General features: G+C 38.7%; 1 protein-coding gene and 1 long non-coding RNA gene across 8 annotated transcripts; both read right to left on the bottom strand.

The window, feature by feature from the left end:
• Positions 1 to 52,146: 52,146 nt before the first annotated feature.
• On the bottom strand, positions 52,147 to 229,362 carry TCF12 (transcription factor 12). 7 transcript variants are annotated; one of them, XM_075713958.1, is made up of 21 exons: positions 229,222 to 229,362; positions 228,028 to 228,100; positions 180,266 to 180,339; positions 176,479 to 176,547; positions 164,922 to 165,024; positions 126,788 to 126,852; positions 108,480 to 108,615; positions 105,362 to 105,414; positions 83,414 to 83,519; positions 82,132 to 82,271; positions 81,669 to 81,813; positions 80,092 to 80,156; positions 75,818 to 75,896; positions 71,099 to 71,172; positions 70,105 to 70,176; positions 69,176 to 69,382; positions 62,047 to 62,161; positions 61,041 to 61,212; positions 59,542 to 59,774; positions 56,127 to 56,280; positions 52,147 to 54,453 (listed from the first exon to the last, which is right to left on the bottom strand). In XM_075713958.1, exons 1-20 carry the CDS (start codon positions 229,294 to 229,296, stop codon positions 56,138 to 56,140), a joined length of 2,199 nt encoding a protein of 732 aa, XP_075570073.1. In that variant the 5' UTR covers positions 229,297 to 229,362; the 3' UTR covers positions 52,147 to 54,453; positions 56,127 to 56,137. The 7 variants fall into 7 exon arrangements, with proteins under 7 accessions (XP_075570073.1, XP_075570071.1, XP_075570072.1 ...); XM_075713956.1 differs by lacking the exons at positions 228,028 to 228,100; positions 229,222 to 229,362 and adding exons at positions 221,976 to 222,232; positions 223,025 to 223,126; XM_075713957.1 differs by lacking the exons at positions 228,028 to 228,100; positions 229,222 to 229,362 and adding exons at positions 221,976 to 222,232; positions 223,025 to 223,126 and having other exon boundaries at positions 69,176 to 69,379.
• A 2,723-nt stretch (positions 229,363 to 232,085) lies between these two features.
• On the bottom strand, positions 232,086 to 235,430 carry LOC142593908 (uncharacterized). The gene is made up of 3 exons (XR_012831199.1): positions 235,123 to 235,430; positions 232,804 to 232,963; positions 232,086 to 232,233 (listed from the first exon to the last, which is right to left on the bottom strand). It is a non-coding gene; the product is annotated as an uncharacterized LOC142593908 (long non-coding RNA).
• Between the last annotated feature and the right edge of the window lie 39,541 nt (positions 235,431 to 274,971).

Raw genomic sequence — 274,971 nt, 5'->3', positions numbered from 1 at the left:
AAAATAAGACAGCTGGCCCTACCATTCAAATAGTTGAAGGCTTTACTTAGAGTTCCTATTTTATAAGATGTCAAGCCACAATGGATAATGCTCCCATGAACTACATAATATCAAAAAGTTATTTTACAATACTTGAAAACACTGGATTTGTAATATTGTAAATATTGTAATATTGTAAACATCTTTTAATTAAAAAAAACATTGCTGGTTTTCCTCACACACAGCCTTTCTGATGAAAACATAAAGCCTCTAATGGTGTTAATTGTTTAATTACAGTTACAGACAATATTTCCATACACACATTGTACAGTCGGCATCTTGGGCTTTGGCAGGCTTACAGCAAAAGATTAAGATGAGAGGACTGAAGCTGTTCCTCTCCCATCTGTCTGCCCCACACCTCTGACAGACGTCACCATGTCAAAAATGAGAACATCTCAACACTCTGATGGCTTGAGTATACACCTCAGCCACAAAAATTTGCAGACTGGCATACTCGGGTAAATGCAATCAGCCTTGTGTTCCACACTATTAACGATTGAAATTCTGACATCTGATACAGTGGCGGAGCTGACAGCTGGGAGCACTGAGAGCTACAACTGCCCAGTTTTAATCTTCTTTAAGTCTGCTGAAGCCCTCAAATGTTATGACAGAACAGTTTGTTTACTCTTAAGCTTAGAAAAGGTTAGATATTTTAACAGTAGTTAGGAAGAGATTCACCCTGTTTGTGGGGCTGCTTGTTGTTTCCTTGTAGTTACTTATAAAAAATTAGAAGTGCCTTTTTTTTTTTTTTTTTTTTTTTAAGTAGAGGGTGGTATAAATTCTAATCCCAGGTTTTATGCCAAACTAATACATTTCATTTTAAATAATACAGTCTTGCTAGTAATTTTATTTGTTGTCTCAGAGGAGTTTAAAAATACAGTTTTCAGAAAACAGAAGCAATAGTTCTGCATAAATTCTTAATTAGGTAGAAGACTCATTCTATTATTTTATAAAATCAGTTCTTATCTCTTATTTGTGAAGCAAATACTATCACAACAGCATATACAAATTAATTAGGACATAAGAAATAAATACTTCAAGAAATTATTTTATTTTCAAAATATTCTACTTGCTAAAACAACAGATAATATAGTCAAGGACATGCAACCATGAATATCTTTCACAGATTAAAAGTTTAGCTGCAGTTTAGAACAATGAAAGTATATTGACATCTTCTGATTGCTAACTTCATTTGCTGTTCATACCAAGCCAAATTTTACTAAGTAGCAAAGTTTCACCTGCAAACTTGCTAACAGTCCAGAAAAGAAATAGCCTGACTTTCTACAGTTACACCACATAAACTTAAACAGCTGGATTTACTGATCAACAAGTTCAGTAAATCCAGTCATCATCTAGAGCAAGTCCAAAAGAACACAGAATTAAAGATCCAAGAAACAGTCAGGCACAAACAAAGCAAATTCACTAACACATTTTTACAGATATCATTGGAGTGTATTCACTGCATGCCCGAGATAAGTTGTTTTATTTGAAGTTTTAGCTAAAGAGTAATTTTCAATCAAATACCTCCTTGAAAACTGTCAAGAGCTGAAAGAAACTGACTTAATGAGTTTACCATAGACTCAGCCTGAGCCTGCTAGCCTAAACCTTTGTATCTACATAAGCCCTTCCTCATTCTGAAACCCCAGGAAAACCCTGTGTAGTCCCTTTGTGGTCACATCCAGTTTCATTAGGCTACAGGATCAAGTTCTTTAAAAAGTTCCAAATATGTTGGTTTGAAAGATGCTGACTTTACTTCAATGTTACCAACTGACTTAAAAAACATAGGCCATAACACACTATCCCCAAAAGCAACAGTTCTAGCACCCCATTATCTCAGCTAGTACAATCCTCCCGGCTCCTTTTGTGAGCAAGCAACCATGCAGCTACGCAGCTTTACTGATCCAGCAAAAAAATGAGTAGTTACCTATCAGATCAGCAAGTAAGGCACCAGGGAATGATGGGATCACCTATTTTGGCAGCAACATGGCCTTGGACTGCTTGAGGCAATCACAAAATTCCAAACTGAATTTGTGTTTTAACTCCGTTTTCAGGGACAGAAACCTTTAAAAAATTCTGCAAACAAACAAAAAAAATTGGCACTCAAAGCTGTTCAGGCCTTTCCATTTCAGGACTTCTTTTTAAAATAAGCCTTTATAAAGATGTTTAAGCACTCATTTTAAATACTGGCCTCCAGTGGGTATGAAAGTCCCGTATTTTATCATTACTCAGAAGTGGTTTCATTTTTCTGAACAACTTATTTTTGCCAAAAATAGAAACTATGACATTTTTGTGTATAAAGAGAACTTGTCAGCAGAGGTTCTCCTGTCTGAAAATCCAATACTCTGCAAGTTCTTCTATAGCAGTTTGTTCTTCAGCGGTGATACGATACTTTACAAAGAACCACAGGAGAGGAATACTGAAGGTTTAACAGGTCAAAAACATTTTTTTAAAAACGCCTCCAAAACATTTCCTTTCACAGGTATTTTAAAGCTAGCTTCCAGAAGCTATTTGAGACCCTCCTTACAAAAAAAACCGAAAACCCCTGTGACTTTAGCCAAATCTACAAGACAGATTTATCCAAAAAACAAAAACAAAAAAAAACCTTCCCAATCCCATTAAATGTCATGCTCTGCATATGAAGCTTGCTCTTCTGTATCCTGCCCATACACCCTCATTACTAAACATGCCTCTAACACATCTGCAATAAAGCACCTCACACTTTCTGCTTCCAGCATACGAACAAACTAGCTGCGCTGGACAGACAGGGCTCCTGTGATATATAATACAGGCAGAGATGTTGACCGGCTTGTGGGGGACACACTATTGCACCAGCATATATGTTCCCTGGCCTCCTTAAATACCCACAGATCCTTCACAGGTATTGCCTCACATTACACGTGTGCTCCTTTGACGTACATCTAATGAAGGAATATGGAAGAATAAAAAGGATCTGACTTTTCCACTTTTCCTGTGGCACTAGGACTCCTCCCTGGCTCTCCTTACAGAAAAACAGGAACTCCCTCATATCCAGTATCATCATCCTGAGACTCCTAAGACTGAATCAGCTGAAGATGTTTCATTAAAGGAAGATTAGGGCATACCACACTATCCATCTTCTCTTCGGAGGAGTGAACTTTTAGAATTCTGAAAATTTTAAGCTTTTAAAGGCTAACTTAACAAATTGCATTTGCTTCCATGGAAGTTATTTCCAAATTTTCTTACCACAAAAAAAAAAAAAAGCCACTGCCCATATTATTTAATCAGTGCCTTTTTTAAAAAAAGGGATGTTAAGTTTATGGATATTTACTCCAGATTTTTCACGCACACACAGCAAAATGCCAGGAAGGAACTATGAAATTTGTCCTCCAGCTTTACATAGCATTGAGCTTGCTCTCCAAGCTAAATAATGGATTCTCTATGCAGCTGACTATTCAGAAAGTACCAGCAATATCACACAAAGTGGGTGTTAGGTCAATAATAAATGACAGTGCTATGGAAAAAGGACAGGAAATAACTTTAGAAGAGAAGAGGAAGGAAAACTTGCATACTGTGAGGGTAAAGAAAAGGAAGCAGACAGGATAATTCATGGAAAGACTGAAACGGTAATGTTTTTACACTTGGTGGAACACAGTCTCACAAACATGCTTTGCAAGTGTGAGAAGAAACTTCATCACTGTCAATCCTATCTACAAGCTGAGGCTTCTGCAAAATAAAAATGGACCTGGGCTGCTGCCCTTTTTAGTCTATATGGATGATAGCTCCACGGTAGCTGAATTTACTTGATTTACTGCCTACAGAAGAGCAGAAGGGAGAAAAGAGAAATTTTAAAGTTCTAGATATGAGACCGTAAAAAGGGACAGTGAAACTCATTTAAGAGCAAACTGACCATATCCAGCAACAGAAAGACATGGCAAACTTCTTGTTTCAGATCTTTCCAGTGGATTCCTTATCCCCATTTAAATTTTTTTCCTACTTGAGGTATAGTTTTTGTCTATATAAAATTATATTTGTATCATATCTGGCAGTCACTCCTCACAGTTATTAGAAAGAAAATTATGATAGTTACAGAACACAATAAAACTTCCACAGCAATTTCTTCTTGTCCCTGTACTGTAAACTTGTCCCTGTTCCTGTCTGTAAACTGCCACTCCCTATCTAGTCGTCAAAATTCAAAACTTTCAAAAGTCCTATACAGAGGATTTTCTACAATATATCATGTCATAATTCAGTATATGCAGGCTCTCTGCAGGCAGCAGTGGGAAAAAAAAAAAAAATTACCCTGAGAGAGATTTATTTTATTATTGGTCAGCTTTTCTGATGTCAGCATCAAAGATCTACCTAAAATTTCTGTAAATGAAGAACCAGAAAACAGACCACTGAGTTTTAAAATATTCATTCCCTTTAAAAGCAGCCCAAAAGCTTCATGTCTCACCTTGTCTTCCTACCTGTTGGAATGAAAGAGACTGTGAAAAATTCTGTTTGAAAAAAATGGTGAGCTGCTGGGAACCTAAGCCATATGCCATGTATCACCCAGAACTCCATATACCAGTGTTACACCACAAAGACTTATGCTTGGTATCAAACAGACGCAAGACCAAATCAAGGTATCTCTTCAGCCTCCACAACAGGGCTGACTTATTATTATAGGCAGAATTCATCTTACACATTTCACAAAAGTAAGCTAGCAATTTATATTCTTCCAAAAACTCTGCATGTAAATAAACTGCACATGCCATTTTTAAACTTCGTACTAGATCCCATCCACCACCTTGGATACAGTCCTTCCTCATACAGTCCCTGCATGCATCTATATTACTAACTGGTGCAGCACAAAGAGAAAAGGACCAGGTTTTCACCTGCTGCATTCCATTATGGCCCCTGGACTGCATACCCAACACTGCACTGTTACCTGCAATGAAATTCATACCCATAGCCAGTCCAAGGTGTGCATGGTGCCCATATTGAGAAGTAAATGCTGGAGGACCACACACCCACATTACAAGTGGGTCACTCAAGCCTCCCTTTGAAAGCAGTAATTCCAGCCTCCACACCAGAGCCATGCAGGTCTGTGCCTTCCATAAATGCAATGTGGTTTTTCTTCGTTTGACCAAGTTGTGATTAAATATGGTAGTCATATGGCTTTGGGTACATAACAAAAAATGAAGCCCAGCCAGGAACACTGACCCATGGGGAAGTCTGAGGACAGAAGGAAGCGTGCCATCACAGTAATACATTTTAGTAGTATTTCAGCATTTCTGAATCAATTACTTTCTATTCTGTGAAAAATATCATTCTCTGTTCTGATTCCAGATGGCAGCCTGGGGATGACAAGTTAGAATTTCCTGCAGGATGAAAACTCCAAATAACACTTTTCTTCCATAGCTGTTAGTGGAAGCAAACAGCCATGCTTAGGTTAGCATGGATTACACGTATTATTTTACCACTTTCTCCTGAAAACACAGTGTAGCAAGGTGGATGAGTCTTGGATCTGCTGCCTTAGAGATGACTATTTCACTTTCACTTGCAGTTCTGCCCAAATATTAAACAACCTTATTCAGATGCTCCGCCAATAAAACAGAATATTAATAGCCACCCTTTCAAGGACAGGAAGAGAACGGTATTTAAAAAAGACTGACAGTAGAAAGAACTATTAACAGCAGTTAGAGCAAAAGATACTGTTTGCTTGCTTACAGCTTGGTTCATACCCCCTCTGGCTGAAAAACATTGTGTGTGAGGAAATCTCAATGTCTCAAATGTAAAACATCTTGTTAGTACTATGAAAGTATGTGATAGATCAGCCAAATGCTTGAGCTGTGTGACAACTAGTAGGCTTTGGTGGTGGTGGGGTTGTTTTTTTTTTTCCCCCCCAAAAGGAAAATCTGCTTCGGTGGCTGTAAGTCAACAAGAAGACATTTTGGCAGATCCTCAGGACTCATAAATTGTCAAGTTTGATTGAAGACAAGGACATAATATATATCCCATTTTCTTAACCTGCTATGTATGAATTCATATAGTAATAATTTTACAAGACTTATCTGCTGAGAAAACATGGCATGACCTACTAACCTTGCTTACTGAGTGGAAATTAAAGCCTTAATTTTTGTTAATGATAAAAGTATCAAGAAAACCCCAAATTTCTCATGTAATATTCTAAACTATTACCACTGTAATATATATTTTGTATCATTATTAAAAAGCTCTCTCTTTCTTTATTGAAGTAATTAGTTTCCAGACTCTCCCAAATCACAAACAAAAGGGAATCAGAGACAAGAAGCATGTTAAAAATATACTAAAACAGAAGTCAGTCTGTATCTGAAATACAATTCCAAGAAACTAATCCATGTCATCTGTCTCTACTAGTCCCAGGTCCTGTATACTGTAGTACTAGTTAAGTCTCTGGAAGAAGATGGAGAGTTACATTTGTTTATTAATAGTTACATTGGTACAAGCTTTATGTGGACACAAATACCTGCATAAGTGTATTTATACCACTATACTGTTTAGTCTCCCACACAGGCTCATATACACCTGCACAAGCTCTTTTTTGCCACTAACACAGAATCCAACCTACCAGAGTTATCTACTTGCACTTTACATATCCTGATACCACTGCAGTACAATTAAAATGTATAAACTTCAAATACAAAAAGCAAGCAAACAACAAAACTTTATAAATGCTTATCTCAGAGTTAATTATATACACGTGATATGACCACACTCAAGTTTTCCTCATTTTTATGGCAAAATTGCAAAGGAGAAGGTTTAAAAAAAAAAAAAAAAGGTAATAAAGTCACCAAGAGGAAATTTTATTTTATATACTCTCTTCTAGTTTATCAAATTCTAAATGTTCATATCTGTTGACAGAAACAACAGCTGAGCGACACAGGGATACTAACGGATTCTAAAAGCAGTTTGTGATTTCAAATACAATAGCTGGTTTGTATCCAAACATCCGATATGATTACACTCACTCCACAAGAGATTCTGTGTTGTTTCACTACATTTTCCTCCAATTGTCAGTGTTAGAAACTTTGTATTTTGTTCCAAAGGAAACTATCTTAATACATCCCAATTATATCATTATTGTTTAAATAGAAGAGAATATCCTGTTCATATTTTTAGAGGCTCAGGCAAAAATCTCAAGTTTGTTAAAATAAAGAGTCTCTTAGAAAGTCCTTTTCAAAGAAATGGAAACACAAGTTAGGGCAACCTTTGTTAAAAAGTTTTGCCAGTGCTTCAAGAACACAAAATTATTTATAATAATATCTAAAACAAATAAATGGAAAGGTTCCCCTACTCCAAACATTATTCCTTAGTTTTAGATGCGACATATCACTGGACCACCTTCTCAGTGTTCCCACCCAAAAAAATACAACCTTTTCTACAGAAATTACAGTTACAGCAACACAACAGATGCAACCAGCATAACCTTGATTATAAAAGTATAGCTTACTCCTAAATAAAATTAAGGATGAGCTATATGAGTACAACTGCATGCAGAGACCAAGGTCTCACCTATATGAAGACACACAGAAAAGGGTTAATCTCTATGGAGATGGAAGTGTTTAAGAACAAAAACTACATGTAAAATAGACTTCAGGAGTCATATTTACATAGCCAACACAGGGCCACAGCTTCATGTGTATTCAGGGTGGTTATGGCTCCTTTTTTTCCATTGTTAAGCTTTGTCTTAATTACACTGTATTCTTTAAATGCTTGGCTTCACGCCCATCTAGTTTCTTTCAACTAACTCAACCATGCATTTTAAAATTTAAATATGTAGTCAGAACTGCAGGCCCTGAGCCCAGCCACCTCAAGACAACAAGATGATATCATCACACTCAGTCTCAGAGACATAGGCTGAGTAGAGAGAGGCTAGACAACTCCACAGAGGAAGGAAGCTTCGTAGTGTGCTGGACTGCTCCACCAGGATATGCATCACTTAGAAGGGCTTATGAAGCCTAAGCAGCCAAAGCTGTCTGGTGTGGACCCTGCTTGTACACTGAGCACAGGTTTAACAAGCTTCCACAAGCCGTCGCTCTTCTTGCCTTCACACTGGAATAGCTAATTACTGGGGGGAAATGAGAGAGGTAAGGCTGCTTCTTTATAAGGCTTGAAGTGTTTGTGGAATTATAATGTAACATTACATGCCAATTGTTCTTGTCAATAAAGGCTGCTACTGCTGAACATTTGCTCCCTGCATATAATAGCTAATGGCGTGCAAATGACCGTATGAAGGCATACCCCAACCCATTACCAGTTTCAACAAGGCCTAACAAAACATTCTGAGCTTGATTCACATCACTGAAAACATTCTCTCATCTCTATATAAAATGTCAAATTTTACCCACCACTTCTGCGTTATGCTTTATGTTGAAATAGATCACAAATCACTACTCACTTTTGAGTGTTTTAGTTACATTAAAATTGTGTGTGTAATGTACACGTAAATAAAGAATTATGAACTTCTGCAAATGCCTGGAGTCAAACTCTTGTCATGCTCAGACTGCAGAGAGTCATGCAGCTATTTGAATGGTAATGACTCCTAGCATGCCTGGGGACACTCACAGAAAGGGGCAGTTGTGATAATAATTGAGGCATCTTCCAGTCTTACCAATTTCCGTGATGTTTTTTTTAAGTCAAAGTACTTTCTGAGATGTTTCTCCAATGACCTTTACTCCTCATTGCTCTCTGTCTTTATCAAAATCAAGTAGAATGTGAAAATGTTATTATAGAATATTCATTTTGAATCTGATACTGTCAATCTGGTTAATGCATCTCAGAAATACAAAAGATGAATCAACTGAATTTAAAACAGAGTTCATTTGGATAAAAATTTAGAAGCATTCATGCAAAAACTACACTATGTACTTAAAATGTTTGGCTATGGATTTTGTCATCCACTCTATTTCACATGAAACAGAAGGCTATAAGCCTACATTTGGATAAACTCCTTCAAGGAGGCTGCCAGCTCTGTTGGCAGAGATGGTACAAAGTAACAGCAAATACACTGAGCTCTAATGCCAAACAGTGGTGACTCCATGACTACCACTCCACTAAATCTTTAGCACATGCATTCCTAACTTTAAATTTTGGTACTTGGCTATACTGAAAAATATTACCATTTAGATTTAAGTCCACTCAGAGAGTCAAGGCCAAAGCAGTTTCTGAAATGTGTTAATGTTTCCAGATAAACATGCTTGGAATAAACACTCCATCAACACATGAAGTATCTTCCCTCACACAATAACCTGGTAATGTAGCATTCTCAGTGGGAGGATCCTCCATTCTTTTGCCAAGTAAGGCCAGAAATGACAAAACGGACCTTTTTTGGGTTTTTGCACATCCTACCAACACAACATCCAAGACGTATTAAAAAACCCTGTAAACTGCCAAACCTAAGTTGCAGATGCATCAAGCCAGTACCACCTTCCTCAGCATGCAGTTCGTTGAGACCTAGCAACAAAACTGGAGAAATTCTAACATCTTCACCTCATCCTGGCCATTCAAGACACAGCTGTTAATCTCTATATTGTAAAGATGTAGTTCTTTGTAAAGCCTGGCTCTGAATCATATCACTGAACTGATCAGGTAAAAGATAACCACCTCCTATCCCTAAAAAGGCAGGAGAAGTGAGGCAGACAGAAGAAAGAAGAAACACAAATTTCTTAAGCCTACTTTATCTGAATACATGGGCAGTAGGTACCTCCATCATTTCTGCTGCCGTTCAGAGTTGCATGGCTCATTATTTTAGTGTTCATTGCCATTTCTCAGAAATCTATTAGCGTCAGTGATCTTGACCAGATTCTTGCTAGTTCCCCTCTATCAACAAAGGTAGACAGTGCTGTAGGCTGAACATTGCTTTGCATAATCAGGCTCACATGTGTGATATTAATACACACATTGTCAGGTTATCAACCTAGTAAAAAGGCCAGATAATAATGACATCATCATCATCACCTCTATGACTTCGGAAAGCAGAAACGGTAAAACAGCAGGCTGCAGAGTGAAACTGTGCTGGTCTACTTTTGTTTAATTTCTGACATCAACAGAATTATTTGGCCTCAAAATACTTAAGTAGCTATTTTTAAATAAAAACCTGCCCATTATGGTCCAGGCTAAATAAACTCCTTACGCATATGTTCATCTCACATTGCTCCATAAGAAAAGATTTAAAAATTCAAGTTTGAGGTCATGCCATTTCACCTACACATTTCAGATGACATTGCAGAGCCTAGACAAACCAGTTTCACCAATACTTCCACAAAGATCAACTTCCCATTACACAAGGTAAACCAGAAGAAGGAACTGTCACCAATTCTTTTTTTCAGCTTTTTCATCCTTCTATTGAGGTAAAATTCCTTATACAGGATACACCACAGATCATTTTTGCAGTGAATTAAATTTCACATCCCCCATATATACCCTGTCAGGGGAACCTAACTGCATTCTCAGACATTTTCCTAGTGACAGTGATATTTAATAATGTAATTAACAGAAATTAGAATAAGCTGGTTTGATTGGAGCCAATTCAGACAGCCTAAGCAGTCATCCCATTTATTATGTTTAAAAGCAAAACTCAACTAAATAGGATACTGAGAATAAAAACAGTTGTGTGATACACTCACAGAGAAGACAGGCTCTTTGGAATATCACCACAAATTCTGTAATCAAATAAGTCAGCAATGATACGCCCTCCCTTTTCGTTACTGTCATAACATTATTGACATTTGCTAAAATAATCCTTTCTAGTGTCTATGCACTGAAGTGGGATTTAGAAACAGTTAATGTCAGTTGCAATTCAAGGTATATGTAAAACCAACTAGGAATTCTTTTCCAATGATTAATACATTTCAAAAACACCTCCAAATTGTAAACACATAAATGTAAACATATTACTCCCTTTATAAGATACTTCATTTGAAGCACCGCATTTTTTTGTTTAGCTTATATTTTTTAAAAAATTTATCTGAATATTAAACTGAAAAAAATCTTCTATTAATAACAATTATCTTCTCTTATGTGAAAGATTATCTTAATATCCTAAGAGAATTTTAAATAAAAATTAGAAATATTGCTTTCTAATTTTACACAGTTTTCTGTTTAAAAAGTATAGCTGACTATGTCTCAAAAAAATAACATACAATAAAAAGCAGTATAATTGCCATTTGTAACATGACAAACTTAATCTCCTTTGTAAAACATGCTGCTGACTACACTACTAATGGTACATTCCAATACTGTATGAAAAGTTTTCAATCCCATTTATAATCTTTTCCCAAAAGACCCGAGTTCAAACTAACACGCTAATTTAAAAAAAAAAAAAAAAAAGCTTATAGCAACTTGAAATACTTTTATATTAATTAGCAGTAACCATTAGTACACACTGTGAGCATAAGCAAACTTATTCTGGGTCTAACATGAGAAAAAAAGAGACAATTCAAGGACAATGACATTTCTAGAAAATGTAATTGCTAGTCGAACAAGTTCTTACAAAACACCTTAAAAAAGTAATCAGCAGTTTGGTTTTGCCATTTTAATTATATTTTTATCAATGGTTTAAAGTTCTGTTACAACCAACTCTGTAAAGAGATCCTTAACTCTGAGACATGTGACAGTTATCAGAATAAGCGTCAGACACTGAATCTATCAAATTCATATGGGTATACCACAAATCATTATATCATAGGGGGTTTCTGATTCATCTACAGGATTCACTTCACACGAATGTGAGCAAGTTAAACACAGTGTAGATGTTCAGATAAATAAAACAAGTTTCAAGGCTAGGTTTCCACTATTTCCACTTCGCTAATTATTGGAACTACATTGCAGCGATTTTTTTAAAAATACTTACATGCTAAAGAGAAAACCAGCAGAAAGATAAAAGCTGTAACAACTATTCTTCTGTCAACTGCAGATGCTAATCCAAACTCACCACAAAAGTTTTATCGCAGCACCGATCTCCCCATAACGTTGTCATCATATGGGAGGGATATAAATTATATCAGATGCAAAGTTAGTTGGGAAGAAGAATAAACGGCTGAACTGCCATTCTAAGCTTTTCCCATGAAAAGGAACAGAACACACACAATGCGGACACACCCTTTCGCAAAAATACGCTCATTCGGGGAATAAAAGGGAGATGAAGAAGGCAGAGTGCCCTCAGCTCAGGAATGCCAGGAATCCCCGGAGGAATGCGTGCGGGCAGGCGGCCCCGGCGCCCCGCGGGGGCTGCCCGCCGGCCCGCCCGCCCTCAGCGCCCCCCTCAGCGGCCCCGCCCGGCCGCCTTCACCTGAAGCCAAAGGCCGGCAGCGGCACTGCAACCACCGCGCCGGGGCCGGTACGCGCGCTCGGGGAAAGAGCCCCCGCTCTTCAGAGCCGCGAGAGAACGCTAAGAAACAGTCAAGGTTTTATCGCAGCCTGCTTCCCGGCAACTCCACCTCCGCTCCGCGGCCCGGTGGCAACGCTCCCCCCTCCGCCGCTTAGCACGCCCGCCCCGGGGGCGGCAGGGCCGCCGCTCGCCAGCGCAGCCCCGAGGGGCGCTCGGGGGAAGGCCTGCCCTGGCACGGCCGGCGCTCCGCCAGCCTCGCCGCGCAGGGCGAGCCGTGTTGCTCTCTCCACACGCCCGGGAGGACTCGGCGTCCTTGGCCTTTGGAAAGGAGCGTGTTTAACGGAGCGAGATGGAGGACGAAAGCCCGCGACCCAGGGCGCCTCGGCGCAGGGAGCCACCTCCACAGCCGCGGCGCCCCGCCGCGGGCGGCAGCCCCTGAGGCACCGCACGGCGACGTCCCCCGTGCCCACCGCGCTCCGGTCGGGTCGCGCCACAGCCCTGTGCCCGCCCGGCCACCGCGGCAGAGAGAAAGGGGCGACGCGGTTCCCCCCTCGGCTCCCGGACCTCCCGTCGCAGCCGGCCGCCGCTCCCCTCACCCGTCCCGAGCCGCCTCGCCCGCTGAGGGGGAACCCCGTCAACTTCGCGCCGCTGTGGCCGCCGCCCCGCCAGCCGCGCTCGCCGTCGGAGCTTGAGCGCGGACTGCCCGCCCCCTCCAGCGGGGGAGGGGGTGCCGGAGCCGCCGGGCCGGGGCCGGGGCCGGGGCCGCGCCCGCGCCCTGCCGGGGAGGAGCCAGGCGGGGGGGCGCTCCCTCAGGTGAGCGAGGGGCTTCCTCGTGCGCGCGCGCGTGAGCGCGCGGCGGCGGTTTCCCGCCCGTCCCCGCCCCGCCCGCAGCCGTTGGGCTCCCTGGGCGGGGAGCGCGGCGCGCGGGGTCTCCTCAGGCTGAAGCCCCCCCCCCCCCCCGACAGACACCTATAGGCCGCAAACAGAGGGGAAAAACACCCCAATCCTCCTCTGCTCAGGCTGCGGCAGGCGGTGCCAGGAGGGAGGGGGTGGCCTGAACACTCCTCTGAAGAAGAAACCCAGCGCCGGGCCCAGGTACTGTCAGCTCGAGGCCGCTGACAGGCGGGTTTGTTTTCCCTCCCGAGCGCGGCCCGTCGGCGTGCGGAGGCGGCTGGCGAGGCTCCCGCCGCGGCGGGGGAAGAGCTCAGGCAGCACAAGGACGGGACGGGGCAGGGCAGGCGCGGTGTTGAACGTGTGGTAGAGGTAAGAGGGAAGGAGCTAGGAGTCAGGCCGCGGTGCGCAGTCTGGAGCGAATAGGGCAGCGTGCCCCCGTAGTGCTTGGAGAACAACGTCACGAGCACCTCTGAGCACACCTGGGCTGTCTTCAGCGTTTTGGATGATTTTCACAATGTCTTCAGCTAGACTGGAAGTACCACAACAAGGTGTGTGCAGATTTCCAGGATATTCTACATATATAGTAAAAACTGAAGTGCTGCCATACTGAAGCATGTCTCTCCCCCCTGACCCATATGCGAAGGAAAGCTAGGCACCAAGGACTTACGGTTTACAAGTGTCATACAAAAAAAATACAGTGACAATAAGCATCTCACAAGAATTGGGCCTCAGTTAATTTCTTCCACTCTTGAGATTTGTTCTCAAGATTTGAACCACCTAAAACAAGCAACATTGCCAGAAAACAAGGTTATAGTGCATATACAGGGGAAAAATACAATAAAGTACGATAGGTCCATGTCTAGAACAGAGAAATGCAGGGCAGTGAACATGAGAAGGAAAAATTCAGTATATAAGCCATGAAAGCCGCTTACAGAGCTGTTCTACAGAGGAGCATGGATAGCAACTGACAGCAGTAGCTTGTGATAAAATACCATACTGGTGGTTAATCAGTAGAAAGAACTGTGGGAATTGGACCAATTATAAACAGCTTTAAAGAGCCAGGTAGTGAGGTGTTTGCAGACTTCTAACAATGTTTTCCATCCCGAGAGGATGGAAGTATTAGGTGTGACAGGGGCTATAAAGACTTCTGTTGTGGACAAATGCACCTCTACATAATGTACTAAGGTCATTCTCCCTCAAAGTGGTTGCTGAGAGTAAAGTCCTAGATGTATGGATTTTTCCGCCCTTGGTATTAAGTTGACTTTGCAGAAAAATGCTCATGGGACAGAACAGCCCAAATTTTGTTGCCATCTTGATCTTTTACTTATTTTGCCATTTAACATTTGCTTTTTATATACATTTTTTCACATAACCAGAGGCCGTGACTAATCTTGGATATGTTTAAGGAAAAGATTTATACAGTTTGCTTAGCTCCTTTCACTGTTTTCAGAAAGCACATGATGTTTAACCCCCACCCCCTCTAACTAGTAAAACTGAGAAACAAGGAATAGAAAAGAACAAAGTAATTAAACTTTTTTTTTTTCCGCAGTTACATGAGCTATGTAGCAAAGTTTTCAGTTGAACTCACAGACACATATATATGGTGGTATTTTATTACAATTAAAGTGTGAAGAAATGTGCTGACAGTTTGTTCAGCCTCGTATTGTAGTTTTGTAACGTGAAGGAATTGAACTTAATAGAAAACAATGCTTCATTGAAGAGGTGTATACACCTATAATTTTCAGGTTATTGTTAGAGGCTAATTAAAAACAGGTGTTAATCAATGATATTATACAATAATAGATTTCCATTGCATTTAGAAGCAAACCAGAAAAAAACATAAAACATTCATTTCTTGCTAAAACAACCAGGTTATGATGACTACTAGTCATTACTATATAGTCCATAATTAATCTTTTTCATGATGTATTACCTATCAGGTAACAGCTCAGGAGACAATTCGATTGCTATCTGGCATGCTCAGCATTCAACTGCTTAGAAAGTTGTTCTCTTGTTCTGTACTGAGTTTCAGAAAAAATATTATATTAATTAGGCCAAAGCAATTTTCTTTCTTTTTTTTCTTTATTTTATTTTTGTATTAAAGCAGAAAAAAAAAAACTCAGAGAGAAAAAGGTGGGACCAGCACAATTGCTAAAAGTCTTATATTGTCTGTGAGCATCCCAGACTGTAAAGGAGAGCTTTGACTGGATTTTGACTCAAAGCTCTATCCTATATTTCATGAGCCTTTGAGGAAAGTTTAATTTGAACCTTTTTCATGAAAAAAAATTTCATGAAAACTGTAGTTTAAAGCAAACATTTTGTCAAACAGTTTCTTACAAGATCTTTGTCATATTCTGAACATGAGTTTTAGAAGTACTTGGTATAATGCTACAAACATTAAGACTTTGTTCACTAAGAGCTATAGTCCAGCTGGAATACTGCAAAAATACAAGGTTGTCCAGTGAGGTAAGAATTTTTTGAAGGAATGTATACAAACACAGAAATGGGCTAAAATTGCACTGAAGACCAAGTTAGGTCATACACAGTATCATCTCAGTGCAGGCTACCATTTCCTTTCCCACCCCTCATCCACCTACTTTTCTCTTCCTCTCCTTTAAATGAAGGCTTTGGTCCTTGTTTACAAAACTGGCTTGACACTATGATTAATGTCTCTCTGTCCAGGCAGCATATTATCAGGCAGTTGTGAAATACAATACAAAATGGAGTATGTAGCTAAAGCAAAAACAAACAGTAATGCCCTAGCAGCTTGTGCTGTAGATTAATTCCAGCTGCTAGCTACTCCAACACACTTCGGGTACTGAATAGCACTCCCTAAATTCACCTCTCCTTTTGCACTGAGTCAGACTGTATCAAAAGCTTGGTTTATTAGTGCCGTGCTTGGCTCCTAGCAAGATGCATCTCTATCTCTTCCTATTCAACTACACATTGAACTGAATTTTGACACTTTATTATAGTCCCCTGATTTCCTTGCAGGAAAGGATCTGATCCAATAATCACAGTGGGAAAGAGGGGGTGGGGGAAGTCTCTCTCACAGTATATAATTACTTCGAAACACTGCTTCTGACTCATCTTTTACAATACATATTGCAAATTCTCTCAAATTATTATAAAAGACTGTATTATAAAAGACTTGCTTAAGAACTAACAAAATTATCCCTGTTATTACAGTATCCAGTAAGGTATTGAACAGACATTTTTATCTATTTCTATTTTATTTTATATTTTATCTATTTCTTATTTCAAGAAATACAGTCTTCAAAACTCAGGTCTTCTTTTCTATTCTCTACCGTTATTTTTGCTGACTTGTTTTCGCAAAACATTTTATCTTAAGCAGAATGTTTACAGAGTGGATTCTAACATGATATCTGTAAAATTGCTGTAAAAATCAGACGACTTTGGCTATCACAGAACACCAAGGAACAGTTCTATTTTAAATATTAAATTTACTGTGGTGTAAATTTACTTCCAGAGGAGGATTTGGGTTATTTGAAGAAATGTAATTTTACACTCTTATCAGATGCCTTTTAATGTATGACCTCTGTTTTTTCTTCGAAAGACAACTAATCAGAAAGGGAGACCCTTCATTTTCCACCTTTCTTATTTTTCTCCCCTCTTTTCGCAGTGGCTTTTCTTTCTCCCCCCCCCCTCCCCCCCCCCCTTCTATCTCCTTTTTCTTTTTGGGGGTAGCCCCTGTCTTTTACATTTGTCGTCTCGTTCTCCCGTTTCTCTGTGCTCCCATTTACAGCTGTCAAACACACAGGGTACTGCTGATACAACCCAGAGCACTGGGTTCCTGGTATCTCTAACCCAAGCACGCAATGTGGAGAGGTGTGTAACAATAGTCTAAAAAAGCCTGAATAATCCCAGCCATTAGGGTAGCTATTCAAGAACATATTTACATTGCAGGAGAATAAGATGTGGTAAATAAAATGTATAAAATGGCAGATGAAATTGTAGAACAAGAAATTAATATTTTCAGATGTCTTCAACAGGGGAAAATACCTGTTTTTACTTTACATTAGCTAATCCATGGTAAGGAAAAAGTTAGGAGATGAAGATTTAAACTGTAACTTGTCTTCTGTAGAATTTAATTTCATTTTAGTTAGCTCAAGTTTACAAATACTCTTCCAACTGAATATAAGACTGCACAATTATTAATCTTATGTACATAGAAATCAAGAGTGAGATAGAATATTCAAAGGTACAACGTGAGATGAAGAGAAGAATCCATTGACTTCAAAAGCTGTTGAGGGGAAAATACACAGAACAAAGTTTTATCACACATGATAGTTTCAATATTCATTTAACTAATATATAGTCTAGTAATTAAGTGAATAATTAGTACTGATATGAACTTTAGTTGAAGATTTTGGACACTGTTCTATATCTAGCCACCACGAGACTTTCTGACTTCCCATTCTCCTCCTTGGACAACTTTTGGCTATATCCACATTTCTTTCTTCACCTTAATGACACAGTCTTGCTCCCACTGTCCTTACTGAAGTAATTCTAGCAATGACAAAGAAAGTTTTTCCAAGAAGAGCCTGCAGAAATCCTAGGTACTACCAAGTGCATCTACATTGAAGTTCCAGAAACCATTGTAACTTATCTGCTCTGTTGCGGTCTGTGTAGCTCCTCTTGGTCAAGTCCAGCCTGCTAGGATTAGGCTCTGCCCATACTGCAGGAACAAACTGGTTTTTGGGGAGTAGCACAGGCTGAGTCTCTATTTTGCACAAATATGTAAAGGTAGTAATTTGTTGGCAGCATCAATGTATTTACTTGAAGAAAGCTTAAAGGGCGCATTGTTTCAGTCATTGCAAATGTAAACATTGATTAATTTATCACAATAATAGCAATGTAGTAAATTAAATGTCTCCTATGCTCTTTATGCATGTAGCTCTTAAGAGCTATTGCTCTTCTTTATTTTATAATAACGCCTTCAGTATTAGGACATTGTGCTAGGCATTGTAGAGCTCCGTGCAGATACAGATCCATACAAAAAAATGCTTTACAATCTAAGTAGACAAAAGATTTAATCACAAAAAAAGAATACAGAATGTTCTATGCTGAAACCAAAAACATGTATCATGGCAAGATAGTGCAGGGACTTCCTGAGTGATTTAACAATTCTGTCTCTCATCCTGAAATAACATGTATATGTGTAATGTTAAGCAAATGTAAGCATTTTTGATGTATGTAAGATTTAACCTAACACATAAATATTTGCAAAATTAAGGTCTAAATTCTCAAGATTGGCATCCAAAGATTACACCCTGGAGACAGAATATATTCTGTCTCTCGCAGAAATATTAATTTCAAATCTTGTTTTACCTTTGTTTAAGTAGCTTTCTTTTGTTTACAATGTATGTCAAAGATTATCTTGGTTTAGGGTATGCAGGCAATGTAACATATATCTAGTGTACCAAGAAAGACAGCATGTAAGAACAAAATTAATATTTTCATGTTTTAAAATGTACTGTTGATTAAAAATATAGTAGGACAAACTTTTATTTAGTTTAATGTTTTTATTAATTAATTCTGTTAGTCACATGAGGATTTGCAGACATTGCATCTTATATTCAGTTTTCTTAAAAATGTGCACGTGTCTTTAATGAGAACTAATGCCAACATCCAGTAAAGAATTTAGGCTCCTACTTCTCATTAAAATAAAATTATTTCAATAGAGAGGTGAAATGTTAAATATATTCTTGGGTTTAGACACAGGTAGCTTTTGGAACAGAGATAAAATTGTCACTATTCCATGTAAAAATTGACTTTTTTTTTTTTTCTTATAGGTATTCATGGATATCTTACGTATTGCTTTTTTTTTCCTCCTACTTTTGGACAAAGATAAGGAAACGTTTCCAAGCCTATGGAAGTCTATAGCAGTATCTGATCCAAAACCTTTCTCCTAACTTAATTTTGGTACGTTGGCTTGTATACTTTTATGATGTTGTGCAATAGCACCACCTGGTGGCTACAAGAATTTTAACCGTTTGCTCCTTTGACAAATATACATCTGAGTAGCTTGAAAATAAAGACCAGGAAAAGAGGATTATCCTTAATATTCCTAAGATTGTTTTTATTTCTAGCCACTTTTCTTAATCAGGTGAGGTACTGTAATTTAAATAGTTTTGTGAAGCAATATTTTAGAAGAGATATAAACGTTTCAGTAATGTCCCATATAAGAAACTTTAAGGATCAACTTACAAAGATATTGATCCTTCTGCTTTAAAGGTAAAGCATCACTCTTGATTCATCTGCAGTATCTTAACTACTGATGCACTGAAGACTTAAGAAATATCTGTATCTTTGCAAATCTAGGCAAGACCCAGAAAAACAGGTTAAGAAAGATAGGTTTTAGAGGATTGTAATTTCCAGCCTTTATAGGTTTGTTTTGTCAGGACTGATGCAGAAAAGCGCTTAAGCATGTGCTTAACTTAAAATGCCTTTTAATCCTACTCATTTCAATATGACATAAACAGTTTTTCAGAATTAAACATGGAAAAATATTTAGGGCTGAACATACCAGTTGGAGACCAAAGCAGGGGAAAGGGAGGGAAAATGAACGAGTGATCTGGAAATCCTTTGCTTTTTCTTTTTAAAGGGCAAGGGGGGAGGAAGGTAGCAAACAGACATGCAACGTTTTTTACTCATTTGGAAGGGTGGAAATCATAGCAGAATAAAGTCAACTCTCTCCTAACTGAAAAAAAAAATATATCCAATATATATTTAAAAAAATAAATCAGCAACAGAAGACGGACTTTTAACCTATAAAAAGAGAGTTACACTGCAGTACCAACAAAGTGTACTACCACAGTGTCAGATTCACCATGTCAGGAGCCAGTAGAAGGGTCTGCATGAAACTGAGAGATTGCTGAAAAGAAGTAGAGTATGAAGATCTTAGAGGCATGCTACCCTGTCTCTCCTCTTTTTGAAGCTCCGGGAAGGAATAATCATGTGCTTTATGGGAACTACTAACCAAATCCCAAAATCAAGCAAGACATAAGCGTTTGGGCAGTAGAAGGTACAGGCATATAATAAGCATTTCATGGAGAATTAAGGGGTTTTTTTTTTTAAGTTTTTCAGTTCCACTTGTGAAATAAGTACGTGTTTCACACAGGTCTTACAAAAAGTATTCTGAGAACTAAAACCAAGAACAAACAAGCAAACGAAATGAACTCAGGGAAACTAGTTCATCCTGGCCTTTACCATGGTTTATTTCTTGCTTTCTTTTGAAAATAACAAACACTGCCTTGTCCTGGGTTTCCATTTCAGATCCCACAATCATCCATTGTCTTAAGAGAAGAAGTTTACAGCCTAATTATGAGTCAGCCCAGAACACTTACGCTATTTTAAATTCTCAAATATGGAGGCTTCAGTGATGAAATAGGTTCTATCTTTGGCACTCATGCAAAGTCTGCTCATCTTTACTGGGGCTTAAAGCACTCACAGAGATATGTTCATATAGATTTGACACTATACTGATTCTCCAGTTTTCAGTTAATACTATTTTCTTCAGGTAGAAGAGCCTTTCCTGTTTAGATAATGTTTTGTGACTGTAGAGGGTGCTCTTAAAGTACTGGTGATGGTAGTAATATATGGCAATCAGTTTCTCCTTCTGTAAGGCTTATCAATGTTAGGATGTTTACATTTAGCAAAGAAAGTTGTTGTACAGCTTAGTGTGTTTTATTTTGGATATGGGCAAGAATCACTATCCACATTTGTATCCAAATACATCCCTGGAAACTTTTCTGGATTTAGTTTATGTTTGCAAGTATGTTTCTGCCAAACAGTGATAGCATCTTCTGAGAAAACTATTGATGCTCTCTAAAACAAGTTGAAAGAAATACTAAATAGAGTGTATTTTTAGTTGCAAGGCCGTTCAGAGTTGGATAAGAGCTTATTGTTCCAAAGAAGTAATTTAAATATTCACAAAAATTCTTTAGTTAAATGAAGTTGATGCTCCCACATTGTGCTCTCTGAAATTCTGTTGGGAAGGATTTAACTTTATTTTACTTTGGTTTGTCTGTAGTTTGGTTGATTACTCCACCATACTCCCAAGCTATCTGTTTTTTATACTTCTCTAACTGAATTAGCGGGGGGGCGGGGGAATCCTAGATACAATAGACTAAATAAAACTTTGTCCTGCTATATTTTTCCCTCAACCATACAATATTTTTTTTTATATATAAAATTATGTGTTCCCCTCAGTACAGCCAAGAAATGATTGAGTTAATTCTGTATGCTTGAGAAATGTTACCTCTTTCCAGAGAGGGTAGAGTCTATAAGCCTCAGAAAGATAAGAATTTTATTTTAATAATCAGAACTGCAATAAGCCTGTTTTAGAGCACTGTGAGGAGATTTAACATTTCTGAGGTCAGGACCTTTCCTGTGAGACCACGACTAGGCTACAGGCTTCTGCCAGCACTGCTCTGTCAGTCCTAGATGTGATGAGGTGTGATCTTTGACTGACATGACTGTATCAAAAAAAGCCTATACCATAACATACACTTACAACAGCAAAACCACACTTCCTCTTGAATAGGTTGTTATGCTGGGAGGAGATGAAACATATGCTGCAGAAGCACAGTTTTCCCAATCTACACTTTTCCTAACAACAGTTACGCTGTTTCTTATACTGAATTTGTATGCTTATCCTGAGAAGGTACTCTTAGACATGGACTCAGATAATAAGACTTTCACCAGTGGTCACTCATTTGAGATCCAGACATCATGTAAGATTAACCCTATTGCAGACCAGGTCTACAGAAGATACTTATTATATATTAGAGTGTCACAAAGGCTGTGACTCTTCGCTGCACTTTTGTAACAGCTCTACTGTAGGCCCAGTTTAGAGCACAGAAGTCAGTGCAGCTTGTTTTGTCTGGGGAAGACCGCTGAGCTTTTTTGGCTAACTTCAGTAGCATCTATTCTAGGGAGACTTTGCCAAGAACACTCCATTAGGAAACCTTTTAAACATAGACCAAGCTTAACAGATGTTTGCTGGCTTCTAATGAGATGAACTTGGCCTGGTCCAATCTCCAGTTTCCACATCAAATTCATCACTATCAACTTGCAGGTTAGGTCATGTCCCTTAACATGGTTGTACACTGTATCATACAAAGAGGACTTTATGTTACCTAGGACTGTGACTGCAGGCTTGTTGTGTGAATAGTCAAATGAAATTCTGTCTTTGTGAGAGCTGGCAAAATTAACTATCCCCACGCATCAGGCAAGTATCTTTGATAGAAGAAATTATACTGCTCGAGGTCCGATGGCAGAAAATATTTCTGATGTGAGTCATGTAACAGGGGAACACAATGATAGGCCAAAGACAAGGAATTTGTCTCATAGGGCTTTCCTTCCTCAGGATTTAGTATTAAGTAGTAACTTGCACAAACAGAAACCTAGACCTCCCCTAATCTTGATGAGTACACTAACTATTAAGTTAGTCATGCTTAATTCTCAATTCTCTTTCTATCACGGTATTTCTGGTAGGCAGTGTTTTCACTTCCATAGGAGAAACTAGAAGTATCTCACCTAAACATCCCTTATACTGAAGTTCTTAAAATGGGAAGTTAGAAATGCAAATCTAATACCCTCAGTAAGTCAAGACTTGAACACAGACTTCCTCTGATCACTAATCCTCTATTCACTGAGGTATTAGATAAAACAGATAATGCTTTCCTTCCCCTGTTTTGTAAGAAAAGGTTGGCATAAATTTCTAACTCTAGAAGAGAGTTCAGAAATGTATTTTGGAGATTTGCTCATCTCTACAGCTCACATTCACGGACCAGAATGTCAGAAGCAGGTGGAACTCAAGACCCATCACACTTTCTTCAGTCTTTAATAATGGCCAATCTGGGTGTAACCTGTCAATTTTGGTCACTTCTGTGGTGGACCCTCTTTCCCCCAAGTATGGAAAGAGGTAATGCACTTCATTCTGGGTTGGAAATTCCACTATGCAGCAAAGTATCGCAGTACCAAAGCCTCTAACCTGTAGCCACTTATAAAAATTACCCAACATACTCTAAATTGAATCCACCTTTACTGGTTCACTTTTTAAAAAACACACTCTACAATTCTAGAAAATCTTAAAAGCTCAGAAAAAAATACTGCATTGTACAGTACTTGCATATTTCAAGCAGTGAAAGCTGTAAATGATGCACATGTTGGAATGACAATAAAACAAATGGAAGCTTTCATTGGGAAAATGCAAACCAGAAGACAGATAGCTTGTTTTGCTTTAGGCAAAGCATGAATGCAAGCATTTAAACTGGAGAAACTCCCCTTTCCTTCTGTGGCCCCTCTGAGCCATTACATTAATTACTTGGAACTATTTACCTACTTCCCTTCATTTAGGCCCCAGGTGCAGACACTTTGGATACTGAAAATTATTTTAATTCTTTTCACTGGAGTGAAAAAACAATATATGGAAACACTAATCTTTTCCTTTCTGAAATCCAGGAACATGAGGAGAGATGGCATCCTAATACATATTTTGTGCTTGCCTGTTTTTTAACACCCCATAACAAAACATGAGAATGGTACGGGGGTCAGTGATGTTTCTTTTTCAGAGTACAATGAAAATATTTGTTTAGTTTTGTTGCAATAGCAGGGGCAGCTGGCAGTGTTTGCACTTATGCGTCTTCTAACACTTCACTGAAGAGACACCCCTAATCTTTGAAGAAAGACAAATATCTCATTTTGCAAATGTGCTGACCTGTGCTTATGCAGTGGCTCTGACATCCTTCTTTTGTGATCAGAATGTTAGCCTGTCTTTGAAACGTGTCCTTAAAGTATGACCAGCCAGATCCAGGCATGCACTTTTCCATCTGTGAAGCTAGGGAATTAATGGAGGTACTAAATGTTTAGAAAATAAACAATCAATCACATTAGAAAATTTAAAAAAAAAAAGGTCACAGCAGAGACTCAAAACCTAAGTTTCTAAATTGGCAGCAAAGAGGATCAGTCTCAATATCTATGATTCTTTTTGGCAAGATAACCATGTCTCAAAGCTCTTGCTTAGAGTTTCATTTCCAAGTTCCCTTTAGGGGAAAAATGAATTAAACCTTTTCTTGTGCTCTTACTAGGAGGTTCTTCTGCTCTTGATTATTTTGGAATACAAACAACAGACTGTGGGACACTGACTGTATAGATCTCTTTAAATAATGATTAACAAAATCTATGGCTATTTGCAAAGTGTATTCAACTTCTCCCTTCCCAGTAAAGAATATCAGTCAATCCCAGGGTAGCCCAGGTCATCAAGGGGTGGCTACCGAGTCTGGCTCCCCCTGTCACAGCTGCCTGGCAGCAGGCCCACCCTCAGGAACAGCCAGCTGGCTCTGCGGTGCATTTCAGCTTCCTCCAAGCTTGCATGTGGACCTGTGAAGCAGCTGAGTTTACTTTGCCTGATCAGCTTATTTGTTGTCAATCCAGAGAGTTTTCCCATTGCCATGACTGCTGCTGATGCAGTCAGTTTGCACTTGGAGTTTTCAGCATGGCCTCTCTGCTCTGTCATTTCTGCTGGTCTGCATTGGCTCTTCAAAAGATCAGATCTGTTTCACAGATTTTGTTAGTTTTCAAGCCAGTTCAGCACTTCTCTGTTCTGATCCTATTGCTTGTCCAGATGCACAAGTTTCTTTTCTCAATCTGCTAGCTTCTGGTCCCTAGCAGACTCAGAGTATGAGAAAGACGAATCCTTCCTCTACTTTGTCTTATATTCCAACTGCATACCTGTGAAACTATACAAGGTACTAGCGTGACCCTTTATTTAGAGGATCTTGTTAGAGCATAGACGCCCATTTTCATCATTAATGAAATATATCAAACTTTAGTCAGAAATGGATCTCCCTTGTAGAACTGTGACCAATAATAATGCAAACAAAGCCAACGTGTTGTGTGTTCATCTTCTGATGTCAAAAGAAGAGTATAAGTAGCATCTGCCATAAAAACAAAACTCTGAATCCTAGAATGTAAATCCATGCATTCAAGGATTTTCAGAGGAAATCTTAGGAGTAATTCACTATTGAAAGTAGGGGAGTAACCTCAGAATAAAAAAATTATTTCCCAGAACATTTGTCTGTCTCTAAATTAAAAATATGATGTATGCCCAAAGTATGCAGAAACTTTCTTTCTATTCCCAACTAATAATCAAGTATTTTTCTGGAAAATAAAGTTATTTGGCCTAGTGAATAATAAGAAGATATTGTAATTCATTTAACTATTTAGTCATATTTTTAATCTCAGATTAATTAATATCCTGTTGCATTTAGTTACCTAGATGAGGGAAAGAGATATTTTGTAAAACCCTATTTTATTATTATCTGATCTTTTTTATTGTATGCTATCATCTTATTCAGTAGGACAGCACTAAAAACATTTGTAGTGATATTCATTGCTTTATGCAACCTCATGATCTTAGGTAGTTACAGTCTCAGCTCAGTAGCATGAGTTTTCAAAAATCTGTCACATGAAAGTCTCTCCAAATTGTTTTTAATCACTTTCAGCTTCTGGACTTTCTCTGTGATTGCAGTATCCTTACTGGGACATGAATTTGAATGAGGAAACATGGTCCATTTCCAGACTTCCATATCCAGGGGAGATGAATTTAAGACCTTGTCATGAGTCAGTGGTGGCCTCTTTAAGCTGGGTTACTGGTAAGTGCAAGAGAGCATTACTCCAGCTTCAACCACTCCTCTCAGATTTAAATAATGGTGTTCACAGGCATAGGAAGAGACATTCAGCTGTTCAAACAGCTGAATATCTGTTCACTTCTGAAGAAAGTGTGTCAAATCAGGTGCAGTCATGCCTACTGGCTAGGTGGTATAACAACTGCTTAAGTCACACAAGCCATGGCCATCATCACATCTTCACATTACATACTTCCTTGTAAAAGCACTAACAAATTTCATTCCAATGCTCTTCCAAACCACGCTAATTAAGAGAGTCATCTCATTCAGTATGAATTATTTTGTATTTAGCTGGACTCAAATTCATCTGCTTTAATAAGTTCTTCATGACCTTCCCAAATCTTGTTGCAGCTTGTCAGGAACTTCTTCCATGAGCATAGTCCATGTCAGCAGTTGGCACACTAAAATTTGCTGGCAGGTAAATTTGTTACAACTGAAGCCTAGTCAGAATGGCATCTGAGCTCATGTCCAACTTAGGTGGGCAGAATTACTCAGATATTTGAAGCTACTGATACTATTCCTGCATAGGTACCTTCTTGAAATGGAGCCTTTATCACCTGTAAGGACGAGCAGCTGCTGAGTTGAAGAAAACTTAAACAAACCCTCTGGTATGGAAATCTGTTTTAAATTGCCTACTCAGTGTCTGATACTCAACTAATTCTACCTATACTGCATTCACACATTCTGATTCCTGTTAAATATGGTGTCTAAAAGCTTGGTCATGATTAGGATGGAAGTATATAAAGTAAATGTATCTGGGAAAGAGAATTAATTTTAAATTGTAATGTTGTGTTGGAGAGTTAGTGATTACATTAAGCATGAAATCTCTGTGATTCGTGATTATTCCTGCAATTTCTGATTTTTGCTTCAAATGGAATTGGCCTGATTGTGAAGAATGTTATGAATTCTTCTGTTTGTTTAAAAAGGAGGTTGGTATTTGAGGGATGTAGAATGTTATCACTGTCATAGTATTTGAGGGTGGGGAGCTAAAGAGCCTGAGAGATGCTTTTCCATAAATACAGCGGTCTTCAGGCACAAAGACTCAGGAGGGAAACAATTTCTTCTAATTAGGAAAGTAATTTTAAGCAGAAAAAGATGTAAAAGCTTAAGGACTGTTCTTGTCAGAGATGTTTCTGAGAAGAATTAGGGCAATAGAGGATTATTGTTTTGTTAAGCCTTTGATTGAGATCTCAGACTTTCATCAGTTCTGTAGCAATGCAAGCAAGAGATCTAAGGCTCAAACACATCTCCAGAAAAGAGATCTTGGAGAAAGAAAATAAAATTAAAAACCCAACCCAGACTAGTATTTAGCTTTTGGGTATTTATAACTCCCAGTTGAGAGCCAAGGAGACGTTTTTCTGTCATCACCCTGTTACTTCTAAAAACAGAGGGGAAAAAATTTTGCTTTTGATTTCTCAAAAAATGGTGTTAGTTGTTTGAAAAATTCCAGACCAGAGCATGAATGACCCTTTAGAAGAAAAACTCCAGAGTTCTTGTTTAGAGGCTGCCCTGAGTATAATCAAGATTAAACCCTTTAATGAAGGCAAAGCTTACTTATCTGATCAGATCCTAGCATAATGGTCTAGCATGTGATATTATTCTGTATGTTACATAACTTTTTGTTTAAGAGTATACTTTACCTTCAGCAGCACAAACAACATTTTTAACCTGTTCAGATCCTTCAGAAATGCAAAGAGATTTGAAGAAAAAAAATTGAGTATTTGTTAACAAAAGAAAAATCAAACCTTTCAGTGACTTGGTTAAGATGAAAGCAAGACAGGAAACTAATAAAGAGGATCAGAAAACCTGGAAATAAATGTTGACAGGCTTGTGCACTAGCAGTTTAAAATTACATGCTATTAAGCATTAGCTTTCTGCTTAAGTGTTTGCCCACAAGATTGCCTTTCCCTAGTAAAGGCTAAAGATTACCCACAACTCATTTGTGTTTGCAGGTTTTCTGTGAGTATGTGTGGGTACATCCTACCATTTATCAGCCACAATGCACTGAGGTCACAAGTCCCCTGCCTCATTAAAAGACAGTGAGCCAATTGAAAAACAACTCCCTTCTCCCTTGGTGCATCTGAACATATGGTGCAGGAGTAGTATGCTTAATTTTGAAACAGTCAGATCTGGGAAGAAGCTAAGCAGTTAGGCAAAAAGTAGGTAATAAAACTTTGGATATACAGAGTCATATAGTTCTCCTGTTTTGACAACAGAATTGGTGGACTACAGCTTCAAACTTTTTAGGGTTTCTCACACACTGAGAAATAAATATTAAAAGTTACAATATTAAAAGCTTTAGTGGAACAATAAAAACAGAAGCATGACCCTACTCCAATGTGGAGCTTCACAAAATCATCAACTAAATATAAAGTGCTGGTGTACTCAGCATACTATGATATAGGAACATTGTATCATCAGGGTGTTTGTTACTGTCAGAAAACATAATGACAGAAAAGGTGGTTGCTTGACTCCTTATATGTCTAATATAATGTGATCTAATATGTCACATTAAACATTTGTTTGTAAGTTCCACAGTACAGGCCTGTAACATTTGCCATTCCACAACTTAACAGACGTAGTCAGAGTATGGGTGGTGCTGGCTGGTGTCATGCTGTCAGTCGCACCTTTTGCATTGACATGAAAATGTGGTGCCAATTCCTGCAGTTCAGACTGCTTTTTGCTGAGACTTTTTTTTTTCTCCTTAATGTTTACATGTAAGAGTTAAACTTCTTACTCATCTGTTCATCCTTTTGCACAGGGAAGCTGCTACTGTATCTTGAGAAAACTATCATTCTGTACAGCCTTTTCCAGGCTAAGGAACTTCTAGACTTCCATTCAGCTTTAAAAAGAAAATAGTCACTGAAACTTCTATACTTGAATGCAGACCTTAAGAGTTTTGTTCAAAATGGTCCTCCAGAGAACACAGTGAAAACAAGCAGTGGAGAAGCTTTCATCAGCATTGAGAATGCAAACTTTCATTGTTTCTGCAGCCAAGTAAATGCCAATCAAAATAAAATTACTTTTGGTTTTCTTATTCCTCCCCCCCCCCAAAAAAAGTCACATTCCCAGCTTAATATTAAATTGATTAAATTCATTCTGGTTAACTGGAAAACAGTAAAGTTAGCCAACATGGAATGTGACTTCATTGGCAAATAAAAGGACACCCTTCTACTGCGTCATGACATGGTCTCATACTGATGTAAATAGTGTAGTAGAATGGATGGCAGCACTTTTCTGTCTGCTTAATGCTACAAGTTCAAACTTTTGCATGAGGAAAAGGCCAAAATGTTTAAACAGTACTCCGTTAACTTTCCTTTCTGTGTCAGATACAGAAGTTAATTACTTTTTTGTTATATTCTTAACTAACAAGCTGGAACAAGGCTTTGGAAAGCTCTTCCTACCATATTTGCACAATGAAGGCAGAATACCCAACAAGGAAGTGTTTCTGCAGCTGGAAGAAGGGAGAAAAGAAAAAAAAAAGACAACATTGAGGGAGAATAAATGGAACAGATCTTTTCCTCCCTCTTCACCAGCTGTACAGAGTGCTGGGATAGAAAGAGAGTGCCACATTCAGTTACTTCCTTCCACAACACACCAAGAAGTGGAGTAGCCATTTTGTTGTCCAGCTCCAGAAACAGATGTGGTTTGAATTTCTACGCACACAGGCATGAATGCATACGCAGACATAGGCATATGTATATGTACATGTACCCTGCTCATTTCCACATGCTCATACTTGATTGAGAAGGCCTACCTGTAACTTTTTCAGTCACCCACCACTTGTAAGCAGTTGAAGCACAGCTCCAGAGCCAGGGTTATGCTTTGTCACCAGGAGTAGGGCTGTGATAATGCATGATTAGTCCAAATCCCTGAAAAGAAGTAAGGCAGCTGGGACTACTAAGCCTGGCATCACTGGATTGTAGTGATCAAGTTGCACACTGGAGTAGGGAGACACCTGGAAGCCATTTCCTGCTTGTGAACTGATCTCCCTCCCCCTTCCTCTCAAAGATAAGTATATGCAATGTGGCTTTTGGCCACAGTGAGGTTTTTGGATTTGTAATGTCAGGAAGGTTTGCTTTAAAGGCACAAATCCAGGTCTTTCCTTACATATAAAACTTCAAAAGACCAATTTTTTCCCTCTGATGCCTTCCCCCCACCCCCCCAATCTCTTCTGACTTCAGATTTTTCCAACTCTGAAAAAGTCTTTGCAATTTCATCTTGAAACTGGCAAATGAATTTTAACAGACTAGAGACTGCTTAGGTACTGGCCTGAGTTTTCACACTGCCAATGCCAAAGCCACTGATTGCTGTTTTCTAGCCATACCTCACTAACATACAACAGGTTAAGATTTCCACACCCTGCCACTCTTAAATACTTGAAGTTTCCTTGGCTGTGCAAAGTAAGCACATATTTTGTCCATGAGAATGCCTTTGAGCAGTATCTCTTTTGTCAGTTAGGTTTCTCTTGTGCATTGTAATTCTTGCCAGAAGACATCTTCTGACTATTTTCTTTTTGTCTCTGGAAACATTTCATTTGGCAGAATGGTCTCTCTGTTTTAGCTATTGGGTAAGCTGTTGGTCCCCCCAAAATCAACAGGAGCCACCAAATTCTAAGATGCCAGAATTTTTCACCTCCTGTCTTTAAAACCGCTTAAGACTAGAAGCGTGCAATGCTTTGTTAATTTGAAAATGCTCCAGCCTTTTCTTGATATTTTCTATGGAACTGTTGGTCTTAGAAAAACTAATAGCAGAGGTGGAACACTCTAGTATTTCTGACACAAAAGTTAATAAATAATCTCCAAATAATTAATTTTCTTTTTGCTAAAAGAAGTCTTGGTTTTCATAATTGAAGTCTAGAAATTTTTGAAGACAAATTAAAAAAAAAAAAAAGATTGCCAAACATGAGGAGACCAGTAAAATGGTTTTGTGACGTCTCATACAAAATGTCACTCACAAATATTCTTCAAACTTTTGAGAAAACTTTGTGCCTAGAGACATTTGTTTCAATGTACAATTCATTAGTATTACATTATCATACTGTTGCAGTAGTTGTAAGATTTTAGTAATTGATTTTCATCTCTCAACCAGTGATCTATAACCACAAAGTCTGAATGCAGGTTTAGCCTCCAAGTCTTGCTGGGGAAGGTAGGACTTTGTAGGAACATCACACTCTCACTCTTCAGAAATATAAATGGTAACATAAAGCATAAGCAGTCAGAGTACAGCAAGGGCTGGCTCCTGCCAAAGGAGCCAGACCTGATACTACAGCTGGCATGGCAGAGGACTCACCAGCCAGGGCCCTGTCCCACAACACCAGAGCAAGAGAGCAGGGAAGGCTCAGGAGAGGCAGCAGGGGTTAAGCAAAAATCCAAATACCAGGCAAGTTTGCAGTGGCAAGGCAGGCAGGCCATCTGCAGGTCAGGGTCAGCCCAGGAATCATCAGGCAGGACCACAGCAACAGGCAGAGCTGAGCTGAAGCTGGGAAGTCAGCCCAACTCATGATCTGATCATCAGGGTCTGTGGCCAAGCACAGGCACACCTAAAACATAGCTTAAGCAAGGACTGAAAGCTAGAGCTGAGCTTAAATGAAGCTTAAATGGGCAGGGGAGTGGGTGGAGGCCCCAGGTGAGGCTGGTCAGGGCCATTAAATCCTATTGGTACACGTAGGCCCCCTGACATAAGTCAGTAGAACATCCAATCTCATGTTTTCATGCATAAGCAAGAAAAGGCAAGAATTATGATTGTGGTTCGACCTGTGCTGCATTTTCTGACCCCTGAGTGCCTGATTTCTCAACCATGATATTACAGTAATGCTGTGTCTATCCATAGTTTATATAAACACAGAGTTTGTTAAACAACTGACTTATGATGTGATACTTTTGCTTCCACTAATTCTAGACCATCTGTGTACTAAAAAATTGCTAGACTTGGAAAGAAGATCTGATCTATTCAGTTCCTTCACTAAGTAGTTACAGATACTCCTGCAGTGTTCTTCTGTATGTACTTTGACATTTATATTTCATTCCTTTTTTCATTGCAGTTAAGCATCTGTTGGATCCCAAGGCTTGGTTGATACTTCTGTAGTTCCAAAATGCCTTCTTTGCTCTTCCTAAACCTGTAAAATTCTCTATTTATGTGCTGTTCAAATTGTGACAATTAACGCAAGCTTTTTTTCCCAAGGCTTAGAGCTGCTATAGTGGAGTTTCAGGTCACCTGATTCCTGAGAAACAGTTTGGTCCATGTCTATGATAAGCAGTGTTTTCTTTTTCATCTTTCCTAGCTGAGGTAATACATACTGCTATCTCATATGCTGGGACACAGAGCAGAGTGTTAGCAGCATTGCAAGATACAATTTTAACAGGCACTCTGTACTTCATGGATTAACTCCTGATTGGTGTGTAAAGTGTCCAGTTGACTAATTGTATCCCCCACTGTTTAATTAACAAAATGCATGATTCTCCTGTTGGCAGAGAGAAGATTCAAAGCCTACCAACTTCTACCAAGTTCTCACTGGGGAAATTTGGGCAGAAAGGATCCATTTCAGTGCCTCACATAAAGGGATTGGATTCCAGCAGATTGTTTCAGTAGTTACTGCAGCACAGTTACATGCTTCCCTAATTCTGGCTGTCCAGAACTAGAAGCAAAAGAGAAAAAATAGGTTTTGTTTCAGGTGAAAAGAGTGAATATGTAAAAAGTTAAGAGCACCTGTGCTGGGGCAAACCAAAAGCCCATCTAGCTCAGTATCCTATTCTGAACAGTAGTCAAGCGTGGGTGCCTTGCAAGAGGGAAATGCTTTTCAAGTTTTCCTTGCAAAAATTATTTCCTCCACATCTCTTCTTCAGAGAACCACAGTGGGCAGGACAACTGCATAAAAGCTAGTAATTCATGTTTTATGCAAGATAAAAGGGATCCAGGTCTTGCTGATATAAACAAACAGCATTGTTGGCTTCAGTGCCAGTTACCTTTGCTGAGGTTATTACCTAAAAATTTTACACAGAAAGAATAATCCACATTTAGAAATTACTGCAGTAGCCATATCAGACTTCATAATCTGTATACTTTTGATGTCTTCCAGCAGATCATAGCACTGCTCTGTTTCTAGTCTGACACTGTGTTTGGATTTTAATAACCTAGTATGAATTAAAATAGCAGGTGCATAGCAACACCTTTTTAGAATGAGGAGTGTTTGATGCTAATAAGTGTGTTTAGCCAAGACTTTGCTGAGCCATGGCTTTCATCTCTGCCTGTACAAGACATATACAATAAAAAACAATTAACCCCTTAGCTTCTGGCTAAAGGACTGTGAAAAGCATGTAAAAAATATCAACACAAATTGTAAGTCAGTGAAGTTATGGGAGATCATTAGGAAAAAAGAAAAGATTCAGTGTGGTCACTTGAATAATATCACTGTACTCTGTAATTTTAATAATAATGCTATCAACATTGGAAAAACTGGACATGGTCTGGTAGTAGACTGATGCATCTAAAAGGAACCAAACATGACAGAGAAGGATTCCTGCCCAACATAAAAATGAAAGAAAAATGTGGGCACGGACACAAGCAGACTGCAGTTGGCATCCAGTGGAAAATTGAGGGCTCATTGAATGAAAGGTTTAATGAATGGATTACAAGAATGAACTCCAGGCAACCAGTGGATTCAATTCCCCTAGATTGCTGGGACAAGGAAAAAGCTACATATCTTTGTCTCTCGTAATTGCTTTGTTCATTACCCTCCTAAATCCCCAAAACAAACAACAAACAAGCCAAGCCCTCCTGTCACACAGAGGTAGTCTTGCTATTACAAAGGTTCCACTTGTAAAAACCACTCTTGTCTGTTTCTGTGCTTTTTAACATTTTATCCTCTTACCAGGTTGAAGGTTAACAGAACTCACAAACAAAATATTGTAATTTGTTTTGCTAGCAAACTAGTACTTTACTGGAGACACATACTGTATCAGGCTGTGATAGTGCAGGCTTCATATTTAACGTGAGTCCAATTTAGAATTATGAAAAGACAGCTCGGTTGGACTTGATGACCTTAAGGGTCTTTTCCAATCTGAATGATTCTATGATTCTGTTACGGGTTTCTGCTACAACAGGTTCAATGTATCATTTTGTTTCTCTTCCAGCTTCTGGGGCAAACCCTATACACTCCAAATTTCTCTCACATGTTATCAAATAGCACAAATCTTTTTACATTCCTCTCCAGAAGTTCAGCAATGCTTTTGCTTTCCCCAGGCCTGCTGTGTAACTTTTTTCCCTACTCCAAAGCCAGTCATTCACCAGTCTGCATCCTCATCAAGCTGCAGCTTCAGCAGAGGGAAGGACAATAGGCTGGGTTTCATTTGAGGCCTGGTAAGCTGCCTCTCACCCCACCTTTTCATCATTCTGCTCTTTCTGTATGGTGCCTGAAATGCAGTACCAGCTACCAGCAGTTTCAGAGATTAGTAGTCAAGTTCCTAATTTGTTCTTCAGTTTGTTTCTTTCTGTAGCCCTAAGGATCCTCCCACAGAACCTTTACAGTTAGACAAGCAAAGCAGACTGATGATCAGGACATGAAGCAGAGCACAAGGAAAAAACTCTGTGTGGGTCTTAGTCACTGGGACTACTTTCAGTAAGTCCAGCATGGGAAGTTGTGCTGTATAGATTGGGTCTAGCAGTGCAGACATCTTGCATACAGTGGCAAGACTGCAAATGGCAAGTTGTTGAACAACTGCCTCAGGAGAACTGTCCCAGGTTCTTTATGATGGAGAAATTTTCCGGAGATCAGTCAAATGTCTGTTAATTTTCCTACCTCTCAGAAAACCAGCTCAATAAGGAAGGAATGATTTAATGTCTAGGAATGGAGCAGAAAAGAGAGTTAATTATACTTGATAAAGTATAATTCTACAACAGGAAGAATATATAGAAGTATTTTTGTTCTTATCTGAAATTAACCAACAATAATATAAATTCCCTGCATCACTGAAGTTTCCAGTCTTCCATGGCTTCTGTACTTGAAGAACATTTCAAGTCTCTCATTCTGAATCATCAGACTCTGCACCTTCTGATAGGAAACACCAGCAAAATGGCAAAGCTTAAAGAGAAATCCAACCCACATGACAGAATGAGAGGGATTTCTAGAAGCTGCTTATTAGATTCTATTTTTTTTTAAATATTGTTGGTCTCAGATATGACTTAGTGTTAGAGGTATAATTGCATTCATTTTCAGCATGGAAACAGAATTACTTAAGTGAACACTTCCCCCAGAGTTTTCTTCTTTGGCAATAAGATGTCTTGATTTAGTTTCATTTTGGAAGAAGCTGTTAATAGGCTGCATTCTGCAGAAGTGTCTATCAATCTAGTAAGTTCAGATGACTTGCATGCATATTTTGCAAAACCTATGTATTTTAAGTCAGTGGGCTTAAACTGTGCAGCATAATTAGAGGAATGAGCCTCAGGTTGCTTTGTCAAAACATTCTTTAATTGCTGGATTTTAGGATTATTGGATTAGAAGATTAGATGGGATGCCTGGAAATCTTAATTTGGAGCATCTAGTGAAGTAAGGCTTCTCATGAATCAGAGTTACAATGTATCTATAAACCTCACAGTTTGCATAAGTTGCTGTAGTAATTGTTCAAAGATTATTTCATGCTAGGACAATAGGATGCTAACTATGTTTTCTCTGACCTCCCTTCTTTTCTAACACTCTTTTTAATTTTAAGGAACTTAGTAACTTTTCACCATGAGAATCAATTGCCAACTTTCATGTAGTCATGGGTGCTATAGTCACTCTGAGCATGGTCTGTGAATCACTAAGCTTCCTTGCCCATATGTTACTAAAAGAATCCTGATACCAACCAGACATTCATTGCATGGCATTCACCTTGCAGTGTGTGTTTATTGCTTAATTACATTATGATCAGTAAGCACAGCTGCATTTTTTTATGGCGTTCTTACATTTACAAGATGTACTCTGTTGTCACAGCATTCTGCTTTGGTTAAACAGTGTCTCTGAGTCCCAAAGGACATGGTGGACTATAGGTTCTCCTCTTTTTTTCTCAGTGCAACAGCAGATTCACTAGCAAGTGCAGAGTCTTCACATGTGGCACACAGAAAGTTGTTCTGTCGTTCTAGCTTATTTCACTTCCAGGGGAGACTTAGTACTTTACTCGTAAAAGTTTCTGTCAGAAAGATTTCTCCAGCTGCTGGTGCTCTTCCTGCTTGGTCCAACATGTCGCATACCACACATATAGCTATGAAAACCACAAGAGAGACTGTCTATATGCTGTATATATGTGTGTGTACAAGTAGAGAAGCAATGGCACAATGATAAATAGATTATGGAATAGGGAGGGAAACTTTGGGCCCTGGTTCAAATCCCTCTTAAGAAAAATGCTATGAAGTTGGTCATGTCAATATAAAGCAGAAATGTTTGGTAAATTCTGCTGGGGGTTCTGAGCCTGTAGCTTTAGAGTCCAGATGCTTCAAATGGGACAGTTAATGTAATAGTACTATGTTGTCCTTTCCTGAGATGGTTTCGTAAGTATTAGGAAGATGACTTTCAATTAATAGAGTTTCAAAAGTCATCAAGTTTTGCGAAGAAAACAGAAGAGGAATTCTGTTCACAAGTAATATGGAGACAGCTGTGCTAGCCATATTCCCAAGCCGTTAACAGAATAGTCATCAGCACTTCAAAGCACCATATTCCCATATCACTTAGTATTTGCACTGCTAAAGTGACAGCATCCAAAATAAATGCCAAAACACTGAAGTGTCCCAGTGTGATGAAGATCATGACAGAACAGAAGGATCAATATGGGAAGGTGTAAATCATATTCTTATTTTCTGGGGTAAAAAAAAAACCAAAACAAAACAACCAAACCACACTTTGGTACAATTTTGGCATCTTTCAAAATCAAGTGGTATTTTTGTCACTGATTTGCACAAGGCCAGAACTGTGCCTTTTGGGTCTGACAGTCTTGTCAGGATTTAATATACCTGAATTAGCAGAAGTATATGTAGTGTTGGCTTTCATATTCTCAAATTGAAACTGTAGGAATAAAAAAGATAACAGTTTATCACTTCCTTCTTTGGTGACAGAGCTGTATGAAAAACAAATGTTTTCACTGAATTCCCACTATTTCAAAAACTTCTGGCTGAGGTAGCACAGAACTCTCCAACTTCCTTTAAAATAGTGATCTGTGTTTCTCTTTAACTCAGGAACTGGCACAAAATGGTTATACTATTGGGTAGCATAAAACAAGGAAATAAATAGCTTAACAGATGTTCAGTGGGATACATTTTTTTCTCTATTGTGGGTGCCTGCTCACTACTGTTGAACTGAAAAGAAAATATCTGCAAAAGCCCCTTGCATGCCTAAACTGAGAGGCAGTCTGACTAAGTCTTGTTTAGGAGTCAAAAGCAGGGGAGCCTCAGTCACTGACAAGAAAGGGAGCTCTAATGTAGGGCAGGCCTTTTGACAGCATGGCCTCTCAGCCTGCTAGCAGGATTGCAATCTTCAGGTTCTGTTTTCCCACATTTTACACCAGTGTAACCATACTGTCTTCAAAGAATATTCCCCACATGCATCAATTCGTCTGACCAGAGCACAGCCTTTCTTTAACTACACATCCTCCTGAAGCATTTCTTTCTGTGAGATATTGCAGCAAAACTCATATACAAAAAGCTAGAACACATAGCCTGTAAATAGAGACAGAAGTGGATATGAATCACTTCCTACCCCATGCCCACCCTGTGCCCTTAAGTATTACTGTAAACTGGAGGCCTTGAAGTCAGGAGAAATCTCTGGCCTGTTCTGAAGTGCTCTCACAGGTAATATTATCCCCAAAGAGCATGATACCAACCACACATGATTTGGGGGTCAATAGAACCACTGCTAACTTTATGTCAATCCTTTTTGTGTGCCACTGGCTCTAAAAAGCCAGTTGTTTTTTCTGGCTTATTTGCCTCTTAAAAGATACACAAGATATAGTTCTCAAGGTTTTTCTATTCTCTGAGATTTACAGAAATAGAGAAAAGTGTAGAAGGTTATAGTAAGTGTGTGCATCCTGCCATTCAGATTATAGAAAGATTTTTGTAATCAAAAATGTCCTTGCCAGGAACAGTTTCAGGTTTCTTTGGTATTTAGAAATCCTTTGCTAAACAAAGTAAAAATGAATGATAAACAAAATCAAGTTTCCTTTGAGCCTGATGTTCTTGCAGCTGCACTCCACTTTTAAGAGTAACCCATTAGCAATTAATTTAGAATGACACTGGCAAGCAGTCCCCAGACTTTAATTAATATCTTCTTGACAAGCTCATAATCTTTCTAGTTAATAAAGTCTCCCTTAAATTAGTTTAACTCTGAGTTCACTTACTGTTATAAGCAATCAGCATCAAATCTAGGGTACTTTACAGTACTTTCTCATTTAAAATGCTTTTAAAAAGACAATTTACAGTTACATTTTACAGAGTAGAAACAGGATTTGATGAAGGTCACCCTCAATCCAGTGGCAGAGCTGGAAAGAAAATCTAGGTTCCTGAGTGCCCTTCTATTGTTCAATTGATTAAGCAACGGTGCTCTCTCCTGTCTCAGTATCTTGCAAGGAAAGGATTAAATTCTGATTCCAAGTTAGATAATTGATTCTTTTCCTTTATGCCAATATCAAGATCTTAGAAAGTTATAGTACAATAATGTAACTATAATACGGTGAATTATTGTCTGTAAAAGTTACTTAAATGATAATTACCACTATAGGACAACTCAGGGGTCAACTTTTCATTTAAATCTGTGCTCTTCATATATGTGTCTACTTTTGAAAACTTTGTCCTTAAAACTCTGTGTCAGTTTTACCCATATGTCTCAAATACAGAACCAATCTACATGAGGACGTTATGCAGCCACATTATTGTGTCCTGAGGAACAGGAGATAATACTGTGAATTGGAAAAGATGCTGAGATAAAATTTCTGTTGACATCTTGGTATGTCAACAACTTTTATATAAATGTTCTGAAATGTGCTATATGTGTGCCTGTTGCATATGCGTATTATGAGGAAAAAAAATTTTTTACTCACCTAAGCCCATTTTCTTATGTAGATGTTGTAATGAGGTAATTTTTTATGTGTAAGATCACCTCAACCTTTTTTTCTACTTTGCCTACAAAATAAACTAAGAGGTGCACAAGTTACTGTCAGGCTTTGAGTCTGATAGTTTTTTTCAGAATTTAGAAAACTCCAACTACCAGAGTGTAAAGTCTTAAACCGATTACACCTACAAAGAAAGGAGATCTTTTCATTCTAAAGCTAATCAATGTTTTGTATCTGACAGACAACTGTAAGAAATATCTTTCTAAGCACTGAATGACTCTACTGTAACTTACTGCCAGGGGAGATTGAAGTAGGATCATTTTTTAAGGTAATTTTTGCCAAGTGAGGATACAAGAGTTTTAATTTGGTGATTCACAGGGATGGCTTGTTTTAATTTTTACTTTTCATCTAAGATGAAGAATGAGGTGAAAATGGGGTATGAAAAAAACCAAGATTTGCTTATTAGTTTCCTCCATCTCAAATAAATGTAAAGCCATAATTTAACAGTCTGTCTCACCTAAACAATTCTATGATTCTATGATTAACAAGAACTAAGATAGTGAAGATGACTGAGAAAGGTCAGCGATGCTATGCAACTTAATTGGGATCCTGAGACCAGAAGACATCTCACCATCTCTAGAAGTCATGAGCAGTCTGTCTGTGCACTTCAAAAGTATTGGTCTAGAACCTGTAAAACTGAAAATAACATGTCCCAAGCACCCTCCAGAACAGTTTTATTAGCAATAGGCATCAGCTTGTACCATGACCTTAGAATACTAACTTTGAACGAAGGAGTTATTTTAGGTTGCTGCTTTGTTCTTGGTTTTTCCTCTTCTTAAGTCAACACTGGGCAAAAAAAAAACCCCATGAGATAGGTATTAGCTAGTGAGGAAAAGTGGTGAAAAAAATGTTTTCGATCAGTAGGATATTCCTCAGCTGAATTTCTACAATTTTTCCTTAAGTGTGTGCTGCCTATGTCAGTATCAGCATGCCTTATTGCTATGGCAGTTCCTATGTTTCTGTGGCAATGATAATTCCATTCCAGAAGCCACAAATTAGAAAATGGTTTCTTACAATGAAACACCAAATGAAACACAACATGGTCTTCCTCCTGTCTCATACGTGTTAACTGTAAAAAGTTTCTTTGTCCGGAATGTGGCTCTGATTACATTTCTCTATCCAAAAATAAACATGGTGCAAAAGAAAAGGATATAGGGAGGGGGGAAAGCCTGTCAATGGGCCACCCTCAGGAAAACCTCACAAGATCTACTGTCTGTCTGTGCAAGCCATGGAAGAGCTAAGGAAGTGATCCCAACTTGGTGGTCTTATTTTTAATTAAAACAAATGAGGCTCTTTCAGCTGCTGGAGATAAATATTTGATGAAAAGAGACAGGGACAGATGTCAAAAAACTGTCGTAAATAAAGAATAAGGCCAGAAGAGCAAATGTTACAAGAGTATTTTATATACAAAAAAACCCCAAAACCCAAACCAAAAAAAAACCTCTCTTTACAGATTTCTGTCAAATGTCTAATTTTACTAAGATCATTCCAAAAGCGGGAAGACTAATTCTTCATATTTGTTTTGACAAAGTAGAATGAAAATACTAATGCATATAGATAAAGATAAGCTTTTAAGTCAACTTGTTGCACCTTTTGTGCTTAAACAAAAGGATTGGCTCTTGGGCCGTTGATGAGACAGAAGACTTCAAAGTAATTTGTATACTTCTATGAGAGTTTATGTTGATTTTAAATTGACTAATAGAGTTTTGCTCCAAAATTTTTGTTAAGGATGGACAGTGAGAAGGTGCCTAGCAAAATATAATAGCAACATCCCTACTGCAATTATCTGTTGTAACATTTGTAAGTAAGTCATGTCCTTTATGAATGGTTAATTTTAAAAGGTGAATGTGGTACCATTCAACCTTTTCCTGTAGTCACAGTTGTATTTATGAGTATACTTGGATCTAACTTCAAACTTCACCTTGCTTTTAGTGGGGATCTACACAGGACGACCTCCAAAGGTCCTTTCCCACTTCAGTTACTCTATGACTGGGTCCAGATTTGGTTTACCTTTTACCAAATTCATTTATACCATTCTATGAAAAAAATGATCTAATGGAATTAACTTAAAAATAGGCCATAAAAGAAAGCCGAGTCATGAAATAGAGGAAAAAATCTCAGTAGTTGGCTCTTCCAAGATTAACGTCTTCATTGTTAGCATTATATTGGCATTGCCTGCTAGTTTAATGTCTGGTCTTGCCATTCCTGGGTAAAACAGATATTTCCATTGAGTCCAATGTGAATTACACATCTGAGTGTGAAAGAACTGATTTTATAAGTAGGCCTTACAAAACTGTAGCGTGAGTGTGAACCACAGGAATTTCAGTGGAAACACCTAATGTGACACCAACATTTAAAAGTAGCATGGTGATTCAGGTCACCAGAAGCTGTATAAATTGGTACAATCCAAATTCTGAAAATATAAATACTAGAGTTATGAATGAATGGAGTTCTGAAATATATACCTGACTCTGAAGATGGTTAAGACAAAGAAGTAAAAAGTTGATTGACTGCAGTGCATAAGGGTCTAGATGGGGATACTATAGAGCTATAGACTCCAACAATAGACACAGGTGAAAGCAGAGCAACATCCAGTGACATAAAACAAAAGTTAAACAAGTTCAGATGAGAGATGAGGAACAAGTTTTAAACACTGAGGAAAAGCAACCTTAGATTGCAGCAAGCATTCCATAATTGGAGGTAATTTAATCAACCTAGAATTTTAACAACTATGTATTGGTTAAACCGAGAGGTATGGACCTCTCTAAAAACTACAGGAGGTACTTTGTAGCTTGCAGAAGGTCAAAATAAATGATCTTAATTGTCTCTTCTGGCCACAGCACCTGTGAATTTGTAGTGTTCAGCATAACAAGCCTCTTGAGGTTTTCTGAAGCTGACACAAAACTCCTGATCATGCAAAATACCTGCCCTTTCCGTTGTTGCAAATTTCAGACAAAACCAAAGAGTGATAGTCTCAAATGCAAAACAATCAGACAAGTAAATTTTAATTTGAGGATCAAACATAAAGAACTCAATAGCAACCTTGCTTGGCACAAATTTACTTGTGATCTGACCAAACCAATCTGAACCCAGCAAGCTCCCAGAGATAACAGTTTGTCAGTTTCCCATTTCAAAGGCAGCATGACAATTGAAAGCTTCCAGATATATCACATGGAAATTAAACTTGCAGCAAACGGCAGACTTTCTCATAAAGGCCTAAGCCTAATTCCACTGAAGTCAATAACAAAACCCAGCAGCTTTCAGTAGAAGTTGAGTGAGACTCAAGGTGAAAAACAACTCTGAGAACAGTTGTAATCAACTCAATCCCCAGTTAGGACAGAAAAAATGGGAGAGGATTCTTTATGATGGGTGCCTGGTTGAGAATTCACAAGAGTAAGTTGCAAGGATCTCTGAGCACTTTAAGGGATCCTTGCAGAAGCGGATAGCATTTGGCAAGGTCGGCATGTCTCCAGTTAGCATGGCATTACCGTGCCCAGCTGAGAACTTACATGGAACCTGACAACGGTTACGCTCTTTATTTAGCCTCAAGGTATCTACAGGCTGTCAAAACAAGCTGCAGCCAAACTGTTGTACAGGAGTGTAAACACACAAAGTGTGGCTGATGAAGCAATAAATAAAATGAGTAGGTAGGGGGACAACAACTTTGCCTCTGTTTTCTGAACAAGTGTAAGGACTACAAAATGTACAATGCCAAATCTATGGCATGTCTGGTGCAGGACATGAGAGAGGCAGGGAATTAATAGATATGCTGCCTCTGTATGCCTCTGAAGCTGGCCGCAGCTAGAATGTGATTCAGCCTCAGATCAACAAAGAGTGACTACACTGGAGTCACATGCACCAGTTGCAGATAAACACTCAAAATACAGATACACCAGTTCTATGCTACTGGAGCTATGTCAAAGCAGTATTGTCATTACACAGGCAGAAATTGAGCAGCTTTTCTAAGGAACTTCCCTTCTATTTTTCAGAGTGCAAAGGAAATGAATGGGACACATGTTTGGTGTTCCTAATCGTCAGTGATGTTTTATAGAGATCCACTTCTGTAAAGACTTCTGTGCTGGATGAAATACAAGCAAAGAGGAAAAAACAGATTTTCTCCAACTCCTTGTTTAAAAAGGTAAGGAGAAGGCCCCAGAATAATAATCACTCCTTCCTCTCCTTTACAGATGAGGTTAAGGCAGACAGAAATGAAAGGACTCACCAAGGTTATGCCACACAGTCAGGATTTGAACTCAGAACTTCTGAATCCAACCCCAGTGCCTGAACCACACATTCATTTTCTTCTCTGTATTCCCCCACAGTCTTAGGCCATGTGGCCACTATTGGTGAAATGAAAAACAGGTGCAGATCCATGAACAGATGGGAGACCAGCCCTGGCTGATCTCTGGAGGATAATACAGGGTTGTTTTCCGGCAAAGAGGATTCCAAAGAACCACAGAGGCAGCACCCCTGCCTTAAAACTGAAGCTGCTCTGCCTCACACTAAGTGTTATCTCCACCAGCCCAGCAAGTGGGAGTTTTGAGGCATGGTCTGTTGTCTGTCAGCAAAGGACACTGCCTTACTGACCTCAGACCTGCAATATTGATATCTCTGTTTTTCAGGCATGTCTATAAAGATCATAGAAGACTAATTGCAATTCCATTCTTTGCAGTAACTGCAGCCCGTGTTTCTAAGTTGCTGAAACATGAAATTTCTTCCCTTGAGTAGGCAACTTCGGAATTTCTAACCCTCAAAAAATGCCATTAGTGGTATGCAGAATCTTTCTCTGGGAAGATCACTAGTGGTATGGGACAAACCAGCCAGGTAAGACAAATAATATATTTGTTCTGGATCCATAAGGACAGATCTACTTTTGATTTCCAGTTCATGGGGAGCTGATGGCTTACTCCACGGTACGTAGTTAAACGAAGAACCTGGACTGCTCTCTCAGTGGGAGAGTGATAGTAGATAACTAACAGGGCAATTGCCTGGTCCTAAGCCCAGGACAGAGTGCTAGGATGCAAAGTACTTCCCTGCTTTGGGTGACCCACAGATATAGTCCCTGCTTGACACAAGACACATTTTCCCTGTGCGTGTCACCTGACACTTAAGCCAAAAGTATTAGAGAAGGCATGGCAATCCTCAGTTTCCACAGATCCACAGAGCACATATCAAACCCAAGAGGATAGCACATGCAAGAGGACAGGGCATGTTTCATCTTAGATACTACCGGTTCCAGCCTTCTCATAGGTTTCTTTTGCTTCTTCCAAAACCACTCTTTTAGTGCTGTGTCTGAGAGAGATTAGTTGTCCTTGCTAAAGCTGCTTTTACAGCAAAAATGCATGTCCACTTGTGCCAAGAAACTCACATAAGACCTGTTTCCTTAGACTCTCTAAATTGGGTGCACAAAACCTGATTTGCAACAGTAGGCCAAAACCACACTGCTAACATACATGTATTCCACTTATGCTAAACTGGAAATCAGAATGGTTGGGAAAATCTATCTTATCCCAGTATTAGTCAGGTTTTGAAGGAAAACATTCTCCACAGATGACACTAATAGAATTTAACAGCAAAGACCACCCAGGACACTGGGAATCTCAAACTGCTTGGCCTGAGGTTCTCTGATTTGTTCTTCTCAGCTTCATTCGTGTTCTTTGAGAGACAAAAAAGAGCATTTCCTTCATTTTGAACTTGGATTTATCTTCCGGCCGAACATTCGCGAAAGCAGCTGGCCCCAGAGGTGGAATATTCTAAAACCCCATTTGGAGCCAAGTACGTACATTATGGAGGCAGTCGTGACACCACTTTATAGAGAACAGACAATGAGTTTTGGATGTCATAAGAACCTTTCCTCCCTGCAACTAAGTTCCCTTCCCCCATTCTTTTGGAAACATCTCAGTCTGTATTGGAAACAGAGGATGTAATTTATTTTTATCGCCTTCCCTGTCAAACTGGCCAACTGCCACAGGGTTCTGCTTTCAGATGTAGCAAGAGGCAGGAGAATCACAGTGACGAACCTTTCATTTCAGTGGCTCCTCCTCTGTTTCCTTATCTTATTTTGAGGCTACCTACTGTGCTCTTATCACTCTTTCTAATCCTGCAAAACTTCTCTGCAACTTGACCCCTGTGCACAAAGAGCTGACCTGCTTAGACCTCCCTGCATCTCATACTCCTGCTCCCTTCCTTGCAGAGCAAGTTGCTCATTCCTTTGTTACTTTAGGACTCCGTTTTCACTGCTTCTCTTACCCCCTCATTCCTCCTTTTCCTAGCTCACTACATTGCGTTATGTTTCCTAGCTGAACGTACATTCAGCTGTGTGGCCTCCTTGGGGTATGCTTCATTTCTCACTGTCCAGCCTGCCCTTTGATGTCTGCTGAAGAAGGATACATCTTCTTTTCCATCTCTTCACATGTGCCTATTAATTACTCTCTTCAGAGAGACTGTTTACTGACTATCACTCTGTTTACAGTTGAATACAGCTAAACATTTGGTCTTCACAGCTCCCCCTCTTCTACACCGCCCACCCGGTTTCTTCCCAATTGTTGCAAAATAGATGTCTATAAAGTCACAGATGCAATGTACTTACGTTTCCACACCCAGCCTCCTGCTTTCAAACACTCTTTCTTCTTCACTTACAGAGAAGTAAAGACTTTACATTGGTATTTTTGTCTCCGGATCTCTAATAAAAAAAGAAGCAGCGAGGCTTAGCAGTTTGACCTTTCTGTTGCACATATTCCTACCTTGGGTATTGTAGAAAACCCAGAAAGATCTGTAAGCATCAGACTTCTGACCTGTGAAGACATAATAGGAACTCAGCATGAAGTATAGAAGTATGCCCACTGAAATGAGAAGGGCTATCCTATGCATAAACTGTGCATATGTCTTCATGGGATCAAGGGCCCTTGGGCACAGGGAATTTTAGTAGGTGCGGGGGGGGGGGGGGGGGAGGGAGGGGATAAAAATTACTCTAGCAAATGTGTAGAAGAGAAGAATTATATGGTTATAATGCAGCAATTCAGATCTAAGATGAAAATTCCTTTAGATGTCCTTCTCATTCCATATGGAGCTTAAAATATTACAAAATAATATGAAATAAATGTAAAACAAATGTGGACTAAATTATGTTTTTTTCCAGTGAACAGATTATTGTCAATCTTTTGCCTTAAAACAGTATTTGGGAAAAGGAAGCAAGCAGATACCTCAAAGAGTTTAGGAACTGATTTATGACAAGGTGCATGAAGCTCACTGAGTTTGAGCATGAGCAGGAAAGAGTGAGAGGAAGGCTGTCAGTAAGAGGGTCATGCACTTGCACAGTTCAATAGTGGAACAACCCGAATTCCCCGAACCATTTCATTTGTGCTTAGGCACGGCATCCTTCTCTGTACAGTTAGAGATGGTTACATTTCACACAGCTAAGGTTGCCTGCTACTTTCCAATTTCAGCTCCTGTTTTTAGTGCCCATTCTTTTACAGGTCTTAACCATGGGAACAAGTTTTCTATCCTGAGAACTTGGGCTGAAATCTTTTAAGATTTTCAGCAAAAATAATCCGGCCTTTCCAATAATTTGATTAAGAAGAACTGCTGGTTTGTATATATTCATTTTTGGTTACTGTTACTGAGGAATTTTACTGCCCATAAGTTTACTGCTCACAAATTAGAATGGTAATAGAGTCTGATACGTGTTTGTAGGTCCTTGTATCATGAATGTTCCTTTTCGTTGAAAATTGCCTAAAAAAGCTACTGGTTTAATAAGCATATGTTCAGTATAGGCTTATTAGATTTGGGTTGAATGAGACTTGCCACATAATTACTCCTTCCAGCCCTCAAGGTGAGTGTAATGCTGCATGCTGGCACTGAGAAGAAGGACTTGCTCTCTGTTCTCCTGTCCCTGCGGCTCTCTTTCTTCCGCATGCTGAGGAGGAAGAGTCAGCTGCTGCTTTACCTAAAGGAGGCAGTCCCAATGCTGGGCCTGGAAGGAGCAGAAGCCAGCATGCATCTGGCTGGGGAAGGGAAGGACCGGACCTAGAGCTGTAAGTCTGAAGGGACAAATCCTCAAGGATGGGCAAGGGGCCAGGGAAGAAATGGCATGGGTAAGGGAGGCAGAAGCGTCTCTGACACTTTCCTGTGGATGCTGGAAGGGACCTAGCATTGTTGAATCTCAGCAGTGCTCCTCATGCTGAAGCAGTGAACCTGCACCACACTAGTCATTCCATTAGTTAATTAGCAGGGGCATGTACCTGGAAATAAAAAGTTTTAAGCTTGCTTATGACCAATACAATTTGGAGACCATATCTCATGCAGCAGAAACTGGGGGAGGGCAGGGCAGGGCAGGGAGGAAGGAGGTCCAGGAAGAGCTGTGGAAGCATGTACAGACAGCTCAGTTTATGTAGCCTTCCAGTTGAAAAGTCAACAAAAGTTACAGAAACAGTGGAATTAACCAGTGTGTATTTGTGGTTATTTTTTACCAGTTATCCTGGCTGTCCAAAATAGCCACACCAGAAAAATAGGCAGCGAAGCTTAACAGACATATACCATTTTTGGTTTCATTCACACTCTTTTTCCTGATACCCCTGATACTCCTGTAAATGCAGAATCTGGTTTTATATATAAAAAAACTTTATAATGAGAGCTTTACTGACATATTTGTTATACTTCTCTATAATAGGATAATGATGACCAGCTGGCTACAGATAATGACAAGCACTAATTTATATTGGATTACTACCTTCCTATTCTGTAGGTTGTCACTTTTTTTTTTCCCCATTTTTAGCATTCTTGCCCACTTGTACTTGCATTTTATGATGCTCACATTTATTATTCTTGCATACTAGGAAAGGAATGAGCATTTTAAAAGCTTTATGTTTAATTACACTCTCAGCTATTAATTAGTCATGTAAACAAATTAAATGGACATTTAATTAAATGTTACCCTTTTAAAAGGGTAAACTGGAAGCAGAGCCCATCGACTTACAACCGATATGGCGTGCATTTATCTTAATTAGTCAGGTAATGTTAGGGATTAATGTACTCTAGCTGTTACATTCATAATCAGATACATTAGCATTATGTCTTTGCAGCATACAGAAGATCAGCTCAGATGTGAGCTCTCTTCTGCTGTCTACTGTACAACTAGAACTGGAGTGCATCTGCAAAACTTACTTCCTTTCTTTGTCACCTTTAAAAGAAAATATTGCGATACCCTCTTCAGCTTTTGCAGGTGTGAACTGACCATTCAAAACATGACCCAAAAATTTCCCCTACCTCATCGTTTTATATGCATATAGAGGAGATTTCTCTCCTATAGAGCGAGTTTTCAGTAGTTTGAGATGGGGACTTTTCGTTCTAGCCCATCAAGGTTCCAGTCTGAGTGAATGAGGTTGATCCAGTAAATATCAAGCCTGCAAATGCCCCAAAGAACTCATTTGATTTTGAAAGCAGTTATTTTAGTGGTCAGAGAAAATTGCTTGGGAGTAGTCTGGAGCGCCTAATCTGGTTGTGCAGCAAACAATTGGCTATTTGGTGTCTTTCCAACAAACACACGAGCTAGGGCTAGTGATTAATTCTGCTTCTGTGATAAGCTAATGCTTCTGATACTGTTCATCTGCTCATTTATGGGTGCTGGGGAGTAAACTGCGGAGCGATACTCCTCAGACATCTCATTCTACAGATGAGTTTATAACCTCATGTTTGGAGAACTTATTTTTAAGATTGCTACAGACTCATTCACGTTCATCAAATTTCTTCAGCTGTACTTGAATATAAAAGACTAACCTACAATTCCACCATAAGTATTTCTTTTTCCTTTCTGCATCCTGGATAGAGAAGATGTGCATTTAATGCAACATTTTGTGTCAGAACTGCCATGAGCATAAGGAACCGCTTAATGTACTTGTATATAAGTAATCTAGCAACGTAGTAAATCAGCCTGTTCTGCCATTTCCAAGAGTCTTCCTTAGCCATTAAAATACAGTGAAGGGGGACAGAAAAAGCCTCAGCACAAAAATAAGAAAGTAGGGCCAAAAAGCCATGTTACCAAGACACTGTTGTGTTCATTTTGTACAAGAGTTTAATGTCATGTCCATTTACTTTGAACACTTTGCTCCTGGATTTTTTTTTTTTTTAAAGAGCTGAATTGTTGAGTTTTCCAAAACAAATATAACTCAGTATATTATTCAGAGCTTTGATGGAAAGAGAGAGCTCCAGCTACAGGATCTGCATAGATTTCTCATGCTTTTCTGAAGTCCAGGACTAGCAGGGGTCTAATGTCTAACGTAGACTGAATTTTGAGTTATAGTGTAAATTATTTCCTCAGATGTTCAGTCACATTTGGCAGCAGTTACTGTTCTGACTGATACAGTTTATATCTAATTCCTTTTGTCTCTGTACCTTTAGGTAATACTGTTAAAAATACAGTGGATCCCTCCTGAAAATGAAACAGCCTTGGTATTCTTGTTTCTCTAGTTTACCTGAAATAACCAGAATTCCAAATATTTAGCTCAGCCATGGACATTCTGACAGATCTGCCCTCCAGGATCAGTTATGAATGTTTTGAGTGAGATTTTTATTTCACTTGGTATAAATTTTTTTTAAGACTTTTTTTTTTTTTAAATGAGTTTTTATTTAAGAGATGTTGTTAATTGCATCACAGCATTTGAAAAGTCAGGATTAGGAGAGAATTGACAGGGATTCTGTTTACAACCCAGACGATGTGCGGTTTTGGAGCCTAAGGCCTGGTCTGTGTGCTTTATGACCAATACAAACAATCCCAGGTGACTGCAACCAAACAGCTAAGTAGCTGAAAGTCATACTGAACGTGCACGTGCGGTTGCTTGCGATATCAGTTGAACAGTATATTCGTGTCTTAACCAGGGAATAACCACACGGTATTTTGCAATGGCATCCAGGTTGAGGGTGGAATTAACTTCAGTAAAACAAACGATGTTTAAACAGCACAAAACACCCCCTGCAAATGGCACCTGACTTAGCTGCTCTTTGACAGCAGAGACCCGAAGGGAAGAGCAGAAAGGATTGTAGCAGTCTCCTATTAGCACCATTTCCCCACTTCCTGGGAAACTTTTCCCTCCCTGCACCGGGCAGGCAAGCAGCAGGAAGGCAGGAGCCGGGGCTGTGCCTCTCCCCAGCCATGTGACAGGCTGCCACCCTCCATCCCTGCCTTAGCGATGCCCAGCGACTAAGGCGGCCACATTGTGGCTCTGAGCCCTGGGCGCAGCTTGGCTGCTCAGAGGCAGGAAGGTGTCAGCTTGCTTATTCATCCCTGTTGGACCTTCTTGAACCCCACTCTTGCAATGCTGCTTGGCTTTAAAATTGGGACAAATTATTTCTTCCTTTTACAGGACATTTTAGTATCCACAGGTTAGGTACGTTAGAAGGCATAAGGGATTAGTGTTAAAAACAAAAAGTAAAGTTTGCTATCCTGTGTCTAGGTTATCTTTTACAGACTGTTGCATTTTATTTTTGTTCTGCCATGATTTCCAGATGCTAACAGGGAAAACAGTGATTAATTCTTGGGTAAATGTTAACTCTCTATAATAAAGAATCCAGAATCTTCTTTTTAACAGCATCTACTCAGTGCTGGAAGAAAAAAGATGGAGTCCGTTTTAAACCTTTCCTAATGCTTTAGACTTGCAAGAAAGCTTTCCTACAGTATTTCAAATGTTCATTCCAGCAGATTGTATTCAACAAAGGTATCCTCGACATGCATCTCTTACACACATACACACAAAAAAAGGCAAACGGAGAAAAAAGGAAATGTGGAAAACAACCCCGAGGATGAAGGACTGGTGATCAGAAAGTATACGTGAACAGGACAGCAGGAGAGTGGTAAAGGCAAGATGAAGAAGGGGCAAGCGTCATTCTTACTCTCTGAAAGAAGTGACAAATTTGTAGTAGGTCTCATTCAGAAAAGGGGAGAGGAGCAATGATGGATGCTCAAAGGCTTGATTTAGAATTGTTGCCGGAGTAAGCGTTAGAATTGGGAACGTGCGCTGGGGAAGGCACCAGGGCACCTCCTCCACAGCTTGCTGCTGGAGACACACTGAAAGACATACTTAAGCGGCTGCGTCTCGCCTCCTGTATTTGGCCAGACCACGTTAAGAGATTTGCCTGTGGTAAAAGCGCTGGCACATTAGAAAAACTTGCCTGTATATGCGTGCTGACAAGTCTTTTACAACGTAAACTAGATCTCATCATACTCATTAGGTTTTCTAAGGCTACCAAGGACGGTATCAAGAGTTGGAAACAATGCAGTACGCAGAAGCCGTACCGACTGACACACCACATTCAGTTAAACCTCGTAACTATATATAGTACCTCTACTTGCTTTTGTCTTCGATGTGCTTTTCCCAGGGATATTTATTTACAGAAGAGCTGAAAAAACTCAAGCTTCTACAAAGTCTGCTTGTTACTTAAGAGTTTTGGCTTAAATAGTTGTGGACTAGGAATTGCATGAAGATTTCACCACTGTCTGCGCATGCCTTGGACATTGTACACTTCCTTTTGTTCGCACTCGCAGAAAGAAAAATTGTAGAACAAGTGAAAATTTTCATTTCAAGCTTAAGCTACACTTCCCCCCCCCCCTCTTTTTTCATAAAACCTACATAGATGTATCAGAAGTAACTCAGCACTGAACTTTGATGCACAAGAGGGGCTTAGATCCCAGCAACCTATCTTAAGGCCAGGCAAAGTAAAGGAACAAGATGCAGCGGGAGGCACAAGCCTACGGCATCACCTTCTGCTCCCAGCTTCCCGTTTGCCCACACAATCCCCTTTCTGCGTGGCAGCAACCGCAGGCGAGGTACCGCTCCTCCTCAGCTTGCTGGGAATTTCTGCAGTGGCTTCACAGGGAGTAGCCACACCACTTCTCGTGCCTGCAACTTACGCTGTGTACCTCGAGAGCGTGTGCTAGGTTTTATTCAGATAAAAGGCGGAAGCCGTTTTTGCCAGTGTTTTTCAAGCGACACGTTACCTATGAGGAGAGAGAAATTTTTAAAAAACTCACTGATTTACCATGTTAAAAAAAGATGGCACATTTATTGCTACATAAATGTTATATACATAGTGTTTTCTGTTACATTGACAGAAATTTTTTTGAACTTCTTGCTGCTGGTTGGAAAGGTTTATCAGCAATACCTTGAAATTTGACACAGGGTACAAATCTGCAATAAACCAACAATGGAAACTGGAGAACAAGATGAGAAGCAATTCATCTCGGACAATTAGCTCTTAACGATACTCCATAGGTACTACACGGTATGCTAGAACCCTACTATGGTCTTACAATGCTATTGTAAATTTCTGATATTAATGAACAGGTTATGGTAAATAACCCTACATTTTTACTACCTAATATAGTAAAATAAAGTAAGAAACTTTTTACTGAAAACTTTTTCGATTTCAAAAATCTAGAAAGAGTAATATTTAGAATTCAAGAAATTTTCTTACAAGATTATTGTATAAAAGACTAGCTACAGTGAAAAATAAGCCAAATGTTTTTTTCTTTCTATTTTATGAAGGAAAGCTTCTGGGCATACTGCAAAGTCTAATATAGCCAAAAAGACAACAAGCTTAGAAGGAAAAAGGCCAGGCAGTGGCACGTGATCACTTTCACACGTCATAAGCAACAAATTTGTTTAGCTGATAAACACTGAAATGAAGAACAAGGCCACAGATATAATCAGGTGTTATTTGATGATATATGCAAATTAAAGTAATAGAAATGAGTCCACTAATTCCACAAACTGTTTGGTTAGGAACCATCCAAAACGTGAGCTTCACTTCATTAGTTTATTTTATCAATCCATCTTTTGTTCTTTCAAATCAAACAACTTCATCAAAATTTTTGTTTTGTTCCTGTTTTGTGTGCGAACCAATTGCCAGTGATGAAAGATGCACTACACAAACAATAGCTCAGACAACCTTGGCTTAGGAATCTTCCTCCCATGGTCATTGCAGTGGAAGACAGTTTCCATGGAAGTTCAAAGGGATTTGAACCACTTCAGCACATCTGTGACGAAGGAATACTTATGGACACTCTTCTGGTGGAGAAACATTGAAAGGTTTAATGCTAATATGGCTTGGGAGGGGGTCATTCCTTTGCACTGGATTCACACTGTGGGGGTTTCTCCACTGACAAGCCATACAAAAATGACAAGATAATGAATGTATACAGTAAGGAAAAACTGGTGACCATTGCTCTTATATTCCATTACGTAAGTAAGCCCACCTTCCCGGTGGTTCTATCATCACACTACCTGCCACGGTGAATTTAGGATTTTGCTATTCACCAAAATTACAGCCTGAAAAAAAATCTCCTTTGTATTTTAATGCATTTTGTGCTTACGTACAGCTAACACTTTACATGTACTATATGTAGTACTTACTGCTCGGAAAACAAAGCAACTCTAACAAAGTAGATTCTCCCCACCCAATTTACACTTCACGTTACAAGCTTTACTATGAAGCCTAGAAGCCTAAAAAGGTTTTGTTTATAATTAGAAAAACAAAACAAAACAAAACAAAACATTGGAGGAAAGTCTGAGGGAAAATAAAAGTCACTTTTTAAATCCAAGAAACGTTATGGTCACAGCACTGCTCCCGCCCGCAGCCTTGACGAGGCCTCTGACGGGCCTGAAGCACGGAGCTCCGCGTGGAAGGGTAACTGCGGCCATAACTGTTCAGATTACCAGAGACCAAAAACAACATAAAAAAGCTATACCAAGGAATAGTTTCCTATTGCATGGAAAACACTAGTCATATGGCAAAAGGAGAGGAAAGGACGACAAAAGCCTTTTCCCTTCCTTTTTTAAGACACTAATAGGTATGCTGGGAATGCTACGGGTCGACGGTTGTCACTGCTTTGTTCTCTGAATGTGAACAGCTTTAGTAAATGCTGGCATCCAGCTGAAATTTTATCAGCTTTTCACATGTTAACTTTTCCCTTTATATGTAGACCTTTACAGTTCCATAACAATAAATAAAATTTGTAGTTACAATGCATTTGTCAATTCAGTTTAGGCACAAGGCAACTTCCACAATGAGTGGAGAGATCACAACAGTCTCTGATTGTGCAGAAGCGACACACTGCTTGCAACAGAATGATATGTTCAGAGCATTTCATGGGCTGAAATTCTATCTGAAGATCTTGTATCTTCAATCCTGATGCAGGTGTTGACCAGTAGCTTTGATCATAAGATTGCATTTGGGTTTCTTGCTTCAAGTGTTTTCTCCTGTCAGGTTTGTGTCTTCATATAATGTTAGTTGTCTGTGTCCTTGTGAAGAAAGGTCACCTTCTGTGTATCCTACCAATAATTCTGGAATTCTAGAAAAAAATTGGGGAGAAGAAAGGGGTAGTAGGAGAAGAATCAATAAGCAGCATAATACCAACACTAGACAACTACTTTAAACTGTATCTTACTGCATTTTCAGTCAGTTAAGTGCGAGAGAAAATCACACTGAGAGGCCTTGAAATCCTTCTTCCCAGAGACATCCGTACTGAATATGATCTACTGAACAGTTTGCTGCCAGGAACATTCGATTTGGACTCTCTCGATATGGGAGAAAGAGTAATCTGCAAATCTCAGACCTCTGACTGGGGTTTGACTTTGTTCCCTAAAATAAGCAGGAGATAGTACCCAATTTAATCACTGCTGCTGAAGGTACGCATCGCCACGTACCTAACGAGCCTGTACAGCCTTCTCATGTCAACCTCGCGCTTTAGTCATCTTACAAAGTTATTGCTATTAAAAAAGCAAAGATATGGTAAACTTTCGAAAGCGGTTCATTGTATTAATATGGCAAGAACAGGCTACCAATTCTGCTGGAAATGAAGAATTATCTGACGATTTAGAAGGAGCCTATTGCTCTGGTAAGAAATAAAACAAATTAAGGAAATTCAAAGCACCTTGTTTTCCGAAGGAGAAAACCCATTTTGTTTATGAAGAAAGCTGCTGCCTATAAGGGATGGGGAAAAAGCACTGACTCGAGTAAGGCTTGGTTTAAATGCCGTTTTGCTGCTTTTTAAGGAACACCAGGGAATAATAAACTTCCATGGGATACATTCTGGCAAGATACATGCCTTTACCTTAAGCTAAAATAGAAGCAGAACAGTCTATGTACACAACAACAAATAAAACCCTCCAAACCAAAACATTTAGTAAAGTTACGGATCAAAATAAGGGCATTGAACCCAATCTCTTACTCTTTTTGAAGGTGGCAACAGTTCTACTGTTTTAGAAGACATGGATTACCTAGAATTTTTTCTTCTCAAAATCTTCTCAAAAATTTTTTCCCAATTATTTAAAAAACCCACCCACCCAACCAACAACACATAATAAAACCAGGAGACTAATATTCCTGTAAGGCCTCCCCCATCAGCATGCTTTAAATGAACTACTGCGTACTGGACTACATGGGGCTTTGGGAAACACTGACTGACCTTGCAAAGCTGAAAGCATTACTTTTTAAATCTTAACTGTCTTCACTAACACAGACTGTGAATTAAGATAGTTAGCGATCTCTGTTGGGCAAATGATATGAGCTAGAATGACTGGCCTTAAACCAGAGGGCAAGTCTCTTTGAGACGCGAAGTCTCTCTGTTTGTATCAGCACTGGGAAACAATACGTGGATTTTCAAATGAACTAATGTGATAGTTGGACCATTTAAAGATGTGTAATTCACCCCTATTATGCGTGGCTTATCTAGCAAGCTGTTAACTATTCCTCTGATGTCATGCCAAGAAGGCCACCTGAGCCACGAGATGCAGCCATTGGCAACAACGCATGGGAATGAAGAGACTTCAAGGACAGTTTCTTGGGGGTTTGTTTTATTATAAAACTAAACAAATCTGCATGCTTTTGCTTATGCTCAGAGATATGGAAGTACTTAGCGGCATAAAGAAGTTTGGTGCTAGTGGCAGCTGGGTAACGAAGATCTCCCACATTTTAGCCGATAAAAAGCAACAAGAGCCCCTCCCCTCTTGACACAAGACGCACCTGGCTGGTGTTCACATATGACCCATAGGGTTGGTAGTTTCACTCAGGCCAGGGTGGCTTCCTGGGTGCGGTGTTGGCGGCTCTGCCGATACGGCAGAAACTTTTTCTTCTTCCCTTCTCTTAAGGCAGGCTGCTTTAGGGTTTAGGTTTCGTTCTGTAACAGAAAAATTATTCTTAGCATCCTATCCATTGATACCACGGGGAATAGCGATACATTAACCACTGTAGTAGACGTAGCTATGCAGCTTCCCTCTTCTAACTACTTATGTCCCGGTGTTAAAATGCAGGTGTCTAAAACCGCAGACAAGCACTACTGAAAATCCTACCAGGCATCTCCTAAACTGGTAGGTTTTTTTCCAAGAAAAACAAGCTTTACTAGCTGCCTACATATACCTTAAAAAAACTTTTAAAAAGTACCTCCCTCATCACCAGAAGTTGCCAAAGTGCAAAATGAGAACTGTCTGTAATTTACAATGTAATAAAACATCGTGTTTTGTTGGTATGTTGAAGTCAAACCAACCCTACTGACATCACACTAGTTTTAGTAATGTTACTGCTTTGTTCTTCACCTTAAGTATTAGCCTGCTCTTAGAACAGGGGAGGCAGTGTCCTAAGCCGACAGTTCTCTTCAGACCCTCAAGTCTGTGAAATCACCTTGTGCCCATCTTGCTTAAATCAAAAGAATATGACGACAGTCACACAGAGCAGAAGGATTTTTTTTTTTTTTTTTAAAACCATATTTCCACTCACACAAAAGTCAGTACTTTGTAACAGCCAGTCGTGGACTAGCTACCAAGATATTTCCATCAGTATGTTTCCACTTCCCCCATTAGCTTCAATAGATGTAGATTTGCATCTAGTTTTCAAATAATGACAGTTTCTACAAGTCAACTGTTTCTGTTCTTCAAAATGGCTTTTCAAGAATCAAAATACAAAAGATGTAAATCGCAATAGGCAGAAAAACACACAAAAAGCATGTAATACATTCTATCAGCACACATGGAATTTAATCAATGTTTTGAGGTGTTTCTCTAGCTGTCGGTGAATTCGGTTTTGCAGTTTAAGATTGCAGATACAATTTTAACTGTAAGGAGACTGCCAAAACTGAACAGATGGCACAAGCCCTTCTCTTGCACTGCACAGGCGCCCCTCTAGTAACTGCAGTTTGCTGACCCTTGCGCGTTTCGCAAGGGGTAGAATCTAGCTAGTCTGACAGAGGCATTTTTGGACGGACTTGCTAATTCTGCTTTCACCCAAGTCGTTATCAACAGCCTCCTACTGCATTTCCTAAGGATGAGCACTCCCAGAGAGTCTACTGGGAAAAAAAAAAACCCCTGCTAACTTTCCTTAATCACAGTTTTCTTTGTTTAAGCATGGCTTGCCTTGAAGTTTTAAAGAAGATTTAATTACGTGGGAACTTTGAAAGGAAGTTAATTTACAGTGATTTAGGAAACAGCGATAAAAATGCTAGCCTACAGTTAGAGCTTAAAATCTGGAATGTTTCATTTTGAATAGCACCAATCACAAAATGAGAAGCTTCATTACCAGCAGAGAGAGGAAATTGTTTATGCAATTATATAATGCACTGGTGAAAGCTCCTCTGGGCACCACACGAAGCTCCGGTCACTCACTTCCAGGAACAGGTGCAAAGAAAGACGGGCGAGATAAAATGGGGAACGCAACCTCTCGCACACAAGGCACAATGTGCTTGGACAGGCTTCCTTGCATGCACAGAGAGTAGAAGGTGAGAGGTAAACGTGAGGAAGCGGCTCTCAGTTTACACTGCCTGTAGAACAGGTCCAATTTAATTAGAAGTACATTTAGAAAAAGATTTCTACCAGAGACCTAAGGTTCGGAAGCAACCTCTGACCAAGGCAGAAGTGACATTATTAATTTTCACACGGAGCTTTCTGTGGATTACAGAAACTGTGAGAGCAGGGAGATGGACTCAACGGTTTTTAAACATTAAAAAACCATGCTTGATTAATGGTATTCTGACTATACTTCATAACATTCTACCTTATCTTCCAGACTACAGCAAACATCTTCAGACCAAAACAATTCCCAGGATCAAAGTCTCAGAGACGCTAAAACAGGGCTCTACCATGGCACCGGTTGGTGTCTCACCTGCAGAGTAACCAGTTGCTCTACACGCCTTGGAAGAACTCTTCCAAGAAGAACTCTCCAGAAGACTGAAGACAGCGCATTTCTTTATTAAGAACTGGGTCAGTAAAACTCTGCCTGAAAACATAGCATCTCATCCTCACTACAAAGTACATAAGCTTGCGTCAAGTTACCTGCTTTGTCACTTTCAACAAATTTTTAACAGTTGCTTTGATCTCCTGTGCCAAATGCAAGCAACAAATTAGGAAACGGAAGTAAAAACAAGGTACACAGAAATAAAACGTTGACATTATTCAGTGACATCAGTGCTTCAAAAATGTAGCGTGTTAAGCAAATACGACCAGTGACATTGTCCACGTCTGAAAGACTTTTCCAGTCACTTGATGCACTTCCATCAGCGAGACACCAAGGAAGACGGTTATTCGCTACTCCAAACCAGCAAAAGATGAGGACGCTTACCCGTTTGAGTGCCAGCTACATAGACTAGACTCTTTCAGTTGGAAGGGACCTACAACGATCGTCCAGCCCAACTGCCTGACCAATTCAGGGCTGACCAAAAGTTAAAGCACGGTGCCTCAGAACTTTAACATGTCTTTGACACAAGGTGAAAGGGAGACAAAGTCAACTGCAGCTTCACCAACAGAGGAGAACGGAACAGTTGAAGAACTAAACGTGATTCCTAGAACTGTCTTTCCTTGAGAGAGTGAACTGCACAAAGAATTCTTCCGTCTGCGCCTACCAATAGGCCTATTATTCCTTTCCTGAAAAAATTTAAAGGAACAGGGGAAAGAAAACACACACAAAACCAGCCCTGATTCAATTAAAGTAGGAGTAAGTTTCCTTCCTCCTCCCCAGTATGTGTTTAATGAAAAAACCTAAGTAAATGCAGTTAAATTCACTGCATTTTAGTATTTCAGTTACGTGGGGTTCGTCTTAAAACAGATCTCTTATTTTTGTTAGAGCTTCTGTACTACAAAATAAGAGCTTGTTACAATTTAAAGCAAGATGCATCTATTTTAATTAATTGATTTACCTTGAAAACATAGGTGAAGAGATGGGCTAACTACACAGGAAAAAAACCGAGGAAGATCAAAGTATAAACGCAATGCCCCCCCCCTTTTTTGGAGAAAGTAATTCTTTGCTTTTCCTGAAGAACTTCAACATCGTTACAGAACAGCAAACATACTTTTAGTAACTTTTGCATGTAGTGATGCAGATTTCAAGAGACCAACACTGTTCCACGAAGAAAGCTACCACGCAAATTGCCACAGCACGACGACGGGCTACTGACCTCTCACTTGCTGCTCTAGACTGAGGATGACTGCCACAGCCTGGTGAAGAATAAGCAGTTTCGTCTGTGGTTTTTCACTCTTCAGATGAAGCTGACACATACGGCCAAGTTCTTTAAATGCCTCATTTATATCTCGTACACGCAAACGTTCTCTAGCGTTATTTGCCATTCTCCTCTCCTTTTCTCTTTCTATTTTCTGCTCTGGGTTTAAATCCTCATCTTCATTAGTACTGCTGCAAGAAGGTATAAATAAAAGTATACTGAAATATCACTGGTATTTCAAACGTGTGATCCTGCTGCTGGTTCAACATTTTCAGCTGATGAAATTAAACTTCTTCCCACTTAATCTATTTCCTACTGAAGTATATTTAGGTAACTAAGAAAGTGTTAGATATCAATGCTTAAGTATTCAAGGTAATTCTTGCTGTTCCTGCCTTTTCCTGAAAACAGATGTTAAATGGTTTCTGCCTGAAGAATATCCACAGAATATTGTCTACAGATGGTAAACACCTCTAGGAAGAGTAGTGCCAACGCGCTGCCCCTTGAAGCAAAAGATGTATCCAAACTACCACTTCTCTCAATTACTGATGAATGTTCAAGTAGTTAAGAGATAACTCAGCCATCTCATCAGGTGAAGAATAAATCATTTTCAACAAACAGTTTTTGCTAGTTTCCAATATATCAGCTTATATAAAAAGGCATTCAAGTAATTTTCAATTTAATGTGCTTACTGAAAAGTTTTAGTTTTGTTAAAGACCTTCCTGGCCAATTTTAGAACTATTTTTTCTTCTAATACCCAGTGTAGAGCTAAACAGTTATATTTAGAATTCTTGTATCACTTCAAATGATAATATTAAGTTGCACAGCCTTTTTTTTTTAAATATACGACTGTCCAATTCAGTCTAAAACTGTGCAAAACCTCTGCTCTACTAAAATTAATACACTAAAATGCCATTAGACACATCTGATGATATAGACTCCGCTGCCTGTGGTTGCAAACTTCTGATTGTTTACTGTTATCTCAAATTTCAATGCTCATGTCAGGCCCATCAGGCAGATCCAGAAGTGTTCAAGAAGGATATTTACCTATCGTATTCACCCCAGCCCCTGGATTATCAGGCTGCCCCTCTCCATCACCACTGGCTCACGTTTAGAAGCACAGCCCTGGCCCAGGTACAAAGCATCACAATTCTAACCCTCTCCCATCCTCTATGCTGGGCAGGGCCCTCTGAATCTTTTACTACTTAACGGCACAAGCAGATACCAGGCAATGCCCTAATGCAAGGGAAAGTGTAATTTTCAGGTGATTTTCCCAGAAAATCCTCTATCTTGTATTCAAATAGATATAAATACTGTAAACTATTAATCTATTTCAGCTGCCTATTAATATACACACTGAGGTAACGCAAAAGCCTCGAAATAAATTCACCAAACTTAAGGACAACATGCTACCGAGCATTAATGAAGCACAAATTCTCTAGGTCATGTCAGCGACCTACCTTGTCCTGCCTCTAGATGAGACCTTGATATCCTTCTGGGAGGACTCGTCATCTGATTTCATGTCATCCGATGAGGGGGGCTCATGTATATTTTCATCCTTCTCCTTATGTTCAGACTTGATTTCTGTTGGACCTATAGCCACAGACTGGCTCTGTAAGCCACCTGACAATGCTGCAAGCAACCAGAGATCAGCATGAGTATCACAGGAGTGAAACATTTAAGAGACTCTCAAGCAGATCTTGTCGATGGGAGGCCAGACCCGAGCAGAAGTCTGGGAAGACATCAGGAGGAACTACGCTCTGGCAACAGAAACAACAAAAATCCTGGTAACACTTGGACACGTGTCATGGGTTGTAAAGGGATCGTAATTCATAGAGCAGCTTGATCGGTAACAGCTTAATCTAAGAAAGACACTGTTAAAGACAAAAGGACATTTAGCAAAGTAAGGAGATTTGCACCTCATGTCTGGGCTGCAAGTCTAAGGGGCTGAGCTGCGCTGACATCGAGGCTGGGGCTTAGGCCAAATGTGCAACACACACATCCCTAAATGGTGCAAGCATCCTAATGAGTAAGCTGACTTCTGTTTTCTACAGCTTACTTTTAGGCTAAAAATTGAGGGAACTGTAAACGCTTGTGTGGAACAACTTCCTTTTATTGGCTAGACTGAAATCTGGCCTCAGCTCACTCTGCAACCCTCCTGGCCGATTCGGAAACGGCTGCAGGACTGCAAGTGGTATTATGGCTCCTTAAGCCGGAAGAATGCGGCTGTAATGCAGAGTCTTCTGCTGAAGTTATACTGGGACAAGCTGACACAGGGATGCCCTCAACACGGTTGCAGGAATCCCTGCGCAGTGGTGGTTTATGGGATTTATCATGAATTTTTATTTCTCAACATTATCTATGTCCCTATCCCCTGTGTTGACGCAAGTTTACCAAGACCTACAGCATCACTGGCTCTGGATTATTGCACACCCTGTTCAGTGTTTAGTATTGCTGGAAAGTTACCTCTGTAGCTTTCTTGTGTTTTATGATTTAGTTCTGTGCTCTGAGCAGAAACTGTACTGGGAAGAACTGAATGGTTGCTGTTGAGGCTGACACTTTCTTCCCGATGAGTCCCAACCTAAAGCAAAGCAAAGCAAACATTTCTATTAAAGATGTGACTCAAAGAAATAGTCCAAAAATAGAAGTTTAAAAGACTTAAAGTATTTGCTGGATTAGAGGCCCGAGTTAAAGTTCTAGCTCAGTAAAGGAACGATTTAGTTGAAAGACGCTGTTGCACTAAACCACTTGATTACACCACACTGGATTAAGCTGAGTTTCAAGCAGTGACCAACACCTGTTTGGAACAACGTAGCAACCTAGCAAAAATTTTTTTCCGTATTTTCCCACAGAACACTACCAAATATTCTCCTTGATTTATACCTGAAGGGTATAAGATCTGATTAACGTTCAATTGCTTTAAACTGATACAACTATCAACTCTAGTACTTAGAACATTTTGATCCTTAAAAGAAAATCATGGGGAATAATGGACTTTACCACATGTGAAAGGTGTGTATACTGCCCTACACTCATGTACACAGATAAATACAAACATGTATTTGTAGAACATATAAATAACACCTCCTCACTTCTTGTTGATTGAAACAGGATTAAGAAAGAACGGGGTCTAATATCAAAATATTACTTTATTCACTTTAATAATGCGCTCTCATTTTCCTTCTCAGCTAAATACATTTAGTTTAGTCCCACTACAGAATCTTACCATACGAAAATAATCCAGGCATCTAACTATTCTTACCACCTCAGTGTTTTCTAATCTGCTCCTTCATAATACGTTATGATTAAATTTCTAAGCAGCAAGCATTGAGATGAAGAGTCTTTAAAAAATTCTAATTTTGCATAAACTTGAATTAATGATACTTACATAAGACAGCTATGAGTGCACATACCTAGCTTGAAGAGGCAGATTTGTTAAAAAACTGCTGCTCAATACAGAATACTGTTATCAATGCAAACCTCCATAAAAAAAGAATATTCTTTTGTTTGAAAAAGGAAGAGGTAAAGACACACTGCCTGTATTTAAAAAATTTGGAACGCGGACCATTTAAAGCTTTTGATTCCTAAAGACACAAAAGTCCTTTAAATATTTATAATACAACCAACATAATAGAATTAAACAGTGAAAAAAATGAACAAAGATGAGGGATTCTACTATTATTTGTATAGTTACAAAAATTGGCTACAGATGAAGCTTTTTATTGGAACAGTAGCAAACATGTCAACTAGAAGATTAAGCCTTTAATTAAATAGGTTTATTGCCTGGAGTTACACATGAGAACCACTGTTTTTCAATAAATCCTTCAATCCTAGTAAACTGCTGAGCTTTGAATCCCTCTTGAGTAATTAATGCAGCTTTTACCTTTCATGTCTTAGTATGGGTTTTACCCAGAGAGAGATAAATACCCTTATGCAAGTTTATCCTTTGTTTAATATACACTCGTTCCTGCAAGCTAACGCGCAGGAACAAGAAAGGAAAGGGGGAAACCCCCCTGACAACCCAGAACTAATATCACGTCATTCCAGGCTGCTATTCCCATCTATTGTTCCGCAGAAAATCTCCTCTTGTATACTGCGGAATATCTGTTGCTATTTAAAGTGTATTTTATCTTCCTTTGTGTGTAATAGGCTTTGTTTGTGAGAAGTTCTGCTACGGATACAGTCATCTCGGCTCTTGCGAGTGTCGTGAATTCACTGGGAGTACAGAGCAGAGCCGGGGTCTTTCAGCCCACGAGACTGAACTCTTCACAATAGGAACGTGAAACTCATTCTCCACACTGAACTTCCAAAACCCAGTCTTTCCCTAACTCTGCCCTGCAGGTTGTGTGTTTTATTTTATTCTTCTGGTCATGCTTAGTCCTAACACATGAGGGTGCTTTTATTCAAGCTACAGACTATTAATCGCTTCAGGGCCAGGTTTGTTCCAAAAACTTCTTTAAAAAGGCAAAAATTTTTTAAAGCTGTGTACAAACGTAGCAGCTGCCAGAACCCTGGCACCTTTCAAATCTAGAGCTAATTTAAAACTGACAGATTAGCAAATCAGCTCCGATAAAGGCGGAAAATAGATCAGAAATCAAAACTGAATTCAAGGCCACGTTCCAGTCCTTTGAAACAGGCTTACGAATTCAAAGCATACAGTTTAGATTAACAAGATTTACAAAGAAACTTAAGAGCTGAAGTGTAACAAAACTGAGCGCAACATGAATTTTTATCTCTGATCTATGATGTACTAGAAAATCCAAACAGGCAAACAAAAAAAACCCCCAAACCAAGACACTTGCTGAAAGTCACTGTATCCCATTACGAAGGCCAAACTTATCAGCGACTGCTTCGAGGTACTAAATTGGATCTTTAGTCTCTTAAACACCGAGTTTAGGAAACTTAGTTTGCTTTTCTTTCCCTGGACTGCCACTTCACAGAAAAAGAGGCTCTCTCCATCTGCATGTCAATGGAGCGCAACCTTGGCCTTCCTTTAAGTCTTCTGAAAGGCGTTTTACACCATCAGCTCCGACACCTCCGCAACAAACGAGCTCGCGACATGCTTTATTGCTATTATTTATAAGTAATTCTCAGGCAAATGACTTCCTAGCGCCGAGGGCGGCGGGGGCGGTTGCGCGTCCAGCCCCAGGGGCCTGGACCTGCTTGAGGCCCCGCAGCTTCTCCTCGGGCCTTGCCCCGGGGCAGCCGGCGCTGCCGCTGCAGAGCCCCGGGGCCGCCACCCCCCCCCGAAAGCCCTGGGGGGGCTTTCGGGGGGGGGTGGCGGCCCCGGGGCTCTGGACTGTGGCAGCACCCCGGCGTCACCAGAGAGCCCCTCCAGCCCCCGCCGGGCGGGGCGGGGCGTGGTGCCGCCATTAGCAAGCGGCCGCCCCGCCGCCATCCGCGGCCTGGCCTGCGCCGGCCCGCCCCGGGGCGGGTCCTCTAAGGCCTCGTCCTAAAAACCGCCTTATCCATTAGAATTCCAGCATTCCGCAAACGGGGGCTGGCAGCGTTGAGTTTCATAAGCAAACAAACTTGGGAGTTCATCCATTCTTCCGTGAGCTGGCTTCGCCTTATTTTCGTGACCCCTCTCTTCAGTAAACCCTAAACGCTCCTCAGGCACACAAAATGGAAGCCAAATGGAAAGGCTGGATTCATACCGACGGCATAAAGCTAAAGTTTTCAGTTGCAAAGGCAAAATATTTTCGAAAAATCTGACAAGCAATCAGCATAGACACCGCATTTGCTAAAAACGTATTGAAATCACTTGCCTTCGTGTATTTTCTCTGTACAATGACGATCTAATACGTATTTAGATTTCTCAGCAAATCAAAGAAGTTATGGCTGAGTAAAATCACGAGAGAAAAACAGTAGTCCTGCATGTAAGACTAAGTTGTTCTAATTTACCAGGTGAACTGTATTTGGTTTTATGCATTTCAAGAAAGACTTGCAGTTAGGATAATCTGCAGCCACACTCAGACTCCACAGTTTTGAAAAAAATGAGTGCAGAACTCATTTCAGTTGATTTAAGTGATAACATTTGGGATCTGAAACCAGAAAACCAGTTAGGTATTTTTTGCAACTAAATAAAAACTAGACAAAACATGGCAGCTGATGACACACCGCTGCACGTAGGAGAACCGAGAGTGACACGTGGGTAAAGGACAACCTTTGTCCGGTTAACACTGGTTCTGCATCTCACACTTCAATTTGATTATTCATTTTGAACTCCTCACAATAAAAAGCTTTTGAGAACTGGAGGGGGGAACAAAAAAAAAAAAATCAGTCTTTCTTCATATTTGCTTTGGGACTTAGATGTAAACATATTTAAAAATACACACACTTTTCAAGCCATACTGGCTGGTCAATTTGGCTTTGGTCATTAACACCGTTTTAACTAAGGTGAACATAATTAGGACAATGAAAAGGGCTTCAGAATCACGATTTTTACACTTCAGACACCTCAAAGTTGTTCAGTGGGAGCATAACCTCTGCAGAGAAATACTACCACTGGAAGGGCTTTCAGCAAGAGCAGAGGTTGGTGTTGGCAAAGCAGCTTAAACTGCCCTTTCATGCTTTTATACTGCAGCACACACAGGGTACAAAGAGGGAGACCACCAATTTTCTTAGATTCCTGTTATACCTGGAAAAAAAACCCTGTGACTTAAGGACCGAGTTCCATCCTGAACTGAGTTTCCAGGCCTTTTATTTATTTATTTTTAATCAATTCAGGCTGTTCTTTTTCCATTGTATTACAATGACAAATAAAAAGCAGCTTGAATAAGAACAAAAAGAGTATTACTTCTTAACTTTTCAATAATACATGAAATAAAATACAAATCAACTTCAAAGGCCACTTAGCAAATATTTGATGAGTTTGAGATATTAAAAATCTATTTGAATAAGTCTAATGGCCAGCCCAGCTAAAAAGAAAACAAGACCATTCAGAGCGAGCAGGAAATGAAGTCAACTAGAGTTTTAAAATAAATCTGGCTCAAAAATTAAGCAAATGTTAAAATAAAACCATGTCTGGTTACACTAATTACATAAAAAGGAGTTAAATTACTCATTTCCTAGCTCCTTCTGCCAAGATCATCTTCTTCAAGGGAAATTAAATTTATTTTATTTCTTTTTTCCTAAAGAACAAAAATGTTTTGTACAAAGATCCCCCCGCCCTTGACAGCGAAGTTTCATTTAGCGCTCAATCCCAATCAACATTTCTTGACCAAAAAACCCTACGAACACACCAAACAAAAATAGGCAAACATCCTTATCAATGTTGACATTTCTCACTATGTTAGCCAGTACTCATTATTTTCTTAAAATTTATCAGAGGTCCTCTAAAGCAAAGTGATATTTAATTCCTGAGCAAAGTCTAGATCTTATAGTTCAGGTTGTGTGTCAAATTCTCTGCTCTCCTACATTTACTATTTCAAGAAAAACAAACAGTAAATAAGCACAGTTTGAAATTTATTGAATACTTCAAGAATTACACCTCATATTTGCGGGGCATTACTGAAATGCAGTCATCACTAATAAACTGCTCAGTTTCCACCACAGCCAGATGTGCCAACCTCTGCTTTGTACATGTTTCAGGACTCCATCCTAAGTCGTGCCGAGTTCCTGCAATTGTGAATGATGTCAAAGGGCACTCTTTGGGGACTGGGCAAGGCCACGACAGGATGCCTTCCGTTGGAGCCAATTATTCTGATGTAACACAATTAAGGTTAATCCAAGAAATTCTTTAGCTGACTCACTTTTCAAGCCAAAACTGATCTGCAAGCTTGTTTCACCCAGCGAGGATGAAATATAAAAGCAAATCTTTTTTTCATTTTCCTAATCCAAGTTTATTTCTAACAGGCAGCAAGCATCCTTCAATCAAAATTGCAGGCCAATCATTAGACAATAAATCAAGTCTATATGACATTGAAGTTATACAACTACATTAAACTACAGCAGATCAAGGAATCTTTATTCATTTTGGAGAGTCATTTTCCACTGTCACCTATTTTAATCAAAACTGAGTTGATAAAATATTTCTCATAGCTTAGTTTAAAAGAGAAACAGAGATTTTTATGTACGTTTCAGCACTATCTACATTTGACTGTATCTGGCTTAGCAGTATCGGAAGGTTCCACAAGTCAGAGAACAATTTCGTCACTGCAGTTTCAGTCACCCACTTTACCCCACATCACTAAGACCTAGGGGAAAAAAGTTTTCTTTTGTATGACTAAATTTCAGTCTACCCCCACAACACTGTAAAACTTTCCCCTTAACAACATTCTTTAAATATTAAATATGAGGCAGTATTAAAAAAATTTCTAAAGTATTTATGCATCACTTCCTTCATTACTGAAAGTAACTGTGAACTTGTGTTAGAAACCTGAAGTTGGACATGCGTTTGGAAAGTACCCCCTCCCCAAAAGCCCCCAGACACACGCAGCTTATAGAAAGTAACCAGTTCTTTTTGATGTTTACTGCAGTGGTTCTGAAATTAATATAAATGGATGTGTGACGTGCGAATGGGAGAGCCTGGAACTAATTCTGTTTTATAGAATACAAACCCTTCAGCAATTGGGGTACCTAATTATTTTGATGATAGGTGAAATCTTGCCTTGATCACACAGTACCCAGCTGTGAATCTGTTTTATAACAGAAAATTTCACAGCATGTAACTGGTCTTTAAAATTACGCTGTAAACATGCAAACACATGGCACCACTAAAATAAGCATGTTTTAAAAAGTTCTTTTTCCTTTCAGCATTTTTGAGAAGGGAGGAATGAAAAGGAAGAAAAAGGGAAGTGAGCAATGCTACAAATAGATTTCGTTTACTGTATAATGCTTTTAACATATTTCTGATCTATGAAAAGCTCGACTACATTTTTTTCAGAACAGTTCGCATTTTTCAAGAATCTAAAAGATATGGATTGAGTGATTTCGCTTTTCTTGGGGACTAATCTGAAAGTTGTTTCCTCTTCATTGTTACTTACACTACAGCTGTGCTCAAACTCCTTTTCATTTAGGAAAAAAGTTTAAATTTTGAGCCTGCGCACACTATGGTTCCACATTCCAACAGCTTCCTCCCCGTCCTCTGCCAGCATCTGCTATTGAAGACTAGTTCCAATTTATAATAAACAGCTTTTCCAGACCAGAACACTTGAAATTCAGTCCTTCTTGACTGCTTTTCCCATTCAATCTCCCTATTCACCATTTCAAGGAGAAAACTGTTCTGCCAATTATTACACATCTGGAAAAAATGCATGTATAAGCTGAAATGCTCTCAGCAGAAAGTTTCAACTTTCTGCATATGGTCACAGCAGGATTTTATGGGCCACTGACCAGGCCAAAGTCTAAGTTTTCCCATCTTTCTCCTCCCCCTCATTGCTGCCCACCCCCACCCCAGCCCTCTAATTGGAAACCCACAGCAGGTGCAAGTTGTCTGCCATCTTTTCCTCCACAACAATCTCGAGTAGTTTCTTCTTGATAAATATTACTCATACAGTCCAGTTTTGACTCACTAGGCTCTATGATAATTCAAATGCATCAGCTGTAAGTAATTGCTTTGCATAAATATATACATGTTAAAAAATGTCATTACCATTGATGCTGGTCTGTTGGTTGTTACAAGGCTAGATGCTCCATAATTTGAGTTCAGGCTTCCAATTGGCCCATTGTGGGATGGTCCCAATAAACTATGTATATCTCCATGGCCACCTGATAGGCTTGTTGAAGGCCCCACGGCATGATTTCGTAGTACATGAATGGCATCATCGAGTCTGTCCAAGCGATCCTCCATTCGAGACTGCTGTTGGGATTTAAGAGGCACAGTGACAGTCATTACTGAATAGATCTGCAGACCCATTATACTGTAACAGTTTCTACCTTGGAGATATTAAAGATAGAAGATGAAATGCAGTATCAAAAGACTTTGAAAGCACCTACCAGCACTACAAACAAACAGGAAAAAGAAAAGATATCTGGAGATTTTGCTTGAGATAGCATTCATTCCACAAATAGGTGGCAGCTTTTAAAGTGAAGCTTATTATAAGGTTAATGTTACTCAGCTTCTATTACATGGCATGAACAAGAAAAAAAGGAAGTGCTACAAAATAAGCTATCTAATACAGGACGAGAAAGAATGATCATAAAATCAGCCTCACCACGTTGGTAACAATTAAGAGAGGCAGTGGCTTTTTGAGAACCTGTATTACAAAAAAAACTGGACAAAACTTTAAGTTATCATTTTCTAAAATGGATCTTTAAACAGATTAGATATTTCAGAAATAAAAGCGAGTTCTGTATGTTACTGCAGAAAAGTCTGTCTTAAAATTACTTTCCTTTAAAAAAAGACCACAAAAACCCCAAAGCAAAACCACTTCTGACACTGCAGCTGCCTAGAAACTGAAATAGCAGAATGTTGGAGTCAAAAGATGGGTCATACACTACACTAATTTAAGTTTTTAATGGGGAATCCAAAGGAAGCATTAATTGAAACACAAAAAGGCACCATCTAAAGTGAAATAGTACCTCACAGACATCCTTTAAGAAGGACATTGCATCTTGCAAATGCTCGTGAAGTTGCTGTTCAACTCGATTTTTCTGGCAAAGTCAAGACAGAACAGGAAGCAAAGCACAGGTTAAGATTAATTCAAAAAAGAGGTGAGGAAACAGCTGATGTGCATGTCAGCAATAAATTGTTAGTCAAGTTAATGCAACAGAGATCTGATTATATTAAGATAAGAAAAGGCTAATATTTAACACTGCAGTTATGTTAGGATTCTAAGATGTACATACCAATTATATTTAATTGCAAAAATACTGAAGAAAAGAAAACTGATTTAGCTTAAATTTATTCTTGTTAGACAGAAAAAAAGAAATCACATCTGTGGAAATTAGAAATATTAACAACTTATCAAAACCTTCCCTCAAATTTTTCCCCTTTCCTTCCCAATGCTGCATCAGAAATTTAAATAAGTCAGTAACTTAAATCCTCTGCTGAATCTTCAAAAGAAGAAAATTTACAATGCTGTAGATTATTTCCTGTGTGTTTTTCTGTAAGTTTCATTTATTAAGAAATGAACATTCCCCAAAACCAAATAATAATTACAAATAAAATACATTAAATACTTTAATGACAGTGTAATGAAAACAAGCCCAAGAGACTACTATTTCAGGGAGAGAGGGGGAAGGACAAGTAAATGCGAAGGCATGAAGTCTTTATCTTGTCTCCAGACTGAACTTTAGGTAAGAATTAGCTATGGATTTGTGAAAAGGTACCAGAATCTCGTAACAGCGCTTTAGCACCAGCTGTCCTCAGCACAGAAGCCTGATGCCCAAGGAACAGATGGTGAAAGACACACCCTGCACGTCTTATATTGTTCAACTGAACAGGCCATTTGTTAGCAAAGAATTCATTTGTAATGCTATCCTACTGTTTCCTTTAATGATATGCAGGATTTATACAAAACCAAGCCTTCAACTCTTAAGTAAAAAGTACTGTGTTGCTTTCAACAATTCTTACCAAGGAGTGTAGAGAGTTTTCATAGTTTGGAGATGAGGGGGCTTGTCCTCCACTCCTAGACCACTGACTGGCACCTGTCAAAATTGTCTAGGTTAACGCACAGATTTATGCAGCATCAGTGGGAAGCAGAGACGCAGTATTTCTCAACATAATTAAAACCAATGTATTCTGCATAAAGGTAAGCTAACATATGGGTATACAAAGGAGGATAAATTCCTTCATTCTGCTTTATTGAGGGGTAATTTTTATATCCTGGCATCTGTAGGGTTAGACACATTATCAATGACAAAGCAGTAACATCTTCCAAGTACTTCAACATTAAAAGAGTGGACTAAACACACACACACACACACACACACTGCGTCTGAAATACCTGCTTTCTGCCAGTGTCACCATAAAAAGATTGCTGAATTCTTTCTTCTTCAGATTATGTTCAGTATATGTAGGTATATCTTTAATAGTGTTAAAATATTTAAAGAAATAAAATAGACACTGAATTAAGGATAACTGGAAAACCATTTTTATGAGACCTCTCTACTAAATAAGAAAATTTAAAACTAGATCTATAAGCTTTCTTTTTCTTGTCTAGTGCTACACTATACCATTTTAGATTATAATGCGTTCCAAGTTTAGGAGAGTAAAAATACACCTAAGTTATTCCCATTTCTTATTTCAGATATATTTAAGGTGAATTAGCAGCTAAAGAATCATTGACCATGCAACAAATTGACAATTATAGCCATGTTACCTACACACTGCAAATTCAAATACATATCCATTCTAATCTGACACAAATATACCTAATTACCATGTAAAATTTAGAAATAATTAGATGTGAAATGCAGTAACTAATAAAGCAGTATTTTTAAAACAAAGCCTAAAGTAGTACAACATGTATTTTTCTCACCAACTAATAATGCATCTTTTATAAAGATACTACATGAAATTCTATGTCCATTAGAGACAGCTTCCTTTCAGCCATACAAATGTAATAATAAAGCAATTACATTAATAAATTATGGACATACAATCCAAAGCAGCTCATTAAAGGAAGAGCCTGTGGGCTTGTTCTTTCAATAACAGCCAGAGCTGTACGTCTGGAAAACTGGGAAAAGGTTTAATAACATTACAGTTCCTTTGTTCAGAGAGCTGCAAGTAGTTACCTTTTAAAGACAGGGTTTTATTTACCAAAAGAGTACAGCTTGCATAGCTATTAAAATACCTAAATATTTCCTTTCTAATTAAAAAAAAATAAACCATCTTCAATTTCATAAAAGCCCAGAGCTGCCATAACTGTGGTGGAATTCTCTTTTAAAAATCTAACGACATCAGTGAGTAAGTTTATAATTGCCAATTTTCACTTCACACAGCTACTCTGGGTCTGGATCTGCAGTCTCCCTCTGCATTATTGTCATTCCCAAACTTGGGAATAATGCTTGGAGTCCCACTTATTTTTGCAAAGCATTAATGAAACAGCTTTAGAGTATTTTGGCTCAGTGTAATGTTTAAATTTTTATTTGGTCAAAACTCCATTTTTAGAGACAAGACCACAGTCAAGGCTTTAATGAGTGCTCACTACTAACAAGATTGAGTGTACTACTTCCTACAATAAAGCATCAGCTGAATATTAATAGACTCAATGCCTGTGCATCTCGTCTGAGGGGTTTTTTTAAATGGAAAAGGGCATTATTTCCTTAATGTAAGCCCAGAACAAAACTCTGAATAGGACTTCTCAACAAAGGAAACAAAAAGAAAAGCGGGGAGGGAATACTCAGCTCCTTCTCCTCTCAACCAACCAACCCACCTGCAACCTGCAGTTTTTAATCACACCTCTAGTAATGCTAGTGCTCTTTCTGAGCGTTGGCATACTCTGACTCCATGCCTGCGCAGGTTGCCAGATGGCACTGATTTCCTGCTTTCCTCATTCCACTCCCCCTCTTAGAAGTTCGTGCATGAAATCCACCAATTATGTTAAAAAGCATCCTGGCACCGCAAGCCCTGCAATTAACAACTGCAGCTTTTAGTGCAGCACCAACATAGCAGCATGAAAAAACAAATACGGGAGGCAAGTGTTGGGATTTACAGGGGTCATCGATAGTAATCACTGTAGTATTGTTCTTACTCTCAGAGTCTCCCCAACACTAATCCCCTGGCTCCCCTTTCAAGCACACACTCGCACTGGAGTCGGCAGAGGGCTGGTTTTGCACCCTCAGAACCGACCGAACCCTTCTGAATACCTCTGATCCTGGGAGGAGGATTCTTCAAATACCAAGGCTCCCACCATTCAGATCCGTATATAAACTTCACATACATATACACAATCATTAAAACTATGCAAGAAGCTAAGCTCTGGGCATGTTTATGTAAAATTAGAAATTAAACGAGGGCAGGGAAGATGAGACACGCACTATTGTCTCATAACATTTGGGGGTTTTCATCATGTTGTTTTCAAAGCTTTTACTTAAATTGATAAAAAAAAAGTCATTAGTACTTACCCAGTAACCTAACAGCCAAATAGTCAAATGTGAGCTTATATACTTAAGTGTCTCATGACATTGCTATCTCTCAATGCTTTAAATGGCAAATAGAGTGCTCCTACTGTAATTTACAATTAAAGAATAGGTAAATTATGACTTAGTCAAATCTATAACAACAGGAATGCTAAATAAGCAAAGAACTAACTGCAAAAGAGGAAAATCACAATGAAGGCTAAAATACTCCAAAATATATTATTTTAGTATACATAAAACATTTGTTTTATCTGCAATAACTTTTTGGGTCAGGACAGAAAATGGCTACCAGGAGTATAAATAGCAATAAATATAGTAGTAATTACTTTACATTGTGCTTCACTGTGTTCTTAGAGACTCATCTGGGAATAAAGATAAAAGTCCAGATTCATAAATGAAGGTAATTAACTACTGGAGCAATTTACCAAAGGCTTGATAAATTCTGTATCACTGGAATTAAAGGGGGTGGGGTGGGAGGGTGTAATTGTAAAGCAGATGCTAAGTTTGTGCCTGAGAAGGATTTCAGTATTATTTGCTTGTATCTACTACTGTCTTAGCCGTCAGAATCCAGAATAAGGAACACAAAACCACAAATTTTGGAGAGTTTTACATTTGATACAGGTTCCAACAGACAAAGGCATCAAAACAGCAAAGGGAAAGCCCAAATTTTAGGGACCTCAAATTTGTATTCTAAACCCAGAAATTAGCTAGCACTTTCATGCTTACAAAATTAGGTGTGGTATCTAATCAGGGAACTCCAATTGGGATCTTTAAAATTTTAAATACTTGGAAATGTCAGAACTTCTTTCTTCCAGCCACAGAGCTCTTTTCAATATTTGCTTTGATGTTAAAAAGAAAACAGTAATAATTTTCTGCTCTGATCTGTCTTTTCAGTACAACAAGGATACACAAAACATTTTTGTCAACTGTAATCACTAAATCAAAAATCCCATTAATGCCATCGTTACTCAATTCAGTATGTTTTTTTCAGTTATAGAAACAAAATGCCTAAAGCAGCTGCTCAGGTATGCCATGTCAGATATTCATTAATCCATTAAGTCCACAGAAAACCAGAACAGCGTCCATTAAACACGAGTGAAGCATGAATGATGAAAGTTTTGAGTGACGTTGCATATATAGATATGCATATTCACATACATATGTATATGACTGCATTTTGCATGCAACAACTTTACTAATTTATTCATCTAGATTACAGAAGTGTTCAGCTAAGCTCATCCTGTACACCTTTCACTATAAGTTAATTTTATTTTTTGTTTTATAAAAAGCAAAACACTCTTGCAAAAGAGTGACCAACAGCCAGGAGTCTGCAGGGATATATTAAACAACAGAGAATGGGAAAACAGACTGTTGTATAAACGTTAAATTATTTAACAAACTGCACTATAGGAAAGAACAGGGTTAAAGTTACATCATCTTGCTTGTAATTCTAGTTCTTTGTTAAACAACAAATTTAAGTCAATGGAGCTTTCACAGTCCTCTCTATATGGAGAACAGCTGTTCAACTTTTACTAGACAGCTGAGGCCACAGTGTCTGTGAAAGCTGCACTACCCACTAATAGCTGTAGGCAGCTGCCCACAGTTCATCTCCACACTGGAATGCTGCTTCCCACATTCACATTACAAACACACAAAGCACAGGTGACAGAGGTGGCTGCAATACAGAGCATTTATTTCAAAAAATGCCAGAAATTCCTCTCCCATAGAATGAAAGCATTCATGAAAGATATGAATGAAAAGCTATCCTGTGTAAAAATTGGATAGTCTCATAGCCTACTATATTTTCATTAGAGGGAACACACATCTGCTGTGTTTGTCATTGAAAGCTGCCGCAGAGTTTTAACATATAGCTTTAAAAAAAAAAAACAAAACCCTAACCAAATCACCCTTATTTCTCTCCAATAGTACAGATCTGTTCAGATATCTTTATAGCTGTGACAGTATACGGTCATTCAATGTTTTCAAAGATTATTTTAATAAGCTAATTTTCAAAGCCAGTTGCCAGGATTTAAGCGAATGCTCATAATAAAATACTTAAGAATCTGGGTTTATAAATCTGGGTTTAGTACAATGGAAAAACAAGCAAAATATAGAAGTAATTATGCAAGGAAGCTACCACTGATCTGTGATTCCAAACAGGGTGTTTTCAAAATAACACACAAGTTATTGACAAATGGCTAGTTTCTACCTGTAAGAGGTGATGGTGATCCAACTGGTGTTGACGGATTCGATGGAAAACTACTGCTGGTATGATCAGGAGAATAAATCTAACAACAGACAAAAGAGATCATATATCAATACGCGTCATAATACACGGTTTAAAAAAAAAAAGCTATTAGGATTCCTTTTCATGCTTTTAATTGTCACTCTTGATGCTGGATTGATAAAAAAACAATTTGATCCTTCAATCACAGCTCTGCTTTATTACACTCAAGGCTCTAAAAACGTCCAGAGAACTTTCATTTTCAAGCAGCTGTCAAAATAACCACAGCCTGTATTTGATAGCAACACAAGTATAACTGACCTTCCTTCTACTTTAACAGCAGCAGAAATTACCGCCTTTTCATCATTGAAGGGGAACAAGATACGTGAGAGTTAACAGTACGCAGACAATTGTAACAAACAAAGCTTCAGGAAAATGCAGAGGAATAATGACTTCCCAAACTTTAGACAGAGAAAAGGTTTTAGCAGTCATCACATGTTATCTTCCAAAAATTAATCCTTCATAAGAGAAAATACCAAAAAAGCATTCAGCTCTAGTTATTATTAGTACCTGCCAAACAAAAACCATCTGAAATTTTGTTGCTTTTGCTATGTATTGCAGCACACACAATTTTTCTCTCTTATTTCTGTATCAATTGCTCCCTTAAGATACTAAACCTCAACTTGCAACAATTCATTCCTTGCTATTAATGTAATTAAAAGGTCTTGATAAAAACAAAAGACATAATGCTTAAAGCTTTAATTAAATCTTAAAATTTCAAGATTCTTGGAAAACTTGTTTTGTGAAGGGAATTGAATAGGTTTAGAGGCTGACTTAGTCTTTAGAACGTATTTTTACAGGTCATCAGTTCAAACCTGTTTTACTTGAGCAGAGACCAGGATTTGTTAGTCATCAGATGGCAGCTAAAAAATCTTCACTGGCAGTGTGGTTGATGTCTCTTCACACAGACAATATGACGTTTCAGCATTCAGCTGACAATAAACTGGGACTTGGTTAAGTTGCATATTGTATTTTTTGAACTGACAAAACCGGGACCTGATAGACCACATGCTCCTTCCTGGTCTATCATACTTCTTCATTAGAGAAGACCATCAGTTCCCTAATGAAGTAGCTCCTCCTTTTCATACATACTAGAAAGAAAATATATTTAAAGAACAAACTACCTCAGACCTTTGTAGGACATTCATGCATCATACGTCAGTGTAAAAATAAATCTTGGGTGTCAGCATGGGAACTGTAGACAGTTCCAGACAGATAAGATACAGAAAATTAAAATTATGTCAGAACAAAGGCCGTGAAGTTTCCTTTGAAACTGGCTGTTTTCCACCAGTCTACCTGGCGACTTTATTTTGCTATAAGAGGGAAAACCTGCATTATACCAAAGCCACAAGTAAAACACGAGGTCAGAATTCATTCTGCATGCAGTCCTTGGCCGATGTGCTGTTAAATGACCAATGATGAACAACCCTGACACCTTCTGCCAGGCTTAAACGGTAACATGACTCATTTTACTGCAACAAATGAGACTCCTCCTCCTATCAGTCATGGTCCATTCCAATCAGCGGGGTGCCAATATGCCAGGGTCTAATGAAAAGGCTCTTAGACAAAAGCTGCACAATTGAGGGCCTGCAGAGCCAAACCTCGGAGCTGTTAGTCCAATTTTTTAAACACTACAGTGTACATTTCAGTTAGGCTTTGTTATGTTAATGTTATTGAGTCTAAAGCAACAAAGAAACTTAATTCATGAATTACTTTTAGAAGTCAACTTCCCTACATTTTCTTTTCTTTTGTGAGGGGACCAGTGGCTATTTAACTACTGAGACCATACAAAGGCCTTTACCCTAGTTCTGAGGTAGGAATCAAAACATAAGTTATCACAAAGAGGTCTGATATAATCAACAGTTAAACAGTCCTCCTGTTTGATCTCCTCTAAATTAAAGACCAAGTGTTTTGATTTGGCATTAGGCAATGAAATAAACCAGATGTTTCTCCTGCCATATAACCCTCCATGGGCACAATCTTAAAGGGTTATTGTTTGGCAAATGTTCAGGGAAACACATTAGAAATGGCACGAATACCCAGATTTTCTTTTCTTTCTATCTATACTAGTTCATTATCCAAACTAATGCATAATCCACAGGGCTTTGGGAACTTTGTGTAAATACTTTCATGCACAATTCTCTTTCTTGCCTACCCTGAGATTAAGACCACAATTATCCAGGCTTAAACCTAAAATAAAAGAACCTTTGCAAATGTATTATCTGGCCTTACATGTTTAATCACATACTATTCTGTATGGTCTTTAATACCTAAACTGAAGAACAAATGTCGTATCCTCTGATGTTTCGCACATGAAAGGCCTATTGTGAGATGTACATCAACAGAATTTTAGAACTAGAAATTCCTCTCAACAGTTGCAGCGGTAGCGTTTAAAATCCTAACAGAAAGTCATACGGCGTCGTCTTAGGAAAAAAAAAGTCAAGACAATTGCAGGATTTAAATAAAACTTTGTTCAAACAGAAAAATACTCTTGGTTTACTAGCCATCAAAATTCATGTGCACTAGCTTCACCTGCAGGAGAGCCCACCTCCCTCCTCTCCACAACCGTGAGCGGTGCTCCTTGCCGAACAAGCGCAAGAAGTGTGCTGGGTGCACGCGTGTTGCGGGGTGCGGGGGAAGCAGATGGATGAGGCGAGGGATTTGAAGTGTGCAGACTATGGCATGCACTGATAGAGCAGATGGAATGCATCACCATCAGCTATGACAGAAATGATTTATGGAATGACCTGGCTGCTCCTGCCAAGCAACAACACAGGATGACAGAAACAAGTTTCTATGACAACCAGAGCCCACCCACCAGTTAGATTAAACATTTCTGCCCTGACTTCCACTCGCAATATATTTAGCATTTTTCCTCAAAACATCAGCCTGGTTTTCTCAGCTAGTGACTGGGGCAAAAATACCTGAAAGGATGAGAAAATAATTTTAAAAAGGAGAGCAGTGGAAAGAAAACGTCACAAAGTCCTGCAGGTCTAACTGGCCAGCATGACAGACTTAACAGAAATTTTGGTCAGGCTGCAGAACAGCAGACATCCTAATACATCTGCAAAGTAATGAACAGCTTGAAGTATGTAAGCATTGCTATTTCTAGGAGTCGAAATGATCCCCGTTCTTTTCTGACAGGTCCTGAACAGACAAAAAGTGTTAACTGCCCTCTGGACTCTGAATTGTTATCTATTTGCTGAATCCCCAAAAGCAACAGGGACAACATTTTTCTTCTCAAAGCCAGTAGGTCAGAGTTCTCCTACCCAATATGGACATTACAGACATTATCAGATCTGGTAATCTTTTAACATATGACCCTCCGGGGGTTGCAAGGGTAACAGGATCTGCATGAATATGCACATTTGCATTCACTGGTATGAGGTGAGGGATGCAGAATCCAACCCAGGAATGGTCTTTTGGGGCTGCAAAGTAGTCATTTCTATCTTTTGAATGAGACTTAGTCTCCCTATTTGCTATGTACAAGAAATACAAAGTAATCCCCCAGCCACCATTCCTAACTCTGAAATTTCTGCTATACTGTATCAATTACTGTTTTATAAAAAGTACATCTGATTGTATTAATGCAAAAATAATTGCTGTATGCATGCATATGTAAACAGAGCTTTTAGTAGACTTAAGATACTTGCAATGTTTTACATTACCTACATTATTCCAACAAGAGTTAAGAGTTTAAACTTTACGCATATACGACATTTTAAAGGCTGTTCCATAAATTACAGCTATACAACACTGCATTCAAAACCTCTCAGTTTTATAAGGCCACTGAGAAAACATTTTAAACCCCGAGGCAGGATCTGCTCCAAGAGTAATGTTAAAAATATTTTACTTTAACTAGAACACGGGGGGGGGGGGGCAGCAGGGGGGAGAGGGAAATCAAACCCTGAACTTATGATTGTCTTTTATTTGTGTAAACAACTTTCTAAACTGTATCTGCCCTAAATTCTTCCATCACCTGTTAAAAAAACAAGGAAGTCAGAATGAGTCTTCTGCAAGAAGACTCATTGCTTTTTTATAGACATTTGTCTAGTATATGACATTGTATCATAGTACGTTATTTTAACTTCATACATGAAAACTCCTGATTTGGTACTATAAAATTAATGAACACATAAATAATGGATGCAATGACCAAAATATGTCTTTCAGATCCGAACATTCTAACTGCTACTTACAGATGCCAATGCCTTTCCAAGTGCATCACCTGTCTGTGAGCTTCCAGCACCATTTCCTCTGTTTCCTGTAATGTGGAAAGCAAACCCAACACTTACTTCTAAAGCTGAAATTTTATTTACTTTTATTATTGTCATCATATACAGTTGAGCAACCACTTTTTAAATGGATATTCTGAGGAAGTCAGTGTCAACAGAATCAGTTCTCATTATATTTAAAAATTTAATTAAAACAATTAGATTTAAATTTAGATGCTCTTCTCTTCAAAGTCAAACACAGTATCACTGTGATAACTTAAGGACCAACAAGTGAAAGCAGTTAGAAAAAAAAGACTGAAATTGTTTTTCTGGGATCACAGGCTAATTTTAACAAAATGTGAAAAGAGAATCAAAATCAGAAAATTCTATTATTGCAGCTTATTTCTAAACTCTTATCACTAAAGTGCTGCACGTTTCATTAATTCTTAAAGCCAAATTCACTGAATAGTTCCTTATGTGCCGCCTTGCTCCCCCTGCTCTAATTCCCTGTGTTGTACTCTCATCTTTACTTTAGAAAATCCCTGAAAAGCTCTTATCCACCAAGCTTTGTCACCCCTGCTCTTAGTTGCATGTCAGCAGCTTTGCGTGCCCTTTTGCTCCACACACCATCAAGCCAAGAGGAGGTCTGAACCCCTGCCAAATGGAAACACAGAAAAGACCTGAACCCTCTGAAATATCTGCTTTACTGTAGAAGACAGACCCTTTCAAAGTGAATCTCCTTTCTCCAATTATCAACTTCTAATGTCAAAAACTTGTATTTAATGTGAATGTAAGCCATTCATATCAGAAATCCAAATCACGCGACACTCGCTGTTTCAAGTTCATGGCAAACTTGGATCTTCCAGCTCACTGACTGGGTTCTGTTTAAAGATCTGAGTGTAAAACATGTTCCCAAATCAAAGCCAATATAGTCACTCTAGCTAAATTCTGCTTACCTAAAATGAAGCTAAGCGCAAATCATAGCAAACTGACAAGGAGCATCTACAAGCATTTAATTTCTACAGCTGTACCTTAAGATGTGCAAACATGTGCAAGGAACAGATGATCATCCTATACTGCATGCTTTCTAGGTAAGCACAGAAGAGACTAAAGCAGCCACCATACTGGCTACTCAGTAATCTCTAAATCAGTTAAGAGAGGGATTTACGATGCAGTTTATCAAGCTCCCCAAAGAAACAGTCTTCCTGCCTTTCTCCTGCACAGTACCTTGGTGATACAGCAACTCTGAAAACTGCAACACCAGAACTACGTATATGAACGTGTACACACACTAAACCATGGAAGGATAACTGCCATTAAGTCAGATGGATACAATCTCCCGAGCATAGGCTTGGCTGTGAAAGCAAATAAACACTAAGTCTTAAGCTGACTGCAAAACAATTTGCATCATCTCAGCCATACTGAGGACAGAAATGTCACAGTGGCGTGGTATCGCTGATCTACAAGCATCCCATAAATGAAACCTTACTAACTTTGTGCGTCATGCAGCCCTAAATTTCATTTTCTTGTAAAATTAAAAAAAAGTAGGAAGAACTTTTTACCCAGAATATTATCTGATCCATTGACAGGTGGAGTGTGCGAGGCAGCTACATAAGGTGAACTGCTGGTACTGCCACGATGGAAGCTAGACATTGGAGGAAGACTGGCATTTATATCTGTAGGTGAGACTGAATGTGGGGGATAGCTCTAGAGAGAAGAGAAACAGACATAAGACATTAAGTAGTCTTTAAATAAATGTTGATATTTTAAGATCAAATACACAACACCCAGCTCTTTATTAAAGAAAGGGACTCATCCATCCTCTGGAACAGACACTATACAGCCAAAGACTTCTATTTATACAACAGACATAAGTAAAAGGATATAAATCTAATACATAAGTTTGTGATTTCTGACAACTGGGTTTTTAACTGACATACACGAGCAGCAAACAAGGAATGAATTCTTCTAAGTCAGATCTCCATATACAAGTACAAATACATTAATCTCTGCTGCGTATCTTACCAAACGGTCATGTGTGTGCAGGCTGCCGTAACTGCCAGACTGGGACATGTGGGAAGAGGAGCCTCCCAGCATTCCGCCATAGCCGGGCTGGCTCATGCCATTGGATGAACTCCAGAGGTCAGACGAATTGTGGGTCCCATCTTTTTTTTTTTTTTTTGGTATTATTTTTTAATAAAAAACAAAACAACAAAAATACGTTTAATGAAGAAGAGTACTAAGTTCTACTTTCGTTTACAAAATTATTTTAAAAGGATACAGAATTCAGCTACTCAGACTAACATGAGCAGTGAAATGGTGACCAGTTTATACTGCATCTTCTATTTTCATGCCACCACACTGTTGCTACATTTATAAAAGAACCAAAAAACCAACAGAGGCTTTATAGCTGAAATACAATCCAACCACAGCTGAGAAAATACCAAGTACTTCTGCTAATTACACAGACCTTCAGTAAGGCCAGATTTATATCAAGAGGGTTGATAAAAATTCCAGACTGAAAGAAATAATAAAAAAGGGGGCGGAGGAGAGAGAAGTTTGGCTAAGCAGAGCTCATCGTAAACATACAGTACAAAACATCTATTAACCTAAAATAAGCAATTTATAGTCTAAAATACCTTAGTACCATAAAAATATAAAAACATTTCATAATAGCAGATTTAAGTAACTGAAATGACTACATTACATAAGCCTTAAACCTGTGTGTCAATGCCGTTCTTCTGTAGCAAACTGAAGTGCTCTGTAAATTCCCATACTGAGGGACTATGCTTTCAATATGCTCCAAAACCTCATCAGACTACAGTACGAGCTAATTGTATGATGTGAGGCCGAGGAAATGAATTCTGCTCTCGTTTTGTTCAATGCAAACCCGTTTTTTTATTGGCATGCTGGATATACAAGCATTTGAGAACTTAAGACTGTTAGCTGATATTGTACAGTCAAATTCCAGAACAGTCAAGAAGCCCTCACCTCATTTTTCTCTATCACTCCAGTGTGCTGCTCTGAAGCCCCTACAAATCAAAGGATGGGGGATTCTGTCCATCTGGCCTGGTGTATAATCCCCTTAAATTTCAGTCAGCAATTAATGTCACAAGAAAAACTTTAAATCAACAGACAGCTCCCTTCATCTAACTGTTTTAAAAGTATATAAAACTTAATCATAGGCTCTAGCACGATATGTTACCTTTACGCTTCCTCCTTCATTCGGTACAACAGTGGCTGACTGCAGATTTCTGCCTAAAGGACAAGTGACACCTACCCATATATTTGAAGTCATTTTACCCACCTTGCATAAAGAAAGTGCTAGCAAACATACTGCTTGGTGGCTTAGGAGACGGGTAACTTGGAGATTCTCTGTTGAAATCATCAGAACTCGGGGATGGTGCATATACCTAAATATTGGAGAGCAATAAAAGAAGGTTAGTAATATTTGGGTGTCGTGCATTAAAAAACCCCTAACAGCATACAGACACAGATAGAAAGCACAAATAAAAAAAGAACAGTGTAGCAAGCTGCAGCATTTGTTGCCCTTGTTTTATTTGCTTTTTAGCACGTTGCCACAGTACAGAGGAACTACAGTAGAATGATCTTAACAACACACTTTCTGGTGTGCCAACTCAGCCAGGTGGCCTGATAAAAGCTTGAATGCTGATTTTGCTTTGTAAGTGCATGACTCGCACAGACTTGTTGCTCAAGATAAAAAAAAAAGTGAGATAAAACAACTGGGCCCCAAACAAATTTTATTTTAAAACAACTGTATGCCTGTTTGAATATTTAATTAGCTGGCACCCCAACAATCAGAAAGAAAAAGAACATCCAGTGACAAATGGAAAGATTTTAATGCAACCATTGTATCATCCATTCAGAAACTTGCACGCCTTTGTACAGTCATCAAAAATATACATAATGCAAGTCCCGAGGAGTAATCTTAAAACTGCAACATCAAGCAAATTATTTTCACACTGGCCTAGCATTAAAGAAAACCAGCATCTTTTTTTTTTTTTTCCAGTGTAACACCACATTGGAATGACCATTCTCAACTTGCAAGCAACAAATTTTCTTCACAACCTAAAAACTGTAAGATGCCAAATAAACGTAGTGATTAGAAGTCTTTCACTGCAGTGACTCTAAGAAGAACTATGAAGCATATTCAGGAATAAATAAGTCAAATCAACAAAGCCAGTACTCACAGACTCAAGGACTCTACCCATAACATTAGTTGTTCTAAGTGATGCTATTTCTTCATAACACTATTTTGGTCAATATGCTGAATATTGCAATATGACTAGTGTATATTAAAAGAAAAAAATCTTTTTTTAAAAAAAAAGGCAAATTAAATATGGCGGCAAAGAATATCAAAATGTAACATCGCAACCAGAGCATCTTTTTGCTACAAAGTAAAAAATGCAGTATTTTTATTTTTTAATCATTCACCTTACTTGTAAATACACAAGGCTTCATAAAGGTATCTATTAAGAATAAGGCTTACATAAATGCAACTTAAAGTCCACTATACCCTAAAATTCAAAAGTTAGTATTTTTATCCCTTCCTATGCAAATACAAGCACATGCATATATCTCCAAGATTCACACCTCTCCCTTGTCTTTCTGGGATGTTGTTTACCAAGCAAGAAAAGGGCCAGGAAAACCAAGCCGGCCAACAAAAAAAGCGTAACTTCCCTAAAAGAGAGCCATTGTTCTCCCGGAGGGTGATTGTTCTGATAGCGATATTTAGAAAGTGAAGTGGGCAAGTCCTGCTTTTCATTTGCATACCAATAGCCCTCCTCCCCACTCCCAAATGCTTTTCTAGCCTGCTGCTGTCAGACCAAATGGCTGGGCATGTGCCTGCAGACAGCACTCTTTTATATCAGAGGGACTGATTTACCACTCTCTTAGACTCGTTTTACATCAACAGAATTTCAATAAAATCTATCAAACTGCTGTATGATGGAATCAGGACAAGGGCACAAGGAACGAAGCCAGGGCATGGCTGTCAATACGAGCCATGGCATGAAAACGGCAGCAGGTAAAAAGACACCTGATAAAAAGGAGTCAAGTGGAAAACTTACAACTTTTAGTTGCATGCTTGTTCTAACCTTATTTTTTTATCAAAATAAAGGAAAAAAATTTAGGAAAGCAAGCCTTTCAGGGAGCTTTCGTTCAGTATTTTACTTGCAGATTTTCAATTTATGGAATAAATGTAAAATAGAGATGCTTACCAAACCTGAGTGACAGAATGACAATACGTTACAAGCAATGTTAACAGTACATATGTATTTACTATATATGCTGAATGCATGTATATTCCACGCCTCAGACATATTTTAACAGAAACGTCACTGTCAAACTGTAACTACTCACACTCATAAGACTGCAAACATATTAGGCAAAACTGGGCTTAATTTACAAGTTCTCTGTTGTGCAGAATAACGCAGCATGTGCTATAGCTGATGGATAATCTATCACTGTCACAGGACAGCAGTGGAAACAAAGCTTTATGACATTTAGCACTACCACGGAGATGTACACTGATTAATGCAAAATCACCTACAATGATGAATTATACTTCTTTTAAACTCTAATGTTATCAATGAGATTTGTAAATACAAGCTTCAGACTGAAATTTTAACGTATTTTAACGAATTTTAACATTTTACAAAATTGAGTGATTTATAAAAACTGATTAAACACTATCTCAAAGGGAAATTAAACTGAAAACCTCCTACAAATATATCATTTACAGATACATATGTACAAGCCATTAACATAATAAAATGTTATGAATTATATTAACGTAAAAGGGCCCTTCCAAACAGCTACATGAAAGTCCTAGCAGAGACACATAACTTTATATAGTTTCTGCTTGTTTTGGTATCTTAACTATAGCTTGCAAAAACATAGCTGCGATGTTATGAAGCTGCACTTGTGCCAGTCTAGATTTTTCAGATCAAAGGGTTCTTGCGGCAAAACACAACTGATGTGGTCTCAAAGACTTCATTAACTCCAGATGTGGGGAAATAGCCAGCCAATTCCACAAAAGGAGCAAGTCTCTTTTAGTTACAATCAGAACTACCCACAAATTAAAACCAGGCCTCTGATGTCATCTGATCACCTGCAGATGAGCGCCAGGTTTTTTCTGGTTAATGACCTAATCATAATTTTTATGCTGTGTTACTACAAACAAAATTTAAAAGCAAAGGAGAACATTTACTAAGATTAACCTGAAGTCCATGAGATGTGAAATACAAAGGTTCTAAATAAAAAAGTTTAGGAAAAAAAGATGACATTTTATTTTTAGGTCGGGAAACGATGTATCAGGGCGACTAGTTTGTTCACTCTGAAAGCCCCCGCATGCACTAGGACCCCTAGCCAGCAAAACGTAGCCTCTGTGGCTGCTGGCTCGCAGGAGGCTTGCATGGCTGTGCAGCAGCTCCCCAGTCTGTGCCCTATTTAAAGGGCTCTCTCTTCTGCAACAGCTGAGTAAGGCAGTTATAAATATGACGTGGCTGCTCAAGACGGCCTCTTTTAGCTATTAAACTGATAACAGTGACATCCAGGAGGCATCAAACCAGTTTTTCCTGGCTGACAGTCCCACCAAGACGAGGAATACTGTTAAAAGGTCAGCCTGTCTGCAAAGTCTCCTTGAAGAGGGTTGTCTCCAGCAGGTAGAAGGAGCCCATCTTCTAATCCCCTTAAACGCACTGCACCCGAAGTCATCGGATGTGTCTCCATGCTGACGAGCAAAACACTCTCCGACTGCGAATGGGAAATTCCCTTCTGATAAACACACGCCAAAACCAGGTTTTTACATGACTTATCAAGTGGAAGACTTGACTTTTTTGGAGCTGTGCTAGAATAGACATCAATCCTAACGCTGCAGTACTTCTCAAGGGCAGACAGCCTCCGCAGAGTGAAGTAGGACAAATGAGTTGCAAAGGACATCCAGTCAGAGACCCACATCGGTCTCTTCCGCACCCGGACCTGGTTTATGTTTCTCCAGTGGGAAAGGCAGGATGACAACTAAGATATTTTTTTGAGGGGTAGTGGTGGGAGCTGACTTCAGAACAGAGCTGAGAAGACATTATCTGTACTACCTCAGGTTTAAGCAAAACAAATGCATCACCCAGTTCTGAAATCTGCCCTGGCGATTAACATATGCAATGAACACTATCATGAAAGTTACACGGACCTAATATATCTAAGGATATATAATACCTAACAATCAAAGGATTACACAGTGTGCATCTGTTTACTAATACAAGTGCCAATAATATGAACATTAATTTGAAGATCTGCATTTACCGAATTTTATGCTAAGTAAAACTTCCAAGTCTCATTCTATAAATGCATTTAATAAATATAACACTGCGAGTCCTCCTGTTGGCATACTTCCTCTCAGGCAATTTTCCCATAATCTGTTTCAAATTCTTAAATATTTATCAATGTTTAATATTAATGTTAAAGGCAGATTAAAAAATAGCAATGAAGCAACCAAACCTTACTTCCGATGAGCTCATGCTATCTCAAGACCAAGGCTCCCATCACGCATCCTGTTTATGGAATTATGAATTATGTTACTCATTGAAGCCTAGTTATTAACAATTCTTGGAAGTTCAGGAAAATATTTATCAAGCCGCTGAAGACATAAAATTTTTTGAAACCAGTAAAGATGGATAACCTATTCTGTAGCTTGTAAACTCTGCTAAGTAGCCTATCTACATTCCATCAGCATCAGTCATGCACTAAGCAAGTGCGCACTGATGAATGATTTGTACATGTGGCAAAATTTTACAGCGTATTATCTGCAGGTTTTGTGGCAAAAGCTAGTTCTGCTGAAAGGCAGCTCTGGGAAAAGGAAACTTGTTTTCATGTTCATTATATTTCTGACAAAATCATGTACTAAAACTTCAGGAATGTAGAATAGTAACTACAGTTTTCCATGCTCCTCTCTACAGCAAGACAGAAGCTGCCAAAAAAAAAACCCCCAAAAAACCAACCCCACCCCCAAAAAACCCAACCCACCCTAAAATTCTTGTTTAGTTGATATTTAAGCAAGATATTAAAATGAAGAGCCCTGGTATACAAGATCAGTATACCATATCCTCAATCATACCTTTTGTTTCCAATACCAGGTGTAAAGGTTCACACATTTTAAAAACTCTTCTCACCACCCAGAATGAAAATAAAACACTCCTTTAAGAGACCAGAGCATCAGTCTTGCCTGCAAATCCAACCATAATTTTTAAGGATGGTATAAAATTCAAAGTCCTTGAAGTAGCTAAACTGAATTCCATCTTAAATAAATGTTTATGCAGTTTAGGCATGCTATACATGCCTATTTGGGTGTTTTTGAAACACAGAATCCCACTGCAAAGATACATAGCACAAATACTTCCTAGCTTCTTACCCAGTAAACGACAATTTTAAAGTCATGTTAAAAAGTGATAAGCAAACTTATCAAAAATCCCAAATTCAGCATACGGAAATCTTTTTGTCTGTTCTTTTGATTTTATTTTTTTAAATTGTAGTGTGAGGCAGAGATTGGAGGAAAAAGAAGGTAAGGCAGCAGGAAAAACACCAGAAATAAATATACATATATAGTGCTTGAAGATTCTTTTTATATTTTATTTGCTAAGCAAAATCTCTTCTCCACACTCTTCAAACTACGCTGTTACTAAAGGATGCTACAACTTAAGTCTTCAAAAATGCCTCATCAAATTCAGATTTTAAGGAAACAACAAAATGGAAAAGTTGGAAATAATCAGCTGTTTCTTAACCTGTTCCCTGTATTTCAGAAGGCTGTTATAGCTGCAGTAGGAATCCCCATCACCAATATTGACAACAGGAAGATGCATTAGTAGATATAACGCTATCTTTTGCATTTGTTTATCTCTTCTCGGGACTCACTAGTACTCTGTTTCTGTACCTCCAACGCAGACTATTGTATTTCTACAGACTTCCAACACGCACATGATTATGAACGCAAACGCACTGAGCAAACGGGGGTGTGTTACTCTTTGGTGCTCACATTTTGAGAAATATAGATCCATCCATTACAGCACCTGATCCCATCCCTAGCTGCTTTCATTTGCCCAAGGAAATGGACCTAACCTTCACTTTAAAGCATCAATAAAGCTTGTTGCAGACAAGACACCCTTCTGGCAGGGGACCACTGCTCAGCAGATTGGCAGTTCAACCCAATGGAGTGGAGCAGGGAAAACTCTCTTGGGCTGATGCATTGTAACTCGTCATTTTTTAGTGGGTTGGGGAGGGGAAAGAGAAGGGCAAGGAATGGGGTGGGGGGGAAATCCAGCTGACCAGTGTTTACTACCTCTCTTTATTCAATGTCCACAGCCATGTACCCCTAGAGATTTTCCAGATGATCTTATATTTGTCCTGACTTACAAATGTTAGCTTTGACCTTGTCTAAGTTGCTGTGGGCAGCATATGGCACAGAACAGCGTTAATTGTACTTTTCTCCCTGTATACTAACTGGCCCAATACTAATAAAAGCAGAATTGAATCGTTCTTTTTAGCACCTGGTTGCTCCAAAATTTACAAATGGAAAACATTTTACATTGATGTTAAAAGACTTAGTACACTATTTATTGCGTAACAGCTACAGAAAGGCGTGCCGTCGTGTCATCTAAGCATCATGCAATATTATTAACATGTTCCTCTCTGCTGTAGCTCTTGCGAGCGATGGCTGCAAGACAGGCTTTTTCTCCACTAAAAATACCCCAATATACACATATATACTCACACCTATGTGTATTTATTCATCTATACATATGTGGCCATATGTACGTATATATGTATGCACACACAGGGACACTTTTATACATAGCCTTTTCCACTCAAAATTCTCAAGCAAAAAACAAATTTCTCAAAAAAATCCCAATATGAACTTCTTTACAAAAAAACAAATCACAAAGCATTACATATCTGCAAAACACATATCTCTGCTGATTTTTTTTTCCTCCCTTTTTAAATAGGCATTGTAGAAATCTACTGTGAAAGAAAGATGCAGTAACTCCACCTTGGAAAAGGGCTCAATAAAATCTCAGCCTATGCTGAGAAAAACAAATATTTATTCAATAATAAAAAGTACTCATACGTAGACTGGCATATCAAATTAACCCATACAATATGCAGAATACAACAGTAATGTGTAATATATTCACAAATTCTCATATGAAAAGGTAGTCGTAGGTGATATAAAATAAAATATAATCAATAGTGTTCCTTAAAATGATTTATTTTTGTGATAACTGACACACTAGTCTATTGCGATCTATATAAAAATAATTCTACAGTACACGTAGAAAATAACCAGTTTATTTCTAAACTTGTAGGTAAACTGAAAAAAGTGGAAGTCTTTCAAGTCTATATTTTGTTCTTCATGCACAAAGAAGATATAAACCTTTTATTACTTAAATATTATTTTGGTGCTATTGCATTTTATAAAATTTAAATGAAAAGGCCGCAGTGAATGAAGAAGTTTGCTTAATTATTTAGTAGTTAAAGAATAAAATAAAAATGTTTAAAAAAGATAATTTCAATTTGTGCTATTATTTCTACCTAAACATTTTTGCAGCTTTTTTTTTTTTTTTAATGGGGGTTAGGTGTTTTGATTTTTGGGGGTCTACAGCACAGCTCTTGAACAGAAGAAAACGTAAAACTCTGAAGATAGATGTAATTTTTAACTATAATTTTTTTCCAAAAAGCTCTATATTAAGATTTTGTAAGCCGTCTAAGCTTATTATTAAACTGAGAATATTTTCTATGTATCAACAGGTGAAGGACCAAAAAAAACAAGAAAAAAGAAAAAATAGGCTAAATCTTCTAGTTCAGAGCAAGTGTTTTATTTTCTTTACAAACCAGATTAAGAACTTTCTGCTTTTTAATTTGGTGAGAATTTTTGAAATATTTTTTATAACACCTATTACATGTAACGGTAAAATTTTACTCCTTAGCAATGGATTTGTATTAAAACACGACTTTTCACTTTCCTGTGTCCCTCTTAAAATGTACAAAATTACAAAAATGGAACCTCTTCTAATAGTAAAACCCCCTGACTCAATTTTTAAACTTTTAACTTATTTGCCAGTGCACACATGACCATCTATTGGGGTGCTCAGATACTTGTTTTTTAGCTTAATTCTGGTTTTTTTCAACTTCTTAATTCTGTAAGCCAGAAAAAAGCTTAACATATTTAATAAAAAGTTTAAAACACACGTTTTCTGCATGTAATTTCCCACTTGCCTTGTGTGTAAATAAATCAGATTTTATATACATCAGCAGGTATCAAGGAATGTCAATATCTAAAATCTAATACAACAATCTAAATAAAAAATCTTGAACTCAAACAATGAGGTATGTACTATCAACTACTAATTGATCAAACAATACACATAAAAGCAGTAAGACATCAAAATTAGGGTATGTACTGTTCTCTCATTATGGAGAGGTTCACACAAAGATTTGGTACACACCAAGATGTGTGCTTCAAAAACTGTAACACGAAAACCAACCCCCCCAACTTCACGTATCCTTCTTCTGTATATTTAAATTAGTAATTTGCTCCAACTTGCAGAATTCCTAGGAAAGAAAATGCTAAAAGCGAGTGAGATGTTAAAAAAAAATTTAAATAAAACCTTGGGCAACATGATATAGGATCATCATATGATTTGTCATCTATTTACTAACTCTTCAAGCTCATAAAGGTCACCTCTGACCCATAACAGGCACATGCTATCAATTTTCAAGCCATGCTCTCCTACAGTACCAGCACTTCCATCTACTATATGCCTGGAAATACTTAATAAGATCAAAGCCTTTTTTCCTGCTACAAGAACAAAGAGAAATGTTGTAATAGAGTGATCTGTGCTCTAGAAAGAATAAAATCAAAACTCCATGCAAGTTATATTCCCTTTGCTTCAGGGGTATTGTATAGTTAATTTTACTTAAGTCTTATATATATCTTCACATAAAACTTCAAACAGATTGTTTTAGTCTAGGAGCAGACATGAAAGAAAAATCATTTCATATTTGAAAGACAGCTGGCATTTATACCAAAGGAAATGAAATGGAGACCAAGCAATTTTACCCATTCCCCTAACCTCTCCTCCGGTATCTTTTCTGTTATTCAAGAAGCTCATACACAGTATCTTTAATGAACATAAAGACGCAGAGTTTAATTATTTATCATTGAACAAAATTCTTGGCAAAAAGTTTACTAATAAAGGCAAAGTTCACATAGGTCCACGAGAGGAGAAACAGCAGTAAAACAAAAAAAAACCCAACCCACAAGAGATCTATATCAGCATCTCCCTTTTTTCTATTTAATGTTATTTTTATAACAGAAGAAAGCCAAAACCACATACAACATAAACAGACTGCAAAGAAACATAATGTGTTAAGTTTACCATCGTATGCTAGTTTTCATACGCAAAGATCAGAACTGTTGCCATACGAACTTAAAAATGCTAAGTATCAACCACGAAACAGAAATATCCCATTCAATTGCCGGAAAGTGAAAATCTAGAGAGAAGATTTATTTGTTTTCAGCATCTGCTTCCCCCCCTCCAGTGGCTGTAGCAATGTTTCGATTATTTCAAAGTCGCACAAGCGAGCCGACCGGCTCCGGGCCCGGCAGCGTTCACGGCCGGCGAGCGGAGGCTGCCCGACGCGCCCGGCAGCGCCGCGCTACCGGTGCCACGGCCGGGCTCGGGAGCGGGCGAGCGGGCAGCCAGAGCGGCCACTGCTGAGGCGCACCCGAGAAGGCTGCCCTGCAGCCGTCTGGAAGAGGAGAGGTTAAAAAAAAAAGGAAAACAAACAAACAAACAAAAGAACCCAAAACAAAACCAACAAACCCTAAGGAAAAGCCGCAGGCACGCAGGAACCCAAACTTCACTCCGCAGTGAGCGCCGCGCTGCCAGCACCTCAGCGCGCAGCCCGGCCCCGGCCCCGGCCCCGGCCCCGGCCCCGAGCGCCGCCTGGCTGCGGGCGGCCGCCCTCCGCGCTCCCGCGGCGCCGGACTCGGCGTTTCTGCGCCCAAGTGCGGAGACTTTCATCTCCCCCTCGCCCCGTTACGCGACGCAGCCCGCAGACCCCGCTGTAGGTTCTTTCGCGGGCCGCTCGCCCCCCCCCCCCGCCCCGGTTGCTCCGGCAGGGAACCGGTCGCCCTCTGGAAAGCACGCCGGACCCGCGGGGGCACCCCCGCGCTGCGAACTCGCATCTGCCCGGCGGCCGGCCGCCCCCCCAGCACGGCTGCCCGGCGCGCCGCAGCTCCCGAACAAAGGCGGCCGCCCTTACCGTCTTGCCGTTGTAGTAGTACATGAGGGAGTTGCTGCCCACCCCGGGGACGGGGTAGGCGCAGTACATGGCGCGGCTGGCGGCGGGCCGGCCTGAGGCGCGCCGCGCCGCCTCTCTCCACCGCACCCGCCCGCCCGCCCGCGCGCACGGAGCGCCTCGCAGGCGACTTATGCAAAGCAGGACTGAACCATCTCCGGGCGGGCGCGGGGGTAGGCCCGGGCGCGGGGCCCCCAGCCCGCCGCTCCGCCGCCTCTGCCCGCCGCGGCCCGGCCCCGGGCTTCGCCAAGCAGCGCGCGCGGCGGGGGGGGGGGGGGGAGGGGGAGGGGAGGGGGCACGCACCCTGCCCCGCGCGCAGGGCTCCGCCAGCTACAAGGGGACAGCAAATGGATACGTCCCGAGCCAGTTCACCTCGGGCTTTTTGCTTTAATTAAATTAGAGCGCTTGTGGCGGTGGAAGGCGCTGCCTGACGCAGCTCCGGCCGTGCGGCTCTGCCTGAAGTTGCTTCTGACTTTGGCAAACGCCTGGCCAAGCCGCGGGGAGCGGCCGGGAGCGAGTCCCGTGGGAAGGGGGGAGCACCCCGGCGGCGCCACCCCGCAGGCAGCCGGCGCGTCCCGAACACCCAGCCCGCCCCAGCACGGTCACCGGGCCACGGCCTGCTTCCGAGCCGGGGAGCCGGGGGCGGGAGGCCCTGACACACGCACGGCGCGTTCGCAAGATGCTGGGCTTAAAAAAAGAAAAAAAAAATTTTCATTTTCTGAAATCATCCAAAATCCATCTTTAAGGTACAATAGGCAAAGTATGATGGTTCTTTGGAAACATGAGCCCAGGCTCCCTTTATATTGTATAATACGGTTTTGTATGAAAAAAAGCAATCCTGTGCCCACGTAAGAAAGGGATGAAGAGGGAAGGTGGGGGACCCCAACAACTTTGGCACAGCGCAAAAATGCAAATTAGACAAGACAGCAAACAGACTGCAACTAACTTCCAGCACAAAAATCCCTCAATATTTGCACATTACCTATGCCTGCTTAAAGTATTTTTGCTTTCTTCACTGAACGGTGCCATTAACAAACATTAACTCTTAATGAGGTGTACTTTTTTTTTTTTTTTAATTCTCTACATATGAATGCAGCTGGTTATTAACTTAGCTCCTGGTAAGTCTGATTTCAATCCAGGAAAAAAAAGGTTAAAGCAAAAGCACATTTCTCCACCTCTAACTGTGTCAACTGCCAATGTTGTGAATTCTCCCTGCCTCCCTCCTGACAAAAGCAGGAAAATACTTCAGGATAAGGAAAAAAAAAAATGGGCAAAGTTCAATTCAGCAATTTACAGGGAAAGAAAGCAAGTCGCAGAAATTTGGTTCATTCTCCCAAGCACCTTGTGTGTCAGGGAAATCTTCTGAACTAAAAAGATCCGCAAGACAAATTGACTACAGTAGAATACTATGGTATTCTTAGTGGGTCTTCTGTACAATGTCCATCATCCCAGGACCAACTACTGTCATGTCTGTAAATTTACAGAATATGCACTTACTGACAAAAAATATTCACACCTCCAGCTTCAAATGTTTTTTTTTCAGGGAACTCTTCCAATCAATTAGGAGACTACTGTGCTCAGACTATGTTGGCAAATACATCCTGAAGTTCACATCAGCTGAAGAACACTTGCATTTTTACTGCAAGTCAAACTACGCACCAGAAATATTTAACTGTGCAGTAAAGCTAATGATATCTGAACCGAACTCTTCTCCAATACAAAAGACATAACAGCAGCAGCTGCAAAAAAGAACATCACTATACTTCAGACTATTAAATTGCCAGGCCTGCAGAGTGACTTGCGGCTTCCTTCTTCCCCTAGGGACCACAAAGACCCATTTCAGTCCCCCGAGAGTCCGTAAGGAGCTTTGATTTGCAGCTAACAATGCCATTCCTTAAAGCTTCTCACTAATGTTTGGGACTCTACAGATGAGATATGCTAAAAGATCTTCAGATCTTTGCATGCGCTACTTCTCACAGCGCACTAGATTAAAATCACTAATTCAGACTAACGTACAACTTAGAAAAAAGCCTAAACGCTGGAAAAGGCGCTTCCAGCTTGCAAGAGCTGAAGAAGTAAGAGAACCCCTTTTTTCTGAAGTAATTCAAGCACACAAACTTTTAAACCATTAAAAATACTTCCAGGGTAACTGGAGTCAGTTCTTGGAAGTAAAGACTATCATCAACATAGTTTTAATTGCTACTGTGCCTCCATGCACACATGCTCAGTTTTCAAAATAGTTGTATTTGAGATGAGGAGCATGATCAAGCCCCCTCTCGAGTAACAAGCATTATCCACCCATATTACAAGCAATTGGAAAAACGTTAAAACATACAGCAGAAAAACCTAACTTTACTACGCAGCATTGGGAGGGGGGCTTCTCCGCATTGCAACTGCCCTATACTTGTACAGAGCAATTGTAACGAAAAACGTACAGGTAATATTAATGGGTAATATATACTAACACAATTAACATTTATCAGTACAAGGAAATCATTGACGTTGTTCACCATCACATGGGTAAGACAACAGCGACACTATGATCAATAAAACTGAGTAGCGCCCCTGCAAATGCTGTCTGTTTGTAGACAAACTAGTTTACAGACTGGTACCTCCATAATGAGTCAATAAATGAATTTGCTCCTGAGCTACTTCCCCACAAATCAAAAGGATAACAATTTCATTTTACCGAAAAGGGAATTAGTTGTCCTACTCTGTTACATCAGTGGGAATAAAATCTTAGTGTATGATACTTGAAATTTGTCACTGTATCTGTTCTACATTTACCATACAAAAACATTGTTTCTCACAGGACATTTGCTACATCAATTCACCTTATAGGATCAAACGATAATTCCACCAAGCATATCAAACTTGAACCCACAGAAGTGTACTTTCACCAGAATAGATGAAAAATAAACCTAAAATGGAAGAATCTGAAAGACTGCGCAAGAAAGCTGTTACCAATAACTCTGTATTTGCAGGAACTACCACCAAATAACTATTCCAAAAGCTCCTGAAGTCCAAAGTAAGTTTTTGTTTTGTGGTTGCAATTTTTATAATCCCCATTTAAGCCAAGCGACAGCTGCTCTGAAATTTGTTTTCTTAAGAGAATCATGTTACAGTGAAATGAATCATAGCTGGATCAGCGATACTGTACTGGGTACAGTTGTTTACTCCATTTTTCCTTGGTGACAAGTCAAGGGTTAATCTTATGACTCAGCCTGACAAAACAAGTCAGCTGGAGACAGGGCCAATTTTTTAAACTTGATTTCAGACAGACATGCCGTCAGCAGAGGAGCACTGAACTGACATGCACTTTGTAGCCCGAATTGTTTCCACTCATGACCCTGTACTGTGTGTCAAAAACAATAAACTGCCTGTTTCTAAAGTATGTAAAGAGATTATGAAAGCTGATGCAGAGCGAAATACTGACCTAATAATAAACCAAGCTACCTGTAGGAGAATATTTTCAGAGATTGTTTTAACACTGAGAGATTTGGTGAATGAGCTAGATGTTCTCCCTGAAAGCAAACTTTTATGTGAAATACACTTCTGTCCAACTTGTCAGAGCCACAAAGCAAATACACAATAAGCATATGTGACCCATCATTTGAATTTATAAAAAATAAACATAATTTCTCCCGATCGCTGAAAATTATACCATATGAAAGATAATTATAGTACCATCTCAATGGGTGAGAGCCATCCTCTGGCCAAATGTATTCCACAAGACTGAAATACCAAAATACTTAAAAAAGATTTTTGCTTTTTACCACAGTTTTATTATTTTAAATGGGTCTACTCAAACACACAAGTAGCAAAAACTTTTACAATTCATTATGTGCAACTAGAAATTAAAGTTCCTTTTCACCAACAAAAGCAACTGTGATGTGTAAACCCAAGTATCACAAGTTTCCTCATGGAGAGTTAGCTTCAATCCTGCTGAAAGAACGGTAACATGGTAAGAGCCCAAGCCTGCTTTTGATGGGGATACCAATTCTATTGTTCTTACTGATTTCCATTTAATTTCTTAGGGGCTAGGTTAACCTGCTATTTTTGGAAATAAGGCAAAGGCAACTGCCCTACAAGTCTCTCCTTTTCTCCCCACTCTGTCCACAGTTGGAACTTACTATCAATTTCAACCACATTCGACAGAGGAACAGAAGTCTCACAACCGATTAAGTTCTTACCAGTTCTAAGAAAACTGGAACTTGAACAGAAGAGACAGACCCCAACTGATGCCCCATTGAAATAAAGGCAAGGAATGGGGGATAGAGGATAAAAGACAAATTCATAGAAAATTAGTCCGATACTGAACAACCTGTTGCTAATTAAAACATACATAGCAACTTTGAGCTGCTTCTCTTGCAACAATTCAGAAAAAAAAATTCTAGACATCTTAGAACTCCCAATATAACTTATTTTAAACCCAAACATTTATGATGATTAACTACATAGCAAGGCCAGAGTTAGGATCATCAATAAAGGATGCACTGAACATCATGCATAATGTGGCTGTTAGAACAGACAAGGTTTCAAGTCTTAAGACACAAACCTGGCTGTTTTAAGGGGAAAACACATTGCTTATTATACAGTCCTCTAATTAATCAATTCAGTTAAGTAAATGTTAATTTATTTTAAAATCCTGGAAGTTTAGTCTTCTGTGGTTAACCAACCACTAAGTATGCTATTCAGCAGAGACAGAGCAGAGTAACAGTATGGAAGACAATTTAAAACAAACCAGGGGACAAAATTTGATAGGCAAAACCCCACAATATCCAAACGAGGATGTTTTAAGCAAATTAGTTTACTCATCTATGCAAGAGCTGAAATGGTTTGGTGGTTTTCCTGTTCAAAAGGTTTGTCTTTAACTTCACATTTAACATTCATGTTACTATAACCAGGGAAGAGGGGACAGTTTGAAGGGATAGAGAACAGACAACAAATACTAATGAAATTCATATTAGTTGCTATCCATTATTTTACCTAGCAATATCACAAGGTTTTTGGGGGGTTGGAGGTGGTTGTTGGGTTTTTTTGGAAACTACAGCTAGGAAGTTTCTCTTTCAGCAGTTTTCCAAATAATATTGAATTTCAGGTGTTTAAGTTAATAATATTGAACTTCAGATGTTTAAGTTTTTACATAAATATTTTACTAGAGTGGCAAGAATGAGGAAAAAAGTGTTGTATATCAGATTTTTCAGAATCAAACACAAAACAATTTGAGAAGGTTTTAAAACTTGTTTCAAAATCTTTCAAATACAACTTATATAGGATATTGCTCCAATTCAGGAAGTTTTATTACTTTGCTGAAAGTATTAAGCACTTAAGGTTTGAAAGCCTCTATATGAAGGTCTTAACTACCCATATCTGCATTAAAAAGTAAACAAACATGTTCATTATCCTGAGGCAATAAATTATCCCATCAGAAGCCAGATAATCATCATCCAAAAATGTGCTAAAAACCTACCCAATCTAAAAATGTGTATAGGCCTTGAAAGAATTTTAAAACCTGAAATGAATTAGCAAGGCTGCGTTATTGAAACTTGCAGAAGACGACTACCTGAATTACAAAGCTTTTCACATCAACTCAATATGGCCAAGAAAATTTATTTGCAAAATTAAGAAGTGATTAAGGGGTCCCTCTGCTGGTCCAACCTTAGTATCATTTAACTTTTATTTCATTACTGAAGTACAGTGCATTTTTCACTTTCTCCCTTCACCAAAACAATGCAGCTACACCTGCACTTGTGTGATCGCCCTGTAGGTGGCTCCATAGTCAAAACCTGAGCCCAGCCTAATATATCAATGCACACACACTTTTTGGATTTATTAAATAATTCAGTGTCAGAGAAGCTTTAGAAGATTGCATGTCAAAATGCAGAGAGCTAATTGTGCCTCAGCATATACTTCCTTGCATCTCTCCCCTTCTGTACTCCCAACTTGCTGCTTGGAGAAACTGTTTTGCAAATGAAGCTGAATGAGCTATCAAAAACCAAACGAGCAATCCCTCTGTCATCCACAGTTAGGAGTCCACCTACTACTTCCCTACAGAAAGAAAAAACACTGACAACTAATCCTAGCTATCAGCACAAACGGTATGAAATCCCATAACTAAATCTCCAAGACTGTACAACTTGTTTGCTTTCTAAGTCTTGACATCACAAGAAACTCTGTGGCACTAAAACGAGCTAATTTAATTCAATTTCTTCAGTGCATAAACACACATCTTAATCTGAAATTTCATTTAAAGATTATGCAGTGCTTTAATTTCAGTACCATTCTTTTGAAAAAAAAAACAATCAATTTTTGTATTGCCCGTTTCTGATCAATGGCACGGTCATGGGCAAAGCAACCTGCCCAAGCCCAACATTTGGGCTAGAGCAAGCAACGGAAAAGAAACATGTCGGTTCAACAGCACGTAAAAGTCCGGCAACACAACGTTGCTCACTACTTTCCCAGCTGGCTTCAGGGATTATAAAAGCCTTCCCACCAAAACCGCAAGTATTATCAAGCAAAAGATATTAAGAAATAGCCTTCAAAAAAGCTTTTATCCTTATCTATTGTTATTAAACACCACACCAATTTATGGTAATGGCCACATTAACCTTTGAGGTAAAGCAGGAGTTGCAGCAATTCCATATAACTTCTCCCTAAATTACACGAGCTGCAATTCAGTCATGGTTTTTTTTCAGATAACAGTTTTTAGAACTATGCACAGATTTAAGGTTCTTTTATGCAGATCTACACTCTAATTTAAGAGCATCTAATATGTTCATTTTGATATACTGTGAAAACGTCAAAAATAAAGTCTCTCCAGTAAATCCAAACACGGAGAAATAGTTTGACATCATTATATATCCCTCATATATGTATATGCAGGATTTCCACAGAACAGATCTTTCAATTAAGCAACCTCACAATAATAGTTCACCACAGTCAGATGAAAAGGTAGTTAGTTTGGAAAAATGATCTGATTGCAATAAAAAAAAAATGCTATTAAGAGAGGGTTACTTAAGTACCTTCACCCTAATTCAGTGAGAACTCGATCTGAACTCTCACAGCAGGACTTTGCAAGGGACTGCTTAGCTGTTTAATGACAGCTAAATGTTCTTGTATAGCGAAGAGCAGGTGGGACACTATATGGGTTACTGCTGTTTTCAGATAGATTTCAAATACAGGCCATGTTGAAAAAACCTAGAATAATCCAACCAGAAAACCAGGTCTTTTTCTTAATAAACATAAAATCTCAAAGAAACACTTTTACTTGGTTTGTAACATAATTTAGGGGTTGGATGTTTTATATAGTTGCTTTTTGTGAAAGCTCTCAGATGAACATGGTGCTGAGAAAGGAGTACAGAGCAAGGCCCTAAAAACTTTATCCCTTGAATCAGGTGACCAAAGAATGAGCATAAAGCGGAAGAACGGAAGATGGAAGAGTTAGTCATGAGGAAGAAATCGCAAGTTGTGTTGCATTATCCATAAAAATTTATTTGCTCAGTTTTGTTATTTAAAATTGCCTTCTAAAACACAGCACAGTATCAGAGGCAAGGGTCAGGCAAGTTACTGCTGTCTTTGAGAGTGTTAGATACTAAAGACAAGTGACAGTTGAATGTATCACTTGACTGCACAAGGCAATTCAGAACAGCTCTGAACAAACTAAATGCTGCTTTTTACGTTTTGACACCATTTCTGGCCAGTGGGAACAAACTTTACAAAAAAAAAAAATCCCACTAGACAGTCAGTTAAACATAACATCACAGTCAGCTAAACATCACACAAAATATCTACCCAGGATGCTCCAAGTTTTTATTCAGAGCCACAGACTTCATAAACATATTCCAGGGATATTGCTTTACACCAGGCTACTCCAATACACTTTGAACTTGCTAATATTGAGGCTAACTCTCTAAAGAAAGTCCTCTTGTGGTGAATGTTATATTATTTTTAATACAATCTAAACATTAAAGTCTCAAAAACTGGGTTTCAGATAAAGATTCAGAGGACTGGATCCTTTCCACTCCACCATTTCAGATAATCTCCTTTTGCCCTTCAGGAGAGGTGGAGGAAGTGGGGAGCACAGAAAGGAGTAAGATCTATTATTTTTCTTCTGGTACCATTGGTATCTTTACGAGACAAGTCTTGACATATATTTCTCAAACTCGGTCTTAAATGACTAGCATGATACCCAAAAGAAAAGTGCCTTAAATGTTTGGGAGGTAGTTCCATGCATTCAAACTAAGTCTTCTCTAGCTTTTCTTCATAAAGAATTCTTGCAGTAAATTAGGACCCATGGACTATATGCATGCTGTAGAGGATGATAGATGAGGAACCTCTATAATCCAGCTATAAATTGTCTTAAAGTTATTGAAAATCATAATGAGTTTGAATTTAGAAAGAGATCTCTGGTATTAGAAAATATTCATTTGACAATCTCTTATTAAGTAAGTGGCAATATAAATTAATATTAACTGATAGTCTCAGATATTGTGGAAGGTCTAAAGTACTCAAAACAGTTATTAGAAATGGCACTACACAGAAACCAATCAAATATTTGTGCCTGTCTGTCACAGCTGATATTCTGTAACAAAAACCAACAGACATGATGTATTTCAGGTTATTTCTCTGATATGAGAGTAATTAAATGGCAAAAGAATCGTGATAGATATTCACACTATTTTTCTTAGTATTATGATTTCATGATAGCTACTGATTATGGTACTAATCATAAAGATTAGTTTGAAATATTTTCTGACTACACATGTAAATAGTACGTTTCTACTCATAGCCCATCCATAATTAGATGGCAATCTCCCTGCGTGTTTCCAAGTGAGCCTTACTTTTCTTTCTTCTCCCTCTGTGGACTGAACAGCTCTGAAAACCCTGACACTCTGCTCTTCCTAACTCAGCCCTGCCGATTAGTTACAACTGGTTTCAAGCGTTACTAATTTCTTGGCTTAGTTAAGGTAACTCCTACAATCAGAAAAATTCTCAGAAATACAACAGTTTTGAATCTCTGAGGATAACGTAACTAACTGAGCAGTATTCCACACCCCACCCCCCACTTATAAATATAAACGGGGCATCATAATCTTTCTGTTCACTCAAGCCTGGCTTGAGCTAACAGTGAGAAAAAAATAAACCACTGATTTTTTAGTTCCTATCCTCCCCACAAGGCTTTAAATTTAGTAGTTGTAGTTCAACATAAATGCTTGCATGTCAACATGCACAAAGTTTTGGGCAATGACTCACCACTTTGCAACTTAGGACAGGAAAACTTAAAAATGCATTTTCCTGGTGCATTTAATTTTTACAGTAAAAGGACAAGTTCAGATTGAGTTGCATTGCAGAAAGTAACTAAGCAATTCATTAGCACTCTTCTCTGTAACTATTTCTACTTCAGGCCCTGATAAGAATACATGAAAAAAGATAAACCTCAAAGCAAGTAATTTGAGAAAATACCACACAAATTCAAGAGAAAAAGAAACAAACTAGAGGAAGATTTTTTTTTTAAAGAACCATTATTTCTTAAAAGATTGTTATTAAATTACAGTTCTCTAGGAAATCAAATTACTGTTGAGTATCTGTTGACATGGTAGCCCTATACTAACACAAAAAGATTGCAGAAAACAATCTTTTAGAAACTGAAAAATTAAAAAAATACAGATTTGTATAATAACATTAGGTATCATCTTTCTTGTGACTTTCCATATTATAATTAAAATTCTCTGCACTACCTATTAGCTAAATCAATTTTTATCTTTCCCACAACACATTCTGACCTCTTACCGACGTATATTTTAAATAAAGACAACACTTACATAATTATCTACTCAATTTAAATTTCCTATGATGCTCAGTGAAATTTAGTTTTGTGTCATCTTCCAAACACATAATATCTCATATCACTTTTTTTTTTTTAATATGTCATTATACTTCAAGGCTCTATTCAGCACTGAAAGCATTGAAATACAGAGAAACAGTACTGAAAAACTGCAGCATCGCAATCACTTTATTGCGCAGATTGGTACAATGCTAACACAAATAAAATTTATCAGCATTTTGTTGTCTATGCTCTTCTCACAGAAGAAGAATTAAATGAAAACCGTTTGAAAAATACTGCTTCTTAAAATTAAAGCCTGGTAAGAGAAATGAGAGAAATTTTTCATCTGCTAAAACGATCTCTTTACCTGGCTGACGCTACTAAATATTAAACATGTAATGCAAGCTTTATTACTCGCCTAGAATTACAGTAATAAATTACATGAAAATTGCACTGCTATGTGTTTTAGCTTCTCTGACATTTTAAATATATTTTTGTTAATCTAGCAGAAATCATCTGCTAGACTGTAAAGCCACCCTACATAACACGCAACTGTTAAAATGTAAATTGCCAAACTATTTTTAGCTGCTGCTGAAGGGGAGAAAAAAAAAAGGGGGGGGGGAGTGGTGGGGAAGGAAGAAGAAGAATATTCCTGGCCTCGGGAATAATGATTTGAGGCATTGTGTTCATTTTGTTTATCAAGCAGCTATTCAGCCTCTAGTGGGGCCCAAGTGCTTATGCAAGCAAAAGCTTTTAAGAGTGCCTGCAGCTGCAATCCTGGCTTCCAGGTAGGCTGCAGGTTCAGAGCACAGCTGCCCCAGGCTATCTATACTATCTCAGCTCCATCTGGAAGTATGGTTAAAATAGGATTTCAGATCCCATGTATCACCGTGAGCAGGGAGAGGGAGAAGGGAAAGAGAGGGAGGAGAGAACATGGGAGATGCGAGGACTAGGAGACACCATCCGCACTTCAGACTCAATACAAAATGAAAAGATCAGACCCATTTTGCTCCCGCTATATTACTGCTGCCTGGGCAGTATGTTCTATTCAGCCTATCCGGCTTTGAGTTATGACTCATCCAAGTGCACCTGCGCCCATGTGTTAAGTACTGCCAAATAAAAGCCCAACATCCATTTACACAACAAAGAGATGTACCCCGCAAGGCAGTGGAGCTTCCCCCTCCCCTCCTGTTTGTTCTGAGCAGGGGAAGAAAAAAAAAAAAAAAATCATTCTGTCCTTCACTTCACTGGGGATTTTTCACTTCACGTGAATTTTTAAATGCAGATTCATTTATAAACAATTTTCTTCCTTTTAAGAATAAAGCGTATTTAATACCGCAAAACACCCCTATAGCATTAGATTATCACAGCCATTAATGATTTTTCCACCAAAACCCTTCCAACCTTTTTCATCAAAGCCCTTTATTCTCGAAGGATAAATTTTCAAGCAAAGAGGGATCAACAAACTAGTTGCTTGAAAGCTTTCCTGATGCTAGGCTGAAGTTAGGAAAGGCTTAATGAAGGCTTTAAAATCCACCAGGGCTTCACAATGAACATCTGACTCGGTGATTTATGCATATTAATAACCTCAGTCCTACTGAGGCAAGCTGAGCTGTACATGTCCTCCGAATCTTAATGTCTTCAGCTCCACTGGGATTATTACAAATGTAAATTTCTAAGATTCTCAGCTATTAATCTCTGTCTGTCCTCCTGTTCAGCAACATAATGACTAATTAAACATCAAAAGACCTGTACAGGAGATCTTCTTTGACAGCTCCTGGCCCGGCTCTCTTCCCAAGAGAGGAATTCAAATGACAGGGACAAGTGGGTAGGAGCATATGAGCAAGCTACAAATCACTGCTATGAAATCTAAAAATTCCACATCAAATGTGTATTTAGTCCTCCAGAACCACTCCCAATTACCTAGCCTAGCTGTTCATGTCCAGCAGATAGCCTTCCTAATGCTAAAGTTAAGTAATTTGTATGTACGTCAGGTAAAGACAGCACAATTTGAGCCCGATTTGTTTACTATAAGTTAAAAAACGTAGTACTTACAGAAGAAGGCAAACCAGGGGGCACCTTTCTTACTTTCTTTGTCTGTAGAGGATCTGTACACAGAAAAACAATGTTTCATCAAGCATCTACATTAGGATGAAAAAGAATAAATAGCTACGCTATACAGTTTTTTCTTTCCACGATGGATTTCTTGTTTTCCTATTTCATGCATATTTTTTTTATTCTATGCCAATGAAATTTGTCTTTCACATAAAGACAAGAATGTGCTTAAATATGTAACGCACCTATGTTCTTCTCTAAAATAAAGCTTTGCTAAATAATTACTTTCAATTCTTTCCATAAGGACAGCAGTTATTCCTAAGACCACTAGCAGTGAAGGGTACACTGATGCCCTTACACACTTGCCAAGAAACAAAGTGAGATTTTGAGATATGTAAGGAAGAAAATGAGACTGATTAGCGAGAGAAATGCTTTCCCTTTCTGCACTTCAGAGTAAAGACAGAACTATCAAAAAGGAATTTATGACATGTTAAAGTATGATTTATACTCTAAAATACTAACATGATGTAAATTTCTGTAGCTTTTAGACTATACCAAGGTTGTAAATAAACAGCACATCCAATGACCTAAGTACTTAAGTAATAAAGGCAATACAACTCAAATTTGCATATAATAGTAAAGCTGGAAGTACGATACCTGCTTCCTTCTACCAATAATTATTGTAACATCACAAAAGTACCCAGCAATTTCAGTACCTAAATCAAGAATCTGAACCGGTTTAGTCAGCTGCTAATAAAATTAATCTGAACAGTATGCATGCAAATTAGAAGTTAATTGATGTTCTGAAGACAAGTATCTGGCAAGATTACCAGTCTTACAGTTGACCAATTGAGTCTTCAATTAAAATACAAAATTCCTATTTTTCTGTTTTCATTCATCATTTAATCACAATTTTATTATATGATATGACAAGATAAAGGTGAGATAAGGTGAGAATATCTGCTGGATATCTTTACTCTGATCATTCTCCACAGGGCATGTTCAAAAAGAAAATAAAAGTACTTCTGGAAGATATACTTACACTGCACTCAAAGTGTCACCTGGAAGGGAACACTGGTTGGTTTCAATGAACTTTAATAGCAAATTTAAAGAGAGTTTGTTAAAATCCTGGTCAGGCAACTCCTTCTCAGGCATAAAATGGCCATAATTTGATGTTGCTTTAAGTTCTCAGGCAGCAGTTTTGTAAAATTTAACTAGTCCATTTAAAAAAAAAATAAAATAAAATTCAGACATACTTTCTCAAACCATTGGAAACAAGACTTGAGATAAAAGTGCATTTCCTTTTCCTGGCATTTCTGGAAAAACATTTCCATGAATTTGTAACGACCACCTGCCATTTCCTGGGTTACAGTCCCCCAGATTCAGCCATGATGGAAAGAGGAATATCATGCTATTACCAGTTTGAACAGGTTTATACCCCTGGGGCTTCTCTTTCAAAGAAAAAAAAAAAAAAAAAAAAAAAGGAGTACTACTCTGAAAACACCTAGCTTCATTTTGTTTAATTTAATAGTATCTGGAACTTACCAAACTCTATATAGTTTGCAGAAGAAACTAACTTAATCACATATTCAAGTATATAATAGAAATCAGACAATCTCATTTAGGACTCTCCCTCAATGACTGCTTCATACCATAACCTTTCTGCCCACGTCAGTATCACTCTGTCCAGCACCCAAAGTCATGCTCTGATAACCCCCCTGTTACGCAAAACCACAGCAGGTTACTATTATAGCAGTTTCTCACTATAACCTCTTCAATGGAGGCTAAAACGTTAAAAAAAAAAAATATTTAAAATCCAACTCTTTTCTATTAAAGTTCAAACACCCTTTCAAGCAGCAAACAGTTTCACTGAACTTTCCTCAGACTGTTCCTCTTCTGAAATGGATCTGAAGAACTGCTGCCTTCGATTCTCATATTCTGAAGAACATGAATACTTACAAAAATATTTGTAAAGAAAGACAACCCCAGATTAAATGGTGGTTGTCTTGACAACAGGTTAAAAAGTTATACAAAAATGGTATTTTAAGATACATATATATACACACACACACATATATAGGTAAAGTTCCAAAGTCATATTTTTATAATTAAAGATTTAAAAAACAATTTCAAGCATGTTCAGGACTATTTTAATGCCCAAGGGAGTTTTCAGTTCTAGTTAATACTAAAGTTACTGCAAGAAACAATTTGCATTTAATGAAATTTTGTTTTGGGTAAAGTATGGTTTAAGCTATATAGTTCCAACAAACAAGATCTTATTATGGAATATAAGTGCCATATAGAATGAGGGGCATGAAAAAACCAAACATATAACTAGACTAATCCTAATGACATAACATGCTAACATTGAAATATGGTAGCTTTTAAACTAGAATATCAGGTTACAGTCTCTCTTTTTATACCAATAAGAATTTTTAAAAACTTGCACACCCAATTATTCGTGATAATCTTATAGCAGAAACAATAGAACAGCTGGCTCATTCTTGGTTCTCTAATTCAATAGAAAGTCTTCAGAGCTATGAAATATTACCACTGACTATGACCGAGTAGGAAAATTCCATTTATCTCTAAGTATCTCTAGAATAAAATATTAATATTGTCATAGGACTATAACAATTTTTAAGCAAGTTCCTGCCTGCATATTTTGCAACGTAGTTTGATTTTAGGATAAACTACTAGTCTCCAATTGCTAAGAACTTTAAAGGCATGTTGAACCAATTACAATGAACTATATATTGCCCTGAATAAAGTTACTTTTAGCATATAAAAGGATAATTGTTTCCCCTTTGTGTCTTTCCCCTACTAAATAATGGTAATGACCTCAAGGTCAGGCATTTCCAGGAGTTAATGATGGCATGGGTTAAGGGCACTCAGCTGGTCATCAGCTCCTATCCATCTGTCATTATTGCTTTTGCAATTAAGGGTTTTATTGGAGTTTCTTGTTTGTTTTATAAGCAATAGCGACCAGCAGTTTGCTGTAATCTGAATTGCTCAGTACAGAGCAATCTCCAGTATATAAAATGAACTGTCAAAGAAAATAATAAAGTCTGCAAAATGCATCACGAACAAAAGTTTAAAAACCGTCTGTATTACTCACCAAGAGCTGGTGAGTCATGAAGTGGTCTTCGGCGTTGATTTGTGCCAGAAAATGGGTAGTAGGGTGTTCCAGGTTTTCCCGAGGATGACAGCTGACCTGGACTTCCAAGCCCCATATCTGACCGAAGTAGACTAGGCTGCAAAACATACAGAGAAAAGTAAAATTAAGCTCTATGACAACTCAGCTGTTAGTAAACTAGGCTAACAAACTATGAACCACACATACTGCTCTTGGCATTTATAGGAATTTACTGGGCCTTCAGTGAAGGTCTTAAGAGTTTAAAAAAAGAGTTGACTTTTTAAAATTAGTATTCAGAGAATATACTACAGCATAATTCAGAAAGGCAGAGAAAGTTTGGCTGTGAGCCTCCAAAAAAACATAACCATTTCAGTTTAAAACATCTGAAAGAATCAATTCATCCTTAAAGTCTAAACAAAAATTATAATATTTTGTTTAGTTTGCTATGTAACACCTCTTCTATTACACAATATAAACATAATTGATAAAAACTGCTAAGAGTTTATAGTGTGACATTAGGTTTTAGCACATACTTAGAAATCCAGACTTATATTACATTCATAAAAACATGGAATAATTGTCCAAAAAAATCAAATGCAGACAAAAGAGATAACAGATTAATGCACAGAACATAAAAAATTATGACATTTTTAAAACTTCAAACCAACAATGTAGTTGAACCCTACCTTTTTTGTTCCCTTTTCATGCAGTAAATAGAAAAACATTCTAAACACTTAACAAGAGCATTATATATTGTTTGGCCTCATGTTATTTGGACTTCTTCTTTGAAACTGAAATGAATGTTGGTGATTTATGAGAAGATAGTTTTTCCATGGTTGATAGTATGCTTAGCCTTGTTTTAGTCTGAAAATCCCCAGACTTGGAGTGAAACCCACAAAACTGTACAGAAAACATAATGCTACCAGGCAGGAAAAATGCATTCACTGCCACTTCACTCCTGGCTGTTGCATACAGCTTTCCTCACACAGCAGCATCCATTCTGTGTTACACATAGCTAAAGACACATCGCTTTTAGTATTTGCAAAATCAGACAGTGTTTTAAGGTCACCATGGAACCAGCAGCCTTGAGAAACAAGTGATTTGATTTCTTCATACTTGGTCATTACGTAGCGCAGTCTTACTGTTACAGAGGGTGAAGCACGGCTGTCGGATTGCAGGACAACAGTTATGTTTTGCCTACAAACTACACTACCAGTTCAATTGTCAGATGATGCTAAGACAGAAACTGCTGACTGGATTAACTTCTACACCAAAACAAACTTGAGGTGCCACCTTTCTCCTTCAGCCCCACTGCTCCCAAGCCAACTTTCTTCCTCTCCTCCAACTGCTCTCAACGACAAAGTTCACGCACAGCCGGGGGTTCCCAAGGCGTCAAGCATGCACGCTTGCAGACTGCATCACGGCAGGAACCACTCTAGCGCTGTTGCCTTCTAGGGCTGCAGCAGACCACTGGAATACGTGTGGAGGCCATTGCTCCTGGCTCTCCCCACCTTGCCTTCTAAGGGCTTGTCGTGGTTTAACCCCAGCTGGCAACTCAGCCCCACACAGCCGCTCCGCTCACTCCCCCCACGGGGGGATGGGGGAGAGAATCAGACGAGTGAAAGTGAGAAAACTCGTGGGTTGTGATAGAAACAGTTTAATAGGTAAAGCAAAAGCTGCAGACGCAAGCAAAGCAAAACAAGAAATTCATCCACTGCTTCCCATCAGCAGGCAGGTGTTCAGCCATCTCCAGGAAAGCAGGGCTCCATCACATGTAACGGTTACTTGGGAAGACAAACGCCATCACTCCGAACGTCCCCCCTTCCTCCTTCTTCCCCCAGCTTTCCATGCTGAGCATGACATCATACGGTGTGGAATATCCCTTTGGTCAGCTGGGGTCAGCTGTCCCGGCTGTGTCCCCTCCCAACTTCTTGTGCACCCCCAGCCTGCTCGCTGGTGGGGTGGGGTGAGAAGCAGAAAAGGCCTCGACTCTGTGTAAGCACTGCTCAGCAATAACTAAAACATCCCTGTGTCATCTACTCTGTTTCCAGCACAAATCCAAAACATAGCCCCATACTACTATGAAGAAAATTAACTCTGCCCCAGCCAAAACCAGCACAGGCCTGAATACCCTCATTCATAAACAAATGTATTTTTTGGATTACATTATATTATTCAAGCTGTTTCTTTTGGTGCAATGACTTGTGAAAGGTGAGGCTAACTCGCATGGCTGTCAGTAAGGTACTAAATCCCTTCTAACTTGCAATGAACTGGGATTAGCAGAAAATCCAGAGTTCTATATATAATTACAGACTATATATATAAAAAAGCAATAACTTCACCTGTGTTTTTCCTGATAAATGGTTTTGCATCCTATCACTACTGAAATTTCTATCTTTCACTTGTCTGATGACTAATTTGAGCATGAAAATCTTATATTTTAATTGAAAAGAGTAGGATGTGAAAGAGTCACCCCGTTACAAACTAAAGGAGGGCCGAGAAGTGTTAACTATTTCTTACAAATCTATCGCACGGTTTGAAGAACAAAGTTAATAATGATTAAAAATGCTAAGGCATGAAAATAAAGTTCCCCTTCAACTCAATTTCTTCATTCTTATTCTTACAATAAAATGGTCTTCAAATCAGAACTGTTAATATAAAACTCTCTTTGAAATGAGATACCCTTAGAAGGAGTGAGGTGATCTTTAAACAAAGTATACAGAAAATTTGGGGCAGGGTGGGTGGGTGGGTGGGGGGTGGAAATCTGCTTGTAGACTGTTTCAAGATTTGCTAATTTTGCCTTTCACAAACAGTTAAGAGTTTGAGTTTATTGTTTTGCAGAAAACATTACGATTGTCAGAATATCTGGCTTGTAAGCCAGATATAAGATTCAGATATAAGTCTGAATTTAGCAAAGATGCTATTCTAAACATGTATTATGAGTTTTAGTGGGGAACACTGTGCAGGAAACCTGTGCAATGTTTTATGAAACACAGTTCCTCCAAACAAACACAGTCCCAAAGAAGAAATTAAACCAGTTCTGCACTTAGCCCAAGACTTGACCTTCAGCCCAAGAATAACCCAGGACTGAAGGAAAACTTCTTTATGTAGCCCGTGGGGAAGGGGAGGAAGTATTGTGATAGTTGTCATTTCAAGTAGCTGAAGCAAGGTCCCACTTACAGAATCCCGGAACCACTGAGGCTGGCAGGGACCTCTGGAGGTCATCTAGTCCAGCCCCTGCTTGCTCAGAGCAGCTGTCAAACACAGTTAGGAACTATGTCCCATTCACATTAAAGACAACCCTCCCCGCTCCCCCCCAGCATCTCCTGATCATTGGCAGTGATTTTGGAAATGCAACAGGATCCATACAGACGCCTCCAAAAAAAGGCGTGGGAGCATTCTTAGTTCCTCTGTTCCTCTTTGTTTGTGCCCCCCCCTTAATGAATAAACAAACCAGTAAAAACTCAAATTCACTTCTACCAAGCCATTCCAAAAGGCATATGTCTATATCTTTTCCAGACTTAACCTCCAACCTTTACCTCATGACATTTGCCACCCTTGCTTTTGTCTTAACCATTCCAGTTCTTGACATTTTTCATCGGACCCTGAATTTCAAAGCAGCATGGCTACTACAACAACATAAAGTGTGTAAGTAATATAATACATACCCATTGAATCTCAAGCTATGCAACACACTCTAAGGTTTTCTGTTCTATGTTGTGTTTGGGTAAGATTTTTTTGGAGGGGGGCGGGGCGGGGGGAGTGGGACGGAGAAAAAAAAAAAAAACAAACCACAACCCTCTTCTACCATTTCCAAAAAAAAATGAAGCATCTGTTTAAAATTTTATAATTGTTCCTCAGTCTCCCAAAATAAAATAAAAATAGATGTCATTAGTTCAGCTTATTGATTTTTCTGCCTGTCTGAACCAATTGAGAAGCAATATTGATTAGGACTGATCCTTTCCTAAGGGCATCTGATAAAGAAAGGAATACAAAAATACCACTGAGGATAGCAAAAAAGCTTTGTATTATCAGCACCAAGCTTCTCCTGACTAAGTGCCCAAGGTCCCTGCACAGAGGCGGATCGCTTACACACGTAGTTTGCAGCATTCTCTACAGAGAATGTTCACGCTCACTCCGAACCTCATCTGCCAAGCATGGATCCAATTACTAAGGAATAATCAATGACTGGTTATTCTCCTGAATGCTACCGAGTCCTGTCTGCATTACCATTATAAATAAACAGGCATCACCCTTAAAAATTTGCCTCTCTGGATTTTATGAGGTATCTTTCCAGCTTCAAAATAAACAAGAATTTATTTAAAGCAATATTTTACCTAAGGAATGTGTGTTCAATAACCAACCTAAAAAAAAGGAAAGAAAAAACAGAGTAAAAAAGGCTTTTATTACAATCAACTAAGAACGAAGCAAGCCTGATTCCAAAAAGAACAGAGAAAAGCAAGTAAACATGACTGCTTTACTTTTCAAATTTATCCCTTTCAGCAAACCCAAGAAACAGTTTTGATTGCCTCAGGGGAAATGGCATGGCCTGACCCAAAAAGTGGCCCTTGTAAAAGCCTTTATTATGTAGACAAATGCTTTAAAGGGATCCTTTTCCTAAAAAGTATTCTCATAAAAATGAAATGCAGGGGAGTCATCTATTTGAACACTGCAAGGGTGAGGTGGGGTGAAAAGAATCATATCTACATATGGGGGGGTGGGGTGTATTTATGCACCTTTGTCACAGAAAACAAGTAACTTTGTATTGCAGCTGCACTTACATGCACGCAAAGTTAGCTTCCATTCAAACCAACAAGCTAATCAACCATATGCTTATATCAAAATGGTATGCCTGAGATAAAAAAAGTTCCTTACTCAACATATTTTAAAATGGTTTTTAAATTGACTCTTTCAAAGAATTTGAGCATAAAAGAAAGGGTTTGACTACTTTGGAAGTTTTCTTTTCCCCAGCCCAACTCTATGAACCTTTAGAATCCTGAAGATCCAATTTGATGCCAAAATACTGCTCTGCCTTCAATGAATTTCTAGGACACCGGCCAGCAGAATTCTAATATGTTGGTAAATGCTTCCTTGATTTCCTTACTTTGATATAAAAAAAAAAAAAAAAGAAATGTGGACAAGTAAAGGCCTACAGATGTCCTTACATAATATTCCTTGCAGGTCTCAAACATTTAGGCTATATGTAGGTAGGAAAGCCAAGCTATCCTGCAAAGTACACAAACATTTTTAACAAACACACTCCATACACTACACTATTGTATACAAGGTTTTACCTTTTCAAAAACGTATATTATAGACAGTTAGCCTTGTACTTCTTGGTCTAAAACTCATTCACGTTCCTTTTTTAAATACAAATGTATTAGCAAACACTGTAAGAACTCAGATTTTCCTAGTGTAGCCATAGCCAAACTATGCAGTAGCTCTATCCAAATACAACTGTGTGCCTTTACATTATTCATTATTTTCTATCAAAAGAATAATATGGTTGAGAATAAAAGCATTAGCCCATTATATGCAACTGATTATGACACGGCCATTGTGCTGGCATAATAAGGCAGGCTTCTTTGGCAGTGAAATGAGAGCTGCAACTTCCCAACTGCAAACCTAGATCTTGAAACCACTCCCCCCACCCCCCACCCCATAAACTAGTCAACTAGATTTTATTTTTCCTAGGTTTTTTTGCATTAGCTTCCTTTTTGAAAAGTTTATGCTTTGAGTCCCAGTAGTCAGGCTATCCCTATTTAAGGCAGGAAAACTGTCTGAAGTTTGGTTGTTTTTTTTTTTTTTTTTAAAGTAATTGTTTAGTTAAAAATTGGGAGCTTAAATACATTATTTTGTAAAAGTAATGTAATGCCAACAGCACCCTTCTCAATCAAATTCCTCTATTATCCCACCACACAGTCGCAGACAAAGTCACTTGGCATTTCTCTATTTCTCAGAATTACATAGAGCAGATAGTGAGTGCGTTCCTTGCTTTGCTATAAACTTGAAATGCTGCATTGGGTAGATCAAAAGTTTCATGTACATGTCCTTTTACTCAGCAAGCCATTTGGATGACTTAAAGCATGTATATAATGCGTCTTAATATTTCACATGTCTTACCTTATAAATAAACCTGACAATTTGCACGAGTTAGTTTAAAAGAACGTAACAAAATGGAGAAGTCAAACTCTGCTAAACTTGCAAAATCCCCCAGCTAAGTTGTGTATGTTGTTACTGTGATTGCAAAGGAAAACCTAGCACAAAATTAAAACATTAACAAATAATTGCTCTGTGAGTTACTAGTACAGTACAGAGGTTTGGGCTGCAAAAAGACCATTCACCTGAGCTCCACGTCATGCAGTTTAAGCCAAAAATACAACCAAGTATAAAGTGCTGAATTTCACTTTACTCAAGTCTCCAATCTTTAGAAACTGTAATGAATATGCACTCCAAAATAGGAGCTGAATTTGGAAAAACACTGACATATGATGTAAATTCATTTTAAATTTAAATTTTAGAGATATGTTTGCAATTATCAGCATGTTGTTAAAGAATCTCATCCTGAGAATATCATCAAATAGTAATGTGAAATACAGTGTTACCATTTTGAGAACAAAGGGACCCTGAATGAGTAATCAATAGCAACTGGCAGAAAATGAGGCATTAATTATGATCCTCTCTAGTGTTTTGTCTCAAACAAGGTTTCATTAAATATATTGTGCTAACCTGTACATCTTCAAGCCATTACCAATAGATAGATTTGATCAGATACATTTTTGGTCTGTTTCAGGAGAAGGAACATATCAGAATTAAAAAACCAAACCAACATCTAAAGTGTTATATGATAACTTGAGCATTTTTTCCTGATCAATTTAAAGGAAATCAGGGGTTGCTAATAAAACATCTCAGGAGAGGATCCTCTAGCAACATGCTGATAATTGCAAACATATTCCTCGTTTTAAAAAAATACTCAGATCTTATAATCTCAATGTAGTCTCTTGAAAATTTAATTATCATCTCCTATACCTAAAGTATCATGCAGGTTTGAGAAGATAATGACAGTCATCCATCAACTGCATCCTGCCAGTGTAATCAGGCTAATCTAGCTCACTGGAGTAAAAAACAGCTACCTAGGGTACTAAATATTGAAGTGAAGCAACATCATAAACAAAATAACAGACATCTAGTTTTACTGTTTTCCCAATTAATGTTAACACTGAAAAATATCAAGGTATCAATATACTCCCTTTTTACACCAAAGCTTTTCTGGATCACCATGAGTTGCTTATTCAATGTGCATACCTAAGCAGAATCTGCTACTACGGATAATTCTGTTTATGTGTAAATATACTGAGACTGAGCACAGGGACAGACGAGGGAGAAGGAAGAAGTTTATTCAGAATTCCAGATATGTCTTTTTTAAGCAGTGGGAGGAGTAAAGATTAAATGCGAAGGGAAGGAAACATTTTGTATTCCTTCTGCATCTAAATGGCTTTAAAACACCCAATTAATACAAATATTTTGAATTAGTCCCTTCTCTTTTCCAGTAGCGGCTTCCCTGCACTGGTACCCCATATTGGCAAGACTACAAATTCTGTCTTATGCTACTAAAAGCGGCACCCTGCTGATGTTGGTGTCCAATCCCCGAGGTTATGCTGGCTCAGCTTGTCTTCGCTCATCCCCCCGGGCAAGGTATTTTTGCGTTGCTGCCTGAATTCTGGGAAGGCATTACTAAGCATTGTGATTACAGGTCAGGCTCCCCTCCCTTTGCCTTTGAATCTTTTCGCTACATTATGAAAACAGTAATTTGAACAGCTTCCTTACTGTGATTATACAAAAGCAGAAGGTTTGTGGAGAACTGCAAAATGTCAGAAGAGAAGCAGCTGAGGGGCTATTCATCTACTTTTTAGTTTTTTGGTACCAGCCTTCCTGCTTTTCTCTATGATTACAAGATACAAGCATGAGAAGTCAACATTATAATAAAAGATTTTATGCTGAATCTTATTTACAGAAGTCAGACTATAAAGGATATTATAAAGCTCAAACTATCCTTGCATCTGTTGCTCCCTCTGCATCTTCAGCAAAATGTTTCAAAAGATTTCAGACCATTAGTGGAATGTTTCATGTATATGGTGTGGAAGCTGTGCATCTCCTCTCCCACACAACCAAGAGAAAAATCTCACTTGCTCTACGCAGCAAGTCACAAAATGTGTAACATAATGAGGGTTCAAAAACTATCATTAATACAGCAACCAGATAATTGTTAGGACTTAACATGGAGGACCCATATGTTTTCACATATGATCAAGTGAAAGCTAAGCCCAATACTAGGGTGCTAGGAAATAGATAGACAAGCCAAGTAAATATCTTAGGCTACAATGCCCTCCCCTTAATAAATGTTATCTTTTTTTCCCTGCTCTTCAGAAAGCTGTGCCATCAGGAGCACTATCATCTTGAAAAGCACACCACAACACAACTGAAACCAATGCAAGTTGGATGGTTTAGTTCCACAGAAGAGGAATCAAAATGGCAAATCTGTCTGGTGATTCTTTCCATTCACTATCTGCTCAAGCTACAGTCTCTCCTAGCCCATCCCAGGCAGCAAATGCTAAGTAACAGGTTGCTTATACCACTCTTATCTCGCCTTTCCCAGTTCTACTCAGGGCCCGTATTCACCTTGAGCACTTGTGCTCAAGGTGAAATCTGTGCACTTGCAAAGTTTAGGAAGGGACTTTATCTCCCTGTGAAATAAGAAAGGAAGGTAAATGGGGGTTCAACCTACTAGAGTAGTTACAGACAAAAGGAATAAACACTTCAAGAAAATCCAAAGGGCAATGCAGCTCATTGAAACAGACAGGTATGGCTGAGAGAATTGAGCTAATGTGTTCCCCATCCCCCAATAATACCAAAAATTTGTAATTGAGCAGCAGCCAGCTCTGAGGCAGTAAGATTAGCTGGAGACAAACAGTAATTGGCTAAAGAAATTGTATCTGCATTCCATGGTGTAACATGCAAGATACTATATATATATAGATAGATAGATTTACAGGCTATTCATTACCCTAAATGCAATCAAACACAATCAAAAATTAGAAGGAGGCAAGAAAATTTGCCAACCCTAAATAGTGTGAGAAAGAGAAGGGCAAAGACAAGTAACAGTTTGTCTGTGTAAGGCATTCAAAATGATTCCTTGCAGAACTGCTCCCCTTTTATAAATAGCATCCCTCCCCCAACTATAACTAATTCCTAACACCTGCTACCCACTTCATTCCGGGGGATGTCTTCCCTGATTAACTTCAGGTGGTCACCTCCAGCTCTGGAAAAAGAAATCTAGCCTGTGCCCTGTATGCTTTTACTTTCTAAAAAGGTTCTGCAGGCTCCTTATCATCTGAGAGACAGGAGCTATTTTCCCAATAGCACAATAAGTAATTCACTTCTAATAAATCACAATCAAGAGAAAGTTAATATTGCTTGATTTTACTTGAGAAGTAAAATGAAGCAAAATAAGCTCAAGTTTGGACATTCCACCTGCCCTTAAGCTATATAACCCTCTCCCCATCCCAACCTTTTAAGACAGTATCAGCTGGCAGAATCCAGAGTCCCTGCTTCAGTTAACATTGTGTCAGCCTTTCCTTCAGAAGCTGCATTTCTTAGAGATTGATAAGTCAGCTGTAAAAATCTGCTTTGGGGAGACACCTGATATCAAAGGTGTCAGAAAAGAAGAGATTAAAAAGAGAAAATTTACAAAATAAAATCAGTTTGTCAGCTTTAAAATTATATTGGTATTAAAAACCCTACACATGTACAAGCCTTATTTTTTTTTTTAATACTTCCATAACTCAGTATTACTTGTATTTAAATAGACATTATGTTCTCCATACTGTTTCTAAAACTACACGAGGAAGGAAGAAAAGCAACTGGTGCCACTGCTTGTAGTCTTTCTAAGGCCCCACAGATAAAAAGGGTCCAGAATATCATGTACTTTTCTGCCTCATTGGAAGATCCATCTAAAGCATCTTCAAACATACTGCCAGCAGTGAGCAGGAAGAGCTTTATCGTTGCTGTTTAATAGATACATTCATTTTAAAAAAACCCAAATCAATCCAACCCCACCCCTCCCAAAACCCTGTGGGTCCACAGCTGATAGAATCTGACATATTTTATTAGCACCAAAATAAATTCTAACATTTTTATAAAAACTACAAAATGGTAGCCCCTCTATAGCACCTATGCTTTTTTATAATTAGCATGTTTAAAGTATGCATATTTTTTCCTTATTGTACACAATTACATTGAATTGTATATTTTATATATATATATGTTTGTTTTGTTTTTAAAAAAGATCTAATTTCAAAACCAGGAAATTAAAAAAAGAAAAAAAAGCCTAAAATAAATTTTAAAAAAAAAAGCCTGAAGGCATCTGAGATGCATTAGCTACACAGTTTAGCCTAACGTTCTCCAGAGAAGGATTATCCACACTCTAGCATCCCTTTTGCACACAATATTACTTACTCTACTGTCTACCACCTAGGTGTGGTCTAAAGACGCCTATTTCCAATCATTCCTGAGACAAGCTATTTACATTTTTCTATTAATTTAAACCCTTTCATTAGTCCCCCCCCCCTTTTTTTTAATCTTTTCAATAACACTACAATATCATAGGAGCAGATGGCACATCCGCAACATAGAATAACCATCTAATTATTTCTCTTAAGGAAGCCAAGTAGGAATAGAAGTCCTAGAGACAAGCAATAAAAAGTTTCAGGATATGAACAGAATTCCTACAGGAAGAAATGAAAACTGCAGAACTCTGAATGTGTGGGAGGGGGCTTGCGTATGCAAACTTCAGACATACATCAGGTTACCCAAGAAGAAACTACGAAGTACTCACTGGCCATACAAAGAAACACCTAATATATTTCTCCTACACAGTTGTCCCTTACTTCTTTCATCTTCCAGCAAGACATCTACTGCTCACTGTTCTTTGACAGCTAATGCCACAGTAAAGCATGTTAGTAGTGGTCTAGTACAATGACCCTTGTATTAAAGTAATGAATTCTTAAAAACTTAGCAAGGCATCCTAGGAGCAACTCTAGAGACATGCTGCCATTTGGGGGCTACACCTGCAGGTCAAGAAAGACTTGTTTAGCAGCTTTCATACACATTTAAAGAACAACCACATTTTAAAATGTGATGTGCTACAAATACCTCATTCTTCTTTGACTCACACATTTTAAAGTAACATCTCAGCTGTCAGATACGACTAAAACACCACTCTATCCCACTATTCACAATCGCTCATTTCTTTCAGTCCTGCCACTTCCAACTTTTTGTTCTTACAAAACATGTATTTCAAATTACATTTTTCATACCGTTCTTTGCTTTTTCATTTTTGTCAGCACATCTCATTTCTGCTTCCCACATACATTTTTATACACTCTTACCTCCTAACATTCACATTTTTGTCTGTATGCTTATTCTTCCAGCTGTTTAATGTTACCTTATGCTTTACTAAAAAAATAAAATCAGTTAATCTTCTCCATTATACTGTATACATATGTTACAATTATGCAGTTTATGAACATATTAAAAATACTTTTAAGTTGGTGTTATTCAGTTCTATTAATTTTTCTCTATGCAGCAAGCTGGTTTCTACATCCTACTATGGATACTTGTTTTCACTCTTGCTTGCATATTCCTCACCACCAAGATGAAAAAGTTGCCATTTTTCCTTATGCACAATATGAGCGAGCTCTTATGTTCTCCCTAGACAACTCAAATTTCTGGATTTCTACTTTTATTACACTTCTTCACCTGTGAGATAGCTGTTAGACTATGCTCTGAGATACTACTTCCCCAGCATTGCATGACTGTTCTTTAGATTTGCATTCTGCTCAAACTGCTTTAAAGCCTTTTTAAATTTGAAAGAGGCAAATTACTGACTATGCAAAGGCAAAGTAACACACACTTGCAAACGTTTCTTTTGCCAAAGTGATCATCTGTTAAATTGCCCAAGAAATTGGTGCTAAAGGCATTTTTTGGGTTTATTTCAAAGTTCTTCTAGCGTGTTTGTTAAGAAGCAACTTAATTTTTTTGCACAAAATAAAGCAAACTTTAGTCTGTGAAGGATGTAACAGCTAATAAATACAGTTTTTCATGCTTGTAAACTTATTCTTTAATACATTGCTAAGTTTGCAGACAACAACCTTTAAGTTCCACATTAAATTGTAAAGAAAGTTATTCTTAAGTCAATAAACAGACAAAGGTCACAAATTTTTGCTAAAAAGCCAACAGTATAAATTCCAGTTGCTCAATACCTATACTGTGTTAAATTCTGTAATATTTTTCAGCAGAAGTGAGTCAGGCATACACAAATCTAGCTTTCTCTGACTGGCACCCAAATGAGGACGATGTTTCTATGTTGAATCATAGCAAAGGTGGAAGATGGATGAGTTTGTTCCACCTTACTTTAACAATCAGTGAGAACTCAGCTAATTTTTTCCTCCAAGGTACTACGCAAGTAACAGCATACATTTAAAGTAATTTAAGAAACACAAAATATGCTCGGAAGATGCACAAAGACCACTACATCTGTCGTAATATTCCAGTTAAGCATATATATTTTTTCCCTGACAAAGAAGAAATTGGTAAATCCTGAAAAGTTGTCTGAAATTATGTCTTAATATGTTTATTCAAAGGGTATTCCCATAAGGAGCACTAAGTATGGTGCTAATGTGCATAAAATGTTACTGTTATACTGCAAATTTCAGGCTAATTTAATAACGCCTGATGTGCCTTACATCATGTTGCAATGATGCAATAATATGCTGCTAAATGAGTCACCTCACATTAGCTTCACAGCAATAGCAGGGCTGATGGCTATTGAAGGGGAAATGGTGTAGCAATATTGCTGAAAACATTGATGGACCAGGTTTCTATTGGATTCTTTTTTTCTTTCTCCAAAAAATAAAGATTCTGAAGCAGCCTTATTTATTACCCATATGCACAAAACTTATATAATAACAGCAGCAGAAATTAGCTAAAAATCCATCTGCCACTACTAAATAAGATATATAGTATATACAGTATCATATAAATCCTTCGTATGCTATGTAGTGCTGTATATTTCTTACTGCCTGAAATATATAGTATATATATAGTGTATATATCTATATACCACTAAATAGCACATGATATATATTTTATGCAGTATTTTATATGTAATTTTACCTAGACTAACTGAAGTGTATTTAGTAAATATAATCCATAGCTCCTTCCAGCAATCAGGTATTCTACAAATTTATCAATTAAACTTTTTTCTGAATTGTTTTATAACATTTAAAGTGTCCCATCATCATCTAGAACATACAGATTAGAGAGTTAGAAAAATAAAGTAAAATAAGATACGTCTCTTTATAGAAAGGTTACACTTTAAACAAAAACTGGTGAATGCCTCTTTAGTTCCTGCCTAGCATCCACTACATTTAGCACTCAATTTTATCTCCTTTCTTGCACGTGGGATAGTATGCGGACTTGAAATTATTATGAAGGGAGGGTAAATGTGTTATCTCCACACGTCAAAAAATCCATAATGTCTATTTAATTCTAAACAACCATGCATGAAAACACAGAAACATTAAGGGGATAGTCACAAATAATTTACTATCTTCAGCCTAGTGATGACAGTGGGGAGAGACAGACTTTGCCATCCGCATGAGAACAGGCACTGTTAGGCAAAAGGAGCATCCCCCTCCCTCTCTCCACCAATTAGCTGGGGCACTTACAGGCTCATGGGAATAAAGTTAGGTTCTGTGGAGGCCCACAGAAACAATTAGAAGAATTAGTCTAAAAGCTACACATGTATTGCACATTTATCTCAATTTCACTTTGAAAATAGTGCCGATTCCCGGCTTTCTTAGAGATCAGACCTGTCAAAGCAATGTGCAGTGACAGCTGGGTACCTTTTCGATGATACTGGAAATGGGAGTCATGCATTCAATATCTGAAGTCTAATCTTGTTTCTTTTACGTAAGCTACAGTTTTCAGTATTAAATTACACAAATGTAAAGAAAACCCTTTTTATCACAAGAAGCTTTCTGAAAACTTCATCTATATCCGATTTAAGATTTGTGAAAAGATGCCCTTCCCAAATCTCCAATTACACAGCCAACAGGAATGGTGGAATCCCACAAAAAAATCACAAACCGCTCCCCGTCCCCCAATTCGAAGACACCAATGGAGATGTTCTGTCAAGCCACGTAGCATTGCATTTCATTCTGATAGCAAAACACAGTTTTTACATTTCTTCTAAAAGCTATCAATTCTTTGTCCAGGTAAAAGTTTTTGACATTTGTCAAAACCAGCTCTGCGTAAGCCTCAATTTGTCATCTTACCCATTCATTTGAGAGCCTATATACTCTATGAAACATCAGGAAGACAAAAAAGGCAATAAGAGTTGGAAACATGCATAATATAGTGAAGACCTGTCAGAAGGAGAAAGAGTATGTATTAAAGTACAAATAAAGCCAAAAAAGGAAGAGGATTCAGAACTTGATTGCAAAGCACTAGACAAGCACAGGTTTGAATGTAGCACACACATATACACCATTAACCTTATTAACACCAAACCACACAAAAAACACAGCTTAAGACAAATGCAGCTACCTTATTCGACACTGTTATTTGCATGAATGGGCCCAGTGCAAAGTGCTATACTCTAGAATGCTCCTTTTTGGCTTGCTTAAAGCACCTGATGGAAATAAAACCTGAAATTATCAACTTTCTGTTTGGCAAAATATTCATAAATTAGCCATATTTACATTCTTGTGACTAAATGTTACACCTGAATCACATTCCTTTACCTAAGTTGCTTAGATTTTTAAGCTACATTGAAAATCAATCATGCTAAATGTAAAGCCTGTAGGGAGCTAACAGTCCATACAAATCACTGCTTAGATCATTTTCAGTAAAGGCTGAGAAGCAATAGTAAGAGTCTTAAGCATTTCAGTTTACAGTGGTCTTGAAAATTTTCATTCCAGCCCTCTGTAAACTTAATAGGAAGTAAAAATTAAAACTCATGACACATCCACACCAGGTTATTAATACCATTTACACCAATGACATACAGAAAGAACCTTGGTAAAAGAACAGGTTAGAGAGTATTTGGAGAAGTTAGGTATTTTCAATTCATCTGTACCCATTAAGATACTCAGAAGCTCTTGCCATTCTTGCAATTTCAGAAACCTTAGCCACTGTCTTTGAAAACTCATGGTTTGGAGAGAGTGGAGAGACTAAAAAAGAATGGGGTTGGTTGGTTTGTTTCAGGGAGGAACAAAAGCAGTGGCTTGTAATTCCTCAACAATTTACATTTCATTTTTTGGAAGAATACTGGAAGAAACAGACTGCAAATGCCAGAAGATAATGAAGAAGTGATATAGATTCAGCTGGAATAAGCTATGTAAAACCAATTTCACTTTCTCCTCAGATAGCATAAGAGGTGTTTTAATAAGGCTTTTACTACTTTCACATTTCACAGGTGAACTAAGGAACCAAGAACAACTAAAACTGCTGCTGAATACAGAGGGTAGCTGTTTAAAAAACAGTAGCTGGGAGTTCATGATCAACTCTGGGTGAATGTATTAACTGAGACTTTGCAGGCATCTGTTTTGGGCATCATTCCACCTCTTAATTAGCGACTTGGATGAAAAATGAAGATCACATTTACTAAATTCACAAAGCAAATAACCCAGAAGGATCTACAAACGCAGTGCCAGCCTGGAATTCAAAATTGCACTGACAAATGTAGAGAGGGTAGAAGAAACATGTTAAGAAGTAAATACATTTTTGCATATAGAACCTGTAAACTGAAAAATATAGGCTGAGGAATGACAAGCTGGCCAGCATCACCAGAAGAAGGTATTGGGAAATTTTAGATCATCACCAATCAAACAAGTATCAAAGATTGGATATTTGTTATGAAAAAGGCAAATGCCACACAGCAAAAAATTAACGGTATTGTCAGAAAGATCCAGGAAATTTCTTTTTGCCATAATGGTAAAGCCTTAGATGAGATACATTACCTAGTTTAAAACACTGAAATTCCCTAGGATTGTGAACCTACTGGACAACATCTAGAGCAGAGCATAAGCTTTTCTACCAATATTTCGATCTAAGGTAGACCCTCTTAAATATCTACTATTAAAAATATACCTACACTATACACACCAATGTAAAAATTAACTCCTTTTATGTCTTATCTTTTCTAAGGACCCTTATCATCTTAATCATTTACTGGATTTACAGCCTCTACAGACTTAAAAGAGAACAGACTCTTCGCCATGTCCACTGTCTGTAAGACAAGAGTCAGATGCTTTAATTACAATGATATTTAGATAAGACATCAGGGAAACTTTTTAAGAGTAAGTATGTTTAAGTAATGGAAAACAAAACCCAGTGTGGTCATGCAGTCTCCTCCATCTCCAGAGGTTTTTAAGAACTGACTATATGAGCATCTGTCAGGGACAATGTTGCTGATTCTTCATTCGGATTGTCAAAATGACCTCTGAGGATTGCTTTCGACCTTCTCTATGATTGCTTTCAAACACTGTAGCTACAATGAGAGCTGTATTTCAGGCACTGCCATGAATTTATGAAAAATATTAAAAAAACCCCAAAAGATTCAGAAATCCCACCATGTTCCAAATTAGCAAATTATTTCAAACTGTCAGATTTAACTGATAAGACCGAATTAAAGTACAAACTGTAACTTATCACAAAAATTTAAACTGTATTAAAATTTAATTGAAAGTTAACTCTGTGATCATTTTCCATTATCCTGAATATAAAAACAAAACAGATTTACCTACAATAATATTTTCCCCATATACTAAAAATGTTTAAGAAAGAAGAAACTGTGGGAGAGGAAACAGTAGGAAACATATCAAAGGAATAAACAGAATTAGAAGTGATGTTAATAGAAACAAATATGTATAAGATTTTGGCTTTAAAACAGCTACATGTAAAAATTAATATTAAATGGCACTAGATATAAACAATTAGGAGATACAAAAGCATTTTCCTCAGTGAGAAGCCAAACAACAGAAATTGTACTCATTACTGCAAAGCAAAACAGAATTTTATGCAAAGTTAACATAAACCCATTTTCCAATACAGAACATTAACTTAATGAAAGAGTAACGTGGAAATTAATTTGCTTCCAAACTAATGTCAAGTTTAAATTATTATATTTAAATACAGTACATACAGGGTTATTTGAACAATAGTAATAACACTAATACAATGTTTTACTGTCTAGACTGGCAATAATGTGAAGCCCATAACTTGAACTTAAAGAGGTATACTGCTTTTTCTGAGAACCTTACTGAAAGCTCACCCATACAGTTACAAATGGGTCTTTGTTCATCACATCTGTGTTGCAGAGAAGCAGTAAAGGCTGTGAGAATGATCCTTTCTTAATAGGGGAAGCGATGTTAGGACTGCATTGCCACATGGTGCTGCCCATTCACACTTCCCAAACTACTACTAAAAAGACTCAAAACCAAGATTTCAAACCTGTATGCTAAGTTTTATCCTCCAGAAGAGAGATGTTCCTGAAAATACCAGTTCAAAGCAAATAGTCTACTTACAGTAAAATTTAAAAAAAGAAATCCTCTTTGAGAAAACAAGCATAACAAATTATTTTCCCAGAATTAAAACCATAATATATTAGTTCTTTAAATCTTTGTCAACAAGTACTGAGTATAATCAAATGCTAATTATACTTTTTAAACATTCAAGCTTCCTATACATTCAAAACAGACTTTTAAACAATGATCAACAGAGTATTCTTTATGTGGCTCATTAGAAATAACACAGAAGAAATCCTCACTCTAAAGTTAAGATTTACAGGCATAAAAAGAAATTTTTCTTAATTAAAAAACACATCATCAAACCCACAAAATAATACAGTATTACACTGGATAACCCAACTGTTAAAAATTGAAAGCCTAGTAACACTGTTTTCCTTAAAAAATGCACATGATCTCCGCTGGGAGTAACAGTTAACTAATGGACTATATTCAGCAGTTTGCACATAGCAAAAGTATCTCCTCTAAGTGGATATATGTAAGTGCAAGGCAATTTGACCACACAGAACCCAGAAAATTGATTCTGCAAATTGTGGAACACATTCTTGTTTATTGTGTTTGGTAGCCTAACACATTCAAGTAACTTAAAACTAAATTTTAGTTCAGATTATTCCATTTGCTTTCAATCATCACTATACTTACTTGACAGCCTGGTAACCCCGTATCTCTACCATACAATGGAAATGGACCTCTATCTGAGGTTTTTCCTATAAAAGAAAGACATTTGAAATTAGGTTCTTTTTAAAAACATCTGCTAGATATCTGCATCAGTTGTCCTTATACATGCAATTCAGAAAGCTTGCTAGCATCATAGTAAATTTACAAAAATTAAGTTGCACAAATAAAAGTAGGCTTTTATACATCTGCGTTTAAGACACTCAAACAGCACTACTGTAATAGATGACATACTTACCTAATTTCATTTCTTACATAACCGATCAGTTAAAAAGGACTACTGCAATTTTTTATTGTTATGAAATATCCCAAACGGTGTGTTTAAATAAAAAGGGCAAAGGTCCAGCTTCACTTCCATTATCAATGAGCAAAGGTAGAGACACTTTTAGACATTTCTCCTTCCCACATGAAACTAACACATAGCTGGTATCAGCTTAGGTGATGAATATACTAAGCAGTAAAATAAAACCAACGAAACCACATGAAAAGTGAACCAAAAATTCAATTCAGAGCAACAAGAAAACCCACACCATAGCTGAATCATTCAGCTCTTGACACTCACCCCTTAAATCCTTAAAAATCCTTTTGTTTCATGTACTTTCCAGTCAGGTACAAAACTCAAGCAATACAACTGGTCAGTAGAGCAAAACAGACTCTTCTGCCATATATGCGGTATTTGCCTGTAGGTAGCACATACTGAATATAGTGCCTTCTGCAGAGTGGCTGCCCTCTGATGTTGCTATCTGAGGTCACCAGACACTAGCAATATATTTGTCAATTCCACAAAAACTACGTAGTGCTGTATTTGTTAGTTATACCACCAAACTGGCATGTCTGTGTATTAAAACTCAGTGTGAAATTTCTCCAGTAGGGCTCAGAAGTTTATCAATCAACACTTTAAAAAAAAAATCTTGAATTCTCTGCTGAACAATGTCAAGAGTCAGCCATCAAGTATGTGCAAAACAGAAAACACCAAGTGCATATGCCTGTCCTAATTATGACACAGAACTAAGAAACACCCTGTAACACCACTCAGAGTCTTACCCAAAGGTAAGCATTAATAAACCATGATACCTATCTGCTTGAAAATGAATGTCATCTTGCTCAACTAGGCATTCCCTTTTCTAAACAATGCGTGTGTCATCCAGTCCTCATAAGAAGAAAAAGTAGCCTCTTACACATTCCCATTTCAGTGATAAATAGCTCCATGCTATTGCAATTGCACTTTAGAACAGGACTTCCTTTGATTTTTCAAATTTTCTCTCTAACCACCAAAAATCCCTAAATGTCATTTCATAAGAGGAAAAACTAAAGTTTGCTTATTGTTCATTTAAAAAAACGCATCTTGTCTAAGTGGAGAGGAAGAGGAAGTTTGAATCTCTTAGGACAACATCTCTGCAAGGTTATCATCTCGATAACTACAGGTAATCTGGTCAACAATAGTTTGCTTGAAAAATGGCAGCTCTGCTGTAACAAAGGAAGGAAAAAAGTTAGCATTTTTCTGCTGAAGCAATTTGCCTCTAACAACTATTGGGCACCAAGAAAATAAAATACCTAGCATGCAAAATTGTATGAAGTAGGATGAATCATGCTGTTCATATTAAACCAGACTCAGCATTTTCTTTCCAGAAAATGAGAATCTTATATCACATGATAAACAACTTCAACTGAAGTATGCAGTATTCCAGGCAGGCTTTAAAACAAATATTTGTACAAGAGTCAATTACAGAGACTAGAAAAATTATGATTTAAATTATGGTTTGTGTAGCAAGCAAGAAATTGCTAGATAAGAATGCATAAAATCATGTTATTTAAATGTTATCACCTAAAAAGTTTGGCAGGTTCATACTAAAGGAAAAAAGCTGACTAGAATAGCCCAATCTATACTAAATTTGGTTCTAAGAAACGATTGAGAAAAGTCAAGGCTGCCTGAAGCTGCACTGCCTAAATATTTATTAAGAATTAACATTTAACCTGTGTTCAAATGGCTAAGCTTTTCAATGAAGGGTTTGGAAAGCGACCTAGGAACAAGTACAAGGCGGTGTCTTTCACAGAGAGAGTCTCCAAAACACATTCCCAGTGCAAGCACTTAGATAGGACTCTTAAACCTGCAATAGTGTCACAATGTAAAGGTACACATTTTTAAACAACAGCAACAAAAATTAGCAGGCACACACTACAGAAACACACTTTGAGCCCACACTCAAATCCTGTTCCTGGTTCTCTCTTGTACTGTGGAACCGCACCCTGTTGTCCCTTTTGCAAGACTGGAGCACTGTGCTAGCAACATGATCTTCACATCTGCATAGCACAAGGATGGGAGAGAGAAGGTGAGCTGTCCCAGACACCACTAGAGCACATCTGTTGCAGTGTTCAGGAGAGAAGAGAAAGGACTCCATCAACAGCCCCTGAAGCTTCACTGATACTACATCGAGTGGGATTGAGTGCACCCTCAGCAAGTTTGCAGACGATAGCAAGCTGAGTGGTGCTGTTGACATGCCAGAAGGACAAGATGTCATCCAAAGGGACCTGGACAAGCTGGAGAGGTGGGCCTGTGTGACCTCATGAGGTTCAACAAGGCCAAAGGCAAGGTCCTGCACCTGGGACGGGGTAACCCCCGGTATCAGTACAGGTTGGGGGATGAAGGGATTGAGAGCAGCCCTGCACAGAAGGACTTGGGGGTACTGGTGGATGAAAAGCTGGACATGAGCCGGCAATGTGCACTTGCAGCCCAGAAAGCCAGCCATATCTTGGGCTGCATCAAAAGAAGCGTGGCCAGCAGGTCGAGGGAGGTGATTCTGCCCCTCTACTCTGCTCTGGTGAGACCTCACCTGGAGTACTGCGTCCAGCTCTGGGGCCCTCAGCACAAGAAGGACATGGACCTGTTGGAGCAGGTCCAGAGGAGGGCCACAAAAATGATCCGAGGGCTGGAGCACCTCTCCTACGAGGCCAGGCTGAGAGAGTTGGGGTTGTTCAGCCTGGAGAAGAGAAGGCTGCGGGGAGACCTGATTGCGACCTTCCAGTACTTAAAGGGGGCCTACAGGAAGGATGGGGACAATCTTTTTAGCAAGGCCTGTTGTGACAGGACAAGGAGTAATGGTTTTAAACTAAAGAAAAACAGATTTAGACTAGACATAAGGAAGAAACTTTTTACAATGAGGGTGGTGAAGCACTGGAACAGGTTGCCCAGAGAGGTAGTGGAGGTCCCATCCCTGGCAACATTCCAGGTCAGGTTGGATGGGGCTCTGAGCAACCTGATCTGGTTAAAGCTGTCCCTGCTGACTGCAGGGGGGTTGGGCTGGATGACCTCTAAAGGTCCCTTCCAACCAAAAGCATTCTATGATTCTATGATCAAAAAGGTTTCACAGCATCGTGCTGTCCGGCACTATCACAGGATGGTTTCACTATCAACACAATGGAAGAGTGAAAGGTTATTGACTACAAATTGCCTGTTGTCATTTCAACACACTTCAGCTGCTCCAGTCTAGGCATGATGCTATTCTCACTATTTAAAGCCTTGTAAGCAAAAGTCAGAGGTAGTGTTTACTTTTCAATAGAAAGAGAAAATACTTAGCAACTACTCCATATAGTGAGTGAGTCAAGTACTTGAAAGGTGGGTAATGTCAAGTTTGAGAAGATGACACTTCCTCATTGGTTTAACAAACAGGTAGGTTCCATATGTAATGTCTGATCAATGCATGGGCAGTCTCTGGCATCCAATAAAGTTCAAACACATAGCCAAATATATCAAAGCAGAATCCCTTTGGTGGTTTTTAGCTTATCAAAACCCTTTCTTAATTATTCAGATTCTCTACAGATTGACAGAAGAGCATAAAAATGTAGAAGCTACTGTAAAAAACAAACTTAGTGGAGTACCAATGTTTATGAGCACGCAAACTTTAAAAATCCAGTGACACTGAAAGCCAAAGCAGACCCTGAAATGTCTTGCAGGTTTACCCCACAAGATTTGCTGTTAAGTATATTATACCCTCTGCCTGTTCATATCCTCTCCACCCTCTCTCAAGAGGGTCTTGTCTCAGTCAGTGCTCACTACACAGATAGCAATAGTATCTTTTTCATTATAGCTGGAAATTCAGAAGAAACATTAATGCTCATCATTAAGGGGACATGAGGAAACTCACTACAGCACCTGACATTAATTGAAAGAAGGAGAGGGGTATGCAAAAACACTATTAAATGACAAAATCCTCATTGAACGTTTTCATTTGCACAGGTTTGTGTAAACATGGCTGTAAGGTAGTGTGTAGACTTACCAGCTGGGAAGGTAAAGTAATGCCCAAATGAAATTTATTTCCTCTTCAGATCCTATTTTATTTTCACAAGATATTCATGAGAGGTAAAGCAACTTTAGCCAGTTTTCTCAGCCCCAACAATTCCCATCAGACCTCTGCAGCAGGGCTTCCTACACAAGGCTACCGTGAATCATCAGCTCCTTGATCACCTTTATCACGTACCTCCTAACTCACGTTTCAAAAGTTATGTGCTGTCATTTTAGAAGCAAAATCTATGCCTTGCTTACAAAGTAGCATCATGGTAAACTTTTCTTCAGGTTACATATTGGTGGCTCTATGTCCCAGAGTTTTGTCTTCCAACCAGATATGAACTAAAGCAACGGATATTTAAAAATAATTGAGTTGGTTACATACAGAAATCTTAAATCTGCATAGATCAACTCACAAGGCATTTAAATCTTTTAAAAACTTGGAATGAGTTTGTATTTTTAAGTAAGTTTCATGTGTTTTCATCAAAAAAAACTTCAATGACCTAATCACTACCTAACGGGCTTAAAGCCCAAGCACTATGCAACAAAAAAAAAAAAAATCCCACTAAGCATTTTGAACCACAAGTATTTCCTAACTTCATAAACTTAAAACCTTGATGCATTCTGTACCAATTCAAACATTAATAGGCATTTAGTAAATAATTATTTTTCTCTTGCCATTGCTTGTCTAAATGTGATATGCTCACAACTTTATACAGCTTTTGAATACCACAAATGGAATTGTATTCCATAATAAATCTATCTGTGTAACAGCTGTGCAGCCTAAATACTCTTAACACAGAATGAACTGAAACAGCAAGATGCAAAGTGATAGTGAGCCGAAAACAGCACTACATTAACTCAGTGAAGGACTACTTCAGTGAATGTGCTATAAATGCCTGCCAGTAGTAAAACAGCCTTTTCCCACTGCTTCTAGATTATGCTTGGTTTATGAGAGAATGACAGAACATAACTCTGCAAAAAATTACTTCAGTTCCCACAGAATTAACCCTTTACAGAGTAAAGATCTTTCTATGCATTGCTAAGAATTTATTTGGTTGGCAATATGGAAAGCGCCAGCATTTTTCAATGAAGCAATGTTTATCACCCAGTATGAATACCATAGTGACCACAGCTGGCAGCTGCTCTGTTTGTCAGACATGAAGTATGTCTGCCCTACTTGTACAGAGAATCATCTTTCAGTGAGTCTTGAAGCATGTTTTACAGTTCCTAATCATAATTTCATCACTGATAATGCTGTTAACCGGTCACAACAGATAGCCTACCCAAAAGTCAGTTTATAACAAAACATTGTTGACACCTTTGAGGATTTTTTTTTTCTCTTAAAGTTATTAAACTGGTGTTGATAGATTTGGCTAGAAATCAATTTTTATACTGCTTTTTCCCCCTCCACATCCAGTAGCAAAGTATCCAGCAACAAAGTACGTGTCTTTGTTACCCACACAATTAATACATTCAGATAATTTTTCATATGCAGATCCAATATAAGAAGCAACAAGCTGCAAAAGCTATACTGACAGGTGCATACCGATGATGCAAGAAAAACATTCAAAGTAAACATTTTTCTACAACTCTTAATATCACTTTCCAACTTACCACAAAGTAGAAAGAAACCATGCAAAGTTTATAGAATAACATCCTTGCTGCCTCCAGTACAGGTCCACTCCTTATTTTTTTAATTTTGTTGGTGTTAAAAATTATTTTTCAGCAATTATTCAGTATGTTGAAAAAAACTGACATTTGATTAAAACACAAAACCAGCCCTGCTCCTACGATTTGGTGTGCTGGCTTCTTAGAGGCAAGACTGACTGACATATGTGGCCATAAAAGTTTTACTACATATCTAGACATTTCCCACAGCACCAGAAGAATAATTTCTTCCTATTCTACTGCTGTATAGGCCTACTCATTAATAGAGGCAGTCAGAGTTTTAATATCTGTCTTATACCTACAATCTTATCTTTAATATTTTAAAGGTACATAATACACACGTGTATAATTGTGAATACATATAAAAATATTACACACATTTTTCCTTATAATACTTATGACCAAAACTCATGAAAATTAAACCGAGATCTGAAGCAACACAATTTGAAGAAAGTGCTTAAAACAAATGACCTCCTATTCTCTTCACAACAATTTGTTTAAGTATTATTGGCTAATGTGTGCCAAGCACACTGCTGGCTACACTGAGGATGTTTAACAAGCCAGTGCCAACAAGTGCAGCTGCTGGACTTGCAGCACCCTCCTCCTGCTCATCCAAGCCAAATTACTCACTTGGCTATGAACAATGAAGCAGCAACACAGGAAAATGCCAAGTGCAAGTGAGATTAGTGATAAACTACAGGATCCCTACAGAGGTCAGTGATTAGCAGGTCCCCAGTTGTAATCACTTTCCTAACCTAGCCCTTTATCTCATACGCTCTATCTTAGCTCAGTCTTCTACTGACTGCAAGCAGCTTCCCAATCAATAACACTCAAAGTCTTGCAAACTCAGCCGCACTGTCTTACCTTTTAATAAAGCAGTCAAATCTACATAATATGAATTGCCTGCAAACTCCTAATACAAATTTTGAACCTTAAGATTAATAATTCATACATAACTAAATAATATTACTGGAAAATTTTGTAATAAAGTAACAGAACAGAAGAAAAAAAACCCCACAAACATATTTAACCAGGAATGCCATGCCCAAGTGATGATCAGCAATGCTGTCTATACAGGTAATCATAAGAATGTTGGCCTACATGTTCTTGAAGAATGGATAAGGAAATGGTATGTACAGACTATGACTAGTGGAAAAAAATACATTGTTTTAGATTCTTTACCCCCCTGCCCATATTGTGACATCTTCTAAAATTTTCCCACACGGGAGAAGAAAAGGTTTAGCAAAGCTTGGTTTTAATACTTCTGATTTGCCCCCTACTCCTTTCTTTCATCAAAATTTTGAAAGACCATGATCCTACAGAACAACTCTAAGAATCTGCAAGAAGTAAAAGGTTATGATTTTGAATGAGATTTATGGGATTTAAAAGCGTCCAGTCTCAGGCCTGCCAGAAATCTCCTAGCATTCTCCATGCTGTAAATTCTCATTTGTAAGATATCATTATACTTCTGCTATCCAGTTCTGTTACTTATATGTCTTATTTGGAGTAACAACTGGTTTTCATATCTAAGTGATCCAAAATGTGGAAATTCCAAAGCTGGAATTACCTGGAATCAACTTCCCATTATAACTGTTGCAATACAGGAGCAATGCTTTAGACAGCAAATACTAAATTATTGCTTTTGCTGACATTTGGGCGGGATCACCTAGGAAAAAAATTTTTTTTCATTGTGCTTTCCAAAGATTAGAAAAGTTCAGAAGTTCTTTTCTACTTACAGTCGTGTGGGCATTTGCAGATGTCTTTCACTGTAAGACTTCTACTGATTGAACTGACCAGGCAATAAAACTCAAGAGTACATTTATTAAGACGTTAAACACAGAAGTCAAGGGATTTCTCACAAATTCTTTAATGCAATATTTTAAAAAGAAATAATGTCAGTGTGCAAAGTGGTATTAAAGAACCTGCTTCCCAAAGACATGCCTTTGACACTTTCATCCCATTGATTTGTAAGTACTTCTAAGAAAAGATGGAATATTTTGTCAGTTTGCAGAGTACTGCACAGATCTTGTGCTATAAAAACAATTTATTAATGCTCTTATGTACTTCAGATACACAGAAGGTAAGGGTGGACTAAATTCCACATTATATTTGGATTGACCCTATGAACTTGTAATTTATACGCTCCTGCCAAACTGACAACATTTCTATTCCATCAGTGGCCGATCCATGAAGGCTCCTTCCTCAGTACTATTCCTGTCCCTCCACTTACCAGGCTTATACTGTGCTGAATAACAAATCAAATGTTTGCAAGGCTAAAAGGGACTGAAGTCTCTGGCAGGAAGATGCACACGAGTAACTGAAGGCAAGGGGGAAAGAGAGTGTACAAGCCTCTTAAACGAAGAACGAACTTTCTTCTCCTCCTCGCCCAAGCATATGTGAGCAAGTATCTGCAACCCAAATAATTCCTGAATAGCTGTTTAGTGTATTTAGTTTTAATTCTCCACTACTATGCCTACCCTAGGCTAACCTTACCATAAATAATATTACCACTCTATTAACCCATTAAGGTGTGCTATGCACAGACCGAACATCACTGGGAGAAACACACTAAAAATTACTACACTAAAAACATACTAAAAATGAGGGAAATATAATGTATATTTCATTATAGGGATGTATAATATCCAGAAGACAATAACCAAACTGAGTACGCATATGAATACACACACATTCCACAGTGGTGATGAAGGCATTTTATCACATGCATTTACCCACCTCACCTACCCAGCCCATGTACTCCTAGAGTATCCAAGTGTCTTCACTTTGTCTATTAAAACATTTCTCCCTTTGCCTATCCCTCATCTCATCCCCAAGGGATTTAGTTAAAATGTTTAAGCAACTAACAAGGTTGCTACTTACAACTAACTTGAAAAGCATCCCTTGCTCTCCTGGTGTGGAATTCATCTCAGATCTAAGGACAAAAATTACTCAGCTTCCATCAGTGACTTTGAACATCAAGTACATTCTTAAGTCTAAAGTCAAGAGGATTTTATAATTGGAAATGAATAGAGAATCCACACTTTACAACAAAATGCTACACCTGTTTCCGATTAAAAGATTATTTTGGTGACACTACTGACTACAAATTGCTAAATTACTTTACCTATATATATATGAAATTATATAAAGACTTAAAAATAGTTACTTCTGTAGGTATCTACAATTCCTCTCACCATCCAAGACCTATTAATTCTCATTAAACTTGAAAAGCCAGCTTTGTCAACAAAGCAAGATTCCTCCTTACCCATTCTCTATATAAACACAGGTACAAACACCACAAGCATTTATAAACATCTTCCATAAGGCAACTGGCAAATGCATACAATAGTACTCTGCTGTATAAAAGTTTTGACAGTTCTTATTTGGACAACTTGCATAACTTATTCAAGCTTCACCCTTCACAGGCAATACAGCCATTCCAATTGCACTGAGATAGAAGTTTGTAAATCAGGTATTCTGAAACTGGTCTCCAGACTAGCAGTAGCTGCTAAACTGAAAAAAAAAAAAAAAAACCCAGCCCCAAAACAAAAAACCCAAACAAACCCAACCCAAAACAAAATAAAGAAAACCAAACCCCAAACACCCATTAGATGCTAAAACAGATTTCAGAAGAAAACAAAACCAACATGTTAAGTGTTTTCCCAGTATTACTGCTTCAAGAGAACAATTTCTGCAGGTGCTGCAGAGTAAACAAATTATCTGTTAAAACAGGAGGGGAAATCCTCACAAGACATTGCATGAAAGGAGCCATCTCCTGCTTGGGGGCTGAAAACTCCTAATTATTCACACGAACTATATGCAAACACACCAAGCCAAAAGAAGGTGAAACAAAAACCCCATAAAGAATAGCTAGATAGTCTCAATTAATACAAAGCACCTAAAATGCTAAGAGCTTAAAATAGGTGCTCTTATTTCAGTACATAACCAGTATTTACAGTAAGGGACTTTAGACTGTCCAGAAATTGAAAGCAATCCTACCAAGCCCAGAAACATTGAAGATAACTGCAGAAGAGAACATCACAGTGTTGCAGAAAGGCAAACTGGTATTGGAGCTACACAGAGAACGAACTTATCTACTAAAAAAACACTCAAAAAATGTAGAGATCTCTAAACCATCCCCTCATCTGTAGGCACCCCCCGTCTCCAGACATTTATGGAAACACTGATACCTTACTGCCAAGGCACCTGAAGGATGAACACTGTTTAAGTTATATTAAAAAAAACCCCTCCAAAACCCAAAAACCCCAAAACAACAACAACAACAACAACAACAACAACAGAGTTGCAAAGGAAAACATGTGTTCACTGTTTATTTTGGGAGGTGAGACAAGGGGCATTCTTGATAGAGAAAGAAAAAAAGGTCTTCAGAAGAGATCCTAACAGTCATGGGAACATGGCTGAAGAAACATTAACAATAATGTCCCAGGTTCAGACATAGTCAAGGTGAATGTAAGCCTCGAATTTAAAACCACCAAGGAATGTGGTGTGCTGTTCAATGAACTAAAGAATAAAACTTCATATATCAATAAATACTACCTCTCTGCTTGGCTACCCATGCTTCCCAGAGGTATCACCATAATGACCTAAATGACCTAAAGCAGGTAAGGAAAACCCTTTTCCTCAGCATGTTAAGAACAAAAGGAATACTCATGGCAATATTGTCAATTATTTTATAGAAATGATAACGTGAATAAGAACAATGAAATATTTTCTATTTCAACAGCAAGGAAGATGTAAAAGCAATTGGTAACATTCTGCACTTTTTTTCTCAGCAGGTCTAGATAACCTGACTCCAAAAGGATTAAAGAAAAATCTTTTTAATATATATAAACCAGGGAGTTCTCTCGGATATTAACACTGGTTTTTAGTCTTACAATACTCAGGAAGTGCAAGATCTCTGGAAGAAAGTTCATTTTGTACAATATTTAAAACAAGTGAATAGGATTACCCAAATAACTTATTCCTCTGATAGCAAATCATAAATAATGAAATCACCAAAATGGAATTTTATCAATAAAGGATTAGGTAGGTTAATGACAATGCTAGTCAACCTGAATTTGTGGGAAAGGTGTCTTTTTACACTGTAAGCTTGCAGAGTACACCATAAATGTAGCAGATTTTTGTAAGCTATGTGCATTGATATGATAAAATACTTTGACCAAAAAAAATGGATGACTTCTAAAAGAATAATTTAAAGGAATAATCTAATTACTCTTTTAAAATAATCATGCATTAAGAGAGTAAAAGCCAGGCACCAGACAAGGTTTTAAAATGCAACTGTAAACAGAGGATCATCACTGAATATTTTTCAGCGATATCAATATGATTCAAACCTTGCCCCTAGATTTATTCTTTTTTTTTTTCTTTTTTTTTTTAAAATCATCAACGTGACAGTCTAAATGTGTTACTGGAAATTCAGAGCTTGTTGGCAGATTGAAACAACTGAAGACAGGTCACTGATCTGGAGTGTTCTGAACGGCACGTAAGGAAGCAAGCTGCCTTTTTATTCAGCCAAGTGCAAAAAGATGCCTGCAGGATTGAGACAAGGCCCTGCAACCTCCTGTTCTTTAACCAGATTTGTCCATGGTAGGAGGGTGGCAGCTATGGAAACTTTCTGTGGTCCACTATTATCCTAACCTTTCCTGTTGGCCAGCCTCAGCAGCTCAGCCAGAGGGACACCAGCCTTTGCAAATCCCACAGGGAATCTCCCCAGGCATTGAACAGGAAAACCCAAATGTCTTCTACCTTGGGGTTAGGAACATGTGGTTATGGTACCTGAAAGTGTTGTAAAGTGAAAATCTTCCTTCTAAGCCTAAATGGTATTAAAGAGTGAGAGTAAAAGCCATGTGGGTTTTCTATCTTTTTATCTATTTTACCTGCTTGTAATTCAATTCCCTGCACTACACAATGGGAACTGCGGAGCTTGCATATTATTATAGAAGCCTTTTATACACAAACTAGGATTAATTTCAGAGACACTTTTCCATTTCATATCTAGCCCTTATCTCTGCTGTAAGCTCTCAACTACACATTACTCCTTGATATTAAACAGTCATAAACACTTATAAAGACTTTTCTTGATCCTGCTCTCTCTTGAGTTACTCATCTAAGTCTCAGCATCTCAAGCACCTATTTTACTTCTCATACAGTTGCTTTGCAACCTAAATTTATGTTTTCATCAGTCTCCCTGCATCTGTAATTTTGTCATTACCAACTGTACAGCGTATATGGAACCTGTCCTGCTTAATGTCTTTATCACTAGCCTGAAGGAGAAGGCAGAGTGCACCCTAAAAAGTTTGCAAAAGACCCCAATTTGGGAGATGCAGTTACTATGCTTGAAGGCAGGAACACCATTCAGAGGAATGTAGGCAATCTAGATGACTGGGCCAACAGGAACCTCATAAAATTCAGGCATAACAAATGTAAAGTCCCACACCTGGGGTAGACTAGCCACTTGCAGCAGTGCAGGTGGGGATGAAGTCTGCTGAGGTCTTGAAAGGCAAGCTGCATGTGAGACAGCAGGTGGAGGGGAGTGGTTATCCACCCTTGTTCAGCACTCGTTACACCAGGTCTAAAATATCACATCCGATTTTGGGTCCCCCAATTAAAACAAACCAAAAAGAAACCCTCCACCAAACAAACACACACTAACCAACCAACCAACGCTAAGCTAGAGAGCAGTACAGTCAACAGGAAGACACTGTCACTGGACATTGAAGGAGGCCTCACAATGATGCATCCCTTCTTTTAATTGGTATCACATCCATTCCAGAATCCTGGATTCTGAAATCCTGCAACTGGCAATTTTCCCTCCAACTTCTTATCACTCAGGTCAAATAACTTCTGCTCCTCCAATTTCTTTTCTCAGCTTCCTTCCCCCCCCCCACCCCCCCCGAGGGGCAATGACTTTATATATATATATTTCTCTATTGGTTTCTTTTTACTTCTTACACTCAGATCTCATACTTATTTATTCCCCAACAAAAAAATGTAAGCAAAACAAATAAATTTGCTTTCCAATTCAACTGAATTAACTCCCTTAATTAATTATTCTTTACATACTAGCTCTGCAAAAATACTCATGCATTTAAAAAAACCCCACACTATTTTTTCCTTACTATCTTTCCTTCTCTGCCTGTGAGAGCACTCTCTTGGATACCTGGTCTCAGCAAAAAATTGTAAAACTCACTGCAATGCTGTATGAAACAGTAAATGATACTGAATGATGACCAAAACTACTCTGCTTGGAGCAAACATTTGAAGAAAGGTAATAAAAAGGATTAAGACCGCTATTGAAACGTCTGGACCTCTCCGTTTTTAGATTAAAAATTGCGCAGTAAAGTAAAACATGAAATCATTATAGGGGTACCTTCCATGCTACAGTTGTGTCTTAAAACTCTCACTACTTCTATGTTAATTTAATTCACATGTATATTCTAATAGAAAAACAAAGCGGCACTGAGGTGATTTAAATTGTTGCACTTTTACTTTTAGGGTTATATTCACAAAGTCTATTTTAAGAACTGCTTGGAAGCAACTGATGTTTTATGCAGTGAACTGCTATTTTCCCAGATGAATAGAATATCCATTCTTTGGCTCACAGTTTCCATGACACTAAAAACAAAACATTCATCCGCACCAACTCAGTGTTTGATGGTAAATGCAGCTGCAGCTCCCAACAGCTCACAGTGTACCTCAGCCCGCCTCAGTTGAACAGAGGCACTGTATTTCCCCAACGCAATTTCATTGTTTTACAGACAAGCCCTTTCTTGCCAAACTCAAACATTTCAAACCCTGCTGGTGTTCTGCCTTGAAATAAAAAGTTATTCAGTTCTTCAAGTAATGATACTAATGCAAAGTCTTCCAAATTACTGAACAAAGTACATAACCAGAAACAAGACTCGGTTAACAGTAGCATTTGCCCCCACAGTTATGAAGAAATTTTTGGCCAAAGAATTTCAAACTTTGCTCCCTGTTACAATTCCAACTCACTTGCTTCAAGTGAGTTGTTGAAGTAATACGGGGACCATTTTAAAACTGGTAAAAGGGGAACACATGGCAATTCAGAGACAAGGAACAGCACTCAGCTTTCAGTGCTGCTTCTCTCCCCAAAAGGAGCATTAAAGCGCACACCTCTCTTTAGAACAAAGGATATCATGAGAGACAGTCTTCTGCTTTAGGGGAAAATGTAAGATTCTGATTAGATAATAATTTAATCCTGCCCCATATTGGCTACCTTTTCATCTGTTTGAGATTCAGCTTAAGTACATGGTCACTCACCTTTTCACACTGGTCAGCACACCGCTGTTACACGCACCTTGACTTAATCACATTGGTCTGATTCTAAAAGCCACGTTGAAAACAAGACCTAAACAATACTCCGCATTTATTAGAAGCATTTTTAGGTATCAATTCACTAAAGCAACTAAGCACATATGTACTTAGAAGTATACAAATTAACTAAATTCAGCAGGGACTGCTCATATAATTTAAACTATACACTTACGAGAATATTGGTGGACTGCACACTGATTACAGAGAAATCTGACAAAGAAAGATGCATCATCTCAGTCTACTCTTAATGTGGTTTTTAAGAAATTTAGGCAAAATTTCTGAAAATACTGAAAATGTAACATGTCAAAAATAACCAATTCGCAACTTAAGGGAAGTGCTACTTTAAGCTAGTAACTGATTTCTTTAAATTACAGAGACTTAAATCCATTTCTCTTTTTGACATAAAATATTGTAATAATACACCCTCTCCAAGCAAAGAAACAAAGTCCTGGCTCACAGCACACACGTGTTTAAGGACAAGAAAGGAGACAAACATCCACATTTAACTACTGAAATACGAAAATAACTTTCCAAGAAGAGTTTGAAGTGGAGGGGAGTTGGTGGCCCATTTTCAGCTCTCTCAGGGTGCCGCTTTTACTCTGTAGCTATTGCAGCACCTCCTGCCTCTGCGGTTACCAATCTTAAAGGTCTTTTCCAACCTAAACGATTCTATGATTCTATTGCACTGCTCCCCACTCGGCCCAGCTGCTGCTGTGGCGAGAGCTCCCCCTCCTGTTTTCATGTACTCTAACCATGCTGAAGACTGGGCTATTCACCTATGTAGCAATCAAACATATCTATAATGTTGTAAGAAGTGTCTACATCATTACAAAAATAATCAGATGGGAAATATAACCTAAAGACATTTCCTTATACCATAATGGAACAAGGCTTCCCTTCCAACCAAATTCCTTTAAAATACAGCTCAATAAAGAAAAAGCACTAATCCAAAGACTGCAGCAATATTTATTAATAAATCATTAGCAAAACAAAAATAAAAAATTCATTGCTCTTTACACCTAAACCACTGACTTCAACTTGAGATTCAGCAGACCCTTCAGGATCAAAGAGTTTTACAGCGGCTTACTGTCAGAGGCCAGTGGAATTCGCTTTCAAGCATTACTCTTAATAAATTTCTATTGATGGCCTTTCTACTGACAACCTACTGGACTTTTATAACATCCTTCCACTAAGCCATTAACAAGACTGGATCATCAGTGTGCTCCCCACAGGCCACTACAGATTACAAGATCAGAAAAAAAGTAAAGCCTGCTTTTTGTAGCTTTTCCAGAAGCCAAATAAAAACCACACACACACACACAAAAAAAAAAAGCAGCTTATTGCCAATGCAGCACTTACACATTCACAGAATACTATTAACTGGAGTGTAATCTATGTTGCAGGTAGTCATCACTGTAACCTAGGAAGAACATTATTTTGCAAATACAGTCCTGCAGAAGTTCCTTGGTTGGTCAGGTGAATGCCGATACAGGACACAAATGCTACCTTAAAAATTTCAATTTTATTAAGTGTTTTCTGGGGTTTTGACTCTTATTTTCCTTCTGAAGCCAAAAATTCCAGAAGATGGTAGAAATAGTCAACTCCCCTTACAGTTCCTGGGGAGAATTTTCTTATCTACAGATTTAAATTCTTCAAGTTTATTGCAACACTGGTGCACACTTCCCTATCCTAGTGTTTCCCAAACAGCGGATGATATATCAGAGAGATCCACCAGCTGACTGGCATACTAGATACGATGTTGTTCTTCCTCTACTTCAAATACAGAGCAAGTTTTATTGAAAACATTAAAGATATATCATGGGTTTTCCTGAGACGGTCTTTTTGCAACTGCAATGGCAGTAGCAAATAAGGGACTTCACAGTAAGAACACAAGCAACAATGTCCTTAAGTCCATAGTAAATTCCCACCTGGCTGTGATTATCACACATACAGCCTGGAATGCAGGGGGAAGATGAATGAACCCAGAGAACTTTTTAAAAGTACAATTTGCAGCATAAAAACCTGAAAGAAACCCCCTACCTTAAGCTAACGCAGATTCTTCATAGGTCAATAGTGATCCTTTTTATTGCTCCCTTCTCAAAAGCAGATTCTTTCTAGCTGTTTACTTTCTGAAACTTTGGAAAATGATTAGAGATGCTAAATTGGGATGTCAACCTATGAAGTCAGCAATGGGGGAGGGAGACTAGACAGACAAACAGTATCTATTACAATCACAACCAGTATCCCTCTTCCCCAACCATGAACCATGTCTTCTCCATCTGCTCAGGTACTTACCTCAAGAGCTAATTAAAAAAATTAACAAATTCATATCCATGTGATAGTGGTTCAAAGAATAAAAAAAAAAAAATAAAATTACAGCAGCTATGTTGGATAAGGAAGGTCAAGATTTCCAGAGTCTCAGAAAACTAGTATTTTAAAAGAATCTCCAAAACTGGTATCTAAAAGATGTCTGCTTTTCAGATAGCAAAGCACCCTATTTTATTTGGAGTATAATGCAATCACAAATGCACAGGAATGCTGAAGCCATCTCATGTAGCTCTATTTGAAATCCTAAATATGGTTTTATGGCCCTGATCCTTCAAACAGCTATATACGTGCTTAATGGGATTATGCGTGCTTAAAGTCTCTTAGATGTAGAAGTATTTGTAAAATTAGGACTTACCTTGGGCACGCAGATCATTCAGTAGGATGCATTAGATTTACACTGACTTTTGTTACACTCTAAGACATTTGGACACCTCCCATTATATATCAGGCAACCACTGAAGTAAACAAATTAAACTATTTCAGCAGTATTTTACTTCCTTACCTTACAAAAAGCTTGTAAGGATTATTTTTTTCCTAAAAGAAAACAGTGTACCATCAGAGCATTACCAAAGCATCAGAATGCTAGTTAAGTGGTCATTTTGCTTATGATAAAAAAGGTCATTAAGTAAAAATCAGAGATTTGTTTCAAATAGCTTTTTCCACACTATCCTAGAACATTATGTATTTCTAGAACTGGAGCTATACTGAAATATTTTGAAAAGTGAAACCACTTGAGATATTATTTGAAAAAATCTTGTATAAGTATGCGTGTATAAGTAACAACACTTCACCTATGTTTCAGCATCTCCAAAACAATTCAGCCACATATATACACAGTTTCACTGAGATTTTTCTTCCCTGAATAAGACCCATTCTTTGTTTACTACTTTTTAATTCTTTTTTTAAAAGTCTTTTTTTTCCAATTACAGGCAGGAAATAAAAAGAAATGCAAGCCTTTTATGTAAAGTAAATCCATCTGGATGTTTGCTGCATCCTATATTATAAACTTGTGATCCCCAACCAGAATGAGTTATAGCGAAGCTGCAGGCAAAATTGTCTCCATATACCACAATCCATTATCCCTGTCAAGTTAATGTTCCATGTTGAGCCATATGGCGTGGGTACACGCTCAACAAAGGAAATTCCTTAAACTTGTTATAATCAGCACTTACAGTCATCCAAAAAAACTGACATAAACAGCTTTATTGTGTTTTGTGCATTTTAGTTGATATCCATGACAAAAAGAGGAAGCTGGGGGGCAGGGGGTGGCGGGGAGTAAAGTTGCAGTAATAAAAAGGGAGGGGGGGAGACAGAGAGAGAGAGACTGTACATTTCATAATTACACAACATTTTCCTTAGCAAGTGATTTTCAATTACAATAAAGCTCAAGCCTCCTGACACTGATACACTGTGCCAGATTAACAGGAAACAAACAAAAAGAGACCACAAAGACATCCCTACATCAATACCTCATTTTCAATGCAAATAAGAAATCCTATAGTTTCAAAGTGCCTGATCCATGTAAGAGATTCTCAATTAAAAAAAAAAATTGAATAATTTTTAGTTTTTCTGACTTTGGAGAGAAGGTTTGCCTTCAGTTGTTGTGTAATTACCAAGAATTTAACAGTCCTTCATTAACAATATGGTAATTTAAGTAAAATATCTTTCTATGCATTAAGTGTAGGTCACAGATGAATTAAGGACTCCCAGAAGCCTCTGCTACCTGGCACAACCCATCACATCAAGCCTAAGTCAAGGTACAAGTAGAGCAGAACTTCATTCCAGCCCCCGCAGTGACAACAATAAAACGCTGAGAAAACACACTATCAAATACTGAACTCAGCATCAATTTCTGTTAATTACAGCCTTGTCAGCAACGTGATTATTCAAACAGCTCATGCAAATGTTAATGAGTCCTTATTTGCATATTTATTTTTTCCTTTGTTGAAATGTCATTGATTATTACATTCTACAATGATGAATGCTGCTGATGATGTGCTCTGATATGTAATTAGTCATTAAGTGGAATGAATAGATCAATTATGAAAAAGGAGTGAGATTAAGAAATATCAAACAAGACCGCCCAATGTAACTATAGAATTTTTTTTAAAGGAACTAAAATAATTTCTTGGCATGTAAAGTGCAACATCAGTAGTTTTCAATAAATAAACTACTACTTTTCTGAGGTTAAATAAGATCTTCCACATGCACTGCTACTTGGGTAATCTAATTACAATAGCGGAGCACTTTTGTAAAAACAGTAAGAAATCTGCCGAGTAACACGTAGGTTTTGGGGCTTGGCTGTCGTATCCCGACCCTCCCCCAGTCTTTAAAAAAAATGATAGATGTCCCAAAGCTGCTCATGAGCACACCGCAGACTATCTGATCTTTTAGCAGAAACGAAAACAGCGCTTGCTGCACTTGCAGCAGCCCCACTTTGTTCTCAAGGCAAAGACTTGCACTGCCTTTTGCAACTGCCTGCTCTAACTACCCAGCCAGCGCTCACGATTTGCAGATGAAGGGGAAACGGGAGAGAAGAGGAAGGAAGGGGAAAAAAAAAAAAAAAACCCACCCAACAAAAAAAAAACACATTACTGCAGACCAGATGGGAACATTCCACATGACCAAACCAATCAATCACCTCGGTGGGGCGCAGGTGCAACACAGCCGTGTAGCAACACACCATTTCACAGTCTATCGGGCACAAACACATGGTCACCAATCAATGGCACCCCCAGGACCTGGGGGGGAGGCTCTCTCGAGCCTTACTGGTCCATGCCTGATGACTTCATAATCACACATCATTTCATTCACTGGAGGATACAAACCAGCATTCTAATAACCTTCCCCCGAAACCGGTCATGTTGTGCATATTAATAGAGTGCCGGGTAGAGCTGAACCACCGGCTCCACGCTGCAATCTGAACAGAGCGTGCAAGAAGGAAACAACCTGAAGCTAAGAACTTCTGCCCGAGGAGGCATAGTCAGCTCGGACCCAGATCAATGGCAACATTATTCATTTTGCCAAAAATAAACTGTGCACAACGCTCGCACCTTCCACAAAACAACCCTTGAACAATAGCAAGCAAGCAGAAATAAAGGACAAAATGGGATGAAAATCAATGGAGGAACGTGCTTCTGTACTCGGTGATATGTTAGTCAAAATTCTGAAACAAGCAGGACCACCGGTAATGAAATAAACAAAGTTAAAATTATAAAAAAAAAAAATTATCTATATGCTTGCCAATGCTCTCAGTGAAAGCAATTATTTATTTCTTTTAACGCAAGTATCACAGATTAGTTTTAAAACAAGCAGATAAAGATTTACACAACATGATGTGATCACGGCACATCAACACTTGAATCAGAGCACTAGCTGCTTTTGACTACAGTTTGCAAAAAAGGCTAATTACAAATGTTAATTTATGTTTGTGTTATTGATGACTTAGGAGTATAATAAACATTATGGACATAAGGATATGGAGGCATTTTGGCCAGAGCTTATCACGCTATACCGTTAATTATTTGTACTGTTAAAAAGGTACTCAGGAAACAAATGTGACAAGTAGTGCATCTTCTCTTGAAATTGCATTATGCCTTGGGGCTAAAAGTCAAACAGTTGCAACTGAATGTGAAAGACTAAATAAACCATTAATATGCACTTTTCACATTTTGAATGCTATTAAGTACCCAGGTAGGTAGGACTCCACCGTTTGGTATCAAAGTGAAGAGCTTAGTTCTACTTTTGTTTTTCTTAAATTGATTATATGGAGAGCAGACACCTCTGAATTATACAGTTAAATCAGGTAAGTCTAGCATCGACTGAACCACCTCAGCTTTGCTTTCAGGCATAAATTGTTGAGAACTACTTGGAGAAATAAGCATAGTAGGCATGATAAGAGCATAGTTGTTAGGTTGCACTCTATAGCACTACATGTTGCTTTAGGTCAATGGCAATTCCTCCTTTCCCATCCAGGAGGCTACACAAAGGGACTACAGCATACTTTAATTCATTAATGGGGGGGGTACATCATGTCAGAAGCAGAAAGCACTTTTTTTTTTTTTTAATAGTTAGAATCCAGATCATTTAGTGATTTGTACTGCTGCAGGCCCTTTTATCTTCTTTCCTTGGCTTCCTCCCTTCCCTATCTCAAAGATCTCGGAAAAATGCACAAAAGCATTTGCATTTTGCTCTCAATTCAGAGTCTTGGCATGATTCACCTTTTCACAGGGCCAAATCTGAGTCCTTAATCCAAAAACTCCACACGATAAAAAGGTGGCAGACTTGGTGTTGTCAGACGGAGGAGTACAGAAGGGTTAAAGAACAAACGTGAGTAATATCAAAGGAATATTCACATCCTTTTGCAGAACTGTGTTGACCAGCAGCAGATGAGGAAGTGTTCTCCCTCAGTAGAATACAAAAATCATTAATCAATAAATCATTAAATTAAGGGCCTGATGACCAGTTCTATGCTGGCACTTACAGAATGCTAATTACTGTAGTATCTGGGGAACCTACAATGTTAAAATCAGAATATCTTCTTTAATAAGATCAGGTTTTTAGATTAAATTCAACTTCTTTCATTTTGAAAGCTCTTGAAAAGAAATTAAAAATGTCATATAATGAATTAAGTACTAATATTAGTCACACTTCATATGCAACACAGGGCAAGCTGATGGCCATGCTACAGACTTGACATCTCTTAAGAGGCAAAAAACTAACAGCTGGCGACATTCACAATGGAAAGGGCTGGGAGGAGGTTGGCAAAGAATCTCATCCAAAATGAAAAAGCCTCAGTAAAGCTTACTCTTACCTGGAAACATTAAGCAAGAGGGAGAACAAGGAGACAGTTAGCACAAGTGTCCAGGCCAGCCTGAGCACCTCACCTGCCTTCCCTGTGCTAAAACGCTACATGCGTGAAGCCAAGGACACACGTGTCTCTGGTGGGAGGCTCACCCCAGACACCAAACCTCTTCTGGTCCTCAGACAAAAGTGAGGCTCTCTTCTCATTGACTACAGTGGGAAAGGGGTAGGGTTTTGCTTGCTTGTGACACTTTAAAAAGCTAAGACATAGAAAGTGAGGGTTCAGCTCAACACATGGAAACCAGAGCACAAAAGGAAATGACTTATCAGAGAAACTTCAAAAGAAAGGGTATTCCAAGATGGTAAAAGGTGGTACTGCTTGTGAGCAAGGGGATTTCCACAAAGAGAGCATGAAATGCACCCGAGACTAATTTTAGTGAACTTCTGAAAACAATTTTTTAAAAATGCACAGGTATCAGGGATCCAATTGTTACACAAATTATATAGGCTATAAGGACATCAAGAGAACAGTAACAGATTTTTATCAGTTTGTTCACATCAGTGAAGGAGTCACGACAACAGTAACACAAATTTTAATCCATAAACAAAACAGTACATAACTCCTGAGACATTTCCTACAGCAAAGGACTCCAGTGAAGATTTGCTTATACTATGATTCTTACCCCTAAAATACACAGAATCAGAGTTATCAATAAAACATTATATATAATTCACAAGTATATCGTGCGTAAATTAGTAAAATTTATCTTGTAAGAAGTAGCTTTGATTTCTTCATTCACTAAAAATTAGACAACCACCACTGTTTGGAAAGAGGGAGCTGGAAGCTAATGAACAAATCGGTTATAAAAAAACCCAACTTCATCTTGTCAGCCCAATTGTAACTGGTTACAGGGTTAACCTGAAATGGATTTCTGCAAGAAGTACTAACAGTATCACAAATACAGCAAAATTAGTATCTACAATAAACAGAGGTAAAAATGTGTCAGAACTTGTGACAGTTGATAGCTAAGACTGAAATGGTTTTGTGATGTCTTGAGTAAAAATGGTTAAATGAGATGCAGTCAATGCAAATGTTACCCTAACAAGCAAAAGACGCACATTTGCTCAACATTAAAAAAAGCCTTACAGAACTCATTCAACAAATAAAACTGCAAACTGAAAACATAGCTAAAATTAGGTATATGCTTCCCTTAGTAAACGCAGTTCTTTAAGCATTCAATTCCAAAGAAAATCTGTAATACTACTAAGAATGTTCTTTAACTACTATAGAAACATACAAACTCAGCTAAATTGAATGCTTTAAAGTTTAGAGACAAGCTACTGCTTAACTGGTCTCTTTCATCTAATCATCTATACTGACATTACTCAGCTTTATCCAGGGTCTACAAAAACTATTCATTTTACATTTTGCCTGACTGGATTCCTTATGATCAGCTGTTAGCATCAAGCTGCCTGATTTCCATTCACGCTTCACAGCTGGATTCATTATAAAAAAGGAATATTAAACCTTGGGCAGGCATAACTGGCTTTGACTTCAAAATAAGCATTTTTGTAACTAAGCATGCTATACTTTCAGGTATTAAATAAAATTTTCATTCCAATACAATTCTTTCAATGTGACTCAGACTGCATATATTTAAGAATTTCCAGTAGCTGTCAAAGTTGCAAATTTTAAAAAAAGCTAACAAAACCAAAATTTTTAATGAGAAATTAAAAAAAAAAACAAAAAACAAACCACCAGGAAAAGGACCAAGAATTTATCTTCTATCAGTAAAAGTCTCATTGCAAAGAAGAGCTGGAATTGCATTCAGGCTGAGGGGTTTTTTTTATTATTTTTTTAAAAAGTATAAAAAATGTTTTGGGTCTTGTTTTTACAGTTTTAGATGAGCAGCTCTCCCAACAACGGTTATTTAAGCAAATATTTGAAAAGGGTCAATAGGACAGAAAGGAGAAAGGCAGCATAAGTTAGAAAAGGAGGTTCTGTGTACAAATGCCAAAGATGAAATATGGCCATCTAGTAATTCACAGTTACATTTCCACCCCCTTTTTAAATCACTGCAAAAGTCTGCTCATGAAGAACAGGTGGATTTTCTCAGGGGGAAGGAGTAGAAAAGGGTAAAAAGGGAGTTAGGGACTCCACTGATCACACGGGAAGGGGAGAACACAGGAATACATATTGCCAAAAAGACAGTCAAAAGCAAAAAGGCAGGAAGGGTAGGAATATAAATAATTAAGAAAAAAAAAAAACCAAACCAAAAAGAAAGCTCAAAATAAAAATTACTTCATGTAGTTTGTCACTTCCTATGTCTTACTGTTGACATACTACTTCTATAAATTTGCAAAAATGGGAAATATGCATCTTGCCACAACAAAATGGTCAATGCATATTGTTTTAGACCACTGAATTTGAAAACTGAACAGCTGGATATGAATTTAAGTTTACCTGCTACAAATTTTGAACTATTTAAAAAGCATGAATTGCATTAAATCCTAAAAACATTAAGATATATTTTTAAAATGTTCTTTGTAGGGTGGTCCCCCAGGCTCCACATAGCAAATTTATGGACCCCTGAAAGGAGACAGTTGACCACATATCTATTCAGTATCTTGAAACTTCAGGTTTTATTACCAGCTTTCCCTAATCCTGTCTTAGAGGCCAATACAACCAAAGAATGTATCCAAAGAGACACACAATCAGGAAAGCTATGAAACTCATTACACACATCAGTTTATTAGCAATAAAGAAAAAAAAATAGAAGGAGAAAACCAGGAAAACACATTTTGGAGAGTATCCTGCAGTTACAGTCACTTGACACGATTCTTGTAAAAAATCAAACAAAAAAAAGCATGATTCTTGTAAAAAATCAAACAAAAAAAAAGCTTCAAACGAAAGAAGTTTAAAGTGATATTGTCTTTTTAAAGCCCAACTAGGTTTTTTTGTGCCTCATTTCTGATTTTGGTCAGCAGTGTCCTCTGCGTATGTATTTATATAATATGACCCCTTTTGTTACTTACAAGCAGAAATAAAATGTGAAAAAGTTTGTATTTAGTACTTTCTACACTGGTCACAGTAGAGTAAGCTCAGATGGCTAGTCGAACAGAGCATCCTTAGGGAGACAGAGCCACCCCAGAGGCTTTGTGGGCAGAAAATCTTTAGGCAAAGTGATTCATCATGTGTGGCAAGATGACTGTGACATCTAAAGATTCTTGCCTTGAGCAGCATGGTATGTGCTACAAGGGATCAAGCGTTCTGAAAAGCATCCCCACACATCTCAGAAACTTCAGTAAAAAGGACTTGTTTTAAATAACAAAATACTGGACACTAAAAATGTGTATGTGAATTTGCTTTTTGCAGTGGAAAACTACGAAATTCCCCTTCAGCATGTCTGAACCCATGCTGTTGACCTAACAGAAATAAGCAGATTTTTACTAATTTTGCATTCAAACTCACTCTTACAGAGTCTAACCAAAGGATGTTTTAACATCTGGCTCACATTCCTTCCTCCAGTGTAACTAAGCCATAGCCTTGCAGGTTTGTTTAGAAGTTGGCCATCACTAAAGGATTATTTTTCCACTTTAAAACATATTTTCCTATAGTGGCTTTTATTATCCTCTTGTCCATTCACCACAACTTCTAGCTCTCCTAACAGAGGATCAGAGAATGCATTACTACACCTCCATTGCAATATGAGAACAAACGGTTTTGATGTTCTAAATCTACACAGTAGATTGCACAGTAATCTGTCCTGTGAAGGAGAATACTTACTGTGCTACATAGCACCCCTGTTCAGAATCTGCACTTAAGGACCATTCAGAAGATACCAGTTTTGAATGTACAAATGTCTCACAAACAAGCAAAAAGACCCACACTGAAATAGAAGAAAGGCTCCTCTACCATGGTATCCCACCGATAGCACTGGCCAGTAACGGGTGCACAGAGAAAGAACCGTAAAGAAAATCCTGCAAATGTGAAGAATGATACGCTCTAAATTTCAAGTTAGGTGTTACAGCCAAGTAAGTACCATACTGTAAGTAACAACAGAGCATAATCAGATTTAAAACTTCATTTTCTTTGTATTTAAGATGAAGGAAACAAAAAGAAAATATATTTACAAGGAGCAACACATCTGCACAAAACCACAAAAAATGGCCTTTCTTAAAACAGTCAAAAAAGTCAACAGACCAATACAGACAAGCCAGGTAAAGACAGGAAAAATCCCAAAGTGTAGCTGAGTGTGAGCCTGATGGAAGTGCTCAGGTGGAACAGTGTACTGACCCAGATGGGTGCATTCAAGGGACAAAAATACTAGTTTAACCACACAGTAAAACTACGGTAAAATTATACTCTACAGAATTAAGGACAGATGATTCTGTAGATGATTTTAGTGTAAACTAAAGCTTACATTATTTCCTACTTCTGATGTTTTGGCATTTTTTGAAGAAAATACATTGGACCAATGACGCATAACTGTATTGCATTAATAAACAAGAAAGCAACATAAAAGTACCATCAAGAAAGTAGGAGAGATAGGATAGAACGGCAGTGACAACTTTAAAACCATAGCTTTCAGTTCAATAGCGGTGCTGAAATTGATTATTAAGGGAATAACGATGCTTTAGAGCCCAGGTTAAAAGAAGAAAAGTTACTGGGGCCTGGATAACTTTCAATTTGGTGTTTTATTTCACATTGGTTTACTGGTATTTGCACTATATCTCTATCATGAGACCAAGCTGCCTCTATGCTGTGGGAAGAGGGGGAGGCACACAGACCAGAAACTCGGAGGAGTACAGTCAACAGGGAAGCTTGCCTCCTTCATATTGCAGAATGTCAGCCAAGCACTAAAGAGCCAGCTAAAGTCAGTGTCTTGAGTTCAAGACATTTGTGCTCCAAATTCTCTTCTGTGTAGGTAAAATGAGATAAATCAATACAGAAAATCCTCTATACTTAAAAAATTGTTCTTTACCTTTGTTCTAAATATATTGCTGAAAGCCCACTATTTATTGTGTATACGTAAGCAAGCTATCCTACATAAAATGGTTACCAACTGGAGAAACACATGGGCTTCTTCCTTCTGCCAACAAACCATATTCCTTTTCATAGTTTGCAACCGTGCCACTGAACCAACGAAAACCAGCAGTTATTTCTCTTCTGGCCCCTCTCCCTTTACCCCCTGCTCCAAACTACTGAAGGAACAGATTTATTCTCAATTTGTTTAACAGGTTTACAAAGTTGTTGGCTTTTTTTTTTTTTACCATGTACCTTTTCAGCCACATTTCTAGGAAAGTACCTTTCTAGTGTAATAGCAAAAATATAAGTGAAATAAAGAATATACAGATATACTGGACAAAAATATTCATTACAATTGTGCACAGGGCTTGGTGCCACATAGCTGTCAAACAAAGGAACAAAATCATACAGTTGTTTGGCACTCCAGGCTGAAATCATTGTGAAACATGCACTGTTTATAAATTGTCACTGATGAATAAAAGCAGTGAACAAAAAAATTAAAGGAAATGCAGCCAAGCACCAGAAAGACAAGCCAATCATTGCTCCTCCTCCCACCACTCTCAGTAATCAAACAAAACAAAATAACCCCCAAGCCCTCAGTATGCTGGGCAAAAACAACGTAGCGGTGCAAAGTAAACCAAGCATTGCATGAACAAGTGCCTTCAGATTGTGCTCTCATAGCTCAACCCAAAGTACCCAGAAAAACGATAGATTCAGACACCTGAAAAAAAATGGCACATGGATTTCTCAGCTTTGTTATTTATAAAGTAATATTTTAAACACTAGTAATGCTAGTGACATTTATCTTAAGCTTAAAAATATCAATCCCAGAAAATGTAAAGAAAAATTGTTTCAGTGATGGTGAAATATATTAGCAGATCTTTTGCCACAGAACATAGCACTGCTGAAAAAAATATCACCTCAGCTACCATGGAGAAGAAAGATTTAATTCACACCAGGTGAAAGGATGACATTTCTTTAAGTACAAAGTAACACAGAACTGTGTCCTGGAAAATAAGCAAAAGCTCAGTTTCTGATCTTGCATATCTGTACCAATTGCAGTACCTTTCAAACTTGAAGCTGTATAATAATGCAACACATCTATAAGGAAACAAAATCTCCTCTAAAATTAAAGAAAAAAGAACTTATAAATATGTCAAAAAACCTCATTTTTTGACTGACAGGTGGAATATTAAGGTGTGCTAAATGCTTTCTATAGTATAGCACACATATGAGCTTCTGCAAACTCCTTTGAAGTTAGGGTGACGTGATCAGAAGATTGTCTACAATATTTCATAAGGCAATGTGACTTTTAAGATAGGTAAGGCATATTTAAGAAATACGGTTCCGTAAGGAATTAATTTTTGTAAATCTCTATTCAAGCAGGTCAATCAGCCTGTAGTTTAAGTTGGAAAGTACCTCAAGACTCAAAAAAGAATATATAAATATATTAAATCTGAGGTGACAGCTTGTAATGGACTAGCAATATGTGAAACAAATAAATGATGTCATAGGAAAGAAATTAATCCAGTCAGAAACAGAAGTGTTATTTATCACGGCAAAATAGTAAGGCAAACTTGACTTTGCTCCTACAATGCACAAAACGTACTTAAAACTGCAGTGCCCTGTAGACTGTACAAGTATACTCTTTCCTATCTCTGCAGAACTTCTTTTAAAGTTGATACGAATTTATTTATGATACAGTGATGCACTTATGTATTCAATACAGACCCCAGGGATCAGCCTTGAAACTTGTAAGACTGTTAACAAGTCACACATTACCCTCAAGGCTTCTGCTTTCTATGTCCAATTGTGCAAGAGGAAGAAATTGCAAGATGCCTTATTTGTATTGCATTTGTGCCTAAAGTGCCAGGCTTATTTTAGGGGTCCCTATTACACTGGGAAGTAAACTAAAATTTCATTGCAGTTATTGTGACTATAGTACTAGGTTTGCACATGTCCGCACAATCCCAATTTGAATTTACACATTTTACATTTACACATTACACGTTTTAGTGCGCTCGGTTCCCAACTACTTTTAAGGCTCATGGCCAGACCTCAGCAGCTTTAGGAAAAACTGCAAAGTCAGTCTCAACTTATTTCAGTCGCTGTGTTTCTTTCCCATTCCCATTTCAATGAACCTTAACTCATCACTGAACTTAAGGCTGCTGCTTTCTTTAAAGGAATCAGTAGCAGTAGTCCCAAATACCGTCAGTTCCTTTAATCCTGTACATAACACATCACATGAAATGACATATCAACCCTCTCTCCTACTTCATCTTCAGATGGGGGACCCCCGTCAGTGTCTTCCAAAAAAAACCCCAACCAAACAGCACCCTCCCTCCACCAAATGTCACCCTGGTGAAGCTTCCACACATAAGGATAACAAGGTTTGTATTTCTCAGAGTGACCCATCTGGATGCCTAAGAAACAACTCGACAGAATTTTCAGCTGACTTCCATATATATACATGTATATGCGCGTTAGAGTGACAGAAGCTGAACGTCCATCTGAAAGCCACAGTGCTGTTAGCCTTCAGAAAAGCATAAAAAGACAGCAGCCAAGAAAGCCTTGCAAATAAAGGAAGATATTACCATCACTTAAAAGAATGAGTTGCAGTTTCTCTCATCTGTACATCTGTGTTACATGAAAGCCTTTCACTCACATTTCAGAAACAAAACTTTGGTGCAATATTGGCCTGAATTGGAAGTGTCCAGACATGCTTTTCAAAACCAAATTTTAAAAATTTGTTTTCTTTTGATGATACTTGTTCAATTAATCCACTATATAGCTGAGGCATTGCACACCTACAGCAGCTTACAACTCCAGGGAAAATGCAGTGGCTACTCAGGCAACTCACAATCCCAACAGTATTAGAGGTCCAACACCTCCATGCACCTAAAAAATAAAGGTACGTCTTTCATTGGCTCACTCATTCAGTTTCATCTGTTTTCCTTTCCCCTCTGAGGGGTCTGTGTACCTAAACAAAGTCAGGTTTCCAGCAGCAACAAACATTTGACTCACTAAAGAAAACTATTAACAACTTCAAATCATATTAATGCAAATACTATAATGCCTCAAATCACAAAAGCCACTTGTTTTGGCATGAGCAGCCTAGTTACAACATTTTGGTTGATCAGTTCAGAATTTAATCACTGGATACAGGCTGCTGCATTCATTAAAAACTGGACTGCTAGCGACTGACAGGCTACAGCTACATGCATGCAAGAATGAAAAAAAATTAATGGAATGAAATAGAGATTAAGTAAATGATTTTTATGCACCTGGCGATAAGCAAACATCTTTATTGCAAAACAAAGACAAGCCATGAAAAATTACAAAATTATCTTTTAATCACCAGTGAGCTTTCTACAGTCTCCTATTTGAACAGGATAATAGTTATTATGTAGATCCCTAAGCAACTGCCTCATGGGGAAGTTACGTCACCAGTATGGGAAAGAATCATCCCCTCCTCCCTTCTCCCTGGCAAGGAGCTTGGCGCCTTCAGACAGACTGAAACATAAAATCCTACAGCTTCACCCAGCTGATCCCATCCACTGGAACACATCTACAAGTGCCCAGGGATGGCAGGAACCACAGGAGAGAAATGTGCCCTTTCAGCATTTCATGCACTGATGAGCCTTGTAACAGATAAACATACCCTACAGCAGCTAAACTGACATGTTATAACAAAGAGGAAATGCAAGACTTAAAAATTACATCAGATTACTATTTATTCCCCTTTTCAGAGGCAGAGTACACTGTGAATAAATCAACACTCAAATGTATCAGACTGCATTAACTAAAAACCAAGCTCTGCAGAACAAATTTTATCAGAACTAAAATATTTCAAAACTTAAAAGCCACAGACTTGCACAGTTAAGTTCCCAGACTGGCAATTCAGAAGTACTTGGTATGACAAAAATTCAAGGTTTAAGTGTGAGACCTTTTTGAAGAAGGCAACATTTCATCTTCCTCCAACACTCCATTTTTTCTCCTGTTAGCGCACTGTGCAAGCAACACTACTGCCACCAGAACTGCAAGTTCTGCATGTGGGACACGCTGCGGATTTGCAGGGACTCCTACAAGTCCTGTGAAGGTACCTGTGGCACTGGTATTATCCACTGAAAAAGGTTCCTGGTAAAATATTAAATCATAGAGTTTGATGGATTTTCAAGGACAGATTTCTTCACTTTCTTACTTGCCAGAAAGAAAACCTTTCTGTTTTTTCCCTTGAACCACAGCACTGCAGACTAAATCTGAAAACAACTCCAGCACTGATTTGGAGGTTATAAGAGTCTTCTAAACCTGCACACTACCTGTACTCATTAGGGATAAAGTGGCTCAACACTCCGGCATACTCACGTAGCCACGGGATCATGGACAGGGAGCGGGGAAGGCCGGCCGCCGTGCACCTGCTCAGCCCGCGCTTCACCTTCCTGCGTGGGAGCTGCCGAAGGCGCGAGGCCTCCTGCCAGCAGCAGCAGCGAGGGGAGGCGGTGGAGCGGGCAGGCAGCTGCGACCCGCACCTACCTGGCAGACCCACACCTGAGCACCACCTGAGGAGGGTTGTTAGGGCCCCTCTGCCACAGCTGCTAACCAGGAAGAAGATGAAAGTCTCAAGGGGGAGGGAGCACAAGCGGACACCTGCTACAGCATAACCTTACAAAGGACACGAGCTCCCTGCTGCATTTGTGGAAAGCCTTGAGGTATTAGCGTATTTAGAGAAACGTTACGAAAGCTATTTGATTGAAATATTACTGTAAACAGAAGGGAAAACTAAGCTTAACACACACTCTTGTGAGCAAAAACCCAAGGGTAAAAATGCCCTGCACTTCGCACTGTCACTAAATGACTGTGTAATTTAATTTCCCAGAAATCCATTAGCTTTCACAGAAGGAAAATGAAGAGCAGATGAGAGCAATTCTTTGGTGTGAGTGGAATGTATTTAATGTAATACCTGGGGGGGAGGGGGGATAAATCTGAAACTGTACCAACAGATACAAAACATCGCAACTCTAGAAAGCCTGCAGGTCCGTGGCTCTGCACCAGCAGTAACCAGCATGTCAGGTCTGAGGTTTTACAGGTACGGCTGATGGGACCCTGTCTCTGCCCAACATGCCACGCCAGACCTGGGACACAGCCAGATGCAGAAACACCCCAGAACAAAAGAACACTCATATTGCTAGCATTTAAAAAAAAAAAAACAAAAAACAAAAAACAACCAAACAAACAAAAAAAAAACCCACAAAAAAACCCCAAAAAACCCCAAACAAAACCAAACCTCTATTTCTTTATGGAGATTTTATATATTCACATATGAAGCAAATGATACGTGTAATTATCTGGAAGAGAGGAAGAAATCATTGAAATGTAACTTAAAACATTACTCTGGGTTTGGAATTTTCATTATAAACAACAAAATACTACAAAATGCACGTTAGGCTTTTAGCCAATCTAAAATATCATACAAAAACAGTGTCAATCAAGCAGTTAAGCACAGTGACATGCCCCAAAAGGAAAACAAACAGTCGTAGAAGAAAATTTAAATGTGAATCTTCCATTTACCAGATTCATTATATGCAATGATTTGGAAAAAACTAATTTTTAACAAAACAGAAGCCTATCTGAAGCAACAAAATATGAAGCTTTGCTGGGGTGAAGCAATGGCAACACTTACTTTGGAAAAAGCAGCCATGATATATTACATATAGATTAGTCAGCATCTTGATACTTTTAGCTTCAATAATCAAGACAGTGAGTGATTTGATAAAAAGTAAACATAATGCTGTGAAACTGTATGATGCCAGTTACTGTAAAGTAAATTTCAATGAACTTTTCCAGCACTGGAAGTTTACAATCTACAGCTTGTGGCAGACCCACATCTTAGAGCAGGAGACTTGTACCCCTAAGCATTGTAACTGTGGATGATCTTATACTTGTGTGGTTTTTACTAAGAAAAGTTTTTCTGAACTCTTAGCCTACAATAATATTTGACAGATAATTACACACTATGTGAAGCTTATTAGCTGTCCTTTTACAATTTTCTTTCAACTTACTGCCCTGCTCCTGTAAAATGAGGTGAACTGAAGCACTTGCTATAATCTTTATTGTGCCCTTATGTTGTAATTTTCTTCTTTTCCTTTTTCTTCCTAATGAATTCTCTGAAGGATTCAAAATATTCTGTCCCCACCATTCTCCAAGTTAATACTGATGTAACTGCATATAAATTATTTCAGATCAATCTTGCCATTACTCATGTCTCTGGAGATCATTTCCCTTGTGATGCCTATTTTATTCCATGTGTTAAATTAGTAATGACTAAAGAAGGCAATTCAAGGAAATCAAACTATTATTTTGGACAAATACAAGGTCTGCCAACTCACTACTCATGTCTGCCCTCTCCCTTCCTAAAAGGTAATTAAAACAAGATTCCTAGCAAAAAATATAATGGCATCATTCTTAACATTTGCCATTTAAATAATTTATCTTGCTTGCTTCCTACTATTGCCTTCACCATCATAAAGTCATTTGATAATAAGCTCTATCTCTTCAATTCCAAAATTCTTTTACCGAAGTGCTACTGAGGAAGAAAACTAGCAGTTTTCCTGAAGATTAGTTAGATTCTTAACTGAGAAAGAATTCAGAGGCATGCCTTCTTTTAATTGCATTTTAAAGTTCAAAAGCCTCTCCTTTTATTGAGAATATCCTTTCCCAAATTAAGGTTTAAAAGGCTTACATCACCTGTTCAAGAACAATATCAATACTGGAAAGCTTACAGAGGCTTCAGCTATTTACCACGTTGCTTAAAAAAATGCCCCTAATGTTCATCTTTAAAAATACTTACCACTCTATCCAAACTGCGGTGCTTAACTTACAAGTCAAACAGATTTTACAATAAAAATTAGACATAGTAATTTCACTGGTTTGAAAGACTCACTGGCAGAAGCACAGCCATTTGTACAAACCTACATAATCAGGCAATCAAGTCAATTAAGTGAACAGTAACTCGAAAATCAGAAGGCATCCCAATCCAGATATTGATCGCTCATTTGTATGATTAATCCACAAAATGGGTCTTTAGTTTCACAGTATCTTGAAAGACTGCCTTTGAAAATTCATGGAATCTGGCCTCAACCCATCAAGCACCTCTCTGCTCCTGCTGCCCTTAGCTCCACATGGCAGTTTCTACCCAGCATATACCTATTAGCCACCTGCTACATTGGTACAAGACAGTTAAACACTAATAGAGGGTAGAAAAAAATGGGGGTGGGGAGGTGGGTGTGTAAAAAATTTACTTGCAAGCCCAGCTTCGTGAAGTCTGATGACAAACTACCCGAGTGACTCAAGCGCATCAAATACAACCAACACTAAAGGAAACCGCACTGCAAAAAACCCAAAATTCATTACTCTGCTTCCATTAGGGAGTACTATGTTTGGTTTGTTCACCTATTTATTTCAATCAGGAAAAAAATTAGGCTTACCCTTTATATACACAGTATAAATACTTACAGTAGAAGAAACTCTATTTTGATTAACAATCTGAATCATTTTTAGCTCTAAGTACTGAAACAAGCTTCTACTCCCTGCCTCATAAATACTGCCTGATGTGCGTCTTGACTTCCCTGCATTGTCAGGTCCTCCGTACTCTTAATGCTGGCTGTAAAAAAATGTCATGGCCATACCCAGCATAAAACAGAAGTTAGTTTGTTAGGAAGAAGAACACGGTCACCACTTAACTAAGATACTAACAGAGGTGAGTGTTACAATGTGAACAGATGATACGAAATATACTAGTAATTACAATCTTGCAGCCAGTCTACTAGAGTCAGTGAGTAGGTGAGGTTGGGAGGATGCAAATGATCTAAAAACCTCCACTCCCATACATTCAGATTTTCTGATTATGACAGTTTCCAGTCATCTTGGTTGACAGGTTTTCAAACCCTGTGGCTAGCCCAGGAACACCCAGAGCTCTAAAATTTAAACCAATTAAACTGTAAAGCAACGAGTTAAAGAAATTATGACAAAACAAGGAAGTATGCTTGAAAGAAAACTTGGAAGAACGATCTCTCTCTCTCTCTCTACTTCAAGGGATCGATTTCAACATGGCAAGCTTTTATTTAACCACCACTTTTTCACTCACTACTGACTTAATTTTTTTAATAACTTCTTATCATGCCAAGCTTGTGGAACTGTGTAGTACACAGATGATGAACATGGAACAGAAATGTCTAGCCTTTATCCTTTCTACCTCTTGCAGAAAGGCACACACACAAAAGGAATGAAGTCCCCCACTTTCAAGAAGGACCAACAAAACCCCATTTAACCTATATTCAAGAATTATCTCCTTGCTTTCTTCCTGGTAAGCAGAAGTAGAAGAGCTCAGTAGAATAAAGTTCAGGGAACAGTACAACAGAAGATACAGTACCACATGCTTGAAGGGTCCTAGCTAAAACTGACCTCTGTGCAAGTGCAGCGTACTAAAAGGCAGCATAATTATAGAGAAAAGAATCTCATATCCTTGTGAATAGTTTTCTAGAATGTAATTAGAAACTGTTGAATAAGCAAAGATCATAGAATTATCAAGTCTAAATGGAGCTACAATATCACCAATATATCTTAGCCTGATTTGCTACATATCTCTATGGATACTAACAGACTATGCTAGTGCCAAGAGGATTCAGTGGTTTTACTTAAAATACAAGCAAGGGCCCTTCTTTTTTTATACTAACAAATCAACAGGATAATTCTGGAATTCATTAGTGAAGAACACTAACCAATCCAACATAATAGCTTTACTTCCTCTGCAAAACACTTCAAAAAATATCTAAATGAATATGGAAATGCATCTTTCTGTGGCAAATTGTTCATTATTGAATCATTATCAACTCTTGTTAGACAAAATTTCTCTCTTTTGCAATGTACGAGATCATTAAAATGTTTGAGAGCTCCATCATGAAAGACAGTGGCACTTTATAATCCGCTATCTCTTCAGGCAAATATGCTTACGGCTGAACATAATACACAAAATAACAACATCCCCTTGACACACAATTCTTTCTTTTAATGGTGCTCTTAAGTGTTGACAGCAATGGTGAAATATGTTGTTGCTCTTTCTTTTTTTTCTTTCTTTCTTTTTTTTTTTTAAATAGTTTTTAACTATTTCAGAGATGTATTTCAGTCATGATAAAGTGTTGGGAAGGGATGTGCTTCTTAGATCTTCAGTGTGGAACCCCAGACACTCCATGACTCCTATTAGCCTAGTGAAATACTTCCTATAAGCTCATCAAGTTCGTGTTCTTAGCCTCCATCTCCTTTAACCTCTGAAGACCACAGAATAATCAATCAATGCATTAAATATCATCTACAGTAACTAATAAAATGGATGTTTTAATTCTGTTTATGGGAACATGTCCACAATTTGATATTAACAAACAGGGCAATTTTTTTTTTGCCAAAAAACTTACGAAGAAATATAATTTTTCTTTTCAATAATAGACAAAAAAATCCATAAACACAGAGAGTGGTACTACACAGAAAACTACTACTCAATGTTTTTATGCAGATTTTATCATTCCTCTCTCCAAACTTTCAGCATCAACTTAAGATGTGCTGCAAAAATTCATGATGTCAAAGTATGATATACAAAGCTGCATCCCATACTGTAACATAAGTAAAATTAATGTAATTTTTTGTTATGACAAGCCAAAAACCACAGGTGGAATACTTTTAAAAGCATACTTTTAGAGTTCTGAGGTGTACATTTCTTAGACATATATATTGAAAGCTTTCTATAATCCTTTGCTGCATATAGAAGGAAATGAAGTACCATTGCTCCAACAAAATAAAATCTGTAAGAACTGTTAGCCATAAAGCATTACAAAACTATTTCAGTTCACAGCTGCTTTGGGTGACTGACACATACACGTCTTGCGACTCATTAATTCTCTCTACAAAACAATCTCAATGGAGGATTCCTCTCCAATCTGTATTAATGATGTAATTCTATTATGTCTAATGGAATCACCTAGCCATCTCTTCAGTAAAACTGAAAAACTAAGAAGTTATAGTTGCACCAATTATTTTTTTCATATATTTAAAGGCATATATTGTTTAGAAATTGGATGGCTCAAAATAAAAGCATGAGCAAATAGTTTGCCTTGGTAATATTTTTTTTTTTTTTTTAAAAGAAAAATCAAACTTTGTTACATATTTTTGTAAACTAAAATCAGTATCAGCTACAAAGCCTAGAGCCATTCCATGCATGCTGCTGATCAAAATACTGGAGAAGCAATTGAAATAACTTGTCTTTTTAGCCTCCTGTATTTAAAAAAAAGACAACGTATTTGAAAACAGTATTGGGGAGAAGCTCTACTCTGCTTTATCAAAATAACTAAGGGAAACTACATTTTACCTTTACTGTCTTCAGATATAAGTGGCATTGACCAACTGACATACTCTCTCTAAACAAAGACTACAGAGACTGTCATTTTAAAATTACATATTTTCAGGTTCATACATGAAGGTTTAAACAAAATTCTGGTTTCAGCAATAGCTGTGCTTTGTCTGCCTCTATTTCAGAGAAAATTAAAGTAGTAAACAAAGACTGAGCAAAGTAGAAAGATTTCCAAAAGAAATTGCAGACCACCGGGATTTGGATTTAGGTAATCCACTTAGATTACCACGGCTATGTCTTAAAAGGACAATACTGAGATCACAAAATAGGTCATGTCTACAAGATGCAGAATATATAAGTGAAGCAATGTCAAATGTACAAATTCAGAACAAACATTCAGAGTCATCCCTAAGTTTAAGAAACAAGAAAAAAATCTGTCCCAAGACCATGTATTGCCAAACAATAAATAATTTGAAATCAACATTTTTATGCTCCAAACTGGAATAGGGAGAAGAAGAGTTTCAAACAATGCCATCAATACATTAACATGTTTCAGGTAAGACAACAGTGCAGGCAACGAAGAAAAAGCTTTCAATACCTAAGCCCACAATATAATACACATTTTGCTTGCTTGTTTTCCAGTTTCAAAAGCAGAAAATGTTGGACATCCACAGGCCTGGAAGCAGTAACAATATGTGCCGAGCAAAATAGGAGTTGGCATCTATTTCAAAGAAGTGACAATGCTTCTAATACAACAAATACAAAAGAAATTAGAAAATTAAAAATAAGAGGCAAGCCCTCAAATTATTAAGTGAAAAAAAGCCTAAAGTAAATTGGTAGCTAGTTCAGGAATCAATAGTGTTAGAAAAACAATACTTTTTTTAAATGAACAAATTAAAAATTGCTATAGATGTCTTCTCAGCAAAAGTTAAGGAAAATTTAGCTTTAAAATAATTTAGAATTTACAAAAGAAATGTAAAAATCAAATCAAAAGATATCAGCTTTCTAGATCAACTTGAGAAAATCTAGGTGGTTCCTTCTTCTAAAAAGTCATGGACAATGCCCTTTACGAGGAATTTGCCCAACAAAAAGATTTCAATAGGAAAGTCAGCGTTGCAATGAGAAACAGAGCAACTTCCAGATGCTTGACATGTCAGGCCTAGACAAGGGAATGAAAAATGTCTCTTTCTGACCAAAGAGGCTTTGAGGGGATACTCGTAAAGAATTACCTACTTACCCATCAGATTTGAGTTCATGAAAGGTGTCGGGGACAATCCTTCATGGGGCCCTAATCGACTGTCATTCAAGTGATCACTGTAATGAGGACTGTCTGCAAAACCCTAGAGAAAAAAAGACCAGAGTATTAAACAGATTATTTGGCAGTCCTGCTAATTGAGTGTAATGACACTTTCCTAATTAAATGTGCAGAGTCACAATTGGTCATTAATCACAAAAGTTGGCTTTCGGGTCTGTCTCTCAGAAATTACTCCCTGCCCATATTTTACTTTCTCTCCCTCTTTTCTTTCTCCCCTATCAAAAAGAAACCACATAATTTCTTAATAAGCTATGTCCTCATGGACAATATTTCTAAAAATTGAATAATACTGAGATATTTTAATATTTGAATCCTCTTAGTGTTAAGGCGCTAACCACTGAGAGAGTAAAATTAGTCTGAAGAAGTTGCAACTGATTTTTTTTCCCCCTCTAAGGTTTCTGTTTGCATTAATAAAACAACACAGTAAAAAGGTCAGGAAGAGTCACTGACATTAGGAAAAAATGTTAGTGCAAATGAGAAGAAGAAATTCCATTTCTCCTTGCAGCCTACTATTAATGTTACAGATTAATAGGCATTTTGACACTATCACCTTACTAAATAGCATAGCTCACTGACAAAATGTTTACTTCCAAATAGTGATTAAATAAACAACTTCGTCACCCGATTTCCAAACAAGCACTCAAACTGAAATACTGTTTTGCACTTTTCTAGCATTGATACAGCCAACTTAGCAGGCTTGGAGTTACCCTTACGCAGTAGGGAAACACTGGCTTATTGAAAACTTGCCCCAGAGGTAGAGAGACAGAAAACACAGAAGCCCTAGGATGCACATATCATTTCATTAACCCAATTACTTAAAATTCTCTTTTGTACATTTCAAAATGCTGTCAGCTTTTCCATATAAAGGTATGAATATGGTATTTGCCATTCAGACTGATCAGATGTGCACTGAATCACTTATTCTGTACCAAAACATGACAGACCTGGCACTCAAAATTGTACCTTTTTTGTAGCCAAAGTTTTGGAAGACATTTTGTAAACGTTATCTTACAATTCCCACTTACTTCTCTAAGTCTGGTAGAGAAAGCTAAAGCTCAGGCCTAATTAAGGCGGGGGGGGGGGGGGGGGGATTGTTCACAGCTACCAGAAACCATCCCAAGTGCCCTGGGACTAAAAAAATCATCAATCACTGAACATTTATCATTTTTTCAGACCGCAGGCTCACATTCAAGACAACATTAATGGGGCTGAAACAGGCCTCCCTATCTTTGCAGGCATGCTGTCAGTTCTACCAAAGGGCTAGTAACTGAGGGCTAAGTAACTGTCAAATCACTGCCGCTGCTTATGGATGCATGTCACAACTCTTGCTGCTATTCGGCTTTGAAAGTAATCTTCTGGGAGTCCCAACTCCCAAATGAATCTTTGGCTGACTTTATCTACTTCAGAATCAGCGATACACATGTGATAGGCATTCAGAAACAATCTTAGTGACATTTACAACTTGGTTATGACCACGAGGGTGTCCTCTAGTAAGCATGACCTAGCCCCGTCTGTCAGACAAGCAGCGTGTAGCAGCAGCTGCTGAGGAAATGGAGTGGCTCCTAGCTAAGGTCACCACATGTGGTTTATTTTTATGCTGAAATGAAACAAAAAAGAAATTAAATCTGCTGAATAAAGAAACAAAAATTTGCAAATAGAGGACCAAACCAAAAAAAGCTCCTAAGTAGGTAGCTTCCTATTTGGTGCTCTGCTTGTACTCGTCGCATTTTTTTAATAAACTTTTTTCCCCTAAGACAATACTCAACTATATTTTATTTTTAAAAGAAAGACAGTGCCTTTCTAGTGATAGTGAAGGACACTATCAGTGATAAAAGAGAATCTGTATCTCAGACACTCAGAAAGTGGTGCCTACATGAGCCCCAGAAACTGAAATCTTCAAGAGATCTTTATTTATAAAGTAAATAATAAAACTACTGAAAATATAACAGCAGTAAGACTCATCCCATACACAGTTACACATCATACAACACAATCTACCTAATGCACAGGATTAATAATGCTCCTCCCCAAGTTAATATCCCATATTCCCCCCCAAAATAAAGGATTTGGAGAACTGGGTGGGTAGTTTACACAGAAAGGAATGTTCTCCCTTCTACCGTCAGAATTCCTTCAAATAATCCTTTACATCATGTTCTTTTCATACACTCTCTTGGTTTCCCAGAATGCACTTGCACCCAATTACCACAGCATCAAAGTTCTATTTCTACACCACTAGACAAATCAACTACTTTATCTACCTGGAAAATGCTCCAAGAAGTTCTTCACAACACTGAAGCCATAGAAAACAGAACATTTTCTATGTGAGGGGGGAAAATGTATTAAGGCATATGCAAGTACTTTAAATAGAATTGTTTTTTTCTGTACTTGAATGCAATTCCTAACTAAAATTAATTGTCAGGCATTTCATTCTTTGTCACGCACTACAGAATTTACACTTGTGCAAAGTGTAACCTCTCTCAGCCTTCATCTACAGCAGACCCATGTAAAGAGGTCTTAACTTGGCCATCATCCTTGACACCAGTTATTCGAAGTCTTAGTAATGAGTTATGGATTATCAGCTCAAGCAGCAGAGTTTTGCTTGGGATTAGAAACCCTGGGCTGATTCCCACTATAACTCACCCACACTAAATGAATATAAACTAACCACAAACACATGCAGTTTTGATTTAACAAACTTATTTTGCACACTTCACAAATGCAAATTAAGCAAAATCAGAAGAGCTCTAAGGACAATGATTTAAATTACAGTTATTTCAGAGCATTCTTCACATTTAAGCTGTACTTCAAATAAAATTCCATTCCTGATACCATTCCTTGCTTTTACATCTGTATTGTTAACTTACATAATAAACAGCATAAAATTCTACTGGGAAGAGCTGTAATCAATCATAAGTGAAAATTTTAGAAGCTTCCAGTATCTTCTGAAAAGCTACTGGAAGCTTCTAGTCATACAATCATGGCTTTAAAAAAAAAAAAAAAAAAGGTATTTAACAAATATGATAGTGCAAATTGACAACACGTTTATTGCTTAAAGAATGCAGTTGAGAGCCTTAAAAAGTCTGTCTGCAACACCAATAAAGGACAGACCTTTATTAAAAGATATATCCCACCTGTGTGACTGAGTACCAAAGAGAAGATACCATCAGCTGGCATCTGAACTCACCCCTCATCGCAAAAGCACCAGAAGGTGGGGGGATATATATACATTTTTATCAGAGCTCCTTTTCAAATCTATGTTTTAAAGATGACTCAATAATATATACTGCCAAATTTCTTTCTTTCTCTCTGAGAGAGGAAGGGAATTTCAGTTCATGGCAGTTTTGAGGACTACTCTCTGGAAGGGGACTCACTTGATCATAGCTAGATTGATACAGGCTCCAAGCAGAAGCAGAAACAGAAGCTAATTAGTTATGCCAAAAGCTATTCTCCCTCTTGGGAAGAACTGTTCAATGATATATGCTCTGACCTGACTCTACTGGAACAGGCTGGTGATACCATTCTTTGGACCACAGGCAGGCTTCCAAAGCCCTTTGGAGGATTGCTGCCTACTGTTACCTGTGAGGCAAGTTTGACATAGAAAGGCTGGAAGGAGACACTCTAGGCTGAGTACACATCCCCACTTCTGCCACCTTTGCTCCCCTGCAAACATACCAATGGATTAGCATGCATCAGAGTGCACAGTTTGAGTATTTCGCAAATAACTTGCAAAAAGTGTGCAAAACAGGAGTTGCTGGACAAATTTATTTTCTGTTCTGAGCACCCTATTCTGAAGGGACTGCAGATAGCTCAGGGCACTTTTCTGTTTACAGAAAGAAAACTAGTCTTGAATATGATTAGATGCCATAGCTGTAAACTCAAAACCATCTTGTTTGTTCCAACCTCTTACATAGCTACTACAAAAGCAAGCTTGAACCTCCCCAAAGGAAGACAAAACTTTTCTTTCTGTATTGTTATAGTCCCAATAAGGTCTAATGGGGGCTAACTGTTCCCTTACAGCATTTTGTCATGTTGTCACCGTTCATTTTGCAACAGGCCTCCCCCTGGATTTCAGTCTCGCTGCATGTTTGTGATCAGAAAGACAGTCAGATACATCTACAAATAAAAGCAACAAGTATTGTCTACAAATAACACCTGTCATGAAAGGCAGCTGAAAGACTACTACTAATTAGCACTGCAATTTAACTGAGCAGTGAAGGCACTCTCAACATTGAATGCTCTAACATTTTACATATTTTTCAGGTATTTCATTGGATTAGAGTGATGTTCTCTAATCATTACAATAAATTAAGTCCATCAATTAAAACAATCAACAGTTGCAACAGCTTTCATTCCCACCTCTCATGGGTAAGATGCCCCAAGTGTCCGAGTGGTTTAGGCCTTATCTGTATGAGGAGGATTTTCCATACACAGGTATGCGAACACAGCCAAACCAATTAAAAATTGGAGACTATTTACAAAATCATAAATAGTAGTATACAGGACACCTGAAAATTATCTTACAGAATGTATTGTTCAAGACGACTCAGACGAGGAAACGGAAAACACACAGAGAAAACACACTCCTTGCTAGGCACATTTATCCTACTAAACCATAAGGGAAGGCCTGACACAGTGAGTCTGTGTCCCATTTTACAAAATAAAATGGTAATTAACCTGCTAAAACTCAATGTCTTTCAATGACCATTAAAGTTCTGACATTTTGGTTTAAGTCAGTCACAGAACTCACCTAAGAACAAGCAGAAAGAGCCTCCCCGGCTCACTGTTCCTACCCCTTTTCATTGCACTGGTTCCAGGGCTTCTGTAGGATTCACCCTCTCCCTTTTGCTTCCCCTTCAAAAACATAAAACTATTGTCCCTTAGTAATTATTTTGTGAAGTCACACAAGGATTTGTCCATGCATAAGCAAAACTGTACTCCTGACCCTAACTCAATCGGTGAGTTTTTCGGTTTTGTTTTTAAATAAGCACAACATCCGATTTCCACTTCAGGGTAACATTTGAAAAATGAAGGAGGTACTGTAACTACATGGCACATGATTTTCTCATGCATTTATGGACTTCATGGAATAACTTCTTCCTGTAACTAATCCATAGCATTTTATTCGCTCAAGTGCGCTAAACTAGAGAAAACAGGATATTTTTCTTTGTTTCTCCTCCCTTATCCCCAAGCCCTCTCCTACACAAGTCCCTGGGAATAGACCAAAATGAGACCCAGTTGTGGCTCATAACCAAGCTGCCAGATCAATAAGTGGGTATTTGCATTTTAGTGAGTTACAATATAGCTCAATTATCAACTTCAAACTTAAGACATTAAAATTCCACTAAAATGAATGGTTGACTTCATAGTTTGACATGGCTACAGACCAAAAGATTAAATATAATGAATGCTGCTTCCGATTCCTTGAGTTTTATAGTTTGGCTGACCTTAACTAACAAATATTAGTTGTTTAAAACTCAGGAATACTGAGGTCCCTTCCAAGCTAAATTTGGCTACAATCACATGAATCAGGCAACAGTCATCTAAATGACTAATGTGTAAATGAATGACAGTGAATCTACTGCTGAAATCCACTTTATTTTGGATTATCTGCCTCTCCAAACTAATCTGAGAGTTCTAAAGACAAACAAGAGGAAAAAAAAAAACACAAGGGGGGGGAGGGAGAAGGAATGGGGAGAGAAAGCGAGATGCAGAGACAGCGAGAGACAGATGGACAGACCCAGAGGGACTGACTACACCCGGAACATTGTGGTGAGTCACTGACTGAAGATTAGACAAGAGGCTCTGGACAACAGCCATACCAAGGTGTCCTAGCTAATTTAAAAGATTATGGATTATGTGATCATGTATGTTTCCAGAAATAAACAACCATTTTGTTTTGCAAAAAGTATTTTCAGTCATTGAATCTACGTATTTGTTAATGGCTCCTAGAGGAAAGACTACAGAGCCAAAACCTGGCTGGGTCTATTGAACACACAGATCATGAAGAACCTTGCAAAAATTAAGGTAAGCTAAAAATAAATCTAGAGAAGAGTACTCTTCCTTTTTGCCTTGAGGATCACCTGTACTATATTCATTTATATTAACCGAACACCAAGAAACCTCACATTGTTATAGGTCATGGTACAATTCTATTTAAATCACTATCTATCTTGGAGCAAACTATTAGTTGGGAACAATGCTGTTTCCAAACAGTGACCAAAATGATTTTACAAAGTATTCACCTGAGAGCAACAGGAAAAGACACAGCAAGACAGCAAAATGTACACATTCCCAAGTAGACTTCTGACAAAAAAGTACTAAAGAAGCACAGAGACCCACACAGCTGTATTTTAAGAATTCAGTCTGACATTTTTAAATAAAGTACTTCATACAACTTAAAATTATTCAAGTCTGAAAATACTTCCGAACAACTGTACAAGAACAAAAAAAGTTAAGTCTGAAAACTTACTTTCAGGTTATTTATACATAGACTATTAGCTTGGATGTTGCAATTGCAACTATACTTGACTATATTTTGTAATTCCGTGGGCCAGAGAGTAGTGCACAGAGACTTTTCTGTGAGGGAATGGGGAATTATGGGGTAAGGCAGTTGGTGGCCGAATATAATTAATCAACAATGTATAAAGCTGCTATGCAACAACAATGAAAAACCCACAAAAAAACCAAACCAAAACAAAAAAATCCAACCAACTGGCATTATGACCAAAAACTAAAATGAAAAGCAGCTTCTTCAATAACCAAATCTTTTCTAACACAACCAATAATAAATGTATCCAGCAACCTGCTTTTCTCTACTACCAACATCCTCCATAAGGACAACATGCAAGTCTGTCACAGGTCAAACAGAAAATTACCTTAACTTTCGAAACAAGGGAAAATGCCAGCAGGGGAACAGAGCAGACGGACAATGATGGGAGACTCCTCGCGCTCCTTAGACCATTTCGTATTACTATCAGTTGTCTGCTACAATCCAAAAGCTAAGAGACCAAGCTGAAGACCCATCTGATGTGCCAGGAAACAAGCCCCTCTTCCGTCCACATGCACGCCATCTCTCAGCCCCCTGAGAACAGGCAATATTTCGACCCCATCTCACTTCATTGTGCGAGAAACATGAATAATAGTAAACAGAGGAATGAATGCAGTTAGCCGATAGAGATCACCCCACTGCACCAGAAACAAGGAGCCGTACACTTTCTAAGTTTTAATTCTGATTCCCTTTCACTATCAGCAAGTTTTAACCTTCCACTACAATATCCTAAAGACAGAAATGTAGCTTTATGCATTACTTGGTCACCTGCTACCCAGGGGAAAAAAAGCAGATATCACTACCCTAGATTTCAGGTATTATTGGGAAAAGTCAAAAGAGCTTTCAGAAGTACCCTCCAAGTGTCACCAAAGTTACATGTTTTGTAACAGAACTCTAAAAATATTCATTAGCTTATTTCCACATATCAAGTTGAAATAGACAAAAACTATGTGTGCAGGAATGGAATATGAGAACAACTCATTACATGATTTGTTTATCTATTTTTAACCTGGGAGAGCTTTGGAAGGCGAAGGGGAACATAAGACATTGAACAAGGAATCTATTTTGAAATAATCCCCATTTTCTCCAGTTCTAAATTAATTTCCAGGAAGTTAACTTAGTGAATGATGACTCTGATTTTAAACAGCTAAACCCAACAGCCAATTACACCTCTCTAAACTTTTGCAAGACAAATATCAATATGATATGTAATGGGACAATTCCCTGGCCACACGGAAAACTAATTTGTGAACAGATTCCAATGCTAATTTCAATATGACAGGTAGTTCCAATAAAACAAAAAAAACCCACAACCAAAAAAACCACTTCTCCAATGTAGCCTGTATGACTGAAACCAGATTTTTCTAGCTCTTATCTAAGCTCTAAACCAGGAAATAAAATAACACAAGTATAGCCAACATACTAAAAATAAATGCTTAAAGACAATACTTAAAAACTTAACTAAAGCATTCAGAACTTAAACATCAGAACTTGCTTGAAAAGTGCTGCCCATAAATCAAATGGCAAAGTAAGCTGCATTTGCAAAAATGTCCTGTGCGCTGAATATGGGATATTTAATTTTGGCTTTGATTTCACACTGAATCATCTGCTTACTTATAGAGTACATCAGGAAAAGCAAATAACCAGCAGAAGAACCACCAAACAACCTCCCCCCCCCGCAAAAAAAAACAACAGAGGACAAAAAGGACACAAATACAACAGACTTGATAACACTTACTGTATTTCTGTGTCCCTCTTGTCTTGTTTTGCTATTTAACAGCTTCCTTTCTTGTTATGTACCTGAGATTAAGAGGTATAAAATACTATTTCAAAACCTGCTATCTCATTACTATTTTTTGACTTCTTTGCAAATTAAAAGTACTACTGGTGGTGGTGGTGGCAGGAAGGATATTTTGGGCATATAGTATTTCAGGTTCCAATTCATGTCTGAGTATTTTACGTACAATAGAGGGCATAACCTGTTGACAACCTGTTGAGTGATGCTACAAAACCATCTAAATCTAGCAGTGGTATCTTCATCAGTTCAACTCTGGCTTCAAGTAGATACATAGCAGAGTTACATAAGTGAAAAGGAGGATAAACTGCATTCTTAGTACTGAAGCTAGATTCTATGTTCAATCAGGTCAAAATGTACACTCACAGCTTTTAATGCAATATACATGCTGGAAGATACTTAAAACACCCACAGTTCAGGTTTTGGAAGAAAAATACCTCAGCTAATTTATGCTAAATCTTTAACAGTTAAAATTATTATGTCTGTGTATATAAAAAGACTATCCAGCAGGAAATGTCTTATGAAAAATATTTTTAGATTTGCTTGATTTGGAGACAGCAATCCAAACAGATGAAAAACTAATTTGCTCCTTTTATTGCAAAGACATGTTACAACAAAATCAAAACAATGAAATAAAACCTCACAGAGCACTATTCTTCATGAAATAAAAGCAACCATTAGCCACGCTGCAATAAAAAACTATGATAGAAAAATGTTTAATTAAAAGATAATGTTTATCCCCAAAAAAGTGATTATACCAATTTGTTGCTAGGTTATGAGTATAAATTGCAACTCCTAAATAAAGCAGGAAAGCTAAAAAGTTCAGACACATCTCACAACAGGAAGACAAAACTTTCAGGTGCTATGGGGCAATATATTATTGTGCAGCAAACCTGCTACTTGGTTCAAGTACCTCAGAATTTGCTTCAAAGAGCTCAGTAGAGCAAGGCTTTCAAAAAGCAGCTTTACAGTCCTCTGCAACATACACTGAGAGCCAGCTACCCTTCCAATGCAAGGGATTATGAACACATGCAAAAATATCTCTAGCTCTATATCACTCAGATAAGGGAGGGACTTGCATACGTTACCCAGAAGATATTCACTGAAAAACCACCACTGTTGCACATATAGAAGTAAAAGCAAGATTGGAGAGTTGGAAGAAAAACAAGCACCACAAGAGATGGAAAGTTTTGACACAGTATTGTATATGGACTTCAGTATAATCATTCAAGAATAAGGGAGACCATCAGCACTTGGTAGAATTCCACAGTTGCTAATTACCATCCCTGAATTATTCCTCTAAAAAAATAAAGCTTTCCTAGCTTTTTCTTTCCCTCCCCCCCCCCAATAGATATATATTCGAATGATTCATTTTTCTAACAAAACATTTGGCCTATGCAAAAGAGATTTTGCACACAGAAGTCACTAATGTCTCAATTTGTACATTTTCACAAATTTAAGATTGTTACAGCCAATTCCAATACAAATACCCACTTGTCTTTCAGTGTTAGAACGCTATTTAACATTATTAGGTAATAAAAACCAAGGCTCTTATAGAAGGTTTTCTCAAGCCTGCAGTGATTGTCAGCCTTCAATATTAGTTCAAAACACTACTGAAATAAGAATATTTTAGCTTTTAATAGGGTATTACCAGAGACTTTTAAAATAAACTGCTATGGGATATAAGATCATTATCTTTTGTGATTTAATTTTTGATCAAAAGACTAAAACACATAAACAAACACCCCACCCCAAGCACAGGAATATACATCCAGTTTTCAGAGTGAAAAGAAGTTACCAACGTGTTTTGCCCACTTCCCCAAAAGACTGTACTCAGACCAATATTCTTCAACAATTCCATGAATAAATCAAAAAGAGTAGGTGAACAAAGACATAGTAAAGTTTGCCGATAGCAATAATCATTTAAAAATAATCCTAACTCAATGTTAGTGCAGAGTTGCAGAGCAAATTCTCCATGAAATTGGCAGATAAGATAACAGCAGATAAAATTTGGTGTAAATAGATACAAAAGAAACATGTTAAAAATAACTCCATGTCATAACAATAACTACTGTACAATGTAAGAAAAAAAAATCTTATTATTTTTCTACATAGTTTTTGAAACAATATCACTTCAGAGCTCAGTGACAGTCAAAAAATGTAAGACTTGGTAACGAGTAAGAAAGGAACAGAGAACTAAAGTACCATTATGTCATGCAGAAATTGATGGTATACCCTCATCTCGACTTGTGCATGCAGCTGTAATCACCCTAACTCCTAAGTTATACAGAAGAAGCAGAAAGATTCAGAGAATGGTACCAAGAACTAACCACAGGTTAGCAGAAGTTACTATACAAACAGAGACCAATAGATTACAATTCTTCAATTTGGTTGAGGAGAGACATACAAGTGGCATGTAAAATAAGGATGTTTGTTGAAAAAAAAAAAAACCAAAAAAAAAGAATTATGAAGTACATCAGTAACAACCAGTCATTACTATTCAGAATACAGGAACATGGTAAAAATCAGTTAAATCACTGGTCAGCACACTTAAGACAAAAACATCAATATTCTTGCCACGAAACGCTTGTAATTACTGCCAAAACTGTAATCAAAGTCAGAAAAATTCACAACTCGCAGAGAACGACTCCACCAATAGCTATAAGAACAATGTCCAAAAGGTCGGCTCTGCCCAGGAAATCTCCTAAGCCCCTAAGTGCTGGGCTTTGCCAGGAGAGTACGACAGCAAAGGTGGCAAAATATTTGCCCTATAACTTACACTCTTTCCTTAAGCATCATTGCTGGACACAATCAGGCCACCTACACAGACCTGAACAGACCTTCAGCAGGAGTTGGGAAAGGAAGATCTCCTTTAGGCAGTCTTCCACCATCTTATTTAATTAGCCTTTAACAGGTAGGTACTTAACTGTCACCAAATTCCAATTCTATTTAATTGAAATTTGCTTATCTTTATGTACCTTTGAAAATTCCAGCCAATACTGGGCCAACAGTTTAAATTCTTAAATAATCTGGTCACTGTATTGTCACTTTTAAAGGACAACTCCAGTACTAGGCTGCATGCAGATTAAAAATAAATAAATAAAAATCACACACAAGATAAAAAGAGTAAGTGGTACCTCTTGAGGTTTCAACTTTTCTATGTCTGTGGAGAGGTCTGAGCTTTTTCCATGAAGACTGCCATTTTCCTGTAAACAGGCAAATAGTAAGAACAATTAAGACAAGAATAATGTTCTATATTGAAATTACGGGGAAAAGCACTGGATTTTGAAGCTAAAGTTGAACATGTAAGACAATTGTAACTTATTTAAACTCTCTCTGTTAATCGTCACAAGGAATAACCTAGGAATGTAAAAGGCTAAGTGTATCATTTGCCCTGCCTCCAGAGAAACTCTGTTCTATATTCTTACAATACAGACCCACACGCTCATTGTAGCTCTTCCTCAGAGTCATCTGATCTGGCAGCATATGAAGTAGTAGTCAGATCTTATCTTTATTTAAAATTCTGAACCATTAGCATAATGCATCTCATTAGTTGAAAGAAAACCAAGAAATAAAGACCATACATCTTACCCAAAATTTACACATGCAAACTTGATTTAGACTGGTAAATGAAGTCCAGTGCTTTTTCAGTGATTTCAATGTAGAAGAGAACTTCTTTTGTTCTACCTTTTTGCAGAAGAACATGGCCATGGGATGAATTAATTTGTGCCTCAACCATTACCAATTCTATATACAGACAGTATATCTTTCTAGTGTTCATCACTTTTTTGGGGAAAACACAGAAATGGAGTTTTCCTGTAAAAGGAATTCAGTTTTCTTTAAAAGGAAACTGTTGTTGTTTAAATGACATCGCAGACAACCATTCTTTATTGCTTCATGCAGGGCCTCTACAGAGAGTTGGGTTTTTTTCCCCTCCCACTATCAAATTTTTAGGTGTATTGAAGGCCTGGGCAAAGATCTATAATCATCAGCCAAACCCTCTGAATTCCTTTGGATAGCCACTTCACCTCGATTCTGCATATCTCTCCTGACCTTGTGGAACAGGGCCTTCCTTATTCCTCAGTACACAAAGATGATATACTACATAGAACCAAGGAGATACACGTTTTGCAAACTTTCAAAGCCTAGCACCAGAGGCTGACACCTCCTAAGACAACCCAACCACACCGTGCTCTCAGGAAAATCTAAACCTACCAGCATCCACTACCCAGTCAGCGATCCTGTCAGGAACTGCGGCTGTACCGATGCTTCAGAACTGTAGAGCCAACAGCTCGCAGCTAAGCTAACCCCATGGAGAAATTTTGTGGACAGTCTAATGTCATGTTCTGTGCTAATGTGAGACTTGTTCTTAAATCTGTATCGTTTAGGAGGTTTTCCAAAAAGAAAGTTAGTGTAGGAAGACATTTGTAAAAATATTTAACTTATAATAATCTTCCACTAGAATTTAGGACTATTGGGGTTCCCCCCCCCCCGCCACGTGATTTCCGCTGCCTTTAGACAAAAAAAAAAAAAAAGTCCTCTTGAAGTGAAAAAAACTTTACCACCTCAACACTACAGGAACAAATTATTATTTTTTTTTTTTTTTTAAAGAGAATGCAAAACATACAAAACATTGTTTAGGGAGACAGAGGGAAGAGGTGAACCTGACTGTCTCATTTTTAGTTTATAAATCAAGAAAGTTTGTATGCAAGTATTCAGTCTTCTCCTGTTCTAAATTTTATACCAATGCACACAAAGCCGTACTATAAAATCGTTAAATTCAGCCACAAATACAAGTAGGGAAATAAATCTACATATCAGTATTTTGAAAGTCCCTAACTTTCAAAAAAAAAAAAAAAATCAGACAGCATTAACTGCCAATTCTCTAAAATTAAGCATACTTTATAACATATTTAGCTTGAATGAAGAAAGACCTATTAAAACAGTATGCTCCAGTTTAAACAAAAATGAACATATTTTCTTAAAAACAAAACAAAACAAAAAAGACAAGCTGTAAATAATTGCTGCTTCACAATGAACTTTCAGTATCATCTCAAATTACTAGCATGCAAGAGAAAAATCCTCTGCACTTAGCCAGCAGAGGAAGAAATACTTCAATAACATTCTGGGGATAGATTCCATCAGCTCTTAACAATATATTCAGTTTGGCTAAAGTCCAACTGGCTTTAGCTGAAACTGTCCTAACATAAATTATGATTCAGCAAGAATTGTTTGCTTGGAGGATACATTTCTTTTTTTGTCTCACTTTTTTTTTTTTTTTTTAAATATAAACTATTTCAAGTCCAAGTTACAATTGCTGGGGGGAGGGGGACACCTGACTTGTATAAGAATTTAACATCTCTTTTTTCTGAAGCCTTCCATAGGGCTCAAGACAAACAGACATTTACATTTGCTTTTCTTAATGATACACCCAAATAGCACCAACCTCTTCCTATGATTCTAACTTCTGGTATACCTCTGCTACAGCACTAACATCTGCCTTTATTACCTACTTTAGGGTATAATGGTATAATTTGTGGAGGGTTTGATTCTTGACCAGTGTTTAAATTTCCTAGTCCTGCTCTATAGTTATAGTAAAACAAAAAACCCCACCAAAACAAACAAAAAACCAAACCAAAACAAACCCCAAACAAACAAAAAAGACCAACACACCAGGCACCCTGGCTTTACATTATTGGAATGTTAGCTGGCTGATCCTCTAACATAAAAAAATATGCAATTAATATAGCCACACAGCCAATGAATCACAAGTTCAAATTCCAGTTAGGTCAGCTTAACTCATGATTGATTAAAATTGATCAGCAACATCATAAATGAGTGTCAAAACACCAAACACTTACAATAAGAATATGAGTTACTTAAAGCTGTGTAATAAGATTCCATGTCAAATGTAGAAAAGGCATCTAAAAGCTGGGCTTCATGCCTCAAGTTATGCAGGATGTTTTAAAAGAATACCTAATTTCTATGTTGCACAGAAATACTTCTGCAACCCATGAAGTTGTTCTATTTTTTTATTATAAATTTATTTACCAAAGATTAACGGAAAAATTATGACTTCATGATAAACCTTTCTAATGCTCTCTTCTGAAGTCAGACAGAGGTTTTAACAACATCCAGTGAGCCAGACAAGACCTTGCAGCCTACCCAGTTCATTCCACAGCAAGAGAAAGCTGCAAGGGTGCAAGAGCTAACACAGCTCTCTGGCTCAAGGGTACTGAAATCAGAACAGATTATTTAGACTAGCCCCATCAGTTATGCTATGTATTTCCAGTAATTAATTCATAAGGTACTTAGCTCATTGGCTTTTTAGGGAGTAGATATTCATAAAAAGGAAACTGAGTAGATGAAAGGGAATGTGATTTACTAAGGGTAAAGCTTGCTTTTGACCATTGAGTTGGGTTTTTAAAAGGCAATGTTATTTTAGGATATTAGATATATCAAAAACCTTTAGCTCCAAACCAAAAACCAGGATAGATGAAGCTGCAACAGGAACAGGAGGAAGGTATTTGAAAAGAGAAGCCTCTCTCCAACATGACACAGCACGTACTGTAGCTGGCTAATGTTAATGGAGAGGCAAGCATTCCCTACACTTTGCCAATAAACCTGCTCCTGAATAACTAACGTGACTTCTATTTTCATTTTCTGACCATAAGGTAAATGAAACACATGCTCATCATTCACAGTTATGTACAGTTTATTTTCATAAATTCTTAACCTATATATTTTTTAGCCTTAGAAATCTGAATCACTATTGCAGCATATCAAAGTCATTAAAGTCTCTAAAAGATGTTAATCAATGTATTTAAAGGAGCTTACCCTTCAAAAACATTGCCAAATCATCTGCTGATTTTCATAGTATATTCCCATAAACTTTCACTATGAATTACTGTGTGGGAACCTTACCCTTGAAGATTCATATGAAGGACTTGGCTGACCACTTGTTCCCCAGGATGTGGCACCTGTTCGCTCATCCATACCTAGCAATAAAAAGAAAAATACAGACCTATAAGAAAGCATAGCAAAAGCATAACGTTCTCTGATGCAACCTGAAAGCAAATTCATCCGCTTCCATACACTTAAAGCAAATTCATCAGCTTCTCTATACTTAAAGCAGTATTTCCAAACCCAAAATTTAAGATGAACAGTTTCCTTGTCAATGAAGCTGGCTACAAAGCAACCTAATCATTTGGACACCTGCAGCTGCTGAAAACAGGAACATAAAAAGTCAAGAAGATTTGCCAATCTGCAGTGGCTGCCCTCCCCAATCCATAAGAAATTAGCATGAGTAACAAAACAAGTACAACGATGTTAGCCTGGCTTTTTGCACAGCCTGATTTATCCTGCATCTTAAGCACTGAATATTGCAGCACATACTGTGAAATGTATACTTGTTATCTACTCTTTGCTCTCATGTCTTGCTTAAGTATTGTAAAATGTGCAAAATTATTTCCCCTACTTGGTCTTTACATGACATGCAAGATATTTTAGCATAAGAGGGGGAAAAGGCAAGACTGACTGGTTATATTTCAATGTCTTAAAAAAAACCCGCAGAGACTCATGGTGTCTGCCCTACTAAAACAGGAATCTTTTTTAACTCTGTAACGGTTCTTTTAGAATCAGTTCCCTTTATGCAAATCCAGGTTACAGCTCAGAAGAGAAAGAGGAAGGAAAAAATAGGGAGATCTTTAAACTCAGTATCAGAATATATATCCCACAGATTATCTGGCCAACAATTAGAAATACTGTTGCCAACACTTTCTCCAGTTACTTTATAGTCAAAGTTAATTGTTCAAACCATCTTTAAACCACATTCCAAAACAACTAATTGCAAAAGTACCTGAATTTCTATAGCAAATTTATTCATATAGGGTAAGGTTACTATTTTAGTAATTAGGTTCCTGTTTACCTGTATCGCAAGATTTTTTTTTTTTTTTTTTTTTTTTAAATGGGTGGAACACTTCCATCCTAAATTTCAGACTTCCGTGCATTTTGGCCTACAAAACACAACTCATTAGTTCCCTGTCACCCAAACTTCTCTCAAAGAGTTTTGATATAGAGCAGAAATTCTTTATGTGATGTATAGTATAAACTGTTTCTGAAACTTTATAATGTCATAATTTATAAATAAGAACTAAGTGTCACAATTTATAAATAAGAGCTGAGTGCAAGTTAATCCATACAATCATCCCTAAACCCTAATTTTATATTGCAACTATAAAATTTTCATCCATATATCTCAGACTGGCCACACTACAAAACAAAATGCAAGGAAATACTGTAAATAACTACCTATGGAGTAATAGTATTCTAATAATTATTTCCTTAAGAAATGTGTTCTATGAAGCTACAAAATACTGTTTTGACAAAGACAGCCTGCAGAAGGCATATTAAACTGCAAGCACAGTACAATCACCCAGATCAAAACTATAGACACCTTTTGTGTACTGCAGGAAAGATCCTCAAGGCTGGAGAACGCTCTTTGAAAATGCAAAACCACCACTGTATTGAGCCAGCAGTTTGTGGAAGTTTGCTGCATTTTGCAGCTGACAGCATTGTTGTTGTTTCATTGTAACTGGTCCAGGAGCTGAGTAAAAAGTCGTGGCTGGCACTGACAAAGGCAAAAGTAATCTTTTGGCACAACTGACTCTTTTCTGCCAGAAACAACAGCGCTAGTAATCCAGTGATTATCATAACAAGTCTTCCATTGCTTTAGTTTCCAAGTGGGAGGCGGAGAAAAATGTCTTACTGCAAGACAAAGTCTTTAGGAAAATCTAAGACACAGTACGTTATAGCAACCCATTTAGGAAATGTCAGTAGGTAATGGTTATGCATACAGTGTTTAGATGCATGACCCCTAATCAGTAAAACATGTTACTCATTTAAAAGTTTGAGTCAGTGGGACATAAGGACTTACGTTAAGGTTCTGCTAAATCAGGACATGTACAGCTAAAGATTCTTGTATTTTAATTTTACCATCTGAATTATGTAAATAAATTGTTTGAAGAAACCACTCTAAAACAAAATGTAACAGTTTAAGATGGGGAGGAAAACTAATTTCTAAATAGTTCCCAGAATTCTTTCTTCTAAAAAGCCCAGTATGGTTAGCTAGAGTAGTCAGGAGTATCAACATGCTTCCTTTTTTCTGCCAGGTGTCTTTTTCCTCCTTTTCATGCAGCATTTTTTCTTTTCTTACAAGCCCAAAACAGACTTGCATCTAGACCTACCCTTTAATCAGAATTTGCACAGGAAACATTCACACTTTAGAAGCTCCTTGAAGGCTATGAGGAAGAATTTCACACACTGCATACAGAACATCGGCACTCTTGACTCACTGCCTCTTGACATCTGGATTTGACTTGGAACGACACCCCTGCTGCTCGCAGTCCCCATGAACACAGCACACGCCAAAGGAGCGGAGAACCAGCTAGCCAACAGTGCTCAACAAGGAAATCAGATACGTGTCTATGGTGGTGCTCAAGGAATCTGTTCTGCTTTGTACACTGATGTTTTTTCCACCGATGACAGATGAAAAACAACCAAATGCTGCAAGAGACAAAGACCCAGACTAACTCTAACAGGCTGGGCACAAACAAACTACGCATACTTTAATATAGCCAAAGGTAGCTCTACGTGAATGAGCCAGGAGCATACGATACACCTTCCAGATGGGAGGAGAGCCTGAAGCGGGGAACACATAGTAAGAAAGAACACAGGAGTCATCTATGGTAATAAATTCAATAAAGTCTCAAAGCAAAACTGTCATCAAAAGGGTTCGAGCATTTTCCTGGGAAACGCAAACAGAATGGAGGAGCTAGGGGGATCATCACTTTTGTATAACCCCTTCCACAAGGAAACCCAGTGTCCAATTCCACTAATTCATCATGGATGTTAAAGGGCACAGGAAAGCTGTGACAGCAGAGCACTGAAAAACATGCTGCACAGGGAAAGGCCGCAGCATCTCAATCTGTTTAGGCAATGCAAAAAAGGGGGAAATTCAACAACCGCGTGTTATAAAGGTCTAATAACACAGATACATGCGGTCGGGCAGACAGAAGTATAACAAGGTTCCACCCCCACACTTCCTTTTTTACGTAGGCATTGAGGATGGAAAGTAATTGAAATAACTCATTAGCTGATTTCACAGTTCTCAATCAAAATTGGCTGCTTCTATAGCAGATACGCCATAGCTTAACTAGGGAGTAATTCAGTAAGTTTGATCTTTGGTCGAGCAGATTCAGCTGGCGGTCTGGGGCTGGCTCTGGCTCACACAGCACCTCCACTGCACTCACTACTGTTGTCCCAGGAGGACCAGCAGGACATCACCCCTGCCCTCAGCCAGCCATGCAGACAGAGCACAGCCCAAATCCGGGACCCCGACCAGGCCACAAGAAAGGCCAAGTGTTCCTCGCTCACCTCGGGATGACCAGACCAAGCAGTCACAAGGAAGCTTTCTGGCTTTATGCATTGAATTCTAAAAAGACTTTGCTTGATGGCACTTTTAAGATGGCACTGTGAGCATTTCAAGCTCTTCTAGAAGAGCTGAAGAAACCTGTTGTCTCGTTACTTCAACATATGTACTCATTCTGAAGAAACAGGTCCAAACATTCATCTAATAAAAAAACTGGATCTTACAACCAAACTGAAATGCAAGTTGTTGTTCTTGCTGGTATAAGACAAAGAAGGCCATATTTAAAACTTATTTCAAGAGACACAGGCTCTAGTATACGTGTAAACAAGATAATATACTTTATAGGGTTACCATCTGCTATGATGTTGATCAAATAAATGATCTGACCAAAAAAAAAAAACAAAACCCAAAACAAAACCATTGTAGATTGTTATACTAGGTACTCAAGGTATGAGTTTATCTTTTATAGCTTCTTTATTCAATTTTGTTTCAGAGTAATTATATTCCTTCAGATAAGATTCAACAACTGAAATCAATTGCAAAAAAAGTAGAGCACAAACCATAACAGCATTGATTGCGTTTTGCATCTTAGACACCCCAACAAATCAATCTACCATTAGACCCTATATTGCAAAGGTCTATTGTGAAGTATGATACAAATTATTACCTAAAATTATATTTTAGGTCTAGACTTTCTAGTAAGGAGATGCAAAGAGAAATATTATTTGATGGAGAAATACTATCTCAATTAAACATTTTAAATTTCAGTAGGTTAAGACTAGTTCTCAGCATCTTGTTGTTGATTCCAAATATAAAATATTTCTCATTTTGTAGTAACTTAATATTTTTAATAACATAATAAAGCAATTTATATTCTAACAATGTACCTGAAATTTGCAAGTCAGATAAACAAGTAAAGACAAGCAATAGTTCCACACATTTATTACCGGGGGCGGGGGAAACACTCAAAACCAAAAGCAGCTTTGACAATAGATGTCATGTGGTGGGCTTAAAATATACGAAGCTGAGGGCATTAATCAAATTGAGAAGAGAAATGAAACCCAGGCAACCTATCAACAGCCTAACCACGTAAGCACCATTGGGATAAATTCAGATGCAACATTATGATTAGGTAAAAGACAAACTGCTTTCATTTCAAACTATAAAAATAGAGGGCTTTCTCTCCACCCACCCCCCACCCCCAAAGGAAAGGCAAGGGGAAGTACTTCAAGTGTGGGGGGAAAAAAATAATAAAAAAAAAAAAAGCCACACCACACAAATAATGAGAAACTTCAAATCTCAATCCATACTGTTTCTTGGAGAATGGACTGATTGCCTTACAGCATATGGATACGAAGTTCCCTCCCACCCTCCAGATCAAAAAGGAAAGCTCCTCCCCAGTAACAAAACTGCTTATTAGAGGCAGTAGTGGGAGTAGCAGGGTAGTATTCCTTTTTGTACCATTTGCTCCAGAGAAGATTAATGGAAGTTCTGTGGATATGTCACAGAAACACTCTCTTGAGTCAGAGTTGTCTGGTACAAACTCCGGAATCCACAATTCCTTCAGGAAACTTCCTGAGATAATTTTATTAAATTGCATGATACTGCTCACTCTCCTCGTTGTATTGAGCCACAGAGCAGAGGATTGAACACTTAATCCATCATATGGTCTAAAAGTGAGATTTCTCCTGGGCTCAACTGTTAGTTTCAATATCCTTCCCCATCTGCCCAGTCAGGTTTATAACCATGAGAGCTGAGGTTGTTAACTACCAGCTTCTAATGGCAGACATTTAAAAGAACAACGAAGCGCTGCAGGGATTGAAGCCACCCTGAGGAAGCATCGGTTATCTCGATTGTTACCCATAAAACACTAGCTTCTATTTGAATATTTTTCTTTGCAAAGATCAGTGCGTAAGATCTGTTTGAAATATCAACAGTGATTATTAATAGTAGTAAATAAATTAATTTGCATTTTTGAAACATTTGTTTATCCTGGAGAATCCTGGAGCACAATTATCTGACATAGCAAAGAATAAACACCCGCTATGCCAGTTATTGCAGAAATTATTTGAAGAATAGGCAATAAGATATGCTACACAGTGAATTTCTATCCCCAGAATAAGAAAAATCACAAGTAAAACTTCAGTAGAAGTTTATTTTATTTATTTATTTTATTTTTTCAGTACAAGTTTATTCAAATGGGTGGAACACATAAGAAGCACACAACTTGCCTGGGCAATAACCAAAACTTAGACCAAAATCAGCATTGACAGGTGTTAAAAAATTAGTTGTAATCTAAAATGTAGCAGCAAATTGAATCCTCTCTTTATGGAAAGCTGTTTAAAACCTATACGTTCATATAGAAAATGATTTGCAAGAACAGTATTTTCTCAGGTCAGAATACAACTTTGGGGTGTACACTTGAAGAACTGTTTCTAATACAACAAAATACTTACATTGTATAAAGTCAGAAGAAAATGAAAAAAAAATCATTCTGGTTCAGGAAAATTGATGAAAAGCTTTAATTTGTTTTAACAGTGTCTATTAACATCAAAAGTCAGGATGGGTAATACAGTCCCTGTATAAGTGTCAAGTATGTTTTAGATTTGTTTCCACTCATTACCTAAATACAATTTGCTATTAAAAAAAAGGGGGGGGGGGGGGCAATTATTACTTTTAACTTAATTTCACAAACAATCCTATTCATTTCTTGTAGTAAGGCCCACGTATTCCCCAAGAACAACAACATTAGGTTATTAATTCCTGTAATAGCAGCGCTCTTACAGAAATGTCAGAATTTACCCACTTCTCTTTCCTCATATTCTCTGCTTCCTGGACTCTAAATCACATCACCGAACACACCAAATGACCTGGACACTTTAGATACAATACAACCTACTCAGAATAAAATTGGAACTGGCATTTTGCACCCAACTTTACTAAACCAGAAAACTGCACGTTGCTACACCCATCTTGCCAGATAAAGTACATCAGGTGCAGTTCAAAGAGGAGAGTGTATTTACAATACCATATGTAATATGCTGTATGCAATACATTTGTTATTTGTGTATGTTCATTCAAACAGTTCAAGCATAAGCTAGTGATGAAAACTATAAAAATTAGCATTTAAACTCGTTTTAAAAAAAAAAAATTCCTTACAAATCCGCAGAGGTGCTCAGAGCACTACACTGTAAAGCTATTCTTTGCCCCTGAAAAAAAATATTTCTCTATTAATACAAGCTTTAATATTATTCTTCCATCCAATTTAAGGTTAAAATTCTAAAAGAAAAATTAAAATGCTAATCTTCATGGATTATATCCTGTATATAAATAATATTTACATGTGTGCACACACAGTATATTTTGAAACCTCCCTGGTTACAAATGTGAATAAAGCAAACCAGCTTAGAGATCAGGCCTTCAGCAGGGATACGACCTAGAGCTTTTATTCACATGCAAACACACACACAGTTAAACTGCTATTAAATTGCATCATGCTGCTTATTCTTCTCTCTGTATTGAACCATGAAGTATCAGATTGAACAGCTCTAACAAGCAAGACTCAGTCCTATGATATTAACTAGCATAATAATCCATTCTACTGGCAAATTTTCCTGTGGTTACTTCAGTTATGACTCAACGGCTTTATATAACCACACACTTTAAAATATATATATATATATATTTATATATACACCAAATCAAGGCCAGTGTCACAAGACTGCACACACCAGGCCAAAAATATTCAAATATAGCCTCACAGTCAACAGCTACTGTTACCAACTGTATTACAACAGTACAGAAAACTGCCAATTCAGGCACCAGAACACAATACAATCTGAGTTACTCAGTGTGTAACTGAGGCGTTAACTCTCATAAGCAAAGAAAACACCGCAAGTGTGAAAGCTTTTCTAACAACATATCTAAAAATGTTAAGAAAAAGTGCTTTCAGTCATTTACTGTATCACAAGGTGTCCAGCAAACTTTGACCCTCTTGAAAACAAACTCCAAGATCAACCTGAGGTCAGTATCCTTTCATGGTGTTGATTGTCATGCATCTTTATACACATACAATTAAAATTATCCAATTACAACAAACTAAAAGTACTTTGCTGGTATTTAGATTGTTAATGTATTAACACCCAAACCTTTTAAGGAAAAAAAGACTCTCTGACATATCAGCAGGTTGGGGGGCGGGGGGAAGGTGGGGAGGGGAAAAAAAATAAAGAGAGCTGAAAAATGAAAAAATACATTTGTGAGAAACATCATATATTTTGAATTTCCGAGTCCATGCAGGTGAACCAGAAGAGAAAGAAAAGTAGCAGACAAAAACCTTGTATCTTAGCTAGCCAGGATTTTGAGCTTTAAGTAAAATGGCAAGTACAGTAAACAGTGTAGCCAAGGAAGTGCCAATGCAATTCCACGTTTACACTTCCATGACTGGAAACAAGTTATTTACAGATAGGCAGTCAAGATCACCCAAGTCTGAGTCTGATCTTCAGAAAATCTAGACCAAGCCGTTTCCTAAAAGCACGTGGAAGGAAACATATGCTTTGCTAAGGTACATAGTATCTCTGTATCAGATCTTTGGCTACCCTTCACTACTGAAATCTAAAGTCTATCTATGAACAGCAGCATGGCATCTCACATTAAAACAAAAAACAAAAAATTGTTATACACTAACGTCTTACGTTTTTCATAAAACAAAGCATGTAGAATACAAAGAAGTTTGGAAGGTTTTCAGGTCTACCTCTAGACAGGCATATCTAAAAAGGAGATTTCTTATGATTACTTGTTCTAAAGAGCACATCTAACAGACTCACCCACAGGATTGAACTCTCATTACTGAACAAAGCAGAAGTTACACATCAGGGGTTGTGTGAACCCCATCAGGGGTTATGTTCTCTGGCTCTTTCAATTCAGCTGGGGAAAAGTGTCTATTACATGAACATGTCAGCTTAAACATCATCTTTTAACTCCAGAAACAAAGTTTATCTGTTCAGTATTTAAACAGGGAAGAATGCTTAATGGATAAACGCAAGCACTGCACATCTGTTCATCTAAGCCAGCAATGTGGTAGGCTAGCTCTAAGTTACATGTGAAAAAATACAGCAAATGTTGACTTAGGTAATTACTACAACCTGGCTCACTTATCTCCCTCCTCTTTTGCCAAAAGTCAAGAAGAAACCCTCCACACTTCATTTTCATCCAAGAAGGAAGCTTTTGCAAGGTTAGGGCTTTACCATTTGCCCTGCAGCACAATGAAGTGCCCTGCTGGTTTCTCCAAGGGAAAAATAGCACCTATTCCCTCAGTAAAAAAGCTGCCTAGAGCAAAATGTGTTTTCTTCTATTATTTTAGGCATGAAGAAAAAAGGTCTAAAGTAAAATAAACTATTAGAACCTTTCAAGAAGCATCTCTACCTGCATTTATATAGTCGAGAATTTGAGCTGATGGAAGTCAGCATTAGCCTGCAGTATCAAGGATTACTTTTTCCAGTATGTATTTTGTACTAACTAGTGCTTCCCCCTCCATAAGCTAGCTGGAATGTAGTAAAGCTCTTGCCAGATGTTCTCCTTTTGTGGAGGCCCAAAATCAACAGTTCTCAATAATTCCATTACTTCCAAAAGTCATAGCCAGAATCCAGTCTGAACAAATGATGGAGATCTGACACAGCCTGCATTGCCAGCAGGGCCCTCAGACACTTTAAAAAAAACCCAAAGCCAAACAAACAAAACAAACCCAAGAAACTTTTCTTTCCTCAACACTGAAACATTGCTTCCAACCACTTCTTTGACAGAGATTTTATTGGTATTTTTGAGCCTCATTCTCAAAGCAAGAAAACGTGACATTCTGTCAAAGGAGAGAAAGCTGTCTTTAAATTTCCCAGATACCATTGTATCTGCCCAAATATTTGCTGAATCTAGCTCCTTGCTGCCTGGGCTGTTAGCTGCCTGCTGAGTCAGGCAGGCAGGCTTTGTGTTGACAGCTCCCTTAGTGTGAGTGGCAGTAAATGATGGTGTGCCCACAATGCTGGAAAGCTGATATGAAACAGTTCAGTCTCCTACATCAACAAACGAGGTGGAAGGAAGATTGCTGCCTGATGTTAATGGGCCTTGCACTAATACATAGCAGTACAGTACTGCAGCAACTGAGATGTCTGAGGGAGCCTCGTTTACCTTCAATCCCCGAAAATGTTTGTTTCTGTTCATTAGGTGTTTCCACTCTTTCTCTTTATTTAAAAGAAAGGCCAATCCTCCCATTGAACCAAGATGTCTCACCACAGCTCACTGAAGTAATAAGTTGCCTGCCACCTGTATTCAGTAGTTTCTTCTTTCATAAGCAAAAGGTATTAGCTGACCTACTAACTTCTGCTGCACTTCAGGATCATCTGCGTTCTGCTAGTATATCCATGTTGTTACAAGCTTCTAAGTCTGGAAAGATTGCCTTTCCACAGCAAAATTACACCTTTAGAGGATCAGTTACACAGAAGTAACAACTCTAGAGTAGTCAAGACTCCCTGCACTATGGTATTTAAATGCTGAAGAATAATTACAACAGCTTAACATTGCTAATTTAGCAGAAATATCCAACTATTCTGCAAAGAACTTAAAGTAGTATCACACTAACAAAAAAAAAAAAAAAGAGGAAAAAAAAAAGAAAACAGGACACACACACAAACCAAACCTCAAACCAAAAAACAACCAACCAAACAAGAAAACCACACCAACTTATTTTTCTATTCCAGACTACTAAATCTGGCAGGATCTGGGTCTGGTGGAAACAATTCCAGAAATATCCACATTTGCTAGTGAAGATGTCAAGATTTCTCTAACTTCACTATTTAACCAGAAGAAAGACTTTCTTTTTTTCCCTGTTTGAAAACTTCACTGCTTTTCCTCCTATTTCTTCTGCTAGCTTTTCATTTAATACTCCATAGTCTGGTTGGACTTCATAACATTTCTCCTTGGCTTAAATCCTAAGTATCACACTTTTTATAGAAATGTAAGGTTTCAATGCTTTTCTTGTAATAAGTGTTACATGAGCTAAAACACTCTTAATAGAACGTATTTAGAAACCATACACACTTCAGAAGCAGAACTTCGATGGAAAAGTTAGAACTGGAATTAATACTCAAGTAACCTCATTTTAAATTGCCTTCATTCTCTAACGACATTACAGCTGGAACTGACATACCTGTTGCTGCTAACAAAGTGCACTCATGCCTTTTTTTTTTCTGTTTTAAAATGAGGACAAGTTGCACTTTGAACAAACAAAAAAAATTGCTGCTGCTTCTCAAAGTATGCTGTTACAGCAGTTCTGTAGGTTATAGCTAGAAAACGCTGAAAGCCAATAAAATGCGGTAGACATTAATAATAATACAGTATTAAACACTTCCAAACATCAGCTTGAATAGTCTATAGTCGAAAAGCAAGTAGCAATCAATAACTAATTATTTTTTTTTAAATTCCTCCTCCCAGGATGTTTTAAAAGTCTCTCCTCCTACAAAAGCATCAAATAGTCTCACAACTTCATTCCTATAAAACTTCTACCTTAAAATTAAGACTAGATTTCTAGGGATATTTAATGAGAACACAGAAGCTAATGATTTTACATTAAAATTAGGCCAATACTCTAAGGTAAATATTACAGGTGAGTGAGAATAAGAAGTGGAAGGATACTAAAAACGTCCAATTCCCTAGCACTGCAGAGAGCTGGTCACCGCCAGCCCTGCCAGCGCAGCTTCCAGTAGACCCATCAGCCAACATGCAAGCTACAGCAGTACCAAATCTCCTCATGCAAAGTAAGCCTTCAAACAGGCAAGCAACATTTACCAACTCCTCACAAGGGATTGTGATGCAGGAACCATTGCCAGACAACAGCTTATGAGTCAAGTTTTATGTATGCAAACACAAGCCTGGCTTACTAACACCTAAGGGCTGGCTGCCACCCAAAGGAGGCCATCCTGCTTTCCCTAATCCTTCGCTGTCCCCACTGCCCATAGCCCAGCTTTTATGTCTTTCTCTGTCATACTAACACCAGCGTTTTGTAGGGTCCTGCAGTAAACCAGTTCAGGAAGAAACTAGTAGAAAACAGAACCATAAAAAAAAAAACCCAAACCAAAAGCCCTTGTTGGTTTCTGACCAGATTAGCTCAGAGGAGTATTTCACTACCAGGCCAGAACACCACCAGTGGTGTCAGAAAGGAAGGGGAGCGCACGAGAATCAGACAAGGCCAGTCAGGGTTGCATGAAGGGCCAGGGAAGCCAGCCCACCACTTTTCAAGCATTCTCTAGTTCTGAGACTGGCTATATTTTAAAAACATAGTGATTTCTTCGGGGGGGGGGGGGGGGGGGGGGCGGGGAAGACATCACTGCATAAAATCCTGCAGCCTACTTTTGGACTACTGGCTTTATTGGACCAGTGATACTATGCCAGTGCGTGAGGACAAAAACTGAATAAATGCATGTTTGAATTACATCAAACACCAATAAGCTTCATAAAATCTTAAAAAATATCCAATCTGCTCAGTGTTAGGGTAGAAACAGGTTACCAGGAAGTTCAACGCTGCCAGAACACTCACTCACATACTTTATCATTCACTTGCTGGTATTTTAGCCAAAATTTAGAGGAAGAGTAAATTACTTTGAAGTAAATGGAAACCAAACCCAGGCATTTTCCTTCCCTCCGTTTCTTCTGTAATTAAAAAGACAAAAAGTAAGAATCTTTATTTAAAAATTTTTAAGTACACTTTGAATTTCAGCCAAATCAAGTCTTGGGTTCTGTGTGCCAAATAAGTTGCTTCTAAAGTTACTATAGCCCATTTTCTCTTTTGTATTTTAGAAACTTAAGCATTGCCAAAACAAGCCAATTTAAACATATCACCTCTCTGGGTGGTGACTTTGAGTTAAAATTTTGTTGGCCTTAAATCCTACATTCGGTTTTCTTTATGTTACTGCTTTTAGCTCTGGCAACAGCTTTCAGGCTTTGCTTCACTTTGACATTAGAGAATACGGATTGCCGTTAGGATTTTATTCCTTGCTTGGGTTTTCTTTTAAAAAAGCAAGAAATAAATCTAAAGCCACTTCCTTTTACATTTTCAAGTTCACTGTTGAGTTTTTAAACATCAGGGGCATAACTTGCCTTGAGTAAGATAGATATTCTTAACCAATTCTCAAGAAACCGTAACATTGTATACACTTCAGCCCCTAAGATTTGTTTAGACTAGTATTCATTTTCCTAAAGGACTCAGAGTGTATCATTATCTTAATGCTGAATCTATTATGGGAGCAACAAGAGAAAACTGAAAAAAAAAATACTATGAAATATTACACTACAAAGAAGACAGAATAACAGACCAAAAAAAAAAAAGTATGGAGAAACAATCCACACCTACTTCTATTAAAAAAGGTTCAAAGTGAACAAAAACTTCACAAATGGTGGGACCTCTTAAGATCTGTGAAGCCTCTAAGTCATCTGAGGACCAATTAGGTTTTTAAGAAGTCTTAAAAATCTAACACACCCTATTAGTACAGAACTTCAATTGAATATAGGTTCTTAACTCTTTCGTTGTAAAACGAGAGTTTAGTCACTTACAAAAGATTCTAAAAATACAGATGAAGCTAAGCCACTTCATCTTACTTTCCATTAAGAATGAAGTACATTTGAAGCCAAAATTCTATACTCTCTGCACTCAATTAAATCCAGAGTAATGTCATCTATAATGCTAGTTACAGACAAGTAATAGAAGAATCTAATGTGGTGCCTGTATTGATCTAGTGTTGTACTTAACACTTTTTCTACTGAGAGTCAATTACATCTCCTTCATATCCACATCCCTCATTCTAATACAAGGTTTACAAGATTTTGCTAAATCATAACAACACATTTTCTGCTGAACAGAAAAATATAAAAAATTATAGAAGGGAACATCTGTATTTCAAACAGGTCTACCAGACTCGACATTTGGCCTAAGAAAAATACTGACTACAATTACAACAGTGTCATTACTATGTGCATGACATCTTTTACAGAAGAAAAATCCACTCAAAGCCATTTTTAAAACAGCTCCAAAATTAGAAGTCTAACTGCAGCAATCTTAAGGCTGTTAAGCTTCTAGACCACAGCCAGTTCATAGCAGGGCTGATTAGCTCAATCACAGCACCTTGTTAACAGCAGCGGAAAGCTCCAGATTGAATCTAAATCACATCAAGCAACTCAAAGCACAGGCAAAAGTACTTTAACCTCAAAGCATCAAGGACACTAAAACAAAAAAGGATGGACAACTTACAGAAGTTCGTGAGTTAACTAAAACCCTATGATACATAATGTTTCCACGGACAGCACGTATTTCAACAACAACAAAAAAGCATTTAGAACAAGTCTAGACATCAACTTCATGAATTCTCTTAAATTATGGAATACTTTTAAGTTTAACGTTCTACCTGAACTTAGCAATTGTAAATATGGTTATAGCACCAAAAAAAAAAAGTTAGGGGGGGAGGGATGCAATATGCTGTTGATGAGAGATAGGGCAAAATAAGAGCTAACTGCCCTAGCAAGGTTTTTACTAGTTTTTTCTTTGTCCCTTGATGTTGTCAGCCTCAATGGAAAGGAAAAATATCTCTGTAGGATTTATTTTGTTTACTTTTCAAATGCAACAGAAGTAATTCAAGGCCACCAGCAGCCTAAAGAGGAAGAATGAACCACCTGTAGAGGTCAGTATTCTAAAAGCATATCAGTAAAAATGAAGCAAAATATGTCAAATTCGCTATTTAGGAGGAACATTATACTATGTGTGTTGATTAATGATAATCTAATGCATCTATACACATGCACGCATTCTTCTCTGTCCTTTTGACAAATAGCACAGGAAGAATTTTGCTCCAATTAATGCAATGTGGATGCAGATGAAAACAAACAAAATTCCTGAACTGGTTCATCACAGGAGTAATACTTGAATAAAACCAGTTGCCTATGGCAGAAGAGAGACACCACTACGGTTAATTATTTAATGAATTTAATGTCAAGAATTTCTAGAGAGAATTGCTTAGGAAAACGAATACATAGATGGCACAGTCTACTCTCAAATTTACATACAAAGTTTTCCATATTAAATCAAATGGTAAAATTACTTCCCAGACCATGGAGTTTTACCCAACTCATATCACAAAATGTATATGCTATAGTAAAAGGTCTTTCTGGAAGCCTGAGAAATACATGCTCACAGTTAAAAAAAATTAAAATACATACTGTACAACAATTAAAATCTCTTTTACTAAATCATGAAAATGAGTTAAATAGAAAAGAATACATGTATTATTATTATTATGCTATAAGGTGAAAAGGATCATGAAAATTCCAGTCACTGCACTTTTTCTCTGAAAGTGTAAGAAACACACACTAGGCAAGATACCAGGTTTAATCAAAACTTTCTATTGATTTCAGCAGGAAGCTAGCACCGAAAACACCTGCTACATAAAAATCTCTGATTTGTTTCTTTTGGTTACATGTAATTCTTCTGTGTTGACCCAGGCATTTCAGATGCAGTTGCTCCTTGCATGAAGAAGAGGAGAGATGCAACTTGATTTTAAGTTATGAAACTGAAAAGGCTCACAGTTATTATAGTATTTTCCACAAAAAAGTTAGTTGCCCCCCCCCCCCGCCCCCCCCCAAATATCTAACAAGCCTCGAGCAATAACAATAATGCCTAATTCACCTACAAACCTTTGGCTTGGAATTCAGAAGAGTTTTCAAAAAATAGCCAGTTAAGCATCAACACCATGAGGCAGGAGAAAGTTACCCTATCTACTTAGCAAGTAGGACACAGAAACAGTATTTTTGCTCTGAAATGGGTCAATATAAACAGAGTAGATTAAAACAAAGTTGTGTTTCAACCTGGAGCACTAACTCACTTTTTTTTTTTTAAATACTTTAACTTCACTCTCTTATGTTTGTTTACCATTGTATTTGGTCTTTAGACCATGCTACAGACGATTATTTATTTCCTGATTGCCAATCCTTCCTTTTGGGAAATAGTTTCTCTGCAAGGTTCTCCAAGTTTTCATCCTCTTCAATACACATCCAGTTACTGTATTCAGATCTGGCTGTCAGTTACACAAACAATTCAGTCTCCAGACAATCACTTATGCAACAGAGGCTAGCAGCAATGGTCAACTGGTTGATCTGACAGAGCATTTGTTTAGGAAACTGCTTCTGCCAAGTCACAGTCTTGGCTGTTTGAACTTTTTTGCATTAAAAACAAGGAATCCATCTACTAATCCAGAACACTCATGTTATCCAACTATGCAAAAAGTTCTTTGAACAACATGACCTTTAAGAAATCCTATCGGCAGAACTCCCTGCATCAAGGAGCTCTGCACTCTTCAGCCTATTTAAGCAGCCGAAGTGCGAAGGAATTACTTCAGTGCATGATCAGAATATTAAATATCTCACACTGTCCAGATTCACAGTGAAGCTATCAAATAACAGAGTAACTACTTCAGAGCAAAAAGGTTTTGCTGACTACCACCATCAGTAGTACCAATAACAGAAGCATCCTCAGTTTCATGCCAGGCTACACACTACTCCAAATTGCCTACTACAGTTTGGAAAGCACACTGTTATAGCTAGCAAACATGATCTTTCAGTGCCAGAACCACTGCATGCGGTGACAGAGACTGTCTCCCTACAACTTCAGTATCACCTAATTTTAGGAAGCACTGAAGTACTCTGCCATTTCTGAAAGCCTTAAGTGGATTAGCATTTATTAAAAAACTTACTTGAAATCTTATCTCATAAAGGATGTCTTCTGTAAGTCTTCAACTGAAAAAATATTTGCAGTCACTGTGCTAGAAACACCACAAACCTCAGACAGAAGGTACAATTTCTTGTCAATAGATTTCCACTGCATACCCACATCTGTAATATGTGGTAGCAAAAGTAGACAAGAAAAAAATATTGAAAGAAAATACAAACTATCATCCAAAAGAATTCACCAGTACCTCCTTTAGTCATTCCAGTTCAAGAATCCAGGTTAAAACCAGAAAGAAAAGAAAAAAATAAAATAAAAAAAAAAATCCCTGAAATTCACAAAAGGTTTTCTGACTCAGTTGTAAACAAAAAAACATCTGAAAGGAATTAAGAGTAAAAACAATTTGATCTAGAGCTGGAGAAAGTTTACTAATTGTGAAGGAGACCCAGAATCTTTGAAATGGTTTCAAATGGTTGAGCTACAACACAGAAGTTTCCTTCCTCTTTCTTATAAAACTGCATCTCACCATTTAAGCGAAGTTTCTTAAGATGCAGGCCAAAGATGAACCTGAAAAAAATTAAACAAACAAATAAAAAAATACTCACACCTCAAAGTAGCTGTAGCATTTTTTAATCAGACATTATTATCCGGCACACTGCCAAAAATCCTCACTGGAGAAATCAATGGCTGCATCACTGGAAACAGCATTTCTTCTGACTTCTTAGTAAAAAGTCAGTTTCAGGAGAAGCAATTTAACCACAGTAGAAGTCAGAAACTAGCTCTGCCACCCAAAGTTAGAAGATTTTAGCAGACTTCTTTTAAAAGAAGAGACACACTTTAACAAAGTAAAAAGAAAAGAAGAAAAAAGAACCCTGCAACAGGACTGCTCTTCTCTAATGCGTGGTTTGAGAATGCAAGAGGCAGAAATTAATTCCAGAAAAGAGCAATATTTCCTTAGAATTATTCTCTTCATATGTTAGCATATGGGCAACAGAATCTGCAAAATAAGTGTTCATAAAACAATTGTCCAGATAAAGCTATCCGTAATTTAGTAATACAAAACGGAACTGTAAATTTTCGTGACCTGCTACAGCAGCATATTAGTCTTTAATTAAGCACAATATTGCAAATGTTCTACTGAATGATCTACTATAATATATATACACAAAATACTGTGGTAGAATGTTGAAGAAGTGTAGGAATAAGGGAGATAAAACAGAAGAGAGGTATTCATCCAACATTAGATGCCAGAGACCAACATCCAAACTCTTAAAAGGAGCCACAGGGAAAGTACAACTTTGTTTTTACTTCAAGTTTGACCTATTTGTGTCTGTGATTACTTATACATAGAGGAATTTGAAATTTATTCTTGAAATTGTTTAATTTAAAACACTGGTACTACTTAAGATTCAGTGGAAGATGCAAGCTCATTAATTCTCTGTGCTGAACACTACACTTACTTCATTATCACAGCTAAGTGCCTTCAGTTACAGTTGTTCCACAAGCCTAAATATTTCTCAAGCACTGTATTTGATATTCTCTACTGTCTGTACCAGAAAGGAAAAAAAAAAAAAAAAATCAAATGGATATGAGGACAGCCGCTTTGTCTGGAAGTGGTCTCTTGGAAGGCATTCACTGCCATCATTCATGATGTGGTTGGGTTTTTATCCCCCACCCCCCCAGCTTAATGATGCACCCAGCACTGGGTTGGGTCAATCCAGTGTTTCACTGCCATTAATCTCTTCTCCCCTACCAACAGTATAAACTACTATACGTCTGGCAAACACAGTGAAATTCAAGTTTAGCCAGGTAGATATCTATCATGAGTTCAGTTGGCATGTCTATTTAAAGCACTCTGAACTCTGGCCAGAATTTCGATAAGGATTTAAGGAAGAATCATTAGATACTAGAAAGCTTTTACATTTCTTTTAATTAAACATACAAAGTTCAACTGCTTTCCTATGCAATAGCCTGACATCACATTATTTGATTTCCTTCTCTCTTACCTGGTAAACTTATTATATGAACTGCAGTTTCATTCATGTGTACTAAGCCATCACTACCCTATCTATTCAGATGGAAAGCAAATTTGATGGAGATTCCTACCTTCATTTAAAAGTTACAAAGTCCAAAACCAGGACTGTTTTTAATATATAGACTTCCATTTTATTTAATTAGCTATTCCACTTTATTTAATCCAGGACCAATTACTTGCAGTTTCCTCTCTTTTTTTGTTTGTTTTTTGTTTGTTTGTTTGTTTGTTTTAAGATGCCTCTGCTCTCTTCAATTTGCAGCTTTCTACGGCACTAGCACATACACATCCAGTTGCGGAAACAGCAACACTACCAGCAGCAGACTGGCTTTTACTCTCTGCTTCTCCTGTGTGACAATTCAGGGAGTCTAAACATTTAATTTTTTTCTTTTTTAATTATTAAATTTCAGATCAGTATAATCTTTTCTAGTAGTCCTAGTAAAATGTAGTTTTTCTTACTTTAACACTCCAAAGCAGCCTTTAGGGGCAGAAATAAGTCAGCAAAACACCACCAGTTGCACACCCCATTTCAAAACAATCTGAAATCTAGGGGAGAGATTGACAGCTTTCAGTGCATACCAAGATTACTAGGTAGTACCACAGAACTCTACAGACAGATCTCAGTGCTCCAAACCACTACACATTGCACACTCCAAAAGGTAAAGAAGCTGTAATGTGCTCCACAAGTTTACATTCAAATCATAAAGCCCAGGCTTTGCTTCTTAGAGGCAATCATTTCACTCAACTGCCTGAAAAACCCAAACCGCAAGCACTATTTAATAGCAAATAAGAACTATAATCTTCCCACAGAATAACACCTACAACAGTGAACAGAAACAGCACCTACAGTTCCTTTATGAACATGGGTACCTCTCTACACTAGCAAATGACACCCAGCCTGAGACAGGAACACTCCTAACCAGTTACAGCCCAGTCTGAGAGACACTTAAGACCTGTTCCCTTTGAGACAGACAGAAATGCTAGGAGAGGTTTTTTTTTTTTTTTTTTAAAAAGGACTAAGCCATTACGTGCCTGTATGTGGATTTTTTACATGGACTTGGTTATTGTGAATGGATGTGTACACTGACTGATGCTATAATAACTGCTTTTTATACAATATTCACTGTAGCATACGAATTGGAAAAGATATACTTAATAAAATATGTAAAACCACAGTCAGTAAAGATCAGTCTTGACTATACCGATGGATGTAAGTTTACCTGCAAACTAGGAACTATCTGTGCCACACCTGTATTGTTGTAGTACAATCTTACACATTACATGCAGCATTTGCATGGAAAATATTTTCAATCGATATATTACGTTTATAGTTCTCTTTTACATCTACTACATCTGTCTTTGGAAGCAAAGATGGGAAAAGGTAAGAATTACTTCACCAGCTGTTTTTTCATATTAAAAAAGGTCACAAATAGATTCAGAGAAAATATCAGTTTTTATTAATGACTCCTGGAATAAAAGGAGACAAGAATAAAAAAAGTTATGGCTGCAAAACAAGCAAGAGAAGTTCTAGGGACTCAGGCAGTGAGATGGGTTGGGAGGGACAGCAAACAAGTAAAGGATAACGAAAAATAAGAGACAGATATAAACGAAGTGAAAACATTTAAAAAGCACCAAAGAAAATATTTACTAATAATCAGCATATGTGCACACACAGCTCCCTGCCCTTTCCAGCTCCTGCTGATCATTTCAGTAAGCACTCCATGGTAACCTCTCAGATGAACACCCCTGCCTTTGAGCATGTAGGCATGCAGCCCACAACCAACTTCCAGTAGGCAGAGCTCCCCGCAAGCTCTGAGCCTTCAGCTGTGCCACCAGGTTAGAGCTGCTGCATCAACGCTGGGCTTCCTCCTAGCGGGACTATGGGAAAGTCAGCCTCTTCTTGTTCTTACCTGAGCAAGACACTACTTTTTTGGATGGCAAACAGGGAAGGTGGTCTACCTTACTACCTTGAATAGATTTGGCTTTAAAAATAAAAACAAAACAAAACAAAAACAAAAGCCTGCACACAACCTCTGCCTATATTTTGATCAAGAGCAGAAAGAAAGGAAAATTAGAGCAGACATTACTTGGATAGATTTCTTTGCAATAGCAGACTCCACTCTATCATCCAGGTGCCACAATAATATCCATTTTCCAACTTAAAAGGAGTTAATCATGTTACAAAAGATCAGATAACAGTATCAGGCAACATCAGACTATTAATGCCACAACCTCATAGAATGGAGAAAAGTATTTAAGCATGATATTGACTTTGTAAGATTTAAGGTACCAGCACACTTGCAACAGCCCATCCTTTAAGACATTAACATATTGATACTAAATGATTAGATTAATGGATTATAAAGGAGCAATACAATAAATTAATTCTGATACATCTCAGCAAAGTTGCTGAAAAAGAAAAGAGAAAAAAAAAAAATAAAAGAAAGAAGAGATCAGCATTCTAGCAGTATCCCCAGGGGAAAGCAGCAGCCGATCATGGCACGCATTACCTCTGCCCCTTGTTCATCCATCTGCTGCACCCCAAGGAATGCCACAGGGGAAGTAAACATGTGGAGCACAGCTAATAACAGCAATTCTGTCCATATTAGAAACTAATTATCACCCTTGCCTATCAGGATCAGTGCTTCCAGAATTATAAGCAATTTACCCTACTAAATGCAGTCTAGAATTTAACACTCAATAACTCAATAGCTTATTTTTAAAAAATGCTGATTTGGACCTGTGTAAAATACAAATTATATTTCCTGTGCTTTCTACACAACCCACCCTCCTGCATCTGAAGATTTAAATTTTAATTTTTGTTAGTGGAGGCATGAAGAAAAAGAAACTCTGCTTAAACACAATCTTGTGCATTCTAACTGTTGGCTCAAAACTGCACAATAGCTGTGATTAAGTCTATGTAAATCTAACAAAAAAAAGACAAACATTAGTTTTGTATTGTATTAGCAATCTTCTGGAAATAACAGCATGAAATCTCATTGCTCGCTACCAAATATATTACTTTTCATTAGATACACAGACCATAAAACTACAAGATGGGATAAAAAGCTGTGAATAGCATTTTATATACTGACCTTGCAAATAGAAATCAGAGTTTTTCCTTGGTTTATTTTCATTCTACCAAACTAAAATTAACAACTTAGAGAATTGCTGAGATCCATCCACATTAGGCTGCTTTATAAGAAAGTAATTATTTACTTCCAAATAATCAAGTTAACATTGGTGGTTTTTGGTTTGTTTGGTTTTTGGGGTTTTTTTTGTTTTTTTTTACTGAACATCACCTATTTGAGGTACTAAATCGGTACACAAGCGGTCCAAATGTTCTGCAGCACAATCCAAAGAAACAAGAAACAGGGAACACCAAGGATAATCATGCTATGAGTGCCAAGACCCGAATAAAGTGCATCAGGTATGGATCAAAACAGTGCTTCTCTCCTAAGGATCTTAATTTCTATTTGTTTTCTACCCATCCACTCCTTGAGCCAAGTACTTCTTTAGCCCTCACAACCCCAAGTTTCGTATCACAGCATACCAAGACCAAAGTACCCTCCTTCCAAATTCCCCCAAAGCCCCTCCTGGTTAGCCAGCAGGTGCCACTTTCTTAAGAAAGACAAGGTCAACATTGCCCTAAGGATTTGAGCAAAATGCCTCCTCGAGCGAGCAGTCTGGGATTTGAACTCGGGTCTGCTCGCTTGAGACTGCACATGCTGGCTCAATGCCTTGAGGTAGCAATGTCAAGAACTGTTAAAGAAGGATTTACAGAAAAGTCTCAAGGATGTAAGTGAAAAGCATTCTAATGAAAATCACCAAACTACTTTGTTTGTACCTTTGAAGAACAGACATCAATATTACTGTATAAAACATTTTTAGATGGAAATGAAATATTCCCCAAAATAATTAATTCAAAAGTAAATAGAACTTAGAGTCAGATGCTGAAGAACTGTAAATACATAGCTGATATACATTTGTACACAGCCAAATGTAACACCAGTATACATCTGAAGTACTTCTAAAGCTACCTTTTTTTTTTAAAAACCAAGAATAGTTAAGACTGTATTTATGATCAACTATATCCTCCAGCGTGAAGCAATACAAAGAACAAACCTAACACAAAACACCAGCAACTTGGCTTAATAAGATTACAGTACATTAAAAGGTGCTCATAAGCATTTTCTATAAATGAAATGTAAAGCCTGATGACTACATGCAATCCGGAAGACCAACCTAAGCTCATAATGAATGTATTGTGACAAAGCTTAGTACCTAAAACACCAATAGAATAGTGTATTTTTGATATAGCTGAAAATTTTACACCAATTACAGAACAGCCATGTTCAAGTAACTAGTTTTAGCGTAGTAGTGTTCTAGTTCCTATGACCCATGTAACAGTTATAATGCAGATAATACTGAGTTTATCTAGTAAGTCATATTACTCCTTCGTGCAAATCTCACTTCTCAAAATGACAGCATTTTTACAGTGTAATAGCACATGGCTGGAAAATCTAAGCCACATGTCAAGTACCCTTAAAGAAATCAGTAATAATACATGCATATTTAACTCAGTATAAAACAGCTGATTTTTCTCAAATGCAATGAAAAAGGGATATTATGATCTTCTATGGGAAAAGCAAACTGGCAGACTAAATAAAGATCAAGAACTGTATCCATTAATTCATTAAACAATGGCAGTACAAAGAGGAGGAAAACCAAAACCCAACACCCCTGCACTACAATCATACATGCCCTCTACCAGTACACAGCAGTAAGAACTAGAGTGAATCAGTAGCAGGAAAATTTGGGTTTGCTTCCTCACCTTTGCAATTTTGAGCATGTTTAACCCCACACCCACCACATACATACACAGCTATTCTTATATCATCATCTGCATCCCTCCAGAAAAGAAAACAATCCTACAGAAGATAATCTAGACTATTAATGACACCAGTTTTCCAAAACAGATTTGTCAGCAGCAATAAGAAACAGCATATAGACTGTTCTACTGACATCCTACTTACTTATCTTATTACTCTTAGCTAGATTCAGTAACTAAATTTACATTAAAATAATTGTACAACTGTACTTCAGCATACAATAAATACTGTGTTCCTTAATATCTCTGCATGAATCATCCCCCGGCTGGGGGGCAGGGAAGAAAAAAAATATTTTAAAAGCATAGAACATAAAAGCCAACATCATTTGACTTCACACCTGGTTGTCTGTCCAATCAAAACATCAATTAAGTCAACACCAGTTGAAGTCTTTATTTCTCTAAATGGCATCTCAAACCATAGATACACAAATTCCATTTTATTTATAAGAGCTACCAGGAGGTCATTGTGCATGTGCAATGCTTATAGCACGCTGAGGAGGAAGAACTAAAATAAGGATACTGTTACACAAGCTAGTCACCCATTCTTGCTGCCATCTACTAAAAAAAACCAACCAACCAAAAAAAAAAAAAAAAACCTAAACACCAACCAAAAAAACCCACCACACACACACACAAAAAAATTCCCTTCAATAAACCAAAGTACCAAAAAGTTTTTTTCTGTTTGTTCAATTAAAAGGAAAAATCAATTCTGCAAAACCAAAAATTAATTATTTTAATTTGAATTCAGAAGACATGCAGGCCTTTCAGTAGATTATAAACCTACAGCCAGGTGTCCATTTCTTATAATTACCATAATAAAAGCAGAGTTTTAAGCACAGCTCCTTTCTGAGAGAGGATATTTTTTTCTTCAACACTGGCAACTTGTCACAGGCCACAATATAAAGCCAAAGGGCAAACTTCTTAATCAACTTGTGACTCCTAAAAAGCACAGATCTAACTAGAGGCATCCAGATATATACAGCTGAATCAGAAGTTGAATAAGGAAAAAGGTTTTCTGTTGTTGTTGTTTTTCAATAATATGCAACAGCTTACTACATGTTAAGCACCTTCACTGTCAGTGAAGGCAACATGAAAAGGAAGTCACATTCACAGAAATGTAGGCACATTCAGCAAGCTTCTACTTTGCAGTATCTACACTTACCAAGACACTTCCTTCATTGCAGTGCACCCTGTGTTACCATGACATTTACTTTTAAAGCTTTCCACTCCCAGCACCAGCAACACTTTACAAAAAATATTTTTTAGGGACATGCAATATTATTAAATTTTATTTGAAACAAATGAGCACAAACGCCTTCCTCGGACTACTGTCACTAACTCAAATGCTAAGGAGCACTAGAGGGAAGTGCTAAGAGAAGTCATCAAAATCCCCAAACGCAAAGTCAAAATAGAAAGGCCAAAGACAAAAAGGCCAAAATGTGTTATATCCAGCACAGGAACACTTGAACAGTCATATCAAAACAGAGCTCCAACTTGAAGAAGTACATTAGAAGCATATTGAGAAGAGTGTACTTTAAGAACAGAGCCAGCTCCCTCCTCGCACACTACCGCATACGCAGGCATCGGCAAGGCACTTCCAGTATCAGGCCATGTGCATGCCCAAAAAGCGACAAAGAACAATTTACAGGCTATGAAAGCACACCTCTCTTGGACTTTTATCTCCCTACAAATAATCTTGTAAAAGAGTGAATGACTATTGAACAAACACAAATGGTCAGAGGCAACAACTTCCAAATAACTGGCATTGCCCCAAGCGATTAGAACGGAGTTATGGATAGGCAGATGACAAAGTCTCTGAACCTAAATTTCCACACCCCAAAAAATCTTAGCATCCTGATTGAGCTCTTTCCCTCCAAAGAGCCAAACCCTAACAGCCTCTTTCTGCTATCAAAACCAGGCTGGCAGTAAGAGCAGCATGAATTTGTTCACTGCAGAAAGTAAAGCACAACCAAGCTCCACCACGTGTGCAGTCCTAGCTGTACAAGCAAATGGCTTTCAGCCAGCTTCACTCCTATCTGTAGCAGGCAGGAAGAAAACCAGACAGGCCACTTAAGCAAAGGCTTGTTCACTGTGGGACAGCAACAGATTTATTTGCACAATTGGAGCCATTATAACTTCTGTTCACTGACACCCTTTACAGAAATCCACATGGTTACCTTCCCTCAAAGGAAAAAGTTACAGCACAGAGATAATTAGAATACACAGCATTAGTCCCAAAATGGCTGAGACCCTGTGAATTTAGATACAGGTGTGTAAAGAGAAGAGTAAAAACTGCCAGCGTGCAAGTGTCTTCAATACAGACATAATATGGGATTGTTAATCCAGCATCTAAACCAAATTCCAACAGTAATATCCTGTACTATAAAGGTAATGCCACTACTTTAAGTGTATTGTATTAGGTACACCATTCTTAGTCTTGTAGGAACTTTACAACATCAATACCTCTTTTGCAGGTCTATACATGAGTCAAATGAAACCCCCCAACTAAACCAGGTATATAAATAAGTGCTTGACTTTTAATCGTACAGATAATATCACTGACATGTTCACTGGTCTAAAGTTACATCTTCTACTGAACTGAGAAAAATGTAAATTAATCTGAAGTCTGGGAAAGCGAACAAAGGAAATATTAACTGGACATACTCTATCAATTCATTTAAGATCAGGAAAAAAACAAGAATTTAAAAAGTGCTTAAGAATAATGTCAGAAGACTACCAAAGTAATAGTGACCAGCAAGAAAAAAGCAAACTTATGAAGTGATTAAGATAGATAAGGTATTCTAAGAAGCTGTGATAAATTGGAATGAATTTATATAGAAACAGAAATACTAACACTAGATTACCTGGCAGAACTTAAAAGAAGATAAAAGCCCCAAAAATTATATAAGTGGAAAGTGACAAAGTTGACAAAAATTAACAAATTTCACTGAATTAGCAAATGCTCACTGAAATCCCACATGTTTAGAGATAACAATCAAAACACAAAGACTAAAAATGTTTTGGATGAAGGAAAAGGAGAGATTCCTTTCCCTGAGAAATGACGTTATACCAGAATTAAAGATTCAGCAACCCGCATCACAGGCTCAGCCCATTTGCATACCATGATAGAGCAGGATCAAGGAGGAAAGGCAGCCAGTATTTCACTGCTGACAGAAGAGGGGCACCAGATACCTCTTAGTGCTTTTTCACTTCCAATTTGTTCATTACTACCACTGTTACAGAACACAACACAGTATTTCACAAGTGTAAGCATGTTTTACATTTTAAGCTTTTTTTTTTTTTAAAAAAGGAAAACAAAAGAAAAAAAGGCACAGTCCTCACACAACAGACACATATACCAAATTTGCATCTCATCATAAAGGTGCCCAGGATTTTCAAAGAAAAGACATGACTTCTGAGAAATTAAGTCATTCCCTACCTTGCTAAATTTTACCTAAATAAGTTCAACAAACTTCCTAAGAATAAATAATAATATCATTCTCAATAGCATAATGCCAGATGCATGCCAATTAGTTCTATATATTGTGTGTGTGTTGCAAAGATCATTTCCAAAAGGGATGGAAACAAATAACTATTTTTTTTTTAATCTGTCTGCATTTAAAGTCAATCAGTCATGAGGCTTCAGAGGAAAAAATCAGGCTAAAAACATATTTAAAAGCCTATTCCTAGCACCATGAGAATGCAAAGTCTCAAAACACTAAATCTGTCACTGGTTCAGGGGTGACTGCAGACACTGCTGTGCCTCCCAATTACATTTTCAGTTGCACATTTCCAGAAACATACATGCGAGAAGAAACTTTAAGACAAGTGACTTTTAAAAGGAAAAAGATTTGAAACTGCTCAAAGGTGATTATGACAATCTTCATTTGAGGAGTTCTGGAAGAATACACAGTAAAAGGGAATCAAAATATATTTCAGAACACAGTCACTATTCTTAATATTTATGTCCACACCACTCCATGTATCATGTATTCTTTTTTTCTTGTACACACACAAAAAAATATCACTTCTGCCAGACACCACTGTATCAAAAAAATCACAGCACCAGGAACAGCAATGAAAGAGAAAGTTACTGACTTGTCCCTGGCATTTTGTCTATCAACACATAGAATCATAGAATCATAGAATCATCTAGGTTGGAAAAGACCTTTAAGATCATCCAGTCCAACCATTAACCTACACTACCAAGCCCACTCTAGACTAATCAAGGGTAGACCAGACTAAACCATATCCCGAAGTGCCACATCTACCCGTTTTTTAAACGCCTCCAGGGATGGTGACTCCACCACCCCTCTGGGCAGCCTGTTCCAATGCCTGACCACCCTTTCCGTAAAGAAATTTTTCCTAATTTCCAGTCTAAACCTCCCCTGGCGCAGCTTAAGCCCATTTCCTCTTGTCCTATCGCTAGCTACTTGGGAGAAGAGACCAACACCCACCTCACTACAACCTCCTTTCAGCTAGTTGTAGAGAGCGATAAGGTCTCCCCTCAGCCTCCTCTTTTCCAGGCTAAACAACCCCAGTTCCCTCAGCCGCTCCTCATAAGACTTGTTCTCCAGACCCTTCACCAGCTTCGTTGCCCGCCTCTGAACACGCTCCAGCACCTCAATGTCTTTCTTGTAGTGAGGGGCCCAAAACTGGACACAGTATTCCAGGTGCGGCCTCACCAGCACCGAGTACAGGGGGACAATCACCTCCCTGCTCCTGCTGGCCACAGCATTCCTGATACAAGCCAGGATGCTGTTGGCCTTCTTGGCCACCTGGGCACACTGCTGGCTCATGTTCAGCCGGCTATCTACTAACACCCCCAGGTCCTTTTCGGCCAGGCAGCTTTCCAGCCACTCCTCCCCAAGCCTGTAGCGTTGCATGGGGTTGTTGTGACCGAAGTGCAGGACCCGGCACTTGGCCTTGTTGAACCTCATACAGTTGGCCACGGCCCATCGATCCAGTCTGTCCAGGTCCCTCTGCAGGGCCATCCTACCCTCGAGCAGATCGACACTCCCACCCAGTTTGGTGTCGTCTGCAAACTTACTGAGGGTGCACTCGATCCCCTCATCCAGATCATTGATAAAGATATTGAACAAGACTGGCCCTAAAACAGAGCCCTGGGGAACACCGCTCGTGACCGGCCGCCAACTGGACTTAACACCATTTATCACTACTCTCTGGGCTCGGCCACCCAACCAGTTCTTTACCCAGCGAAGAGTATGCCTGTCTAAGCCGTGAGCTGCCAGCTTCCCGAGGAGGATATTATGCGAGACGGTGTCAAAAGCTTTGCTAAAGTCTAGGTAGATGACATCCACAGCCTTTCCATCATCTACCAGGCGGGTCACCAGGTCATAGAAGGAGATCAGGTTGGTCAAGCAGGACCTGCCTTTTGTGAACCCATGCTGGCTGGGCCTGATCCCCTGGTTGACCTGTACTTGCCTGTGGAGTTCGCTCAAGATGAACCTCTCCATAATCTTCCCCGGCACCGAGGTCAGGCTGACAGGCCTGTAGTTCCCCGGGTCCTCCTTCCGGCCCTTCTTGTAGATGGGCGTCACATTGGCAAGCCTCCAGTCATCAGGGACCTCCCCTGTTAACCAGGACTGTTGATAGATGATGGAAAGTGGCTTGGCAAGCTCCTCTGCCAGCTCCCTCAGTACTCTCGGGTGGATCCCATCCGGCCCCATAGACTTGTGAGCGTCCAGGTGGCATAGCAGGTCATTAACTGCTTCCTCCTGGACTATGAGGGCTCCATTCTGGTCCCTATCCCTATCCTCTTGCTCAAGGGCCTGAGTACCCTGGGGATGACCGGTCTGGCTGTTGAACACAGAGGCAAAGAAGGCGTTAAGTACTTCAGCCTTTTCCTTGTCCTCGGTGACAATGTTCCCCCCCACATCGAGCAAAAAATGGAGATCCTCCTTGGCTCTCCTTTTATTGCTGATGTACTTATAAAAGCATTTTTTATTGTCTTTTACAGCACTGGCCAGATTGAGTTCTAGCTGGGCTTTTGCCTTTCTAATTTCCTCCCTGCAGGACCTAACAAGATCCCTGTACTCCTCCTGAGCTGCCCGCCCCTTCTGCCAAAGGCGGTAGACTCTCCTTTTTTCCCTGAGTCCCCGCAAAAGCTCCCTATTCAGCCAGGCCGGTCGATTTCCCCTCCGGTTGGTCTTACGACACACGGGGACAGCCCGCTCCTGCGCCCTTAAGACTTCCTTCTTGAAGAGGGCCCAGCCTTCCTGGACCCCTTTGCCCTTCAGGACCGCCTCCCAAGGGACTTTCCCAACCAGGGTCCTGAAGAGGGCAAAGTCTGCCCTCCGGAAGTCCATGGTAATAGTTTTGGTGCCCCTCCGCTTAGCATCACCCAAAATTGAGAACTTTATCATGTCGTGGTCGCTAAGCCCGAGACGGCCTCCGACCTCGACATTTCCCACAAGCCCTTCTCTGTTGGTAAACAGCAGGTCAAGCGGGGCACCTCCCCTGGTAGGCTCGCTTACCAGCTGCATTAGAAAGTTATCCCCCACATGCTCTAGGAACTTCCAAGACTGCTGCCTCTCTGCTGTGTGGTATTTCCAGCAGATGTCTGGCAAGTTGAAGTCCCCCATGAGAACAAGGGCTAGCGATTGCGACACTTCTGCCAGCCGCTTATAGAATGCCTCATCTACCTCCACCTCCTGGTTGGGTGGTCTATAGCAGACTCCCAACAGGACATCCGCCTTTCCAGCCTTCCCCCTCATCCTTACCCATAAGCATTCCACCTTGTCATCACCACTGTCAAGCTCTATGCAGTCGAAACACTCCCTAACATACAGAGCCACCCCACCGCCTTTCCTACCCTGCCTATCCCTTCTGAAGAGCTTATAGCCCTCCAGTGCAGCACTCCAGTCATGAGAGTCGTCCCACCACGTTTCCGTGATGGCGACTATGTCATAGCCATCCTGCTGCACAAGGGCCTCCAGCTCCTCCTGTTTGTAGATGTTAGTTAGACAGATTAACTGAAAGTGAAAAACACAACACAGAATACAGCGTTCAGGACTTCGCATTCGTTTGGTTCATATTGTACAAATGCCTGGAGGAATCACATGGTCCTAGAAGCAGTTAACTATATTAATGACATGGGTGAAAGCAAGCCTAGGACAATGCAAATGACCAAATAAAATTTAAAAATTATTAAACATCAGCTGAACATCCAGACAAATTCAAATCTACCCTGTGTGGGAGAAGTAAACTTTACTGTTTTTCTTGCTACCCAATGGCAATTATATTAAGAAAGGTTTAATTATGACATTAACACTTACTATTAGAAGCAACACCACTAACAAACTGTTACACAAACCAAGCATTCTTTAACAGCTTGTCTTTATTTTTCCTCGGAATCGAGAACTAGGTTCATATTAAAAAGAATTAATTCAGAAATTGAGAAGTACTCCACATCAAGGGCAGAACAAAAACGTTCCCAACTACCAAAACCAGTAACAGAAACCTGGTAGCGGACAGTGGTAAGCACGTGGGAATGGATGTGGCCACCTGCATGAAGAATGCCAAGGGCAGAGTAGTACAGTTCTTTATTTCCCAGCTTCAAAGTTGAACACTACTCTTTACAAACATTGATGCTCTTGAGCTTTGTTCTGAGTTTTTGGATAACATAATCCTGCCAAAATAAATATGAAAGTTGCTTTCATAGTCTGTGGCATTAGCATTTAACTCAGACAAATATTCTTCAACAACAAGTTGGAGAAGACATATATCTACGATAACAAAACAGTGAAAGATCAAAGGTATACCTTGCATACTAACAACAAATAAAGTGGTTAAGAATCCCTAAAGTTTCTTGCACATCAGGCACGTGAAAAAGCAAATAACTTTCCCATACTAACAGTTTCAAACAGATCAATGTCCTGGGCTCCCCTGGAAGATAATTCTGCCTCCTCATTTCCCCAGCTTTCTGTATCTCCCCAAATACTACCTTCAGTGCAAACATCCTACTTCTCATAAAAGCTGTTGTAAAGTTTAAAAATAAGTACCTCAAATCACTTGAACTACAAAAAGATGAGAAAGTAGACATGATTTAAAAAAAAAAAAAAGCCTCACAACTAGTATCACATTCAGAAGTTGCTGAAATGTAACTTATAAATTGGAGTGAACAGTTAATTCACCTTCCTAAAGGAATGTTTAATTCCTTAAACTGGTTCACACTCTCTCCCCTCCAGTGTTTTCTAAAACATTGTCCCTGCTAGCTATATCAGAAATTCTATTTAAAGTAAAAGAAGAGAGAACAAAGTTACAAATTTTGATACACTTCTTCTTATCCTAACCTGGTTGATTTTACTGAAGTTTATAGAACATAAAGGAGCTTTGTTTCCCCAAAGCTAGAACCAAATATAAAACAAGAGTCATAACACGCTAGTTTGGCAAAATACACTAGTTTAATTTTGCGTTACAAAGGATTGTTTGAGGGCCAAGGCATTGTTTTTTCTCTTAAGGGATATTTATGTATAATGTAGGTTTTACGAGTCAAACATAATTGAGACCAAAGCACACTGTTAGCATGTAATAAAGTATTTGTTTTCAAAATATCTGTAGTGCTTGAAGTTGTCCCCTTTGACATGTATTTACTCATGAGTACTTCTTAAACTTCTCCTCCCGTACCAGAATTATGATATAAGAATCGAGTATTTCACAAAAGGTTCTATTTAATGGTATACAACTATTTTTATGACAGAAGAAACAAGCAAGTTAAACAGCACTTCAGGGGAAGGAGAAATTAACGTTTTGAAACTAAGTTCTTCATGATCATTAGGTTAGATCAAATTTCTTCCATAACTTTAAAAACACATGCCGTTGTAGCACAATTAGCTTTTCCATCTCTGTTAAAGGATAGGTTCTATCTACAACATCCCAAAGGGTATTTATTAAGTATTCAGAGTACAGGCACAGGAGCAAACACAGTCACATTTAACATAGCCTCATTTCTTGTTTCAGTCAGAGAAGGTTTTGTCAAAAAACCCACTTGATTACTGAATCTTTTTAGACGACTTGTTACCATATCCATGATTATTAGATCATGGCCATCGGCTAGACACTGGTACATATATCCAGCTGTCAAAGTGAATTTAATCTATTAAATACATAGGATAGCTATGGACAGGGCTGTTTTCTGTTTATGTATCAGGAAACCTTTTTAGACTAGTAATTTTCTTCCTTGAAGAAATTTAGGCAAATATATTTATCTGCACTTTCTTATTTGGATTAGATCCAAATAAAATTTACAGAAATGAGAAGCATATATAATCTGTGAAGGTGTGCTGAAACAGTTTCTAGATCATTGCTATGAGTCCTAGACTAAAATTTACATTTCCACATTTTTAAATAACAGAAGTTACATTTTAAAAGCTGTGCAGTACAATCATAGAATCGTTTAGGTTGGGAAAGACCTTTAAGATCATCCAGTCCAACCATTAACCTAACACTACCAAGTCCACCACTAAACCAATTAAGGGTAGAGTAGCAACCCCACACCTCCTGGCTTGGTGGCTGGATCATTTATAATGAAAGTAAAAACTAGGAATCATTAAGATTGGAAAGGACCTCTAGGATCATTAGTCAAATCATCAACCCAACACCCCCAGGCCCACTAAACCATGTCACAAAGTGCCACGTCTACCCATTTTTTGAACACTTCCAGGGATGGTGACTCCACCACCTCTCACCTGTTCCAATGCTTGACTACCCCTTCCGTAAAGAAATTTTTCCTAATATCCAATCTAAACCTCCCCTGGTACAGCTTGAGCCCATTTCCTCTTGTCCTAAATACAGTAGATACAGTAGAACTGAACTGAAAAAGAAAAACCCCAAAACTTTATCAACATAAGTAAAAGATTGAATTAAACAAGCAGAGACATAGAAATAATACACAAAAGGAAGGGGTGGATATTAACACTGAAAATATGTGCAAGCTAATTTAACTCTGCTTCATAACTTCATATGAAGTTACTCCTATTAACCCATTCCATTTCCCTGAACTGAGGAAGTCAAAAAACACTGTTTGTTCTACAGTATAAACACTAATCCCTCATTTTACAGCTGAGGAAACCAGAAAATAGAAAAGGAAAAGAAAAAAAAGGCAGTAAAAAGCAGTTTCTCAAAGGGACACAGGAACTATGCACCAAGATATGAACAGAAGTTTTGCCTCTTTGCTATGTCCTTTAAAAATCAAGATTATCCTCTCTTCATTATCCAATAATACAATCTTGGCAAAAGTTTTTGACAGAGATATTAATGCCTGCTTTAGCTTATTTAAATTACAAAAACAACAGCACTATCAGGTGAGTAATAATATATCCTAGGAATTTGCTATTCCTAGTGAATTTCTAGATATGGATTTTCATGAAAAAAGTCATTAAGACAAAAAAAAAATCACATTTTGAGAATTCTGTATTTTGTTCATAATTCTGTATTCCAGATCCCTATAATTTAACGGATCTGATAGAACAGTAGCATAGAGAGAAACAAAACCAGAGGATATTGAAAAGTATTGAATATCTCAAGACAGAAGATTGTTACATGAATTATACAAGCTGCTGATTTCATTTTAGAATCAGTCATCCAAGTATAAAATTCTTTCAGAATTAGAATTTCAAAAGATAAATACCTAACTTCTCATACTAAACTCATTTCAAATGGTATCTTTGCTAAAGCCTGACAAAATCAGGCGAGTACTAATACATACTTAAAACATGCAGAGCACAATGAGCTTATCTCAAAGTATTTCAGTGAACCTATTGCCACAATCCCAAAAACCAGTGCCTACTCAATCAGTATTAATTGACTCAAAGGCTAAAAGGTCACATAAATAGAAATCCTGTTGGAGCCGTGAAAGACCCTTTTTCCCCAAACATGATTTGAGACCAACTGGCAAAACAGGTAGAGGAAACTTGGGTTATTAATGTTGTGTTCATTCCCAGGGATAGCTAGAGAGCTTCAGTACACATCCGCTGATGCAGTGTTAAATTTGCTTAAAAAGGGAAAACAACAAGAAGCAGACACCTTGCAGAGTCTAACTCCCTTGGTTCACGCTCTCAGTGTAATCAATGCTGACCTCTCCTTGGCACAGGATCTGGCCACCATGCCAAGGTCACTTACACCACAACTTGTCTATCCAGGTTAGACCAACACATGTAGAAACTGTAAGTAACAAGTCCTGTCTAAACTGCTTAGAGCAGCAGCTCAGTAATGCCTCCCAAGGCCAAGCCAACCTGAAGCTATGCTTCTTTCCCACTCTGAGAAAGGGGCAAGAGGGGGCAGGGATTCAAAACCAAAACCCAAGCTAACGATCACTAGTATGGCACATGCACACATCTGCTACAGCAGGCAGAAAGTTATTTTCAAGTACAAATAAAGTATTAATTATTTCATTCTTCCTTAACTTCACTTGGAAAGAGAAAAAAGAATGAAGTGTGTGTTTAATTCTCATCTATATCTACTATCTCAGAGAAAGTGATAAAGCTAAAGACTATGTTACATAAAAAGCTGCAAAGGATAGAGCAAGCTATGTGGGTAACTGCAAAATTCTTCTCTTCTAGAGGGTCTTTCAGTAAAAAAGGAACACTTAAATGGAAATCCCAGTCCTCATGAAAAAATATGCTGTACAGTGTTAATCACATTAATTGTCTCCTGAAGACTTAGAAAAGTTTTCACTTTTTCTTTATATTTCTCAGTTTAAAAATTGCTTGATCTTTTTAAATAAGGAAAAAATTAATCAAGTCCATCCTCACAGCACATGTAGAAATGCTGTTATGGTGTTACTGCTGTCTAGAGTATCTGCACTATACAAGTTGCTTCTCAGCTCCTACACTTCATCTTGAGGAAGAAAACCTCACATAAAAAAAAACAAAACAAAACCCTGATGGGACAGAAGAGATTCACAGTCTTTTCTTAATTTTATAACAAAACCACACTCTGAGGAGGAAATATTTATACACAAAGATCTAGTTATGTTTGCTGAAAATGGGATCCTACATAAGGTATATTTTCCAAATAAATACAGAACTGTACATCCCCACAAGTGATTCTCCCCCGTTAGTGTCACAATTAGGCTTCTGCAATATAAATGATATGGGAGCAAGGCAGGCATTTCACTTAGAAAAAAGGAAAACATCAAGTTGAAAAGTATTACAAATAAAGCAGTGTATTTTCACAACTGTTTTGCAGTAACCAAAATCATGGAGGGAACTCTAAAAATATATTTTTCGAAGTACTACAAGGGACAAGTACTGTAGGAAACTATGAAAGTCATGCAGTGATACTTTTGCAATAAACACTAGTTAGCTGTTACAACAGCTCAATATATATGCATTCAAGCTAAGTATGTTAAATATAAGAATTGTTCCCAGCATAAGATTTTAAAAAGCTGTAGCTTTATGAACAGGGAGTTCAATCAACAATTAGCTGTGAAAAAAGAAAGACAATCATGTATTCTAAAGAAACCTGTACTTCCCGCTCTTTTCACTACAGCTATGTGCTAATACTGACAAGGTACTTTCAGATCAATGCACCAAGCACTTTAGGAGATGCAACAGCTCTGCCAAGAATCCTGCCTTCAAAAGGACTTTCATTGCTATGGCAACAGCATGTTCTCCAGTATCCAGTTCGGAGACAACCTATGACACATACATGAGAGATGGCCAAACTCCGACTGATTCCTCACTGCAGCACAAGTTACATTGTCATATACCTACCAGTTTTCACTTGCAGGATTATAAGGCACAAAACAGGTTTTTCTGATGATAGTTCACAGGGCACTTAGGTTACCTACAAATAAACAGCTGCATCTAGGAGAAAAAAATGCCATTCACTTTCTAAAACAAATATAGACTATTCAAAGCCAAAAGGAATATAAACATTAGCATAGAATATAAATTGCATTACACTGCATCTCCCATATGCAGGCATTTGCCTCTTCTCTGATCCCAATTTCCTCTAACAGGATCATGGAAAAGGATCATGGAAAAGGAAAAGGAAGCGTTAGTACACAGAAATAAGCAGATGATTGAAGCCGTTGTTCAGTACTCAACAAGTATCTTGAAAATAAAGTGGGTTTAATGAGTATAATGGACATGCATAAATATAAAGTCTGTTCTTACTGCATCACTCAAAAGAAAAAGCGCAATCTCTTATAATGCTTCACCTTCTACACAGAAGTGTATTCACAAATGCACAGCCTTGACATGTTTTGAAATTCATTCACCTAACATGTAGAGTTTTAAGCATCCGTGCCATATATCTCACTCTTATACTTGTAAGAGTTTGTATACTACTACATAGGGACTAGCCAGTAATTCAAGCCATCAAAAGGCTAAGAAGGAAATTTAAGTTACATGTTCATTTCTGCGCTTTCATTACAAGACAGTTTTTAAAAAGTAGACAAAAACCAGCCTGTTGTTGCTCACCTAAGTTCATTCGCCCCTGGCGGTCAGATATAGCTTCCCTGCAACACAATGAGAAATGTAGCAACACGATTGCGTTCTTTACGTTCATGGCAACCCTAAAAGTTTAGCAACCTTGAAGATTACTTCTGGTTGTACAGTACAGCGCTCATATACTGAAGACTAACATACAAGTAGAAACTTTGTAAAGAATCACAACCTCCTTTAAAATCTTGGTGGAAGAAAAAAGATTAAATTAACTTTTATAGAAGTTGACTACTTCCTACTTTAAAGGGGTTGACTTACAAAGAGGGAAAAATAAAAGGCCCTTTCACCAATTCATGAAAGCCTGAAAGACTGTTGGGAGAGTATGTTCTGGAGAAGATATAGTCTCCCATCCTCTACAGCCCCCCTCTGCTTCCTTTTGAAGTATCATGTGCTATCTAGCTTGCTTTGCAAGTAGTAATATTACAGATTATTTAAATAAATATTCCAAGTAAACTAATGAAATGAAAAACTGAAAGGGAAAAAAAGATGGGGGGTTTGGTTTGTTTGGGTTTTTACTGGGGTTTGGGTTTTTCAGAGGTTTGGGGGTTTTTTTTGGTGGGGGGCAAGGGTTGAGTTGAGGAGCTTTTTAAATTTCAGCATTTACAAGTACTTGCAAGAAAAATATCTAATTCATATGTTCCTGCCTTAAGTAATATTGACAAAGTTCACACTCTGTTTTTTGTGTGCTTACCACTGTCCTCTGGCAAGGGAATATGATATCAGAGATATTTTCAAGGTTACCAAAATAAAAGCATTACACAGAGCAGACGTGTCAGACATTACATGCATTTATACACATAAAGTGGCAGAGATACACATTTCTTTTATAAAAACAAACAAAGGGAAAAAATTCTGATCTACCATACCATTCAATCACCTTGCATCTAAGCATCACAAGCACTAATCTTGCAAAGACATACTACAAAATATAGCCATTTGAACTCTGGAGTAATAAGCACCACGCACCGTTTTTAGAAATATACAAAAGCTTTTCATTACTCCAAAAGTCGGTCATCTTCATTAAATCACCATCTCTTCATAAAAGCCTTGGCTTCATTTAGCATTCAGGAAGATGAAAGAGCAGCTACCCTCCTTATGGATTACTTCTCTTATTACAAGAGAACATTTTGCACGTCAAAAGCAAACATTAAAGGATTAAATGATATTGTCATTTCTGCTCTTGTTTATTTGCAGTGGGCAGTGAACAGAATTGCAAAGAAACAATCAGTGATTATTTTAAGCTGTGTTCTTTTGCAAGGATTATGACTCATGAAGTTGCTGCATAAAGAAACTGGAACGGGATAGGTGTCACATTGAAAATCATCGAAACATCACAATATAAAAAAATGTTTGTCCTACAAGCAAAGCTGTCTGCTTTAATCATTTCACACAATGGCCACAACAGCTCTTGGAATAACACCAAGACAATAGTATCTTGCATTCAAATAAACAAAAAATAAAAATATAAACAGTGAATTCCATTCTCCTACAGAAGACTAAAAATACTTTAGAATTTTCTGAAATATATTTATCTCCACAGCATCCTACTAACACTAATGCAACACAGTAGAAAATTCAAGAGATATTTGGTTATAAGACCTCCCTGCAGCATGCAAAATGCAAAAGTCAATGACTTTATCATGGACTTATCTATATCTTTTAGGCTTTAAACATGTTTTCCAACAGAACTAGAGAAAACAAGTTTGCAAAGCACTGTTATTTTAAATTACAAATAGGTATGAATCACACTCAGCAAGTTTTATGTTTTGCTAAATCTTCTGTCTGGTTCCCTTCTTATTGTATCATTCAAGTAAAAAAACCAGTTTATTTTGGACATTTAGATAGACATTAAAAATGCAGATAGTACATACAAAAAACACCAATGCGCATTCCGTTTTTATTTTAGGTAAGACTTGAAACCACTCAATACACTAAAGATTCTGTCTATAAAACCTGAACATGGAAGAAGACGGGAGGACTATAAATCAATTTACTCTCCAAAGACAATGATATACATATTAAAATCAGCAATATATTTTGGTCATACTCTAAACAGAATAAATACAGACAGCAGGTAACGCTACAGACCAAGTTCTTGTTTATATCGAATTAAGAGTAAGCTTTGGTTTAAACCCAATTTCATTTAACACACAGAACACGCACATTCATGGTCTGATATTCATTGGTATTTTACCCGCAAAATGTACACAACTAGAAATGACTGAATTTGGATTTTGGTTTACTAGGCATGTTTTTCTAACAATCAGGTCTGCCTATTCATCTTTGTATTTAAAAAGGGGAAAAAATTCACCATCTAAAATGTAATTTTCACAAATCAAGGCTCAGAATACACTTCTATATAAAACTCCGACCCAGACTAACTTCAGTTTCTCTGTGTTACCACTGCTTCAACTTCATCAGCAAAGAGCTCCTTCAGAGACAAGGCACACACACAGAATAAAAAAAAGCTTCCTGCAGTTTTGTTCATGCAAAGTAGAACAGTGAAAGCAAGTGGTTCCACTTATTACTAGAACTCCACATAACTAACAACCTGATAAAGACAGAGAGATACCACCGTTTTTGCAGCTACAACTGGTACAGAAAAAAACAAGTCTGCAATACCAAAAAAAGCAGACTTGAAAAGTGTAATGTAAATCTCTCACATGCTTACAAAAAACAATATAGGCAATCTCTGTAGAACTTCAGGAGCAAGGAATCAGGTCCACTGCAAAAACAAAATTTACTTCAGAAAAAAAATGTATTAATTTAAAACTGTCAGCTATATGTTAGAAATATCTACCTATTTTCCACTTACCAATAGAGAGAAATTGTGTGTAATACCAGAAACGTACACCTTTTACCCTCTTTTTTAAATGCAATTCTATAGCAGGAGCAGTTTTTTAAGTTTTCCATAGCACTAATATGGAAGTGTACAACTTCCCCATCCAAGACAAACCTTACTTAGTTTTATACTAAGGTTTTACTAGCATTCCTAGAGAGCATTACCCTACTAACAGGGCTGTAAAGTAAACCCTTTTTATCAAGCCTTTTCCTCTTCCACCCCCCATTCCAAGTACTTCTTTAAAACACCAGCAACAATTATTTTGATGTGATCAAGTGAGATTTTTCTGTACTACATAGGTAAGGACATGAAGTTTATTTTATTTAAAGCAATTTCAGCTCCTTCTTTAAAAAAAAAAAAAAAAAAAGAAAAAAAGATCCCTGGCATACAAGAAGAATCTAACAAAGTCCTAAAGATTGATTGGGTACATTTTAGCCTGATTATCCTCTGAAGACAGTGAGATATTATTAAATATAACAAAAGCTGCTCTTTCTGATCATTCTTGGTATTCAGTTAACATCTTCACCAAAAAAGTATGTCCTTTATGTTTTTGAACGTTGTGTTTACAAATGCAGCTTTGTTTTACAAATGAAGAAAACAAGGCATTCATTCAAGACATTAAAAAAAATTATCATTATCTCATCTTAGACTCATAATAGAAAAAAAAAAAAAAAAACTTGCCCCTACAACCACTAGTAAATAATGGATTGTGGTATTTTAAAAGTCCACAAGTACTTCCACATCATCAGGTTGAGGTATACAATAGAATGGTGAACTTCTAGACTTTCATATTAATAAAAAACCCAACAAATTGAAGAAGTGGCCATCACTACTTAAGACAGAAAAAAATAAAGATTAAAAACACATTTCCTGTCCTTAGCATGATAATTATGCACTAAAATAATACTTTCCCCCCTCTTCTCACAATGTTTAATAACCCAAAAAAATTATTAAGGCGTACACACAATTTAAAGTTAGTTATGAATGTTGAATAACAATCTCCATCAAATAATTCACATGCAGAAGAAAATAGTGCCTTTTCTTATTTCTTTATTTACTATTTAAATTTAGTGACTTCCTCACAGGAGAACATACAAAACTAATCAAGTTTTGCTATGTACTTCTGAAGAAGCGCTAACACATTAAATTAGACAATGCCTCCAGAAAAAGCTTTTTAGAGAACATACTTTATTCAGTGAAGTCATTTATTGAAACTGAATTTTCAAATATGATAAATTAATATTTATTTTGAAGGAAATTTAAGACAGAAGCCTTATTTATTATATCACATCTGGCTCTATAGGTAATTTAAGAAATTTTATAAAGCTTCTAAAAATGCTCAATGCTACTCCCCAAAAACATAATCCTTCAACATTAGAGTACCAAAAAAAAGAAGCACATCTCAGCAGTCAAGTCAGCTCAAGAGGTCTAATAAACTACTCAAGTTTATGCGTATCTTTCAATTTTAAAAAGTCTCCATAAATTCCAATGTTACTAAGTGATATGGTATCATATTAGTGCCTTAAACATCCCTCTGTTCATAAATAAATGTACACAATTTTCAACCATGAAAAATTACACCATACTTTAGCAACTTAAACAAAATACAGTTTACCAAGTTTATGGTATAGTATATAGTAGATTAACAGAAATCATATAACAGTATCTATAGGCTCAACTATGGATAAAGTAGAATTATCTGAGACAAACAGCTGCCATACCAATTTGACAGCAAAATGACTAAGGGGTTAAGTCCTCTTTGTGCGACTGTTGGGGAACTTTGGCATGTAGGTATGAATGACAAGCTTTTAACATAAAATTCCCTTGCCAAAGACCAAAAAAAGACCACAAACAAACAAAACAAAAAAAACCCCAAACCTTAGCAAAAGCTGCAGACATGATAAAAGTTCTACAGTAATTAAAGGACCGAGTACAACTTCAGCTGCCATTAAAGAACACACAACTATTAAAGAAAAGGAATTCCTCAGATAACCTGCAATTTCTCCTCAGCCTCTTACCAGGATTCTTCCCCCACTTTCACTTTTTGGTGAAAAATCACACTGAAGCGTAAACCTTTAGTCCTCGTGTTTACATTTATATCAACGCTGCTCTCTGGGTAAATCCAAAAATACAGTAACAGGCAATTTCAAATCATATTCCTTCCCACATGCCATTAAGACTACTATCCAAAGCACCTGGATACTCTTCATCACTTACAGTAGATCCGAAAAATTTGGCAGATCAAATGGCTACTGGCTGAGGTGGAGGGTGATGGTGGGAGGTGCCCCATCCACATCAGGAAAGGACAAGGCACTGCTGCGACCCCAGACCTTCCGAAGCCTCCCAGAAATAACATTGCAAAAGATCTTCCTTGCATTGCGAGACAGTAGCATTTATATAGGGATTGGAGGTTAGATGCTGTGCTTGTAAACATAGTGATCACATCACTGCTCTCACCCAGGGAAAACTAATTGCTGGAAATACAAGATTAACGTTTTGTAAGAATACTTTCTACGTATCAATACAGCAAAAGTTACAGTTTCCTTTATTAACAGTGTCAAGTATACCTCTAAACAGAAGACAAGCCAAACGCTACTAAAAATTCTAAAATTTGCTATTTGGAAGGCAGTAAGGAATTTCTGACCAATTGACATGAGGTTCATATCATCACCTTAAGCAATAACAGCCATTTCAAAACCATCGCCAATGGCAATAAATAATGGACTAACACCTACTTATCTGCTCACCAAGCTAGATTCATAAGACCTAGCTGTTCCAGTAACTTTCCCTTTTTTCCCTCTTCTTTTTTTTTTTTTTAATTTAAAAAAAAAAAAAACCAAACAAAACACAAAAAGCCTCAATATCCATGCGACCACAAACACCTTGTGAGGGACTGTGTGCTTTTAAGTTGGGATATCAGTTCCCTCTATTCGTCCAACTTTTTTTCTCCTCCTCTTTCTTAAACAGGAATATGGAAGCAGTTACTTAGCCCTTTTATATGCTGTACTTTTCAAGACTGTTCACGGAGTAAGTGTCCCATAATTTATCTTTCCAAAGGCAAGGGAAGGGGAGGAGGAAAAAGAGACAACAATAGTGAGACAGAGGCTGCTAAGTTTATTTACTAGCACTGTATCACCCTTCTAGGTTTCTAAATGCAATAGGTGAGGGATCCAGACCAAGATCTTAATCTCACTTGCATTTGGTCCATTTGAAGGGTAATCCATGGGTCTCCCCTACCAACTAGAGGGGAAAGAAGCTACAGATACCTTTCTGCTTTCAAGCATGAGGCTTCTACAAGTCTTCCCAGGCTCTTCAGAAGAAGACAGAATTTAGCATCCCTCAGACCCAAGATGAAATACCAGGTTACGAGGTCTGCTGATTCACTTTTAATGGAGCTAGACAACAAACTAGATGTTAAAAATAAAGATAATAAAAAAGCCACATAGCTGCATGACCTAATGTTTATTTTAACAGGCCACCCTAGGTTTCTGGCATTTAACACACAAGCTTATCTCCTTTTGAACAGCAAACAAAACCACACAAGACCATAACATATTTTGGGTGACAAAACCAGAAATACGGATCAAATTCCTGAAATATATGCCTTCCACTTTTCTTTTTAAATTATTTAAAAGAGTCTGTCATGGCCTAACACATTCTAGGACAAGACTATGTGACTACATGAGACCTCTCATCAACTCCTTAATTTGGGGATTAGGAGCAGGTACTAGGAATTTCATAGAATCATAGAATGCTTTGGGTTGGAAGGGACCTTTAGAGGCCATCTAGCCCAACCCCCCTGCAGTGAGCAGGGACAGCTTTAACCAGATCAGGTTGCTCAGAGCCCCATCCAACCTGACCTGGAATGTTTCCAGGGATGGGGCCTCCACCGCCTCTCTGGGCAACCTGTGCCAGTGCTTCACCACCCTCATTGTGAAAAATTTCTTCCTTATGTCTAGTCTAAATCTATTCTTCTTTAGTTTAAATCCATTATTCCTTGTCCTGTCACAACAGGCCTTATTAAAAATTCTCCCCATCTTTCCTGTAGGCCCCCTTTAAGTACTGAAAGGCCGCAATCAGGTCTCCCCACAGCCTTCTCTTCTCCAGGCTGAACAACCCCAACTCTCTCAGCCTGTCCTTGTAGGAGAGGTGCTCCAGCCCTCGGACCATTTTTGTGGCCCTCCTCTGGACCCGCTCCAACAGGTCCATGTCCTTCTTGTGCTGAGGGCCCCAGAGCTGGACGCAGTACTCCAGGTGAGGTCTCACCAGAGCAGAGCAGAGCAGAGGGGCAGAATCACCTCCCTCGACCTGCTGGCCACGCTTCTTTTGATGCAGCCCAGGATTCGGTTGGCTTTCTGGGCTGCAAGTGCACATTGCCGGCTCATGTCCAGCTTTTCATCCACCAGTACCCCCCAGTCCTTCTCTGCAGGGCTGCTCTCAATCTCTTCATCCCCCAACCTGTACTGATATCAGGGGTTGCCCCGTATCTAAACGGATACATTCAGACATTCACATTATCTTACTTCAGGTTTTTGACTGATACCTTGCATATGCCCAAGCACAGCCACATGCAAAAATAATGCTATTGCTACAATGAGGAGGCTACAAAAATTGAAGGTAGTAGGCCACATAGGAAAATACTGTCTCGCATATATTCTTCTTTAACATCTAAGAAGTTCTTTGCGCAAGAAAAAGAAAGGGTTTTATTTTAGGGTACCACACCAGAGATTAAAAAATTTCAATCACAGGAAAAACTGAAATTGAGATCAAACCTACTGGGAAACTACTAGTAGGAAAACTGCTCTATTATTGCCTATGGCAGGCACCTGAATATTGTGACTGAATTTTAACGGAGTTACTGTAATAAATAAAGGGCATTGGGCAAAATGGGTAACCATCCAGGTTTGTACTGGCATACATTTTGTGGTTTTAACAAGAGCAAGACAAAGCAAAATTTCACTGTAAATCATAAACACTGCTATTAATGATAGTAGCAACACAGAAAATTTTAATTTTAAACAAAATCTGAAAAAAAAACCTGATTAAAAAGCCCAATAGAGCATCTCTGACCTTTGCCTTTTCTACCATTTCTAAGTCAGAAATGGCTTTACCTTCACAAGTTGGTTTTGGAGGAGTAAAGAATGGGAAGTTCCTTTTTAAACAAGAGGTAGTTACAACAGGTATGACAAGGAATATTTTGTGGCTTAACTCACTGACTTACATATCAGATTACTTTTCCAATATATTTGTTTTCACCAGTAGTCTGACCAAGTTATTTGACTTTATCAGCAGCCTACACGACTTACTGTCGTAAGTTACTATGATATATCAGATTAGTTCACTTATTTCATCTGCAGCTTTCATTCATAACTGATTGACCTGTAGAAAGCAAGCCTGCCCCAACACCAGACTTAGCTACCGTTTAATCAAAATGCAATGTTCATATGTTAATCCTGGACAGTATTTTCTTACAAATTATAGGTATCAGTCATATTACCCGTTTCATTTATGCAACCCAGTTACACATATATTTTTACAGCATGATCAACAGAAATATTGCAGAATTATATCAGATCAAGCTTGTTACATCGGAATTAATAACATACACTGTAGTATTTCCAACACTTCACAAAGCCACACCTGAAAAACAAACAGAACTTAACCATCCTTGAACAGCAACTAATTTGTCATTTTAAACTGGGCGCCTCAGGGGTGGCAAGGAAAATGCACCATGAGCATTGCTTCCTTCTAAATCAGATTTCCCGGAAGTATACAGTTTAAGAGCCATGCAGGCAAGCAATTGATTTTCACCTACTTAATGAGGGCCACTAGGCTGCATCTCAAATCACTGATAGGTTGAGGGGGGGCAGGAAAGGTGTTTTCAGATGGGTTTGTTTATTTTAAGTTTAAATGAGAAAAAGGGGGCTCTATAATAACAGAAAATAAACACATTCTTATTCCAGCTAAGAAAGGGAAAACCATTTCCTTTAGTATGCTTGTAAGGACATCAGAAAAATGAAAGAACCGAGTTTAATGAGAAAGACACCAAAGCAAACTTCACTTCTGTAACTGCCATCAAAATCACAGAAGGTCTCTGTAAGAGGTAGCATCATTCCGTATTCAAAGAAAAAAATTAAAAAGTACTTTTCAGAAATCTGTGTATACTGTGCTTTTCAGTACTAGATAGCTCAAAGGAACAAATACCTCCTCTTTTCATGTTTCTCTTCAAAAAGTGGCCTCTAGCAGTTTAAAGAAAAAAAAAAAAACAGCTTTCAAATGTTGTTTGTCCTAGAATTTACAAAACTCTTGAAATTAAAGCCAGATCACAATTAAATCAGAGTGCTAGAAATGAAATGTCTATACTTCGTCAATGATCTTAACATAGTCTTTCTACAACAGTTAACGCTGACTCAGAACACAATTAATATAGAAATTCGTGACCTCTCGCTCCTGCAAAGTAATCCCCCTGGGTCAAGGTTTAGGTCGTAACGTCACAAGAATTAGGGCATATAATCCCACTAACCAGTAAATCTCTAAAACTAGAAGTGTTTTGAACTAAAACACACAACTATATACCATTATCATTTCCAAGGGGCATTCAGTTGAGGTTGTAGCTTGTTTGACATCTGCAGTGTACTGCTCATGATTGGTATCTATGTGATGATATACCATATTGGTAAAGAAATTCAAGGAGTCAATAACACTGTTTCTCTCAAAAAACTAAGTATTCTGGCATTCTCCCTTTTTCTGAGTCATCCAAGGAAAGAAGGGGAAACATTACCTACAAATAAGGCAAGCCACATTACCTAAGACTCATCTAAGAGCTAAACTAAAAATGAAGGCTTTATTATTCAACAGAAAATTATTCTACTCATTCAGGAAAAGCAAGGGGAAAGGGGGACGAGATGCTCAGGTTGTGGTCCCCACAATAAGTTTTAGTTGCCTGAATGTCTTTTAAAACAAGCTTTCGAGAAACAACTGTCTTGAATGTTTGTATTAAAAGAAAAAATGTAAACTACATTGTATACGGATTTGCTGTCTTACTATTGCCAATATTTTAAACTTGACATACTTTCAAAGAGCAAGACAAAACCACTTACATATTTTAGGAGAGAAAAAGTAGAAATGCTTCTTCAGGTATGTTACAATATTTGCTACATATTTTCATTAAATTAAATATGGGAGATAGTCTCTGGAGAGTTTGCAAAATCATACCATTCAGAAGTTTTAAGATGCTTTTAAAAACAAAAATTCTAAAGTGTCACTATAATGCAAGGTGTCATTTGGCCTCTCAAAGTAACAGCTCTGACAATGTAAAAAGCAAACAGGCGATGTTACTGCACGACTCCAAGCAACTACTTCACTCCTCTCCTGGCATTCTAAAAATTTATTTTCATTAAACTTAACTAAAAACACAAACATCACTTTGTTGTATTCATAAAACCAAAAATATGACTTCACTGTATTCACAGAAAATAAGCATACATAAAAAAGAACATGTTATCAAAAAGTTACTTTAGTTTCTCTTTTGACAGTAGTAATAAATATACCCTCTACAAGAATGATACAAAGTATCTGTTAAAAATTGCACTTCTTTCCTATTACAGGCTTCGGTGAAAAGTCTCTGAAAACAGCCATTAGGTGGACCTCAATGAAAAAGACATTGAAGCCACAAAACACATGCAACATGCAAATACAGTTACTGGTTTTCCAGATGCATTGATAAAGGTTCAACACGAGAGAATTCTATTCATCAAGACTTTGAGAACTACGCAGTACTAGAAAATTGTATTAGTCTTATATTTTCCTTAAGAACTGCATTTTAAAATATATCCTTGAGTCAGTAGATTTTCATTATTTGGCATCTTACTTAAGTGTTTTCCCCTTTCATACAGGGGCTAGGAAATACTTCAACTGAACAGGTAAGTTTGATTTTATCAGACAAAAACAAAGCAGCCATTCATTTTTAACATGACAGAAAAACAGATAACTTGCATGTCAGTATGACTAGGGATACTTTAACACTTCACTGTACTGGGACAAGTAGTCTAACGTATATAGAGGAAAACCGTGGTTAAAGTTCACAAAATGTGTTATAAAGTCGGATCAAAACAGTACATCTTTAATTAATCTGAATATCTTATGAGAATGTGTACAAATGAAAGATTACCATACTTCTGAAAGATTACCATACTTCGAGCACATGAAGACTAAGCTAAAACATCAAGACCTAGTTACATGAACTTTATGTATCTCGGATGCATCCTACCTGATCCACTGAACTGGCTGCTTCCTAGCGTAGTTGGTCTGGTTTTCCCACTATTAACAGGTGGGGAAAACATCTGCAAAACAAGAAAGAAAAGATGCATTTAAATTGGCTTTGAAACTCTGTGTTAAATTATTAATGTAAACTTTAAAAAAAGTTACTAGGGAACAATTATTTGATTCTTTTTTCTGTTAAAAAATAAACAGAATGTAAGATGCGTGTTTAGACCCATAAAACCAATAAGCTAAAGTACTCCTTGCAGCTTATTAATACCACTAAAATTTCTTTTCTACATGAACACAATCAACTTAAAAAAATAAAAGTAAAAGGAAACCTACTACTATTATTGCAATTTAAAATAGTTATATATGTTAAATTTTGCTACTCGAAATATATTTCTTATTGATCTGTGAGTTTAAAGTCACTAGATAAGGACAGCTTTTGAGAGGCAGTAGTTTTCTATTGTGTTTATAAATCAAGCACCTTTTTGAAATCTGTTAAAAGTTTCACACAGAAAATACCTGTAATTTTCTAAGCTAAAACTACTGTAAGAACTATCAATGAATAAGCTCTGTTACTTACGGGCATTAATTTTTTTGTTGTTTTTTTTTAAAAAAAAGGGGGGGGGGGGGGGTGGCATCCAAAGCACCAGTGCCACACGCCAGCTTAACAAACGTTAATTGTTAGATTATGCCATCACCGGGTCAGCCTGATTTTAACCAGTTAAACCAATTGACCCAGCTGGTATTACAGTATTAAATCTGGAAGTCTAGACATTACATCAAAGTTCAGGTGTCCAACTTGGCCGAGACGGACCCAGCCGAGCCCTGCATGCTGCTGCCCCTACTCCTCAGCTCGCTTTAGCGAGCCCCTAGCCCTTAGCGAGCCCCTAGCCCTCAGCTCGCTCTAGCGAGCCCCTAGCCCTTAGCGAGTCCCTAGCCCTCGGCTCGCTCTAGCGAGCCCCTAGCCCTTAGCGAGCCCCTAGCCCTCAGCTCGCTCTAGCGAGCCCCTAGCCCTTAGCAAGCCCCTAGCCCTCAGCTCGCTCTAGCGAGCCCCTAGCCCTTAGCGAGCCCCTAGCCCTTAGCGAGCCCCTAGCCCTCAGCTCGCTCTAGCGAGCCCCTAGCCCTTAGTGAGCCCCTAGCCCTCAGCTCGCTTTACCACGCAGAAGTCACGAGAGGACCTCGGAGAAGAGCCTACCGCACTGAAGTCCAGCAAGTCGCTCAGTTCCTTGTCAGTTCCTATAGCGGCCATCCTCTGCTGCTGGGAATTCATCTTCCTCTGCTCCTCCGATCACCTTCGAGGGCACAGGGAGAGAGGCACAGGGACTGCTTCACCACGGGGCTGGTGCCGACCCCCGACAGCGGGAACCCGGCCCCTAGCGAAGAAGGGCCTCTGGTCCCCGCACCCCTGTGGCGGGGGCAGAGGGATCCCAGGGGAGCCCTCCTCTACCGGCCGGGCCGCCGGAATCGGCGGCCGCTTCCCGAACTAACCAACTCTCCTTAAGTTTCCTCAGGCTCTCTTCTCTCCCTCATTCCTCTTCTCCCCCAGCTCGAGCAAGGCACGGGCACGCCGCAGCGGGGCCGCCGCCGCCGCCGCCAGGAATTAGGTTCCCCCCCAGGCAAGCGAAAGCGAACCGACAGCCGGGGCCCAGCCAAGTCCGGGGAACGAGCGAGAGACGGAGCGAGTCACGCTCCCTGCAACAATGGGGCCGGCCAGCGGGGCCGGGTGCGCCTCAGCACAGCCATCTCTGCCCCGGCGTTACCGCCGGCCGCTCTCCCCCGCCGGCCGCTCTCCCCGCCCCCGCCGCTCCGCGCCCGGGACCGCGGCGGGGCGGGAGCCGCCCCCGCGCACCGCACGCGCACACGCGGCACGGGGCCGGGCGCGCGCGCGCGCCGCCGCCGGGCGGGCGGGGGGGGTGCGAGGTGGAATGCGCGTGCGGCGGGGGGGGGGCGCGCGCGCGCGCGCGGGGGGGGGGTGGGGGCGGGAAGGAGGGGCGGCGGGGTCCGCGCCTTCCCTTGTGCCCGGCGGGCGCCCCGGGGGAGCGGCGGGGGCGCCGCCGCAGCCCCGCTCCCCTCCAAGTTTCGGAGCCGCCCGGCGCGCCGGGCCCGCGCTGCCGCCGCCGCGGTCCTTTATGAGCGCTGGGAGCCGCGCGGCGGGCGGCGCGCGCCCCGGACGCCGCCCGCGGGGACTCGCTGCTGCCCGGGGCCGGGCGCCGCAGCCCGCCCGCGGTCCGGGCCCCGCCGCCGGCGGAGACCCCGGCAACGCCGCACGCCGCCCCGCCGCTCGGGCCGGCCGGCCGCGGCTGCCGCCCCTCGGGCTCGCCGGCGGCGCCTCCTCCTCCTCCGCGGCCTCCCCGCCGCCCCCGCGGCGGCCCCCGGGCAGCCCCGCTGCTGCCCGGCCGCGGACCCCGCCGCCCCTCGCCGCCGCCTCTGCCCCTGAGCGCGCCCGGCCGCCGCTTCCCTCCCCCCACCGCTCTCTCCCAACTTCTCCCGGCCCCTCGCCGCCCGCACTTACCTGCTGCCCCCCGTACGCTCCGGTGACCAGGGCCGGGCCGGCGGCGGCGGGCGGGCCGCGGGCTGGGTGGGAGGCGACGAGCCGAGCGCTCCCCCCCCGCTGGAAGGAACTTGTGGGTTTCCCTCAGGCAGACATTTTTTTGCTTACAGAGCCTCAGCACCACGTTCACGGCTCCGGCTCCGTATCCCTCCGCGCCGAGCGCCGCCACGGCCTTAACCCTTGACGCGCCGCGCCGCTACCGGCCGGGGGCGGGTGGGAGGCGCTGCCGCGCTGGCGGCGGCCCCACGGGCGGCCCTTGGAGCCGCCCCGGCACCCGCCGAGCCCCCGGGCGCAGCGCCGGGACGCCCTGGCAGCGGGGGGGTGGGTAGCGGCCGGGGGGATGGCGGCGGGGCCCGGGCCGGGCCCGGGGGGACGCCCGCACCGCCGCGCAGGAGCCCGGGAGGGGGTGGCGGCGGCGCGGGGAGAAGCGGGACCCATCGGCCCCCGACCCGCCTGGGGACACCGCAACGGGCCCCCCCCCAGCTCATCCCGACCGCCAGCACTAACCTCGACGCGCAGTGCGGAGAGCAATGCGCCTGCCCCCGCGGACCCAATTAGCACACTCACCCTGAATTCACATACCCTAAAATACGACTAAACACTTTTAATATATCAATATACAGTCTGACTTCGCAAAATAAAATTGCGTATGAATTACACCGAGCCTTAAGCGTTCGTCGGCAGCTTCCTCTTAAATACATACAATTAGAACCGTAACATGTCAAAGCGTAGAGATGTGTATGTTAACGCAAGAACACGCATTCGAACAGACGCCGCCGTGCTCCGAAAGGGGCGATGCCAAAGGTGAATCAGCCCAAGGGTTTCCGCGCAGGAACGGGGAGCAGCGCGCGAAGAACCCGCACCCTCGTCGGGGTCCTGCCACCGCTGCGGCCAAATCAACTCTTCTGCGCTCCACCTCCTTCCTCGCGGAGCAGCACCGCCGGCCCTGTCCTGCCGGGAAGTTTATTCCGCCTCCGTGAGCCGCCCCGATCCGCCGGCGTCGCGGCCCAGGCGGCGCCCGGCTTCTCCCGCTGGCGCCCGGGAGCGCGGCGCCGCTGCGCCGCCCGGCGCGCGCCGGCGCGCGGGCGCGCGCGCGCGCGGCTCCCGAGCCTGCAGAGCCCCCCGGTGGCCCCCGCGCGCCACCGCCCGGGCCGGCCCGCGCCGCCCGCCCCGGCTACCCGGGGCCGCCCCCCGCCCCCCCGTCCCCAAAGCGAGACCTGAAAACTCATCATCCCTGCAGCTGCCGGCGCGTTGCGCCTGTGGAGCAAGGGGACTGAGAAGCCACAGGGACAATGCAAAAGGATACTTCAAATCCCGGAGAGCCTAAAACGCGCCGGGGGGACAGCGAGCGCCGTGAGGAAAGGCGCGCTGCCCGGAGGAGCGTTCCTCCCTCACGGGCTGCTGCTGGGCACCCCCCCGGTTTGGGAAGCAGCAGGCGGCACAGAGGGCTCTCCAGCCCCGCGCCCGTCCCTTCCAACTCAACCCTTCCCACCCCCGGCTCCCGACTGTGACATCTTCCGGAGGAAGGGGAGGGTGAGACCAAACTTACCACCCCCAGGCAAAGGCAAACTGCAGACTCTGGAGCCTTAAAACATTCTCCTCCGGTTTTTTCTCCCGTATATGCCGCGTACTGGATGATCATCTGGCCTTGTGATTCTATGAATATTCATATATTTGCCACTTAGAAATGCAGGAAGCAATTTGTATTAAAATACCAACACAATGACTTCCATTCCCTGTGCCCCTGAGGGACATAAACACGTACTTTTGCCCTTTGATGTAGAAAGAATACTTCGCTTTAGAGGAAAGCACCCACTGACAGAGATCATTCTACATTTCGTGAGGAATGGCCTTCAACGCACTTTAGTTACAAGGAAGATTCCCCTGTTTACAGACTGTGAAAATACTGGTTCTCTTGAAGCGTTACTTTTTAACCAGTTTTGGTACTCGGTAACAGTTAGTACAGCTGCAACACTGATAAGCATCGATTAGAAAACTGACTAGATCTAAAGGCGCCGGAAGCAATAACGCTAACAATTATTTGTACTGATGTGTAATTGTATTAAAATTAAAACTTAACTTCAAATACAAAACTTCTTCTTTGCCCTCTGGCCTAAGGTTTTAAGGTTCACATTCGTAGGCTTTCATTTGAAGCTAGAAACTTTGAGTGGAAGATGCTATACCCACATAACCCATGACACAGGGTTTAATGATAACACAAAATACCGCGAGATATTCCATTTGGTCCACAATGACATATCACTTTCTCATGCAGATGCTGGCAGTAAGCACCCTCATTACCAAAAGTCACATCATAGCAGCCATTCTTCCGCATTACATCTCTATGTGTTGACTGTCCTCTTCGAAAAGCCTCATTTCCAGGCACCTGTAGAAAAATAACCAGAACATAAATGAAGTTTCCAGAAATTATGCCGGACAACTTAGCCACTACTCAAGGCCTCGGGGAAGGTATGCTTTGGCCTAAACTATACTGGGAGTCTGACCTAAAGGAGATTGCTCTGGGGAGCCAAAATTGTCACGAGTTGGCCAATTCAGAAATTTCAAAAGAAACTCATGCAGGTAGCTTGACTAAAACTGTTGTGAAAGAGATCAGTAACTATCACATCCTGCATTACAATAAAATTCTAAAAAGAGATTTAACCTTGTGTTTCCTGAATACATCATCAGCTGCATTGGTCAGATTTCGAATCTTTAACCTATCCAGTTTTTTAACCCCTCTTCATTTAACACTGATCAGAATTAACACATACACTCGAAACATCGAGGCACGATATTCTATGTCCATGCAATATCATCTTTCACCTAATCTCAGAATCTCCGACCCCTTTCTGAAGCTGCTACTTACTTAGTATGCTTTCATCTCTGCTGCTCCCTATAAATTCTTCCTCTTCACTGCAAAGACAGGAGTTTCAAAAAAATGCATTGCATATCCTTATCCTGTCACAGTCATACACAGAAAATGAAACAGAAAACAATGTGGTCCACATTTAAAAATAAAACAAAACCAAAACAAAACAAAAAAATCCAAACCAAACTCTCCGCTTTTAGCTATTTAGAGATCTTTATGAGAAAATATGACTGAGTAAGCCTTCATAAACATTTTAAAACATTTGAAGAAATAGGTATCTGAAACCTGGTTCGGACAATTACAACAGTTTTCTGTTTGCAACAAAGAAAATACTTCCAGTTTCATTCCTGCTTCAATCCCTAGCTATGGTTCCTTCCTTACAAATGTGGCAAACGTACTACACAAATCATACAAAAATGAAAAACTTCAAACTTTGCTGTGACACAACAGTACCTTCCTTGTACATTACATAGAAGGCTGAAATGCTACTGTCTTCTGCAACTGTTACACCCTTTTTTCTTTCACTTCTTTAAAAAGAAAAGGTCTTCTCTTCCTAGGGATCCACGGATCAGGTGGACAGCACAGAAAGAGAGGAGCAATCATAAACACCAATCATTTTGCTAGTGATTTTGTGAGCAAGGACCCCAGCAATCAGGGCTGAAGTCCTGAAGATGCTTTCCAAATCATAGTCTCTTTGGTGAATTTTCCATGGAGATAAATGAGTTTATTAGTCTTGTGGATAAATACCCTTTCCTTAGAGAAGTCTTAGGTCTATTGTGGAGCAGTGCAAGTTAATAGGCAGGTAAACCCATGCACATGAAGTCATCAGTGAACTCTGACAGAGCACGCAACGCAACTGTAAATATGGTAACAGCCCTGACAGCTGATCTACCAACATCAATATGGTCAGCTACCAACCAGAGCAATCAGGGAATTGCCAGTTGCCAGATGGCGATGGCAACATTCTTCCGCATGCTTCAACATGACCATGAAAATGAAGAATTACATACAGGACATAAAAAAAAAAAAAAAAAAAATTAAGAGGAGTATAAAAACCAAATCACTTGAGCACAAACCCCTGAAAATAATTGCAGTCATACGCTGTTTCCACAGCCTTCATGAATTGCTTTCCACCCACTCCTTAAAGGAAAAATACTTGATACAGCAGACAGCTGTTGTGCATTCAGGGATGTGAGAAAATGTATTCTGTGTTACTATTTAATGGATCATGCCTGCGTGAATAAAATCATTAAGCTTGCATGTCTCCTTTTGGTTTATTTATTCTTAAATCTACACACGCCGAATTAATTCACTCCCACCACCCAGACCCAGAGCTCCTAGGGTGTTCCCTGACAGAGCATTTGACCCAGGATGGAGTTTTCACTGGAATGGGTCCTTTACATCAACACGTATGTGCTCAGCCTGGATCCACAGCCACCAATTTATCCATGACAAATGCTGTTGCTCAGCACACCCATAGCCCTGGAGAGAAGTCAGCAAACCTCCTTTCCTGCTCCAGTTTGGTTGGGTTTTTTGTTTGTCTGGGTTTTTTTTTTTTTTTTTTTTGACAAATTCCCACCCCCATCTAAGCCACTCAATCCTTTCTACTGCTTCCAGCGGACTTTACAGTACAGGCAGCAATGCTCATTTGGAGTCAGCAACAAGGAGAACACAACCTTATTTCCTGCAACTAGCACGGACAAAGCAATTCCATTTTCTCACTGTCTTGTTCCTGGGGTCACCTGGAATCTGACTCAAGCCAATAAAAAAATAATTAAAAGATTTTTGTTGTCATGCCTGAAACTTTTGGATTAAGCTCTTGGGAAGGCACCGCGTTCTTCCTACAGCTCTTTCTTCCAGAGCAGACTTCGGAAAAGCATCCTGTAAATGAGCTTACAGCTAGATTCGTACGACCGAGCCTCACGATTGCGCAGCGCTCGCTGTTATCGGGACAGCCCATCTTACAGATAACTGAATTTGCTGCCTCGCTTGCTGCCTGCTCCATTTACCTCGTGGTAATTAAAATTATGTAACACATAGGTTATGTAACGTATTCTACAATAGGAAAGATTCGGAACATTCGCAGGAGGCTATGGTGGTGAAAGCCCTCACCCAGCGGTGTCACCCGCGACAGGCCCGGAGAGAGCGCGCAGGCTGGCTGCTGTGAAGTCAAAACCCGCTGCTGTGGGAGCGCTGGCAGCCGCGCTCGTTACTGCTCCTGACAAAACGTTCGCTCCAGGTACTCCTGGCTAAGCGGGAGGCAGGCAAAGGCTTCAGCTCACCCTAAGGGACGATCTTCACGGGAGAAATTCTTAGAAAAGCAGAAAGTTGACGGGGGGGGGGGGGCGATGAAACGGAGAAATCGCGGCGGGAGGGCCCCGGGGAAGTGGCCTCTCCCGTCCCCGCTCGCCGCGGCGGGGCCAGGCCCTGCACAGCGGGGCCCTGACGGCGGCCGGGGACCAAGGCCGCTCCGCGGGCTGGCGGGGCCGGCGCCCCCCGGGCAGGGCAGGGCGGGCGGCGGGGCAAGGGCCGCCGAGCGGCACCCGCGCCGCCCCCGCCCCGCCAGCGGCTCCCTCGGGCGGAGCCGCCCCGGCGCCGCAGGGCTCCGCGAACCCCGCGGCGGAGCCGTGCGAGCAACGCGGCGGCGCCTCGGGGCGCGCGGGGCGCGGGCCGCCCCCAGCGTCGCTTCCCCGGGGAGGGCGAGGCGGGGGCCCGGAGTTGGCCGTGCCCGCCCGGCCCGGCCCCGCCGCGCACTGCCACCCCTCGGCGGGGCCGGCCCCCTCCGCCCATCGGCCCGGGGCGGCCCCGCTCCCCGCCGCGGCGGCCGAAAGTTGCGCGGAGCCGAACAATGCGGCGAGGACTATTTGTCCTTCCGCCGGCCGGCTGCGGAGGGGGGGAGGGGAGCGGCGGCGGAGGGGGTGGCGCGGACCGCCGCCGAGCGAGCGGGCGGGGGGGGGGGGGCCGGGGGCCGCTTCTCGCCTCAGGCTCCCGGGGCGGGGCGCGGCGGCTGACCCCTCCCCGGGGCCGGTTATGAAAGCCGAGGGAGCCCGGCCTAGCCCCGGCCTGTCCCGGGCGCGCCGAGGGGCCGTGCGGGAGCCGCGTTCCGGCGCGGAGCAGCGCCCCGCCCCGCGCCTCACGGCCGGGCCGCCGCGGGGCTGGCAGGGCGGCGGCAGGAGGCCCGGCCCGGGCCGGCCCTGCACGGGGGGAAGACGCCTGGTGTCCCGTATTCCCCGATGCCGCCCTGCCACCGCCTCAGGACGCCAGCCCCGCTCCCCGCCCCGCAGCCCTCGGGCTCCCCGCCCGGCTCCCGCGCCACGCGCGCCCTGCACCGCTCCGGTCTCCCGCTCGTAGCCCCAGAACCGAACCCGGACGTGAGCAGCAGCAGAGTAAACAGTTTAAATGGAAATGTGGCTTCAGGTTCGCAGAGGAGGTGGTTTGGGTGTTTATTTTGTTTAAGCCAACCTTTTAAGTTAACTAAAACCAATCAACAAGTTTAAGCTAAAAGCAACGGAGTATTTTTTTGCTTTTACAGTACCTTGCTACTTAAAGAGAAATAAGTAGCCACGGGAGATTTACGCTAGCTTAATAAAACGAATCTAAAATTGTACTGTCTTTAAAGGTGACTTTAAAAAAAAAAATCAGTATGATATAAAGCTTACTTTAAATAAACACCTAAACGTGTTCCTAAGTAAAGCGTTCATTAAATCAAAAGCAGATTGATATCCCTGGAGAAAAAAGTTCCTCTTTTCAGTATATCTCACCCTTTCTCTCCAGGAGCCCTCAGCACGGCCATACCAATTCTTTCTACGAGGTGAGCAACGCGACGGCGTGAAGCGTTGGGGGCCGCCAGCACCGCCGAGCAGGCAGGCCGTGGGGGACAGACGGACAGACAGACAGACAGACTGCCGGCAAAACCAGCGCGGACGCTGTGCTGCTGCACCGCTTCGAAGCACTTCATTTTAAGAAAACTCATTTACAAACTCAGAATACACAGATTACAACAGAGAATCACATAACTGAGATTATAAAAGGGAGTTATTTTCAGTGAGGAAATTAATAAAGTTTTAAGTTTCCTATGTAAACACACGCCCTGCACTACAAATTGGTATGATCGATTGCATCATGCAGTTCAATGTAAGCAGTTTTGAAATACCCCTACGATAAGCATTACTGCTGAAAGCAATTGGGGCAAAGCATCTTTGACCAAAAAAGCCTCTTGCACCAAAAGACGCTGGCTAGATAGCCAGAGTGGAGTTAATTTGCAGAGAGGACAAAGCAGGAGTGTCACCATTTTCAGCCAGGTTTCTTAGGGAAATCACTTGCAGACAAATACACCGTGTTCATGTGGATGGATGCATTTCCTTAATAAATCATAAACTTCTTTGCTAATTTCAGCCAAGGAAAATGAGGAGATCGCACACATTCACACACATTTAATGGAAACAGGGATTAAAGCAGAGAAAAAAGGAGACTGTGCTGGTGCACCTACTGAAGAAAAGACCGGCTGAGGTCGATCCTTGTCAGCGACCAAAGAACCCAGACACAGAATGCAAAGCCAGGGGAAGGTTACTTTAGATAGTTTCCCTTCTGGCAGAACAATTTCTGGTATTCCGCCTGCCACTGGGAGCTGGAACCAGCAATCTGTTTTACACAGACCTTTTTGAACATTTCCCCATCTCCAGAGTTTCACAGGAGCCAGGAAATAATTGCTTTAATGTAATCAAAAGCCATATAACCCACAGATAATGTTTTCCATTCCAAAATTGCTTCAAAGAATGTAACTGAAGTCTGACTACAGCCATTCATCAGCCAGTCCCAGATGGGCCTCTCATGCATGAGATTCCCACTGAACACCAATTCCCTCCTTGGCACTGAAGGGAACAGGTTCTCTTCCTCACACAACTAATGGACCATCAGATTACGCATTCTAGAGGGATGACAGGGAAGACCACATCTACAGAGGAAAATCACAGCTTTGAAGAACAGTAGGAACTCTTTATACCAAGTACATACAGAACTACACTTCAAATTACACTGAAAAAACTTTCATTTCTTAAATCAGTGGAGTGATAATACACTGGGGTTAGTACTGTTTTCTGTCATTGGTTTGGGGTCTCTTTAAGGTTTTAGGAAGAAAAAAATCTTAAAGTTTAAGTTCTATTTTGAAGACTGCTGCAGCCTCATCTTAGGTTGACTCTCATATGAAGGAAATTGTGAATATTCAAGTATTTCCCTCCTCATATGTTATCATGATTATTTTGTCCAACAACATGATCTGCAGAGCACATCAGAGTAATTTTCAGTTGGGAATACAGTTGTGGATAGTCTCCTTGTCATATGTTATTCATAGTTTCATTCTAATTAATATAAATATTTCTGTTAGAAATAAGGGACAGTCTTGCAAGCGTTCTGTTAATAGAACTATTGACTGACTACATTTAAGGTTCTTTTTACATGAAACATTTAGGATTGAGCTCCTCAAAATACATCTCACTTCCCCATAATTTGCCCTTACATGGCTCTTCACATAGTAAAATCTGGAGGAGTTGACTCAATTATTGAAGATACTTGATTAGCAAAGATCCAGAAAATCCTGGTTATCTGCCTCAGAGTGGAAAAAAACAATTTCAGAAATGATAATGTGATAGGATTACTGTGTGTAGCATATCGCTATTTTGACCATAAAGTGTTTCCATGACAGGCACGCAAATATTCAAGGCCAGATGACTTCAACAATGGTACCCATGCTTTTGATGAACTAGTTTGCATTATCTCATATGATACCCTCTTTTATCATATGTAGATGAGACATCTTATTCATTCACATGGTTTTAACATTGTCACATGTAGATACTTATTGCAAGTACATAGTTTCCAGATGCTACAGAATAGTACAGCATCCTATTCAAGAATGTGTCCAATGGGAATTTTATAAGTTTGCATTCAAACTAGAAACTAATGTAGAAAATTATGTATGTTACACTGTGTAGTAGGTAGTTCCATACAGGTCTCAAGTCTAGAGCTAAAGTATACTTCAAAGAAAGTTAATTTTTTAGGTTTTAGTTTTACCTTTATTTTTTTGGGTGGGGTGTACTTTCTAAACAGCATATTTATGCTTTCAGTTCTTCTGTTCTTATACAGCACTAGTTATAACTTCCAGAGGCGTCATAAATCACAGGTAATCCTACCCTAGCTGCAGGTCCTGGAGAGCTGGCATATGTCAAACAGAGGCTTCTGAATGAAATATGACCTTTAATTGAGTTTCAACAGCTTATAAGAACACAGAATATAAGAAAGGCCACGCTGCTCAGACCAAAGGTCCACCTAGCCCAGTAGCCTATCTCCAAAATAACAACACAGTGGTGTCTATTCTTTTCAGTTTAATCTCTCATATGTTCTCAATGCAGTGACTATTCAGTGGGATTCTGGAGAGCGGAGATGGGCTGGCCCTGTGCCTGTTCCTGGTATTGCATTGTTTCCACAGTAATGAGAAAGAACAATTGGCAGCCAGTACAGGACGCTCAGGGAAGCATGTAAGAACCAGGCATGAGCAGAGTCATCCTGTCTCTGGCATATTCCCCCTTCCACCAATAAGAAATTTAAGACTTTCTCAAGCAAGAAGTTGCATGAGATTATTGTTCTTAATGGCTACGGAGGGCTTATCCTTATCCTTGATGAATTTCTTTGGTTCATATTGAACCGTTTTAAACACTCAGCGGTTGTACACGTAGAGATCATGAAAAAAAGGGTCAGCAAGCAATGAAACATTTTAATACTGTCAATGGGGCAAACATATTCCATGAGGGCAACCCTTTGAAAATCAGTGAAGGAGATCCAAGTCTTGAGGGGGAAGACTTGTATTTGTTCTCCATCAAATACAGGATAAATATATTGCCACTGGAAGCTGTAAGGGCCAAGTCTGGTTTCTGATACAATCTGAGATTTTAGCCAGTCATTTTACGTTCCCCACATCACCTTATCTCTAGTTGTAAACTTAAGGTTTTACAATATGGAAGATACTGTGATTAGCCCAGGGTTTCAAGGTTAGCTTGTTGCTATATGCAACCTGTTGCCTCTTGGTTGTTGGGCAGACCAAGCAGAATGGTTAAAGGTCAGTCTCTCTCTGCATTTGCGTTAGTAGGACTGGGGGTCTTCTACCCAGATTCTTACTTTCACGAAACTTGTAGGGATTTAGTATCTTTGAGTCAAGTACTCTCTGTTAAATTGGATTAAAATTGGAAAATACATTTAAAAGTTATTGGAAAGACAGACAAACAGATGAACTGGTAGTGCAACCACATAAACATACTTTCCATAAAGAAAAAACAGAATAAAAGCAGTTATAAAAGGTACTTGCTGTAATACTGTTCTGATTGAAGTTGACGGATATGAAGCTATTGGCTTCAAAGGAGGACCAAAGTACAGCCCATCTAGCATCCCTTAGGTAGTATTTCCAGCACAAACGTCACAGCCTGTCAAAACAATTCATATTACATGTGGAAATTTTTCATTAAGTTCCATAAGAAAAATTGTTTCAAAGTCGAGAGATTTTTCTTCCTAACGTTGTTTTGTATTAATCCCCTCTTTTTCAAACTGCACAAAAAATTCAAATTAGTTGTATAGCTCCAGGCAATTCCAAAGTTTACATTCATTGTTGATGGTGATTGAAGTGATGGTTATTAGAGACCTGAGCAGCTGCATTGCCATCAGGGTCCTGGCTCAGAACTGAAAATTGAGGGGTTGCTGAGCCCAAGCTGAAGTTCAGAACATACTTTTATCTCTGGGAGGCAAAAATTATGGTACAGTTTGCAAATCTTTTTTCATTGTCAGACTCAGTTTAAGGTTTTTGAAAGGCTACTGTTGCATAAATAAGTTTGAATACTGCCTTCCACTTCATAGCTTTAAATATTACAATCCCTCTTCTTATTTTTAATGTTAAGGAAAATATTTTAGCAGCACAAATAGAAGACTTGCAGTAGAATCTTGCCCTCCTGAACCATCTCAAAGTTTTAGGTTTTTCTTCAGTGGAGCTATGATTTTCTCTCTGGGCTTTAAACACCGCCAATAATCAAGTACCTTTGTATAGGTCAGTTTAATGTTCTTTATCTCAGTTACCTCACATGTAAAATGAGAATAGACAATAACCTCTCTTAAAGGGCTGCCAAGAGGAACTAAACTATAAGATCTTCAAATGAAACACATAGTAAAAAAAGGTTTTAAGTCATTTAACGTTTAAAACTAGAAGTGGGTAATATTCTGCATACCTACATGACTGTATTTTAATTTTGGATTATAGGATAGATGTACATAGGAAAAAAAAAACCTTAGGTAATTTATACAAGTTACCACAAGGGTTATACTATCTTCATTTTAAAAAAAGCTAATAATGTTCATCTAAAAAAACCCCTCATTATTGCCATTTCATACACAAAGATTTAAAGAGACACTGTCCTACAACTTCTTTAAATACCTTTTCAAACTTTATGAGAAATATATTTAAAAACTACTGCCTGTAGAAGGATTACTAGAATGTGTACATATGACCTGCATTTCCTAACAGCTGTACAATACCTAAAAAAACCCTTAAGATTCTGTGAAAGCAAGGATTTTCTAAATAATTTTTTTGTATGCAAAGACCATAAATTTAACTTTCTATGTAAGATTACACTCACCCAAATTTCTCTGTCTCTCTGATCATGTTTTAAAATATGTATTAATTTCAATAGGAAGCAGTTTCTACGGTTACACCTTCTACCTGATATTATAAAAACACTGTGAAACATATGTTGCAATTCAGTATCAATATAGCCTTTAAATTCTCCTTAAATCAAATAACAAAAGATGAACTATTAGAATATCAGTTAAGTAAGACCTGGTTGTTGGGGGGAGGTGGTGTTTGTCAGGTATTTTATGCTGCAGCTGTGTATTTGTATATTGCCTTTATGGTGGTTGAGCTGGAATGGTAAAATAGCATGAGGTATGTATATCTAAAAATAAAATGTTTCACTCCTCAGTCTGTGAGACAAGGCCATTTCTTGGACTACTTCAACCAAGCAGGAAAATTTCTTCGTAGTAAAGTTTACAGCTATTTGGGCATTTGTAGCTTACAAATAAAATAAAACATTATAGATGCTTACTATGAGTTATTACTTATTTGCATTTTGCATTTTCAGAACATATTTTTCACCTCTCCATTATAGGATACACAATACCCAAACAGGACGGTAGAGGGTTAAGACGTCCAGAACTGTAATATCGAGCATAGATGCAAGCCTGGGAAGAAGGCCATAGAAAAAGTAAAGCTTAACTTTGAAAAAGAGGTCTCCAGCTTTTATTTTGCATAGGAAAGGCTTTATTTTGATTGATAAGAAAACAGTTTTAAGAAGCCTATAAGAGCTTTCTTGAGACGAGAAAAGTTTCCTGTGGGATTGCTTTTCAGGCTACCAGTTAATGATAAAAGGTGATACTTTGGTACGTAAGCAACTCTGCCATGACGCAAGAGAATACCAGAACTGTTACCTTTATATCATGATACCCATGATACTGGTCTTGTGATCTGCTCAGTGCCACCTTCTTGGTCTGACTTAGCTTTGCTGTACCTAGGATAGCTGGTCATCCCCATATATAATTGGATTTGTTGACCTTCTGATGTCCCTTCCAACGTGAATTATCCTATGATCTTGTGATCCTATGATTCTTCATATTAGTCGGTTTAACATTTCTTTTAAGCCCTCACACCAGCAGAGAAATTGCACATGAAGAACTGCTACAGGTACACAGAACTTTCTCATGAATGACAGAATGATGATGCCTCTGACCTACAGTCAGCCTTTAGAAAGGTTAGCAATGAAATATCAAATAGTCTCTCAAATGTAGAAAAAAAAAAAAAACAAACCAATTTGTTTAGCGTGATGTAAAGCCAAATTAAAACTAGGACAGAAAGCTTTTGGGGGAATAGACACATGGTAAATAAAAGTGGCTGCTGCCACTGCCACCCTTCAGGGCCTTACAAGATATCATGGAATGTGTCAATGTGATTTATTTTTATGAATTATTCCTATAGGCGTTACATATATATTCTGTGAAGATTAAAAGGAGTTGTTTCTTTAGAGATACTACATTAAGAATCACTGTAATGTTATAGTTTAATTTTACAAAATAAAAGATTCCACTCACTGAATATAGATCAGTATAATAGAATAAATATAGTATACAAATTCCATCACAAAACAATTCACAAGGCTGAATATATTTTTAAAAGCCAATGAAGTTAGAAATGAAAGACATGAGGCAACGAGCAAAAATATTTTCCAATTTTGTAGCAATATACTCAGAGACATATTTCCTGTATTGTAGGATTTCATTTTCTTAATGTTAGCCCTTCAAGAACTTACAAAGTGGTTCCCACTGTTGCCCACTTCTATTTTTTTAAAAGGTACCAGTCTGTCAAGTCTCTCAGTTGCCTGTAGAGGCACCAGTTTCAGAAGAATCAGTAATTTCAACCCACATTGAGCAAGACAATGATTATCTCAAAAACATTATTTCCAGCGGGTTTTGTGTATTTCTAACCACCCATACTGAAGGTCACACTATACTTGATACAGGACTACTAACGATATAAGCTTCTATAATAATTAATCACAATAGAATATTTTTCTGTGCAGTGCAGTACAGAAGCTTCAAGAAACTCACAGCCTATTTGTTTCAGCATCAGAAAGCATTTAATGAATGGCCTCTAGAGCCTGCACTGATTACCTTCTTGGTTCTGCCTGTAGTTACAAAGTTTCCACTGGATTACATGTATTTCTAACAGGTGCTGATTTTGATGTGGACGGTACTCCCTATACTTTTAGTCATTGCTGTCCAGGAAAACTACCCTGTGTGCAGGAAGACTGTCAGAGTTCTCTTTTCCTAAAACCTTCTAGGACTAGATTTGGCTGTTGACTATGGCCAATATCCACGCTGCAGGGCTCAACTCTGAACTGTGCTCACTTTCTCAGATACAACCTGAGTATGTTTAAAGCTTTAGGCAATATAGAAGGTTTCACTCCTGTGCATGAGAGGGCATGAAAATAATCCATGTTTCCACTTTATACATAAAGCAAATATCTTCTTCTAAATAAAAAATATCTCATTAATTTTGAAGATTAATAGTTCATTTAATTTTGTGTATATGTAGATAACTTATTGTCATCTTTTCATACTTCTATATTCCTTTTTTTTCCTTCCTGTCTCACAGCATGTTGTCACTAGGGTAGAGTCTTGGTTCTTAGAATGGTTTTGTCTTCACCATTGTCCTGGTTTCAGCTGGGATAGAGTTAATTTTCTTCCTAGTAGCAGGCATAGTGCTGTGGTTTGGATTTAGTAGGAGAAGAATGTTGATAACATGCTGATGTTTTTAGTTGTTGCTGAGTACTGCTTATGCTAGTCAAGGACTTTTCAGCTTCCCATGCTCTGCTGGGTACACAACAAACTGCGAGGGGGCACAGCCAGAATAGTTGATGCAAACTGACCAAAGGGCTATTCCATACCATATGGCATCATGCTCAGTATAGAAACTGGGGGGGGGTGGCTGGGGAGCAGCGGTCGCTGCTCGGGAACTGTCTGGGTATCGGTCGGTGGGTGGTGAGCAATTGCATTGTGCATCACTTGCTTTGTATATTATTATTGTTATTATCATGATTATATTGTTATTATTATCATTACTTTTTTACTTTATTTCAATTATTAAACTGTTCTTATCTCAACCCAGGAGTGTTTCTCACTCTTGCTACTCCGATTCTCTCCCCCATCCCATCGGGGCAGGGGGAGTGAGAGAGCGGCTGCATGGTGCTTAGTTGCTGGCTGGGGCTAAACCATGACAATCATTAAATGCAAATTTTTGTGGCAGACCACTTATGCATGAAGAATGTAACTGCACTTGTACATTACTTATATACATATATATCTACACACATTTATGGGCATATATGTTAACTATAGCACAAAGTACGTGAAAACACATATTATAAAATAATTGTTAAAAACATTATTTATTAAATCAAAAGTTGTTTTTAACAGATGTCCCAGGTACTTACTTGAGCATAGAGTCTCTTTAATATAGATTTAGTTCTAGTTAAATGAGCTTCCTAAAAACACCCACGGACAGAAAAGCAAGAGAAACCAGGAAAATAGATTCTGTTACATTCTGCAGATAGTTATAAGGCAATTTGTCACTTACGAAGGGACTCCAAAAGCTCATGAGCATTTGGGGCACCAATGTATCAGAAAGGAAGTCCAGTTCGTAAGTGATTCACCAAGTGTTACAGGAGAAGGAGAAAGATCCTGAGTATCTTAGAGAACAGTGATGCATGTCCAAAGGCTGTTCCAGAGTAACAAGGAATCTGAGGAATGGAAAGCATATGCAAATATTCTCCTGTTTTCTCTACATGTGTATTCTCTTTATGTTGCTAATGGTAAAAAGACACTGGCTTAGAAATCATGTTACAAAATCTGTCTGTTCTGTGTCAGGGCCTTGCGTGCAGCTCTCAGTAATTGCTCCGATCAGTCTCACCTCAGGTCTCCCCACACCTTTGACCAGGGACTCCATTTAAGCTCAGGTTGGACTTCTCAGTCCCTTCCCGAGCTGTGTCTTAGGTGTGCCTGCTGCTGACCCTGTTCCTGAAGTGCTTCCCTTGATAGACCTTGGACCCTGTCTTGCCTGATGGTCACTGGACCACCGATAGGACCTGTTGCCTTTGCCATCCTGCCCTGTTTGCCTGTCTCTGGTGCTGTGGGACTGTGTCCTGACGGCGGGGTCCTTGCCTAGTCTGCACTGTGGCCACCCCTTAGCTACCAGCTCAGCTTCCCTTAAGGAGCAACCTGCTCTTGCTGTTCCCTGACACTGTGCTTAAACTGCATTCCCGAAGAGAGACACCCTGAAAAGAATTCCTGTAGTGTTAGACATGTGGAAAGCTTGTAATTAAGTAACTGAAGGCTTCACTCATCTTATGATGGAAGGGTAAGCTGCAGCTGGACTGATAGGCTCTTTCTGAGCTTGCAGTTTGCAGCCGGTTCCTCAGGAACTCAGATAGCTTTGGAGTCTTCACAGACTAGCACAAAAGTACACAGTATGTGATACCACCAGGTAGTTACTGTTGTAATAAACAGTAAGATACGACTCACTGTCATACGATATATGATTTTATATGAGACAACTGTTATAATAAACACACACATGTCTATTTCATAATGTGTTAGAATATAAGCAATGGGACAATTACTGGAAAACAATTACTGCAAGAAATGACTGAGGCCCATCTCGGCCACTAACTAAGCCTTGACCATTACATTCCCATTTTGCTGCGAGACAACAGAACAAACGTGGTTTGTTTATAAAACACAAAGCTCTCTGTACTTCCTTTCAGAGATTTTTAAGCAGGATGGCAGCTTACCTTGTCCATCCATTGCTCAATTTCAACTTCTAAAACATGTTTTAGAGTTAAGTCCTAATCAAAATTTTTGCATCCCTACACAGTCAGCCTCACTGAGTGATTTATGATTCTATGATTCTATGATTTATCAGCGAAGTGTTAGGAATGAGTCATAATTTTATGAGGTGCCATTTATCTATAGTATATTAAATGCAAGAGCATGTCAAACATATTGCAACTAAGGTTTATAGTTAAGTCTACCAAAAGCATTTTGTTCAAAACAATGTTTGCTGTATCTCATATAGCTTGAAGTCTAAATTAAATGAGCTGCTTTGCTGCAGTCAACAGGAGAAAAGAATTCTTTCCCTGCCTCAACTCTCTGCCATGAGCAGCAATGGTGTCAGCATTCAACTATGCTACAAACAGTAGCGGTCCTCATTTGCAACTAACTATGCCTTGAGGAACTGTGGAGTTTCTTTGTCACTCTACCTTTATCCCTAATGCAAGATCAATGAATGACGACGCTACATAGTTGGCCCTTCTCTAGTGGCACCAATCTCAGTCTCGCATTCGCTGCACATTAAAGCAACTGCATTCTCTTCTACAGGCTAAAAGGTTTAGATGTCTACCTGAATTTGTAGCCTATTCCAGGTACATACACTTTGCATTAGGGAAGTGAATGCCGTATCTTGCATTTGCATGGTTGTGTATAGAATTAGTCATTTACTGAAGCGTTACTGTGAAAAAAAAATCACAGCAGCTAACATGGACATGAAAATATGACTCATCTGTGTTGGGTTTCAGTAACTTTAGTCCAGAAGGCTCTGTGAGGCTGTGTGTATCATTAAGATTCTACTGTATAATTCAAACCCTTTAATCTAGAGAATAGCCTAAATAAGCGGTACAAGAACACAAGGAGCCTCTAATTTATATAAGTGGTGATAATACTATAAGGCATTCCTGTAGTTTTGACCTTCAGGCTCTGAAGTATGCAAGGTTTGTAAAAGTGGTCATACAACCATTACCTTTTCAGGGTTAATTTGAAATTACACACCACACAGATCACATTGAAAGATCATGAGAGTCTGTATGTGAATATTACTGACAACTGAAAACCAACTACCATCTTTTTGTGCACTCTTCTGCAGCCCTCCCCAATTGTGATTCATGAGAATCAATAGAAGTTGTACTTTCTAGAAAAGAGGGCTTGAGGACTTGATTCTAAATGCGGTGTATATTTGTCTAAGCCATAAAAATACTATGGAAGGAGAGGCCCAAGGCTAAAATAGCAGGTGTTTTTCAAGCTAGAATTGAAATCAATTGGTGGCACTCTGCATGGGGGAAGCTTGCACAGTATCATCCTGAACTCTGTTTGATTTAAGCAAGTGTTGGCAATCCTTATTTTCATGAAGTAAAGATTATCTATCAAATTTATTCAATAAATTATAAAAAATATCACTTCTAATCAGGCCTTTTCATGTTAAAAAAATTGCTGGGCTTCCTGACAGTTAGAAAAATCTGTTCATTTCTTAGAAACAAGCAGGAGTTAATATAAAATTGCAGATCTTTTTTAAGTGTTTTGAGCAGTGGCTTTATGATTGCAAAGTCTGTCAGGTTTTTTTAATGGCTCACATTTCAGTATCGGAACCATGGGTGGCATCAGGTGTCTTACGTTTTGCACCATTTAAACCTGGCAGCTGTTCAATTTACCTTTTGTTGCATAATAAAACCTTCTGGGAATAAAAAGGGAAATTTTCAGTAAGACTAGTCAGAGTAAGATCACTAGATGCCACTTTAGCTGCATTACACAGTTCTTCATAGCGTTTCACAGAGTATAGGTAACAATTTCAAAGGGACAGATTTTCTAGGTTTCTGACAACTTTGTGCTCCTCAGCCAGTAAGGAAAGACCAGAAACAGGGCTGACAGCAAGCATAAAATGAGTGAAATGGGATGCAATACCTCACCAGCTATAAATGCCAGTCTTAATGGGGGAGGTGACTACAGCACCCTAGGGTAGGGTGGTGAGGGTGACCCTAGTCCTCTGGGTCACTGCTAAGTAGGAAGGATTGGAGCATTCCCCAGGTTGCTGGCATCTGTTATAGCCAAAGCATAACTACAACAGTAGATAATTTGTAGTACTCTTACAATTCCTCTTGCCTCCCGTCCTAGCAGAAATTTGCTACAGCAAAGAATAATGTACCCATTTTAACAATATTTCTGGCAGTTCTTGCACTAAGCCCTGCCTTTGTACTGGCCACAAGGAAGGTCACTGTCCGGGCTGATTGCTCTCTTTCATGCTACTCTTCATCAGTTGTTGATTTACTATAGGCACTGCTAAGCAGTGCTCAGGATGGTCAGCATGAAGATTCTTCCCATAATCATGACTGAAGGTTTACCCCATCATTTCTTACCCATGTTTATGTCATTCTGGAGGTAGATTGTACTTCCAGGTGCTATTAAACAATTACATTTCAAAAGGATCAGGGATGTATCTTTCCTTTTTTTAAGCAGAGTATGGCCAGACTCTTCTCGGTGGTGCTCAGTGACAGGACAATAGGCAATGGGCACAAACTGAAACACATTAGATTCCATCTGAACGTAAGAAAACACTTTACTGTGAGGGGACTGAATGCTGGAATAGGTTGTTGAGAATGATTGTGGAGTCTCCATTCTTGGAGACATGGCCCTGGGCAACCTGCTCTAGCTGACCCTGCTTGAGCAGGGGCGTTGGACTATATAAAATTTAGGTGTCTTCCAACCTCAACTATTCTGTGATTCTGTAATCAGACCACCTGCTTTAAGGCAGCCATCATATGATTTATGCCTTTTGAGATTGGATAACTGTAATTGATTCAACAGGGCAAGGCCTCACAACCACTGAGAGTATGAAGCTGTTAAGAGCTTCATAGCCTAATGGTAAAAATCAAGACACCTAAAATCAAACAGATCACATTAGTGTTTCATGTCTATTCTGACTTGGGTGTGTTTGAGGAGGAATCTGAAAGAGTTAGGCTGACTACATGTTACCATCCTGGAATTGCCCTAAATGAGAGACTACATCTCTCCCTCCTGTTCCACACAGTGATCAGCAGAGGTGACTGCGCTAGCTGCTGTGCCACTGGCAGAACTGTCTGCTAGCATCTCTCCCCACTGCCGCATCTTCCACTCTGGTCTTGAATAGGGAGGTGGTGTTAACTCAAGCTAGTCTATAAAGCTGCAGGAGTTTCACAGGAGAGGGATGTTGCTGAGAAGATTCTCTTTCGAATTAGCAGGGTGTTTTTACTCTTTCAAATGTTCTGAGGACAAGCACTATCTGCTGCTTGCTGCACAGCGTTTGTAGGCATTACTGGTTTACAAAAGGGTAATTTTAGAGAATGAGAAAGATCACAAGTATTCTGGTTGAAAACATTCTCTGTCTTTGTACATTCCAAATAAACACAGTTTAAAACTCAGCCTCCTTAGACTCTGATTTCTCCCCCTAAACATTAGAGATTGTCATTCTGATGTGTTGGAATATTTCCCCCCTTTTCAAAAGCTACCCATACAGAAATGTTTGGCTTCCCTTCAAATGAAACAGTATAAAAAGAAGAAAGAACTGCTGAGCACACAGGTTAGCAACAGTTGCGCTTTAAAATGATTGATACTTTAAAATGACCAGGGGACTGAGTTTATACTTGGGAAAATGGGACAACAGGTACAGCAGAGAGGCCATGAAAATCAGTTTTATACTATGACTGCTTGGACTCATGAAATGTGATTAGATTATTAGCAATAAAACTTGCACAAATCACAGAGTTAAACATATTTGTACAGAGAGGCCCCAGCTGTACTGTCTTGGAGGCCTGCACTTGTTTAACAAAGAATGTGCAAACAAAATAGCTCGCTTAAAAAGGTAGATGCAGAAATTTTGATGCTATGCTTCCAAATATGAGCAGAATGTGATTTTTTTTTTAACTTTTAAATATGCTTTTCAAATTCCTTTCAGTGGATAGCAGTTCTAAAAAAAAAAAAAAAAACCAAACCCACCCCCAACAATTTTTATGCATATAATTGATCAGTAATTCTTAATGTTATTTCTGTGACATTGGAGTTAATTGTATTACATATTTCAAATGTTAGAGCCTTAATAAAAATTGAGTATGTATTTAGCCACCCCTTTCAGTATAAAGTTACATGAGGCATTAATACACCAAGACCCCCCCTTCCCTATACTACCAGAAAAATTATCCCCTTTCTTATCTTTTCAGTATAGCAAGCTCTTTTACCCATTTCTTTTACAACCTGCTGTTGCCACTATTCCCCTTTATGAGTCTTGACAAGCTGACTCAAGTTGATGGCCACACTTCCACTGACTGCTGTAGAGTAACTGCTAAATCTGTTCCATACTGTAAGGCTGGTGCTATCTGTAACCCCCCCATTTCTGAATTTGCTCCTAACATGTATATCATTTCATTATGTACATGTTATTGTGGAAATGATACATGTTCAAAGTGTGGAGAGAAAGAAAAAGCTTTGTTTTCTTTTTTGCTCTTTTGCTGAAATAGTCAAATCTTTAGAAGTCAATGCACAGCAGAACTCCTTTGCACAGCATGGCTAAAACAGGTGAAAAGGACTATGTTTTATAAGTAAACTTTTCTACTACAAAAAAAAAAGGAGGAAAAACGAGTTAAGGATGTTAATCGAACAGTAGAAAAAGTCCTTAAGGAATTATGATGGTGTGAATGTGTGATACAGGCCAGTTTTTGACTGAGGAAGGAACAATCGTGGTTGCTAGTTAAAACACACAAGGTGTGGGCCGAGAAGCAGAGATTATTGGCAGTAGTTCTTGTGTTTTGCAGACAATAGGAAGGAGGGTTTTGACTGGCCATCTGGTCTGCACTCTATAGCTACAGCTGTGTTAGCTAGCTTAGAGGAGGAGCTGCAGCTGTGTAATGAATATATACAGCGTAGGAGGGTGTGATATTTATGGCAAAGATAAGAATTGATGAAAAAGTAGGACTGGACATGCTTTAGGTTTAAGATGTCATTGAAAATCCTGTCATCTCTGATTCAATGTTGGACATTTCCTTAAAATATTCAGAGACCTGAAATAAGAGTTCTGATTCATAATTTTGCTGTAGTGTGCAAAAATGAAAATGTTAGGAATTAGTATATGGTTGCCCAGGTCCAATTGTTCTAAACATACTTATACAAGCACAGAATTCTTCTGCCAAGCAGAATGATCAGATAGATGTCTTTGGTTTGATAGCTTAGTATCTAAGAATTAGGAATTTCTTTCAGATAGCTCGGAACTCTGAACACCTTGAACACAATCCATTTTATATTATTCATGGCAATGAATCAGACTCAAAATTAGAGATGGTCTGGGTAGAACAACAATTTGTCATCACAAGACATCTTCACTGATGCAACTTGTTGGTATTTATACTTTAGTAGAAAAAAGCCTGATTTCTTTTAATGGGACTTTTTTACATTGACATAAACATATATACAGCAGATGTTAAACACACTCTACCTACTGCCCCTTCTACAGGCATGGTGAATATATAATTTGGATGTAACTGTCTAAAGATATACCTTTCCCTAGAGGACATTATTTAGCTGCCACAGGTAAAGCTATTTGCAATGGCTCATACACTGGTAGAGAAGTATTAACCTGCCCACCAGTTACTAGCAGACAGGAGCTAACATGCAGTTGTCACAGTACACCGTACCAGCAAGAAGTTAGCCTGTAATTGGGTGGAAAAAGAATTGCCAGCAAGATTTCCTAATTTTTGCCTTGTAAAAGACATGTATGTTGGGTGGTAGGTACTGCCTTGGAAAAAAATATTCATCTAGAAGCCCTTGAATAGGGAATTAGTCACATTCCTGGTTGCTTTTTCTGTGCCCAGGAGAGTTTGTGACAAGCACAGACAAGTGTGAAAAGCTTTGATAATAAATCCAGAGATAACATTCATCTGAAGAGTTGGTGTCCCTGGAGCACGGAGGGGAAGTGTTATTCTCTAGTATTCTTTAAAACACTCAAAGCAAATGTGTATTATTCTGCCTATGAAGACATTCTCAGAAATCTAATTCTATTAAGTGCTACTGCCATACGAACTACTATAAGAGAGTTAACACCCTACGCCTTCAAGAAAAGAATGGGCCACAGTAAATCAAATCCTTAGATATAAGGCTGGACGTAAGTAGCTGGCATTTGTTTCTAATTTGTGTTTATCTTATTTCATTGCAAATTTTAATTCATCTCTTCCAAATGAATATGGAACATTTCATTTGCTGATCTTCTGCATTAATGTGGTCAATATAATTGGAGCTGAAGTGAGCTGTTTGCCAGACTTCCTAACTGCTGCCAAGAAAAACTTGGGTGTCATTTTAGAAAAATCCATGGGTGGAGGAGGAGGAGATCATGACCATCTGTCTATGCATCAAAGGCTAAATCATTACAGGGGAAAAATAACTTCTCTGTTGTGTTTGCCAGCCATGTTCCCCTTTAAAGTAAGTTCAGTTAGTAACTTTTGAAGATAAACATTTTCAAAATAGTCCTGTGGGCTCAAACATTTCTTGGAAGGAAGTTGGGGAAAAATTTAAAGGACAAAACTGCACAATTTGGAAGTGAATGAGATAGCAGGAGGATAACATTAAAGGAAAAGTATACAGTCTCCTTGGAATCTTCCCAAACACTTTCTGTGGCATCCCTTTCAGTTCCAGGTTCTAACAAGTATACAGAAAAGGAAGCACATAGTCTCTTACTTGTCCTGCAGACAAATTACACACATTCCATGCCCCATAGCATTTACAGACTTCTTGACTTAACATTTAACAAACGGACAACAGACTAACAGCATTTGAGAGACATGACAGTAAATATGCACTTGGACCTACTTGAACCTTAGAACTTCTGTTGTCAGTCAGGATAATAGTCTGAAAATTAAACATTCTGCAAAAAAAAATTGCATATAGAAGAGGGGCATTATCTGTAGTATAGCTAATACTTTGCTCTTTCTATTTGGTTGTTTTTTTATTTAATGCACTGCAAAATTAAAATCTTGGCATCGTGCTGAAACCCGTCATAAGGAGTTAAACTATGAACATCTCTGAAAAGCCATCAGTCTTTCAAACCAGGAGTCACTATTGCAGGAATGCTGTGAGTTTCTTTATCAGTAGTCACTGTGACATAAAGGTCTCTATGATGAGAGTGAAATGACAACAAATTAAAAATTCTAGTAATGATGGAAGTTCTGTTTAGACTGCCACTTCCAGCATTGCTACTGTTCTAGTTGAGTCTGCTATAGTAACCATTTTAGTTCCCGTAAGTTCCACCTTCTAACATACTCTCTCATCAAAATATTTGCATTTTGTAGGGTATGACATCTAAGTCCAGACATTGTTACTTAAAAATATTGCTATGACTTCTCTGAACAGGAATCCTTCGTAGTGTCAGTCTTCAAAGTAAAGATTAACAGTTCTTATCAGGAGTATGGGTTTTTCTTTCTATTGAGATTCTGAATTCTCTCCTTCTTTGAAGATAAGAAACCCCTGCTATCGCTGACTTTATCTGAATACAAATGGGTCCCTGGATTTGATAAACTGTTTAGGACTACTAGGATCAAATCCTAAATATGTGCACATTGAGAGTTCAAAAGGTGAATTAATTTCACCTTTGTATGCTTGCTATTCTTGATTCCTATCTTTCCTGATAATACGTAGTAAAATTTGAAAATGTAATTTTAAAAATTTACGGCTTTTTGGAGTTATACTTCATGTTCTGCTCCAACATTTTAAAATAAAAATATTTTACAGGCAGAGCAGTGTGTGACTATTGGAAAAATAATCTATTGCTCATTTTTAATAAATACAAAACCAAGCACAAGTGGATTTTTTATATGCAATCAAACGTCAATTGCATGTTTCATGTACTTTAAATGGAACAAATACAATTTTAATTTGCAGTACGTTTGGAACAGAGAGCCACAGCATTCCACCACATCTGGAATCTTTGAAGATAGATATATATCTATCTATATATATAAAAACCAAGTTTCTTTCTAACAGTAACTATAACTTATTACCTCAGCCTCAGGTAATAAAATGCCAGCATGAAGACAAATGGAAAAATATAACTGCCTAACTAAGATTTTTAAGAGGTATTGACAATTCAGACAAATTATCCCTTTACATTTTCGAAGTTGAATGGGATCTTGAAAAAGAACTCAAAATCTGCAAGTTCTCTATAAAATTAAAATTAGTTCACTGCAATGATAGGGCTGAGTTTGCTAAAATGTTTGTTTGCATCAAGCTTCTTGCTTTAATTGTATGTTAGTCATATTTTTAAGGTGTTAGTCTTTAATATTTAAGTTAACAGTGCAACAGGATTTGTGTATGTAAAAAAAAAAAGAAATCAAAGGTGAAAAGAGTAAAACCTAGTAATTAAGCACTCCTGGTAACACTTGCAGAAACCTGGTGGTGAAGAATGAATTTGTTTCATTATAATGGACAGTATATATGAAGTATATATACTGTTTCAGAACACTCTCCCAAGGTTTTTAAAAAAAGAGTAGATACCTTTCTGCCCCGCCACTGTGTCACAGTCCATGCGGTCAACAAATAGTTGACCATGAATAGTAAAATTTACTCTCTGAGCTGAATAATAGGATATCCTGTGAAGCAGGAGTGTTAGAAATCTGCATGGAGGATTGAATTGGAAAATTGCCAGAAGTTCAAGGGCCACATCTATTTTGCATAAAATGGAGCAGATGGTAGCTGACTTCATCTTTGATACTGTGGTACAGTCCACAGAGATTATAAATCCCAGCATGAAACACTCCATTTCTTTCTTGCATTGAGCAGGTGATAAAGGAAGATACAACATATCTTGCAGATATTTTGAAACACCTACTTTGAAAATAGGCTCTGTGTTGCATTATTGTTTCTCATCTAGATTTTTCTAGCAAGAGCTCTGTTTTTAGCACCTACAACTAATAGCATACAGTTGATTAGTAACTACAATTAACTGGCAGTTTCTTGGCCATATTATTGGAGCTTTGCCTGTGCTGGCCCAGAGATTTACCCTGTTTCTTAGGAAGTCTTTTTGCTATGTTACACAAGCATTTATAAATCTTCTATCATTATATTTGATCTGACACCATTCACAGGCATAACCAGATCAACCAATAGATCAAATGCTGAGAGTCAGTATTTGAAATTCTTACACTACTCAAAAAGCTTGTGGGACATTAACATATTGCTAAGGAGAGAATGTCTTAGATCGTCCCTATGGACCATCATCTAATAGCTATTTAACATGCCATGAGTGTCTAAGACTATCAGCTTTTTTGGTTGAGAGTGTAAGAGATTTAGAGCCTCATTCAGCAAATCTTAAATTTAAAAATAGTTCCTCTCATATTAAGCAAAGCAAGTAAACATGTAAAAAAATGCTCTAAATAGAAATCTTAATGTGTACATCAAAATTCCAGGAAATCCACAACATTTACATATGCAGACTAAGGAAGCATCTGATAGAAAAATGTGTTATGGATAGTATTGAATCAGTCACTACTTGTAGACAATTCTGTGCTGCACCATATCAAATTAACACTGGGTATGATTTGTGATGTAATACAAAAGAACTTAACTGGTTTTAGTTAATACTAATCTGAAAATACTGGTATTCCAAATTGAAGAAGGCTAAAGTCTGAAGTCAAAAGAAGTAAAGTATAGAATAATTTTGTCAACTGTCCACAGCTTGTTCATACAGTTTAAAATCTATTGGATAGCTGATAATAAAAATGGTATTCTTTTGTCTTTTGGAAATACTTATGCATACTCTGTCATAAGATTTAAAATACAGGTGCAAGAATATTCCTAAACTTCTGGAATATCCAACTACTTTACTGTATTTGGGAATATTTTACTTTCATCTACCTTGTAGACCCCTACAAAGGCATCCATGGGTTATGACAGGATTTTGGTGCAATTGCTGTGTAAGAAAATAGTTCGAATAGTACTTATAACTTGTAATTGCTAGTGCTTCTATATCTGTTTCCTTCAAAAGAGGAAAATGGGCAATATTTTGTCATCCAAAGTTACAACCAGTGTTATTCAACACTTGTGAAGCCCAGCCTTAGCCTGTCTGCTTTGCTCTCATCTGACTGCACAGAGCAAACAGAAATCTGGGTGGCTTAAATGGTGGAGATTTCACTGGCATTCCTGCATGTCTTTCAGATTCTGCTCCCCTTCTCCCATGTAGATGCTGCCAAACAGTGGACATAGCTTTGTAGCTCAGTATTGCTTGTCAGGATCTCTGGCTAAACCTTTAAAACCTGTCTGAGAGCTGAGGGAAGCTCAAATAGATTCTTTATTGGAGCCTACTGGGGCTGTAGCTCTCACTGTTAGTACTATCCAATTTGTCACGAATAGTTCCAATCTCATGATGTGGTAACAGCTACAGAGCCAAACAGTTGTATCCATTGCTTCAACTGGAATCGCATTAGAGCCACTATTGCTTGTGTCAGGGTCTGACTCGGTGCAAAATCTAAGGGGCATCACTGCAAACTAAGGGGTAGTACTAAGGTTTACCACTTCTGATGAGAACTGCCCTGAGCCTACATAAGTAGTAATATTTCAATTTTATAGATGAGAGAATGTGAGAGATCAAATTATTTCTTTCAGTATTACAGACAGGATTTTCTGCCCTTGTCCTAATAGTGCAATAGGAAAACAAAAAAATCAAGGGGAAAAAACATTTAGAAATTATTGCAACTGCACCTTTTCTCTCCCTTTGAGGATTTTGTTTTCAAGCAATGTCTTCCTCTCACAGCTTTTAATACTTAATTAGTCATTTTCATCAGCATGGAATTGTTCTAATTTGTTACTTCTATGTTCCAATTATGAAATATGACAGAATTCTAAATATTTAATGGGAATGGGATTATTAGCAATGTGCCCTGGTTGCATGCCGCATTGTTATCCTCTTTAGTATCATAAAATATATAATGTACCTGTAGCAAAGAGACCTTAGTAGAGCATACAGATGGAACTGAATTCCTAAAGCAGTCATAGGTCTGCAAGTGTTATTCTCAAGATCTCAATACAGTCTTTTTAGATTATTATACATGAACACCAGTGAAGAAAGTCTTTCTCCATCTTCTTTTTAATACAGTAAGTCCACATATTATTCAAAGATATACTGGTACAAAATGATCAGTTTGATTACACCCTAAAATTGAAAAGACCATTTAGATTTTGGTTGGTGTTCATCAACAGGAGGTAAGTTTATGATTTAAAATTTTACTGTATGGGATATTTTTCTTGCAGCTTATAACGCCCCTCAGAGTATTCTGTGTTGTTGCTCACCATTTTAAACCAATTCTTCTAATATTCTTAGAGAAAGGTCAGACTCTGCCGAAGGTGTATAGAGAAATATTCTAATTCAAAATGGAATTGTACAAAACATTATGGTTTAAGACTTTGAAAATCATGTAATGAGATCTTTTATTCATGTGTTAAGTCACTGAATGAAGATCATTATAATATCTGGTAGTCAGCGCGAGAACACGGAGGGGAAAGCCTCCTATATTATTCACTTGGCACTGGTGGTTTTGAAAAGATCTATCCATGGTGTAAGCAAAACATAGATTTTTGTTTACAAGGTGATGGAAGGAAAGAAGGACCAGTACTTTATGGCTCCTGAGTTAAGCTTTTCCCACTGAAAGAGCTAATTCTAGGTTGGCGGTATATTTGCAATGGTTGAAATGAAAATTTTATTGGCCACTTCAAAAATGTAGCAAATCAGTGTAGGATTTTGATATAAGCAAGATATAAAAATAGAACAGCAGCCCAAAACATTTACTGCTCATAGGCAGACATGCAGAGAAAAGCCTCCAACATACTCAGGGCTGTGTTACAGATCAAGTTCTACCAATGTTAAACCACCTGTGGGAAGGGGAAGATCATGACGAAGTCAGATTTTCTTTAGAGAACAGCTGGCGAGACCACCAGTGTTACTCATATGACAGGGATATAAGTTAGCAGCAACCATAGAGATAGGCTATGTTAAGAATAAGTAGAATTGATTATATAGTGGTCAAAAAGAACATGAAGTTATTCGTGAGTTACTGGAGCAAAGTGAAATACATGGTTCATGTCGTGTAGTAAAAGCGAGAGCACTGCCTAATCAGCAATAAACTGCCCACCTTCTTTGCTGCTGCCAGTTGTTCTCAGCTCCACCAGAGACAAAGATCAGGTCACTGGCAGGGTGTCTATCACTGGTTCCTACAGTCTCAATTGCTCCGTCAATCACAACAGTCCATCTGGGACTACTGCTGCAGCAGCTGATTTTCATCTCACATGTATCTTTGCTCAGCTCTGCTAGGCTCTGTCACAGACCAGCTACCCGCTGTGCTCTAGCTTCCATTCAGCCATCTCTTATTCTTCTGTATCTTGACCACAGCAGATAGAAAACACATCAATGGCATTTTTAAAGCTTTCTTCTGCATTAACTGAGGCTCTTCCTCCTCACTGTGTTCTTCAGCCTCATTTTGAAGTTGTGTCTAGCTGACAGCTATACAGCCAGGATAGCATCTAAGCCTTCCACTAGTCAAAAAGATGACTTATTTCAAAGAGCATTCCTTAAAATTCTCATAATGTACACTTTCTCAATAAACATTATAAAAAAGTCCAACAAGAGTAATCAGAAACCAAGCATAATGTTTGCATTGGAGAGGTGGTTTCCTTGAAAATGGTGAAAGAATTTTAAGTATTTCTTAAATGGTGAGCATGAAGCCTAATTAAGATCTTGTTTTTCACAAAAACATGGAAATCAGGTGCAGGGTGTTCTTAGCATTGATTGTAACTACTGGGAATCAGGAAATGGAATTAAGTTGCAATATGCTACGTTTGGATGAGTGACTTTTTCAGGACTGATGAAAAGAAGAAAGCAGTTAGCCAGAAAGAGTACTAAATAAATTGCTTTTTCCACTATGAAAAAATTCTGAAGATACTTTGCCCTACATCTATATGGAATAGTTCATAAAAGAAAACCATAACTCAAGACTGATGTCATTAGAACTATTGCTATTCTGAATCTGCCTTAATTTCTAGTTGCTTAATTTAATTGCTCCACTCACTTCTCTTCAGACAGGATTTTAATTTATGGCATCTGATACCGTTTTCTTGGTATCCTCTAAAATTCAAGTTTGGAGAAAAAATTGAGGTTGCTGATTTGGAAAACAAAGACTTCTACAATAAATCTCCTCTAATAAGACCACAAATAGATTTTATGTTATCATGTGGCTCTTAAATTTGCAGGTACTAGGAATATAAATTTCAATCTGTGAATACATAGGACTGTATTTTTTTTAACTCAGTATCAGGAAACCAGACATAGGCAAACAGTCTGTCCCTCTGCCTGGAAAACACTCCAGTCAGAAGCTCTATGATAAGGAGATGCCTAACCACCAAGGATTAGGCTTAGAACAGTTTTCAATCAGATCAAGACCTGATTTAAAAAAAAAAATCATATTCTCTTTTATTGTCAAGTGTAGATTTCTATTAATACTATACAATCTTTCACTTTAGATTTTTTAGTTGCTGAGACAGAAGCTATCACAATAGAAATTATTATCAATCTCAATACTTTTTTTTCCTTTCAACCTATGTTTTTTCAGCCTTGAACACCCCCTGAAACTATATAACTGGAATAGAACCATTGTACTCTTGGGCAAACCCCCAGATTCTTATTTTCTCAGAAACAAATAGTCATTCTTTACATTTGCCTCCCATTCTAGCTCCCAGTTTTCCCACAAAAAGAACCAGAACTGCATTCTAGCCAGCTAGGATTTCTATAGCTTTAAATAGCTAACCTAAAAAGAATAGACTCCTATTCTATTCTATTCTGCTCTGAGGGCTATGTTCAGTCAATCAGAGCCTTATCAACCTACCCAACCCAGAAAATAATAATAAAAAAAAAAACCTGAAAAAATAAAGAAATGCAAGTTTCCCTTGTACTTTCACATTAGCTTTGATTTTTTCCTAGGTCTGGACACAAGTTGCACTTTCATAGCTGTAGACTATTTCATTTCCAAAACATTTCCCACTACTCCTGAAAAGTACAAAATTATTAAGAATCTGATTAGTGCCACAGATATTAATGATTACTGACACTATTACTGTTTCTGTAAATATTGTGTATTCCATTAATATTCAGTTTTATACCCAAATATAACTGATCAGTGCAAAAGGGTACCTATAGCTGATCAGTTCATCATAATGGCTTTCAAAGTACCATTCTGGAAACTGTAAAAATGCCCAAGAGAATTGACCCTGTCCCAAGCAGCTGGCAAAGGACCCAATCCTGGCAGCGGATCCACATGGAAGTAATTCTTGTCTAACACACATCCTTTTGTGTAATTCAATCTATTTATAGAAAATACATTTCTGACATCTAAGGCATCAAGTTTCTGCTTTTTCTGTAATATTGTTCAGAAAGTTTAGCTGTCTTCTGATTTACAATGCTATTCAAAGTTTTGCAATAGTGTTAGCCATCTATGTTCAGTGTTACCACCTTTAAAGCAAAATTCTTGAGTAGAATGCAACCAAAACAGTAAATATCTGGGAAAAGACACTGCAGAAACCTTTCTAACTTAAATACATTTTATTTTAATATGCTACAGTAGAAATTAGTAAAATTAAATATTTTTTAAATCCAATTACCACAATATTGGATTTATGTATGGTGAGAAAGCTATGTTCTGTTAACAGACACAAGAATATCTGGTTTGGACTCTGGAAGTATACTGCTTTAAATATTTCTGATGTTTAAAAGGATAAGTTTATCAGGTGGATATATTTTATTCCTCTCCAAAATAATACCAACTTGAAAATACTCTAAATGAATTAGGTGACTATATGATTCCATGGGAGCAGGATCTCTTCCCCTATTACAGATCATTAAGTGGTTAACAATGTGAATGAACATGGCTGCTTCTGCAAATTGTTTTCAATTAGATGTTGAAATAGAAAAGTCATATGAGAAACTGGTCTAAAATTATATCATAAGTTTCCCAAGTGAGTACTTTCCTACTGAACTAAAAGAGCAGTCCTGTAGCTTAAGCCACTAGAGACTGCATATAATTAATGCCTAATTTTTCACAGGTGCATTTTTTAATATATTTTGTCAGGGTATTGGCATTTTATACCTAACTCAGATTTTGTCACGCTGAAAGTTGCAGTTTTAGTCCACACAGCACATATTGATAGAAGCAAGGTGTGTTGTTAAATTTGTAAGTCAATTCCACTTGGTTAACTTCCAGAAGTTTATTTTATTTAAAAAATAACTTTTTGTCAATGCTGGAAACCTACCTTGCAGCATTATGTGAAAGTCATCTCTAGAATAATAATTCTGAACAGAAGGCTGCCTTTAAGTATCACTGCTCCATATATACCACTGCTTCCTGATATTTCATCCTTATCTTTCCTGAAAAGTAAAATATTAGCCTGTCTTGAACCTTCAAAGGGATGAGCTGGTTTTTACTGACTTGTACATGTCCTTGTGAAAAAGTAATTTTGGGGATTGGCAGATCTGGTGAGTAATCCTGGCTTGTAGTAAAGGATATGCACAGTGTTCACATTAGCTTAGAAAACATGAAAAAACACTATTTTTTAAAATTCTGCCAAATTCAGATAGGCATCTGTTTATTGTAGAAGTTTAATATCTGTACTCCACCTGTCTAAATAAAAGCAGAGCAGTTGACTGATTCGTTGTTAATGCTTCCCAGTGAAACCATATACTAGAAGTGGGACACTAGAGAAAACTACTAGTCTGACATCTTTTGTTTGTGAGAATGAAATTAAATACAAACCACAAATTGTTCAGGGCTTCAGTGTTTTGCTAGATATTTAAGGTCTAGAAAAATTATTTTTTACTGCATGTAGATTTGTACTAATATATTAGCACAATTAAGGAAATCACCCGCAAATGTCTGCTGCAGGCACATAAAAAAACTTGTTAGAGAAATCTGTGGGCTGTAGAATGTTATGATCAAGATCCCTTAAAGAATTCTGAGCAGCCTCTGCTTACCTGTATTGTTTGTTAGGATGGATTTTATTGCCATAGCATTGTTACTTGTGATTTAATACTGTTTGTTCATATAATTAAAAGTTAGTTTTTAGCAGTTGTGACACCAGAATGGCATTTCTGCTGTCCTAGGCCACAAGAATTTTCAGATGGTACCAACACAATACTATCAATCACAATGTTATACAAAAATTCCAAGTTCTCTCTGTAAATCATCACTCAAAGATCAAAAAAGCATCCATCAAACTTCACTCTCCTATAACTCTCTCTGTTGTTTAAGGTTTAGCTCTACAATCCTTCATTGCTACAGGCTCTGATGCTGCACTGGTCTCCATTGCTACCAGCCCACTAAGTGGGTCTACAACACAAAACTATCATCTTCACTGTAGCTGGCATGAAAGCAACATTAGCCTGACACAGAATTTGAAGACAGAAGTTAAAAGATATTTTAACTAGTTTTATGCACTTATGCAGCACTGGAAACTGTGATAATAATAGGGCATATTGAGAGGAAATGGAGCCCTATGGGGTGTTAAGGAAAAGGAAAGAGAAGAAAGATAATCAACTTGAAGTGAGGTTAGCACAGAAATGCTGTCTTCCCTCCCTCTTCCATATGCTGCGTAATGCAAAAAAAAGCTGTAAGTTCTAGTCTGAGACTTAAGTAAGACTATTATTATTTTAAGAATACTTGTAGGATGCAAAAAAGTAATACACAAGTCAGTAGAATAATTCTGCTTGTGATTAACAGCTAATAAATGTTAAAGAGGCGATAGAATGACACAGACTGTCATTTGGACTCTAGTTGTGCTTTGGGAGCCAACTCAGACTCCGACTGCTCATGTGCCATCCTTGCCCTCAGACTTCAGGATTTACTGGGATAATAATGGTGCTTTCCCTTTGTTAATTCAGGTCTGTGAGAATCACAAGAAATGAAACCTGGCTCTTGCTTGCAAACTGATGGAAGCCACAGTTGTGGCATTTCTCAGATCTCTCTCCTGGATAGAATGAGTGTCTCTTCATTCTAACTCTCAGTATGGGTACTCACTGCCCAGCAGTTATTTTTACAAAAATTTGAGGCTCTTAATTACTTTAAAGGTGTATCTACCCTTTTATCAGATTTGTCTCAAATCAGCCTGTGTGCTCAAAACCTATTAACAGGGCACATATGTGCTATGACTGCACAAATCTCCTTTCCTTAGTAAACTAGGCTAAATACCTCTAAGAAGCCAAATGAAAGTTTAATCTTTAAGAAATGACATTTAATAAAAAATGCATTTCTTATAGTCATTCCTACCAAATTTAATGTCATGTTAATACTATTATTCAAATGTACAAGAATAAATAAGAAATTATATCCTTTATATAAATTTTTGATCCCTCCTCCATATTTCCACATCAAAAATATGATTTTCAGTCAAGCTGTTTAGAACACCTGACATATTGCCCAGCAGATGATTGCCTTATCTGCTTCAGAGCTAAGTCAATATTAACACCATGAAGTATGCATCACCATGGTATTCAGATGGACTTTGCATTTTGATTGAAGTACAATCATATCCAGGCTGCCAGATACATGTAGTCCAGGTAGGAAGCATGCATTCTTTTTGTAATTTGGCAAGGCAACTACAAACTGGCTAAATTTTAGTCAAGCACCAAATATTCAAGAATCTGGAGATGATGGAGAGCCTTGACAGTATTAACTGTTTCAGAGTTCCTGCTCACAACTTTGCTTCTTAAGTTTTCTTCAAGAAGTACAATAATTCCTTTTAAGAACACTATATGCCCAAAATGAGGGAGCCTGAAGGAAAGATAAACAAGTCAACTCTGCTGAATATTGAGGCGAAAAGGAAATAGCTGTTTAGATACAAGGGCTGTTGGACAGTTTCAGACTATAAATAGCAGTCAGTGGATCAGAAAACTTATAACAAAAAAAACCCAGCACAGTAATTTTTTTTTTAAACAAGGTTTTTAAAAATATATAATTCTATCATCTTAAAGTTATCATTCATATGCTACAGAGGAACTTCCTAAAACTGAGGAGAAAATGTTAATTTTCTAGAGACTGTTCTCAATAGAACCTGGCAACAAATGCAGTTTAAGGGAGACTTTATCATTTATTAATGATACAGTGTTCACATGAAATAAATAGAATGTTTTAGAGAGGCCCACACTTTCTTTTGATGGTTCCCAAACTTCATGAAGCAGTGTGAATGCAAAGCCCTAGGACATGACTGGCTAGATTCATAAGCAAGAAAAGGAAGGTGGAGTGATGCTGCCTTTCATCCAAAAGTCCAGGCACTAGTGCATTCATCTGGGAGAATGCCCCTCTCCTATTTGAGGAGATCCGCTCACTCAGACTAGTAGGGATTTTGGAATAAACCTTGTTTTGTTTCATGTAAGCGTTCACTGAGTCAGAATGACTCAAGCCTGGTGTGTAAGCCAGGAACTAGAGAGGTGGGGCACCCTTGGCTTTTAATCCCTGTTCAGACAGACATTTAACATTCTTGAAGCAGAACAGCTAAATCAAAGAAGAGCACCCCAAATACCCTGCAAAACGCTGATTAGATCAGACCCATAAGAAGTATTGATTCTAGGACTGATAAGATTCTAAGTGGTCTCTGCTCACAGTAAACTAACTGGCTAGTGGATAAGACAGCAATCCCCATTGTTTTCTGTTGTGCTATCCTAACACTTCCTTTCCTTTCAGTCTGGCAGCCAATTTGATAAATAAAAATCAGTTATTGGCACAGACTTTCTCAGAATTCATGGACATATTTTACAGGTGTGATGATAATGCCAAGAAATCAGCTTCATTTCTAGTTTTATGAACAGAAACTGCTAGGCAAATACATGATTACCTATAAAGAATATAAAGAAATCTAACAATCCAAAAGTGTGTTACTTTCTCCTTACAGTGATTTGCCCAGAGTTGCCGGTACCTCAGCAGAAATTCTGAATAATGTTCTACTAAAGGAATATTACATTTAACAGATTTTCTTTCTTTATTTCTGTATTATCAGTTCCTTTCTTTTGGATGATAAAATACTTATTGCTTAGGAGCTGATATGTTTCTATGTTTATTCTTCAGGTATTTTTAAAATCTTCCTCACAGCAACTCATTATGATGCAACGTAAGTTATTTTAAGATTTTCAAAGCAGATTCATCATTCACCACTTCCAGTACTATCTGCAATAGTTTAAAAGCCGCATTGGAGCATTGTACTTCTACAAGTTTTAACTCACTTTTTTTGTCTTTTCTTTTTTTGAAGGAATTATCCTCTTTTTGTCTGCCCAACACAATGTCGTTTGCTTGTGGGATCCTGCATGAAGAATGGCTAATGTTTTGCATAATGAGTTAATAAATTTTTACAAATCACAACAAAAGGAAGCATCATAGGAGAATTTTTCACTTACTGTTAACAAGGGCACATGCTGCTGAATATCTGTTCATAATATTCCAATGAACTAGAGTATCCTGGCAAAGTACTGTACAACACCCTTTCTTTCTCTGACAAGGCTTGTGAGAGAAACCAATCTAGCAGTAGGATTCTTGCAGTATAGCAGTTGTTGTCAGTATGACCTGGCAATTGCTGTCAATTAAACAACTTCTCCAATAAATATACATTACTCCCCCCTTTTTTTTTTAAAGCAGAAAATATGACTGTAAACTTTACACAGTAGTGTCATTTTTCAACAAGAGTCTCTGAGGCATATGTTGAGCTGGCACTATGTCACTTTTCGTGCTATTTAAGGCTTCTGCCAAGTACTATAACAATGACTGGCATCAACCCAGTGGAACAATGTTCTTTACTACTGAATTACTTAATTGAGTAGAAGCGGACACAAAGGCTAAACCAAGTAGTTACTCGCTTGGATTTTCTTTACTATGTGGTGTACACACAGTAGTAGACATCTAGGATTGAATTTGTTCTAAGGTAAATGATAAAAATTAATCCGGTAGACAATGTGTATGCCCTGTCTCTCTGATCTGAGAACTGGACGAGCAGTTGCAACAGATAAATGGATGTACACAGCATCATTTTCTAAAATCAATTTCTTAAATGAAAACTAAATTATTTCAAGGCTTATTTCTTAATATTAATCTGCTAACTTTATTTTAACCTAAAGTCACCATGAAAAGCTTCTGGAAGCAAAAATTTTTTTAAGAAATATTTTTCTTCTGCATCCAACTAAAGAGCTCATCCAATTCAAACATTTCTTCTAACTTCAAGCAGTTTAGAATTTTTTCTTGTCTGATGAGTTTGAGTGATGTTGACAAAGAGACATACATGCAGACTAAAGAGACACTGACTCTCCTAGATGTTCATTTTTTATTATTATTATTATTATGCATGATGGTATGTTGGAAATGTTTAAAAAGACAATTTATGGTTGGGGTGTTTTTTTAATTTACAGAAGCACACTTTTAAAGTTTAAAAGACTAGAAGCTTATGCTTTCTTCAGGGTTAAATGTTAGACTTTTCATACTGTATCAAAAAGGAAAGTATAAATACCTTATATATGCCTAAAACATTATAAAATAATGTTATAAACAGATTAGATCACCCCTTAGTGTTTATACTTGTGCCAAATTCCTGAAGGTATGATACTGTAACAACAAACCACAGCAGACTAAGTGCAATCCATTTTACAAGCATACCTTATGGAATACTTGAATACTTGAGTAAACCATACATGTGTTGAATAGTGTTTGTTTTGCAGATGTTCATTTAGTATCTGTTTGTGCATTCATAGTTACAGGCTTCCCATCTGAACATACCCATTCTAATAAAATTTTGGAAGCAGCTCCAATTGCAATGGCATGTGGGTTTGTACTTGCTGTATGTATGTAGTGCCTCTAAGAATAACAAATATTATTAAACAAACCTATAACTTCAATGCTAATGAGCAAGACTTCCTCACTCTACTGTAGGTTTTTTTACTGACATACAAAATCAGAACTAGACAATTGCACTCTGATTCCCAGATTACATTCAAATAGTGATCGACACAACACGGAGTCTTCATTCAGTAGGGTTTAAAAAAAAAAAAATCATCATGAGGTATATTTGTCACAGTTGTTTAGCAGCACTTCCCCCAGTAGCTTAGTAGTACTAAATGTACCAAGTCTGCTTCTGACATGTTTTAACTTACTCTAGAAGTCTTCAGTGATGGGGATTCCACAGTCTCCCTAGGTAACTGACGAAGTAAACTTTGATGCTAATAATAAGCATTATGTTAAACTCAAGCCACATAAAAAATCTTTTTTTCAGGATTCTGGTCAAGACTTTTCAGAACATACTATAAACTCCTTTATTCTTCAATCACTCTCACCAAATATTAATTTTGTTTACTAAATCGGTAGTGAAGAAAATAGTCAAAGTTCATTTTTAAATATCAACGTGAAAATTACATGAGGTATTTTAGTATCAGCAGAGCAGAAGGGGATGTCTGATGAAACGTACTGTAAAGTTTTAATCTGTAAAAGTTCTGTTTTCCTAAAAAGTTTGATAACTTTATGTTCTCCTCGTACTCTGCTTGTATTTCTGTGTAGGCAAATTCATGATCCCTATTTAAATTCCCTGTCATTTTCTTTGTATATGGCACTTTCCTTTGACTGGAACACTGCTGGCGCTGTTACACTGACCTCCAAGTTCTATGACAGAGGGGTCTGCATGCTGGTGGCAGCTTAATTGATCCCCATGTTTATGTAATCTATAAACCTATAAACTGGTAAGAGGCTTGCACAAATAGTCTATGGTGACATCTGTCACTGCTTCAGTTAAGAAACGTGAATTCCCTTTTTCTGGGTACTATCTCCCATTCAGCTATGTTGTTTGTGGAGAGAGTTGGGGAAGTGAAGACTCTTTCGATCTAGTGAAACTGGTTAGGTCATCATAGTAACAAAACGCATTTCCTAAGATGAGTGTCAACAGCAATAGTTCTAAGAATTTCTTTATAAATTCTTAATCCAAAGATAATGTAATTTGTAATGTATATCTGATTTTGTGAATCGTTAATGGCATGGCTAAAGGTTTTCCAAAGGAGCCTGTAACTACAGATGAATAAAACACTAGCTTGTCTTATGATTTCCTGGTAAGAGGGAAGGTGGTTTTTATGCTTTAAGCACACATTTTGCTGTTCCTGCATAGCAAGCTTTCTAAAGTATCAACTACATTTCCTGGTTTCCCACTATCTAGCTCTTCAGGCTTGATCTGGAAATATAAAGCAGTTCAACCAAACTATTTGTGTTGCTAAAAACCTTGATGGAATGTTTGCCTTTTAGCTACATATGGGTGGGATGGCTGTGGTTAAAAATCAAAAGGATCAACAAGTTAAAAAGTATGGTGCCAGGGTGAAAAGTAATCATCCAGCTTTTGCAGACATCGATGCATTGTTTAAAGACCTGCTAATTGATATAAAGAATATGAGGATTATTTTTTCCCTAGCCCCAAGCTTTTTTCCCATAAGAGAAAAATGGATGACCATCTTGAGAATTATTATACTGGACCTTTTGGTTACAGAGAGCAATGACAGATACTGGCTTGCCTAATTCTTTTCTCATCTCTATCAATCAATATGAGGATTTTTTTTTTGTTAACATTTGAGCTGAAGCAATCAAGAGCAACTGCTGTCTTGTAACTTGCTTGTCTCTAGTTACTACTACTTGAGAAGACATGTTTTGGTTTCCAACTTGTGCCCCCTATGCCTACCTCAACTGCAAAATCCTCATGCTTAGCTGACTGACACTCTTGCCTCAAAATGCCTGAACATGGTAAGTAAAATAAGAACAGTATGAACAACTGCTGGTTGATACGCAGAATAAAGCTGATAGTTCTATTCATAATTTCTCACTTATTGCACTCGTCCCTCTACCAGCATGAAGTCAGAGGAGTCAAGACAGGAAATAAGTTACACCCCCTGATGTTGTGAGCTTAATACAGCTACCAGTTTCTGCTATTTCTTAACAAACTTCTGTACGCCTTGTCAAAATGAGACTGTTGTCAGTTGACACTGACAGCAATGTTGTCAGACTGTTGTGGTTGATACAGGGTGATGTGGGGGAACAGACCTGCAGAGCAGAAGGGGCAGATCACAGTAACAATATTGAGAATCTACACTTAGAATGAATCTATGAATCTATCATTGCAATGTTTTTTCTGGGGCGAAAGAAAAAGAATGGCAGTGGAGAAGCAAAATACAAACAGCTAACAGACTTTGTTGTTTGATTGGACTGGCAGGTCTAGCAGCTGCCAGAGTTGATAGTATCAATGTGTCTTGTTGCCTACATCCATGCATCCATGTTAGTCCATGTTAGCAAGTGTCTTTAGTCTACAAATGCAACTCACTTTTATTTGTGGGGGTTTTTTAACCTGCAGCAAGCAATAGAAGCATTTTGGACCACTGAGGGATATTGCAATCAATTGATTTCTCTCGCACAGACAACGCTTTTGAGACAAAAAAACCAGAAACTGATGAAAGATTACTGTCAGTGACTCTCAGAAGGGAAAGGAACGTCTCTTTAGTAATTAAGTCACAGGCCAGTAGATCTAAGATGAGGTAATTTGGACTTGTTAGATTTCAAGCTCAGCTTTACTACTGTAGCCAACAGTGCGTGCATGCTGCCCAACTGCATGAAATAGGACTGTTCTCTGTAATCAGCTCCTGCGAAGTTTCTCTTTTAGAGTACATCATATGTTTGCAGTTTTCTCTGTAAGTTTTCAGGCATGGTCCTCCTAAAATCTTGTTACCTTATCAGTACCTCCTTTCACATGTAAGGCAGCCTTCCTTCATGGTACTTAATTCTGGCTGGCATCTCCCGAACTTGCAGTTTTTCAGACTGCATTTGAAAGTACTGAATGTCTTCCATCATACTGGCTTCTCCTATAGGAGATATAAATCTTCCTGCAGGGTGCATCTGCCAATGCCTTTCTTATTGCAAGGATACCATGGAGGAGCATGTTCTTTAATTGCCTGGACGTGCTGGCTCACTACAATGGTAACTGCCAAGGACTATCACTAAATGTGGAGGGTAGGAAGCCCTGTTTTAATTTCACCCTACCCCAGCACCTCCCATGTAATTTCCACAGCTGATGAGGAACATTGGAAGAGCACCTTCATTGTTGATGCAGTCTATGAAGACTCACACCTTAATGTCAAGAAGTCACAGCTCACCTATATCACAGTAGACTGAGTTTTCAGTCCCTTCTTTATAAAGAGGTTTCTCAGATCTCAATAAACTTTCTACTTTTATTCTTTAGTTAGTCCCCAACAAAGTTTTAGGGCTTTCTCATTAACTATCTACTAAGCTTAGCCAAGATAAACATCTACAGACTGAGGGAGCTGTGGAAAGAACTATTTTTTGTAATTATGGGGGCTTTTTACTATCCTTCATTCATTTTTGAGTTTCAAAGTTGTGAACTCTTATTAGTTCTCACTTGGTAAACTTGTTTTGCTCCTATGGCTTCGTAGGATAATGCAAAAACATGATATTCAAACAAGTTTGTCCCAGGACTTAGGCAGGGGTCTTGCAGAACAGACAGTATGCAATTGTGTACCTTCAGAATGCACAAATTTAGTAAATTAAATGCGCAGAGTTCATCTTAATTCTGTTATTTCACACTGTTTCAATGGTTTACCTTGTACTCTTAATATTCTCTTATATTTATCTTGCTTTATAAAGAACATAAACACCTGCATGATTTCTCAGCAGGTAAATGAGTAGTTGAAAATACATGTTTCAAATAACTGGACTATACCTCTCTCGTCCCAGCCACTTCTGTCTCAAATAAGGTCCCCTCTCTGGTTCCCATTCTTTTTCTCCATTTTCTGCCAAATATCAAGAATATTTCTTTCTTTTTTTCTCCTACATTGGCAGGATGGCATGGTTTAATAATTGTTTAATTACTAAACTGTAATAACCAAATGATTTAATGGCGTAATCACTAAGCATCAATTATTTAATTACTAATGTTGTTTAATTTTTTTCTTCTCTAAGGTTCCAAAGTACTTTGGAAGCATCTCAAGGCTAAAGATAATAGTGAAAACGAACAGATTATTGTCCAGGCTAAACACAGTAGTCCAATCTTTAGAGTTTAAGTACACAAGGAGAAGGACACTTCACTTATTCTTCTGAAAAATACCTATATCTGAGAGAGAATTTACACTAAATAAATTGAGGATATCTGAAGGCAGCTATGGCAGATGTCACCAACCATAAGTTGTGAGAAGTATGGGCTGAAAAAGTTGAAAGATACAGATTACACTTGGTTAAGTACTTCCCCATTATTTATCTTCAAAATTCACCAGAAATAATTTCATAAATAAATGAAGAATCACTTTTTTTTTTTTTTCCAATTACGGTTGAATGGACAGCAAAACTGAGAAAAGGAAATTTAAACTCAGGAGCGTTCTTAAGACAGACATTGGCCAGGGTGAGAGCTCACTATAGACAAAAAGGCATGAGAAAAACTGAATTTCTTAGTCACCTTTTGATTCAGAGATTTTCATATGCAAATTCTGAGGTGAGTGAAAACGCAACTCTTTGTGGTACTGAGCTCCAGGACTGTTTTCTCTAATGACTGTGGTTTCACTGCCCAGTTAAGGCCTTGCCTAGCTGTTTTGTGATGTCCCACTGAAAGTAATGGGAACGTTTTATTCAGTAAAGGTTCGGAACAGTTCATCACATACTTGATTACATTATTTAACCCACTGGGTAAACGGCCATGACAAACCACAACGAAAACGCAGGCACACGATGAACCTCCAGTCTGAACAGCGTTCCGTTCGGTATCTTATGCTCCACTAATTCCAGCAACCTACTCTGCATTATATTCTCAGTTGTTTGTATGCAACGTTAACTTTCGGTAGAGGTTTCCCTGGCTTTTGCGTGGCCATACGGCTGTGTGGAGTTAGCGGTGCTTGTGATCGACTGCAGCCCAAGGGGAAGGCCTGACCGCTTCTCACGGCCTACCAAGCGCCATGCCCGCCGTCCCTGCAGGCAGAACTGAGCTGGGCGGCGAGCGGGGCCTACTTACAGGGCACCGCTGAGGTGGATGTCACTCGGGGGTCCTCTCCCCGCCCACGGAGCCCGCCGTGGGTCTGGCCGCGTCGCGGCTGGCCCTGTCAGCCCTCGCCAAGGCGGCGGAGGGCAGGCGGCGCCGGGCCGGACGATGGCGGGTGCAGACGACGAAGACGACGACGGCAGCGGCTGAGGGGGCGCGAGGCCCGCGCCAGGCCCCGGGCCACCGCCGGCTGCGGGGTGTGAGGCCCGGCACATGGCGCGTGGCACCGCCCCCGCGCGGCCCCGGCCCGGCCCGGCCCGGCCCCGCCCCGCGGCTGCCGGAAAGCAGGCGCCGCTGTGGGGCTGACCCGCGCTCTACCCGTCAGGCAGCGCGCCGGGCGCCGCGCGGCCACCCCCGCCTCCCTCGCCCGCCCGCCCTCCCTCCCCCGGCGGCGCTGAGGTGGGGCGCCGCGGTCCGGCGATGTGAGGCGCCTCCGCCAGCGCGGCTGCCTCCCATCCCCCCGCCCGCCCGGGAGGAAGGGAGCGGGGCGGCCCGCCGCGGCCTCTCCGGACGCGCAGCACGGTAAGCCAGCCCGCTCCTTGCCCTCGGCCCTCCCTGCCGGGGCGGCCTGCCGCCTCCCCGGGCGGAGGGAGCCGCCGCTCGGCGGCGGGCGGGCCGCGGGGGGATTGTCGCCTGCGAGACCGACGCCATCTTAGGTCGGAGTGCGGCCTTGCACCTCCCCTCGCGTCTGTGGAGCGGGGACCCCGGGCCGTGAGGGCTTCCTCGGGCCGCCCGCGGTGCCCCGCTGGGAACCGGGGAAAGGTGGGGGGGTTGTCCGCCCGCAGGGGCGTCCCGGGCAGGGCTCGCTCTGCCCTGCCTCCGCCGTGCAGGGGCCGGCCGCGGCCAGGGCCCCCGGCAGTTGGCAGCGGATGCCGGGGCTTGCCGCCGGCCTCCTCCCCTCCCGCCGCGGCTGTGGTATGCGGGCCTCGTCCAAACCAGAACCTGCGGCCTCGGTCGAGTCCTCGCGGTCACCCGGCACTGGGGAGGCGGGACGCGGGGCGGTCAGGCTGCGCCAGAGACGGCGGCGCCGGGGGCGCTGCGGGCGGAGCGGCAGCTGCTCGGCTGCCCTCGGGGACTTGGCTTCCTCCCGCGGCCTCGCACCCATCGCAGCTCGGGGGTGTGAACTTCTGACTGGTTTGCAAAGGCAATATTGGCCTTCCCTAGGCGGAGCTTATACCATCTCATGGCAGAGAGGGAAGCGTTGGCTGGTTTAGTTTGGTTTTGAGGGAAGTTGGTGTATACTTTGGCTTTTCAAAACTTTCAGGTTCAGCTTGGTTATCGTTTTTTTGCTGCTGAAACAAATGCAGCACTCAGGAAAAATACACTTGCTCACAGTCCTGATGGAGCTGTGGGTTGCATCCTCTTCTACAACTAACACGGTGCAAATTTATGTGTCTGTATGGGAAGTTGTCTGAAAAATAGAACATGGGTGCTCACTGTATGGTCTGTGTTGGAAATAATGTAACTTCCCCGTTCATTTGAAGAGCAATTATTAAACTGGAGGAAAAAAATAATGTTTGAATAACTCACTGATAATACTATTATGGAAACATGTCAAACAAGGCTAATCTGAGAGCTTTCTGGTTAATATAGATGTCCACACTCTTTAAGCTGACTACCAATTTCATAACAGTGATTTGGTGTCAGTTATTTTAAGCCAATCCAAAGAAGTATTGAGTATTGGAAAGCTCACTTGACCTTAAGAGTGGAACAGGTAAATTCTATCTAAAGTAATAAATGGGTTTTCAGTAACTCTAGATCTTACTGCAGCTGCATTTGCCATGATTTTCTATACTATTGATGTCTGTGCATCTTTAAGGTGCAGTTCTACAGATCACTTTCTGCTGTTTTCACTACAGCTGTTACACTCTTGTTCCATTTACTAATGTTTGTATCATTTTTGTTTAAATCCTAACAGTAAAAAAACCAGGTTATAAATGCAACTGGCTTTTAATAAAGTTAGGTGTCTTTAAATG

This window comes from Pelecanus crispus, chromosome 7, assembly GCF_030463565.1.
Source record: "Pelecanus crispus isolate bPelCri1 chromosome 7, bPelCri1.pri, whole genome shotgun sequence".
NCBI lineage: Eukaryota > Metazoa > Chordata > Aves > Pelecaniformes > Pelecanidae > Pelecanus > Pelecanus crispus.
This window is presented reverse-complemented; position numbering and strand designations above follow the sequence as displayed.

Bases quoted from the DNA above. Each gene is read 5' to 3' on its own strand.
- TCF12 (XM_075713956.1), bottom strand. From the start codon at position 222,192: ATGTTTACAAGCACAGCATCTAACCTCCAATCCCTATATAAATGCTAC. The intron at 126,853-164,921 runs GTAAGTAGGTAA...TTTCTTTTATAG, and splicing joins CATGAACTCAAATCTGATGG to GAAAAACCTCAGATAGAGGT. The intron at 83,520-105,361 runs GTAAGTACTACG...TCCAATATTTAG, and splicing joins CCCCTGGTTTGCCTTCTTCT to GTATATGCACCATCCCCGAG.